Consider the following 288,358-nt stretch of genomic DNA (forward strand, 5'->3'; position numbering starts at 1 on the left):
TGAAACCTCCCCTCTACGCAGCACAAAACCTGACCAACCCAAAAAGGAATGGAAACTTCCTGGAGAAATTTGACTGCTGCTAGATGGTGTAACATCTTCATCAACTGGCTTGCTTTCTCATAATAAGGCTTGAAATAATCTATTAATTCAGATTTGGAAACTGTTTTTCTGCTGGAGGTCTTGATGTGAAATCTCAAAGCTCCATTTAAAAAACTCCTTTGGTTTTGTGTTTTTGTCGTTATTCTGAAGGTAACATAAGCACTCCTCCAATGCCTTCAGCAAATTCCTGTGTGCATCTTAACTTTTCCTAGCTACTTGGACATTTCAGATGGATATAGCTTATGTCTACTATCTGTACACCACATTTTCCATATTTGCAAGTATTTCCAATCCTATCAGCTTGTGTTGGCTCCAGTTTGAAGCTTTTATTTATTTAATTTTGAGCTTGCTCAGACTCTTCCCCTACTAATGTATCTTACGTAATCCTCTTCTAGAGATGACAGATGTGCATTTTCAAAAAGAGGATCCTGCATCTGCATTTCATTTTAGTTTACTGTAGCTCAATCAGTACTTTGTTAACAGCATTATTTAAGAGATGTTATCAAGCTTCATGCATTTCATATGCATTTATTAACTTGACAAACAAATCTAATCAAGAGAGCTTAAGGGAGAGGAACTAACACTTCCTTTGCTGCAGTACCTTTCACATTTCACTACTAATGTTGTACTAACCCTGAAAAGAGCCCTTGTATTCAGACCAGGCAGATATAATTCTGGATTATTGCTATTTACAGCTCTGAGTCTGCCTATATATCTTGCACTGTTTACTAGCTTAGCTGTAACTTCTCCCTTTATTATTTCAGTTCCTCCTTTCCTCCACCTGCTAATGTCCCAAAACAAATCAGCTTCAAGGCTTGAAGTTTGAATATATTTTTAAATCACATTATTGAGTAGCTGAAATCAAAAGAAAGGCTCAGAAAGGGGACAAGAGATTCTTCTGCAAGTTCCCCATCTTCACTTTGAAAGCTTCTCAATATACAGGAATATATATCTGTAGAACTACACATAACCCACAGTGAAACAGAAGTATCTGCCAGCTCTGCTAACTCCTCTCAAAATAAGAACATGATTATTTTACTAATGTAATACAGCTAGACAAGCAAGTATGTAAACTACAGTCCCAGTAAATAACAGTCCCAGAGTTCTTAGCAACTCCTTCCCATGATTTCAATGGAAGCTGACCATGACCTGGACCTCTGAAAAAAAAGTTCCTTAAAAACTGTTCCCTTCATATCAAATCAGCTGATAAATGCAATTACAAACTAGCTTGGTAGCATTCAGGAAAACAAATGTTAATTCCCTCTGTTACAACAGCACAATAGTACAGTCATTACAGTCCTCTAACAAAGAAATTACTTTTGTCTGCTTCTGCTACTAATAGCAATTTATCTGCATCAGAAGCATCACTGATCATTCCTGATGTCCTGTGGAAAAAACAAAGCACCAGGTGTTCCACACACACCTGGGGCAGTAAGCTCCTGCTACAAATGCAAAACTTCTTTAGTATCAGTGGTCTGCTGGTTCACAGACACTTTTAAGCAAATCCCTTTGTATATCTTTTGATGAAATAGACCATAATAACAGCAGCAATAATCCCCGTGACAGTCTACAACAAGCAAAAAGAAAAAGAAGTAAAGCAAGAGTTTCATTCTCTGCATTGGAAAGTCCTTATGGTGGAGGCTAGGGAGAGGTAAGAGCCAGGGCTCCTGTTTTCTTCTCAGCCAGCAAGTTCCTCTACCTGCTCTGCTGAATTCCCAAATCTATTTGCATAAGGGGGTGGCATTCACTCTTCTGCTTCAGTAATCACCATTTCTCCTCACCCCTTCACATTAAAGACAACTTCCTGTCCTGACGTGCTTCTGAGCAGAGCAAGCCTAGCACATGAATCACTCTCACAGCAAGCTGTGAGTCTTTACAGCTTTGCTGCAAGCAGGACATTACATCACAGCCTGTTTGGGGCTTGCCTTATCACTTTTAGCCATGATCCCATCAACTTCCAGCATGAGACTGGCTTCCTGAGAAATTAATGCCCCTCTCCAGAAGAGGCATTCTTCCCTCCAATTTGGCACTGAAGCCACCCTGCAGATCAAAAATTAGGATGTCTTAATCACACAACTTTAAATTTTTCTAAAAAGATATAACAAAATAATAAAAGATTAATAAAATATAGGGATGAAGACTTGCTTTGTTATAATACTCATTATCACAGAAGAACTGCCACAGTATTACACCCCTTCCTACAGTTTTTGAGAAAAGCTGCCTTTCCTTCTTCACTGCATATCCAAAAGTAATGCACAGCAGTACCCTACATGGATTCCATCACAGTGTGAAGCAGGTTTGGGACAGGTCCACCAAGACTGCTTCAGCTGGTCAACTGCAATTGCAGAGCATCCTACAATCAGCACAGAAGGATCACAGTACAGCTACTGAATACAATACTCATGTAGAGCAAAAATCCACAAAACATGATATGCCTCTGAAAGACAGCAAGCGATGTCAAGGACAAGGTAATACCCCAGAAAAACTCCAAATCTATTGGAAAAAAGCCCACATGATCATTATGATTTGGCAAAGTGTTTCATGTGATAATTCTTATTTTTTAAAAGAAAATGTAATGAAGATTATAATCCAATGGAAGAAGAGACATACTAACACATGTCTAGAGCAGAGAGGGAATAGCACCAATTACTTGTAAGTAAATTTCTAGTCAAGTATACAAGTCCACATAATACAATGCAACACCTATAGATAGTTTATGATCACTTCCCATTCTCTATTATAATCCTTTTGGGGTTCACAAAACTCTAAATCAGTTCTGAAATCCAAAGAAAAATTGTTCTATATTTTTATCTTCAAAATTAATAAAGATTAATTTAAAATGCATACATTTACATTGAAGACAACAAAAGCCTGGGTTTCTCAAACAGTGTAAATATTTACAATGCAAGACAGTGATGAAGCAGAACAATCTCACCATTGTTCAGTGGGGACATGGCTCATATTCTATATTGTACACAGATAACAAAAATGCATTTTTAGGACAATTCTGTGCTACATCACTTATTTTCCATTACATTAGAGACTCACAATTGCAGAAGCCATTTACGAACAACAGGCACCTAATGAACATTCTTCACTATTGTTTAACTGCTACCAGGCAAAACATTCCTCTTAAGGCAGAGTAAAAAGAATACATTGATTATGATTCTGTGTTTTGAAGTAATGTGAAATCATTCCCTTGTCTTTGGGTGAGTAAAAAATTTCCGAAACCATGCAGACAAGAATGTATTTCCTTTGAATGATTTATGAGTTAAATGTCAGGTAACTCTTTATTTATAGGTTTAAGTTACAACACGTTTTTGTTGTGGAAGCCTTAAGAAAATCTAGATTTCTGCATCACTATGACAAACCTTTAAACTCTGAAGAAAAACCTACAAACCACATTCTTTAGGACTTGCCCAAAGCAACTGGAGAGCCTAAAACCAGGGTCTTCAGAAATTCAAGTGTAGAGTAAAAAGAGCGATGTACCAAGTGTCCTGTACCTGATTTTTCTGCTAATTTGCAAAACACTGAGTTTGATTTCAACCATAAATTGCCATATTTTAAAGTAACCTGATTTCTGATGCCAAACTCACTACCAGAAGTCATTTACTATCCCCCAAATTTAAAAATTCTAAATGCATTTTAAATACAGGGAAATACCATGAGTCATTAAAGTATAACAGACTTCAGCGAGAACGTTTTATTGGGAAATATACTCAGGCATAGTATGTTTCCTTAAAGGTTTTACATTTCCATCTTTTTCCATTCTGATTCCTTCTCTGTCTATTTGCCAGGTCCAAGAATCCCCTGTGCACAGGGCAATGTTGAAAGGATCAATATTGTGACCTGCATGAGAACCTGTCCTCCAGGCAGAACAACGTGCTGGGGGAGTGAAGTCCACAGCTCCACTGACATTGCTGCCCACCTTTATTTCAAGTATCACCAATACAGAGCTGTGCTCACTGGCTGTGGTTCAAGAAGGCAAATCATTGGAGTTCTTCTTGGTTTAGCCACTTCTGTGCAATGAAGGGATAACAGTACTTCCACTTCCTACCCCCAGGCTGTTCCAGCCACACAAGACAGCTTTTGTGGGATGGTATTGTTCCTTACCATGGCAATGTACATGGCACAACCAAGAGCACAGAATGAAGTGCTACAGTAAACAATAACAGCACTACATGTCTGAGTCACCCTTTCAGTTTCACACCTGCATTGTCACCAAAAACTGCCGATTGAGAAAGCTGCTAGGCAGACAAACATACTATTTCTCATCAACTTCAACATGAAAACTATGCTATGCAGAGTGTAAGAACCTCTGTGTCATAGCATTATCATTACAAAGTAAAGCTGTATAAAGCCCACAGATAGCGTCCAGGTCTGTGAACAGAACTAAATCCCTTCCAGTGCAGAACAAGACAGCCTCTTCCAGCTGTACCTTATCATGGGATTTGCTGGGTGGTCAAAAAGGCTGCATGTGCCCATTGTATTTTAAGTGTCCCTGGTGTAGTGTGAAGGCCAGAAAACTGATTTCAGATGGCTGACAGACAGTGTCAGCCCAGCTCCCAGTGCCAGAGCTGACACCGACACGCGCTGCACCCGCACGGTTTCCCTTCACGAGGATGTTATTTCACACGAGCGTGCTGGCACGTGTGTGCTGGCTCTGACCATCCTTCCCTCACAACAGTGCTCTGTGCCACTCGAAAAGGGGACTGGCATGACTGAAACCCACAGACAAGGCATTCCTTACCAACGTCTATAAAGGGCCATTCATCCCCACTGTATCTAAAATAGCCACTGGGTGCAATCATGAGATGAATATATGACTGTGGATTCTTTTCAATCACTGCCTTCTTGCACAGACAAGAAAACAGTGTCCAGCAATTGCATCCTCACCCATTGTCCTTGGTCTTAATTCAGCAATCAAGTGTTGACCCTTTCTGTCCCACCCAGTATTAGTCCCTTCATTTCTAAAAGTATTTAGAAGTTCAGAGATTTTATGAGAAATTTAGAGAAACAGCACAAAACTACACCAATCCTTCTTATGCACTTGCAAGACCTGCAAAGCATCCTATTAAAGCAAATCCATCACAGCTTCCTATCACTAGAATTATAGCAGTAAAGTCCAGCTATCATCCACTACCTGCTCACTGCCAGCCAAACACAGCCAGCTGCAGAAGGCGACTGAGACAGACTGAACCACCCAGGTACAGAAAAATGGTACTTACTAATCAGAAACACTTAGAACTGCACAGGTCTGTTTTCCTGCTGCTGGAGAAGAGGCTGACTTGCAGTGCCCTTCTGACCTACTCTTAAATGATCACCAGTTTTTACCCCAGCATGTTTCAAAGCATGCTCCAAGTGTCTAGTAAGGGTGAGGGGAGACCCAAGCCATCAGATAGCAAAATTCTGTAGGACAACAGGTAGTTTTGAAGGAACCTGGTGATAGCTGGAGCAATACAATGGAATGGATACTGGGATGCTGTTGCATATCTACAAGGCTGCCACATGAAGTTCTCCAAACAGGGAAATGAAATTCAGGAGCACGGCCACATTACTCTTGCCAATTGACATGTCATATTCTTCAACCCAATCACATTTAGAAGTGGCTTTTCTGTCTTTTCCCCAAGCAGATGGCCTTTGCTTTAAATTAGTTTAAACAGGAGTCAGTGAGATGAGCCAAGTGTGCTAAATAAGGCCGATGCAACTCTGGTCCTTTTGAGCACTACTGTAAAACCTGAAGCATTCATGAAGACAAAACCTGGAAGGAATAGTAGTATTTATTAGGTATCTGTTGGAATTGAAAGCTAGAAGAAAAACTTTATTTCCTTTTTTATCAATAAATAAATATAATTAATCCTAAATATCATTAGTCCTCATGGAAAATCTACTCCTGGAGAAAGAGTCAAGCATCGAACCTGCTGAATTTTACATGAACAGCACCCTTCACTGCAAAGAGGAAAACCCACAAAACTCCAGCCTACTCTCCCCTATGTCTTCCAGGACCCATACCAACTGAGTTTCTGGTTTTCTTCTCTAAGTAGCTACAATTATGATAATATTCAGGGATATCTGCTCTCCCAAAGAGCAGATGAAAAATAACTACAAACAAATAATTTGAACATCTGCCAAATTAGGCTAATAGAGAGATAATCATATATTTCTCTATTAATCATTTTAAATGGCAAATGCAAGCTTGTTTTTTCTTTCTCAATTGAAAAAAAGAAAACTACCTCCTATTCCCAATGCAACAACAGATGTTAGAAAGTCAAGACAAAAATTTCCTCCATTTTCTGCTCACTTAAAACAGTTGGCTTGTTCCATTCTAGATAGTCCCATCTTTAGCACAGGCTCCCACACATGGGCTGCACAGCACATCAAGATGTTCACAAGGTATATAAAGACTAAAGATGTCTCCTGCTATTTCTGAAGTGACAGGAGCCCACAAGTGACCAAAACACTGCTGCTTTCCTCTTAGAGGGGACAATCATTCCCTTCAGTCTCTGGGTGCTACAGGAAGCAGCACTGTGCCTAGGAACAGGCATGGTCCCCTCTGCGTCACAAGTGACCTTGTGCCTGGCACGGTGCTCTCTCCCAGGCATAAAGAGGGGCACAAAGCCTTGAGCTCAGAGGAAGTTACACTCCTTGTTTTTCAGGGACACATGCTATTCAGTGAATGGTATTACCTGGCAACATTACCATTATCGTACAAAGAAATAATCTGGTACAAGCTCACATCCCCTACATTTCCTGCAGAGTTAATACAAGTTTCACATCTCAGCAAGGCCAGCTGGTCTCTCACTGCCTCACTACAGATGACAGAATCAAACTTGAGAAATTAAATTGACAAGAGGCTAAAAAGTATTCCAATCCCAATCTCAGGAGATGTGAAATACCTCTGCTGAGAAGTCTCCCTCTTCCTTGCTGTGCTGCTTCTGCAGCAAAGTCACACAGCTGTCTTAAAATGCTCAACCTAACAGCTTCAAGCAGGAAACAACATCATAACACACATATAATGTTCCTTTCTGTGCTCATGGACTGGGTTTTCTAGGGTAGGTGTGAGTTTTTTAAAGGGAAAATAAAATCTCTAGGAAGCAGATGCTCACCAAGGAGCATCTTCTCTGCCAAAAAGACGACACTGCTGGAAAAACTGCACCCTATGGCATTTAGCTGGGGCAAAGGCTCAGCATAAATGCAGTGCAAAGTTACTACCATCAATGTCAGAATACCTGATCTCCCTCTAAGATTACCTCTCCAAACACGGATTCTGTCCATATTTTCCAGAGTGGTAAAACCACTTTAGTCTCTGATCTTGTCCTGTATGCAGGTTCTGAATTAGAAGACTTGTCTAATTAAAGATCACTAGTAGAATTAGAAGGTAGATTATTTTTAGCAATTGTCTGATTGAGCTGGAGCTGCAGTCTTGCAAATTAGTTACTGCTTAAGACTACATTTTACAAACTAAATTTCCAATGCAACATTTAGTATCTCTTCAAAAGCCATCATCTATCAGCAAAGACGAATCATACACCCAAGAAGGTACTTCTTAAGATCTTCAAATTTTTCATTCAAAGCCTAGAAAGAATGGTGAGGGGAGATGAAGAAAGCCATCTTCATACATCAGTGGTGAAGGCATTTACAAGCTTGAGTAACCCATCCTTCTGCAAGCTGTCATGCTGGAGTGGCATCTTTTCCAGAGGGGGTTGTAGAAGGCCCAGAGACAGCGTAACTCTGCTTTACTGCTCACCAAGTTAAAGCATGACTTAGCCTGCTAGTGATTTTCTTCTTTTTTTGGCATGTTACAATAAAGGAAGAAAAAATCCCACAGAAGAAAGGCTTGGCTCAGAAACTTGCCAACTGTCCTTGACTCAGAGGGGTTGCTGGACACAGAGAATAAACAGCATCTCAGGAAAGCAGGCCTGTGCTGCAGCATGTCCATGTTATTGGCTTTGGTGGGGTGCACTGTGTACAGTCAAGTTCCTTTCCACTCCCATCCCCTGCTGACAAGAAATACTTACAGACTTTTCATCATCTTATTAAATTCCCAATTCCTGGCTCAGATGTCTCTCATATGCATTAGTTAGATTACATCAACCACAAAGACCTGCCCATGAGCCACACAGGATATAGCTCAAAGGCAATCACCTAGAGATTGGATCATCACCTCCTGAGTTTCTCTTCCCTTATTCATAGAAGCAGCAATGCCAACTGTGTGACAAGGGATAAGTGTATGCTTTGTAGTGTCATGAGGAAAGGGAGATAAGACCAGAGCATCAGGATGCAACTGGAAAACATCGCTTCCTTGAGCAGAGCATCTACCCTGAAGCAGAACCATCCCTGCAGCCTCCTCCCACAACCCCTGCACGAGGCATAGACAGTAAAGAGACAGGCTAAGCCAAACTCACACAGGTCTTGCAGAGCAGAGAGCTTTCATACAGCAGCTAATGAGGAGTTGAAAAGGCAGCTGACAAACAGCCAACCTGCACGATGCCTGCAGGGCATCACAACCCTACCAAGTCTCTGCAAAGCACCTAGAGTTCTGCATAGTGAGAACATGCCAACTAAAAAACTTCCCAGCAGGCAATCAAAGATGGATGAGACAGACTGAACATGTGTCCAAGCTGACAAGTAGAATTCAAGTAGACAGAGAAAGCAACCAACCATAACAAATATCTAACAAGACAATGAAAGATCACAGCCAAGAATAAAATGCATGATATATCTAATTCCCTCTCTATAAAAGGAACTGATCCTGAGTTCTTTGCTCTCAGGCTACAGGACCACATGATGCTGTGCTTGCCAGGGTATCACTAACAAAGGAAAGTGAGTGAGAAATTGTATCTTGAATCACATGTTCAACAGCAACTAAGCTGCGATCCTTGCCTTGTGTTTGGAGAAGATGATACCAACACCACCAGTAAATAAAAGCCTAGGTCTGGGGCAGATACAAGTGCTTCAGGGTCCCCAAAACACCAAACACTGACTATGGGAGATCCTGGGAAGAAAACCACCACCAAAAGACTGCAAAGCATATGTCAGATTTACCCTGCTGCATTTGGTATGTAGCTATATAGAGGAGATGCTAGCACACTTCACTAGCAGCCATCTCAAATGCAGCCTTACTGAGCAGGGGTAAAATGCAAGGAGCACTTAGGCAGACTTAGTACAAGGCACAGGGCTATGGCAGAGCCATCTCCTGCTGCTTTGAAGTTGCATTTCTAATATATCACTTGCACACTGCCTCACTAGAAAGAAAGCCACACATTTCATTTAAGAAAGTAATTAGATGGATTAGGAAAGGTCAAAGAATAATAATTTTGAACTTCTTGCCATTTGGAGAATACAACAATGTTGCAGGTTCTCCATGATTTGCCTGGAAAACATCACGGTGCAGTTTTTCAACACTTCCAGGATGGCACATAAAAAGAAATTTATCTCTAAAAGGAATTAATTTCTTATGAACTGCAGAGCTCTGCAGGTGTACTAGAGCAGGACTCTTTTTCACACCCTGCCAAAGCATGTAGCAACTCACACAGAACAATACAGAGACCTTCCAAGCCTTGCAATTTTGCAATGATTGGTGAGAATTTCTGCAACATCAGAAATATTCAACTTGAGTGGTCTCAGCCAGTGTTGCCCTCCCCTGTCAAGTCTGACCCTAAAATGAAAGATACAAAATAGCTGAACATCACTGTCAAAATAATCACAGAAACATCATACATGCCTCACACAAAGGAACTGCTACAATATATAGTTTTCATGCCCCAAAATAAGAAGATATTTCAAGACTTCAATAGGAAAACACTGCATAAGAACATCAATGTGTTTAGAAGGCTGAAATCTGATCTTGTTCTTATTGGCTTCTGCTTTATTATGCCAAGAGTAAAGTTAAAACTCCCTTACATATTTTAATTAAACCTGCTACTGTTTTTTCCTAATTCCCAAGATCAAGCCAGCTTGACAAGAATAATTTAATTTTACAAGGGTATCTCTCCTCCCTCCACCCTCTAATGTTATTGAACATTAATTTTGTGAAGAGTCTGCTGCATCATACCTACCCTAATTAGTAACAATACTTTAAATTTCTCCTAAGCCTTCAGAAGGCCTTGCAGTGGAAGAAGGCCATTCCAGAGCAGAAGGATTAGTACAGTCTGAGATTGTGCATTTGGTATCCTGTGGTTATAGGTTTCAAAGGGGCCACTCACCCATGTGGCCTATCTCATGTTTAAAAAGTGCCATGGGCTTTGGCACAGAGTGAGGCTGCAGTTCCCAGTTGTGACATTGCAATTTATATTCCTTCTTTCTGCAATATCTAAAGTTCCAGCAATTATGTGACATTTAGCCAACAGGTTCAAAAGTTACTGGCAGTGTGATTGCATAAGCCCACTTCCCTTAGAGAACAGGTTAATTTTTTTTAAAAAATTTAACAACCTTACAAATACCATGATAGAGATAACAACTAAGTAGGAAACTAAGGTGTGCATAGGTGAAGTAACCAAAACTGGAAAACAGGCCAGAAGCAGGAAAAAAGGCTCCAATTTCCTGTCTCTCACAAAAAACCCCTTTAGCTGCAGGCAGACTTCCTCTTCTTTTTAAAGCTAAGCAGATTTCTTTTCCTCTCATTGAAACAAGGTAGCATTTAGCTCAGCACGCATTTATCATGTTTGGTGTAAAATATCCTTTCCTCTAGAGATCAACTGCAATGTCAAGGAGTAGCAAACCTTCAGCCCACCAGTTTTTGTGGACTATGTGCATGCACATACATATCTACAAATACAGATACATTTTATAGAAGCAGCTTCATTGTAAAGCAATGGTCACAGATTGTGCTAGAGAAAAAACACTGACAACAACTGTCCTTCCTAGTCCTGGCCCTTCCAGTTCAGATTTGGCAGGCAAGCTCAAGATGATTATCCTAAAAGCTCTAACAATAATCACAGTTAAAAGGACATTTTGGATGCAGAACTGTGAGGGGAATTAATGACATATACTAGAAGGGAATGAAAAAAATCAAAGCCTATTGTCAACTTCAGAAAGAACCAGACTGCTCCCATGTGTGTTTTCTTCTGTCATCACCTATGGTAAATTATTACCTCACGTTCTTCACATTCCTCCAGTATGCCAGACTTCCCCAGGCTTAAGTATGATGAACCAAAAAGCCACTGCCAACTTTCACTTTCCATCTATTGTAGCAGATTCATCATGCTGCTAAATCCAAGTCTCTTAAGAACGGTTTGCTCAAGGAGGCCATGGAAAACATGCAAGAAGGAGACAAAACTGCACTCAGATAGGGCAAGCACAGTCATTTGCAAGAATTTCTTGCTGTAATGTGATCCATGTTATGAAACCATGGCAGAGCCCTGTATTGCATCACTTCCTGTTCTCTAATCCATCAATCTTCCCATAAATATTTATATGCACATAGAAAAAAAATACATACACAAATATACCACATTTTCCCATTAGCCTTTCTCTTCTGACTGATGCATCCGTAGTTACAAGAGATTATAACAAGGATTGGCATACTAGTGAATCACCTTCAATAGCACACTGTGCTTTTACAACTAGAAATAGAGGGATCAGAGAGATTAATCCTCTGTCCTGGATGAGACAAGGAGCCAGTGACAGGAAAAGCAAATATAAATAGGCAGAGAAGGCTTTGTCTTGCTACAGCTCCCATTGGTTTTGAAGGAGTCTCTTCAACAAAGAAATGCTTTAGGAGACCTTTACAGATGACATTAAACAATGACATCTCTTTTCTAAATCCTGCAGTAATTTGGAGATGAGGGGTTCCCACTAATAATCCTGTGACATCACCTTCCCAGGAAAGCAAAGGCCAGGTCCAGTGCCAAGGGAAGTGCTTACAGTAGAAGATCTGACTGAATACTTCCTCAATATTTAACTGGTGCTATAGGGCAGGTTGTTCAGAGTCAATCTGTTGCTTCCTTCAGTTAATGGTACTCAAATGGTCCTCTAGAGGTAAAATTCATCCAAACCTGTTGACCAGAAGCTAGTTTCTAGTTTCAGTCCTAGGAGTCATGGCAATGTGTGGACCCCTACATGTGTGGTGTGCCCATGGAAATTCTTGTGTAATGAGAAAGCAGAACTTCAAACTCAACTCTAGCAACAAGAGCAGAAGCACAACTCCCTTCCTCAAGCTGCACAATGGCACAGAGTTATTAGTAGTAAGTAAGTCTGAGTGACAAATCATTCTGGTCATTAGAATCAGCAGATCAGACCCAGGGGAAGCCTAGCTATTTATTCAGAAGCATTGGGCTTTTTTTCCCCTACAGATAGTCTTCCTTGCAAGCTCAGTACACACATTTAAAGAGGAACCAAAAAGCTTTTTAAAAATAAACACATTTGAAAGGAAGAGAGGCAAAAAGGATTAGTATACTTTTTAAAAAAATTAGCAACCTTATGTGCAAACTTGAACCCTATTCTCTTTTTTGGTTTACCTTTCTTTCCCTCCCCTATTATCCAACTGACCCTTTGATTCAAAGGGAGAAGTTTCTCATCCTGTGTCAAGGACATGACAGAAATCAAGCTACCAGATCAAGAAAGAACAGCTGACAACATTTTTATTCCTTGTAATGAACCTCTTATCCTGGATGGTGCATAAACACATGATCTTACTGAAGCCATGACCAAACTGGGAGACAAACTCAATAGCAGTGACCTGTTAAATGAAGTTCTTAAGTCCAATGCCTGTTCTCCCAAGGAGAAACTCTGGTGCTGTTGTTCATCTGCAGTCTCACCTGCAAAATGGACTGGTAACGTACTCTGCCCTGATGCCCTTTGAAGGACACAGAAAATCTGAAGGCCAGACATCGAGGCATATCCAACTCATACACACGATTTACCTACACTCAAATATACAATACTTACATTCCATATAACTTTTCGTTCCATATTTTGCAAGGTATACAGCTGGGATCCTTAAATGAGTCTCCAGGGATAAGGAGCTCATCTACTACCTTTATTTCATATAACTATGGAAAATCTCAGCCACACTTTCTAGAACCTTTTACTATTTTCCACCCATTACATATACACGTATTACACATAGGTAATTCATGTGCATTTCATCTAAAACTTCCAACACTGTTTTCAGTTGAGTTCAACCAACATTCTGCCAGGTCAAATTCATGATTTGCTACTACGCCTCCCCCACTTGCCTGCAGGTACCAAATGTGAGCTCGGGTGTCACTCACTTTAAAAGACAGAATTTTAACATTCATTTACAAACACCTTTGACCTAGATCAGTCCAAACGTGATAACCAGTGGGACATATAATAAAGGCCAGCCTTCCTTCTCAGTCCCTGGGGAAAAGAAACTGCAACCACTAGAAACTGCTGATGGTTGATATCTCATGCTGTTGGTGAACTGTCTGGCTGTCTGGTGATGAGTTACATTTAAGAGTAACAAAGCTCTTAAAGCATACCTTTAATGGCAAAAAGACAGGCTTCCAAGGGCTCTTGTCCATTTACCTGCCACAGAATCAATAAACACTACGTAATCCATTATTTGGTTTTTCAATGCTTCACATGAATGTGGATACCATGATAAAATCCCACAAAAACATTGTGGGAAGCAGTGAAAAATAATCTGGTTTAGAAACTATGAGTTCTTTTGAGAAGTTTTCAGAAAAATCCAAACAGAACTAGTAAAACTGACCCTATCTCAGTCAAGAGCATAACAATGTGGAGCTGTGAAAATTCACAGTGAACAAAGCCCACCCAGCAAGTGTAATGCCAGCTCTGCTATGCTACATCAAGCTGCCATCAGATCTCTGCAGTCAATCCACAAGTCAGCAAAACAGAAGTCCCAGCAAACCCTGCATGAGTTCTGTCTCACTATGGAAATTAGTACAGTGAAATAGATGTGCAATTTACATGGGTCACACAGTCCCTGCAGCAGCTAGCACTAGATGCTCCCAGGAAAGAACTGGCATGAGCAGTAAATGGTAACTTGTCCCCCAGGAAGATTTCCCCTCTAATACCTTATGCCCTGAAAGGGAAGTTTTTCCAGACTTCAAGTTTTTCTTTCCTTATAGCCTTTTACAGCTTTGCTATTCACTATCTATCTGCCACACACAGACACACTCTAAGCACAAGGCTGTTCAGGGTTCCTGCAAGTTCCTTCTTCCAATGCCTGTTAATTCTTATGGTCCATCTACAGGCTCTTAAAGAATGCTAGTTAAACACTTCTACAGGATCATGAGTTCCTTATATTTTTGGGGAAGGGTGGAAGGAGCAGAACAAGAACAAAACAAAATAAAAAACAATTAGAAAAACAAAGAAGAGACTTCATTCCTGTTTTCATTTTTTCCTGGCAGATAGCCATGCACACTCTATTATTCACATTTTCTGAAACTAGCTATCAGCCCCACTAGTGCTGACTGAGGTACATGGCAGAAAAGACCCATAGCAGAAGACTGCTTTTTCTTACTAAGCAGGATCAATTCAGGGCTTGTAACAACCACGTTCAACTCCTTCCTTGAGCAGCATTATTACTGGAAGCTGTCACATTCCTGCAGTACCCCGCCTTCCCCACTAACGTCAGTGTTTGGAAGAACAGTGAGGAAATAATTGTCAGACACTTTGGTACATTGCCTGAAGTACCACTGACAGCCTCAGCAGCTGGGAAGTCCTTTCAGCCTTGAACATGGGAGAGTTCCTTGTCCAAAATGCTGGATTGAAAATAACGTAAGTTTAAATAAAAAAACCCAAACAAACTCATCCTGAAAATATAGAAAGTTCATCCAGCTGAATTAATGTATCCATGTAACAGTTAAGACTGCACAAAAGCAGCCTGGGAACAGGTGCATTTCCAGCACTAGACCTCACCTGAATATCTCCTAACAATTCTAGCCCCATATCCATACACTGAGGCATGGAAAGCATGCAGCTTATGTGACACCCCAAAACAGAAAATCGCTTCTTTTTAACTAGTTTATCTCCACAAGCAGAACTGCTGGCTAGGGCTAGCTGAAAGCCAAGTTAAAAAAAAAAAACAAAAACCACCAACAACAACAACATCAACAAAAACTCCAACACCGTAACAACAAATATTCAGTGAATTGTTCATTTCTTAATCATGTAAATCATGATCACACGAAGTTCCCAGCAAAAGGCCAGTTGTTCAGACTTCAGCAGTCCTACCATTTTCAGCAACTGCAGTGGAATCAAGTCTCACTTTCTCCGAGCAGCTACAAGGTTGCTCCGAGGAGAGTCTGGCACCAAACAGTTTGGGCTGCAGCTCAGAAGCTGCTAACACCCCCAGCAGGTATTATTGCGGGTAATAGGGCATACCCTTGAGACAGGAACACTGATGTTTCCAGCAATCCTGGTCCTCCGGCAGGCTTAGCAGAACTCTGCATCAGTAGTAACTGATCAATGTTGACAGATCTCAAACAAAGTATCTTAGGTCCAATAAATAAAGTTTTTCAAAGAAAATTTTTCACTTAAAATGTTTGACTAGGACTATTGCTAGATCAATCTCAGCCTCATCTGACACTACTCCAAACCAATTTTAGCAGCACAAATTCATAAAGATTGCCGCTGCTTCACTGAAGCGTTACTGTCAGACCGGCTCTCTCCCACCCCCATCTTCCTTCCAGTATCTCTTCCCACCTCCGCTCAAGCTCTAGCCAGATAGTCCCTTCCACGTTTGTGCTGCTGGGTTATTTCACAGGTTCGCGACGCTCGGAAATAGACCAGTCCTGTGCCAGCTGCAGAGCCGAGCCGCATGCCCCCTGCACTGCAGTTTGGGACAACTGAGCTGGCACTGGCACACTGCAATTCTCGCCTTGCTTGCACTTTTAGCGTACTGAAATGAGGAGAAGTTAAAGTGTTACAGTTTGGAACAACTCGAGCATTACTCTGCCTGCCAACTAGCTCCAGGAAGCACGAAGGAATTCTGACTATTTATTAGTCTGCGTGAAACTTCACGATTCCTTACGAGCACGCTGTGGCCAGCACACCTTGCACGCTGTTCTCCCTGGCGTATCTCTGTCCCACGTCGCTCACGGAACGCGAATTCGCGTTCTCCTCCTAACGGGACACCTGGTGCAAACACGGCCCCTTTCCCACAGCTGATCGGCTCCCGGCTTCCCGCACCAGCACCAATGCTCCCGGCGCCAGCAGCAGCAGCTGAGGCTGTGCAGACAAAGGCGGCGGAGGTGGGAAAGCCTCTTACCAGGGAATTAGGTGCCGCTTCCCCAGCTCCGGCAGAGGAGCAGCCCCGCACGGAGCGCCCGCCCCCGCGGCCAGGGTGCCCCGCTACCCCTGCACGGGGCCCGGGGAGCCGAGCCGGGCCGGGCCGGGCCGCCGGCTGCTCGCCCCGGAGCGCCTCACCTGCCGGAGCCGGCGGGGCGAGCTGCTGCCGGCCGGGCCGGGCCGGGCGAGCCCGGAGCAGCGAGCCTGGGGCAGGCGGCCCCGCACCGGCCGGGCCTCGGGGCGCCGGAGCAGCGCCGGACCCGGCCCGGCCCCGCGGAGGAAGCGGCGGCTGCCCGCGGCCAGGGCGGCGGCCGAGCCTACCTCGGTGGTGCCCCGCACAGGGCCCGGGCCGGCTCCTCCTCCGGCTGCGGCGGCTGCTGCTGCCCATGCCCGGGGCCGGGAGGCGGCGGGCCGCGGGGCTGGGAGGCTCCTGCGAGGCCGGTCTCTCTCTCTCTCTCTCTCTCTCTCCCCCAGCGCTCCCCCGGCTCCTGTTTACCGCGGCTCCCCGGGCCGGGCTGCCTGTCAGCGCGCCGCCCCGCCCCGGCCCGCCCCCGCCGCCATGGCCCGGAGCCGCACGGGCCGGCGAGCCGAGGCGGCCGCTGCGCAGCGGGACGCGGCTGTCCCGGCGCCCGATCGCCTCCCGCTGGTGCTGCCCCCGCTGGAGCCGCCCCCGCTGGAGCCGCCCCGCGGCGCTGCAGCTGCAGCCGGAGCGCCGCCCGGCACCTGCGCGGGGGCGGCACCGGGCACCGGGCACCGGGCGGCGGAGCCAGCGGGGTCCGGCTGTCCCGAGCCCGGCCCGCAGCCCTGCCTCCCGCAGCCGGGAGCGCTGCTGCCGCTATCGCCCGCGCTTCAGTACGGAGAATAAAACATCTTAACTTCATAGCGTGCCATTTAACTTTTAAAAAACGTATGTATGCTGAAAGCCTGAAGATGGCTTATAGCCATCGCCGTAAAGCGTTTTGTATTCATCGCTTATCTGCGCGTATTGATTTATCAGCAAAAAAAACGTGAACAAAAAGCTTCGAGTTTGCCCCATACGTATCTGGGTGCCATACTCTGTTGGTATTTTACACTTTTGTTATGCAGGCAGGATACTTAATCTTTTCTTCCCGAAGATATCTGTCTCCTGAGATATGCTGGAATAAGTGAATTATACAACTGAGGTGAATTTTGCAGGGAGATAAAGTAAAGTGAGTTTTATGAGAATAAGTCAAGGGAGGTTTTCTGTGTTAAGACATGATGTCTATCCCACTTGGGAATAAGTGAAAAAGGACAGGAAAATAGGCAGCTTCACTGAACAGTTTCTGTCAGTCCAGCACGGACAAGAAAGCAGATATCATTCAGAGAATAAAACAGAAAACAAGGAAACCTCCTGACTTGACAGAAAAATTCATTCACTTAACCAAAGTTGAAATTTTCATCTTCTGAGTCTGCACTTCTTCACAATAATTTACAGGGCTCCAGAGAGATTACATTGACCCATCAAGAACAGTGCAAAAAGCATAAAATGAGTAAGGTAACCCCTTTCCATGCAGAGACCACCCCCTACAGAAAAATGACATGTTACATCAGGTTTGCACAGCACAGAGAAGCTGGGCTAAAATAGCGTCATTACACTGCAGCGTGAGTACCCTGCTCCCCATGTAGTGAAGGTGGGAGAACACCACCAGGGTGTATGGTGTGTCCTCCTGGGAAGAGCAGAGTGTGTGTAGAACTCCAAATTAGACCTATGTAGATCGAAATTAACAGACTTAGATTGCATCCCTTTATAAAATAGGATATGGAAACATGTATGTGATGATAACCATTGTCTTCTTGATAGGCAGTGTAGGTTTGTAAAGAGAACCAGTACTGCTGTCCTACCTTGAGGCCACTGGCATTTCTCAAGAGAGGCTCTTTCCTTCCTTCATGCTCTCAATCCAGTTTGTTGTGTGGTTTGTCTGGGTTTTTAAAATTATTTTTCGGGTTAGGATTGTATTCCAGTTTGCGAACAGCGTAGGTCACCACTCAGTGCTGTGTGCCAGACTAGGAAAAGGGCCTGTAGACACAACTGGAATAGAAGTAGATATTATACAGAAAAATAGTCACACAGAGCAGAGGTTTTCCAGGAAAACTAGAATAACTAAGAAGTAGGGCTGAAATTAAAGAAGCCGCAATAAACCACTTTGCAGATCTAAGCTTTCCTGTGTTTTACAATTATTATTCCATGGTCTCTGTTTCCCCAGAAAGCTTGTCTTGTATTTTAGCACATTGTTGTTCTTGGCTTAAAGTCTCAGCAACAGCCTCCTGAATACAAGACTGCAGAGCTGAGACTAAAGGCTCAATACTGAAGGGCAAGCACTGTGTGGAACATCCTGAATCCCTGACAGCCCTCAGTAGAAAATGCAAACCTAAGCTGTAGCAAATGTTCCCCCCTCAAAGTTGCAGATAATTTAAAAAATAGCTAAGATTGAATAAACTTAAGCTAAAGGCTATTAGCAAATGGAAATATTAAATGCTTCCAGCTAGTGTTGCTGTTCGAAACCTGAGTAGAAGATACAAGGTTTTAAAAAATTATGGGAACGGAACATTTTGCTAATTGAATAGCTCTGGCTCAGAGTACAGGAAAAGCATAGTTTGGGAATGTGTGTCTAGAAATGCACGTCACACTTAGCTGAAGAACTGATTGAGCTGCAGAGAGAACTGCCCCAATGCCCTGCACACAAGGTCTGGACTGTGAGCACACACGTGGCCTTACTTGCCATCAACAATAAACACAGTTTTATTGAATTTATTTAAAAAGACAAAACAAAATTACCTCTATACCCAGGAGACTCCAATCCTCTCTAGAAGCAGCGCAGGTCTAGCATATGATTATAAGTCCATGATTTTTAGAAATACTTTCACTCCTTTTAGCACAAAGACCTGGAAAGTGGTGTGGGGCAGAAACCCTGAATAGTAACAACTGTTGTATAACTGTGTCCTTTTTTGGTCCTTAATTATTACAATACATACAGTAGTTATGTGGAAAAATATAAATAATTTTCCCCAGATAATAATAAAGGATCTTTTTAGTCTACAGTGTTGGTCTGAGCACCTGCATGTTTCCATAGCAACCCCACAATATGTCAGGGATTACTTTGTAATTCCACTGTGTTTTGGGTATAGTTTTTCTCCAAGCGAGCTCAGTTCCTATAGTTCCTTCAACTTGCACATCCTGAGCTGTGTGTTCTCCCATCTGTTCACTCTCTTGTATGCATGACTGGCCAAAATAAAGTGCTATTTCTTCAAAAGTTCTCTGATGACCTTATGTTTTACTGAAGGTGAGCCGAGAGTTCATTCCTTCCTGTGCTGTTGTTCTGCTGGTTTCTGCCTGTGCTAGGTGAATAAAACAGAGTCTGGTAGGAGAAGGGAAAAGTGGAGTCATTAGGGAAGGTGAACAGAACTGATGGGAATTCAAGTAGAAAGATAAAGGGAAATACAAATAAAATTTACTTCCTTCCTTACTGATTAAGGAATCAGCTTTTATCAGAAACGCACCAGATTTCTAAGGCTAAATCACCTTTAACAAAAACACTGCCAGAGCACCAAGGTGGCGATTTGGAGACATCTTAACAGATGTTTTTTCAAAGTGCCTGGAACTCATCAAACTTTCCTTCAGTCTCAGGTGTGGGATATAAATCAATACTATAGTAAATACATCTTACTGGGACCTGGCCTTTGAAAATCACTATGATGATTTGAAACCCATCTCTGGGACAGTGGCATGAGGCATTAAAGTCTCCACGGGAAACAGCAGAAGAAAAGAGCATTCCTGCCTGCAGAGCAAACTGTGGCCCCTCTCCCAGTGCAGTGTTTAGAGCCTGGGACGCTGTGGATGCAGCAGACAGTGGCTGTAGCCAGCCCTACACACAGCAGGTTTAATCTGGCGTGGTGTGTGACAAACAGGCATATGACAACACACCCCAGCAGACTTCAGCAACTCTGCAGCAGTCATGTGAGGGTGCCTTTGAAGACTGACAAGATTGGATACAGCTTTGAATCTGTCTCAGAGCAGATAAGCTTTTGAAGAAATAAAGCTTAACTCAGGCCTCAGAAACACTATCCTCTGTAGATGCTTTCAGAGGTATTTTCTCCTTTCTGAGCCTCCAAACTAAAGATTGGCAAATACACCAAACTGACTTTTTGAGGTGATTTGTCTAGGTAAAACTACCCACCTGGGTATGGGTGAACTGGCTGTAGAGAAATCCAATGCACTTCATTCAGGTGTCACACTTGATTAAAGCTTATAGCACTGCAAGTCATTGTCATTTAGTATCCAAATGAAAAAAGAGCAGAAAGTACATTGGTCCTTTCTTTGTATCCCAGCCAATTTAATGCTTATTCGAGGCAGGATATGTACTACTACAAAAAAGTGAAGCTCAGGGACAAGTAATGCTTCTCCAGAGGTCATGTGGCACTGCAACAGGGCTCACCATGTTCTTCCCCTGCTTTGGAAAAGGGAGAAAAAAAATCAAGCTTTCTCTCTTCTGATCAACATTTGGAAAAAGGATCTTGCCAGTTTGCTTCACTTTCACGTTTGTGACTTGGACCATTAAGGAATGTGTAGAAAGTAATTTATCCCATACCCAAACATGCAGAAGAGGAATGGCATTTTCCAAGCCTACCTCTTAGCAGCCAATACTCAGCTTTGGCTCTCCCCACTGCAATCAGATTGCATGAAACCGACATGCAGATGTGGCGAAGGCATGAAAACAGGCAGTGTGGTTCTGTGTAACAAACCCCATACATCATCTTCCCCATAAGCACAGCTATTGTGCTGAACTCAGCCATATGTTCCCCTTACAGAGCTTTCCTACAGTTTTTCCTCATACTATTGACAAATGCTATTTACATCCTGTCCAGACTAGATGAAGATTAATAATACTAAGCATTTCTATGGGACCTCCTTGGAAGAACCTTGGCCATATTTCACCTGCTATTGTTTTAATCACCATTTTAGGGGCTTCCATTGTAACAGTACCTTGAGCAGCTTACAGCTAAATACACAATACAGGAAAAGGAGAACGAGAGAAGTGCAGATGACAAAGTACAATGCAAAATAAAAGGAGATTTGGAGGACAGCAGGCATAATTAAGGCTCTGCAATATTAAAGACAGTAAATTGCTACCATAAAATAGATGAGTAAGAGGGGATGTGATTCAAAGACAGAACATACTGAATATTCAGGAGGCACTGTTCTCCCTTTCTCATAACACCAGATCAAATGAATTTCAATTTAAAAATGGCAGGAAATTCAAAACTGCAGTGAAAGAAAATTCTTTTCACATTACACATATAAATAAGTGAAACTATGAATCTATTAAGATTCAAAAATAATTTTAGACCTTTATGGACCTCCAAATTAATATCATACTGTACACTGAAATAGCAAGTTCTTCACAATTCAGACTAGTCATTAACATTGGAGGTAAAATACAGTGTCTTGGATTTTACCTCCTGAATACTGTTTACTGATCATGAATACTTGGTTAGGGAATTCTTGCACCTTCTGCAGTGACTGTTCCTCCTATTCCCAGAGATAGATGAGGGGCTGGATGGATCTCAGGCTAATGCAGTCTATTTCTCCCCAAAACAAGACAGGAGATGGTAAGAAGAAATCCTGTCACTTAACTCTCAGACTCAAGACCATGTTTAAAACCAAAGGCATTTCATTATTTATCTGTGTTGCAACTTTGCATCAGCCAGTGCAGCTTTTTAGCAAACAATGCCCATTATGGGCAATGGTTCCAACACTTAAATACAAAATTCAGGCAAAATAAATCTAAGTCTCATTAGTTCAAGGAAAAAAAAAAAAAAAAAAAAAAAAAAGCCTCACATTAAGTTTAGGGATAAAAGGGAGAGAGAAAATAATATTCACCTTTTAAAAAATCATATGCATTTGCTAAAAAATCCCTCACACAGACAGAAGAAGTGAGGGTATTTTGAACCCCTCAGTTTTTCCTTTTAGAAAACTTCAGTGTTTTCATTTCCTGCTCATTAACACTCTTAATCACATACCATGCAAATAATACTATTTCTGTGATTAGGTACGTGAATTTCTGGTGCTGGGCAGAACACTAATTTCAGCAGTAATTCACCATCCAGATGTGATTAGAATATAATTCTTATGGAGCTGTATATATGCTTCTTATATATATGGTGCATAGTAATAAAATGTGGTTTAGAAATAAATTTCTGCCACAGACAAACTGTAAAGCTTTTTGAATTGCAAGGCTAAGCAAGACAGATAGTAAGGAGAAGTCACTTCAGCAGTTACTGGCATACATTCCCCACACACCACTGAATTTATAATTTCATACCCTCATCCTGTACCCATAAATAAAAAACAGCAACACTTGTCATTTCAAAGTAAGAAATTATGGGGACATGCACCAGACATACCTGGTGAACATAGCTTAACATAGCATCCAACATAGCTTGGCTAACAGACACCTCTGAAATCCATCCTTGCAGGGTTAGGGGGAAGGAAGAGAGAAGGGCTGTCTAGTCCTCAATACATTAAGACTACCTAATAAATTATATCATGAAACCCAGCATAGAAACAAGTTTTTGAGGTACTCTTCCATTCTGATTTTTAAAAAACCTTTGGAATTAGGAAAAGAATTGTACCCTATTGCTGACCTCCTCAGATCTGTTCAGAGTGAGCTAAGGGTCATAAACAAATAACCACATCTTTTTTCTTTTTTTTGGTAAATCCGTTGTTAGACAAACCCAAAACTTTTTCCCATTTTTAAAGGCCTCTGCTGCCCTCTGGTGTTGCTTCTTTGCAGCTTCACACACAAAGCCAATGCAAGAGAAATCCAGAAAAAACTACCACAATATTCCTGTGTAGAAGTTATGCACAAATGAGTGGATTACACTTCCAGATGTGGTTCTCAGCCACATATATGTTCTCATGTAAGCTACCGTGGCTCACTACTAATGTACATACCAGAAAAACTGTAAAATGCATCTCAAGATGAACCTGATTTACATAAAGATTGGAAAAATGTGACCCAACACAAAAGCTGCAGGTGGAAGCAACTCCTTATAGGCAGAAGCAATGCCAAATCCACAATTTACACACAAAAGATGGTGCCCCATTATGAAAGCTGGAAGTACTTGAAAACAAAGCAAAGTGCAAAAAAAAACCTAGAAAAACTTCATTTTATATTTTATAGTATGAATTAACAATTCTAGCCTTGTCTACAACTGAAGACTGAGCAGAAGGCACCACTGCAATTATATCCCAGGGGACTGCAAACTGAATAGACATAAATTGCAAGCAGGCAGATTTTTATCACCATGGGCTTCTACAGATTTCAGAGAAAGGAATAATTTAATTCCAGATCCAGAAACATTCCTGACACTTCTGTGGTGCCCATCAATTTGACACAAGAATCCTGGAGATTCAACAAGAGATCAGCCTGGTTTTGCCTCACAGGTCTTCAAGCATAAAAGAAACAAGCAAAAAATATTGGCAGGAAGGTAGAGAAGAGCACACACCAAAGTAACTGTTCAACTTCCAGTATGTAAACTCTTTATAATACAATAATCTAGTTACATGAACACACAAAAGCTCAACATTTGTCTTCAGTAGATGCATTGCAACATAGTACACTAATACTCAAACCCCAAACCATTTACTTAAGTTTACACAGTAAACAGTAATTAATCCATAACAGAAACTAACACAGGACTTGGTAAAAGCCAGTAGCATCTGAATTAATGATTGAAACAGTTAATTTCAAATTAAAGTACTCTTGCAGTACTGGTTGAAAATTAATGCCTGTAACACTTTGTGAGAACAAAACCAGTGAAGTTCTGACAAGAAGTATCTGTATTAAGTGTAATTAAAATGAGGTATAATAAAAATTATGAGAAGCTATGCACATGGATATTAGATTATTAGTGCATTGCATGTTCTAAGAAAGCATTGTTGTGCACTTCATTATACATATGCAGAAAGGGAGAGTCAAGATTGAGATGTGACTCAGAGACTTCTACCACGTATCTGTTATGTAGTTGTACTAAAATTTGAGTATGGCCATTCCAACACACTGCAAAACAATTTCGTGACAATTATACTTCTGCAAAATCAGATTAAGTGATTACAGACCACATTATTGTAATTAATTTCTTACCAAATCCCTACTGTACCAACAAAAGTACAATACCTCTGTCTTTAGAACGTTGCTGAGCTGTGTGTAATTGCTGGGAAATCACTTGTGCATTTGCCACATTCCTTATTCTCTTTCTTCAGCATCAAACACTGTCCCATGCTGGAGATGAATAAAAACTCCAGGCACTTCATGGTACACAGCACAGCTCAATAACAACATGTTTGTCAGATCAGGGGAACTTCCTCCAGTAATAACAAGCACAGAAGTCACACACACAGAATGACATTTTTATCTTATCAATACCCAGAAGAATGACTGTGAATATTTTTTTTTCCAAGCTTATCACTCTGAAAACTTCAGGTTTAAGAAGTTTCATGTGGACTACATGAAATGGATTTCCTCCAAGGATGAGATTCTTCAAGTTACTTCTCCCTCTTTCAGTTGATCATCTTTCTTCTTTCTTCGTCCACCTTTTGATTGTCATTTTTATGAAGCTGCTACCCTTTGACTGGACTGCAGCATAGATCACTTCAATACCACCACAACCAACTAAGTAGCTGAGTGAGGACTTTGACAAGACAGGGACCATGACATTTGATTACCTAGATACAGTGTGGGGGAATTTCTTTTGGTGGTTTGTTGTAGGTTTTTTATTAATCCCTTTATACTGGAACACTTCATGCAACTTATTCTTATAAAAATATTACACAAGCATTAAGGGAATGAAAGAAGAAAGTCTGTCAGTAGATATATTCCTCCAAAAGCAGTTCCTGCAGTGGCTACATAATGAGAGGTGTCTCATTCATTTACTGAATTGCCTTTATACTGTATCAGCTGGAGGGGAGAAAGGTTAATACAAGCATTTGTTGGGCATCTGTTTTGCCTTTGCTAGTACACCTGTAAGATTTCAGGAGTTTCATTTAAAGCACACAGTACTGGCCACACTATTCCTAATGAAGTTGGTGGGAATTCCTCCCACCACCTTCAGTATGAACAGATAAGAGCTAGTGCTTGTGAAAAAAAAAAGAAAAAATAAGAAGAAAATAAATATATCCTCCCAACAGAGCCCAACTATTAATTTAGGAACACTCCATAAAGTTATTTTGTACATTTATGACAGCATAAACAAGAATAAAATTTAATATTTATTAGAATTTCTTCCAGTAACAGCATTCAACATCTTAACAAAGCAAGTTGTGAAGTCTTAAAAAAATCTAGGATTACCAAAAAAGTTAAAATAAGTTCTTATATTTAATGGCAACAAACAGGGAACCTTCTATTTAAAAACAAACTTGTCATATAAACAGCATTATTTTAAGAAAATGTGATTAAGATGATATGTAATTTTCAGAATGGACACACAATGTACGAATATCAATCAGAATGAAACAGAGGGGTGGAACACACTATCCCCTTAAAATCTCAAAACAGGCTTTTTGAAGAAAGGGGAGGGAGGAGGACCTTTCTAGTGAAATAACTTAGAAGATACCACACAATGGACAAAACCAAGAGTACAGAAGACATTACGTGACACCCTCATTACAACACCCCCTCAACTCTGGTTATACAGTAAAGTTAGTAAAGTGCATCTTCAAAGACTTGTCTAGTGAAATAGCTTTTCCAAATATAAAACACAACACGTGCAGTAACAGTTAAATCATAGTGTAAGTTTTTAGAAACTAATTTTTAACTTTTCATTCACTCAAGAAGAAAAGTTTTAACTGCAGTAGTGTTCACATTATTCTTCGATGCATCCTCATGTGCTTTTGTTACTTGGCAAACCTTTAAATACAGAGCATGGCAAAAATATGCAGTTTAAACAAGTGCTTCTCTCAATTCAATACAATTCTTCAACAGCAGAGTGGCCACATGCAGCACAACCATGTCAAATTTTGGGAAGCTTTGGTGCACTAATGATGGGATTGGTCTCCTGTAAATACCTCCGTCCCGCACTCTTGTAGTCGTAGGTGCAGGTGTGAGTCTCTGCATAGCGGTGTGTCGCACAGAAGTTGTTTCCACATCTGAAGAATCAAGAATATTACAAGTTACAAGCTTTTAGAAGCTTTTAATGCTCTGACATGCTGGGAGCCATTCTGCTTTAATCATGTGTTAAATGACAGAGTTGTTTGAATTGCTGTCATCCCCAACTTGTAACATTAACTGGTGGGGTACACAAAATGACATTTTCCACACTAAAACACATGTTTTAGTTTTGACCCAATAGTGTCTTCAGCTGGGAAGCTAAGAAAGATCAGTACTCCATGAACCAGCTAGCAAGGATCAAATACACTTATAAATTTAAGAATGATGAGTTTTTTAAATTAGCCATTTAAGATTAACAAATGCAGATTTAGTCAGCTGTTAGGACACCAGACAAACTACAGGGGACATAACTTCCTGTAGCACTTCAAAAGGATTTATCTATCCAAGATCACTTGCAATTTTGGTAAGTTAAGATCAGGATTTTTGCTTCAAACTTGACAATTCTGCAGCTAACAGTCTTACCAAGAGAAAAGCATACTTTGGATGCTATTTATGATCTGGAAAAGTGCTTTACCTGGAGACCCATACTGGTGTCCTGATGCCTGATTATTTGATAGAGATGCTTCTTGACAGTAAAACACTGACAACCACTCAAAATCAGAATTCTGTTGAAACGGATTAAGTGTTACCCATTGAACTCACACTATGCTCTAAATGCTCAAAGGTGACTGAAGTCTTCCAAAAACCAACATACATAAAAATCAAAGACTTGTTGAATACAAATTTGTGTAAGTTCACAAAATGTGAAAATGTGCTGCAATAGGGAGAAATCTGAGAGAGATTTCTGAGAAACTCTACCAAACCCTTTTTCTTCAAGTTGTTAAAGGTATCATAATTGAGGAGAAACTTTGCAGAACATGTATCTGTAGCAAGTTCTTCTCCTTCCAGTATAAAGTGTCATTGTTTCTGGCTATCTTGTTCATTTCCTGGTATTTTCCATTCTGTCACCTTCTATTTCTTGACCCTCCTGGAAGAATATACACCTCAAGTGCACAACAGGGGCAACATTCCTGAATTCTAATTACAACAGTTTTGCTGAACTGAGAATTGCTACTTTTTTGAAGGTTGCCTTTTGATTTGCTGTGCTTAAGGAATATCATGCAGCAAAGAAAATACTTTGGTTAACTCAGCTATCAATTTTAAGTAACAGCTGGTTCTATACTCAGCCTACCTGCACTCATAGCTGGTTGCCAATCCAGTTTTCTTGCCACAAAGAAAGCAGTGCTTAGAAATTTTCTTTTTTGCTTGAATTAAGCCATTCACAGGCGGAAGATGAGTTGTTTCACCTGCTTTCAGAAGTAGAAAGACAGCAAAGACAACTTATTCACAAACTAGTTAAATGTTATCTTTTGAAATGCAGATTTATTTTTCATTTCTTAGTATACTTCAGGGGGGAACCCCAAATAAAAGGAGAAGGGAAAAATAAACCCTGAAAGCCAAAACAGGAAGCACACCTCAAGCCTATGAACACCTCTGGAAGAGGCATCACAGTGCTCAGAACTGTTATTTTTGAACATCCTTAAAAGTTCACATAAGCAAGAAGTTACAGAACAAATCAAGAAACATCTCTTAATGGTCTTCCCAGGTGCAAAATGAGCACACTCAAGAGTGTCACTGGAAAAGCACCGTGCACAATGACTTTACAAAGACATTACAAAGACTCAACTGGGCAATCCAGTACCTAGCATCCAATATATTCAGCATACCAGTTTGTCAAATAAGTACTGCAACATTTTAAAATCTTGCTGGTACTCCATAATTGCAAGAGAAGTATAGTATTACACTACACGCCTCTACTTAGCTATATGGTTACATTACGCCCTTTGCAGATGTTTGCAAAATTTCTATACTTAAAAATTTATTTTTACTTTTTGCCATGTAATTCTTGGCTGTTGGTTTATTAACTGGAGATCATGTAAAGAAAAGGCTTCTCCTTTCTTCTTCTCCCTTCCTTCTACAGAAGTAAGTTCTTTGTCTGCAACTTGCTTAAGCATATTTCCCTCATCTGGATCAGTAAAGTGAGCAATGCATCCTCTCAAACATTCTTTCAGTGTTTCTACTGCTGTATTGTCAGGATGTTCCCAAAAAGTTTCTGAAATGCAGCAGACTACACTCAATAGCAGCATCAGGCAGTCACTACATAACACAGTCATCACTACCAACCACTCCAACTCCATTCCTATTTAGCACTGAAATTGCCAGGCAACATTTGTCCATGCTAATAATTTCATCATCTAAAAGCACATAATTTCAGAAGCATCAGTTAGCCCAGTTTGTGAAAGAGGCAGAGCTTGAAGACAGCTGGCTCTGTGGACCTACTTGAACAGAAAAAACAATACACCTATCTTCACATTTACATCCCTACAGCAACTACAGTGAAAAGTGATCTGTCCTTTGGCCAGGTGTACAACGAATCATCACCAGTCATGCTCTCTCTCAAGAGCCTGCATGATATGACCACACTAACTCATATCACCTTTTGGAAAATGCACTTTTGTCTGACAAAGATTCACCAGAGGAGTGTCTTCTTCACAGTCCTATCCAAAGTGACTCAGGTGTTAGCAGGCTTCCCCACCATGCAGACAAGGCTCTCAGGGTATCACCTCTGGAGCAGCAAAGGACAGGCCTCTTTACTAACTGACTGCCAGGTCAAAGCTGCACCCACAGCTGTGAAACAAAGGCACAACCCTCTCTTTCAGCAGCTTTTGCTCCAACTTTACAATTACATAACTTTTTTCTGTTGCAGCTGAAATTTGAACAACTATTGTGTAGCTCATTTTCTATACATGGATCTAGAATATATATACCTACCTCTTCCTATGGTCATACAGAAAGAAAAGAAAAATTGCTAACTGCAAATCAAAGATACATAGAAGAAAAATTAAATGTGCTGAAAATCCTTAGCTCACTGTCTTAAGAGCTTTAAAGCATTAATTTAGACAGTTCCTTTCCCCAAATAGAATTAATCTCATATGCAGTTAATATTTATGCTATATTTATGATTTTTCAGTAGATGTCAAACATTAAGCACTCCAAAGTTACCAAGGCTAGGGTGGGAAGAGTGATGACCAGCACAAAAAACAATGAAAAATCTGCACTATATCCTATATCAGTGTTTTGCAGCATCCATGACCTTACTGCTCCCTCCCCACTTTTTTTGTACTAAAGACAATGCTACTGATAAATTTGGCTCTGATTTTAGTAGAAGCAAAAGTATTCACAGAACTGATAATTTGGAAACTTCAGCACAGAAACTTACACTTAAATCTACAGATGATGTGCAGGATTCACTAAGTATTATAAAAGCTAAGAAAGAGTTGCAGTTATGGTCCACCTAAGATCTGGATGCCATCTGCATTTTTAAGAATTGCTTACAATATTAAAAGATTAACCATGCTATAGAAATGTAATACAGCAAGGACTCTAGAAGCCAAATGCCTTACAAGTATAAATTACTTTTGTCCTCACTATGTGTGAAATATGAGGAAAGATTAAAGAGTCATCTTTAATTATTATGTAAGTTACTTACCTACTCTTTTCCCTACAGCTGCCATACTTCCATTCATTCCAAGCCCATGCGCAGACTAAAGGAAAAGGAAAATTTCCACAAGGAAATTACTAGCAGATAGAAATTAAATGCAAACATAGGTAGTTTGGTATCAGCTTATTTGCTATCAATGTTTATCAATCTATCCACAAAGAGTCCAAGACAAGCTCTGCACACAAAGTTACAATTCTGCAATATAAAGCCTAACCCTCAATAGCTATTCAAATAAATCTCCCCACACTTCAAAATACACCAAAACAGCCAAGTATATTAGAGAGCAGAAGCTTGGTACATATGGTGCAAGTCACTGGGCACACTTTGGAATAAATGACAATTAGTGAGCAGCAGAATCCAGATGACACTTCTGACACACACACACTCAACTCCATCACTGAAGTAACTCATAAGTTCAGCTGTGAATGGAACAACTGCTTTAATCTTAATGAAAAATTACTTCTAGATACTTTTAGCTAAACAGGCAGTTTAGATACCATCAGCCATTCAGGAAAGAGTTTAAGACAATCAGGGATTTAAATACATCTCCCACAGCTCATCTGCCTCTGCTGACAAGACACACACACACATACAGAAATTTTATAACATCAGTATCACAAAACCAGGAAAACTTGGATTTCTTTGCATGTGTGCATACTTACTAGAATATATTCAGCAGCTTCGTTTGGAGGAGCAGTTTTCCTAAAGCTTTCTTCCTGAAAAGGCTGCAGGTCTGTAGGTAGTGCAATACCAGAAGTCCGAAACCTGTCAGTCCCACAGGAACTCTGTAAACTTTCCCTGTTTGTGCTTCGGGCCAGCGAAGCCAGAAATCCTAAGTTACTTACAGAACTCGCAGGTTCTTTGGATGCCTTGCTAGCCACATCTGTGATGTCCCTAGCCTCTGCTTTAGAAATTACATCAGGTCTTTTGCCAAGTGACTCTACTTTCACACTACAAAATCTAGTGGTCCTAGAAAAAGAGGAGTCTGCTATACTACGTACTTCCAGCGATCGAAGCACATTTGGGGAGGCTGTGGATCTCAAGTTCCCAGCCTCAAAGCATCTGGGCTGTGCTTGTGGTTTCAGAGTACTGTGATGTGCCACTTGCGCTGAGTACCGGAGGGGAGACAAAAGCAGATTTTTTTGAGGACTTAATTCACGAGTACTGAGAAGACCAGTCTCCATTGCTGCAGTGCTCAGCACTTTGCCAATAGGTTTTCTATGCTGCTCTACAACCTTAGAATCTTTGTCTCCATCAGGCAATTCAAGCTCTGGGTTCACCTTTCCTATGTCATAGATCTCACTACACTGTTCAGCAGTGCTGGCTTCTGTTAAAAAAGCAAAAGCATCTGGTTCATGTAGATGTTCTTCTTCTGTTCCATATAGTTCCACGTTTGTTAGATTTGGAAACAAAACAGCATCCTCCTCACCTGCTGAGGTCACACTTTCAGGTGCTTTTTCTGAATTTGCAGGCAGGGATGAAACAGGAGTCAGAATACTATTTGTAGGTAGTTTTGCATTTTCTAGTTCAACGCGAGATATTTTCGGTGGTAACCTGATGCTATTGACTGGCTGAGACCAAGAGCTGCTCTGCCAAGCGTCATCTTCCTTAAGGAAGTGATTAGCTGTGGATGGCATTGTTCTACCAGCAGTGGCCAGAGTAGCCAATGCTGAAAGTGCATTTTGGGGAGATTCTGACTGATGCAAATTCCCAGGAGGAGGTAGGCACGACTGTCCGATATGGGGGAGCACTCTCAGGAAGCGGTGACGAGCAGCAGCCACCGAGCCACTAGATGGTCGAGGAGTCATGGGAGGCCGAGGCTTCACCTTGACAGTTTTCTTAGGCTATTAAAGAAAAGAAAAAAAAGCCCAACCAAAATCAAAAAACACAGATCCAACAACAATTAGTATCTGAATTCCAGTTGCACTCAAAAAGACCTGACTGAAAATATGTTCTGAGGAATTCAGACAGTGTAAGGTCCAGATCATTCTACTCCCTCATATGTCACTAGGCATCAAGACTTCACCCCAACATCTGAGTAAGAAAATCAGAGATTATAATCAGGAAATGTTTTCAACAAATCGGTGATCAGAGAAACATAAAAAGGAAGCCAGAATGTCATCAAAGTTATCCAAAGGAGCTTCAGGTCTCAAACACAACAAAAAATGTAAAGAAATATAATCTCTTCATTTTACATTTAGATAACCTAGTAACACATGAGCATCAGTTTAATGTTTTATTTTCAAGATAATATTCCTATATTTCACTTTATAGGCTTTTCAGTTACAGTATGTCTAACGAAATTTCATTTTAAGAGAAACAGTGACTTTTACCAGAGCAGTACTGCAAAACAAGGCTACTTAAAGTACTGGAAGAAAAAACCCAAAACAAACAAAACCACAAAACCTACCAACCTGCCCACCCAAAAGATCTACCCTTGCAAATAAATCCAGGAATAGTAATGAATTCTTTGAATGAGGGCAGGTAGGTCCAAGGAATGCCACTGCCCCTCAGCAGAAAGTTTATACAACAGTATTTACATAAACAATAGCTGAGAAATCATCTATACCTGTGATAACTTGACTTCTCAATATGGCAGAGTATCTGATCTACTTTTTAGAAAACTCAGCACAAGTAAAGCCCAAGCCATTTTATGACAGAAAAATTGAAATCACAATTTCACCTTTTTACTCAGATTCATGTTCTCCATCTTTGCCTTGAGCAGTTTCATTTTATTCATAGTAATTGAATTCTCAATGATCTGTTGGCCAGAAGGTGATGCCTCTGTCTCATCTTCGTCATCAGCATATAAATTATAAACTGAACCACCACTGAAAATAAAAGAAAGTTTGTATTCACCCTCTAATGAAGTAATTGAATTACATTTTCAATGTAGAGTATTCTCACAACTAGGAAGTCATATCCGTAGTTGATCTGTTGACAAAACATTATGTAAAATTGTATGCAAAGATATTTCAAATCCATTTATCCGCATAAGCATCCCTTATTAGGACAAAGTGATGTTGCTGAAATCTGAACATAGCCACGCTTCTGGGAAGTTGTTATATCATATACAGTTGGTTCACACTCACTATATATTTTCCCCACAGAGGGGATATCCAGTTCCACAAATGTCTCCTGAAGATATGGCCAAAGCTGTTAAGTGTGTGACTCAGACAACAAGCTGATCAGTTTTCCAATTAACCAGACACTGGCATGGAAGGAAAAGTCCAAATTTCTATCCATCCTGAGGGGTGTTCTCACCATAAATGGAAATGGAGGGGTCACCCATGTGGATGTGATATTCTATTTCTCCTTTTCAAAATAAAAAAAAAAAAAAAAAGAAAAAAAAAAAAAGAAAAAAAGAAAAAAAAGATCAGTTTAGGTTTCCAAAGATTCCAAAGAGTCTCACATTTGGAAAAAAAATAAATAGATTAGAATTGCTAGTCCCAAGACAAAATATTTAAAGTCAGTAGTCACTGGAAGTTTAAAGCTTGACATTTCCTTCTTCCATTCCGCATTCTACCAGAATGCAAAACCTCAAGGTTTTAAAAATCAGCATTTAACTTGTTTTTCCTATGAAGCAATGAAGCATTGATCAAGTAACACATTCAACATTTGACAGCAAAATGAAAGAACCATTAGGACTGTCCAATTCATTATAAACTGATGCATTTTCAATGCTGTATGCAGTACATTTTAGGGTGTTTTAGTTCTTCCATTAGGTTGTCAGCATCTAGAAATCATGACAATCAGGCAATTCCCCTTAATTCCCCTGTGCTCATACAAATATCTTAGTAGATTTACCTCAAGTTTCTACTCTCCAAAAGAGATCAAGGAAGGACTGAAAGTCATGTGGAAATCAGTATCAAAAAGAAAACATCACTAATTAGAGCTGGCATCTTACCTGATTCTTGGAAATATTCTGCTGCCTTTAGAGCCAGCATTTTTTGTACTGACTCTCCAAATCCAGTTCCTAAAATGTAACAGAATTCCAAAGGCAGCACTGGGAGACAGTGTGAAGAGCAAGACAGCACCAAATGCAAACCAAGTGTCAGCAAAATAGACCAGACATTTCTTACCAAAACTAAGTAATTCCATATGGGGACAGTTAACATGCATATTACATATATATACTTCCGGTAAAAATTCAACACTAAAAAATAATTCCGAAATTTTATCTTTACAAAGGTTTACATCATCAAGTCAAAAAATTTTGTTGAACATACCTTCCTGCTAGGTAAGAATAGAAAGCAGAATGGTCGTGTCTCATGTTTGGTTGATTTTTGATTTTTTTTTAAATGCAAAAATAATTGTTTTATTTTTCTTCCATTTTCTGACAAATAGGGGTCAAAAACACACACACAAAAAAAGAAAAAGGGGTGATAAGAGGATTGTTTAATTGATTTAATGTGATTGTAAGATTATAGAATTTGGACATGGAGCTTTGATATTAATGATATTTTCAGTGCATTTTTTAATTAGTAAATTATAAATTTACTTTGTCCATAGGTGTCAACATTCCTGAGCTCTTCCTTGTGAAATGCATGTCTCAAAAACTATTAGCTTGCTGAAACCCTTTCAGCACCAGTGTCTGCCAGTCGTCCATCACAACTTCAACACTCTTCTAGCCCAGAGACAATGTCCACTGTATGCATTTATACTTTTGTCAAGTAACCAGTAACTCAACCACAGATAAAATAAAATTATCTGGAGAGCTATAAAAGAAAACCAAAACCTATGTCTCATTTCTAAATTTTGTTCAATGAATTCTGCTCCAGGTACCAGCAATGTGAAAAAGGATGACAGAATTTTGAAGCATTTATTTTAACCACCAATATACTCCCATATGAATACATCTGTCAGTATAGAAAACAGCAGCATTCAGAGTGACCCATAGCTTTACTCTATAAAGATCACACAAAAAGATCTGATTTGCTTCCATTCTCTTCTCCCTTTGCTACTTTTTCCATTTCTCACAGTCCCACCCAGCCATGATAACAAACTCAAGAACTAGTATTTCCTTCCCCTCCAAATTACCATCTGCCTTAGTAGAAAAGCTAGTAAGTGAACTCCTATAGAAAGCACAGAAAAACAGAAGCAACTCAAGCTGACTGTTTTCAAATCAGGTGGCTTCCAACCCAACTGGCTCACTTGACCAGTGCCAGCACACTTATTAAGCCCAATGTATTTGACTTTCCTCCACGCTGCTGTGCTTTGAAAGGCTTACCCAGGTACCTTGCAAGAGCCAAATGAGTGTGGTTTTTCCTCCCATTTGCAACTTTTAGCCAATCTCAGTAAAATTACTATTGAATCTGTACATTAGGATTACCCAGTGGAAAAGTTGGGTAGACTTTCAGACCACTGTCTACACTAGTTTCAAATGGCAAAAAAAATTCAACACACACACACACACTAAAATTTGAACATGTAGGAAGATATCAGGGAGCCCATTCTACTGAAAAATGACATTTCAAGCTCCTTATGACAACTCCTTGCACTAACTCACAGTATAGCATCCACAGTGCCAACTTTGTGAATGGATTTTGATGTTCACTGGAGACAGAGGTTAAATAGGAACAAAGTAGTAACAGGCAGGGTAGCAGCAAGAATAAGAATTACACCAATCTGATCATCTTTCCAGAAGTGTATCAAGCCCAGTGCAGCAGCTAGGTTCTCAGTTCTTAACCAATTATGCTTTTTCAAACCTATTTCAAACAATACCATATGTGGTTATTTACTGAAAGAGTAAAGAGGCTGAAAGATAAAATCACAGATCTAAAGTATTTGTATATTTTCTCTTCCTTGTATATCAAACACTAGATCTTTCTACTTTGTATAACAGTGGGGGAATTAAACTTTGATATTTCCTTCTGTCAGTGGTTTTTACGTATGGATGTCTTTAAAAATTTTTAAGAGTAGTATCACTCTGAATACAAACTGAATATAAATCCAGTACAAAGCTCTTTCTTTCCCTTTGCAAACAGAAACAAGAATAGTCACTTAAAGCAATTTAAGCCTTAGCCTTGGAGAAAACACAGGTAATACCAGAAAAGGGACTCCTTTCCTCACAGCTGTACAAATATTAAGTTCTTGAGAGGATAAAAGTACCTACCCAAAAGCTGCAGTATAAAAATAGAATGCAATAATTTTTAATAGATATCCACTTTGATAATTTTAGGAAAAAGACTACCAAATGGCTTATTACAATTACAATGTAGTAAGTAAAGTGATACACCTGTGCTTCTGATGACATCATCACTGGATTCTGGCAGTAATTGACACAAGGTTGGTACTCAACAGTAGCTAACCTGAGGCCTAATTACATCCAAAATCTGGCTGTATTGGTAATTACTTCAGTACATTAAAAAAAATAAGGCATAAAAAAAATCACGGAAAAACCTCCCAACCAAACTGCATCCAAAACCAAACAAATGCCCACCCCACAAGAAGCACAACAAAACCACCTCTCCCTTAAAACCAAACAACCACCCCACAACCAACAAACTAAAAAAGCCCACAGGATTTTACACTGCCAATCTACTATTTTCCTGACTAACCATTTAGTCCATAGGAAAAAAAAAATATTATGTGAATAAGGAAATGTTTACAAAACTAAACAAATGCCTTAAGCACATAGAGAAAGTGCTTAATAGAAGTTTTTATTATCTAATAAAATATTCATTTGACTCTCCTGCAACATGTTCCTTTTCAGAAAGGGCTGGAATGTTGAGAATTGCCTGAAGTATGAAGTCAGTTTTATCTCACTATATTAATGCACACAGTGATAAGAGAATCATTAGCACAACCACTGACCACAAAGCACTACTGTGCTGTTAAATAGTCACAACAATTTAATAGCCCTAAGGGAATAACTCCTGCAATATGCCAGATGCTTTTTTGATAAAACCAACAAATACAGCTTAAAATTACACAGTAACCCACTTCTGAAGAATAAGATAAAGATTAAAACCAACTTTACCTCAAAGATTCAGAGAGTGGTGTTAAAGTGCCATCGCCCCTGTCAACCACACGGAAGAAATTCAACCGATCTCCTTCTCGATACACTAAGAAGGTCACTTGTTTGTTGGATGGCCCTTTCTCCCAAATCTTGTCTCTAGCAGGATCCATATACTCAGCCATTTCCCTGATAGGATCTTTCACAGGAACTAAAAAGATAAAAGAGACAAAATAAAACCAAAATATTATTATCATTCTTTTTGTTACCTCTTGAGAGCTCAGCTCAGTTTGTAAAAGGAATTCTTAACCTAGAAGATATGATGAGTTTATTCCCAAGAGAAAACTATCACGGGAATTTCTTCCTTTTCACTCCTACACATATGATCCACATAACCAAGTTTATTGTCTGACTGCAGCAATGCCTGATTCTTATTGACCATATTTTAAAAATTATTTTTACAATGACATTCCAGGACAACTTTTTTCTTCAAGTGAAGAATTGCTGATTTTATGACTTAATGATTCTGTGCATACAAATAATCTTAAGAAAAAACAAAGTGCACTTGATATGCTAAGAGAAGATGGGGGAAAAAGTCCCCACATTTTTGTTAAGTATCTTTCCAATTAATTTGGAACTGAAGTCTGACTATCTAAAATGCTTACCTAAGAGAAGCTCTTTACAATCAAAAGACATTACACGAAAACCACTCTCTTTAACTTCCTTAACACCTACCTCTTCTGGTGTTAACAGGTCCACCTCGCATTGCCAGAACCAACTTCAGAGTGCAGCCTTCTGAAATGCTGTAAATAACAATAAATAAATGTTGTTCATCCTAATAATTATTTAGAAGCATTAATTAGAAACCTAATTTTATTCTATACTTACTTATAATCATCCAAACAATAGTCATCCTTCAGTTCCATATTATTCCAAATTAAGTGCTGCTGAGAGACAGGAATACCTAAACAAAAGAAACAAACAAATGACTTAAGGCTTGGCAAGAGGGCTTCTGGAGAGTTTCTCTCTTTGAAGAGTGTGGGGCTGATGGACTAAAACTGGATCACAGGAGAAAGAGGAGAAGCAGCAGGAAATGGGCAGGCACTTGAGCTGTCTTCAGCTATGACATCCAACCTCCAAATAGTTATTAATATCAAAGATTTTCCAAAGGCTTTAGCTCACACAAATTTAATCTTTTGGCTTAGCAGAGAGTGTGTGGAAGTGTTCATCTACTTCAGGCTTATTGAATACTTGCTTTTTCCAGTCATCAGATAAGGGAGGTTTTTATCCTTTTACCTGAACTTCACTTTATGCTTACTGAGAGGAAAAACAGGATAAAACTTCTACTGACAAAACTGCTGAATAATTTAATCACAGACTGCTATTTTGTATTAATCACAGTACAGACAGTCACATTAAGGTGACTGGTGGCAGCTCTATCAGAGTGGCAATAATTGCAAATGTGTTCCTATCTGTGCCTGGTTTGGGACCTCAGAGTTGGCATGTACATGTATTATCAGAGCACTTAACTAAACTTCATACTACAAATACTTTAATTTTATTCTGTGTTTTTTTTCAAGCCATCAGAATGTTATTACTAATATACAGTAATATTCATTTTCAACTCAAGTTCTGAGATTATTTGGATATTTTTTGTTAAAAGAAAGTAAGCATACAGAATATTTGTTCCTTATATTTCTGTGTTCTATACAAAAAGAATCCGAATTCTACACTATTTTTGCCTGCATAGTCAACTCAGATACAAATGTAATACACATTAAAGATAATAAGCAAGAGCTGGTACAACTTGAGGTCTTCACACATTTTTACTGGAATCCTACTACTTTCTGAATTTTGGATAGAATACAAAGGATGAGACATCTCAGATCACTAAAAAAAAAATCTTCCCTCCAGCATCAAAAGGAAGTTGTTCAATTTGTCTAGTGAAACCCAGGTAATTAAGATCTCACTGTTCATTCAGGACAAATGTTAATCAAAATGTGTATCTATAGAGATCAATAACTACTTTTTCAAAAAGTTCTGAACACTACTTCTCATACTAAGAAACAAAATCTAGAAATGCATTTTCCTAAAGGTTACATTAAAATAATCTTATCCTATATTTTTACTTGTTGCATGTTCAGATACTTAAAAGGAAATGCAAGTGGCAGTGCTACACAGTAAGACTTCCCTAAACACATCTGGCAGGAGGGGAACACAAAGATCAGAGTCTTTCAGATAGTTCCCAAAAACATCAAAGCTTTTGAAGGCTTGTGAGAATGCTTAGCAAGCTGTAGCAATGATCAGGCAATGATCCCTTGCTAGGTAGAGGAAGGGCACAAAGCTCCCAATGCCCAAGGAAGAAGAGAGGATCAAAGTCCAAGCACATTAAACAGGCAAGTAGGAGACATCCCTTTGCAGAAGGGAGTGCACTTTGGAGGAACTGTCTTTGTTTGTCTTTAGGCTTTACAGAAGATGACAATTTCCTCTTCTCACCACAGCTCATATTCAGATTTTCCCTGTTCTGAACGACCAACACAACTTTACTCCACCTGATTGCATTTAATAGCAATCTCATATCCTCTGATGTCCACAGGACATTTGTATGAAGAATATCTTCATACAGCAAACTAACATAATTGCTATTACACTGCCAGCTATTTAATAGCTGATTATTGGTTATGTTTCAAGTCAGCAGTGTAAGCAAAAGAACAAGTTGGCAATAGCCAGAGTCTACATTAAAAGTTTTTTGTGTCATTTTGCACTCTTCTGATTACAAACAATCTGATGACTGTCTGCATTTGTTATGGTTTCAGCAGCCTCCAAGGAGCAATTTCCAATTACTTTGATAAACATAAAGAGTATTTGTTAAAAAGGCTGGCTTTCAGCTGGCAGTACTGGAGTGAAACATGGTTTTGCACATTCAACAATGACAATGTATTTTTGATGAAATGAACAGATGAAAAGAGGATACTCTACTGTAATTGCAAACAGCACATCTTTATTACTTATTCCCTTTTATACTGCTTTCTTAGAATTCTGTATCTATACACTGAAGAAATAGTATGTGTTTTATAGCTTCAGAGAAAGCAAAATATTCATTAGCTGTCCCTTTCCTGGATTATAGTAAGGATTTCTTGAGGAGACATTTGCACACAAGATCAACATGTACAACTGCCAACAATAATGAGAACTGTGAGATACCCAAGCACTGCACCCTCTCCCTAAGAAGCACATGACTGTATCACTGGTCTGCTCCAAATCACTATTGAGAGGTAAGCAGGGCAATAAGCTACATCTCGATGCTCAAATGGAAATGAGCTGGCTAGGTGATGCCACAGGACAGAAGAGTCTGCAGACTACCTATTGAAATGGCTGTATGTGCACTGACAATGTGACCTGCTAAAATGGGAGAAGGAGAGAAGCAGCTACCCTGTCCTGTCTCTTAATCAGCACATCACATACAGCCTTAAGCTTCCCTCCCTAGCTCTACTTTTTGGCATGCTAAGTAGGTTCACCACAGAAACTGATTTGATCAAGTCTGACACAGGAAAAAAAAAATTAAAATCCATGCAGATTTCAGAAAAAGCCCTTGGTTTTATGTTGTGGGTCTAAAGTTGCTGTGTTTAAAAACACCACGTACATTTCACTGTCAAAATTCAAACTGCACTTGTCTTTTATTCAGTGTTGAAACTGATGGAGCCTCTTCACACAGAGAGGCTGGGCTGACAGTCTTATTTTCCCCCACAAACTGGCTACATTAGTAAGAGGTGCAAAAGCCCACGACTTACAGTGGCAGGACCATTTCCCTAATGGTTAAACCCCCAGCTTCCACTGAATGACAGTAGCTATGGCAGAGAAAATGGAGTCAGTACTGACCTACTCTTTGTCCAAGGGACTGATTAAGAACAGACTAAAGACAGCAAATCACTGGTGCAGGCCAACAAAATTTCCTGACAAAGGTGACCTTACTTTACAACTTCCAGATGCTGCTCTGGGCAGCCATCCGCTCTGAGCAGCCTTGCACTCACAGAAATGTTCCACCAGATCAGACAAGGCACAAGCTTAAAAAATGTTTCATGAACTTCTCTATCAGCACAGTAAACAGGCAAATCATAAAGCAAATAGAAGATGTAGGGTAAAGTAGTAAACAGAAAAAAAGCAGGATTGGTTCTGTTAAAAATTCATGATGCTCGTGCAATCCACTTACTTCAGTCCTGGCAGAAGCACAGCTATTTTCTCTAATGCAAATAATAATAAATATTATTATGACATACTCTGAATTCACAGAATATTGAAAGAAATTACAATATCCACATGAAGTCTGCTTGACATTCTTCTAGTTATTTGATGTGAAGCTGCTGTATATAGGCAGCAAAATAATGACAGCAAAAAGACCAAAGAAAAATAACAGCTCACATGAGTTGAACTGAGACACACATACACAACAAAATTACTGCTGCATCTGTCGTTCCCTGTTGAACACAAGGGAACACCTACTGAACACTGAAATCAAGATGTACGCTGAAATCTAGCTCTCTTTCCTCCCTTTACAATAATACAAGAACAAGAGAACATCTAAATTTTCATCGAAAAAGGTTGATGTTTCCATGTACACAGATCATAAAATTCAGGTACAAGTACTCACCCAACAAACCACAACCAAGTTGGTTTTTATTTTAAAGCTAACTGTGTAAACGAATGCCTGCAAGCTAACAACAACCACTACCACCACCAAATCCCAAAGCCCACCTACTCCTTTGAGACTCAAGCCTATCTTTCCCAATAAACATGTTTACAGGCATTATCTATGGTTCTTTAACAGACTAATTAAGCACTACTACGAATACACAGGCTGAATGCTATCTGTCTTTAACAATGTAATAATTGGTGTTTCTGAATGAACACTAAACTCTGCCTAGCCCAGCAGCTACAAGGACTTGTGTGACAGAGAAAACAAAGAGATCTCAGTCTAAAAAACCCATTACCTCCTCTTTCAATGAAATCCTGATTTTTTTAAGTACTACTCCTGTTAAAGCTCAGTCTTTCATGCCACCTTGAAATACAGATACCATGTCCATCAACACTGATTAACAAGTAAAAACAATGGAATAGGTAGCACTGATAGCAGCACTGTGTGTGTATTCCAGCTTTTATGCCACCAGTAGAGACAAAGGGAGCTGTTTCTTCCCAGGTGAACCATTTTAAAGGGCTCAGTGAATCTGAGACTAGGAGCGATTTACCCCTGGGGCTCCAAAGTCAACACTATAACCAATCTCCCCCTTACTTCACATAGAACATATTTGAGGACAGATGCCTGCATCTGATCCAAACACACATCAGATATGCTATAACTTCAATTTATGAGTAGAGGACTTGCACTGAAATTTCAGATGCATTGGAACCTGGAAGTTTTTACGTATATTCTTTACTGACTAAAACCACTGAAAACACATAGCTGGAAACATGCAGCCCTTTCTTAGTAAGGTACCAATGTCCAGTACAGCTGTCTAAACAAAGCCTTTCCGTATCAGATCACTAGCAGGCATCAAGAATGACAAACAGTATCTGAAATAGACAAAATTCCTAACATGCTATCCATATTATGCTTTTTTATTATGGTGAAGACAGTCTACAGCTACTGATTTTCCAGCTGACAAAGATCAATTTTATCTTGTTTCAATTTTGTTATTAGCCTCTCACAATTAAAGGCATTGGTAATATTCAACAATTTGTTAGCTTCTGACACAGTTCTAGATTTTTTTTCTTGCAGCTTTCAGGTCTCAGCTCATTTTTTCAAAATGTCTCCTCTTCTTTGCTTACATACTATCATCCCCAACATCCAAATGAAGAAAATATGCATAACTAGGGACCTCATGTAGTCTTCCAGCACTGTAGGAGGCATTCTCCAACCAGAAGTGCAGCTTAAATAAGAGATTCACACCCCACAAAAGCTGACATGATACAATAATAAAAAGGGAAAACCAGCAGCAGAAACGGGAACAGATGTAAGCTTTCTCCTTTCCATCTAAATCACAACAAAATTACTTCTGAATTTTTGCTCCATCTGAGTGATTTACTGCTCAAACTTGTGCACTATAATAGCAACTTTGCCACTGAAAAATTGTTAATTAGTATTTTGCATGCAATAACAACCCCAAATGCAACACAGAATTAATTTGTCATTGTGCATCTGTTTTGTCCACATGAAACTGGTCAATTTGTTTTCACTCTACTTCCCACAAATTATTAATCAGAACAGTACAAATATTTTAACTCTGCTATGGAGTATTAAAGTATCACAACTGACTTCTTACAATACAATGATAAGCACCAGTGAGCTCATCTTCCATGTTTAATGAAATTTACTTATTAATTCTATACAGCAGGCAGCTAAGCCATAATTACCTCACCATCCTATGAATGACAACACACAAACAAAATTCCAGATAAGCATTATTATAACTTCATTACTGAGATGTTCTTCTAATAAGAAATGAGGATACTTTTGTCAGCTGTAGGTATAATTGAGTATGGCTATTCACAATCTTACATTTTGGACTACAGGGAATTCAAACCCTTCTTCCTCACATCTCCCAATGATCTCATCATGTATCCTTTAAAGCTCACTCCATCACTGATATTACCCAGATAGCCAGCTGCCTTCTGCTCCCTTCTGCCTATGCTGCCTTTTAATTCATGGTTAAGCTAGTATTCTATGCATCTCTTCTACACCTACATTCAATTATAGGCAGGAAAACGTCTCTCCTTTTCTTGTTTCACCTCTAGCCTCCAGAAGCATCTTGACAAATTCTCTGACTTGCAACTAATTATGGCCTTGTCCACAGCAAACAAAAGCCCATCCACACAGCTGCACTATTGTACCTACACGGATGCAAGCTCCAGTCATCTGCACACTGGAGCCTCTGCTGTGTGGATCTTAATAGCAAACAGTCCCCTCTGTTGTTGCAACGCTTGTGTGTTTTAAGACTTGTGCCAGCTGTCTGGGTTTTTTTCCATCCACTAGAGCAGATTTCCATAAGAGGAGGAGAGTATCTTAGATTCCAGTCTACAGCATCATATTACATCTCCCAGAGGACGGGTTCCACACAGACGGAAGGATGAAAAACATGTACAGGTATACTAGGGAAGGAGAGGATCCCTTTTCTTAAAATTAGCAACTCTGCTAGCTACTCTCAGCTTCTACAGCTGTACAGTTCTTTAACTCCTCCAAAGTGAAAAAGAAGACAGAGGATGCAATGCTTAAACTACAACTATATAAATATTTCAAATCACATTCTTTCATGCAAGGTCATCCTCACCATAGAGAAAAAGAGGTAAGAGGGGACTAACCTACACCTATTCTTGCATAAGCATCAGGACTGGCCTCATAACTTAATGGAGATTTTCACTTTGCAAAACGTGCCAAGTTTATCACTTTAAGACAAAGCATTGCTCAGCCAGAACAACTGTCTACCAGCAAAAGATCACTCACCTAAACAAAATTCAAATCAGTAACTTAAAGCTGCCTTTGGGATTTGCCTGCACTGCAGTTGCACTTGTGACTGCAGTATCATAAAAAAAACATAAACTGACTAACCTAATCAGCAACAAACATAGCAGCAAGTTTAAAGTATGTTCAGTTACAATATACACATATTGCAAGGCTCAAATTTATAACCTTGCTAGTTAACAAACAACTTGGGTCAGAGAATCCAAAGATTTTTATATATGATTAACCTTAATTGTACACAGAAAAAAAACCCCAACCAACCCACCAGAAGAGCAAACATAGCAATTCCAGTGAAGCCTAAGCCATGAGCCTATAGAAAATGGAAAGAACAGAAAAACAGCTCAATTTCAATTAAACCTAAGGCATAAACTAAGCACCTAGTTTTTTATACATATTGCTAAACATGACATTAAAGTTTTCTGGTTTGATTTCAGCAATTATGATTTCTAAAACAGGATTAAAGTGATAAAGTTTACACTGAAATAAGAGAGAATAGTACCTTCCAGTCTTTGAATTTTAGCTTTCACAGAAATAACTGTTTCAAAGGGGGAAACTCGCAGTTCAAAGCAGGTTCCTGTTAGCGTTTCAATGAAGAGCTCCATAGTTTCATAGAAAGGAAGTTTGTAGTGAAATGGTCCCATATTATCTTTATTAAAAAAAGGAGGCTCTTTCTTGTTGGCCATTAGAAAGGATTTACAACTTCCTTGTAAGAAGATCTGTCAGGAAACTACATTCCACTTCTAGCCAAGGCAGCTTTGAAGACACGTGTAGTGCATTGCTGTTCATCTTTAGGATTTTTCACCTATAAAGCAAACAAATATAGTTCTGACAACATCTAAACGCAACTGCTAAAGATAATTTAAATTTATTTTTTATAAAATGGCTGCTAATAAATATTAAGTTATTACCTACATATGGCAAGATAACCATAAATTATATCACCAGCATTGTATTTTTAGGGCCCTAATGTCAGTCAGCATTCCAGACGCAACCTACTACCTTTGTTATTTTTGTTTCCACAAGCGACATGACAACCAGACGCCCAATGCCTCCTGACAAGAGCTGAGCCCTCCGCAGTGTCAGAGCTAGAGAAAAACTCCAGAAAGGCGTGAGAACGGGGACGGCTCCGGGCTCAGGGAAGGCAGTTGGAGGCGGCAGCTCAGCCCGCGGGGTGCAGCACCGCCCCGGCGCGGGGGCCGGAGCCCCGAGCCCGGCAGCCGAGCGGAGCGCAGCGCCCGCGAACAAAGAACGGCGAGCAGCTGCCCCGTCCCCGCCGCTGCGCTCGGGGCAGCCTCGGCCCCCGGGCTGGCCGCGGGCCCCGCCACCACCGCCCCGGGACACGCGCCTCGCCGGCGGGGCCGGGCCCGGGGCGGTTCGAGCACGGCCCCTCCGCCCCGCCGCCCTCGGCGCTGCCGCCGCAGGGTCCCCGCAGGAGCGGCGCTCCCGAGGGCCCGGAACCCGCCGAGCGAAGCGGGGTCTCACCTCATCTGCCGCCGCCGGGCCCGCTCGGGGGGAGCCTCGGCTCCCGTCCCCCCGCGCCGCCCCGCCCGCCGCAGCTGCCGGAGCCGGCCGGGCCCGGCGGGACGCACGGACCGGAGCGCAGCCGGAGCCGCCGGGGGCAGGACTGGGAGGTGCCGCCCGGCAGCCCCCGCGCTGCCCCGCCCTGTGACAGCTCCTGCCGCGGACCAATGGGGCGCCCGCTCTCACGGACCTCGGCCAATCAGCGCTGCCGGGGGCGGGGCTCGCGGTGCCTCAGGGGCGGGCGCCCGCCGGGCCGCTTGTTGTGGTCGTTAAGACGCGGGGCGGCAGCGCGTGCGCGGGGAAGGACCCGGATACGCTTCCCCATGCCGGGAGTGCTGAGGGCCGGGCTGGGTGGGGATCCGGGCAGCCCGGGCCCGTGCGAGCTGTCCCTGCTCGGGGCCGGGGGAACGGGATGGGCGTCCAGGTCCCTCCCGCCCCAGACCGCTGAGTCTGTGCAACGCCCCCAGCGCTACCGGTGGCCACGTGACAGCGGGGCGGCCGCGCTGCCCCCTGGGACGCGGAGTGCGGCGGGGCCGCGGCCGATAAAGCGAAGGTGCCGCCCTGCGCTCCGGCCGAGCCGCCGGCAGCAGCGAGACCCTGCGCTCAGGCCGATGGCTCCAGGCGTTACCGGTGTGTGGGAGCCGCTGGGCCCGGGATGCGGGGGCGGGCCCGCTCTGCCCAGCCAGGACGCGAACATTCCCGGCCGTGGCAGGGACCAGGCACTGCTCTGGGCCTTCACTTCACAGCCTTGTGCTCCCGTTTCAGCGTTTGGTGGCCGGGCCGAGCTCCAAAAGCAGCGGGGCCTTTGGATGATCACAGGCTAGAGAAAACAAGCTTATCTTATTAGCAGGTGCTAATTACATTAACAACTGTACTTTCCATTTAGGTTTTAAAAATACACAAGACCTACCCTGACTCGCTGTTAAGTTTCAGGCCCAGTTAATTTTTGAGAAGCATGTAGTGGGTATGGGAACCTGTCAAAGCGTCTGGATGCTGTCATACTGAGCCTTCAGCTCTGCCCTTTCCAGAATATGCAGAATATGTGGTTTATCAAATTTGCAAAAACAAAACAAAACAAAAAAAAAAACCCACCAAAAAAACAACAAAAAAACCAACCCGAAAAACAAACCAAACCTGAAAAGTAAACCAACATACAAAAGCCCCTCCAAATCACCAAAACAACAAGCTCTCTAGCCAAAACACAGTTCAGAAAGTCACTCTCAGACCAAGCCCTCCCAGAAGTGAAGTGCCCTAGTGCTCTGTTAAAATTGAGGACCATTCATTTTGAAGTGTGAAGAGACATGGGGAAAAGCACAAAGACACTCTGTCTGCCATCTTAGAAAGACTATGTGGGAAAAGTTCTCATCTACATCACAGAAACTTGCACTATGAAGAGCTTTTACATGAAAGTTTAAGATACACTAAGGTAGGTACTTTTTTTTTTCCTCCACTCCAAGAGCTTTTGGCCCTCTGGATTCTTAGCTTATGAATAGACCTCTTTGCAATTAATAGAAGTTATTAATGTGAAGAAGAAAGATGCAGAAAAGAAACAGAAGAATTAACCATCTTCTCCATCATATCTCTGACGCCCTTCTAAGCGCAGAAGAAAGGAGTAAAGAAGTAGTCCAAATCATGTATGAGGCATATACAGAAGATGTAATGCCTATAAATAAAGTTCAAGTGCTTTCACTGCAGATACTCATTTGCAAATAGCCCCCACTCTCTTTTTCAAGCTGCTACTCCCAGCTTATCCCCCACTTAACATGAATCATTGCCAGGCCCACCTATGGTGCAATTCAATACATCATGTTTCTCCTTTATCCCTTCCAACCTCTCCTTCTGCTTTACCCTCATTAGTGCTAGATGTTTCAGATGGAGTATTTACTGTGCCTGATAAAGGAAATTCAACATGAGAAATGAGACTGAAGCAGATGTCTCAGAATGAGAACTTCAGTGCAAGTGGGGGTTGATCTCAAAGAGGTCCTCTGAGCACATGCTTTAAATTCACAGCAGAACAGTCTTAAGAGTCTGAGATAAAATAATCACTATCATAAAAGCAGTGAATCTAGTCAAAATTGCAGGCAGTCACTTGTACAATAAAATAAACATTTGATCCTCCTGTATTTATGCATTTGCTCTATGCTTCTATGCATGCAGGAGAGCAAGCATCTACTACTGGGTATCAGGTATGGTTAATGGCATCTGTTCCAGAAGGGGATCTAGAAAATGCAGGAGGCAAAGTTAAACCAAATACATCTGACAGTTAGAGGGATTCCAGAGTAGCAAACTCCTGTATACAGCTTACACTGTTATGCATGAGAAGGGAAAGCAGCCAGCAAACCTTTAGGCACAAGAGAGTCTTTGCATAAAGTATGTGCATAGGCTTGCTAGCCTGGAGATGGCCAAGCAGGCTCTGTAGAGAGGGACTTTGTGAAAACTGTTGTTTGCAAAACTCGCAGCTTCATGCAGGTGAAAAATCTTATTTAATGGTCTACAGCTTGAACAGACGACACTGTTAGGTTTCTTTTGTCTTCATGGACCACTCAGTGCTCATTTGTAACATGCTCTTCCTGGCAGAGAAGCATTAGTGTTTTTATAGCCCACATTAGCTGCCTACATGAAACACCTCATTCGAACTGGTGTCAAGTCCTGCTCTGAGATTTCCTAGCTGCTTCATTCTCTAAGAGCAGCTGTACCTGATATTGAACCCAGCCTTACCCTCCCATTAGCTCAGTAGGTGGCAGCTGACCCAGACAAGGCATGGTAGTTTTGGCTGCTTTCAAATCATGATGCTTCTAAGCAAGACGTAAAGAGGAAAGTAAGACATACAGACAGATCAAGTTTAACAGACTCCATTTACTATTTATTAATATTTTATCTATAGATCTGTTCAATAAAACAAACTATACTTTATATAATAGATTACTTCATTGCAGGTATTGCACAGGCTGTATTCATCTCGGCACCATGGAAAACATGATAGCAGGAGGTTACTGTATTTTTTAAAAAATATATAATTTAGCAGAATTAGACAAGCACAAGAGAATACTAACCATTTTAAATGGGTAATCTCATTTAAATATCCATGTCCATCTCATTCCAGCTCTACTGAATTAGAGATTCCAGAGTATTAGTACTGGACAGGGCTAAGGAAGGCTGCTTCTGTGCAACACATCCCCTCGACTACTGGCCTCCAAAGGCATTCAACGGGTCATCAAATGTACTCAGGGTCTTGCTTTCAGATTTTGCTTCTGAGGTTGCTTGGGAAGGTCTGGTTTTAGGAGTAGGTATCTTGACTTGGCTGCTAGAGAAGATATCATCTAAAGAGGGGAACAAAAAAGAGATTTTAATGAGAAGTGACTACTAAACAGAAGCAACATTGTACACAAGAGACTCCATCACACAGCAGTGACTGCCAAGGACATTCTGTGATAAACAAATGCTTTCCTGCTACTTGCAATTCTGGATGCATTTGTAAGGACATACATGGGAGCTGTGAGATTTTTTTTTTTCTTCTCAGTAGACAGCATAATACTTGTATTTTATAATATGTTCAGGCTCTTGTAAGCACTTGTAAAGTACTAATAAATTAAAGCTCCACAATAAATTCTATCATGCAAGTGGCAGATAACATCTCTCTTATCTAGAACATTAGTGTCTGAGGAACGTGAAAGATCCAAGACCTGTGAGGTTGTTGCTAAAGAAAATCAGAAGAGGAAAAGATGGTAGTTGCTAGCAACTACTGTGGTGATATTCACTAACCATGAGTTTAATCTATGGCACAGTAAGAACATAACATAAATCCCCTGAGAACAGACCACTGATGCAAGGAGGCAGACAGCTATAACCACCATCCTGATGAATATTCAAAAAGTCTGTCTACAATCTTGAATCAAGGTTTCCCACCACCTTCCTCAATACGAGCATATCTTGTTGTGAATAACTAGGACTACAAAGTGGAAAAATATCACATTGCCATTAAGGGAGAGGGCAACAATAAGCAGAAATTAAATCATCCAACAGAAATAGCCTGTATCAGCTGCAGAGCTCACAGTCCTGTAGTTCTTGCTGTGGCTAGAACTGCTTTTGTTTAGGACTGTGCTCATGGAAGAGATACACATGCTGAGGAGCTGCCCTGCTGTGTACACAGCAGTCTATCTTGTACTCTAAATTAAGAAATGTAGGATACTCAGAATATGCAGCTGGAGTATAAAACAAAAAAATTACAAGACTTAGATATGAGCATCACTAGTGATTCACAAGGCCAGTGTAAACAGCACATAACTGGTCTTGAATCCCTATTAGGAAAACATGGGTGTTATATAGCCACTGAGTCTAGCTGGTCAGGGCATGGTTCTAGTAACACCAGGGTTGTGGGTTTGATCCCCGTATGGGCCATTCACATAAGAGTTGGACTTGATGATCCTTGTGGCTCTCTTCCAATTTATTGGAATATTCTGTGAATTACTAGCCCAGAGTATAAAAACTAGTATTTCAGTCTTCACCACGTAGCCTAACCTTGAGCAGAGGCCAAGCACAATGTGGTCTATCACAATGTGTTTCCCTGTCTCTTCTCACTCCTTCCAATTCAGCATGTGTCTGCTACTGTGCTGATCATAAGGATTACACAGGAATAATCCAGGACCACATTTCAGCACAAGAGCAGTTTAGAAAGGCAGCAAAATAGAGTAATCCCCTACTGGCATCACTCCAAAGCAAGAAGCTATCACATGGATTAGCTTTACAGCAGAGAGGAAGTACAGTGAGTGCCACAGAGCTGTAAAAAGAAAAGAAAAAAAAGCTGTATCACTCCCATTTCTTATAAAGAGGCTTAAAGAACAGGAAAATTTTACCCAGGGAAAACACAGTATTTGTCAGAGTGCAAGGAAGCTCAGTCACCATTTTGAAGACAGGCAGAGGTGACATCAGATTTAAAGAGACTGAGGACTCTAGCGACCGGAAGGTGTGGTATGACAAAAGAAAACAACCTGCAGCCTTCACGCCCCTCAAACTGCAGCTGAAATTTACTATTTCATTTGCAGCAGAAAGGTTCTCCTAAGACAACAATATACAGCTCTGTAAGTGTTAACCAGCCCTTAATATGAAATGTAGGCAAATGCCAGTTCCACAACTCGACTGCCAGCGGAACATCCTCATCTTCAGCTATCTCCCTGCACTCCTGTTGGTGTTTTGGAGCTCTATGGGTACTAAGGAGCTGCATTCCCATGGCTGTACCACTGAACAGTCACTACTCTACAGGAAGATGAAGTCCATCAGATGCAGGTGCTTTAGGTGCAACAGGCATCAAAATCAGCTGTGACATCAAACACAAAGCTTTAGCATAGGAATTGACATCAAAAGTGGAAGTACAAACGAGTTTCTGTTGTGGCTGATGTTCAAGTGGCACTCTACAACTTTTTTTTTCAACATTCAGTTCATATTTTTGTGCTGAATATTTGGAAGGGGTAACTGCTTGGCAAATTCTTTTACTTACTATAGACTACATGAAAAAATGTAACTTATTGAAACAAGATTTTAAAAAAATCATCCAATATATATTTCAAATACCTTCCTAACAAACCTTTAAGTCTTATTTTTTATATCAATCAAGAAGATCTTGAAATATCAAGATGCTCATTCTCCAGCAAATTTTTTAGCACATTTACAGTCTTCTGCCATCAGGCTAAAGTGCTTAGCAGCAGTCCAAGTAAAATGGCAGTAAGTTAGGTTCAATTTGAGTAAGTTAGAGGGAATAAAGACTTGACAAGAACCAAAGCTAGAGAAGAAATTTTGTCTTAGAAAAGAAATACATAAAATCTCAAAGAAGAGCTACGAACATGAAGAGCCTGAGAACTGACACAGCTGAGAATCACATTACTTTCAGCATTGCTGCTGATGGAGAAGAAAGGAGCATGCTTTGCACGTCATTTCACATTACTACTTGCTGTTTTTTCAGCAAATTATATATAGCAAATCTTTGCTTTCAGGTGCAGTATCTGTAAATTTTCCTGGATACATGAATGTAAACAAAATCTTATGGGCTCCAAGGTAGTTAATACGATAGTGAAGCTGGGATAGGCAGAGGTGCTAATTTGTTCATATCAGTGACTCATCTGAAAGTACAATACAAAAAGCTGTGTAAATTGAAATATGGAATCTGTCTTGGAGCCATAAACACGTGAGATGAGTCTCTTAGAAACTTGTCTGGAGTAATTCCCTGAAGGAATTAAGCTTTTTTCAGAACAATTTTACACTCTTTCCTAAACTACCTAAATGCCATGCTAGTCCTACAAATCTAGAAAGTTCTCATCCAAGGTTAAAATCGAAAGATGACCAGAGATTTCAGAGCAGTTGAAAAGTAAAAGAAATCAAAGGGCTCTAAAACATCTTAGATGAATACAACTCAGGACAATATTACAAGACTAGTAGCAAGATTTTTACTTCTACAGATACTTACCCATATCATCGTCAAATATGGATTTTTGTTCCACCTTCTTCTTGGTCTTCTTTTCTTTTGGTTTTGCAGTTAGATCCGCAAAAATGTCAATGTTATCATCAAACAAATTAGTCTCTGGCATTTTCTCTTTCGTTTTGGTCATTGGCTTAATTGCCTCAGTAGCAAATATGTCATCCTTGGAGAAAAACAGAAAGTTCTCATCAATTCACAACACACTTCAAGAGAATAGTCAAATTATCTGTACACAGCAGCTGAGATGTTTAGAAGACTTGGGTTTCCTGGGCTTATCAGATAAAGGTTGAACTCAGTGATCTGAGAGGTCTTTGCCAAGAGAACTAGCAAGAAGTTTGAAACCCTTTTCCTCATGGCGGACTTGGCAGAAGTGCCTGAGTGTCAGATTGTACACAGCTCAAGTACAGCACACAGAGGCCTGTATCAAGTGCCCAGCTCACCAATTTTATTCCTTTTTAAAGTGTTATTTAGCTGCTGGAAATTGAACAGATAGTTAGCAACTAAGAACCAAATACCTTATTGTTTCTGAAAAAGGTATGTTGTCACAGCACATTCAGTGCACGCCCGCTCTTCCACCTTTTAAACCACTGCTGCTAGTTAGGGGCTAAACAACCAAAAAAGTTTCTATATCCCAGCAGTGGAGCAGGATTGAGAGTTTACTTCACTCCCTTATCCTGCACACCCCATCCTATTCAGCAGCCTCCATTAAGCCTAAATTAGAGGGGTCTGCATATGGCCCTGGGGAACAAAATACAAACCCAACGTGGCAGGTTCAGCCGTTACCTCAAAGATATCTTGGGAAGTAGGGTCAACTGCTTGGCGGACAGCAGATTTCAACTCCTTTTTTCCAGTTTTCTGAGAGGTGAAGAGAGAATCTTCCTCTTCCTCCAAAAAAGGTATAGGGCTGCTTTTTGTTGAAGATTTTTGTTGTACAGGCTGGAAGAGATCATTGCTGTCCTGATCACTCAGATCAGGCTTTTTCTCCCTGCCTTTTATGGGTTTGTTAGCTATACTGTCTGGCATTCTCTCCTTCAACTTTGACTGTGCAGCTGGCCTGGATGTTGAGCTGCTTGCAAAAAGGTCTTCAGATTCAAATAGATCATCCTCATTTTCTGTGGATTCTGGAGGAAGGAGTTTGTTTGTCCAAGCAGATGAAACACCGCTGTGAGTTGGTAGTGATAAGCTAGAGAGAAAGCCATTTTCCTTGGACTCTGCTTCACCAGCTAGAGGCTCCTTTATGTTCACTACTGTCTGTTTTGGTAGAGAGACTTGTGAGTCTTTAGCAGTGTCCACCTCCTCACTGGCTTCAGCCTCCTGGGCAGCCAGACGGCGTGCCATTCTGCTAGGGGGTCTGCGCTTCCCTGGAACCCTGATCCTGGTCTGCAAGGAAGGAGGAAAAGCAAAGCAGGATCATACGTAAGAAAAAAGCCCCGCAGGACATTTAAGCTTGGAGTAGTTTGGAGAAAGATTCAGAAATATAATGCAGGATTTCTGATTTGCTGCCCTTAGTCATTCCACAGCGGTGGAACTGGTGCATAAAAAACAACAGCACTTGCAAATAGAGTCACAACAGGTCAGCAAGCCACTCCAGCCCCTTGGCTTTAGGTAATACCTTAGCCTGTTATCTTGCTAATCTAGGGGCTTTTACAGTGCAGTTCAAGCCATGACTAATTGCATTTTCCATGCAATTTCATTTTATGCATAACCTATTGCAGTTAATTGCTGCTTTTAAGGAAGCCCCCTGCAAGTTTCCATTACAGCGTCTCCCCTATCCCAAATGGACAGGAGTATTTACATGGGTAGGAAATGGATCAGTACAACCTCTTCTTCCCTTTTGTTAATTGCTTCATGCACTGTTCTTTGAAAGGGCAGGCAGAATGCTGGGCAGGTTGCTTTGTTCCAGCCATTGGAAACAAGTGCATTTGACTGGATATATTTACACTCAAACTTGAAAGGCTGAAGAAACAATGATATGCCAAAATTACAACATCTAACCTGAACCACAAAAAGCATTCACTGTATAGTTAGCAAGACGCTTCTTCTGTAAAAAACCACGCATCATCACTACACTAAAGCGAATATTCAAGGTTGATAATATGCAGCTACAGGCACTCTATTCCTTGCAATCCTGTCTATTTAAAAATTTCACAATAGAGAGCTTTGTCTGTTGGAACATGCTGCTGTTGGAAACAACTATGCCTACATAGTAATGCACCAGGCTGATGTACAAGCTTCACACCCATTTGTCACTAAGGGGTCATGTCAGTCATTGTGGTGACAGCTGCTGCACCTTGCCAAGTCAGCTGTTCTGCTCATCTAGTAATAAACAGCCTCATCAGCATTAAAGGAAGAAAGAATCAAAGTTAAGATTTTAAGTTATCTTACTCAAATTGCTGCTCTCAGGAAACGCCACAGACTTATAAAATCATAGACACCTAGAGGAAATCTTAACTACGTGGCTGACACTTCCATTTTTTAAAGAACCACTAAGTCTTTAATTACAATATGCCTTTTGCAGTCCATAAAGTAGAAAGTATGAGTGAAAAACAAATGAGTCAGGAGGAAAAGATTTGCCACATCAAAAGCTGAAACACTTCTTTTTGTTTTCCTTTGTGTGAAAACAAAAGTTTTCTTTGAAAAAGAATTGAGAGTTACAGTTCAGGACAGCATGACATTTTTATCCACAGAGGGATAAAGGTCAACCTACAGTAGTGATGTGTTCTGGACAGCTTGTCAAAGCAGCTGCTTGCAACCTGTTTTATAGTTAGCCTAGCAAGATGTCTTTTTTATTAGTTTTTTAGGTTGGTGTCTCCTGGGATAGGACAAGATGTTATACCAACATACCTTCAACCAATAGGGAAAACCAGTATTTGGAAAAGATGTACTTTAAAAATTTACTTTAAATTTAAAAATGTACTTTAAAAGGCACCAGGTATATGCGTAAGCCCCTTACTGAGCTAAGTATAGATGCTGAACTAGACTTTCTTTTCAGTGATCCACAGAAGTGAGAGGGGATTAGATTTTCACACTCCCATTTAGATTCAGATAAACCACACTGTTAGAAGAACTGGCACATCAAACCAAACTCCTGCACGAGTACAGACTGTGTTTTTAATCCTAAATACCAATGTTACCTTATTGGCGCTGTGCAAGGTGTCTGCTTGCATGGGCTGATCAAAGCTTACGCCGAGTTCTTCATTGCTTCCTGCAGCAGAGAAGGCTTCGCTGTTCTGTACCTCCTTGGGCTCATGTAATGGAGTGTCCAGCACTGGTAAGGGGGACTTGACATTGGAGACCTTAGGCATTGCACCAGGTAGTAAGGCTGAAGGGTTAATAGCTAAGCTAGCCTACAAAACAGAGACAACAAAAACATACACACAAAAAGACATCACATTACTACTGCTCCAGAGAAGCAGAGAACTAGTGTATCTGGGTATTCAAGTTCTACTTCTAAAGTGCCTGGCTTTTCTCAGACCTAAGAACTTCTGTGTCTCCCACAAGCTCTGTCTCACTAAAACTGTGAAATGGTCGACACTATTATTCTGTGTAAGAGCTTCAGGAACAGCAGAGTCAAGTTAAGTTATGCCAGACCAAACACCTACATAGCTCAATATTCTGTCTGAGGACACAATGGTTCTGACTTTGAATGGTATTGTGATATAGACAGTTCCTGGTCGTTTTGTGTCAAAAGAGGGATGTAACCATAGTCACCCCTAAGAGTCTCTAAATATACCTAATAGTGCTAAGAACAATAGTTCAAAGAGGAGCCCACCCTCTGCCCCCCCGACAATATGAGTAAATAGTGCTGTTTAGAGTCAGGACTGAAACAGAAAGAGGAAATAATATTAAACATGCAATTCAGAAAAAGCAATCAAAAATATGCCATCTGAAAAAAACAATAATGTTGCAAGAACAAGGTAAGGAAGCAATAAGATTTTGGTTCAGGGAAAGCCATCAGCGAGGCAAGGAAGATTTTCTTTTTTTGTTTTTTTTTTTTTTTGAAAGTTAAAAGTGCCAGTAAAATTAATTACTTGTAGCTTTCCAATCCGAGATGAAGGCTCTTTGGTTTTAATGGGAACAGGACCTGTAGATTTCTGCACAAAATTACATTGGATTAAACAAGTTGACAAGGTGTTTTCAACCAGACCATAGTTTTCATTTTAATACATGTACAGAAAGCAGCTAATTGCTTACCAATTTCTTCTGAAGATACCTTGTTATCATCACATTCTACCATTAGAGCTATAGTCACTAAATTTTCAGTTTCCCACATGCCATGGCCCCATCTTCATTATCACATTTCATTCACCCGTTCTTCTACCCAATATTTTACTTTACCATGGTAACTCAACAACATCCATCTTTTCCAGGTCACTGCCACTACTAGTCAAATCAAATCAGGACAGCTATCTTCTCTCTCCTTGCTTATTCTGTCCCCTAAAATTCTCTGAAGCCATATTGCCAGCCAATGATCTAATTTTTCTCTTTGTACCAGCTGTAACAGGGCTACAGGCTTCAATGAAGCCTACATGGCAGCTAAGAGGGCTTCAAAATTGTTCCACTCAGACTTCAAGGAAAATAGCTTCAGAGAAATGACTGTCCCTCTAAAAAAAATCAGGCCAGTAGTGCTAGAAAGAAGACTAGGCTAAAGAGCAAGAGCAACTGTTCAGTCTGAAGACTTGGGTCAATTCTAGGACTCCAGGAATGAATCAAATCAGCTAAGGTGCACTTCCCAGGGCTTGCTGTCCAGAAGTTTGTAGTCTGCATGGTTCTGTGAGCTAGGTACTACTGCTGTTGGTATGACTGGGCAGTCAGAGCTCCTTCAGCTAGGTTGAAGTAACTGAGGGTTTGCAAAGGTTAGGACAGTAGTTTGAAGGGCTTGATAGCATGACAGAGGAACCCTAGCATCTGAGGAGATTGTTTTCTACTTAATTGCATGTGGTGTTCAGCTTAACCTCAGACAGGCTGAAACCATTCCTACAGCAGGCTGTCAGTAGCTACAAAAACCAGGAAGATGAGCCTGGTTCTACACTTCAAGGAACACTTTACAAAAAGGGAAGACATGCTAATTACCAGTGCTACAGGCATGCTCTGTGTTCACCAGCCTAGGGGAGAAAACAACAAAAAGCTAATCTCCTACACATGAAAATCCATCAAGCAGTTCTGGTAAGGCACAGGCCAGAACTCAGGTCCAGATCACCTCCCCCCGAGACTTTTGATTCTGCAAGATTAAGGACAGAAGTCTTGTTTACTCACCATAAAGACTGCAAGATAAGAGTCTCAACTGACACAGATTTGTGCTGCATGCCCTGATCACCTCTCTGAGAAAGGCTACCTTTAAACATCACATTCCCCTCAACAGATACCAGCACTTTAGAGAAGAAGAAACAACTCATTTTCGGTACAACTGGACCTAGGGTGTAGCTCTTCACTGCCATTTCCCTTTTTAAAGTGCATGTACAATGAATAAAACATTGGTAACATTTAAACTTCTTGCTAGTAACAGTGCACCTGTGATAAACAGAGAAGTTTGGCCATGCATTGCTGCCTGGCAGCCAGTGAATCCAGGCATTAGTTTTCATCATTCCAAGACACTTACTTAAAAGAGGATGACACATCTCTTTTTTCTTTGCATGCTGTTCAAGGCACAAGATTTAAGTACTTGCCTCCGTAGTTGCTGTCTTCAGAGTCTCATCTTGCTTGGCACTTAAAGCATTTTCTAGATTACTGCTCACTGAGGAAGGGCCAACACTGGTCTGAAGAGTTTTCTTCTCGGCCGTTTTCTGAAAGCATTATGGGCACAAGTCAACATGAATGGGGTAAAAAGCATGGTGTACAGATCAAAAAACACCAAACTCCCAAAAGAACTCAAGCAAAAATTTAAAAAATCTTGCTTTTAACTGAACAGAAAACTAGCCACATCTTTTGATCCTGATGCATAGTTGCATTTGGTTTGCATGGCCAGGTTTTGATGGTGGTGGGGGGCTACAGGAGTGGCTTTTGTGAGAAACTGGTAGAAGCTTTCTCCATGGCTAGCAGTGCCAATCCCTGGTGGCTTCAGGGCTGAGCCAATCAAGAACAGGGGTAACCCCTCTGTTATATTTAAGAAGAGATACTGCACAGATGTAATTGCAGCCAGAAAAGAGTGGGGGGGAGAACATGGGAGAGGAACAGCCCTGCAGACACCAAGGTCAGTGCAGAAGGAGAGAGAGGAGGTGCTCCAGGCACCGGAGCTGAGATTGCCATGCAGCCTGTGGTGAAGACCATGGTGAGACAGCCATGCCCCTGCAGCCCATGGAGATCCACAGGGGTGCAGAGATTCACTCACAGCCTGTGGAGGAGATCCAGGCCAGAGCAGGTGGATACCTGGAGGAGGCTGTGAACCCATGGCAGGCCTGGGTCCTGGCAGGGACCTGCAGAACCATGGGAGAGGGCTCACACTGGAGCAGGTTTCCTGGGAGGACTTGTGACCCTGTGGGGGCCCAGGTTGGCACAGGCTATGCCTGAAGGACTGCACCCTGTGGAAGAGTGATCCATGTTGCAGCAGCTTCTGGAGAACCATTGCCCATGGGATGGACTTAGGTTGGGGAAGCTCATGGAGAAGTGTCTCCCCCATGCTGGAACAGGAGAAGAACTCCCTTCTCTGAGCAGTGGCAGAAAAAAGGTGTGATGAACTGATCTTAACCCCCATTTCCCATCTTCCTGCACCACTGGGGGGAGGAGGTGGAGAAGGGAAGGAGAGATGGATGGGGGAAAGGTGTTTCTTAAGGTCTTATTTTACTTCTCATTATTCCACTTTGATTTTGCTAGAAAAAAAAAAAAATCAGTAAATATCTCTAACTCGTCTGTTTTGCCTGTGTCAGTATTTTTTGAGTGATCTCTCTCAGTCCTTATCTCAACTCATTTATATAAAATATAACTTTGTTATATTTTCTCTCCCCTGTCCAGCTGCAGAAGATACTGAGAGAGGGCCTGTAGTGAGTGTCTGGCATCCTGCAAGGGCCAACTCACTACAACAACAGTCATTGGCTTATGGCTCTGCAAAGCAAGGGCCTTCCATTCCTTTAGTCCACCTCAACCTTTGCTGTCTGTGCTAACAATTAATAATGAGAGTTTCAATAAACTTTCAAATGCATGCATATTTCCTCATCAACAAAACAGCAGAGAAAACAAAAACACAATGCTAGCTAAGAAACAGTGTTATTTTTACATTTTTGAGCAACCAGGCTCCATATATAGTCTCCCAAGCACTAATTACTGAAGACTACCCTGTCCAGAGTCCTCAAAGAAACTGTTTCCAGGAACTATTGCCAGTTTTCTAGCCTAGCTTCCAGCTATAAACATGAATATATAATATGTGCATATATATATATAATATATAACCTAAAAGTTAGTTTCAATTTAATCAAGATAACTTTATTTAAAACTAGCAGTTTAGAATGTATGTTAGGATTTTGACCTCAGACCAGTAACACAGTCCAATTCATTACTGCAGCTACTCACCCTTTAAAAGCAGTCAGGTGACAATGAGAATTTTAAATACTGCATCATTACCTGAGATCAAACCAACCTGCAGAAACTTGAATTACACAACTCACAGAACATGGCTACTCAGTCATGCATAAAGCAAGGGGAAGTAAATTAGCAAGTTAAGCTGTTAAACAAAACAAACTCTACTACTCTGATTTCTGCTCAGGTGTGTTCTTTTACACCCAAGCCAGTCCCAGTGGTACACAAAAATAAATAGAATCTAATTCTCTCATCCCAGTGTTGGGAGACCCAATGCATCTGTTTGCTCCCTATGTCTTCAGGGTCACAATGACCATTTCTGCTCTCTCAAAAAGATTTGAGAAGTCAGTTAATTTCTTGTGGGTATACAAATGGAGAAAAACCCTTCCATACACTTCTTTCCAACCTCATTTATATAAGCCATTTACAGCAGAGAAACAGGTACCGGAATGTTTGTTTTTGCAGTGCTGAAGAGATCATCCTCATCATCATCCCCAAAAAGCCCTCCTCCAGATGGTGGCTTCAGGATACGGTTTGCAGACTAAAGCAACAAAAGATAAAGGAAAGATGTGTCACAGATCCAAAGCACATCTCTTTCAGCCTATGATGCCAGAATATAACTGACATTAGCATTTGGCCCTCCCTGGAAATCAGTGACTTTTAAGCTATGTCCAAACAAGGAACACCAGGGCACTGAACACTTCAAAGACTGTTTTTAAATAGGAGGTTCAGAGGAGGGCTTTGAACTCACCATTGATTTCTTGGGGCTGGCAAAGAGGTCAACGTCTGGGTCATTGTCCTTCTGAAGTTTGTGACTGAAAAGAAGCTCTTCATCTTGAAAGACCCCAGTGCTTTTGGGCCGAGTACTTTTCTCAGAAGCCTGGAAGGAGAAGAGGAAGGTCCACACAGTGAGAAACTCCCTTGCACATTACAATTCCCCTGAGGCTACACTACAGCTCTGTACTAGCAACAAAAATACAACTTACACTGCCAGTTATGTTTTATTTTGACCAAATTTGCAAAACTTACAAAGTAAATATTTGTGTTTACAGTTCAATTTAATGAGAAGACATTCACCACAGTATCTGTGTCTGCTGATCTAAGATCCAGCTGCTACTATTTACTTGTGAAGTTTCCTTCAAAGGAAAAAAAAAAGTTTTCAGTATGTTATCATGAATGTACAGTAAGGTTTATATTCTAGTAAGACTTTTATGCCTCAAAAATTTCAGGTAAGGGTGCAGGACATAGTAGTGAAAGGAAGAGAATCTCTTAGTTGCCTTCCTAAGCAACATTTTCAAAGAAGAATAAAAACATAGATTTTTTTTTTTTTTTTAAACAAAAGGCCTGTAAAGCTATTATTATTGCTAGACTCCTTGTTCTTCTGTGAAAGCAAGCAAACACCTGTAAGGAAGAATGGAACATACTGCCTTTGGCAAGAACTTGTACTTTCAAATTTGCTGCTGTAGGAAGATTGAAGTTGCATGTATCACCCTATTTCCTCTATTACCTGTCAAAGTAATGAGTATCAGCTCCTCGAGCACCAAAAACAATGCCTTTGATGATTGTGGTCACTGTAGGCAACCAGGTCTGGCTTGCAAAATCAAAGGCTCCACTCAGATGTCCAAGTAAAAGCCCATATCTATATTCACCACTCATTTGTCTCTATTAAAACAACTCAAATTAAAGGATGCCTCTTCAGGGCATGACTGGCCATCCAGTACCATGACACCAGACACAAAATCCAGGCAACAAGATTGGTCATCATAAGAATAAAGCCTGATTTTCCCCATTCCTATTGAAATCTCCAGGAACTCTGAAGGGCTGCCTAAATTTAATTTCTAGTACATCATTTTTCATCCATACACCCTCTCCTATGATTTTTATTACTGTGATGTCTTTATTACATTCTCAGCCTCTCTATACACCAGTTTTAATTTCATATCAAAAGCCACATCACATTTTTAGAGCACTAGAACTGCTGTTTATGCCCAGATATGTGAAAACCTAATGCACATCTAGAATTACCCACACACAACACACATATTAAGTTGAAATAAGCAAGAAAAATAGTAGCACCTTTCAGATTTGCCTATCAAAAATGTTAAGTTCATAAATTACCATTCTGATTTTTGCATTTCAGTACCTTCATCACCTTGTGACTACTATACGCTGACAGATGACAGCTTTGAAGGAAAGATTTGAATGGATTTCTATTTTTCCAAATTCATAGGACAGATGTGGCTTCTTTCAGTCATCTCCCAGTATGCTCCCCACAAAAACCAAACACAGTATTCATTCACAAGTAGCAAACAAGGGCCCATGCTAACAATCTATTTTAACTCAGAAGCTGCTGTAAACAGTGATTTTTTCTCCAACAGTCACTTATTTCATTCTGTTCCAAGGGCTGCTGAATAAAGTGCACATAGCCTTTAGGATTGGCAGCTTACTTTACATACTAAGACAACAAAACCTTGTGGTACACTGTAGTATACAGTATGTACCTTTTGACACTACTTCAAACTTACAGAAAAAATTTCAGTACATTTGTATCACATAGAAACAAGAATATTGCCATAGATTCAAGAATATTGCTGCTGAAAATTCCAAGTCCACCTCTTGATGCTATACACTGTATCAGAAAAATCAGACTAATAGTACAGTAGCTGGAAGCTTTTGTAAAAAAATGAACACACATACTTGAAAAATAGAAATAAATATAGGATTAAGATAATTATTGCTGAATCTAAGTCTGAAGGCATATATCCAGCAAGCAAACTGTAACAATGTTAAAAAAAAAAAAAAAAGGAGAAAAGAGATAGAGAGAGAGAGAAACCACAAGGCTTAAAACCTCACATCCTTTTACTTCCTAGTATCTTTGACTTTGAGGAATAACTGAAGAGTCAGTTCTGTAAAGCAAGAATCAAGTAGCTGCACTGAAACATCTGCATAGAATTTATTTTCATATTAGCGTGAAGCAAAATGCTTTCAAGTTAGTGGGACAGGAAAATTTACAAAAGGATTCAGGATCACAAGGAAGAGCAAGAATTATTTCTAACCCAAGGATCTGGAGGATTAGATATTGAGAAACATAAGCCTGCATGACATGAAGAGAGGGAAAAGTAAAAAGAAAAAACCTTGCCTAGAAAAGCAGAGATAGAAATATCATTTTCCAGTGTTCAAGAACTTCCTTACACTCACCACATCAACTCCTTTCTGTGCATTTTTTATGCCATTATTATCTTCCAGTCTTTCCTCTTCTTCCTCCTCAAATAAGCTTAGCACTTTCTTAGCTTGGCTCTTCATATCTTTCCCCAGAGCTGGTGGTGATGTTGCAAACAGATCTGAACTGTCAGCTGGCTCTGAAGATATTACTGCAAAAGGCTCCACCAAAGGAAAAAAAAAAAAGTAACACATCAGCTTGTTATTTATTTCAGGTTTGCCCAAAAACCCTGCTAAGCTTTCTTAATTAAATACCAGCAGTGGTCAGAGTTCTGCAATCATTACCAAGCAACTAACTTTTCCCAAACAGACAGAATATCAATATGCAGATTAGCAACAGACAGTTGATAAAGCTGATAAAGAACACAATTTCAGCTCTGAAAGGAAGACAAATTCCCTCCTGTATTTCCTCCAAATTTTCACCCTACCCTGTGGCACTATTGATAAGCATCTTCCTGCATAAATTTTTCTCCTCATCTCTATGTCAGGTTGCACATGCACCACAAGGCTGCACTCATCAGCTTTCCATTATCTGTGAGTAACCTAGCTCATACCACTTCAGATACTTTGGAGTAAACAGCAGTACCAGAACCTTAAATGTGCTCAGGAAAGTGTGAAGAATAAGAACTACAATGCAAATTCATCAGCTGGTAATTCCTTGACAATGACTCAGTAAGACTAAGCCCAAGATCAGTTCTGCTGAAGCTTCTGCAATAATACACTCAATACTCATCAATACTGTTCTGTAACAGTATTGCCCAGCAGAAATTCACAATCCTGAAGGCCATAATAACACTTTAAAAACCATCACACATTATGGTGAAGCAAAGTTATTGAGCTTGAAGAAAAATCCATGTATTAATACAGGTTATGTTTCAAGGGAAAGCTCTGTTTATGTAAATAAAGATTACCCAACACACTTTGGAGAGAAAACCGAAACAGATTCTGCCAACCGCCTTACCGGCAAAAACCTTCAATTCCTCTCAAGGACATCAGTTAGGAAACAACTTATAAAGTGATTTTGCTGAATGGAGACAGAATTACTCTTTCCTCCAGTCCAAAAAAATATTTATGTGCCAGAGCAGCACTGTTTGTGTTTTTTTTAACTGAATCTTCACCAAACTTTAGATTAATATAAGAAAATCCCTCACTTTTTCCTTTGTTTGCTGCCCTGCAACATCTGTTCCTTGAGACACAGGAGCTGCTCCAGGCTCTTCTGAACACCACAATGTATCTTCTACCTGGTTAGACTTCACCATTCTATCTGGGAGATCTTCCTTTTCCTCCTTTTCTTCTTCATTAAAGGTAAGTGGTGTTTGTCCTGGTTTTACTTTCTCCTGCAAAATTAGGAGAAGGTCGGTGACACAGAATTGGTAATTATATATAGAATGCATATGCTGCTATGGAATTGCAGAGTCTCAGTTTGCCTACTGCAGAGGTCTAGGACACTAGCAAAATACCTGACTTCTCCTATTTTTCCTCCCATGGGACATTCTGGTTTCCGATTATTAATTTCCAGTTTTTTAATCTGGTTGAAGAGTGCCAGGAAGGGCATGTACAGGAATCCCAGCTACAGCTACAGATTTATAAAACCCTTGCATCTCCTATTCTCAATTCCAAAGCACAACCAGACAGGCAGTACATGATGGGCTAAGCTTGTGAGACACAGGATGGCATTAGCACACAACAGGGAGGGCCAGTAAGAAGCCTGTTTACACATCTGAATCATCTTGGGTAGGGGTAACATGAAAGGTTAACCCTGGCTACTGAGTCAGCAGTAAGCTGTTTGTTTCTTTTAGTGTTATTTAATGGTTGAGAGCTTTCGAAACATCCTTAGGAAGTGCTTTTAGCATAAACCAAACAATTCAGGTTAAGTGGTCAAGAAAATGTTGAAGTCTCTATTAGGCTAATAGTAGTAAGAGTGTACATGTAAGAGTTCAGTCTTCCCTGTTCCCATTCCCAATTTGCTAGTTAACATTGTGTAAAACGAGTTAGACTTATATTTAGTACCTAACAACAAAGACAGACTAAAAAGACTGTGAAAGTGTTCCATGTCACTTTTAAAAGAATGGGGAGTTACCACTGCAGCCTTAGCAGCTGAAGGAAGTAGCACTGATTGGGAGCTGAAGAATGACTCTCCATTAATATCATCATCTTCAAATAACAATGATGGCTTCTGTGGCTTTCTTTGGCTGCAGTGAGAGAGAGAAGAAAGTGGAAAATTCAGTGGCCATGTGCTGCATCTGTTTAAAAGTGTCACTTAGGGCCATCATTTGCAGCAAGTGTTCCCAGATATAGCACTTGGCTTCCTCACTGTCCCAACAACTCCAACATCTCTTTCTTGTCTGCAAAGCTTTCTGCAGAAGTGGAGATAAAAAAAGGTCAAGAGGATTTTATATCACTGGCATAGAAATGGAAAGGCCAGTTCAGTGCTGGCAAGGAGAATGACCCACCACAGATACAAAAGAGCCCAGCACTGATCCTTCCTACTCACACACCCCTGCTTCCTCCTCAGCAACGGTACCAAGAACCAACACTTGCAATATGCCTGTGTCCATCTGGTTTTGAAAGGCCTGCTAAGCTGTTCTGAATAAATGCCTCCCCACGCCCCTCCCAGGACTATCACCTCTCTTTAGTGATTGCAAATAAGTCCTCCTCATCCTCTTCCTCAAAGAGGCTTGTTGTCTTCACATCTTTAGCCTGACTGACAGTGCTAGCTGGTTTTGCAGGGTCTTCTTTTTGGCCATCTTCAGAAGAAAGTTTAGCTGGCTTGGAGACATTCCAATGTTCCTTAAAAAGAAGGAACAAGTTTTCTTTTGTCTTGGTCAAAGCCACTTTGCCATCTTCCCTATAAAGAACATTTCATCTTGGCAGTCCTTTCATCTCTCTACTAGTTTACTTAGCTGCCTGCATTTTAGCCAGTGTAATCTGACATTGCTCAGGCTTTACAGAGGGCCTGGTCACCTTTTGGCACATAGTATCAATCCAGCAAAATACAATACACACGCTTTGTTACACCTGCTCTTAACAACTGAGGTCAGTGTCAATTGCAGTGTCACAAAAGTAGGGTCACTCAAAAGAACCTGACTGGAGCCACTAAATTGTTAGCAAGATTGATGTATGGGAAAAAACAAGAAAAAAAGAAAAAACCCACCACTTATAAACCCAAGACACCTCATTACTAGAGTGCTCAATGCTGTACTTACGTCCTTTACCATGCTTCTCCCCCAAGCACCCATCCCCTCCCACAGATACCCTATATTAAAGCCTACACACTAAACAAGATATTTCTGCCTTTTTTGTTTTGCTATTCCCAGCATTTCAAGTGATTTTCCCCAGTTTCTACCTTTGTCCTCTTTGTGAAAGGGACTATAGGCATGACAAAGTTTGAACTTGCTTTATTCTACATTAAGATAAAAATGCATCTAAAGATATTACTGTTGTCTACTAAACAAGCAATTACAGGACAATTAATAAAGTCTATGCAACAGAGTAATACTGAGAGATAGGAGCACTAACAAGAGTCTGGATCCTATTCATATGAGCTAATTTAGAGGTTTCCAGACAAATTTTTAAGTTTTTAATTTACTTTAGTGTCTCTGGCTTTCATTTCAGATTAAGGACAATACCTAGCCCGTCCCTAGAAGAGGATTGCTCTATGGGAAGCCTTATTATTTATGTATCATTTTCCCATCCCTAAATTTAAAAAAAATCAAAACAGTCAAACAAAGAAAACAAACAACAAAACTTAAGCAAATAAAAATTACAATAAACAAAACCACATGCAACCCACCTCAAAACAAAGAAAACCTCAACACATATCTATCTAGAACTGATAAACTTTCCTTACAGAATTTAAAGCAGCAAGAACAGACTTATTTTTCCCTTTTAGCGTTTTTAAGTCAGATTTGTCGGCAACAGTCTCATTTGCTATCAAACTTTCTATAAATTACACTGAAAATACTGATTTTTCTCTCCCACATGATTTCTATTACCTAGATCCTGTGAAAATTTGGACCAAGGATCAGCTTTCTTAGCTGCAAAGAAGTCAAAGGATTGGGGTAGGCATGGCATGTGGACACAGCAGAGTTGGTCTGTGGTTCCCTTCTCAAAAGTTTTATGCTTTGCTCAGCATAAAGCCCAGCAACCAGTTGAAAGTAACCACTTTCAACCAAATCTCACTCCTCAGTACCTCCTCATCACTGCTGAAGAATAAGCTGGAAGCTTTCTTGAGAGGCCCTGACTGTTTTGCTCTCTCTTCTGGGGGCTTTTCCTGGTGCTTCTTGGCAGGTCCCACACCAAAGAGATCCTTAAAGCAAAATAAAATATAATATTATAAAAAAATCAAAAGCCAAAGCTACAATGAAAAGCTTATTGAGAAATCATCATCACATAAGATATTGTTGCCATCCATTGCTCATATAAGTAGGATACAGAAATGGTGTTTTTTGAAGACAATTTCAAGTTTAACACAATATTTTGGTACAAGGAACATAGAGCATTTGAAAGACCAGAAGCCTGTAAGCACATAGCCTGGTTCTGGACCACAGATTCTCCACCACAAGACATAACCAGAAGCCAAAACCCACCACTCAGCAATTCTGTAGCATAGCAGCCAACACAATGGAGCACTGTTTCTAACCCATATAATGAAATGGAGAATGAATCCTATTTTGAGGACAGGCATTAAGTGAGCTGAACAACTACCACTGGGTAAAAAATTAAAGCACACACTAATTAATCTTTTTTTAAGGTTTCCTACACAAACTTGTGCTCTGACCTCTGTTTCCACACTAGCAGTCATGACTCTTACACACTCAACAGTGAGAAAAAAGGAATTCAGCAGCCATGATAAGAGAAGCAAGGTTTAGGATACAACAGCTTCTTGAAGCTCATATTTGTTCTACTGCTCAGTGTTCTCTAGTCCTATCAATCAGAGGGTTAACATCCTTCGTGTCCAGAGGTGAAATGCACTGACTGCAAACTACTTTAAAGACCTCAAGAACTTGCAAAACTCTCCACTCCCACTCCCCTCCACAGTGCTGTCCACATGCTCAGAACTGCTGCACAATGCAAGATCAATTTGCTCCGTTTGCAAGCCCAGTGTTTAAATTTCTGAGTATTTCTTGCTGCATTTGCAACATCCTGTGCAGGTGGGTTCCCACACACAGGCAGTATCAGGAAGCGGTCCTTACCTCTTCATCATCATCAAACAAGGAAAGTGGAGCTTTTGTCATGGACTTGCTGGTGGGGACAGATGTAGCTTTGGACTTCACAGGTTTACTTGATGAAAACAAATCCTATGCAAACCAAATAATTGTCATTTTGCAAAGCAAGGCTGTATGTTTAAGAACTCTAAAGGGGACATTCATGTTTTTCCTTATGAAAAAAAAATGTTTAGAATGCCTATGAAGCAGTGGATGCCTTATCTGATGTACCAATCACTTGCAAGTGCACAGGGATTTTCCTGATCTTTTCAGGTTAATTGTTAGCTGAAAGCCAAAATGAAGCATAAGCAGTCTTTAATGATTCTTACTCTTCATTTCCTGCTCCCTCCAGTCTTCAGGCTTTTAATTTATGCCTGTGTGTACCACTAATGTTTAAGTCCCTGAAGACAGGGAAAACAATCACAGAGCTTACACTCTTGGAGCAAGAAGGAACTTTCAGAACAGCTGGGAGTATCTGCATGGATGTCAGATTTCCCCATCCTACAAAATGAATAGTCCCCAGATATGAGTGGACTGAAGTCAGGAAGACTAAGATCCCAAGGATTTCTGTAGAGATTTTCTGTAGGGATTTCTCAAAGAAATACTCACTTCAGAATCCTCCTCATCAGAGAAAAGGCCCCTTTGTTTTCTTGGAGGCGTTTCAGATAAAGGCTTGAAGTCTTCACCTGAAGATGGTTGATTCTTTAGGACAAACAAAGACACTGCATCAGTACCCATTTAGGTTCAGTAAGGGCTGGCATATCTAGGACACTTTCTTTGCAGTAGCCAGGAGGGGGAGTGAGCAGAACCCAGGAGTTATTTTATATCACCTCATGTCATTGCTGGGGATAGGGGGAAGGGAGTCTTCTAGGGAGAATCGATCTCTCTGAGTCAGCTCAGGTGGGAGAGGCAGTGGAATAATTTACCTCTTTTTTGTACCATCTGTCATTAGCATTGCTGATGTTGCTGTTTGCTTTCTTATCTCATTGCTGTTTCAAGTAAGTTAGTTTTATCTCAACTCCTGATCTTTACCTTTTATCCCTCAATTCCCCTCCTTAGCCCTCCCCAGGGAGAGAGGGGTGGCAGGAGTGAGCAACAGCATGGTTGCAGTGGGGGCACTAAACTGGGAAGTATTTTTCCTTAAACATGACTAACCCCTGCTAAGAGGCATGCTGATGGCAAAATCCCACAGCTGAAGGAACAGAAGTCAAGCTTGTCACCCATAGGCTGAAGTCCAAAACTCATGTGCTATGCACAAGTGACTTGCAGGTCTTACCACAAGCCTCCTGCCACACCATCCTTCTCAGCAGAAGAATGTATGCAGCAACTCATGCCAGGCCTCGTGAGCTAAGGGAAAGTGTTTCTTTTAACAAGCTGTTTTTCATAAAGGACAAGGGCAGTTTGTGCCAGCCATCATTTCCTGCATTATCACAGCACAGCCCCAGCCTGCCACCAGCTATATTGCCATTAAACTCAGAACGATCCCAGACCCAAGCACTACTGTCATAAAGCTTGGAGTATAAAACAGCCCTCCCCTCCTGACAGAGCAGGAGGGGTGCTGCTGACTCAGTCCAGAGGGGAGAAGAGTCACTGCAGCTAATTATGTTCAAATAGTCATTGGACAGGAAGTATAAAATGAGTATATACAGTATATACTACAGAAACAAAGAGCATTACTACTTTCCTCAAAGCACTGTTCTGAAAGTGGAGTGATATTTGCAGGTTCTCTTAACTCTACATATCGGCTTAACACCACATTTAGAGCTTTCTACAATTTAGAGGAGTTTTCAGCTGAAAAATAGTTTTCTAAACACTCCAGGTTTTGTATGTGCTTAGGTAGAACCCACCCACTTCTCCCATAATATGCACGAGCTATGTTAACACCAGTTAAGCTGCTGTCAGTGCTGATGTAAGAGCAGACAGTCTCTGCAGCACAGAACTATGACACAAAGGTCCTTAATTCAGACTGGTTTCACTTCAGCCACGAAACATTTTTTATTATCAGAGGCTTATTATTTTGCTCTCATTTCAATCATCCTGCCTTAATAAGATTCTTTCAATCACTGCCCACACAAATAAAAACCTCAAATAAACCTCAAATGTAAAAGGGCAAAAGGCATTTAAGGACCAGTGAAGTACTAAATTATGGAAGACCCTATGAACTTAGTCCTATTTCACAAATATGTCACTTTCATAGTATTGTATATGGAAAGACTACTTCAACTTCACTATAAACATTTCCTAAAACCTCAGCCATACAATCCATTTTTATGCCATTACCTTTTTTTCCATTATTGCCTCCCTATGGCTTCCTGTTTCTTTAGTTGTGCCAGCAACCACAGAAGGAATGGCAGGTTTCTCCTTGAATAAGTCACCTTCTTCATCATCAAATAGGTCAGCTGTGGACTTGACTACATAAAGAGACAAAACAAACAGGGAATGAGGAATACAGAACAAGAGAAGAAATTCTCAAAAGATACCATACTGTTTAATGATGACCAACATCAGGAGTCTTTGAGAGAAAAAGCCAGACAAGCTGTCAAAGTGAAACACCACTTATCTGAAAGCACCTCCAAAGGCAGTGTCTTGTACTGGCTTAGGACAGGCCCTGACCCTGCTAATAGGGAATGTTGGACACAAAGATTCAAGGCTATGTGAATAAAGCCTGTGCCAATTCCCTGATTCAAGTCTAGATACTGCCCTAGTGATAGAAGGAGCATCCTTAGAGAGAAAAGTCAGGGGAGAGAATGTACAAACAAACCAGCCCCACACCACTATGATGAAAAGAACTACCAATGACAAGTAAACCCTCTACAACAGAACACCATAAACCAATCAAAACCACAACACCTCAAAACCCAAGCAGAAGTAGCAGTGATGAAGGTTTGAATATTACAACTCATTGGTTCCTACCAGTTTGAATTTTGATGACATTCAGTGTTTAATCTTTTATCACAAATGTTTAGAGGTACCTGGATCTGGAGGCTTTTTAGTTGCTTCCACAAAGAAGTCATCATCATCATCATTATCAAAGAGAACAACTTTCCCAGGTTGTTTAGTTTTTTCTGTGTTTGGTGCTGCAGGTTTGTCTTTTTCCTCAATTACAGTGGAACTAAATACATCACTTCCTCCTGCAGGTCAGATGGAGGCAGAATAAAAATCAAAGTAACATTGCCAGAGTTGCCAAAAAGCTGAACTTGTGCCATAGTAAGTGACTTCTGGTATAGTTTCCATCTCAGCAACTTTTAAGGTGCTCCTGCAACAGCGCCACATCAAAAGCATTAGCTAGACACATTCTGATAAAGCCAAGACACAGACAGTCCCTCTCTCACTGCACCCACTTCTTCCTCAAACCTGCTCATCTTCCCTAAGAACAGCAGCCAGGCTCTGTGTTGAAGCTAGAAGACTCAGTAGTCTCATATTGTTGCCCCTATGGATTTCCCAAACGAGAATCCTGTTCTACAAACTAATACACCATGCCACTGTGGTCTCATAAAAGTGGTAAGGTGCTTGGGGAGAGGGAAAACACTTCCAATAGTCTAAGTCTGTCTTTTTGCTCCTCATGTGTAAATGCTTGGAAATAAGACAGAGGTGGGGAGGTACCTAAATGAAAGTTTGGCAGAAAGCAGAACAACTGCTATTTGGTTAAGTCAGCAGACTGCATAGATTTTGATCAGCAGCAGGTTCTTACTAAAAAGAAAGTGTATTATGCAATTATAAAGTGCCTCAGGATTGACAGGAATACAGCCACGAAATTTGGTTATTTATTAAAGATTGAGTTCCTAAACAAACTGTTGACTGGAATAGCAAAGGAGCCTCAATCTTGGCTTTTCTCTGGTGACTTAAGCCTGTCTACAAGTTATTGAGAGGGAGCAACTAAAGACTAAACTCACTGCTTATACAACAGTACCTCCAAGAAAAAAAAAATCCCACACATCAATCTGCTGTTTTAAACTCTGCTACTGAGTTTTACAATTATGTAGAAGTTCCATTGTTGACATATATCTTTGACCCTGGAGTAAAAAGTCTGTATCTGTGTACTTCCTACTCTAAAAATTATGCTGACTGAGGGCTCAGTTAACCGAAGCTTTTCTTTATTAAGAAAGGCCAAAAGTTAAAATTCAGGTACCTCAATCAAGTGAAGAGCTTGCACACTGACAGAAATCTTTGTCAGTAAATTCAAAAAGACTGGTTTCTTTTTATTGATCAGCTTGGTTTCTAATACAAAACAGATCTTAGTACAATTCTTTTTCACTTTTAGCTCCAAGTTATAGATCTGATTCTTCTCTATGTATGTAGATCCTCTGAATCAAGACTAGAAAAACAAGTTGGTCTAAACATAGGAACTTGATGTGTAAACTATTCTTCTGCTAACCCAGGGGAATACGATCAAATGTGAAAGATCAAAATGCACTCCCTTCTCAGAGTACAGGTAGAAGCTGTGACTGCATACACAGCAGAATTAAGCTGTATAACATCAGTTGAAGTGACACACATTTTTAAAAGTTAAGAGCACAACACTCGAAGCCGACAGTTGCTAATATCTTGCCATCAGTGACACCTACCTTCAGAGCTCCTCCAGAATCTTTGATTATCCATAAAACATGCTGCAGTTTAGGCTTAGCATGGTAGAAGCATCTGTACTTGTCATAAAGCATATGATAAAGCAATGCAGTGCTGCTGTATTTGGATAGTTTTTTCTTTAAAACCTCAGCAGTAGGTTTTAAAGAAAAGAGCATTTTGTGCATGAAGCAATTGGCTATTGAATAAATCATACCTGGAAACAGAAATACTGCACCTGCAGGAACTTTCTTTAAGGATTTTGTAGAGGATGCTGAAATCATAGGAAGTACAATACAAATGGATGCACTTATTTTATGCTGTCAAAGCCTTCAAAACTCTACCACAGAAACAGGAATCCAAGAAGTTGTCTGAGCCACTTTTTCTTTTTTAACAGCTCAGATGTCTTTACACACTCTCCTTGAACTTCTGGGCTTTTGCAAGTATATGTAACAGTCTATTTTTTTTTTCCATTTAAACTCCACTTAACAGCTCTCCTACACTGGAACTTATAAGCACATTACACGTTTACATATAGCACTACTTGCAACAGTTCACATTTACACACTTAAAACCACTTCAATACAATACATTCAAAACAAAATGGCTTAGTCTTCCAACACATATCTGAAAATTCATCAAGTACAATGCTTCATCAAAAGCTCTGCAATACAGAATGTGTGCTCAGAGTCCTTAAGGGTGTAGATATGCACCTAGTGTGAATTAATCTGCAAGAAGAAATCTCTGCTCCCCTCACACCCACAACTGGGTCATGCAAAGTACACTTGAGAAGCTGGAACCTGGCACATGCAGAGAGCTCTGCCAACAGCAGTAAGGACATCCTTTCAGCTCTAGGAGAGTAGGTGTGTGTAACAGATCATAGCAAACAAACACATGTAAAATTCAACACAGCTGTGTTCTCTATTAAGACTGGTGAGAAGAGACTTGCTCTGCAATTGCTACACCAGGCTTTCTAGTTTGGGAACAAACAGTCTAGCTGCTAGCAGTAATAAATCACAGCATAGACAAGACTACAGGAGGCAACTGTTGGTTCTTACCTTCACTTACTGAGACTCGCTGCTCTCTCTTTTTTGATTCTTCTCCTTTTGGTGCTTCAGCAAAAAGATCACTCTGATCATAGATAAAAATGCAAAGGTGAAAAAGTGGTGAATTTGTTTTTATAGGAAGTTACAGATGCTGATTTTTCCATATTGAATGTCCACTTCTGAGCCAAGACAGAGGTGGCAATCACCACTCCCTTTTCAAAAGGACGTCTGCAAATACAGACTTAAACCTAGATACTCAAGTGTTAACTTGAGAGTATATGTTCAGAAAAGCAGCCCTCTTCTAAAATTTAATTTACTGATCACTAGTCTGTCTACTGAAGAGAAGGAATGACCTTTTATTTGCACATCTTCAAGGACTCACACTAATTAATCTACAGCTGGTTAGATTCTGATTATACCCTTCTAAGCTTTCCTACTGAAGTTTATACAGTAAGGTTTGAGGGAAAAATTCAGGTCAGGACAAGCATAAAAATACTACTGAACTTCATGTGGATAAAACAAATGTGCAGAGAAATACATCACTGCTCAAAAGCATTGCAGGACACTCCCACAGTTGTTCTTGTATTCAGGTTGCAGTGCCATGTACCAATCTCCAACAATTGCAGCCTGGATTTCCAGGAAACCTCCGCATTTTTTGAGTATTGACCCTTAATTTCTCAAAAGCTGCCCTCTTATTTGAATTGGGTATTAGAGGTTGACTACCTGGAGACTCAAAATGCATGGTCTTTGTAAAAAACTTAAAAAAAAAGAAAGAACATTTTTCCAATAAAGGCTTTGTCAGAATGGAAAGCATTGCATGGAACTATCTCCCTCCCAACACAGTGCCCCTGTTCGGTGCTTGTTGGCTATATTCTAGTAGACTGGGCAAGGTAAGCTGCAGAAACATGAGGCCTCCTTCCAAATTTCAGTCAAATACCTCCCTGGCTCCAAGGACCACCTAACTTTCATTCTTGGTGCAACAATGAACACGATATCCCACAAAGGGAACAACCTGACTACTGTTCAGGACTAACCTTGACTGTCAACAGTATCAGCTGCATCAGAGGCAATCATCTGCTTTACACAGCTGTATTCTTAAATCTTAACCAGCCCTGACATCAGGTTTCTATACTCTTTCATGTGCACAGTGGTAAAATAAGGTCAGAAATGCACTTCATGCAATTTCTTCCTCAAGGCAACTCTAGGTAGCATAAGAGTAAACTTAAAGTGAACTTTTCTTGCTCATACAGGTGCCCCAGGAACTGTACAATAATTAGATGAAACAACACAGCATAATTGCAAGAGGAAACTTCCTACAGCACAGAAAGAGAGAAAGCAGCAGCACTGTCTATACAAGGTATGTGAAAGATGAAGTGTCATTGGCATCATTCAGGGATCTCTTTCCTTTATACTTCTCCCACAATCAGAGAGAGAATGACAAAATTCAGTATTTTCACAGGCATTTTAACAGACACCTGCTGATTTAATGGATGGTATTTGGTTTACCACCACAGCTAAAAGTAAGGGGCCAATTAAGCTCGCCTGGAATCAGAATTTGTCTAATATAGAGTCTGAACCACACTTGCATCTCTCTCAGCAGTAGTACTGCAGAAGAGAGGACATTGACCAGGGGGAACATAAGTATGTCACTTGTGTAGTTCTGTTTCCCCAATGGAAAGCTGTACTATTCCACAACACTTGAATATTACCAAGCAACAAAATGCTGTTTGTCCTCTCTGTCTTCCAGAGGTGGGAATTTTCAGGGATCTTCTGTTTTGTTTTTGAAAGGAGGAAACATTCCATTTCTACAATCTGCAGCATTCTCACCTCTTCATCATCAAAAAGGCCTGTTCCACCGCTGAAGAGGCCACCCCTTGAACCAAATGGTGTGAAGTCCTCATCAGTCAGTTTAGGAGGCTTGAAGATGTCATCATCTTCATCTAGAAAGTACAAGAGCCATGAGCTTTGGTAAGACTGATCAAGTTTCAGGAAAGGGAATTAGAGAAACCAAAATAAAAATTGTTTTGGTTCCATCTGCTATCATAAACATGACACATAGAGAGAAGCTGCTGAAGACAGACTGGGTCATGCAGTTGCTCCAGAAGGCCACATTAGAGGAAGAACTCTCACTAAGGGTGTTTCCAGCCTTGTTTACATGCACATCACAACCTAGATTTGTTTACACATTCACCTTGAAGGATGCTCACCGATATCCCACCCAGAGAAATACTGTTCTAAAGCAGAGGCCACTATTTCTTAATTGGTACCTTACAATCCAGCCCAAAATTCAGAAACAAGACAGGAGGATATCTTACCATCTGATGGGACCCTAACTTCCTTCTTCTCTTTCGGGGATTTTCCTTGTTTTGGTCTCTGATGACAGGGCTTTAGAAAGAAAGTTTCAATTAAAAACTACTCCCCCTTTACTTACAGTCTGAGATCAATCTATGACAAAAAAAAATCTTAAAAAACAGCAAACCAAGCTGACCTCTGTGTTTTCATTTGTATCAGCCTGATTAAGCAATTCTATGAGATACAGTTTCTAAAACTAGTACCTAAAATTGTAATAGAATCATTCTGTCAGGCACTAGAGGCTTCACAGTTGTCCACACGCAGACTTACTGTCACCTGAGATGAAGCAGCACAGACAGTACAGGTTCCACACCTTTGCAGAACCTCTGAGCATCTCAAGTAGCTCCAGATTTATTATTGTGTTCATTCAGCATCCAAAAGCAAAGCCAGAGTTTTATCTCCCCTGGCCTTGTAAGGTTACTTCAATGACTGGAAGATTTCCCTGTAACTGAACACCGTAAGGTTTTATACTCTTGATATCAGCAGACTTAAGTTTGATTGTTTTTTGCTCAATATTACAGGTCAACAGCAGCCTCATAAGCGCTTGCCAACTCAACTTCAGACAGCTATTTTCAACTGCTGCTTTGCTGCAAAACTAAATACTTGAGAGGTCTCTCCCTTTGAAAGCAACACAAAAGTAAATGCATTATTTACTCTAAAACATCATAAGTAACAGTAGCAAGGAAAACTTCCTCAAAACAATATATTTAAGCCACAAAGAAAACAAACAATCCACACCACATGCAAACACCAATCTCCTGCTTGAGGTGTTTTCCACTGTAGAGCTCACAGAAAGACCACAGTGACCAATGGCTTCCACATAATTACTTGAAACAGGAGAAAACACATGTGGTCCAACATGCAGAGGGAGAATCAGACTGGAGAGAAAACCTTTCCAATAACCTGTCTTTCGAGAGTGACCTGTCTCACCTGAAAGAAACGTGTTTCCCACTATAACTCCCAGTGAATTCCAATTCAGTCCTCTGAGTTATAGCCAAAGAGTTTCTCAGAGCACAAAATAGTGTCTGCAATTCCTCTTATCATGCTTTTACCTAATACATGTTCAAATAACGTATCTGTGTAACTTCAGTTATTGTTATCCACAATCTCCTGTCCCACACTTTCATAAGTCACCCATCACTGACAAGAACTTTTCAAACTTGGGAGGTCACTCACATGAGCGCTCTTCATCCTGTCTGACTGGCACTTCTCCTTTGATTCGGGCTGCCAGCTCATCTGCAAATGATGTTGGCCTCTTCTTTTTCTGAGCAGCAGGAACAAATAACAGCATATTTCTTACATAAGATCCAGTTAGCAACTTGATGCAATTGTAATTATAAATACTGTATTCTATAGCCTCACTTGTACACTATCTTGTCTAGACTATGCCTGAAGCCCTCAGAAGAAACAATACAGCTTTCTGTTAAAGCAGAGATTAGTGTGCATCAATAATTAAAAAAAAACTCCAAATTTCTAGTTCTGATGAACACATCATTTTTAAATGTCACCTTGCTTTGTAAGCAGGAGAAACAAAAGGCCTTCTCACAAAAATGCAAAAATCCATTTTTTAATGTTCTTTGTTCTTGAAAGAACAAAGCTTGAAAGCTTTGATACTTGCTTAAGGTGCAAGAATCCCTGTGTTTAAAGGGGTAACAGCTGAACAATCATGTTAAAAGACTACTCAGGATTTCTGGAGGCACTTCCTACAGAAATCCATTCCAAGCACTTGAGAGCTACCATTATAATCCCTCTAAGGACAGATTTTTCATACAGGAAGTCAAATCTCCCACATCAGGAAGGCAACAATTACTCACAGGCTTTGTGCTTTCATCTATGTCTCCATCCTCGTCCTCCTCTTTTTCAGAGTCAAAGAGATCACAGCCATCATCATCATCTTCATCACTCATCTGGGCTATCCTCTAAAAAACAATTAATATCCTGTTTACAAAACAAGCATAAAACTACATCTTCTTAGATAAAATACTCAAATCAAACTTACAGAAAGGATGGGAACTTACAGCCAATTTGAAGTACTTCACATCATTTGAAAGGTAATGAAGGAGTGCTTCTAGCTCCAAGCAAGTTGCAGCATTCTCTAGCACACCCCAACCCTGTGCTGTGTTACTGAATGCTGCAACTGATGACACAGAGGCTGCCCTAACAAGGTGTGTACCACTACCATACACAAACTAAAGACCTGGTATTTAGTCTTAACACAGGAACACTGTGATCAATTAATAAAAAATTGTATCATCTTGCACTGTTCTTAGGGTGAACAGCAGAATTACAGACACAATATGCTCACATCCTGGTTTCAATCACGTCAGTAAGAGGGTAAAAAAGATGAAATAAACTGGATGACAGCTGAGGCACTGGCACAGGCAAGGGCCCAGAATTGAACTAAATCACCAATAACCCAAAGATACTTGCTCATCTTAAAATACATCAGGCATACAAAGCTACCATCTGAGTGCTTTTGCAATACTGTTTTATTAATAAGTAGATTAAATAAGGGTTGCTTTTTGCAACATTGCTCTTTTGACACTAAATCATGCCAGACATGTGGATTCCCACATAAAAGTTTTATGCAGTGGAACACCTAAATATGGGTAAGATTCCTTTTTCTAAAACCAATTACTAAAGTCAGGTTTGAATTTTTTCATCTCAACATTTCTCTTCATGTCTCATTCATTATCCAAATGGATATACTGTTCAAACATCTAATACTATTCACATCTTTGATTTCATGTAATACCCAAACTATACTGTTCCTTGCCTCTCACATGGCAAGATTAGAATTTTAATTATAAACCAAATAAACCCATAGAATCCTAGTTTTCCTGGGGTAGATTCTTTGGACTCTCATGTCTCCCAATTTATTACTGAGGAAAACACATAGCAGGCAATGCCATCCCACACAGGCTCAGTATCTAATGACAGCTTGCAAGTATGTCTTTAAGCCCAACTCAGGTTCACTTTCAGAACGAGGTGCCATCTGGCCATAAAAAGTTATAAAAATCAGGCCTCACAAAGTTGCTAATAGTCAACTGTCTAGAGCTCTCATCTCCTCTTTCATGCAGGCTCCTTGTCCCACAAGTGTAAAGTCTTTCAGGGATGTACCAGAATGTTTAACCATACCGTCTTTTGGTCATCTTCACTAGGGTTTCCAAATTCATCATCTGATTCCTGTAACACAAGAGACCCAGAGACAAGTATCACACATTGCTTCATCCAGTGGTTAAGGGAGAGGGCTCAGAAACTCCAAACTTGCTGAGTTTGGACATTCAGATCTCCTTACCATGATCTGACCAAGAAATTCTTCCCCCACTACTGACCATCTTTATGAAAGGAGCTCACTAGAAAGTCATTAATTCAGCAAAGACAGCAGGCTCCATTGTGACTGCATCCAAGTAACTCAAAAGGGATTTCACTTTAAGCAAGCAAAAACACCAAAGGAGAAAAGGATTGCAGTCCACAGCACAGTTACAAAGCAGAGACATCCCAGCCAAGACAGGCAAAACATATCAGAAACTGATATTCCATTGCAGCAGATTTATGAGGCAAAGCCTGGAGGTGCATTACTTAAAAGCTTTAAACTTGTTCCTCTCAGTCTCCATCCCATTCTTTGTAACTGTAATTTACAACAGATTTGTACTCCATGAATTAAATTCTTGATAAGAATCTGACTTGCTTCACAAAATTAGATTAGAGTGGAATAAAACACTTCAGTTTGAAGTATTCTATCTGAATAACAGCTAGAGTCAATACCACAAATATTCCTCTGGAAAGCTGCAGAGGAAACCATTGCATAAGAACAATAACAGAAAGTATATTTATCACAACCAACACACGGAACAAACGTTGTGCAGTAGTATCTTGAGAGCCAAAATCAAAAAGCAAGGTAGTTAATGGCCTCACACACAAGGAATGCTTGTGCACAGCAGCCACTTACCTCCTCATCCTTCTCTTCACTGTCAATTACACTTCCCCGATCACTATCTACTGATCCTTCTAATTTAAATGGAAACAAAAAAGTTAATATCAGACAGACAGAGAACAATGTAGTCACCATTTAAGCAACCTAAAGACTCAATGAAGAAAACTAAAATTCAGGTGGGTAGAGTGGTTTGAAAGAGATTTGAAAGCTGATGAAATTTTAACACTTTGCATTTCTAATACACAAACCACAAGTAACTGAAAAATTACTGCTTTGTATACTGGAAAAGTGGTTGTTACATCATGATGAACATTTTTTCCCCAGCTCATTACAGCCTGCATCTAAACATGCAAGAACAGTACAAAGGACAACCAAAGCAGTGATTTAAAACAGTCAGAAATCTTGGACTAGGAACTAATTACTTGCATAGAAATAAAAGGTCATGCCAGCACACACCTTCACTAGAGAGATCTCCAAGGCCAACATCATCCTGTTCCATAAACTGCTGAGAGCCAATCAAGTAAGGTAAAGGTCTGTCAATATAGAGATCCTGGAAAGAGACAACATCAGGTCTTTCTGACATCTCTGAACAGCCCTGCATGGCTGGCAAAGACAGAAGTCTTACACCTCTTGTTTTAACTCAAGGAAGATACAAGCTTGTTTAGAGTCCCACCAAACACGTGCTTCAAGTCAACACACAGCTGGGTGGGCTAGCTGAGGTTTATTCCTCTCAACACTGTAAAAGAAAGTGGCTACTTCTATTTGTACAGTCCCAATTTGTTTTCTACATGTCATCTAACAGAAGAACATCCTTGCAAGGATATTTTACAGGCATGAGTCTTATCCCAAAACAGTAAAAACCACCCATAAAGATATGGTTTGAACCTAAAAAGCATGAAATTTGTACATCCCACGCCCACACAGACCTGAGGCTTCCCCTTCACAGTTCACTCCATTAAACTAACTTCCTTCAGGGTGCCAAACCTTAATGCTAACCTTACTGCAAGACAAGCAGGTTACACAAGGAGTAGCTCAGCAGAGAGCATTTCTTCAGATGCAGTCATCAAATCCTCTTTTTAGGTAACAGGTTTAGGTAACATCAATTTTAGACTGAGGCAGTAATACAGCTGATAGAAGCAAAGAGCAAGTCCAAGAAAGCAAAACAAACCCAGCAAGAACAGCTCCATGTACCTTTGGCTCAAGTATCAGTTCCATTTTTTCATTACTTTCTTCCTCTTCTGAGTCAGAGTTCCCTGCTTTGATGTCTAGCTGTTCAAATGCACTGTCCAGAACCTGCAACCCATAGTTCACTGCTTCTTGAATTTTAGGGATTAGATCAGCTTCTTTCTGTTCCCGTGTCTTTTCCTTTAGCAACAGAAAAAACATATGGTCATTGCATTTTACTTAAGACTCAATCTTACTACAACACACACAAAATGTTACTTTCAAATTCACACAATGAAAGCTTTTTCACTATGTGCATTAGAAGGACAATCAGAATTTTTTTTTTTCTTGACTTAATCAATTTTCACTCCAGAAATAGAGACGTTCTAAACATCCACATCAGCACAGTATTGTTTTATTTGTGCTCCTAAACTATTATGGGGACATTAATGGTATAATACACCTAGATTGCAATACATATATATATATATGTACACATCATATATACATATATACATACACACACACATATATATAAAGCTCTCTGAGTACTTATTCCTAGGAATTATTCCAGTCAGATTCTGCTTCCCCAATTCACTACCAGTGAATCCAGTAAGGTTGCCCAAGGGCTTAGTCCTCTTGCTGAAAAAACATATATAACTACTTGAAAAATCAATGCTTAAGTCTGGTCTGCTGGATACAGTACTGAGTTTGGGGAGGCCCTAACAGATGATCACATACTGTAGTAGCCTCCAATATCACTGTCAAATTTATGTCTGAGTGACATACACTATCCAACAGAGAGACTTCAAGGAGAAAGGAAGGAGTTTGGTTTGTAAGCTGTAAATGTAAGCAAAGCAAGTTCGAAAATGAGAAGGTAGACAATGGCTGCAAACATACTGACAGCACTCAAGGCAGCTAAAGTTACCTACCTGCTCTGTTTTGTCTCCAACATCAGCTTTGGGAATAGGTTCTTCCACTTCTTCATCATATACTCTCTAAAAAGTCAAGCAAAATTAATTTGTGTAAGAACAATGTACTACTACAGGAGCTAAACCATGGGTACCACAACAAAATACACTGTTAATTTATAATTATTTACACATTAATTCATTACACATTAAAAAAGGGAAGCCATGGATGATGTCAAGTACCTTCATGCATTGGCAGCAGCCTCTCAATGCAACTGAGGTAATTCAAGCCTGCTAACAGACTAACCTGAACATGGTAAAAAATGCACTTTTAACCTTCCCAACATAAAGCTTTTCTAGACACCTTCAGAGTGAAACCTATAGTTTACTTACAGCTGTCTGTTGGAACCCTGAAGCCTGGGAGTTTTAATCTTTCTGTGCTTTCTGACACTGACCCTCAAAAGAACACTGCTTTTGACTTGAGGCCTTGGAGAAGGCTATCAGCTGCCTACATTCCTTTAGCTTTCTGTAATTTAGTAGCTTTCCTTCCACACTCACAGAGAGGGTTTACAACATCCCTCAACCTTCAGTTTGTTCTGATGATCCTTCACATCCACCTCTTTTAGCACTCTTTTGTAGGACCAGCTACAAGGAGACAAAGGGGAATAAAAGATCTCCATGGAATCTGCAAACTTAAATCCAATTCTCAAACACAGGTGCAATTATCCCCTGGGAAGAGAGAGATCTCTCACTAGCTAAACTGAGAATCAGAAATGAAGACCTATTTCTGTGCACCTTAATTTGGGAACAAACAGCTGTAAGCACATGAGATTTAAAACACTTGGTACAACCAGTTCTCAGTGGAATAATTATACTGAACAGCCAAGCTAGGTCAGAAAGGACACTGCAGCTCTGAAAAAAAAAACACTACCACCAAAAACCCCCAGAATATAAATCCAGTTTTTCATCTTTTCCTCTGCCACCACCTTTCCAATAATAATGCCATGAGACACGTATGGCCTGAAATAATGCTGATCAAAACAAAACACCAGATAAAACTCACAGTGCTAAGCCCTCCCCAAAAATCTGAAATGCTATTAATGCTCTTCATCTTAACTAGACACATACTTCTAGTAATACAATGTTGCTACTACAGGCTTTCAAGGCTAGCTTTATCTTTCAAAATAGAGATATCTATAAAGTGGTAACATTAACCAGAAAATATGCTTGTCATGACCACACAAAGGGGACAACTGCCTGTAGGCCAACACCTTTAACACAAAATGCTTTTAGAGTAAAGTAACACCATTAGGCAAATTGACAGCACTCTATAACATTCTTCATATTTATGTATAATATTCTTCATATTTGGACAGGTAAGTGCAGACAAATGCTAGATTCATGCAAATTGTGAAGATAAATCAAGACATCCCAGAATTCCCAACTCATTCATAGTTGTAAACCAAAACTCTGATCTCCAGGTCATGAATTAGCAAGGAAGGAAGGTATTGCTGAAAAGGCAAAGGGAGTCTCCCAATATTAGACAGTGTAACGCTCACAAGGGAATTAGGATATCCTTTAACAGAATGCAATTAAAGGTCACTTCATCCCTAAATAAGCATCAGACTTGCCAGAAAGCTAAACCACTTCTCCACACTACATTAAGAGACAATGATTGAAGTACAAGTTTGATGTTGTACTACAAAACACTCACATTCTCTATGAACTGCGTGTTGGACAACATAAGAAAGTCATTGAAGACATTATGAAGGCGACAGTCTGTAGCTTTTGTTTCACTAATCAATCCGTCCACCTGTTTTTTGATTTCGTGTGTCCTGGAAATGGTTTGCTGTGAGAACTCTTGTAGAAAATGCAGAAGCTGTTGACAACAACAAAGGAAAGCAATAGTCAGCATGCAACTCTTTTTCCTTTTGGCACCGTTTGTAAGACAGGCAGAACTAATCATACTCTTCAACTGAGGACCAAAATACATTAGACTGAAACACTCCCACGCACACACACAGGACCAAGTCTCAGCCGCTTCATTCTGCATCGCCGTCCGGGGCAACTCACTTCAGTTTTCCTGCCCGGACCGGAGGGTTTAAGGAACCAGGGAGCAGCCGGGCCCCGCGGCAGGCCCGTCCGAGAGCCTCGGCCAGCGGGCGGCAGCGCCGCCCCGCACACGGCCCGGGCCCGCGGAGCCGCGGCCCGCGCTCCCCCCGGTACCGGGCTCAGGCCCGCTCCCGGCCGCGCCGCTCACCCCGGCGTCCGAGGCCAAGGACCAGCTCTGGCTGCCCTTACGGATCTCGTCCAGCGACCACGGCCGCTCCCACACCGGCGCCGGCTCCGCCACGTCCCCGTTCATCTGCGGGAGAAGGAGAGTGAGCAGCGGGGCCGCCGCCGGGGCCGCGCCCGGCCCGGCCCGACCGACCCGGCCCGCCGCTCACCCTGGGCGCGCGCCGCCGCCGCTCGCGGTCAGCTGAGCGCCGTCACGTGACCCGCCCCGCCCGCCAGCGCCGCGGGACCGCCAGGGGGCGCGAGGCGGCGCGCGGGCGGAGCCACCGCATCCCGACCCCTCCCACCGCTCCCACCCTGACCCCTCCCACCGCTCCCGACCCCGCCCACCGCATCCCGACCCCTCCCACCGCATCCCGACCCCTCCCACCGCATCCTGACCCCTCCCACCGCATCCCGACCCCTCCCACCGCTCCCGACCCCTCCCACCGCTCCCGACCCCGCCCACCGCATCCCGACCCCTCCCACCGCATCCTGACCCCTCCCACCGCATCCCGACCCCTCCCACCGCTCCCGACCCCTCCCACCGCATCCCGACCCCGCCCACGGCGTCCCGACCCCTCCCACCGCTCCCACCCTGACCCCTCCCACCGCATCCCGACCCCTCCCACCGCATCCCGACCCCTCCCACCGCATCCCGACCCCTCCCACCGCATCCCGACCCCTCCCACCGTATCCCATCCCGTCCCGTCCCGTCCCGTCCCGTCCTCGCCGCAGGAATCCCGCTGGCAGGAGCCCTGCGGAGGTGGGCGCGGCCGCCGCCGCTGTGTCCAGGGTCAGGCTCCCATCCCTGAGGACGGGACATGGGGACATGTAAGGGACACGGGCAGCCGAGTGGAGGATAGCAGGAGGCTCTGTGCACATCATTCCCGCTGTGCAGTGTCTGCTGATGCCCAGGCATCAGTGAAAAGAGACCCCTTCCTCCTATTTTTCTTCCCAATGTAAGTGCAAGGCTTACCCTGAGCCAACTAAAATCTCCTTAGTTTCAAAATGCATGAGCCTTAATAAACGCATGCGAGAATTCCAGGATTTGTAAGAAGAAAAGACACTAACATGAGCAAGTAAACAGTGCAAATTGCCGGACTGGAATTCAGTTATCCCTAGGTCTTTTGAGGTTAAACATCTCCACTAGTTTCCGCTTTTCTTGCTAATTTTTTTTTTTTCCTATGAATTATAAAGCCTCGTTATACCACTGTATTTCATATGGTCTTTATTACAAGTAAATTCCCGAGAAAGAAAATGGCAATAAAATAACCTGTTCTTCCAGATGGTAACTAAATAATCCACTGGCTATAACCAGACCTTTATTTTCGCACACGGAGTTTATTTATTTACTGCACTTGGCTACAATGATACCGCTCACGAGGAACCAGGGCACTGATTGATCTTACTTGAGTTCTCAAATAAGAAAAAACAGGCAAGATCTCCAAGTTCTTATATATTGATCTAATACTGGAAAGGGACACAGAAACTTCTAAAAGCAAAGTATAGTATTCCTTTCAACTCTATTTTTATCTGATTCTATGACAAGACACCATTGCCAAACTGGGTCAGACTTTCAAACCTTGCAGAATTTAAAGAATTTTAATATATTGATAATAAAGCAGGAACTAACACAGGACAATTAGAAAAATACTAACCTAGGCTAGTTTCACAACATCTTGAGCAAGATTGTTAAAAACCACAGATGAGATTAATATAAAATTATTCTCAAAGCCTTTTAATACTTTGCCATAGTTTCTTCTCTGCGATATTCCAAAAACCAGAAAAGCTTGCCTTTAGTTACTTCCCATATTCACTGACATGTGAGTCCTCTTTGTTGATAATGCAATGCTCTACTTTCATGGAAATTTGTGCATTATAAAAATGAGATCAATGTGCTCTTTGTGCACTGAAGCTGGTCTTAGCATTGGCAGCTTCAGGTGTGGGGGTCTTGCAGATCAGTTTCCATAAAAAACCCAGCATGACAGCTACATAGAACCTGAATGGTTCCTTAGGGGAAGCTTTTTATTTGTGCTACCCCAGTCTCTGAGCCAAGAAGAGTATGAATGGCGCAACAAAAATCTGATTTTCTGTCCTAAACATTACAGACAAGGTTAAAAAGCCATTTCATCCTAAAATTCCTTTTAGAGAGAGAAATTTAGACAGGTTCTGTTTAAAGTTTAGAGAAAAGACAGCAGCAAGAAAAAGAACTTGCTGTTCCTCTCAGAACTCTCTAAATGATTGTGTGACATAAAAGTATCAAAAATCACATATGTCATCAGGGACTAATCTGCAGATTAAGAATCAGAACATGTAAGACCGTACAGGGCTGATGTCTCTGACATCCATTCTTGAAGCCATGCCTTAGGACTTGGTTAAACCCACAAATATTTACAAGGTAAAGAGAATACTGCAGCCAGCTTTCCCAACAGCTAACAGAAAGAAAGCATGTTTTTATAACCTTATAACAGGATGCAAACATAAAAAAAGTCAAATTACAATTAAAAGTTAAGCTTCTGCATCCCATGGAAAAGAACTCCAATACAAGTTGTGCATTGTTCTTCATTTCCCTGGCCACTCCTTGCTCTCATGCTCAGTAGTACTGTATGTCTTGGCATAAAGGTAGAGAGATGTGACTGTTCCAGCTCTGCAATTTCCAGAATTCCTCAGTCCCAGCACCTGCATTATCCCCAGGCTGCAAAAAGCCTCAGAGGTGACAAGAAATGTGAAGGCTTGAAGATGCTTCAGTCTCTGGTGCACAGTGTAGAGAGGAGTATCTATAGCTAGAAATAAGTACATGTGCTGTCACTGGACCCTGTCAGGAACCTGAAACCTCCAGAGGAGCTTTCCCTTCTGCTTGGTGTTCATTGCTGCTTAATGCAATGACAGAACAGACTGCTTGCCTATTGGAGAATTCAAAATCAGGTTTCCTATAAACAATTAATTATAACTCATAAGAAATAAGCAACTATGATTACCCATGTCACCTAAAAAGATCTTGTTATATTGAGTCAAATTATTGACTGCAATAAGTTGTGCAAGCAGTAAAAAAATAACCAGTCTGATAAATTCAGTTCAGGTAACTAGAAATTAAGAGAGAAAAACAAAACCCAAGCAAAACAGCTAACCTATAACCTGGACTCAGACATGTGACTTCATTGGTTTGTGGTTTGATCCTTCTTTGATCTGAAAAGTTCATAAATGGTGGTAAAATCTTGGGCTTGGAGAACAAGCATTACTCTGGAGATCCTTTGTGAGGTGTAGGAATACCTACTGTGTCAGGAGTAGGGAAACTTCTCTGGTTTCTGAATTCCTCTAGGTCATAAGATCTGGAACTTGAAATCTCTGACACACGGAAGGGAGTCACCCAAAATCATGCATCAAGTCAGAATCAGAATGAAGAAATAAAAAAAGTCTCGAATCACAGTCCCATGGTTTTCTACTATAGTCTTCAGCAAAACTTTGAAATGTGAAACTAAAGAAGTAGTGCTAACCTCCCAGTTTTGTAAACAGAGCAAGAAATTAAACTTCTTATATTATTTGAGGTATCACATTTGATAGAGTAAGATAGAGCCAGGATGACTGTGAACTTAGGTTCCAGGTTAGACCCAGGAAAGCCTTTCATCAAGTGTGAGCCTGAGAACAAAGAGTGGCTCCACTGGAGACAATGGAACTATCCAGAGGGCTCAAACTAAGGATTTACATAAGTGCTTTGCTTGACCTGAGCCCTAAGATCTAGTTAAAAGGCTGCAGAAGTTGGGAGTTTTTCAGCTTCCTTCAAATCTATTCAAGCTAAAGACTGTGTTTCCAACATACTGCGGCTTTAGTTATCTCCATGACTTACTGTGCAAATATTTATCTGCGTGATAATCCAAGTTCTATGGAATCAGGAGTGAACATTGTGAAAAACTTTCTCACTGGGTATTAATCCACCACAAGGACACCAGCTTTCTTGATGGAAAGTAAGAACACTAAATCATAGAGTTGTTTGGGTTGAAAGGGGCCTTAAAGATCATCTAGTTCCAACTTCCAGCCATTGGCAGGGACACCTTCCACTAGGCCAGGTTGTTCAAAGCCCCATCCATCCTGGCCTTAAGCATTTCCAGGGATGGCGCAGCCACAAGTTCTCTAGGTGACCTATTCCTGTGTCTGACCACCCTCACAGTAAAGAATTTATTAACAATAGCAATTCTAAACATGCCCTCTTTCACTTTAGAATCATTACCCCTTGCCCTGTCCCAGCCCTCCTCATCTTTCCTATAATCCCCTGTTAAGAACTCCACATGCTCTGGTGAAATTAGTGCAGTGCTATGGAAGCAATTGTCCTTGAAAAAAATGGTGTATTGAAAAGAGGAATTCACTGGAGATGTAGCCAGATCTAAGACTTTAGGAAGGGACTAAATTCTTTTAAAGCAAGATTTGTGTATCCTCGGGCAGGAGATTCAAAGGCACCCAGAAGTGTCAGCCTACAGCAGACAGTCCGCAGCACAGCTGGCAGGGCTCTGGCATCTTTGCCAAGAAATCATTGGCAGAAGAACAAGGTGTTGTGCCTAACAAGCACTTTCAAAGCAAAACCACTTTTGCATTGAGGTCTCTATCAAAAAAGTCACAAAAGGACTGGCACAAAATTTGCTGTTCAGCCCAGGGTGACCTGGTGGTAGCAAAGCCTGCACACAGCAGATGAAAGGAAGGGAATGCTTTTACAGTGGTACAAGACACAGCATGGTGCACACTACCCATAGTTTCTCTACATTTGTATGAAGGCCTTATATCAAAAGATCTGGGAAAAGATACACAACCATCACTGACAGAGTTTGCAACTGATACTTAATGTGCCAAATAATAACTAAGACTGATCATCTTGGTGGTAACATAAACTGTACTTACTTAGTTCATGTTTTAGATAGGGTTTTTGGGTTTTTTTTTGGTTTTTTTTTGTTTTTTTTTTCATTTTGTAACAGTAGGATTGTTTAACAACTCTGTAAAGCATAAAATTTGTATTAATGACAGTGCCCTTGAGAAGAATTTAGGGATGGAAACAAGTGTTTTCTATCCAGAACAATATGGTGCTTAAGACAGCTGATGAGGTGCCTGGATACATATACAGGAAAGGCATTATGTCCTTTATAGCATCTAAGGTTGTTTCCACAATGCTTGCATGCTTTTATACCTTGTTTTATATTCAGATTTGAAATGAGATACTGTCACATTGCAGACAGTGCAGAAATGGGTGGCATGAATGAAAATAAATTTGTGCTACAGAACTGAAGACGAAAACTGCTGTACTCACCTGAGAAAGGTTGTAAGCTGACTCAATACTCTGTAAACACAGATGAGAGGAAGAGTTGGATGAAAAAGTGCTGTTATCTACCATGCCAGAAGCAAAGAATGAGAAAGAATAATTACTGAATTTTTTCAGTGAAAACATGGCCATGAAAATATATCATTAAACTGAAGTTTTAAAATGTAGTGATTGCATCAGAAAAAAACCAAAAGTCAGGTATTTAGTTGGGCAATTGAATACTTGGGAACTTTTCATTATTTATGTCTTTCTTATTAAAGAATTATCAAACCTGCACAGACTTCAGCTTTAGCATTTCCTCCAGGGACGTAATGGAATTCTGTTGTGATGTACATTACTTTATTTTGCTCCTGCTCAGGTCCTTGTGTCAAATTCATTATTATTGATACACAGTAAAGTATAGTGCATAGGAAAAGATGACAACTTTTCTTGCCACCATTGCAAAGCATATAACTTTGTACTTTATTTATTCTAAACAAAGTCCCAAATGATTCAGCATATTTTTTCAGTCTCTAAACCTTATAATCATAGGCTAAATTTCCTGTAGATGATGATAAGTCTCCCGCAGGAATGAGTTTCAAATTGCTTGGTAGCATCTATAAGGAAGTATTTTAAATGTAGGGAGGACCACAGGTGAATATTGCTTTCTCAAAATAGGTTGTGGGAGCAGGAGAAAGAAGAGTACTTAATAAGCATTCTGAAATTTTTCACTTCCTGGGAAAGTGAGCATTTAAAAGAGATCATATGCTCTACTTTGATTATTCAGGCCAAAACCAGAAGAGTTCCACAGGAGCAACAGCAAGGTTTTGATTTGAGAGGAATTTTTTATTTCGGTGGAGGAGAAAGAGAGATGTTGTAATGGGATCCAGCTTCAGCTCTCATTCAGGTCTCATTGTTAAGAGGTTTTGATCCTGGTAGTGACCAAGTACCTTTGGTTATCTTCCAGTGCACACCACAGCACTAACCAGGAGTATGGAAAAATCTGGCAAAAGCTCCATTGGCTATTAATATGTAATGCACAACTCAGCAAGGTCCAGCCCTCTGATAGCAGGAAGGATTTGGCATGCATTTCTGCCCCACCTGAAAATCACCTTCCTGGAAAATATTGTATGGATAGCTTAGCTATCAATACTTGTATTCCATCAGAAAGGCATTTTTTTGATTCATAATGCTTCCAAGGAATAGGAAGTTCTGGACTCAACCATTTACTTATGTCAGTGCTCTACAAAGCCAAACATTTTCTCTTTGCAGGTAGAAATATTTCAGAGATTTCTTTGTATATTAATTACAAAATAACTACATTTGCATTGAGCAGGCTCTTTTTCCCCTCCACCCAGACTTGAATTGCACAACATAAAGGCATCATAAAACATTTGCTCCGTGAGTCCACATAAAGAGCTCCAGCTTTCTCTGGGAAACTTAGAGCTCTTTGGAAGCCAAGCTTTCCACAATGGTAAGTCAAAGGTTTAGATTGGTTTGGGCTTTTTGCAGTGGGGATACAGACAGGTGTTTGCATTAAAAGTGCAAAAGGAGAGCATTTGAGAGAATCATCTAGTGACACATTTTAAATGTGGCTATATTATATTTCAAACTTGCAAGATGCAAAGACAGGAAGACACCTCTGTGAAGATTATTGTCAATTTTGTTCTTTGCATTGTAATTCTTTGCAAGAAACTCTAATAGATATCCCTTAGTCATTGACTTGCATTTATCCTTTCCTCAGAAATGTTTATGAAAACACTCAGAATTTTGAAACATCTATGCTTTTAAACCATGCTTTTAAAACATATAAATGTGAAGTACAGTTTAAAATATAGTCATTTTATAAAGGAAAAAGGTCTATGTTCTGTCTGTGTATTTTTTCTGTTCTTCACTTCTGATGCCTCAAATTATGTCCTGTTCCAGCGCTTTGAGTTTCCAAAGGTGTTTGCAGAATCTGAATCGACATTTAGGTAATGATAAACAGATAAAAGTCCTATGCCATAGTTTTGCTGCAATTTGTACTCATGTAATTCCAAAGTTACAGGCATCAAGAACTACCTTTGATGGGCATCTCAGGAATGGCTGAGGTTCTACCCAGGAGGCAGTAGTTTATACAATATTTGTTGATTGATAAAAGGGAGAAATTACCCTGCTCATCTTTCTCTCTACAGAGGAGCTCTCTGGCTTTCTTTGTTGCAATGGGCAGCATTGTGACCCTGGGTGATGCACAATGCTTTACTGCACTTCGAAAGCCAGGATGGCCCCAAAAAGCTAGGAACAAGGAAGTTTCTCTGACCTGATTGCTCTTTTATCACTTGGCTCTATATGGAACTGCCAGGAAGGGCTCAAAATACAAGGGAGGGGGAGACATTGCAAAACCACAAATGGGGTGCTCCAGAGCAAGTTGCCAAAAGTAGGGGGAAAACAAAACCTTCCCTGGGCTGTGTATGGTTGTGATGCCTTGGGTTTTAGCTTTTATATTCTTCAGAATCCCTGCTGCTTAGTGTGTAACCCTGAAACATCATATTAGATGTTAGTAAGCTCTCTTCACGTGGTAGTTAGACCAAACAATTCTTTTCTAGCTAGAGACTCAAGTACAACTGGTACCCAAAAGCCACAAACAATGGCAAGAGAAAGGAGGCAAGCCAGGGGGCTGAGACTTCATAGCCTGGGGCTGTAGGTGGATATTTGACCCCAATATATTGATGAACCAAAACTTTAAAAAAAGACGTGCATAAACTTGTGAGCAGAATCCAAGTTTAATTTGATTTTTGTGTAGCCCCGGCTGGGCTCTTGAACTGCCCAAGGTGTATCCTTTCAATAAATACCTATTTTATTCCTTTTGCTCTGCCTAATCTCTGTTCCAGCTCAGCCTTTCCAGCCAACAGCTGCAGCAATATTATTGCAATTAGTGGTGGGTTACAATTACTTCTCCAATGTGTGGAGCTCATTGAAGAGTCAAGGGAGTAAACCCCAAATCCTTGCACGTTTCTATTGTCTGGAATGATATTTTCAGAAAACTGAAATAATTTTTAAACTCTTCAGCCTTTGGGTGGTGGCTTAAAGAACATATTGTGTTTTGCTGCTGTCTCATGCAGGCTGTATGATGAATGGAAAAATCTATCCCTTTGGACACATTGAGAGGACAGAAATGTGCCATACATGTTACTGTAACAAATATGCACTGCAATGCTGTTCTGCGTAAGTTTGAACTTCTTGGTACCATTATTGCCTGTAGGATGATTGCAGCTTTCCCTTGCTGGGGATAAATGGGTCTGTATGGGCACAAGAGAGCCTTTTCTGATCCATGTCACAGAGCTAGTGGAAGCTCTGAAACTAACATTTGCTTTCTATTTGCTTTCTCTCTGCCACTGACAGCAGTCTATATCCCCAACATTACAACAAAGAGAAATGTAAAGTCATTTTTGACAGAAAGCGCTGTCACTCTGTTGTGGTGCAGAAGGATGATCCCTCTAAGTTTTGTTCCTTTGGTCTTGCGGGATAACAGCTGCTCCAAATCTCTCTGCACTGTGGAACTCCTCTCCTCTCACAGAGAAGCACCATGACACGGGATAATCTGAAAAAGAGAGCACTTCAGTTGCTCGTTGTAACCTCTGAATTGACCCAATTCAGTTTACAAGATGCATAATCAGATATAGTGTCTCATTCCTGTCATTACTGCATTTGTTGACTACAATAAACTAATATGAAACATCAATAGATGCTTCATATTGATGATTTGATTTTCCAGTGACATGGGGAAATAGAACCTTCTCTGAGAAGGAAATACACTTGGCTTTCTACTCTGACATGCTGAGCATCAGTATCCTGGCACAAGCCCCTGTCAGGCTTTACAGGATCTCTTGCAGCCAGGTGTCAGAATCCATTATCAGATTCAATTTATGCACAGTTTGGGACATGCTGTGCAATGGCTCCAATTTCAGGTGCATTGAATTTTGGTAAGATCTGTACTGCTCTCACCTCAGAAAAACCAGTGAGGATGAGAGATCATCATCCTTTTCTCCCATATTTGCCCTTATTATCATCAATGTCATCACCCAACACCGGCAGTGACTGTTCATGTCCATTGCCCACTCTGAGCAGTTTAAAGCAATGTTCCAATGTTTAAACTCTGATGATCTGACTTGTCCTCTGCCAAGCCCTGATCCTGAAAGCCTACACACACTGTGCTGCTTTAGTGGTTCTCAACCACTCTGAAAAGGAGATCCAGAGCAGCCCCTGGACACATGCTTCCTGATGGCAGCAGAGCTTGAGGTGCTAAGAATGCAGATGCCTTCTGTCTCCTCAGTACAACAACTGCCCACATTCACAGGGGAATGAAGCTCAGCTTGCAAGCAGGACTTGGAAATCAAATCTCCCACCTGGCAATGCCTAGTGTCCTACATCTGCCCACATATATGAGAGCTGACAACAAAACCCTGTTAAATGCTGCCTCTACATGGAGTCCTCCTCTCCAGAATTGGATGTTAAAAATCCACAACAGTTTGTAGTTAAGTGTTCCATGGTTTGAACAGAAACACACCTTCCCAAACAAGTGGATTGTTTAATGAAGTTCCAAAATCACAGTCAATATTTGTCTTGTGAAAGTAGGAGGTTCCACACAGCTGAGCATTCTCAGTGCAGGGATCCTCACTTGCTCCCCAGTCAAGTGTCAATCCACATTTATTCATCAGGGCTGTTTCCTTCACAGGGCAATCTATCTCAAACTCTGTGAACCATTATTAAAATCAGAAATGTTAAATGTGATATTTTCTCTGGCTTTGTAATTTGATTATGAACTTCTTTTAAAGTTTCTAAGACCTGGAGGTACCTTACCTTTTTTTGAGTGAAAAATATCCAAGTATTTTGCAGGTACTGGTATTACACACTTCACCTTTGAAAGTTCTCTTAAAGTGCTGCAGCTGGATAAATGGATACCAGTCAATAGCTCATTGTTTCTGTACAACTGCTTCCTGTAAAGATGAAAAATGTGAGTGGTCAGAATGAAGAATCAGCTCAGCTTTTTCCAGTGGAGACATTAGCATATGCCTTTTAAAAATCTTGATGCCCATTCACTGATTCCATCCTATCATTCCTCTAAATGGACTATGTGAAAACATACATTCTCATGTTGCTTAATGTTCTAAAGTAAGTTTTGCCCAAAAGGTTTTTGTGTTCTTCAGGAGAGGAACAGATTTGAGACTTGTCCTGAATGACTTTTCTGGTTTTATGCTAGTTCATATCAAAATTACAGAGGACACAGCCTCATCTGATGCACCTGAAGGAATGTTCTTGCTTTAAGAAAAAACAGCCCCAGCTTTTTAAGGAAGGAATATTTTAAGCATAGAGATCCAAGACTTCCTACCTAAGTAGCTCAGTGGACTGTTTCTTGAGAAAATTTGGTTTTCAGAATGTATGGGGTTTTTTTTTAATTTTATTTATCAAATAAATATAATTTAACATAGAAAAAAACTTGGAATTACCGTTTGGATTATTTTTAATTGGAAGCATTCAGAAGTGCAGACAGGAATATTGAAATTCTGCTTGATTTAGCCTGGTAATTTGCCATGTGACACAGAAATATTTCAGTATTCCCAATTTTTTAGTAGTAAAGCTGCAAAAATTGGGTGAGGAACTATTTTTTCCTAAATTTATGAAACACAGTTCATTATCTTATATCTTATTTTAGTGGAGTAGAAAGGGAGATGTTGTAATGGGATCCAGCTTCAGCTAAGGTCTCATTGTTAAGAGGTTTTGATCCTGGTAGTGGCCAAGTACCTTTGGTTATCTTCCAGTGCACACCACAGCACTAACCAGGAGTGTGCAACGATCTGGCAAAAGCTCCATTGGCTGTTAATACCTAATGCACTACTCAGCAAGGTCCAGCCCTCTGATAGAAGGAAGGATTTGGCATGCATTTCTGCCCCACCTGAAAATCACCTAGCTAGATAATACTGTATGGATAGCTTAGCTAACAATACTTGTATTGTGTCAGAAAGGCGTTTTCCTCAGACATAATGCTTCCAAAGGAATAGGAAGGTTCTGGACTCAACCAGTCACTCAGGTTAATGCTCTACAAAACCAAACATTCTCTCATTGCCAGCTGGAAACATTTCAGAGATTTCTTTGGCTATTAGAAAACAATTTTATTTTCATTGAGCAGGCTTTTTTTTTTCCCCTCCACCCAGACTTGAATTGCACAATATACAGTAATCATAAAACATTTGCTTCCTGATTCCACATAAAGAACTCCAGCTTTCTCTCAGAATTTGGATCTCTCTTGAAGCCAATCTTTCCACAATGGTAAGTCAAAGGTTTAGATTGGTTTGGGCTTTTTTGCAATGGGGATACAGACAGGTGTTTGCATTAAAAGTGCAAAAGGAAAGCATTCAAGATTCATCTAGTGACACATTTTAAATGTGGCTATATTATATTTCAAACCTGCGAGATGCAAAGACAGGAAGACACCTCTGTGAAGATTACTGTGAATGTTGTTCTTTGCATTGTAATTCTTTGCAAAAAACTGTACAGATATCTCTTAGTCTTTGACTTGTTGTTATGCTTTCCTCAGAAATGTTTGTGAGAACACTCAGAATTTTGAAACCTTTAGGACTATGCTTTTAAATCTTTTAAATGTGAAATACAGTTTAAAATATAGTCATTTTATAAAGGAGAAAAGTCTATGTTTTGTCTGTGTATTTTTTCTGTTCTTCACTTCTGATCCTGAAATTATGTCCTGTTCCAGCTCTTTGAGTTTCCAAAGTTGTCTGCAAAATCTGAATCGACATTTAGGTAATGATAAACAGATAAAAGTCCTATGCCATAGTTTTCCTGCAATTTGTGCTCATGTAATTCCAAAGTTACAGGCATCAAGAACTACCTTTGATGGGCATCTCAGAAGGGCAGTGGTTCTCCAGAGCAGGCAGTAGTTTCTAAAATATTTGTTGATTGATAAAAGGGAGAAATTACCCTGCTCATCTTTCTCTCTACAGAGGAGCTCTCTGGCTTTCTTTGTTGCAATGGGCAGCATTGTGACCCTGGGTGATGCACAATGCTTTACTGCACTTCGAGAGCCAGAATGGCCCCAAAAAGGTAGGAACAAGGAAGTTTCTCTGACCTGATGGCTCTTTTATCACTTGGCTCTATATGGAACTGCCAGAAAGGGCCCAAAATAAAAGAGAGGGGGAAGACATTGCAAAACCACAAATGGGGTGCTCCAGAGCAAGTTGCCAAAAGTAGGGGGAAAACAAAACCTTCCCTGGGCTGTGTATGGTTGTGATGCCTTGGGTTTTAGCTTTTATATTCTTCAGAATCCCTGCTGCCTAGTGTGTAACCCTGAAACATCATAACAAGTGTTAGTAAGATTTCTTCACAGGGTAGTTAGACAAAACAATTCCTTTCTACCTGAAGAATCAAGGACAAGTGGTACCCAAAATAGCACAAAAAACAGTGAGGGAAAGGAGGCAAGCCAGGGGGCTGAGACTTCATAGCCTGGGGCTGTAGTTGGATAATTGACCCGAATTTATAGATGAACCAAAACTTTAAAAAAGAAGTGTAAATCTTGTGACCAGAATCCATCTTGGATTTGATTTGGGTGTAGCCCTGGCCAGGTACTTGCACTGCCCAAGGTGTATCCTTTCAATAAATACATATTTTATTCCTTTTGCTCTGCCTAGTCTCTGTTCCAGCTCAGCCTTTCCAGCCAACAGCTGCAGCAATATTATTGCAATTGTGGTGAGTTGCTATTGCTCCTCCAGCACATGGAGCTCATTGAAGAGTCAAGGGAATAAACTCCAAATCCTTGCACGTTTCTATTGTCTGAAATTATATTTTCGGAAAAGCTGAAATAATTTTTAAACTCTTCAGCCTTTGAGTGGAGGCTTAAAGAACATGTTCTGTTTTGCTGCTGTCTCATGCAGGCTGTATGATGAATGGAAAAATCTATCCCTTTGGACGCACTGAGAAGACAGAAATGTGCTATACATGTTACTGTAACAAATATGCACTGCAATGCTGTTCTGCGTAAGTTTGAACTTCTTGGTATCATCATTGCCTGTAGGATGATTGCAACTTTCTGTTGCTGGGGATAAATGGGTTTGAAAGGGCACAAGAGAGCCTTTTCTGATCCATGTCACAGAGCTAGTGGAAGCTCTCAAGCTAACATTGGCTTTCTCTTTGCCACTGACAGCATGATACATCCCCCTCATTACGATGAAGAGAAATGTAAAGTCATTTTCAAGAGAAAGAGCTGTGACTATGATGTGGTGCAGAAGGATGACCCCTCTAAGGAGTGTTCTTTTGTTGTTCGTATGGGCTAATACCTGCTCTAAACCTCTCTGCTCTGTGGAATTCCTTCCCACAATTGCTTTGCCATGAGAATCACCATGACATGGGAAAATCTCCTAAAAGAGAGCACTTCATTAGCTTGCTTGGAACCTCCTAATTGTTCTAATTCAGCTTACAAGGTGCATGATTAGATAGAGTGTCTCATTCCTGTCATTACTGCATTTGTTGACTATAATAAATTGAGATGCAACATTAATAGATGCTTCATATTGATGATTTGTTTTTTGTAGTGACATGAGAAATGCCTCCTTCTTTGAAAAAGAAATGCACTTGTCTCTCTACTCTGACATGCTGTCCATCAGTAGCCTGGCAGGAGACCCTGTCATGCTTTACAGGTTCTCTTCCAGCCAGGTGTTAAAATCCATTATCAGTTTGAAGAGATGCACTATTTGGAACATGCTTTGCAATAGCTCCTATTCATGGTGTGAAAGGTTAGGTCCTCCAGTGCTCTAGGCACCATATTAGTCAGGTTATTTTCTTAAATGAGTGAAGCATCTAAATGGTGCTAAAGGTTATTTATTATGGAAGCACATCATTCTCAGAAGGCACAGTCACAGACAGCAAAGTCCATGCTAGGTTTTGGTATAAAGTCCCAGACAGAAGCAGAAGCTGCCCTTGTCAGGGTCCTGGGAAGCTGATGTTGCTGCGGCAGCTCCTTTCTTCTTGGGTGCTGATGATGACAGCGAGAGAGCAAAGCAAAGCAAAAGCAAATGGCAGTGGCAAAAAGCAGTAGCAAAACAAAAAAGCAAAATGCAAAAGCCTCAGCTCTCCCCAATACATAGTCCTATATAGAATTTTCCCAACAATCTAAGACACAAAGTCAGACCACCACTCCTTAACCTATAAGAATTCCAGTCTCTTAGCACGCCAGGTTACGTATAGACTATCCATACAACCTATCTTGTTCTGTCTGAAAAGAAATGTAAACAATATTCTTACTATAGCTGTATTATGTCCAAGCACTGTCTAAAACTACACTCCTGGAGCCTCCACTGAAAACATAAGTATGCTTTTCAGCCTTCACCAAAACTCACACATCGACTCTGGCATTTGAACCACTCACTTACTAAAGGCATTAGAACTCATATTAAAACTTACTGACTCACTTACCTATCCTAAAACTTAAACTTACAGCTCTACTTCACGTGTGAGTGGCTTAACATACTTCATTCCATCCAAAGACTTTAATTCAATCCAGGTACCCTGATTTCTCTCTTAAGAATTCCAATACCCCCAACTCACTTACTCCAATCCATGCTGCAGAGACTTTTGTAAGATCTGAACTACACTCACCTCAGAAAAATCAGTGAGGGTGAGAGATCATCATCCACTTTCTCCCATGGTTTCCCTTATTTCCATCAATGTCACCACCCAACAATTGGCATGACCATGACTGGTCATGTCCATTGACCACTGTGAGCACACCTGAAGTTTAAAGCAATGTTCCAATGTTTAAACTCTGAAACTCTGACTTGTCCTCTGCCAAGTCCTGTTCCTGAAAGCCTACACACACTGTGCTGCGTTAGTGGTTCTCAGCCACTCTGAAAAGGAGATCCAGAGCAGCCCCTGGACACATGCTTCCTGATGGCAGCAGAGCTTGAGGTGCTAAGAATGCAGATGCCTTCTGTCTCCTCAGTACAACAACTGCCCACATTCACAGGGGAATGAAGCTCAGCTTGCAAGCAGGGCTTGGGAATCAAATCTCCCACCTGGCAATGCCTAGTGTCCTACATCTGCCCACATATATGAGAGCTGACAACAAAACCCTGTTAATGCTGCTTCTACATGGAGTCCTCCACTCCAGAATTGGATGTTAAAAATCCACAACAGTTTGTAGTTAAGTGTTCCATGGTTTGAACAGAAACACACCTTCCAAAACAAGTGGATTGTTTAATGAAGTTCCATGATCACAGGAAATCTGTTATCTTGTGAAAGTAGGAGGTTCCACACAGCTGAGCATTCTTAGTGCAGGGATCCTCACTTGGTCCCCTGTCAAGTGGCAATCCCCATTTTTTCAACAGGGCTGTTTCCTTCACAGGGCAATCTATCTCAAGCTCCGTGAGCCATTATTAAAATCAGAAATGTTTAATGTGGTGTATTTTATCTGTCTCTGGTAATTTGATTATGAACTTCTTTTAAGGTTTCTGAGACCTGCAAGTAACATACCTTGGTTTGGGTGAAAAATATCCAAGTATTTTGCAGGTACTGGTATTACACACTTCACCTTTGAAAGTTCTCTTAAAGTGCTGCAGGCTGGGTATCTGGATATCTATCAATATCTCATTGTTTCTGTACAACTGCTTTCTGTAAAGATGAAAAATGTGAGGGGTCTGAATGAAGAGTCAACTCAGCTTTTTCTAGTGGAGACATTTGCATGTGCCTTTTAAAAATCTTGATAAGCATTCACTGGTTCCACCCTATGATTCCTCTAAATGGAGCATGTGAAAACACACATTCTGGTGTTGCCCCAAAGGTTTTTGTGTTCTTCAAGAGAGGAAGAGGTTTAATACCGGAATGACTTTTCTGGTTTTCTGCTAATTAATTTTGTAATATAGACTATGTTGTAATTTGTGTTAGTTTGTAAATTAATGTGAAATAAATAATGTTTCCATGAATAAAATAATAAAGAAACTTGGAAACCAAAAAACCGTGGAGGGAGGGACAGAGATTGCTTCATTGCAACATTGTGACCGCAAACAAAAGCTGAAGAGCTCGGATGAACAAGTAAAGAGACATAGCCCCAAGGGAGATAGTCCTCCGGGAAACTGTCCAGGAAACACCCGAGCGATGAGCACCCAAGTAGCGATGATTAAGATAATCACAGCCTTCAGCAGAGCTACATCTCAGTGCTGGCTTCCCGTACACCAAGATCTGCACTCATCAAAATTCATCATTTCCAAGACATGGTTTTGTCCAGCCCAACGCAGCGAAAGAAAAACACATGAATATGCAAAACAACGAAAAAAAAAGAAAGACCTCTGCTCCAGGCCAGGAGAGACTGTATAAACACGGGACTGCCCAAGGCGGCTGTGTGAGCACTGGGGGATCCGATGGGCTGGGGATCGGATCCGGGTGTGCCCACCCGGTGCTGACCCCGGGCTCGGGGCTGTCCTTTGCCATTGTGGCTATCCAGGACCGTATTTCCGGTCGCAAAAGAAATTATCCCTTATTTTGGTTATATTTTAATTCGGCTGAAACTTTATTATCTATAACAATCTCAAAATTACAGAGAGCACAGCCTCAGCTGATGCACCTGAAGAAGTGTTCTTGATTAGGGAAAAAACAGCTACAACTTCTTAGGGAAGCAATATTTTAAGCATATAGATCAAATACTTCCTACCTAAGCAGCCCATAGAGTTGCTTCTTGATAAAAACTGGGTTTTCAGAATGTATGGGTTTATTTATATGTTATTTATTGAAAAAAAAAAATAAAAAATTAAGAAACAAAAGAGCTTGGAGTTTTGTAATGGATTACTCTGTAATTAGAAGCACTGAGAGGTGCAGACATGAAGATCAATATCAAGTCTGTTGTAGCCTGGAAATGTGCCATGTGACATAGAAATATTTTGGATTTTTTCAATTTATTACACAGTAGAGCCTCACAAATGAAGTGAGGAAATATTACTTCTAAAGTTTATGGAACTTATATTATTGATTATCTTATATCTTATTTTGGTGGAGGAGAAAGAGATGTTGTAATGGGATCCAGCTTTAGCTAAGGTCTCAATGCTAAGAGGTTTTGATCCTGGAAGTGAACATTAACCTTTGGTTATCTTCCAGTGCACACCACAGCACTGACCATGATGATGCAAAGACCTGGCAAAAGCTCCATTGGCTGTTAATACCCTGTGCAGGCCAATGCCCCTGTCTTGGCTCAGCCTGCAGCCCTGCCCTGGAGGGATGTTCCTTCAATGGGATGTGCCTTCAGTGGGCTGTGATTATCTTCTCTCATCCCTCCCCTGCAGAGACACCCCTTAAGTTGGCACATCCTCCCTTTCCATGGTGAGCTGTTCCCAAAGCCTTCAGTGACCCCACCATGCCTTAGTGCCCATGTTAATTCTCTGTAACCCATTGGTCTTTCCCCCTTGGTACCACCCTTGCTTTTCCCCCAGTTCTCTAGGGAGCAGTTGTCCCTGGCCCCCTTCACAGAGCTGCTGGACAGTGAGGGAATTGCTGTGGAATTGCACAATTGGAATTCTGGCTGCTAGGAGTCCTGCCAGAAGACCCTTTTAGAAGACAGTCCCTTGTGGGCCCCTGTCTCTGGGCAGGTTGGCAGCTTCCTGGGTCAGAGCACTGGACCTCCATGGACCTCCCTAGTCACCTTCAATACCTACTGCACTACTCAGCATGGTCCAGCACTCTGAGAACAAGAGGGATTTGGCATGCATCTCTGCCCAGCCTGACAATCACCTAGCTGGATAATACTGTATGGATAGCTTAGGTATCAATACTTGTATTCCATCAAAAAGGCATTTTTTTGATTCATAATGCTTCCAAGGAATCACAAGTTCTGGACAGAAAAATTTACTCAGGTCAGTGCTCTGCAAAACCAAACATTTTCTCATTGCCAGCTGGAAACATTTCAGACATTTCTTTGGATATTACAAAATAACTGCATTTGCAATGAGCAGCTTGTTTTTTCCCTCCTCCTAGATTTGAATTGCACAACATAAAGGCATCATAAAACCTTTGCTCCCTAATTCCACATAAAGAGCTCCAGCTTTCTCTGGGAACTTAAAGCTCTTTGGAAGCCAAGGTTTCCACAATGGTAAGTCAAAGGTTTAGATTGGTTTGGGTTTATTTTGTAATGGGGATGCTGACAAGTGTTTGCTTTAAAGGTGCAAAAGGAGAGCATTTGAGAGAATCATCTAGTGACACATTTTAAATGTGGCTATATTGTAGTTCAAACCTGTAAGATGCAAGGACAGGAAGTCACCTCTGTGAAGATTTATAGAATTTATGTTATTTGAATCATAATTCTATGCAAATAATTGTAAGAGACATCTATTTTCATTTTTATTTGCTGTTATCCTTTCCTCAGAAATGTTTGTCAAACATTCAGGATTTTGAAACATTTAGGTGTATGATTTTTAAACTGACAAATGTGAGGTGCTGTTAAAAATACAGTCATTTCAGAAAGGAAAAAATGGATATTTTGTCTGTGCATTTTTTCTGTTCTTCACTTGTGATTCCAAAAATTGTCTCCTGTTCCAGCTCTTTTGGCTTCCATAGGTGTTTGCAGAACCTAAATCAACAGTTAGGTAATGAGAAATAGACCAACAAAGTCTTATGCCATAGTTTTCCTGTAATTTATGCTCATGTAATCCCAAAAGTACAGATAAAAAGAACTACTTTTGATGAGCATCTCAGGAATGGCAGAGGTTCTACAGAGCAGGCAGTACTTTCTATAATACATGTTGATTCATAAATGGGAGAAATTACCATTTCTTTCTCTGCTTAACCTTCATTGCTATGTTTCTGTTACTTACCTGACAAATCCTTTGCTTGTTGCAGCATAAAGCACATTCACACACCTGACTGAACACCACAGAGGTGCTCTTATGTTTCTGTTTAGTTTCTGTGGAATGTCTCAAACTGTGATCTTTAGAGAAAGAAGCATGCCCAAGCTCACGTGACTGGCATTTCCAGGAATAGCATGATAAGGAAAATGGTAGGAGGAAATGGTGAAACATTAAGAAAAGACACCCTAACAAATGAAGGATTTTTGTATTTTCTATAAAGATATGAGTGACATGGCATGGACTATCTGTGTTGTTGCAAACACATGACCCAGGCACCACAGAATAGAACACTTTAGGAGTTTCAGTCTTTCCCTTTAACTTCTCTCATTCTGGCTATGGTGATCAGCCTGACAACTGTCTCTATTCTTGCCTAAAGCCTCAGGAACTCCACATCACAGAACCACAACAAAAATGAAGCATTACCCCTTCCAAGATGACTCCATAAACCCTCCTCATCCTTGCTTTCACTACACTCTAAATGTCACTCACTCAGTCCCATAAGGAAGCAGGACATCAAGGATTAAAATACCAAGTTTTTTCCACAGCAGACAGAGGAGTTTCTCATTGGCTCACCTCCTGCCTGAGGCTCAGAACCTTTCAGTGTCTCAAGGCATTGTGATTCAAGTAAGCCAAGCCTCTCACTGCTATTTTAAACCCAGTTTCAAGCAGCAACAGCCTCAGTAATAGTTTCCAAAGTTCAGAACAGTAACTTGGAATGATCTACTCATTTTAAATCCCTTCTTGCTAATCTGCAAGTGCTATCAAAAAATTTTAAATAGCTTCTTCCATTGCTTCTCAGTCTCTGGCTATTCCTAAACTTTTCCTTTAAGTTCTTCAGCTGGAGCAACCCATCAAAACAAACCTGAGCTCTCTCCTGCTTCTCCAGTCTGTCCACCCCAGAACAACCATCATTACAAGGTCATGCAGGCCTTTTCAAAAAAAGGTCTGGATGTTCAGCAGGTGCCAGGGGACGTATCTGAAGGCCTCTTACAGATGCTTAGCTGTTCCCCCACTAGACAAAAGGAGCTGCACCCTGTGTCAAGTCCCAGCCTGTGTCTGCATGGTTTGACAAGATGGCCCAGGTGATGCTAAGTACAACGTACAGCACTTGAATTTTGCCCAAAGACACACATTTATCTCTCTCTTCTCTAACCAGCTAACTGTGTCAAGAAACCTACTGGAACAGATTTAGATCTGATATCTCCTCTCCATTGCAAAATATGAAGGTATTGCTGTACCCAAAACTGGAGCAAAGGGATGCTCTACAAAGATGTTCTGGAGAAATGGATAAAGCTGACTCAAAGGCAATAAATAAAGCACAGACAAGCGCCTGACAGGGCTTTCAAATTTTTAATACAATTGGAGTTTAGTGTGATTTCTAGAGGCTGAATTTTAGCAGGGAGTAATTCTTCTGACATGGTAATATCATGCCATTTTGTATCTTCCCACCTACATGAAAAAGTCATCAATGCAGAGAAGTATCTGGAGTGTACTTTGCAACTATGCTCACGTACAGAAAAGGCTCTTTCCAATTTTGATTCAGGCTCAGTGACAGCTTTTGAAAACAGAGCTAATCAAAGTGGATTAAAATGCATGGAATGACTCCTTGTTATTTTTACAGAAGAGCTTTCTGACTTTCCTTCTTGCAATGGGCATCATAGTAGCCCTGGGTGATGCATACTGCTGGAGAAAAATGTACAAGCCAGAGGAGGCCCAAAACGGTAAGAAAAAGTAAGGTTCTCTGATCTGGTTGCTCTGTTGCAACTTGTGTCTATGTGGAGCTGCCAGGAAGGGTAAAAATACAAGGAGGGGGAAGATATTGCAAAATCACAAATAGGGAGCTCCAGCAGCAAGTTGCCAAAAGTAGGGGAGGAACAAAGTCTTCCCCTGGGCTGTGTATGGTTGCAGCAATGTTATTGCAATTGGTGGGATTCTATTGCTGTTCCAGTACATGGAGCTCATTCAGGAGTCGAGAGAGTAAAACCCCAAATCCTTGAACTATACTTTTGCCTGGAACTACATTTTCAGAAAATCTGAAATGCTTTTTAAACTCTTCAGCCTTTGGGTGGAGGCTTAAAGAACACTTTCTGTTTTGCTGCTGTCTCCTGCAGGCTGTATGGTAAATGGAAAACTGTATCCCTTTGGACGCATTGAGAGGACAGAGGATTGCTACAGGTGTTCCTGTGACAAAGATGGATTGGAATGTTGTGCCCTGTAAGTTTGACTTTCTTGGTACCATCATTGCCTGTAGGATGATTGCAGGTTTCCATTGCTGGGGATAAATGGGTTTGTAAAGGCTCAAGAGAGCCTTTTCTGATCCATGTCACAGAGCTAGTGGAAGCCACATAGAACTCTTGATTGTTTGGATCCTCAGCTGTGTTTGCCTTGGCTCATTTTCTGCTGATTGGGAGGGGACACAAGTTATTCCAGGCACATCCAGTCGGTGCTCTGCTTTAGTTTTCAAAGAACTTGTAAATACCACTTTCACTGGAGTTAAGTGGAGTTAAGTGGAGTTAAGTTTTTCATTATCTGAAAGTGGGGGTAAGGAGGAATGACTTAAGTGATATATCCTTAAAGAGCTTATGATGATCTGAATCCCTTTCCTGAGATGCTTTTCTCCAGTGAATATGCTAAATGTAATGTCACAAATCTCTGCTCTGAAGTATCTCTCCAGCACCCTCCTTTCCTCCTCTCCTGCTTCCTCAAAGGTCTAGAATGCCTTGATGATTATCTTTGTTTAGGTGGCACAGTCTATCAGGGAGCAGCCACCACATCCTATGCAAACTCGAAATAATAAAAAATTAAAGGAAAACAGAGAAAAATGCCAAGCCCATGCTTATCTCACAGTGCAGACTGCTGGGCTAGAAATCCCTTTGCTAGTGCTGAGAATCCCAGTATATCCCCACAGTGCAGTGCAGAGGGAAGGCATCATCTGAGGCTCTGGAAGCTGCTGCTGTGTGGGACTCAAGCTGGCTCAGCTGCCCTTAGCCATGGTTTCAGACCTTTCTCATTCAGACATACCTGAGGCTATAATAACTAAAGTATTGAAAATTTTGCTTCTCTCAAGCTAACATTTTTTTTCTCTTTGCCACTGACAGCTTTCATACTCCTGTTGCTTATGACAAAAAGAAATGTAAAGTTGTTTTTAACAAGGAGCGCTGTGACTATGATGTGGTGCAGAAGGACGACCCCTCCAAGGCCTGTTTTGTCTATGCTCGTGTGGGCTAACACCTGCTCCAAGCCTCTGCACTGTGGAACTCATCTCCTTCCTACAGATGCTTTGCCATCACAGAGAAGCACCAAGACACGGGATAATCTCATAAAAGAGAAAACTTTAGTATCTGTTCCGCAACCTACTAATTGACCTAATTCACTTTCCAAGATGCATAATCAGACAGAGTGTGTAATTTCTGTCATTTCTGCATTGTTGACTACAATAAAATGAGATGAAACATCAATAAATGCTCCTTCATGGTAAATTCCGTTTTGCATTGACATGTGGAAATAGCACCTTCTTTGAGCAAGAAATGAATTTGGATCTCTACTCTGACATGCTGTGCATCAGTAGCCTGTCAGACTTTACAGGTTCTCTTGCAGCCAGGTTCAAAATCCATTATCTGTTTGAAGTGATGCACTATTTGGGACATGCTCTGCAATGGCTTCTATTCAGAGTGCAGGGACTTTTGGTAAGACCTGTGCTGCTCTCACCTCAGAAAAATCAGTGAGGATGAGAGATCATCATCCTCTTTCCCTTTTTTTCCCATTTTTTCCCTTAATTTCATCACTGTCATCACCCAATGTTGGCAGTGACTGTTCATGTCCATTGACCACTGTGAGCACACCTGAAGTGTACAGCAATGTTCCAATGTTTAAACTCTGATACTCTGACTTGTCCTCTGCCAAGCCCTGATCCTGAAAGCCTACACACACTGTGCTGCTTTAGTGGTTCTCAGCCACTCTGAAAAGGAGATCCAGAGCAGCCCCTGGACACATGCTTCCTGATGGCAGCAGAGCTTGAGGTGCTAAGAATGCAGATGCCTTCTGTCTCCTCAGTACAACAACTGCCCACATTCACAGGGGAATGAAGCTCAGCTTGCAAGCAGGACTTGGGAATCAAATCACCCACCTGGCAATGCCTAGTGTCCTACATCTGCCCACATATATGAGAGCAGACAACAAAACCCTGTTAAATGCTGCTTCTACATGGAGTCCTCCACTCCAGAATTGGATGTTAAAAATCCACAGCAGTCTGTAGTTAAGTGTTCCATGGTTTGAACAGAAACACACCTTCCCAAACAAGTGGATTGTTTAATGTAGTTCCATAATCACAGTCAATATTTGTCTTGTGAAAGTAGGAGGTTCCACACAGCTGAGCATTCTTAGTGCAGGGATCCTCACTTGGTCCCCAGTCAAGTGTCAATCCCCATTTATTCAACAGGGCTGTTTCCTTCACAGGGCAATCTATCTCAAGCTCCATGAGCCATTATTAAAATCAGAAAGACGTAATGTGGTGTTTTTTCCTTGGCTTTGGTAATTTGATTATGAACTTCTTTTAAGGTTTCTAAGACCTGCACATAACATACTTTGTTTGGGTGAAAAATATCCAAGTATTTTGCAGGTACTGGTATTACACACTTCACCTTTGAAAGTTCTCTTAAAGTGCTGTAGCTGGATATCTGGATATCAGTCAATAGCTCAGTGTTTCTGTTTAACTGCTTCCTGTAAAGATGAAAAATATGAGGTGTCAGAATAAAGAGTCAGCTCAGCTTTTTCCAGTGGAGACATTAGCATATGCCTTTTAAAAATCTTGATGTGCATTCACTGATTCCATCCTATCATTCCTCTAAATGGACTATGTGAAAACATACATTCTCATGTTGCTTAATGTTCTAAAGTAAGTTTTGCCCAAAAGGTTTTTGTGTTCTTCAGGAGAGGAACAGATTTGAGACTTGTCCTGAATGACTTTTCTGGTTTTATGCTAGTTCATATCAAAATTACAGAGAGCACAGCTTCAGCTGATGCACCTGAAGGAATGTTCTTGGTTAAGGAAAAAAGAGCCCCATCTTTTTAAGGAAGCAATATTTTGAGCATAGAGATCAAAGTCTTCCTACCTAAGTAGCTCATAGAACAGATTCTTGATAAAAATCTGGTTTTCAGAATTTATTAGTTTATTTAATTTCTTTTATTAAAAAAAAACAAAACCCCAGAATTTAAGAAACAAAAGCTTGGAGTTTCCTAATGGATTACTTTGTAATTGGCAGCATTGAGAGGTGCAGACTTTAAGATTAATATCCAGTTAGTTAAACCCTGGAAATATGCCATGTGACATAGCAACATTTTGGCTTTTCTTCATTTTATTCCCCATCAAAGCCTCACAAATTAAGTTACGAAAAATTACTTCTAAAATTTATGAAACTTATATTATTGGTTATCTTATATCTTATTTTGGTGGAGGAGAAAGAGATGTTGTAATGGGATCCAGCTTCAGCTAACGTCTCAATGCTAGGAGGTTTTGATCCTGGAAGTGAACATTAACCTTTGGTTATCTTCCAGTGCACACCACAGCACTGACCATGATGATGCAAAGACCTGGCAAAAGCTCCATTGGCTGTTAATACCCTGTGCAGGCCAATGCCCCTGTCTTGGCTCAGCCTGCAGCCCTGCCCTGGAGGGATGTTCCTTCAATGGGATGTGCCTTCAGTGGGCTGTGATTATCTTCTCTCATCCCTCCCCTGCAGAGACACCCCTTAAGTTGGCACATCCTCCCTTTCCATGGTGAGCTGTTCTCAAAGCCTTCAGTGACCCCACCATGCCTTAGTGCCCATGTTAATTCTCTGTAACCCATTGGTCTTTCCCCCTTGGTACCACCCTTGCTTTTCCCCCAGTTCTCTAGGGAGCAGTTGTCCCTGGCCCCCTTCACAGAGCTGCTGGACAGTGAGGGAATTGCTGTGGAATTGCACAACTGGAATTCTGGCTGCTAGGAGTCCTGCCAGAAGACCCTTTTAGAAGGCTGTCCCTTGTGGGCCCCTGTCTCTGGGCAGGTTGGCAGCTTCCTGGGTCAGAGCACTGGACCTCCATGGACCTCCCTAGTCACCTTCAATACCTACTGCACTACTCAGCATGGTCCAGCACTCTGAGAACAAGAGGGATTTGGCATGCATCTCTGCCCAGCCTGAAAATCACGTAGCTGGATAATACTGTATGGATAGCTTAGGTATCAATACTTGTATTCCATCAGAAAGGCATTTTTTTGATTCATAATGCTTCCAAGGAATCACAAGTTCTGGACACAAAAATTTACTCAGGTCAATGCTCTACAAAACCAAACATTCTCTCATTGCCAGCTGGAAACATTTCAAAGATATTTTTGGATATTACATAATGACTGAATTTTCATTGAGCAGCTCGTTTTTTCCCTCCTCCCAGATTTGAATTGCACAACATAAAGGCATCATAAAACCTTTGCTCCCTAATTCCACATAAAGAGCTCCAGCTTTCTCTGGGAACTTAAAGCTCTTTGGAAGCCAAGGTTTCCACAATGGTAAGTCAAAGGTTTAGATTGTTTTGGGTTTATTTTGTAATGGGGATGCTGACAAGTGTTTGCTTTAAAGGTGCAAAAGGAGAGCATTTGAGAGAATCATCTAGTGACACATTTTAAATGTGGCTATATTGTAGTTCAAACCTGTAAGATGCAAGGACAGGAAGACACCTCTGTGAAGATTATTGTCAATGTTGTTCTTTGCATTGTAATTTTTTGCAAGAAACCCTAACAGATATTTCTTAGTCTTTCACTTGTTGTTATTGTTTCCTCAGAAATGTTTATGAAAACACCCAGAATTTTGAAACATTTAGGACCACGCTTTTAAGTCTTTAAAATGTGAAATACAATTTTAAATATAGTCCTTTTAGAAAGGAAAAAGGTTTATGTTTTGTCTGTGTATTTTTTCTGTTCTTCATTTCTGATGCCTCAAATTATGTCCTGTTCCAGCTCTTTGAGCTTCCAAAGGTGTTTGCAGAATCTGAATCAACAGTTAGGTAATGATAAACAGATAAAAGTCACTTGGTCTAGTTTTGCTGTTATTTGAGCTCAGGTAATCCCAAACGTACAGACATCAAGAAGTAATTGTGAACATATCCGAAACAGCAGTGGTTCTCCGGAGCAGGCAGTAGTTTCTACAGTTTGTTGATTGATAAAAGGGAGAAATTACCCTGCTCATCTTTCTCTCTACAGAGGAGCTTTCTGGCTTTCTTTGTTGCAATGGGCAGCATTGTGACCCTGGGTGATGCACAATGCTTTACTGCACTTCGAGAGCCAGGATGGCCCCAAAAAGGTAGGAACAAGGAAGTTTCTCCGACCTGATTGCTCTATTATAACTTGGCTCTATATGGATCTGCCAGGAAGGGCTCAAAATACAAGGGAGGGGGAGACATTGCAAAACCACAAATGGGGTACTCTGGAGCAAGTTGCCAAAAGTCGGGGAAAAACAAAACCTTCCCCTGGGCTGTGTATAGTTGTGATGACTTGGGTTTTAGCTTTTATATTCTTCAGAATCTCTGCTGCTTAGTGTGTAACCCTGAAACATCATAACAAGTGTTAGTAAGGTTTCTTCATGGGGTAGTTAGACAAAACAATTCCTTTCTACCTGAAGAATCAAGGACAAGTGGTACCCAAAATAGCACAAAAAACAGTGAGGGAAAGGAGGCAAGCCAGGGGGCTGATACTTCATAACCTGGGGCTGTAGTTGGATAATTGACCCGAATTTATAGATGAACCAAAACTTTAAAAAAGAAGTGTAAATCTTGTGACCAGAATCCATCTTGGATTTGATTTGGGTGTAGCCCTGGCCAGGTACTTGAACTGCCCAAGGTGTATCCTTTCAATAAATACATATTTTATTCCTTTTGCTCTGCCTAATCTCTGTTCCAGCTCAGCCTTTCCAGCCAACAGTTGCAGCAATATTATTGCAATTAGTGGTGGGTTGCTATTACTTCTCCAATGTGTGGAGCTCATTGAAGAGTCAAGGGAGTAAACCCCAAATCCTTGCACGTTTCTATTGTCTGGAATGATATTTTCAGAAAACTGAAATAATTTTTAAACTCTTCAGCCTTTGGGTGGAGGCTTAAAGAACATATTGTGTTTTGCTGCTGTCTCATGCAGGCTGTATGATGAATGGAAAAATCTATCCCTTTGGACGCATTGAGAGGACAGAAAATTGCCATACATGTTACTGTGACAAATATGCACTGCAATGCTGTTCCCTGTAAGTTTGAACTTCTTGGTACCATTATTGCCTGTAGGATGATTGCAGCTTTCCCTTGCTGGGGATAAATGGGTCTGTAAGGGCACAAGAGAGCATTTTCTGATCCATGTCACAGAGCTAGTGGAAGCTCTGAAACTAACATTTGCTTTCTATTTGCTTTCTCTTTGCCACTGACAGCAGTCTATATCCCCAACGTTACAACAAAGAGAAATGTAAAGTCATTTTCGACAGAAAGCGCTGTCAGTCTGTTGTGGTGCAGAAGGATGATCCCTCTAAGTTTTGTTCCTTTGCTCTTGCGGGATAACAGCTGCTCCAAATCTCTCTGCACTGTGGAACTCCTCTCCTCCCACAGAGGATTTGCATTCACAGAGAAGCACCATGACACGGGATAATCTGAAAAAGAGAGCACTTCAGTTGCTCGTTGTAACCTCTGAATTGACCCAATTCAGTTTACAAGATGCATAATCAGATACAGTGTCTCATTCCTGTCATTACTGCATTTGTTCACTACAATAAACTAATATGAAACATCAATAGATGCTTCATATTGATGATTTGATTTTCCAGTGACATGGGGAAATAGAACCTTCTCTGAGAAGAAAATACACTCGGCTTTCTACTCTGACATGCTGAGCATCAGTATCCTGGCACAAGCCCCTGTCAGGCTTTACAGGATCTCTTCCAGCCAGGTGTCAGAATCCATTATCAGATTCAATTTATGCACAGTTTGGGACATGCTGTGCAATGGCTCCAATTTCAGGTGCATTGAATTTTGGTAAGATCTGTACTGCTCTCACCTCAGAAAAACCAGTTAGGGCGAGAGACCATCATCCTCTTTCTCCCATATTTGCCCTTATTATCATCAATGTCATCACCCAACACCGGCAGTGACTGTTCATGTCCATTGCCCACTCTGAGCAGTTTAAAGCAATGTTCCAATGTTTAAACTCTGATGATCTGACTTGTCCTCTGCCAAGCCCTGATCCTGAAAGCCTACACACACTGTGCTGCTTTAGTGGTTCTCAGCCACTCTGAAAAGGAGATCCAGAGCAGCCCCTGGACACATGCTTCCTGATGGCAGCAGAGCTTGAGGTGCTAAGAATGCAGATGCCTTCTGTCTCCTCAGTACAACTGCCCACATTCACAGGGGAATGAAGCTCAGCTTGCAAGCAGGACTTGGGAATCAAATCACCCACCTGGCAATGCCTAGTGTTCTACATCTGCCCACATATATGAGAGCAGACAACAAAACCCTGTTAATGCTGCTTCTACATGGAGTCTTCCACTCCAGAATTGGATGTTAAAAAGCCACAACAGTTTGTAGTTAAGTATTCCATGGTTTGAACAGAAACACACCTTCCTAAACAAGTGGATTGTTTAATGAAGTTCCAAAATCACAGTCAATATTTGTCTTGTGAAAGTAGGAGGTTCCACACAGCTGAGCATTCTTAGTGCAGGGATCCTCACTTGGTCCCCTGTCAAGTGGCAATCCCCATTTATTCATCAGGGGTGTTTCCTTCACAGGGCAATCTATCTCAAACTCTGTGAACCATTATTAAAATCAGAAAAGTTAAATGTGATATTTTCTCTGGCTTTGATAATTTGATTATGAACTTCTTTTAAAGTTTCTAAGACCTGGAGGTAACTTACTTTTGTTTGGGTGAAAAATATCCAAGTATTTTGCAGGTACTGGTATTACACACTTCACCTTTGAAAGTTCTCTTAAAGTGCTGTAGCTGGATATATGGATACCAGTCAATAGCTCAGTGTTTCTGTACAACAGCTTCCTGTAAAGATGAAAAATATGAGGTGTCAGAATAAAGAGCTCAGCTTTTTCCAGTGGAGACATTAGCATATGCCTTTTAAAAATCTTGATGTGCATTCACTGATTCCATCCTATCATTCCTCTAAATGGACTATGTGAAAACATACATTCTCATGTTGCTTAATGTTCTAAAGTAAGTTTTGCCCAAAAGGTTTTTGTGTTCTTCAGGAGAGGAACAGATTTGAGACTTGTCCTGAATGACTTTTCTGGTTTTATGCTAGTTCATATCAAAATTACAGAGAGCACAGCTTCAGCTGATGCACCTGAAGGAATGTTCTTGGTTAAGGAAAAAAAGAGCCCCATCTTTTTAAGGAAGCAATATTTTGAGCATAGAGATCAAAGTCTTCCTACCTAAGTAGCTCATAGAACAGATTCTTGATAAAAATCTGGTTTTCAGAATTTATTAGTTTATTTAATTTCTTTTATTAAAAAAAACAAAACCCCAGAATTTAAGAAACAAAAGCTTGGAGTTTCCTAATGGATTACTTTGTAATTGGCAGCATTGAGAGGTGCAGACTTTAAGATTAATATCCAGTTAGTTAAACCCTGGAAATATGCCATGTGACATAGCAACATTTTGGCTTTTCTTCATTTTATTCCCCATCAAAGCCTCACAAATTAAGTTACGAAAAATTACTTCTAAAATTTATGAAACTTATATTATTGGTTATCTTATATCTTATTTTGGTGGAGGAGAAAGAGATGTTGTAATGGGATCCAGCTTCAGCTAACGTCTCAATGCTAGGAGGTTTTGATCCTGGAAGTGAACATTAACCTTTGGTTATCTTCCAGTGCACACCACAGCACTGACCATGATGATGCAAAGACCTGGCAAAAGCTCCATTGGCTGTTAATACCCTGTGCAGGCCAACGCCCCTGTCTTGGCTCAGCCTGCAGCCCTGCCCTGGAGGGATGTTCCTTCAATGGGATGTGCCTTCAGTGGGCTGTGATTATCTTCTCTCATCCCTCCCCTGCAGAGACACCCCTTAAGTTGGCACATCCTCCCTTTCCATGGTGAGCTGTTCTCAAAGCCTTCAGTGACCCCACCATGCCTTAGTGCCCATGTTAATTCTCTGTAACCCATTGGTCTTTCCCCCTTGGTACCACCCTTGCTTTTCCCCCAGTTCTCTAGGGAGCAGTTGTCCCTGGCCCCCTTCACAGAGCTGCTGGACAGTGAGGGAATTGCTGTGGAATTGCACAAACTGGAATTCTGGCTGCTAGGAGTCCTGCCAGAAGACCCTTTTAGAAGGCTGTCCCTTGTGGGCCCCTGTCTCTGGGCAGGTTGGCAGCTTCCTGGGTCAGAGCACTGGACCTCCATGGACCTCCCTAGTCACCTTCAATACCTACTGCACTACTCAGCATGGTCCAGCACTCTGAGAACAAGAGGGATTTGGCATGCATCTCTGCCCAGCCTGAAAATCACGTAGCTGGATAATACTGTATGGATAGCTTAGGTATCAATACTTGTATTCCATCAGAAAGGCATTTTTTTGATTCATAATGCTTCCAAGGAATCACAAGTTCTGGACACAAAAATTTACTCAGGTCAATGCTCTACAAAACCAAACATTCTCTCATTGCCAGCTGGAAACATTTCAAAGATATTTTTGGATATTACATAATGACTGAATTTTCATTGAGCAGCTTGTTTTTTCCCTCTTCCTAGATTTGAATTGCACAACATAAAGGCATCATAAAACCTTTGCTCCCTAATTCCACATAAAGAGCTCCAGCTTTCTCTGGGAACTTAAAGCTCTTTGGAAGCCAAGGTTTCCACAATGGTAAGTCAAAGGTTTAGATTGTTTTGGGTTTATTTTGTAATGGGGATGCTGACAAGTGTTTGCTTTAAAGGTGCAAAAGGAGAGCATTTGAGAGAATCATCTAGTGACACATTTTAAATGTGGCTATATTGTAGTTCAAACCTGTAAGATGCAAGGACAGGAAGACACCTCTGTGAAGATTATTGTCAATGTTGTTCTTTGCATTGTAATTTTTTGCAAGAAACCCTAACAGATATTTCTTAGTCTTTCACTTGTTGTTGTCCTTTCCTCAGAAATGTTTATGAAAACACCCAGAATTTTGAAACATTTAGGACCACGCTTTTAAGTCTTTAAAATGTGAAATACAATTTTAAATATAGTCCTTTTAGAAAGGAAAAAGGTTTATATTTTGTCTGTGTATTTTTTCTGTTCTTCATTTCTGATGCCTCAAATTATGTCCTGTTCCAGCTCTTTGAGCTTCCAAAGGTGTTTGCAGAATCTGAATCAACAGTTAGGTAATGATAAACAGATAAAAGTCACTTGGCCTAGTTTTGCTGTTATTTGAGCTCAGGTAATCCCAAAGGTACAGGCATCAAGAACTAATTGTGAACATATCCGAAACAGCAGTGGTTCTCCGGAGCAGGCAGTAGTTTCTACAATATTTGTTGATTGATAAAAGGGAGAAATTACCATGTTCCTCTTTCTCTCTACAGAGGAGCTTTCTGGCTTTCTTTGTTGCAGTGGGCAGCATTGTGACCCTGGGTTATGCAGCCTGCATTACCGTATTTCGAGAGCCAGGATGGCCCCAAAAAGGTAGGAACAAGGAAGTTTCTCTGACCTGATTGCTCTATTATAACTTGGCTCTATATGGATCTGCCAGGAAGGGCTCAAAATACAAGGGAGGGGGAGACATTGCAAAACCACAAATGGGGTACTCTGGAGCAAGCTGCCAAAAGTCGGGGGAAAACAAAACCTTCCCCTGGGCTGTGCATGGTTGTGATGCCTTGGGTTTTAGCTTTTATATTCTTCAGAATCTCTGCTGCCTAGTGTGTAACTCTAAAACATCATATTAGGTGTAAGTAAGATTTCTTCACGGGGTAGTTATACAAAACAATTCCTTTCTAGCTGGAGAATCAAGTACAAGTGGTACCCAAAATAGCACAAACAACGGTGAGGGAAAGGAGGCATGTCCGGGAGCTGAGACTTCATAGCCTGGGGCTGTAGTTGGATAATTGACCCTAATATGTAGATGAACCAAAACTTTAAAAAAGAAGTGTAAAAACTCCTGACCGGAATCCAACTGGCCAGCTGTGTAGCCCTGGCCAGGCATTCGTACTGCCCAAGGTATATTATTCAATAAATACATATTTTATTTGTTTTGTTCTGCCTAGTCTCTGTTCCAGCTCAGCCTTTTCAGCCAACAGCTGCAGCAATATTATTGCAATTAGTGTTGAGTTGCTATTGCTCCTCCAGCACATGGAGCTCATTGAAGAGTCAAGGGAATAAACTCCAAATCCTTGCATGTTTCTATTGTCTGGAATGATATTTTCAGAAAACTGAAATAATTTTTAAACTCTTCAGCCTTTGGGTGGAGGCTTAAAGAACATATTGTGTTTTGCTGCTGTCTCATGCAGGCTGTATGATAAATGGAAAAATCTATCCCTTTGGACGCATTGAGAGGACAGAATTTTGCTTCACCTGTGACTGTGACAAATATTCAATCCACTGCTGTTCGGTGTAAGTTTGAACTTCTTGGTATCATCATTGCCTGTAGGATGATTGCAGCTTTCCCTTGCTGGGGATAAATGAGTCTGTATGGGCACAAGAGAGCCTTTTCTGATCCATGTCACAGAGCTAGTGGAAGCTCTCAAGCTAACATTTGCTTTCTCTTTGCCACTGACAGCGTGACACATCCACCTCATTACTACGGAGGTGAATGTAAAATCATTTTCAACAGAAAGCGCTGTGACTATGATGTGGTGCCGAAGGGTGACCCATCTAAGGCATGTACTGTGATTAGTCGTGTGGGCTAGCACCAGCTCCAAACCTCTCTGCGCTGTGGAACACATCTACTTCCCACAGATGCTTTGCCATCACAGAGAAGCACCATGACATGGGAAAATCTCAGAAAGAAAGCACTTCACTACCTTGCTATAACCTACTAATTATTGTAACTAGGCATACAAGATGCATGATTAGATAGTGTGTTTCATTACTGTCATTACTGCGTTTGTTGACTACAATAAATTGAGACGAAATATCCATAAAGTTGATGATTTGTTTTTTTGCAGTAATATGGGGAAATGGCAACTAATTTGAAAAAGAAATGCATTTGGCTCTCTACTCTGACATGCTGTGCATCAGTAGCCTAGCAAGAGACTCTGTCATGCTTTACAGGTTCTCTTCCAGCCAGGTGTCAAAATCCATTATCAGATTCAATTTATGCACTGTTTGGGACATGCTGTGCAATGGGTCCAATTCAGAGTGCAGGGACTTTTGGTAAGATCTGTACTGCTCTCAGCTCAGAAAAACCAGTGAGGATGAGAGATCATCATCCATTTTCTCCAATGTTTTCCCTTATTTTCATCACTGTCATCACCCAACACCGGCAGTGACTGTTCATGTCCATTGACCACTGTGAGCACACCTGAAGTGTACAGCAATGTTCCAATGTTTAAACTCTGATAGTCTGACTTGTCCTCTGCCAAGCCCTGATCCTGAAAGCCTACACACACTGTGCTGCTTTAGTGGTTCTCAGCCACTCTGAAAAGGAGATCCAGAGCAGCCCCTGGACACATGCTTCCTGATGGCAGCAGAGCTTGAGGTGCTAAGAATGCAGATGCCTCTGTCTCCTCAGTATAACAACTGCCCACATCACAGGGGAATGAAGCTCAGCTTGCAAGCAGGGCTTGGGAATCAAATCTCCCACCTGGCAATGCCTAGTGTTCTACATCTGCCCACATATATGAGAGCAGACAACAAAACCCTGTTAAATGCTGCCTCTACATGGAGTCCTCCACTCCAGAATTGGATGTTAAAAAGCCACAACAGTCTGTAGCTAAGTGTTCCATGGTTTGAACAGAAACACACCTTCCCAAACAAGTGGATTGTTTAATGAAGTTCCATGATCACAGGAAATCTTTTGTCTTGTGAAAGTAGGAGGTTCCACACAGCTGAGCATTCTTAGTGCAGGGATCCTCACTTGGCCCCCTGTCAAGTGTCAATCCACATTTATTCAACAGGGCTGTTTCCTTCACAGGGCAATCTATCTCAAGCTCTGTAAGCCATTATTAAAATCAGAAATGTTTAATAGTAATTTTGGCTTTGATAATTTGATTATGAACTTCTTTTAAAGTTTCTGAGACCTGCAAGTAACATACCTTGGTTTGGGTGAAAAATATCCAAGGATTTTGCAGGTACTGGTATTACACACTTTATCTTTTGAAGTTCTCTTAAAGTGCTGCAGGCTGGGTATCTGGATATCTGTCAGTAACTCATTGTTTCTTGTTGGAGAAGATGAAACAGGAAAATCTTATAAATATGAATGCTCAGATTCTGGAAATATAGAAACAATGAACGAGATTGAAATGAAAGCCACGTTTGAGATACCAAGCCTTAGTTACTGAATTACCATAAAACAATGGGAAAGCCGGCTAGAGGTAATTCCCTCTTGATAGAACAATGCCTTCTGCTAGACAGCAAGTCCAAAGGTCAGGGACTTCCCTGCCAGGGTCCAAAGAGTAGTTTTTAGAGTTTAAAGTGTAACACACTATGGTAATAAGGATTCCTATAGGCTGTATGTAAATGCTATAGAATTAGTATCTTGTGTTAGATTGGTACTTGGAAATTAGAATATTCATCATAGAAGAAAATTTATTGTATTGTAAAAGGGAAATCGCTCTCTCTTTACTCTCTCTCTTCTCTTGTTTTTACTCTCTCTTATCTCTGTCTCTCTCTCTTTACTCTCTCCCTTCTTCTCTTATCCCATCACCCGTTTATCCCATTGCTCTTTCTCTTCCCTCTTTTATCTTTGTCCTGCTCTGGGCTGGGCCTGGCAGCTCTTAGCAGGGCTCTTTACAATAAACTGCAACTGTAACTTTTAGCTTATAGGGAGTACATGAGTTTTGTCCCTTAGGACCGTCAATCCCAACACAAAGACTCCCGCAGTTTCTGTACAACTGCTTTCTGTAAAGATGAAAAATGTGAGGGGTCAGAATAAAGAGTCAGCTCAGCTTTTTCCAGTACAGACATTTGCATGTGCTTTTTAAAAATCTTGATACGCATTCACTGATTCCATCCTACCATTCCTCTAAATGGAGCATGTGAAACATACGTTCTCATGTTGCTTAATGTTCTAAACTAAGTTTTGCCCGAAAGGTTTTTGTGTTCTGCAGGAGAGGAACAGATTTGAAATTTGTCCTGAATGACTTTTCTGACTTTATGGTAGTTCATATCAAAATTACAGAGAGCACAGCCTCAGCTGCTACACCTGAAGAAATGTTCTTGCTTAGAGAAAAAATGGCTTGAGCTTCTTAGAGAAGGAATATTTTGAGCATGGAGACCAAAGTCTTCCTACCTAAGTAGCTCATAGAACTGGTTCTTGAGAAAATTTGGTTTTCGGAATGTATGGATTACTTTAAATTTTATTTATCAACAAAAAAACAACTTAAGAAACAAAAAGCTTGGAGTTTTCTCATGGATTCCTTTGTAATTGGACGCATTGAGAAGCGCAGACATGAAGATTAATATCCTGCTTGTTGTAGCCTGGAACTGTGCCATGTGACATTGAGAAGTTTCAGAATTCCCATTTTACTAGCAAAGCCACAAAAATTGGGTGAGGAACTATTTTTTTCTAAATTTGTGAAACTTAATTGATTATCTGCGGTGTTTTCACATGAACGGTGGTGGGGGGAGCCGCCTGAGGGAAGAGCACAGAGCCCGGAAACAGGAGGGCGGTCCCCTCTCTGGGGGCTTCCCCTGTGAGCTGCGAGGACCAATCGGAGGGGCTGATTTGGTGTTTGACATCCCAGATGGCCAATGAGAAAGTTGTTTGGTTTCCATAAATCACATTGGTGGGTGTTGGTTCGGTCTCTTTGGGCTTCCGGCCGCAAGGCAGGTAGCAGCCAGCGGGGTGCCGGCCCCGGCTCCGCTCCGGATCTGCTCGGCCCTGGCCTTGGCCCGGCTCTGCTCGGCCCTGCTCGGCTCCAGCTCCCCTCTCCACGTGGCATGCCCGAGCAGGGGATGGGGGAGCCACCAAAGGCTCTCCCTTCCCTCCTGTTCTGAGAGGCAAGACCTTCAGCTGACCACGCGGCCACGTTTTTTTCCATATGGTCCCTGTGGACCTCACGTTTTTCCCAGCATGGCTTGGTACAGCTCCTTCGCTTTCTGGATCCAAGTTTAACCCTTTTGGTGCCTGGATGAAACTCTGGATCTCCTGAGCTCCCCAGAATGAGCAGAATGAAGCGAAAAGTCTGCTGAAGTCAGTGAAATGAAAGCTAAGTTTCCAGATTGGAAGAGATTGAACAGTTGCCACTGATAAGTAGCTGAAAACCTCCTTTTTTGTGGGCTATAAGGGGAAAGTGACTACATTAAAATTCCCTTAAACTATGAAATATACTTGGGGAGGTTTAAGTGCTTGAAAAGAGGACCTTTTGCCTCGAGGAAATGGGGCTCTCTCTTTTGTGACTGGACATATAGACAGAGACATTTAAGAGAAAAAGACATGAAGAAAATTTTGTTTTTCAGCAGCCTGCCTTTAAAAGTAGAACCCCAAGTAGCATAACCCGTAACACAGCTCTGGAAGGACTGTAGGAATGGGAGGAAATTCATAGTTTACAGTTATACCCCGGGCAGATGTGAACTTGAAGACACCCCCTAAGCCTAAACCAAAAAAAAAGAACTTTTCTCTCAAGAGTGAATTAAAATGGTTATTTAAGTAAATAGCTGACTGAAGTGTTCTCTGTATGTTGCTGTTAAGATGAGGGAAGGGGGAGGAGGGAATAATCTAGAAATTTTCTTCTGAATTCTTTTTTATGTTATTAATAAAGTTCTTCTTTCAGAGAAACAGCTAAGCATGTGAAGAAACAGCAAAATATGCAGAAAAACAACTAGGCAGCAAAATATGGAGAAAACCAGCTAAATATAGTTTGGCTGGTGCATACGATACAGACTACAGCTTGGACTTGTTTAGACGTGTCACTGTGGCACAGACTTGTTCAGTATTACTACAATTATTGTCTCAAGCTTGGGTCTCCCATCTTGAATTGAGATCTCAATTCAAGTTTCTGCTCTGCCATCTGTTACCTGGGACAAATTGCTCACACTGCTTGTGTATCTTGCTATAAAATGGATACAGTTCTTTGGTAATTCCTGTCCTGGGAGAGGTTTGAGGGCCAAGCTTTGAGGTTTGTGGGTATATGAACCTCAGACTTAAGAAAAGTGTCCCCACCAAGATAAAACATCCTTCTACCACCTTTGCAAGATGTTCTTATGTAAACAGTGCACTGTATATTTTAGTGTTGTTTGTGTGTGCCTTTCCTTAACAGTTGTCCTTTCTCAAACACAAATGTGACAGAATTTAATAAAGTCAAGCCAAAGTACATTATACCTAGCATTGTCAGTTTAATGTCAAGAAGAGTTTATTTGTAAAATCGTGTTTACTTATGATCTGTGACCTGAAATGCTTCATGCTTCCTCTTCTTTTTCCCTCTCCCAATAGCAGTGATAATCAACCTACTGGGTTAAGTAGGTTACAAACTGCTGTAATGTGTCCTGCACTTACTCGCCCACACAGAAAGCTGATCCCTCTCAAGAATGTGAGAGTAGCACTGAAATGCTGGCCTAAGAAACAAGGTTCTTGGACTGCTTTCATTTTAGCACACCTCTTCTAGCTTTGAGCTGTCCACAGATATTAGCTGGTATTAATACATGGGCTGTATTAATAACATTACTGCTCTGAAATCATGCTGTATTTCCCTTTTGATTGCCTTGCACTAAAACACACAGGAAAAAGCAGAGTTGGTCATCTTGCATTACTCTGATTCTCTCTGTTGTTATCAGTGAGATGTATCCAGAAACTCCAGCTGAAGAAGGACTAGAGTAAAATAGCAAGGTAAATCTTCAGGAAAATCTCCAAGACTATTCTCTGCCTTAGAAAGAAAGAGGATACTCTATCCATCAGAATAATTGGAAAGGATGCACAGAAGGGGAGAGAACAGTGATATTCTTCAAATGTTTTCAGTAAGAAATTAAGCAGTTGGGAAGCCAACATGAGATTTCAACAGAGCTACATCTGTTTGAGAAACCTGTTCCACCCAAGCGAAGCACCTATTATCCTATACATGAACAACATGAAGAAATGTGATGTTATGTGGGTCACAAATGACCCAAATAATCAATACATGAATGGACTATCCCCAGAGAGTTTGCTGCTATGACTGGTTTCAGCACCACAGCATTTTGTTAGGGTTCCTCTGAATTCACAGACCATGCAAAAAGGCTTCTTCATTGTCCCTTAATGTGCCCTGCTTGGGCAGGTCACTCTGCTGTGGTCCAAAGTAAACTGTTTGCAAGTTCCCTCCATAGCTTGCATAGCTCTCTGTATAGCTTGCACCTAGAAAACAGGAGGAGGTCCTGTAGTGGGAGCTGCTGGGCAGTCTGGAAAGTTGAGAAAGAAAATGAACAAGCATGTTGGTTGGATGTTTAGTTTTATCAGAGTTGAGCAACAAGCTGATCCTTTGTCACTCAACACCAACCCAGAAAGTTGTCTTTTCTTTCATTTTGGCTGTAACAAATTCCATGAGTTTCACTCATGCATCACAAATTTCCCTGTGACTGATAATTTTTATTCACATACAAGAACTGCTGCAGGGTGCCTTACAAGGAAAAATATTGCATGCCAAGTACATAACATGCAAGAAGAAAAAAAATAGCTCAGTAATTTTAGCTCAGAATAAATGCAGTGCAATTTGATGGTCCTTTTATTCCAAAATATCATGGAACATTTGTTCCAGATGACCTTTGAGGACATGGAGGAGCCAATACCTTGAGCAGAATTCTGTTAGTTTCCCACAGTATCCTCAGCCTAGAGGAAATTGTTACTTCTCAATACCTAAAGGTAATGAAGAGCCAGCATGCAAAGCTAGGGCACATCCTTAGGCATCTCATAGATGTTTATCAATTAGGGCAGGCAGCACAGGAGCAGGACGTGAGAAGGGAGACTCTGAGTTCTCTCTCCATCTTCCCTGCAACCAACACAAAAGGCAGCTTTGGCCTAGGATCAGGGTGTAATACTTTGCTGTCCTACTGAGCCTTTCCCCCTCTCCTTCAACTGGAAAACAAAAATGTTCTGAAACACCAACAGTATCCCAAACCACAATGATGCTGTTCAATTTGCTTCGTACATATTTCTGAACGATTCAAAGGGGATATGTGAACTCTCTTGTTTTCAACAAAGAAATTCCCAGGGCTGACATGTCCACTGATTTGGAGTCAAGGGTATGGTAGTTAGCCATTTCAGGGCACAGCATAAATCAGCATTGCCAAGTCCAATTTACTAGTGACAAGACTGCCACAAGTTTATCAAACACCTGTAAGCTCTTCATCTCTTTTCTGTCATGCCTAAGAGTGATGGTCTTCTAACCAAAGAAAAACCCATTTACCCAGCTTACTGAGTTGAAAGCCAGCCAAGATGTCACTGGAAATAGTGGTCTCACTGTGACCTGCATTGCACTAATTCTGGACTTCTCTCATGGACTTCCTGAGCTACCTCCCAACTCTGGTGTGGCACAAAAGCCACACCTATTTCTCCAGTATCTGTTAGAACAAACCTTTCTTCTTGTATGTAATTGACGTATCTTAATAATGCCCAACCCATGAGGTAATTTTGCAGAAACTTCATTGGTGCTGGACATGCATTGTCAGTTTGCTCAAGGGCTGTTAGCACAAATTCCCTCTCTATATAAGGTCTCTGAGAAGATGAGCTCTGTACAGGCCATCTCCTTACTGGAAGTCTCATAATTCTGCAAGAATGGTGAGTCCTTACATCTTGTGCTATATTGCTATAGATTTTAAAGGCATTTCTGTTGGATTTATCTCACTCAGTACTTGTCATGTTAAGAAATTTGGGGAATGCATAAATTCTGTGTTATGAGAGCAAGAGTCAAAGAGAGGCAAAGGTAGGTAAAAACTTGGGTGAAAAGTTTTGCTAAACTCAAAAAGAAAGTTATCTTGATCTTTACTCCTTTGTCACTCTGTTGCAGTTTTGTGGGTTTTATCCTCTCTTATGCAAAATAAAGTGCTAAATTTTCCTCCTATCATCTCTTGGGAATGACTTTTTATAAGTCAGCAGTCCTACTCTGTCCAAGACGACACACTTACATACAGTACGTGTATGTGATTGTTTATTTCTGGTCTACCTTTCTTTAACCAAGGTCTTCAATTAATCACAGCTAATTCCATCCTAGAATTCTTGCACTTATTTCCTCCATTTCCCCGAAGGAAGTCCTTCAAACATTTCAAATTAATATTGAAACTTCAGCTGAACTTCCAAAAAAAACCAAAAACCAAAAGCCCACTAACAAAGGTCACAGAATATAGAATTATCTAGGTTGCGACACCTGCAAGTAAGGTACAGGACCAAGACTTGAGTATTAAACTTTAGCTGAAGTTAATTCACTTGTTCCTAATCCTTCAATATTAGGGTGAAACATTCTGTAGCTCTTCAGGCTGCAAAAAAAGAAGTTTTTGCAACTATAATTGAGGTTAGTGGATAAACAGTTGGTGACCAACCCTACAGAGAAAAGGACAAGAAAAATTAATTGGGAGTGGAGAGGAATAGAACACTCATTTTTCACGAACAGTATCTGGGTCTAGCACTCAATGCTTGATTTTAACAACTTGGAAAGACAGGCATTTTTCCTCCTCCCATCTGATGCTGCTCTGCCTCTGCTTCTTCAAAATTGTCCAGTATTCCTGATAAGTGTGTTGAACTCTCTAAACTGCAAAAGACAACGATGCTTTGAGAAACTGACATAGAGCAGAGGCTAGACAGCATTAAAGGAAGAAAGTAGGTATTTATTAAAAGGCCTTCAAAGGATACACCTTGGGCAGTGAAACAGCCTGGCTGGGGTTCTGCCCAAGATGGACCCAAGATGGACAGCAAGTCACCACTTTTCAGACTTTTGTAAGTTTTGGTCCATTTACATATTGGGGTTAATTTACCAATTACAGCATCAGGTTATGCAGTCCCATCCTCCCAGATTGCTCTCCTCAATTCACTGTTGTTTGCACTTTTTGGGCCTGAGGCTGCAATGGTGTCCCTGGTTCTCAGGCTGGAAAAGGATTGTTTTGTCTGACTAAACTGTGAAGAGAACTTGCTAGCACTTTATATGAAGTTCAGAGTTACATACTAATGCAGTACAGGATCTGGAAAATATGAAAGCCAAAACCTAAGGCATCAACAACTGGATTTTAATTTGAAAGAGCAATGTATTTTCCTGTTATTTATCATCAAGGCATCTTAATAATTACTGAAGGATTGATAAGAATTCTTTTTTCTTGTTCAGAACACCATCGTGTCCTGCCTTCTTGCTCTTGCCATCAGCATGCCACTGTGTGATGCTGCCTGTTACATCATACCATTCAAGCCAGGGATGTCTAATGGTGTGGTTGTAGGTAAGAAGTCAACTGCCCTCAGCTTGGCAGAAATCATCAGAATCACTGCTTGATTTGATTTGTCCATTCTGTGCAATTCATCACAATTTAGAAGTGGAAATAGTGGAGAGGAATCAAAGGGAAATGGGGTAAAGAGAGCAATATTATAATACATTATAAGAAGAACAAGTTATTTGGGGAGCTTCATGCAGGCCAAATTACAAATGATCTTTTTCCAGGGAAATAGCATAGTTTTAGTTTACCCATGTGCATGAAATAGTAACTCATATTTTTACCATGGAATCACATCTAGAAATCAGAGAAGGGAGAACGACCTGTGTTTAAGTGTGTATAGTCAGTTTAAAACAGGAAACAGATTTACAAGTATTTGCACCACACAATTTACTCATGTCTTGTTTCTGTTTCCCAAAGCAAATTCTTAAAAGCAGGATGGCTGGATCTCTTGAGTTTGGATCTGCCTTTCCTGAACACAGCTAGTCTGTCAGTCTAGAGATGAGTGGAGCTGCAGGAAAATAAGTTCCTGAAAGAGAAGCATGCTATTTTTGGACACAACAGGAGTTGATGTGTGTCAACGTGCAAAAAAACCCTAAGTGGTCTAAAATCCCAGCATTACCTGGGAAAGCTCTTCTTATGGAAGAAATTAGTTTAAATTGCCAAAGAATAGAACACTTATAGGCAAAGACACAAGCCTCATCCCTCTCTCTTATTGTGTTCTTATAAAATTCTGCTTTCCAGATCAGTTATGTAGAAGGACTATGGTCTATTCTGTGACTGTTGAACAGGAACTTTACATCAAATATTTGCTTTCTTCCAGCAGCTGAGGACTGGGAAAAGTTTTCTGGCCAGATGTAGTCTTGCTTTAAAGGAGTCAACAAGAGATGGTGTTAATAGAAAAGTCAAAGCCTTTTTTAATCCTGGCCAGGTCTGTGGCTAGTTGTCTTTCTGCTGGGTACTTCAAATTCCATACTTGAAGATGAGCTGCTCCAGGAAACCTCATGCTGCTGAGAACCTCAGGAGACAGAGTGACACAGGTCTCTCTTCTCCCTGCATTAGGACAGCACACCCTGCTGTGTTGGGGAACCTCTGTGTTTGGCAGATAGGGATGTTAATGCAAAAAGCCAGCAAAGATCCCACCCATTTTGTACATGCAACAGTACTGTTAGTGCAATAGGTCTGACACTGAAGTCTGCCCATACCCTTCATTTTCAGGCTGCCTTGATGAGAAAGGAAAGGTCCATGAATTTGGTTCTAGCTGGAAGACTGAGGACTGCAATAATTGCTACTGCTCTGATACTGGAATTGACTGCTGCAATAGGTGAGTTCAGAGCAGCAGTGGGGTTTTTCCAGCCATGATCCAGCATACACACCACTTCCCTTCACACAGGGGTTTCTGAGAAATAACCATAACACTTCTCTCACTCACTTCCTATCACAAAGTTATGCACTAATCTAACACCATCATCACCAAACATGAAAGAAATTCCCCTGAGAAACAGAGGTCGTGTTTAACAAATAATTCTAGATTTAAAATAAAAATAGAATTTCATTCTTCTTGGGGCTAAAACATCAGGCAAGTTATTGATTCAAGAGAGAATGCTCTAGGAAACTTCTGCTGATCCTAATCCAGATCATCCCAAAGGCACACATTTCCTCACTTTCCTCTGAGAAGCAGCTCAAGGTACATTGTCTGTGTTTTTTCCTACAGTGATACCCAACCACTCATGCAATATTAGTTCCATACCGTGGGTGAAGAGAAGAACTAGTGATATTGGAATTGCAAATAAACACAACAAGCATCTCTTGGGTATAAATCAGACCAGAAAAACTGCAACTCTCCTCTCATTCTAGTTGCACAGCAGGCTAAGTAACATTTGAGCTGGGAGCTTTGTTTAAGTTCCCTTTTCTGCTCCCAAAAGTCTCCTCAGTAGAGCCTCTTCACATCAAAGGTGCAGACACCACCTGAAGTTGCTTAGTTCTTGGTCTCATCACCTCTTTTTCTTTTCCCAACCACAGCTATATCACACCAGCTGACTATGATGAAGAGAAATGTGAAAGCATTTTCAACAAGGAGACTTGCTCTTATAAAGTAGTGGAGAAAGATGATCACTCAAAAGAATGCCCAGTTCATGTATGGGTAGGGTAACAGAAGAAGGGTGGATTGGGGGGATATTTCCTTTTATTGTTTTCAAGGTTGTCTTTCACAAATTCAAAAATACTTAAAATGCAGCCTGTTGAGTGAAAGCTACTCATAACCCAACATATAATGAAACTGAGTAACTACTCACAAAAATCTCCCTTGACTTCTCTGCCTTATTCTTCACCATGAACAAAGAACTGACCTGTTCCTTCCTTGAGGTCAGACATTAAAGGTGACATTTTAAAGCATCCTTGGTAGCTGCTAACCTGTATTCTTCTCTCGTAATGTTTCAGTGCCAAGGAGCACATTCTATAATCTCTGAACAGCTGTATCTTAAAGCTAAAATAAAATCAAATAAAGCATCAGAAATTCATGTGACTTATTTTCTTCTTTAAGGATGAAAACCAAAAGAATTAAAAGTCCAAAAACCATGGGAAAAAAAATGAAAAGTTACTTTATAATCTTTCTGAATGCACTGTTTTCTATGACAATGGGTAATTTTACATGGGTAATTTTTGTCCTGTATGGCTCCCTGGTGACCAACCTATGGACTGCAAGATGTACCAGCTACCCAGAATAACCCAGTACTATTCTTCCATTACACTGACAGCATAGCAGACCCAATCCTCAGCCTGTGCTATGGGTAAAAGAAACATCCCTTTGTCAGATTAACCCTTGAAAATTTAAAGGTTTTAAACTGGGCCATGGGCAGCATTGTGGCTGCATGGAGTGACTGATCTATACTGGGCTCAGACAGGAGCAGCTCAGCAAATCCACAAGCAGTAACTGAGAGGGATATGCTTGCCAGCATGAGCTCCCTTTGGGGCACTGCTTCATAATCTGTTTATTCAATTGCCTCTTTCCACAAGTGATTATGGGCATCTTACATCTCCATGTTCTATTTCTCTACAACAGAAAGTGTGTCAGTGGTTCTATAGCTCATAGTCTCAAATTATGGAATGAGCAAATACCTCATGAGCAGTGCTCAGACCTGCTGTCTGCAAGGTAAAGGCAAAACTCAGCTTGTATCAGCTTTAATTTCATGATGCAATAGATGATCTCCAGAGGTCACTTTGAATCCTAACAGTTCTATTATTCTATCCACTTTCAGTGACATTGTCCCCACTGCAGCTGGGCAGTGAACCTGCTTACTACCCTTTGCAAGCCTGTGCTAAAATAAAGTATAATTGATGGCACCTTCTAATGACACTGTGCCTAGCACAGGCTCCAACACTTCAGGGTTGAGGCTAGAGAACCTGAAAATAATTTCTGAGAAACTACTGCACCCTTGTACATTGAAACTGTAGGGTTGTTTCTCATTTTCACCAAAGCAGGTGGCACAGAGAGGGGAGCAGCGTGGATAGAGAGAGATATTTTACCAGAGAAGGCAGTGATAAGACAAGGGGTAAAGGTTTTATAATAAAAGAGGCTACATTCAGATTAGACAAAAGGGAGAAATTCTTTAATAGGAGGCTAGTGAAACACTGGAACAGGTTGCTCAGAGAAGTTGTGGATGCACCATCTGTGGAAGTGCTTTAAGCCAGGTTGGGAAGGCTTTGAAGAACCTGGTTTAGTGGAAGGTGTCCCTGCTCATGGCAGAAGGGTTGGACTGGATGACCTCTAAAGGTCCCTTCCAGCCTAAACCATTCCCTAGATGTCTTTCTATCTGCAGCAAATTTCCAGGTGCAGTTTTAAGGCAAGTCCACAGAGAACATTGAGACAAAAGTAAGTTGTGTCCAAAGACTTACTTCCCTTTTTTAAGGCTGACTAGACATAGGCACCTGAATTCCAGAAAAGCCAGCTGAAAGCAGGACTCCTACACAATCTGGAGCTACTTAATCACATTTTAAATCCACCCAAGCACTTTTCCCCACCATCTGCCAAGTCTTCTTAGACGTGGGTTTACCCTGTTTGCTATGATGAAATAGGAAAGGTTCATTTCTTGCCTAATCCAAAACACCTCCAAGAGCACTCTGCTCTCCTCTTGTGTGCTCCAAGTTTCAACATGGGAACAGATGACTTTACCTATTGCATCTGGTTTTGGAACACACAGCAGGGACCTGCCTCCCTTCTGCAGCAAGGAGTCTATCTGTAGGAAGACAAAGCCCTCAACCTGGAAAAACAGAGACAGAGCACACAAAACTCTGCTTTGAGCTCCCCACTTTTGCCAAATTATGTTTTGCCTTGGTATTTCTCTACTTCAGTATTCACAGCTACAGTGCCATACAAAGAATACATCCCCCAGCCTCAAAACTTTTAGATCATAACACCACTAGCTCCACATAGTGGAAAGAAAATATTAACAGGAAAGTTTCCTCCACTATCCTGTCAGGTTAAAGGCTTCAGAGGCTCTGCAGAAGCTTGGGGGGCAAATCATCCCTGGCAGAACAGAACAGGTTGTCTGGTCCCTTACCCCAAATTTCCCTTTCATCTCCTGAAAGCACACAGATTTCCTGCCAGAAAGAGAGGCAGCTTTGGATAGTTGGCCCTCCTTTTCCAGTTGGTCTTTTTAAGGCAAGTCTGTTCAATATTGGAAGGGTGTTCTCAACCTAGAAATTAAATCTAGTGTTTAGCCTACCAAACCCTTTAAATCAAACACCTGAGCACACATATAAATCTGATAAAAGTTTTCCTATTAAACAATGCTTATCACCTGAAGCTTAAAAGCTTTGTACCCATTCATATTTTGTGTCCAGTAAGATTTTCACCCCAATCTTAAAATGAAAATCCAACTTAAACCAGGAAAGTTTCTCATATCTCATTTACATTATGCATACCAAAGAAACCATGGATTTTCAGTTCACATTCTGCTCTGTGCCCGTTTTAAAATCTCAGATAAATTCAATTAATGAGAATTTTGCTTGTTCACTTTGCCCTTAGTTAACTCTTCTGTTGGTATGCAGAAAAGTTTGCATTGGCACCTTTTCCAAACCTGAAACTTTCTGTTCAAATGTAATGTGTGCATGTTTCCTTAGGTCAAGCTGTGGTTTATTATAGGGTAAAACTGATTGGAATTGATTTGCTTTATGACAGGTATTTACAAGAATCTGTAGAACACACAAGTCATATGACCATTCTAAAACACACTGCAAGACCAGGTTACTTTAACCTTCTTTCCCATACTCAAAATTCTATTTTCACTTTGATTTACTTCAGGAGGTCTTAAGCACTGACCCATGCTATTTACACTTCTCCAGGGTTTCAGTGCTTTTGCACAGCCAGTGCTTCCATTAAGATCTCCATTAAGGACTGCTGATAAACTGCAGTTCTTTGCCATTATTAGATGATAAACTCCTTCAAAACATCCCAGTATTTTTTATTAACAGCTAATTATACTAGCACAGAGACTGAAAGTGCTCATTCCCTAAGCTGTATAATGCCATTAGGGAGAGAACTTGGGCAGTGTGCTTTTGCATAACCTAAAAGCATCAGGAAGTCAATCTTGAATCCTTTGTACAGGGGGAAGACAGTATCACCCAACACAAGTGGTGGCCAGACAGTGGTGCAGCACTCCTAATAAGTAGCAAATCATCTCACAGAAAAGGGCCAGGTAACACAGGTAGTAGTTTTGGGGAAAATAATAAATTTAATTTGATTTCCTGAGAGCTGCATGAGCATTAGGTAGGGTTAGGTACATAATGACTCACTCCCATGAGTTCAGCTATAAATGGAGTCAGCCACTTGTCAGAGCCAGCAGGAACATCAGTTTCCCTTATTAACTTCACTAAAACACATTGACATGAACCATTTTGAAGTCAGGTCAGATTTATTTTTGTGCTTTAACCCAATTTTGAGTCCCACCTTAGCATTTATTAATTAAGTATTAATAATTAAGTAAATTAGTAATAACTTACATTGCAGTAGTTTTGAAACATAAGGTAAGCAATAGACATCCAGCAGACCATGTCTAAAGCCACTGAAGTCTTCTGAAGAAACATTTTCAATGTGGGAAGTTGTAATAAAATTATAGGGTTGATACCCTAGGCAGAGCTTTGGTGACATGGAGCCACCATCTCACCACCCCTCTGGGTGGGAATCACAGCCCAATCCCTCCAACTCCAGGGTCCTTCTAATTGTAAAACCTTCCCAGGGCAGAACTGCCTCCTTGGCTTGGCTCTGGGTCCCTATTTCAGCCAAACCACTACATGATTTGACCAGTTTACTTTGGCAACTCCCCTGACAGATGCAGGAGCGAGACAAACGGGGAATGGCAGGTGCTGGATGTTCCTCTCAGTGCTTCACAGAACTCTGGTGGGGATGACACATTACCTGTTGCTGTTCTCACAAGCCAGTGAAGGAAGTTGTTTGACCTAAGTCAGTGTGTCTAGAACTGGGCTTTGAGCACCTCCAGCACAACAGAGCCCAAGAGAGAAGGTACAGAGGGAAAGCAGCAAAGTGACAGTGTCACCGTGTCTCTGAGGTACTCAGCCATCACCTAGGCTGAGAGAGCTTCTTCCCTTAAAAGAGGATATGTGCTTAACACTGCAGCCCAGAAGAGAACTTCACATCTGCACAACAGAGAATCCTCTCTCCTTCTTTTTTTTAATCATTCAATATGGAAAACCTTGTTTGTCTCAAGAGGAAATGTCCAAGCAAGTCAGCAAGAAGATGAACAGAGCCATGTTCAGCCTGTTCTCTGCTCCAGATCCCACAGACAACTCCCCCAATGTTTAAGGCTTTCATAAGCATTTGTGGGTTTTATTATCAATTAATCCAAGATGCTTTAAGCTGCCTTTTTTCCAAATTTTTTTAGAAAACAGTTCACAAAGAATACTTTAATATACACTTCAGTTTCAGGAGGTAGAGCTAACAGGCACCTCTGGAAGCAATAGCCTTGGCCACACTTCAGTTTCCTATTTATGTGTATATTTTATACATATAAATGTATTTGACTACCTGAGAAACATGAAAAATTATATGAAAGTTATCTATACAGTTATTTCTCTCCAAGGAGAAAAGGATAATTAACTAATTAAAAAACCAATTTTAAGTAAAAACATAATTTAGAATTCACCATATCCTCTAAGTCAGAATTGCTTATTACATTTCCTTGCAGCTGTATTCTTATTGGAGATACTATCCACTGTAACACTTATTTCTCTTCAAGACACATCTCCATATTTGTCAAGAATTATTGCAGGGACAGAGGAGATGTGGGTCTGGCCTCTAGCTATACTAAACCCTAATCAACTGGCTTTAATTAAAATAAAACAAAATTCACAGTAATATAAGAGCTTTGCTCTGTTTTCACCTTGTTGCCTTTACTAACAAATTAGTTTCAGCAAATAATTCCCTTCAAAGAGAAATTAATTTATTTAAAGACTACCAGAGAAAGAGTATTTTCTCAAAGCACTGCATTAGACACCACAACTGTTTCCTGCAGCAGAACCATTCACAGAGTGTGATCTACCAAAATCACAAGGTTAACACAAAACTTGACAACTGTATTACAGTGCTAAAAGCAAAGTACGACAGAAGCTCCAAAGTCTCTTGCTAAGTTCATGCAAACAAATCAAGAAAAGAAACTTACATAACTCAGATCTTCTGCCACAACAAACAGTGGCCCCCTCCTCCTCAGGACACCACTCTTGTTCTGCCATTGCCCCTTTTGTCCCAAAGCCACCAGTGCAGCTTTTCTTCCTCCAGCTGTTTGTCAATCAGTGGAAGCTAACGAGTTCAGGCATGCCAGTCAAGTGCCTAATTAAAGCCAGGTGTGCTAAAAGAGCCAAGTTATAGGAATTAAGGCAACTTATTAGTCTGGGAATGCTCTGGTAACTTTTGAAACTTGTTATGCCTGTGCTCCAATTCAGTAAAGCATCGAATCCCTGCAGCCCTAATGCAGCCACAGTGATCTGTGCTAATTTTTCTGAGAGGCAGCCTCACATACTGTGTGTTTCAACAGTCTAATGTCACAAAGACCTGGACACCTATGGTAAGATATGTATTGAAGAAAACGTCCCCATTTTAGTGTTGCAGAAATAACACTGCCTTTGGTGTCTGATTCCAGCTGTGTTCAATGCAGGACATGCATACAGTGAAATAAAACTGGAACTTTTTCTTTCTTTGCCCTCCTCAATCCTTAGCATTGATTCTGGACTGAGATAATACATATCTCACCTCATTTTTGCTGCCAAAATGGTGCTATCTGGTTGTGCTGATCTGCCTCTAGTCCCCAGGCCTGGCTTAGCTTCAAGAGCTGAGAGATGCATAACTACAGCAAGTTCCTGCAGGCTGCTAGATATGGATGTAATGTGTCTCGTACAAAATAATTGAAAATACAATAAATCTGTCTGAGAACTGTGGACTTTCCACACCACAGCACTGTATGAATGACCTGTCCTGTACCTCCCCACAGCAGGTCAGTTGAACAATGGTGTCCTTTCCCTCTGGTCCTTGATGGCCTGCCAGTTCTGGGGGCACTGCTTTCTGGTGGTCACACTTCTCCACTGACACCAGTGCTGATGCAGAGCAGCCACTCTATCTGCTGGAGTTTCTTCAGATTTACACCAGCACAATGGAGTTCAAGATGCCAAAGTATGCCAGTGCACAAAATGAGCCTTTGCAGGAGTTTTTGAGGTGCCACTTGTGATGGATGATTGGAACAGGTTGGAGTGTCCATTGGGAGCACATTTGCATTGCCTCTCTTTGCACTGACCATTGTTTCCTCACTCTATATAAAGAGACACTACTCCTCTTATTACATGTGAGCAGCCCATGCAAGCATGGTAAGTTATCAGCTTTGTGTTTATGTAGTATTTTTTACACTGGAAGTATTTTTAAATTTGATTTTATTTAGAATAGTAGGACTCATCCATAACTCTGTGCTAGACCTTTGGAAAAAACCACTTAATTCTGAAAAAAGATTCTTATTTTTTTTCTAGAAATTCTTGCTTGTTTTTGGCTTGATCCTTCTCTTCTCAAGAACTCTGTGTGTTCCTACTCGCTGTTACCTTAGACCAGCCAGAAAATATGGTAAGAATGGCAAATATATTAGATATCCCTGAAAAATTAATTCAGAGATTCAAAGACTTTTATGCTTAGAAATGTTTGAATAGCATAATACGCTTTTTGCTGAGGAGTGATCCAAACAGCTGCTTACTCAGGAATCAACCCACCCAGAGGCATCTCTGGACTGAGAGATTCAATAATTACACTCTGGGCTGGTGTATGACTGTGTGGCAAAAACCCATGTACTTTTAAGGAGCATTGATTAATCTGAAGGGGGCATCTGACATTAAAATCAAAGCAAGGACAACACAGCTGCTGTTTAAATTCATTTTAGTAGTGCAAGTTGAAGTGTAATAAGAATTGGGAAGAAGGAAGGAATGAGAAAATAAAACCAAAACCTGTGCATTGAATATAAGAAAGGGCAGAAATATCCTCCTGTAGCCATAAGCTGAGGTGTTTTTCATATTCATTGCAATGGCAGAATAATACCCATCTGGTATGTGGTTGCAACATTTTTTCATGCCATGTCATACCCTCATGCACACTGCAGGAGCAAAGGCAGGCTCTCTTTTTTGGCAAAGCACAGGGTTAGGCTCTTCCCCAGTGTGACCCTACAGAAATCAGTGCTCTGATTACTGGACCACAAACACAAGACTGTGGTCTATGTCTGTTGATTTATGATTATTATTTTCTGGTGTGCATTCAGGGTGCCTTTCAGACAGAAACCTCTATGTTTTCGGGGCGGTGTGGAAGAATGAAGATTGTTTCCAGTGCAGGTGTAAGATGGGTGCAATGACTTGCTGCAGCTTGTAAGTTTACCCAAATTATTGTTTGTTTATTCAGAAACTGATTGAAATATTCAGACTTAAAAAAAACCCATTGAAAGCATGAAATGTCATACTCATGAGAGCAAAACTCTTTTCCTGTTTCCCAGTTAGCTCTAATCACGATCATCAGAATAATCAGTCAATCACACAGACTTTCTGGGCAAGAAACACAATGAAACACAGGGTGTTCCCAGCACATAGCTCTTCCTCATCACCTAGTCCTTCTTTAGATTGAGGCACTAACTGGGTGTGTGGTTCCCTTTAGCCTCTGTTTTCTTGATCTTTCTATTCACCAAATTGTCTCCAGATACCTAAACACCCACAATACATGAACCTGTGGATTTCTGTATCTCTGCACCAAACCACTGGCCTGCCTACAAGCATCTATTCAGATATTCTAGCATCCTTGCCATGCTGCCAAGATCCCACATTTCCTCCTTATCAAAACAGGACATACATGCTGATAATTTACTTTCTTGTGTGTTTCTGCCTCATGGATGGCAGTGACACATCAAGGAGAGCTGTGTCTTCCTGAATAGTGATGTGAACTGATTGTCTCTCCAGAAGAATAGAAAAAAACCTTCTTTTAAGGGGAGGGAGAAAGAGCCCCAGAAATGATCTGTGAGGAAGACCACAATTCAAGGAACGTTTGGAGGGAAATATTCCCAGCTTTTCTCAGCCATAAGAGGGTGGGAGTTGGCCTGTGCTGAGGAGGCCCAGCTGGGAGTCATTCATGCTGAGATGATTCAGCATTGTTTAAATTGTTTGTTATTATCAAGAAAGTTTTAGTTTGAATGGGGAAGATGGAATTAATCCATATTTTTCTTTTGGGTGGGAATTTATACTAATCCCTAGCAGAATGACCAGTGAGAACTGCATTTAAACAAGACCAAACATTGGGAAATAATTTCATCTGTTCACAGGCACAACTAGGGCTCTGTATTCCTCCTGTGATAACCCATAGTACTTGTTATGTATATCCACAGGCCAAGTCAATCCATGGTTGCTCCAGCATGGCTGTAACTCAGTAAGTGTCCTTCTCAGACTGTGCCTCAGCTGCTGATTTTCTCTTTGCCTTTCTCAATGACAGGGTTGTAATCCCCAAGAAGTATGATAGGGTGAACTGTGTTGGCCTGTTCCACAAGAAAAGCTGCTCCATTCGAGTGGTGAGGAAGACTAATCCTGAGATAGCTTGCAAAGTCTACAATGGAGTTGGATAAGACCACAAGATGCATTTCTCCTCTTTCACACCTACCCCAGAAGCTGAAGATGCTCTGGATCTCTCCTTTAGAGGAAAGCAGCAAGCAGCATGGCTTCAAGAGAAATGGGTTTGCCTCGTGCCTTTCACAGCTCTAATTGTGCCATATCTATCTCGTTTCTGACACTAGGTGGTTTGTCTTACACACATTTCTAACCAAACTTTACCACAGGCTTTTTTCCTGTTGGGATCCAGAGACAAATAAATTTTCACATACACTGAATCACTGTAGTCACTGACTGGTTTCCTTGAAAACAGAAGAATTCATGATGTCTATAAATGTTTGTAAATCTAATTATTGATTTGGAAGTAATCTAGCTTTTAAAGTAACAGGTACTATATAAATTGTTGCCAGACACAGGGATTCATTATGCTATTACACTTATTGACATTCCCCAGATGACATGTGTACCAGAAGAATGGGATGGAGCAAAGAGAAAAACAGCCCTTTGAAAGTCTCCCCTCACCTTGGTGCCTTGTGTCAATTCATTAATGCAGATGCACAAGGGAACATATTCTCCAGGAGATGGCTGGTACATTACAAAAATGGCAATCCCATGCCTGGGAGTCCAGCCTACTGCAAAGAAATGACATATAAATAGCTCTGTAGCCTTCCATACTGGGGTAGAATTTCCTGCAATAATCTTATTTGGATCAAAGTCCACTGACAAACAACCCCATGAAAGCTGTTTTTATAGGAAACCTAGACTGTAAATCATGTTTAGCATGCAGACTTCAGGCATTACACTGTGCCTGGTACAAAGTCCATAAAAGTAGTTAATATGAGAAATATCCTGTAAAATATATTTATACACTATTAAGATAGATTATAAAAAGAGTTCTGTACAGCTTAAAAGGCCCAGATAAATAATTTGAGTGTGTTCAGTTTATTCAACACTGTCGTCATAGTTATTTTCTTCATCTGCCTTTCCTCTACCTTCCTGAAGTGTATTACAATTAAACATTTCATCTGATGCAAATGACAACTTCTTTCAATATTTATTGTAGAAAACTACAATCACATGGTCTATTTAAACTGTGGTGCTGAGAACATACAAGCAGAAAGCCTGCACATAGCAATGAAAACTGCTTACCAATTATCAGAAAAAAACCATCTATGGCACTCAATAAGGTGAACCCAGAAAGTGGGTAAAATGAGAAATATAATTTATCTTCTTAAATCTTTTGGGCTTCAGGGTCAGTTAAAGCTAGTAACAGTTCCCTTTGAAGATATCCCTCTGTGCCTTCTTGGGACCAATGCCATGCACATCCCTGCATCTGGCTATGACCCATCCAGTTGGGAGGAACAGACACCAGAGGGGCCCTCACTTCTCTGCTTGAGGAGGATGAATCAGAGGATTTAATCCAGTTATATATAAACACATACATATATATTTTTGTGTATATTTATCTATGGAGGTATACAGCTATATATACAGGTATATATACAAGGGGTCACATTTTCAACTTCCTAAATGCTAGATTCATTTATAAGGGCCTGTCTAGAGACCCCTGAGTAACAGCCCTACTTTTCTGAACATCATTTGAGCAGTTCAGAAAAATTCCTGTGAAGATACATCTGTTTCATAGCTCTCCTCATGGAATGAAGGTTATGAGCAAATTGAGGATGGGTGATAATGGTTGAAATAGCAATTCTGTTTCAGAAAGAGGTAAGGATTCTGACAAAATGAAGCCAAGCCAAACTTTGTGAAATATCTACAAGGATGCCATGTAGCCATGGACTATGTACTGTTCCATGGTACATTTTCTCCACATGCTTTAGTCATCAAGTGCCTAGTACTATTCTTTGTGGATATTGTTTGCTCACTGTTTAGCAGGGCCATAGAGAGCAGGACTCCAGATGCTGGAACACAATTAGATTTGCTAAATGTACTGTAGCAGAATTGGCCTCTGAAATGTCACAGAGGAAAGGAGGAGGCAGAGTATCAGGGCTCCATCAAGGAAGGCTGCTATGGCTGAAGATCTGACACAAGGATGCTGGAGGAGACCCTCAAAGCATCCAGAGTGCAGCTGCAATCCCACTGCTGTGACAGTCCTGTCACTGCAGGGAAATGCTTGATTCCCCAGAGCAGAGAGGCTATTTCTCCATGCACATGTACCCCTTGGAAATGTGTTGTCTCCATGGAGTCCAGATGTTTTTGTATCCAGGTGCAGAGCAAGCAGGACAGCTCTCCAGTGCCTTCTCACAACAGGGGCATGTGCTGTGGCTGCAGAAAGGGAGCAAGGCTTCTTACTGCTCTCTGGGAACTAGGGCAGGGCCATGCCATGCCAGCTACAGTCTCTTTACCCCATCCCCTACCAACAGCAGATGGGACTGGTCCATCAGCAGCACTTGACTAGCAATAGTTGGGACTACAGTACTTCCACACTGCTTCCCAATGTGGAATTGCCATTATTTTGCACCTCATACAAATACTCTTGTTCATTTCTCAAGTTCTAATAGGCTGGGATCCTCACAGAGACTCTCTACAGGCTATTTTTCAGCAGTCCCCACTGGGAAGGGAACCATGGCCAGACACAAACCAGCCAGCTCCAGTTCCAGAACCCCTTTCACAAGGTGCTGAACCCAGACCCACCCGAGGAAGTTTGCACTGGCATCTTTGTCTTGCTGCTGCTGTTCTCACTCCAGGGTCACTGCAGCACTGTCCCCTCTGTGCTGCAGCCTGGGCAGCTGCTGCTTGGCAGCTCCAGCCCCATTGCACCCCTTGGCTAACCCTCAGTGGCTGCTGAGGCACATAAATCCCAGCTCCATGAATGTCTGCAGGGCTGGAATGACCCAAGTGCTGCTCCCACATCAGCTCTTCAGTTTGGAAATGATATATGGTTATATACGGATATTTGGATATATATGTGGAAAGAACTCTAATGATGTGATCTGTGTAACAGGACTCTAATGCAGGCCCATTCACCTCACCAAAATGGCCAGAACCTTGCTAGAGGAGTTCATCCAAAAAGTCTGTAAAGCCCCAGATGACATAGCAAGATACTGGTGGCTAAATAATTTCCTGATCCCTGGGCAGCAGAGCCCTGAGCAGTGTTTCAGGAACAGTGGTACAGCTGTTCTCTGCTGACTTGAAGAAGACAGCAGATGGCTATTTGCTAGCTTGCAAGCCCTGACCAAATGTCTGAATTGAGAGAATAAAAGTGGTGCAATATATCTTTAAATGGAATTTGGAGGTTGTGGAGGCAAGGCTGGCTAAGGAATTCTGCAGCTGAGGGGAACGAAGAACAGCTTCATAAATCCAGATATCCCTCAGGAAAAGTCCAGTCTGTTTCCTAATGGTTTTCCTCCCCTTTCTTTAATGCTTTGAACAGCAGTGCAAATAAACATACAATAAATAAATTAAGGAAGAAACAGAAGTGTACAGGCCAGCCAAATAAATAATTTCAGCTTCTCTGTCCCCAGTAAGATAGGAAGAATATACTTCCTGAAAACTGGCCAGAAGCTCAAGATCTGTGTGGGCTGGTGCTTTCTCATCCTGAGCACAGCCTGCATGTTCTTTTCCACTGTCAGATGGAAAGCTCATCTCCTCCAGAGGTGCCTGGGTGAAGGGGAAATGCTGGGATACGGGGTGCTGGTTCAAACTAGTTGGTAAAGAAAGCCTCTGAAAAGGAGGCTGTAAAAAAGGAAAAAAAAAGTAACACAAAATAAGCAGCTCAAGCAACCCCTAATTTAAAAATCCTTAACAGTGGACAACTGTCCAGCTCGCACTATTCATTATACATATTCCAGTTCTCTGCACCATAAGACACGAGAAATGCCAAAATACCCTAAATTCCAACTTCTGCTTTGATTATTTCTCTAATGATAAAAGCTGTCTGCTAAGCTCTTGAAGTAGATGATCACATCTGTAATAGATGTTACCAGAAGAAATGAAAGAAAAAGTACAGTGTAAATGAAAAACTGTTTACACTGTTAGTTTAGTTCATATGAGCTTATTTTCATATTTAAACATTTGATTTCTGTCACCATACTACATGCCTACAAATAAAAATATCTATTTGTTACAACTGCTTATCACAACTTTAGAAAGACTCCAGAACAGTATTAGCCACAGGACTAATTACATAGCTGAGCATAGCTTAAAACTGTTTTTATATGAAGACCAAAATTAGGTTATTTTGGTACAGCCCTTGTAAGTACTCTGTTTGAATGTTTTCCCAATGCAAGAGAAACATTTGCAACTCTGATTTCTGCCTTGGTTCTTGATGAGAAATACCTGAAGAAAAAAATAACAGAAATCTGGCACTTCTGCAAGTCCCTTTTCCCCCTTTATTTCTACCTCTATCAGTGCTCTTTCATTTCTGAGTTCTTTTCTTTAGTAACAGTGTGCCTCTTCCCCTTTCACAATCTAAGGACTTGTAGCGTGCACCCATATAAAAGAAAATTTCAACATCTGTCTGTGATGGAATGGAAAATCTGAGAAAACTGGCACTGGCCTCATAAGTATGAGGAAAAATTCTCTTTGGAGCCCTACAGAAATCTTGCCTCAGCAATGAGAAGGAGATTAGGCTCTATGTCTGCATTTTGTCTCTTTGTTTTCACTTGAGATCACACTCATGTGCAGCATGGGTGCATGCTGTGCTTCAGACACTTCACAGCTCCTTTCAGAAGTTGTTATTCCTCCCAAGTATCCCTAGAATTTGTATATTTATACAACAGCAGAGGGAGCCAGAACTTCAAAGTCAGACCATAATCATGAAGCAGAATTCATTGGCTAAGTTGAAGGGAGGGAAGGACAGAGGGCGGGAGAGAGAGGGGAGAGGGAGAGAGATGCCATCCAAATTACCTACAGAAACAGCCAGCAGAGCTTCTCTCCTGGACTGCTAGGGCACAGAAGATCTTACTTCACTCCTACAACATTTCTGCTTTCTTCCAGAACAGAAATGTGCACCAACAGCACTGATTCTCTCCATCAGTAACTGGTAAGAATTTTCTAAATTATCTATTTCACATTGTCAAGAGCTCACATCTCTTTATTAAAGGTATCACCTGTTATTGTTGAAAAAGCAGCAGATTATGTTTGATTAATGAAGACTGTTTGACTTGCCATGAAAGGCCCAACTGAGCAAAGCTTTGCAACCTTTTGGGGTGCAAGAGGGAGATGGCAGCTTCTTGGGGGCCTTTGCAGTTCAGTGTGCTCCCTGCCACTCAGTGGTGTGACAGAAAGAACCTTCCTGGCTGCCTCTGGTCCCTGGAAAACCTTCTTATCTCCTAGTCCCTGAGGTTTCTTGATCCTCACACAACCAGCCTCAGACAGGATACAACACATCACTCTCCAGATGTCCTGACTGACTGACTGCTAAGGCACCCATTGCAATGTTTTACAGATTCACCACCTCCTTTGGTAAAGATCACCTTTGTAAAAATGTATTTTTTTTCTCTTGGGTAGCAAATATGTCACAAAGGCCATTACAGAAATCAGGGACTGACCACCGTTCTTCAGTCTGCTGATTTACTGTTCACATTTTACCTTTGTGAGCTGGCTCCATGTCTTTGGTAAGGTTGTTATGAGTTTAACCAGAAAATAAAAAAGCTTTTGTAAAATTTCCCTGCTTTCTACAGGGTCAGAGAAGTTTAATTCATAGCAGAATTGCATAAGCTTCAAAAAGTTTCCCTCTGAAAACATGCAGATGTGAGAGGGGGAAAAGGAATTAACTTTCCTGGATATTTTTGCCATCCCTTATGTTTTAGACTTGTAACATATTAATATTACAAGTTTTTCTATGCTCCAATTATACCGGTTCTAGAAATTTTTATCCTATATAGCTTTTTCAATGACCTAAGATAGTTTCTTCCAAAATTTTTGCAATACAGAGTTGAAAAGAGGTGAAGAGTCCATCATTAACTTTCACTGCACCAAATCCCTTAGGGATTTAACACTGTTGTGGGATGTCTCTGCAAACTCAGTGACATGTTTCCTCATCTATTTAAGTGTTGCTTTCCTGGGAAGCTGTAGGAATAGCCAAGTGATTTTTGACTTTTCTTTAGTATGTAAGGCTAAACAGGGCAAATCTGCTTTACTGAGATAATGCCATTGGCAGCCAAAAGGGGATACCTCTGTCAGTCAGTCCCCACTACCTCAATTCATATCTGTAATACGAATTCTGGCATTCTGTTGAACCTTTCCATTGCTTCTTTTTTTTATTTTATTTTTTTTTTCCCTAGCAGACAACAGGCAGCTTTACACCCAGTAATTGCTGTAACTCTTTAAATAAGTGATACAATCACCACGTGTCTTTAGGAATTGCTTCTCTCAGAATGTCTTATGGACTGAAAGCAGCAGTTGTTTGAGCAACTGGTTAGGCTCTGAGGTAGATAAGCAAGTGCTTCTAAGTACCAGATAATGAAGCCAGACACTGCAAACATGTTTTGTCTTTGACTGATGTCTGATGTGGAAATTGGCTTCCCCTGTCCATCACAATTGTGCAGACTGTTATTTGATTACAGGCAGTGGATGATCTTGATCAGCTTTGCAAAAATCACCCACTCTTTTCCAGTGGGCACATAGAGCCCAGCATCTGTAGCATCCCCTGCTTTATCCTGCCTGCAGGAAAAAAGTTTTTATAGGGGTTTTCATAGGATGTCTTTGAGTCCAGAGGTCTCTCAAAAGAGCAGTCATGCATTAACTGCTTGAAGCCACTTACGGTCTAGCAGTTTCCTTGAAACCCACTGAGGCTTTTACTTTCTTCCCTGACTCATTTCTGCAGAATTCCCATTCCTTTGAGGAATTTTTCTGGGAAATACAGGATAGTGCCCTGGGGCAAGAATTTTTAGCTGACAAGTGATAATTTGGTTTCTTTTTTTTGAGACAAGCTGAGTGACATTTGTTAGTTTAGAAGGCTGTGCTGTTCACCAAGACAAACTCTTCAAACTTTGCCTGCTCTTCTTCTTTGCTTCCAAAACAAACAGAATAATAAATGATAAACAAACAGAGTGATGACAAACAGTGATAAATGTCTAAAAACAATGTGGGGAATTTAGCTTACACTAAGATTAAATCTGAAAACTCATTCCCTTCTCCCTTCTGCAACCTGTTAATCTGCTGCAGACTTTTGTGACACTTGCTTTTTAGAGAAGCTGTCTGATCCTGCATTAACTAGAGAAGAAATTCTCATTAATATCTTAGGTTTTGTTACCTAACTCTTTCCCAATATTCATTAAGAGTTCTGAACAGGATTTCTCTTCCTTCTTTAAAATGCATTAGCAAAGAACAAAGGAAAAATCTTTCTCCCTCTCTCCCTCAGCAAACTGATTTAGGAGATATACTTTTTAGTCATACAAGCCAAGTAAATATTGCTTCACTTTCTGGAGAAATAAGCTGTTTTTTCTTAGACTATAATCTCATTGCTATGTTTTTTCTGGGGTAATCCACAAACCTTCAATACTATGAGGGGGCTAACACGCTTGCTCCCACTGCACTGGTGATTTGCTATATTAGCTCACCTTTGATTCAGATGTCTAAACAGGATATGCACACATTGCTTATTACTGGCTCTTGCTTTGGAATAAACTGAGTGGCAACCAAACACCTGAAAGTCAAACACATTATTTGGGAGTGACTATCCTTGAGGATCCACCACCCAAGGATACCATAATAGGATGCACGAGTATAAAGTCACTGCAATATTTATCTTTCTGGGTTTTTTGGGGCTACTTTTTACATTCTGGTTGCTGGAACAAGAGTTAAAGAGCACTACAGACACAGGTGATCTATGCATTGACTTTTCCCAACACATCAGGGTGGCAGCTGGTTTAAAACACCTCGTAGTGCATGACAGGTTCCCTTGAGACACTGGAGAACTCATGTCCCATCTCCCTCTCACAGTCCCCTGATCTGTGTTAAGAGGGTGATAATTCCTTATTTACCCCCTGAGTGCCCAGGAAGTGCCTGCCAGTCTCCTGGTGGGGGACACCATAGAATGAAGGTGTTAGCAGAGAGGGAGCTCCTAACCAACAGCCCACATTGCAGAGCCTTCAGAGATGCTCTTTATCCCCACCACACTGACACCTGTGACAAACACACTGCCACGCTCAGCCTTTGGCATTTCTCTTGGAAATGCACTCCATAAACCTGGGGGATCTGGCTTCTGCTTTTCAGGTGGCTCCACCACTTTTTTTTTTTTTTTTTTTTTAATTTCTTCCAGCATTATTAGTTCTCACTGATGCTTCAGCATGTCCAAAAGTGTCTGGGACCCTTGAGAGGGCTTACTCTGTGGACACAGATGTTTGTAATAACTGCACATATTTTCATATTTTTCAAGCAACAAAAGAGAACCATGTGTTTGTTGTCGAGGATACTGTAGCTAAGGACATGGGGCTGGGACCATAGTAAAAAGCCCATGTGTTTTGTTTACAACAAAATCTATTTGTCCTGTCCAAATGCCAGGACTTATCTCTCCTGACTGGTACAAAATAATTTTGCAGGCTGCTGGTCTCTTTGCTCTGTTTTGCTTGCAGCATCTCCATTGGCAAAAATCATTAACTATGGGGCTGGTTGAAGGTTTTTCATTCTATATCCATTTCCACTCTGAGACAGACCACTATACCCTTCCCATATGTGAACACCATTGCCTCTTATTTTTCTTCCAGAAAATGTATCAATCTCTTCACATGGATTGGGCAACAACACAAAAATGAGTGGACAGAAGGAGTCACACCTGTATCCTCAATTTGGAAAATTTTCTTTGCCCTTCTTTAATTAAGATTTAAGGAAATGAACGACCATGAGAAAGAAAGGGCTTCTATATTTTTCTTGTGTGGTTATCTTGACTGCCTCAGATGGGTATGCATAGGTGTCAGAGAGATAGTTAGACAAATCAGCAGGTCTAGCAAAGTAACAAAAAAAATTCACTGTACTCATCTATTTTTGATGATTAAGCAGAACAATGATCCCAAAGCATCCTTTTATTTACTGCACACTATTGCTTTCTACAGTTTCTGAGAGGCAACATCTCTAGAAACAATAAATTTCATAATGGGAAAGACAAGGTGAAGAAAAAGATATGGAATAGTGGGTGCTTTTTCATACAGTACTGGTTATCTTTAGGCATGCATTTGTTCAGCAATAAATGCTACTCAATTGAAGTGATAAGCTCACTATACACCATGTTATTTGTGTAGTCATACCTTAATCAGTTTTTTTTCTTCTGAATCTCAGACATCTTTCATCACCCCACAAAATTGTTTCAGTGATATTTAATCATTGAGGAAAGGGTCATGCAGTGGTTAAATAGTGTCATTCCCCGAGTATTTATTTACTTTTCATGCTGCAAGCCTTTGTACAGCATGGAACTGCCTCTGGCCTGATGAGAACTCCCAGCAGAGTCAGATTTTTTTCTTTTGATTCCTGGACACAGAGGGTTTGGACTCGAGGGTCAGGATTATGAAGCAGCCTTTGCTCATAGGAGTCATCTGGGAGAGTCAAGACAGTCCTGTGACTGAGATTTCCAAAGGGATGCAGCACCAATTAACTCCATGGGTTCTGCTCCCTGAATCCCACTGAAAGTCCCAGCTCATGGCTTGCTGCAGTGATTATGGAGCAGACCTGTCTGTCTGTGCAGGAATACTATCCAGCAGATAAAAAAGGCTTTTATGACAAACTTGAAAAAAAAACCAAACCAAAACAAAATTACACTGAAGGAGATTCAATAAAAATTTTCCCAGAAGGAATTAAAAGACACTATCAAAATCACTCACTCTTAAAGCCAAAATCAGGGAACTGGGCTGTATCTCTGATAAACCCTGTCATGGTCATGTCAGGGCAGATATCAATGCTTCATGGGCACTGGAGTTCATCCAGAATGAGGAAGCAAGAAATTTGGACTGCAGTTCCCATGACCTATCACAGCTGTGTAGAAGCTGGAAAATGTTGAAATTATTTTGAATTATTTTAGACTTTTAAAAATTTTTCCCATGATATCCCCCCAGAGAATGAGCCTGAATTTTTGCATGGTGATTGTCTCACACAAATGAGTTCTGGCTGCAATTACAAATACATTTCACAGAAGATAACTTAATGTTGACTTTGTGCACCTAATATGCCCTGCTTTGCACATTGGTATTTAGCTCAGCTGATGGTAAATGCAGCCTCACAATGTCCTCTGCCCAGTTTTGAATCAGAACCTTGCAAAAGCAGAATTGCACACAATTTTTACCCTGGGTGGGTTTAGATCCGGTTTTCTTGTATCACCATTCTACTGCATTAGTGATGTTCAAGAAATTGCACTGAGTGAAATAATGAAGTTAAGATGTTCTTAAATCCATGGGACAACCTCACAATGAATAAACATGGCCATAATTCAATGGAGTTGCACAGACTTTCATACCACACTGTAGCAAAGGGCTCCATTTTATGATCTAATAAACTATGTAAGAGGGAGCTGCAGAATATACACAGAATCCCTGGCATTTGCTTCCCTGTCTCCCTCCTTACCCTTTTGACTAATTTCTTGCAGCATAACTAAACATATTTTTCCTCTGCCTTTCCTTTGCAGATATACCCAGACCTTCCACAGCCAGACAGAACAGATATAACGCTTTTAGGCTGGCTCCAGAAGACTCAGACTGTGTTTGACAACCACCCTTTTGGATAAATATTTTGGGATTCAAGATGAATAAGACAAGGGCTGTTAGTGATGTTTTTCATTTCCTGATCAGCAAGAACTGGAGCTCAAGCCGAAGCTTTCCTATGAACATTTCTAATCAGTGCATGAACATCACTGACCTTACTGTCTTTCTGGCCACCTCCTACAGCTTGGAGACTGTTCTGGGCATTGTGGGAAACATCTGTCTGATTGCTGTCATTGCCAGGCAGAAGGAAAAGGCCAATGTCACCAACATCCTAATTTCCAACTTAATAATTTCAGACTTGTTTATGTGTCTTGTCTGCCTGCCTTTCACCGTTGTTTACACCATGATGGACTACTGGATATTTGGAGAAGTCATGTGCAAAATGACCTCTTTCACTCAGTGCACTACTGTGACAGTGTCAATCCTTTCCCTTGTCCTTATTGCTCTGGAGAGGCACCAGCTCATCATAAACCCAACTGGCTGGAGGCCAAATACCTCCCAAGCCTACCTAGGAATTGGAGTGATTTGGACTTTAGCGTGTCTCATGTCCCTGCCCTTTCTGACCACGTCCATCTTGTCTAACGAGTTGTATGAGCAGCTCTCACACTTCATGAATTTTTCCACTGATAAGGCAATATGTATCAACTCGTGGCCTTCTGAGCAGCACAAACTTATCTACACCACCACTTTACTGCTCTTGCAGTATTGCATGCCTCTGTTCTTCATCATCCTTTGCTACCTGCGGATCTACCTGCGCCTGCAGAAGAGAAAGGACATGTTTGAGAAGAGCGAGTACAGCAACCGAGCCGTCCAGCTGAGAAGGATCAACATTTTGTTAGCATCCATGGTTGCTGCTTTTGCTGTTTGCTGGCTGCCACTGCATGTTTTCAACACCATCGTGGACTGGAATTACAAAATCATTTCACCTTGCCACCACAACCTCATCTTCTCATTGTGCCACCTGGTAGCCATGGCTTCCACCTGTGTCAACCCTGTTATCTATGGTTTCCTAAACAGCAACTTCAAAAAAGAAGTCAAGTCACTGATTCTGAGCTGCCAGCATAATTCAGTAACTGCCTCAATGGAAGAATATGATCATTTGCCTTTATCCACCATGCAGACTGAAATTTCCAAGGGGTCACTGATGTTGAACTGCAGGCACAATTCTATCTAACGAGCAGAAAACATTTCAGAAGGGTGCACTGACACCACACACCAATTATATTACCTGTGGGTAATACAAAGCAACTGGTGATGCCACAGCTGGGACGTGAACAGGAGCCCATCACTACCTGATTTTTGGAAGAACAAGAAAATGTTGTAAATGTTCACAGTTGCTGCTGTGGTGTGCAAGTTTTTCGTGTCAATGAGGTGGTACAGACACTGAGGAGACTGGGCTGATGTATCAGCAGCTGCTCTAAGATCAGTAACTAAGCTGTGGCTGCACAGAGGCTGATGTGGGATTCATCAGTGAAACTCGTATCTCTACCATGGCTGCAGTAGAAAACCAGATTTCCAGTTTCAGCACTGCAGGCTGACAAAAGCTGTGTTGAAGAAGAGTCTGTTTTTTAGTATTAGTAAGATTTTTATGCACAGCTGAAACACCAGTGGAACAGAGATATGTAAATATCAATTTTTTTTTTTTTTTGCTTTACCACCTCTCACAGCCCATTAAGTAACAGCATCTTTCAGATCTTCACATAAAACAACTGCCTGTTTCTGTGAAACTTCACTCTCTGCCATAGGCTTGAAAATAGCCATTGCCTCTGCAAGTGGGGACAAGGAACAATGGCCCTGGTATGTAAAGAAGACAGTCACTTATGAGGGATGGCAGCAAATGAAAATGTTATTAGATGGATTAAACTCAAAATGCATTGAGATGATACTGAGAACTATTTTTAAGCACGTGAAAAGCAGGTGTAGATCTACATGGAAATGAGTCAGCTCTCACTGCTGTCAATCACAAAATCTGCAATGCTAAAACTTCATGCCGTGATGGTACAAGATGGCCAGATTACAGGAGTTGTTCCAGGACTTGGTAGCACCATGGCATTCTGCTTCAGCATCTTCTTGGTACTTTAATTGCAAAGTGTCTAATTCAGAAGGTCAGAATGAGCATGAAAAGCTGTTTGTGGAAATCATGTGTTTCCAGAGTGGATACACTCCCAAAGAAATAAGCATATGGAGAATTTCAGTTTTTTTAAAAAATAAAGCATGATGTCAGGTATCAGCCCCACTCACTGACACCAGCAACACAGGTGAAGCTGAAATTCCAACAAATCAATAGATGGTCAATGAAAATACACAGGTGGAATCCAGGTCAGGCTGAAGCCAAGCCTTAGGTAGCACTGTCAACTGCTCTAGTAAAATGAAGGTCATTTTTTTTCACAACTGTGTTTTTGTAGCCTTTGTTCATGAAACCTATGAACTATAAACTCATTTTAACCTCTGGAACGAGAGAAATTGTTCAGTGACTGCTGAGAAACCGAGGCATGCCTATGAAGGACATACTGAGGTACAGATTGAAAAAAACCAACAGTTTTTTGCAAGTGCAAAAAAGAGACCAACCAGTTCAATGCTAATGAAATATTGAAGCATATTCTGTCCTGATTTGCTAAATTAACCTTAGCAGAAGACTGGGCTAGGTGGTCAGCTGAGGTAATTTCCAACATGCATTGTGCTAGGATAAGCAGTGGTTATTGCTGCAGTCAGTAGGTTTGCATGGAGCTGAAGATATCCAGTGTATAGTTATGCAAACAACCAGAAACTCCTCAGCTGGCAGATCTCTGATTAGACAAATTGGTACAAAGATAGGCAAGGAAAAGACTTCTTTCCATGCTGTGAACTGACAGGAGTATGGATGCTGAGCAGAGTATCTGAGGACAAGAGCTAAACCCTGTGTTTAGGCAGCAAGAGCTATCAGTAAGTATGGGATCATATCCCCAGCTGGCAGAAATAAGAGTTAACCCCTTACCATAAACTGAGAGCACAGATTTCTGTGGTAAAGCTTAAAGTTTGGTCTTGAATTCTCGTGTGCAGAATCTTATGACAGAAGCTTTTTTGATGCAGCCACCCCTGTAATTTTGGCCAGAACCTGTATATCTTAGTAATGGACTTTGTGTGTGATTACCTTTTGTATTCTCCTCAACTATGTAGCAAGACATTGCTTTTTTCAAAGGGATTCCAGTTTCCCCTTTTTTCCTTTGTTGCTTGCTGTGCTATGTTGAGAAGTTGATTGGTTTGCATGCAATGTGATTTCTAGACTGGACATTGAGTCTACTAGAAACACAGAACAAGAGGACTCTTATTTTAGATGCATCTTGAAATTTGCTGCTGTAGCCAAAACCACCATGGGATGCTGAGTAGCACAGAATACAGTGGTTCCTCCCAATCAGTGTCAGTTTTATCAAAACTGTGCTATATTACTTCAGGGCTTAAATACTGTTTCAACTTTGTTCTGCATGTGGAATCAATTTAAGAAATTCTGCCTGTTTTTTTGCACTTGTTAGAATTCCAGCATTTAGCTAGCTAAGGTATCTGTAAAGCTATAGTAAGAATACTGTGCTAAACACGAACAGAGAAAATTACCTGATACATGGTCTTTAGTATATAACTTTTCAAGCACCGGTGTCTTAAATGGAAACACAATTACCTTTAGCATTTGCACTTCCACGAACCTGTCTTTGTCGCTAATTCTAACTGCAAACATTTGGTAAAGCACTTACAGTATATCAGAGACCTGCCACTAGAGCTATGCACTGGCATTGTGCATCAGATCCCAGTTCTTCCTGCAAAGGGCAGAAATATGAGCGAGATCTGACACTCTGTTTAACTGTAATTCACGTGGCCCTTTGTTTCCATGAACACAAGTGGATACATAAAGCAAGCAGATCCAACTTTACACTAACACTGACAAACACAAACGGATGTTATCTTCCTCTTGTGATTAAGCAAAGTGTCAAGTTTGGAGTCAACTACTGTTTATTGCTAACTGACTTTGGACTGGATAAACTGCAGGATTTAAACACTAAAAGCCACCAAACTGCACCCATACATCTAACTGCAAGAATGCAGATCCTCAAAACTCCCAACCAGCTGCAGTCTATGTACTTACCATTCTGAGATACATGTTTTTCAACCTCTAAAATTTCCTAACTCAATAAATTTTGAGGAAAACCCAGAAAAATAAATAAATATAAAATAAAATAAATATAAATAAATAAAAAAATAAATATATCTAGGTCCCAAAGAACTGCATATGTAACAGTACCAATTCTTCATTCTGTGCACACACCAAGGTTTATCTGCTGTGCACAAATGCAGTAGAGGATCCTACCATGTTAGTTTTTAAGAACTGCTGTAGAAACTGTTCCCTGTTCCCTTTGAAGGCAAAGTCACAAGGCTGGGTGCAATTATGCCTGCACAGTTGAAAGAGACATTTCATTTCATTTGTCACCTTGAGGCTCTAAGCAGCCAAGGGAGGCCAGGTTTCTTTGGCCCCAGCAGAAGGTAACAGAACAGAAATAGCTCACATACCTCTTATCCATCTGTAAATAACTGTAGATACTCTTAATGTGTAAGAAGCATTGAGTATTTTTGTGTTCATTGTATACAGTCATGGTTTTGGGTATACTCTTTAAAGTTCTGCTACTGAGTTACAAAAGCAACGTTGGAGAAATAGGCAAGAGCTGTGCAAATCATGAGTTCCTACAATTTTAAGACCTTACACTGCCTTTTTTTTAAAAGAAATCATATTCTTGCCTCTTGTGACACATTATAAGAAGACAGTAAGTTTTCAGAGCAAGAGAACAATTTATTTCTGTGATATAAGTAGCACACTACAGGGAATCTTTTAGTAACAAATAAAGTAATATTGTCTGTGTCACTTCTCTGTGCCTGCTTCTGTAAAATTATGTAATTGCCTTCAAAATATAAAAATACATAAGATTTAGTCCTCAACTGGTGTTTATCAAGGAAAAACAAGTGTATGGTGTGATAAGAGCCACTGATATGTGAAGGATTAATAATTTGACACATTATTCCAAAGGACAATGGTGCAGAGCAGCCAGCAATGGAGGACTGGCAAGTACCAAAAATTCAACATGGAATGTTGGAATATTCTGATGCCAGAACTCAAATCAGCTTCACAGACTTTTCAGATTGCACAGGAAGCTGGGTCCTATGTGGCACAGTGTCCTGAACCCTGACCAGAACCACAGGGATGGTGGTTGAAAACCAATGTGGGACATTTAACAAACTTTAACTGTACTTCATAAAATGCTCTGCCTGGGTTAAAAGTACTGGTAAATTTCTCTGACCTGGGTTACCTGGCTTGGCAGACAGTAACCCAAGGTACTGGAAATGGGTGCAGGTGGTGCTATAAGCAGGTTTGGTTTGTGACACTTGCACACACAAGGGGAGGGTGCAGCAGCAGGGTCTGCCTGCCTGGGCTGGTGAGGTGTGGCAAAACTGCCACAGGGGATGGCAGCAGTGCTGTGCCAGCCATCAGTCACATCTGCAGTGTAGGTTGGCTGGGTGCAAACAGTGAGAGGTTATTGGGACATAAGATGTCAATACCTGAGGACCACTTCAGAGATCCTTCTGCTTTGACTCATGTGCCTTCTCACAAGGTCACCTGGCATTTCATCTTACAGGCCATTCTCTTATTGGTCAAACACTGGCCTGATTTTCATACCAGTATTGATTTCAATGTGAATTGCTGATGCTTAGCATGATGTGTAATCTGGGCTTGGATTGTACGAACATCAAAATCCACAGAGCTTTCATGATCTTCCCTCCCTTTCTCAGTTTGCTCTATAAAGTCACTTCTTTTAGCTCAGGAAGTCATAAGTAGAATAAGCCTGAGATTTATACTTCTGTACTATGCCTTTCCTGCCAGACAATGCTCATTAGGCCTTAGAATTGTTTTGTTGTCCTTCCAGTAAATGCTTATATGAAGCCCAGTAACAGCACAGAAATTTTATGTTGGAAACCTGTGTTGAAATTTAATTCCAGAGATGTCTAGCTTTTGTTTTTTCTTTTTAGTTGATGAGACCCACCACCTTTTTGTAAAACAATACTCATTTAAATAGCACTATAGTATTAATAACGTGATAAAAAGTATTTTGTTCAATAGAAATTGCAACACAGATTACCAGATACAATACTAAAAAAAAGGGCCATGAGACACATAAAATGATGGCATAATAATAATATCAGTAAGTACTTTTAGTGGGATATCACAAGTTGCAAACTGACAGTAGAAAGATGGATTTTCAGTTGAAAGGTATGCTAACAGAGAACATGGAACTTGCACTTAAAATAGGACTAAGTTTTGTTCTTAAATTCCCCAATAAAAGTTCTGTGCTTTGAATACAGCAACTTCAGTTCATGAGTTACTGTGTCCCTTATCCTGTCTATGGAATATGTATCCTCCCTGTTGGGAGCTAGTGGGCAAATACTACTTCATCATTCCTAAGTATTTGTCTTGATTCCATGTCCACAAGGTGATTGCTTGTAAAATGCACTTCTCCAATGCCATGCCTTTAGTAACCTAATGAGCATTGATTCATCTGGATGATAGGCTGGCTTAAAGACTAAAATTAATAACATGCACCATATATTTCTTTATATTAAAGGCAGACTGTAGAAAAATTCCTGATGTCCTAAAGACCAGTGTAACCACTTTCTGAAAGACCCTGGATTCACAGCAGAGAGCTGAAAAACACAGGAAAGTTATGTATGTTAAACTCAAAGGAATTTACAGAGTCAAGCAGAGACTTTTGTTTAAACTTCCAAATACACAGACTGCTGCAGGAGCATAAAGCACATGTACCCCCAGGGCTGTGCTTTGGGAAGGCTCCCAGGCTACAAAAATAGCAGAAGCTGGCTAGCACTGTGGTAAAGGTTTTTAAAGCTGGTGAAATGAACTCCTACCACCAGCCCCATTTAGAATTTAGCTGTGCTGGAGCCCATCAGGGAGATCCAGCCACACAGATTGTGCAATGTCCTTTCATAATAACCCACATTTCCACAAGCACTGCAGGAGCCCCACATGGCATATGACACAACACACAGGCATGCACAGCCTCACCCCAGCCAAACTCATCTCCTTGGGCAGACTGAAAGGTCTTCTGCTAAACCTGAAAACTGCTAAGACAGTTCCCCTGCCTCAGAAAGAGCCTATGGAAGGTGGTTCTCAATAGGATGAATGTTTTCCATGCACTGCAAGGAAAAGCTTCATGGCACTGTAGTTGCATTCAGCATCTGGGTGAGTCCCTTACAGACACCCCTAAATAAGTTGTCCTGTTGTTTGTGGGAAGAAGCAAGGAATTACTTGGCTGGAACAAAAGAAAGTGTTCTACCTGTATTCAGAGCAACAAAGTATTTGCAAACAAACCCCTGATCCAGCACATGCTCAATTATTTGCAGTGCAAAATGAATATATTACATTACAGATTTGCAAAGGTTAAGGTTTAAGTGAGGACAATTTGAGGTTTTGTGCTTCATAACATTTTCACTGATCAGTTGCCCACAAACCACAATTGGTTAGAACTACAATATGCAAAGCATTCCAGGATTAAAATATACATAAAATCTATCATAAACACAGAGTTTCTCAGGATCTGGGCCTTGGAACAAATGTAAACAGTGCATTTTGAAAATAAGTCCTTAAGAAAATTTATTTTTTATTTTGAAAAATTTCAGACAACAACTAACAAGGACAAAAAAAAAAATAGTCCATCATTCTGCAAACAGGTTGAATGCAGTAAAAAATTGTTTACTTCAAATTATGTGAGGAATAAGAGTGGTTTGGTGTTAAATTTCCTACTGTGCAGTACTTCCTAGATCAACACATTCGTTTCACTAGAAAGAACAAAAAGGAACAGCAATGATAAACACTGCAAAGCACACATGGGTGCACTGTTGTGACTGGTAAATGGTATGGTTCATGGCAGTTCTGAACTGCTGGTAACTTCTCTTTAGTTTAATAAGAAGAAACCTGCCTTTGTTTCAACCAGCTTAACTCAGTATCAACTTTTATGAATAGAATTCACCTGAAAGAGAGAGTAGGTGGCATCTGAGCACACAGAGAGAGTATTTGAGCTTAAAGGACAGGTTTAAGACATTAACCCTAATGCTCTTGTATCTAGGAGATCATGCAAAGTCTTTATTAGTTTTTTTTTAGACTTGGAAACAAATCAATTGATGCTGTTGCTATGATTCAGCCATCAGCTTGACTGGCTGCATTCACTTTTGTCTCTATAGTCTGTTATTAAAGGTAGGGAATGAAAATAACCACTCTGGTGCTTATTTTAAGCATACTTATCAGCAGCTATCTCCTATTTTATACTAAGAGCAAACACTGTTTAATATATCCTTTTATAACTAAATACAAATTACTAAGAGGTATGGGTCAATAAGTGGTACCAGCTTTCAGGAACTTCCATTCTTTGTCAAACTTTTTTTTTTTTTTTTAATAGCATTTATAATATCTATTCAGGAAAACACTGTCACCTGTTTTAATAGAGGTTTACAAATCACTGCTTTGTTAGGAAAGAATGTCTGTGTTGCCTCCTCTGTTAATATGCTTCAATTGTAAATAACTGCCAGCAGCATCTCCTACAATAAACTCCAGGCCTCCCAGTGCCATGATGATACACAGAAATTAAGTGTAGACAACTACTCTTAATTTCCACCTGCTTGGAAATGAGCTTTCCACATGAGCTTGGACACCACTGGATGTTTTCCTACGTGGCACAAGGACATGCATGGATATTCACACACACAGTGCAGACAGCCCCAAACCTGCTCTTTGCCACACAGGACAGAAACTTCTGAGAACAGAACAGACTAACAAATTAAGCAGGCATACACTTTACCTTTCTCTTTTCAGAGCCCTGAAGACACAGACAGATAATTTTGCTCACCTATGTGTGCTACAAATACAGTTTTCTGCTGCTGCAGAAGCTGTGCAGGGAAGTGAGGAGGGGTCTCACATGCCCTGCTCATACATCAGCTGCTCAGCAGTCCCAGGAGAGAGTCAGGGGAGGACATGGCCTGCCCAAGCTGCTGAGGCACAGCTGGAGGCGCAGGGTTTTGGGAGGCACAGGGCTTTGGGAGGCACAGGCTGGGCAGCTCCCATTCTGCAGGCAGCAGCAGGGACTGGGAAGGTGAACAGCTCATCAGTGGTGACAAAACCAAGAGTATTCCCACATGGTCAGAGCAGGATTTCAGAGGGATCAGGGAAGTGACAAAGCAGAGGTCTAAGGTTAGGCAGAGCTTTGAGGATCATTTTTTGAGTATAGATGCCCAAGCTCCATCTAAATCTAATATTAAATTCATCTCCAAGGTGGCATCCTGAAGGTACACAGGGAGCTTGTATCTGAGCAGCTGTTGAACCCAGTCCTACACCAGCACAACAATCAATAATCCACTTCCACCTTAACCACACCTAAATCTCTCAAAACTGCAGCTCCAGCATGTTCAATCCAGAACAGACTCAGGGGTAAGTGCTCTGGAAAGGAGATGGGGATGTACAAGGTGACCTGAATAAGTATGTGCAGTCACACAACTGGAACAATTAAAATGATTCCCCTTCTTGGGGAGTCACTTGATTTTATAATTAACTTAGTTTGAACGAGTTTATTTCTTGCAGGCTCTGTAGTACTAATGAACCACCCAGCCCCTGAGGAACACCTGCCTGTGCAGAAATTTACAGATATGCTTTCATGCAATTTTAATTCTTATTTGGTTAACCATTAGACCTCCTCAGCTGCACCTAAAGAAAGCAAAGGTTTTATATGCTCTATCTCCATAAAGAGCACCTAATATGTGCAGTGAGATGAAGACAGAGGTCTGATTTTTCAGTTAGTTAACAACAGATAACATATAGTGTTGCTTTCTGCAAGAGTCAGCATAAGCCATTGTGCAATTACACATGATGGATCTAGGAACCATGCTGGTCTCTACTCAGCTTTCCTCCACACTCACTTGTTCATCATCCTGTGGGCTGTGGCAGTACATCCCAGCAGAGCTGGGAATTGCCTGGCTGAAATGACATATTTAAAAATAAGGTTTAAAAAAAAATAAGTTTGTTATTTTTAACTTTGTCTTATCATTGATTCAGTTAATGCAGTGACCCTATAAAGAATTTTATCATCACAAATAAAGAGACAGTGAGTTTACATACAAAAAAAAAAAGCGGAGGGGAATGTTGGGGACTCAGAGTTCTTAGATGAGCTTTACCACCAAACTCAACATTCTGCCTAACTAAACCCACAGTGTCTGGATTTGTACTTTACCTGCACTGAGGGGACTGTGATCAGAAACTTCACAGAAACACAGAGTAGATGAAGATGGAAGAGATTCTTGATGCTACCTAGGCAAAACCCTGAGCTCAAGCAGGGCTGCCACAGCAAGATACTCAGGACTATGTTCAGATAGGTTTTAATATCTCCATGGATGGAAATTCCACCACTGCCCTGGCCAGATTTGTCCCAGTGCTGCCATCGTGCACAGGCAAATTGTGTTGCTTCTTCTTCTCACTGCCTGAAAATCTTCAGCAGCAATTGCAATGTCTGCAGAAATTGCAATGGGATGTGACTGATTTACACCTACTTGAAGTCCTTTCACTACTTTATTTTCCTTCTGTCCAAGTTTCTCACCAGTATTTGATATTGAAAATTCAGCCCTAGCTCAGTTGTGGGCTCATACTGCCCATCCAGGATCACATCAGCTTGCTGACAAACGTGGAATTTTAAACTTTATTACCAAATACACTGCCTTTGAACTTACTGAAATTTAGATCTAACTTGCATGGTTCTGTTTCCTTAGAACAGTAGGTTTTGTTTGGTGGAGATATCTCACTGGACAGTGCTGAATGTATAATCACAATTATACTAACTCCAAAACCTAAGATAGAACAAATAGATCTTTTAAAAACTAAAATAAGAATAAAACACCTCAATGGCCAACAGCTTTCTTAAGAATCTCTGTTTGAGCAACTCTCCTTTCAAAGCCTGTTACTTGTTGCCCTATTTCATATCCTTGCAAACACCTTTAAGATGAACATGTGACAGCCTTTTCCATTTTGCCATTTATATCTGGCAGATTTTTTTCCCTGTTGGGTACAATATGAAGTTCATGGATCTCATTTGCAGAGGTATTCTGGTATAAGGAGATGGCAGCCAACAGCAGGAGTGAAAGTCATGTCTGATGCTTTCACAACAAAAGGATTGTTCTTGTCTATGTTACTTTGAGGAGATCATCCCTGCAGTTCCTTGAGAAATGGACTGGATGCATTAGACCAGCAAAACACCAGGTTATCTTTTCTTTTGCTGGGATCCTATTTTTTAAAAGCAAATTTTTTTTCTAAGCTGCCCTGATTAGATAGTACTAATAACATTAAGCTAAATTGGTTCCTTGGGAGATGTCCCAATTAAATGGCTATCCTAATTAAGCCCATCCTGATTAAGCAAAAGATCCTATAATTATAATAATAGCATGTAATAAAAACTGGCCCATAGTTCTGTTCAGACAGAAAGCATTTTGCAAGCTTTATTTACAGGAAACACTTCATCCAGTATTGAAACACAACCAGCTCTTGAGTGAAATGCAACATTTGTTTAACAATGTGCAGTAGAACTAGACAGGCTTTCAGGGCAGGAAAACATAAAATTCTGCCCCATATTGACAATGCAGACAATGTTATGATAAAGCAGAGGGTACTTAGTATGTAATTTGGATGAAGTATTTGACTGATCTTAGCAGAATTGCTGCAGTATTTACAATTGCTTCCCGTTATCACAACTTCACCAAAGAGGGGGTATCATAGAAGCTTCTAACAAATATTTAAGCTCCATAGTAAATGGAGGAAAAGCACCCCACTTGAACTTTTGCCTTCTAAGTTCTGAAAAAAAATCTCATTCCTATATTGCCACAATGGAATTTTTACCAACTTAAAATACTGAGGAGAGTGCAGAACAAGAAGCCAAATAGAGTGTGGTAGAAGTACTAGTGTGAAAAGTCAGTTTTCTCCAATGAGCTGTAGAGCTGAGCTCCTGACCCACTGTGGTTATTGCAAATGTATGGCATGTTTTCTGAACACTACTGTGCCAGAGGGAATTCCAATTGTATGTTTTGGATGCTGTCCCTGCTCCAGCTTGCCTAATTGTATTCGTCTGGCTTAGTTCCTCTCTTGATCACAGTGGAGTAGGACAACCTCATTATTTTTAGTTTGTCCTACACAGCTCTGTAGAGATGTTAAGTAATTCTCAGTAAATAATAAGAGCTGAATAAATAAATATAAACAAATATATTTACTTATTAAAATTACCCTTTTTTGGCCTCCTAGTGACAAAAGAGCAGAAACAAGGAGTTAACATGAAGCTCATACCCCCAAGTGTCAGCTGACAATAACTGAATGAATATCAATGTTAGCAGTCATCAGCATAAGGTAAATTATCACTGAACAGGAAAATTGGTGAAGTCCACCACAAATCATTATTCCAGAGAGTACACGAAACAACTCCCTACATCTTTCCTTATTGTCCTGCCATTGTTATGTCTGACCATTTAGGGCTATAGAGATGTTATTAATTATTCAATATTGTGTGGATGTAGAGTTTTTAAGCTATACACCATAGCACTGAGAAGCAGAATCTGGTCCTTGCATAAACTCAGGAGAACATATAATGCAAGTGCCCACCCTGCACTGAGATACTCTCCCCACAATATCAAGAGAGATGCCCATCTGTGATACTTTTGAGGTAAAATGCAATGGTGCCCTTTGAAGAAAACAAGGGTTGCTGGTGCTGCTGGAGGATGATGACATTGTTGTCCTCTCAGCATTACAGTGAGTTCCCAACACACTTCTCAGAAGTGCAAATGCAACCTGAGGATGTGTTGTAGAGCAGCATAATTATAATTACTGCCAAGAGTGACTCTGGACAAGGACGTGAGGCAGAACACAGAGACCCACATTGAGGAAATATCTACAGAGACCAGAACAGGCTGCAAAGTAAGATTACTAGGAACAGAGAAACAGCCAATCTATAAACCAAAAATGATTAAAAGAGCTTCACTGTTCAGGGCGCAATTGACATTTCTACTTGCATCAGGCAAATTAAATTAGAAAGAAAAAGTAGTTGAGGTAAAAGGGCAATGTTAAGACAAAAACAAGCTAAGTCTGGACTTGAAACTGAAAGGCTTTCATTGAGGTACCTTCTAACCATGTTAATCTTTCAGAATAAAAGCCTGGTTAGCCAGTAAACAAACTTACCTGGTGCTGATAGATGTAGACTAGTTTTAGAGTACTGTGCTGTGCTGCCAGGTAGTAGCTATATCTGACTGACTGCTGCAATCTCAATTCCAGCCTTGCTTGAAGTCTCCTTCCTTTATCCTAGCCTCCAAGCCACTAACTCTCCATGCCTTGATATGTCCTTCAATGACATATTACAGAGAAAAATTAACACATTTGCAGAAGCTACCTGCAGGCAAGATTCCCCAAGATATCATTAGCCTAGGCTAAGGAACTAACAGAAGGCCTTTTTAGGGAACTAACATAAGCCTTCAGGCAGTTCACAACAGCAACACAGTCACTTCCCTTCAGGTAAAAGCAGATTTTTTTTCTTTTTAAATAGAAATCTTGATGCTTCCAGATCACAAGACAAATAATTCTACGAGTAAGAAATGTCTCAGTATCGGGTATTAAAAAAACCCCAAACCAACCTAAAAAAACCCCAAAAAACCAACCCAATAAAACAAACCCAAATCAAAAGAACACTGACAACATATTAAAGAACTTCTAGTTAGATCTCCAACAATAACAACACCATAGGGAAATGCACTTCAGTAGCAAAGACTAAACTAGTTTCTATGTAGCACCATCCTTGCTTCTTTTCAGACTAATCTTCCCAAACAACCAACCTGTCACCCTCATGTCCAGATCCTTAAGTAGGAAAAACCCCAGGACAAGTCTTCTGGGATCATCCCTACCATCCCTAAATTGGTTATCTTAGATAGCATTACACAAAGTTACATTATTCCATGGCCTGATGCCTCAGGTGGGGATTTTATACCCAGGTGTCCACAATAAACTACAATCATTGTTCTTGAAAAGCTACTTTCAGTGAAACACAGCACAATATTTTACAAGCAGTAATAAAACTTTATTGCTTTCTTTCAGTCCAAGTTTTTCCTAGTATTTGATATTGAAAATTAAGCCCTAGTTCAGTGAATGTAGGGCAAGGTTTATGACAGATGAAATGGAGCTACCCTAGCAGGGGAGGCTCAAAGAGTGTTTCATGTAAAAAAGTGTATTTCCAGGCAGCAAGGACTTGCCCAGCCTAAGGGAATTAACATCTGGTTAAATTAAAGCAGATGTTTAGCTGCTCTAAAGCAGCAGAGCACCATCAGAGTCAATGAAACAAGGGCAGAGGTTCCCTTGTGCAAACTCTGCCAATTCATTATCCTGGGGAAGCTGGGACAAAGCTCCATCCCCATCCAGGTCTCAGCAGTTTTGAGCCATGCTGAAGTACATGTAGTTAGCAGGTTATTTCATTTTTTGTTTCACTGAGGAATTCTGAGCTGTGAGCTCAGGCATGAACAAGCAGGTTGTTTCTCTACAAACAGCAAGTGCACCTGTGTTACAAAGTACCCTTGTTCTGTCAAAATTGGGTCCTTTTCCACTTACTGTTCTGCTTAGATTTTAATTGCTAAGTGATTCCATGACTGCTGAGAATTTTGTCCTTAACCCAGGATCTCATTTTAAGAGGAATTAACCTTAAGAATGCTGTCCACTAATCAGGTGAATCTGCTGGTTTTTTTCCAAACAATGTTTTTTCTCACAGTATAAAGGTCAAAGTTTGTTTGGTCCTGTCAATAGCACTCTTGTAGGATAGACAAAAGCTAACATTTTCATTATTACACTGGAAAAGGTAATGCCTGTTTTCTTTAACAGGCCTTCTGTTAAATTGTAAGAGCTTCATAATTTGAGGCAAATTTTCCTGCTTGCTTCATACACCTTGGGAAAATTTGGCCCTGTTCCTCCTGCTGCTGTGACAGAATGTTGTTATTATTACAGTGGTTGTCTTGGGAAGGGGCAAGAAAGACTGGAAGAAACTTTGTCTCTGAATTGGGACCAATTGGGATTTCTAATTTTTTTCAGTGAGCTGAGTTCAGATTTTGGGAGGGCTGGTGCTAAGGTAGGCAGCAAAGCTTTGTTTGTGTTTATGGTCCTGCTCTTCTGCTCATGGAGACTGAGTGACTGTGACCTGCTTATTTTAACTGCCTTCAACCTGTTTGTCATAGTTTTGAAATTAAAACCAGTGAGAGACTCCAAGTCAGAAGCACAATTTAATAGGAAAAAAAAAAAAAGAAAAGATAAAATACATGCAATAGTACAAAAGAAAAACCACTGACAGAGTAGAATACAACCTGACACCCTGCTGGTTAGGGTGGTGGTAGCAGTCCAGATGAAGTGGTCTTCTTGCAGCAGTGATCCTGTAGAAAGGTCTGGTAGCTCTTGTCCTCTGGAAACCAGTGAGCAAGGGCTGCTTTGGTGTTCCCAATCTCAGTTTTTCTCTAGGTAGGAAATGTTTGGCTCCTCCCCCTGGGTGGAGCATCTCCCAATGGGATGATGTAATTTTATCAGTCATGCACTGGGACTCAATGGCCCATTAACAGGAGATATCTTCCTGGAGGGAGGATGGGTTGTGGGAAAGAGAAAGAACATTGCCCCACCTGGTTTTTAACAGATGGCCCATTAGCAGAGGATATCTCCCACAGAGCTAAGAATCACTGCCCCACCTGGTTTTAGCAGATGGTGATAGAATACACACCTTTGGGCATATCTTTACCTTGTAACCTAGGACACTGTTTCACCTCTAGGGTCACTTCCGTGGATCATCTCTGCTGGGAGGAGTTACAGACATACAGACATTACAGAGTTTATGATCTAGTCAAAGTTTCTATGCCACCAGTATCACCAATCTCACATCTGCAACTCTAAGACACCCTTAATTAATACATCAGTGTTAAAAAGGGAGAATTTCAACTTAGAAAGAATACAGAGAGCAAAGGGACAGCTCAAACTTCCACTTTCCTGACATTGCTGCTCAGAATGGGACACAGACACACACCGTTTCTTGATCCCTTTGACACTCGTGTCACCTCAGGACTGAGTATTTGAGACTGTAAATATATTTACCTGGGTCCACAATAAGAGGGAAATACATTTAGCAGAGCCTTGGACCCAGAAAGATGTAATCTTGTTCCTTGTAGGATCACAATTTTACTGTGTGACAACAGGCACAGTCAAGTCCTGCTGTAGGGATTAGCAATAGTCTCCAGATTCACTCAGTTCTGTACTCAAAAACAGAGGTGAAATGTAGCAGGATTTTACACACACAAGGAATTATTCACACAATAAAGGTGGTGTGTAAATAGCTCCAAGTAAATACCTCCCAAGCAAGGTATGTTTCTTCTGAGTGGTTATCATAATAACATCCAAAACTCACTGTGCCAGATTTATGTATCAGCAAGACACAATCATAAATACAAGATGCCTTTCAAGCACTGTGACATCCCCTTCCTGCAGATGGCTGGAAATGTTCTTAGATACAATATTTGCAATTAGCTTGCTGATGAAATTAGTGCTCTGAAATGGTTAGTTTTATAGATGCCCCTGTTACTGCCTCTCTGGATATTACTGCTTTAACCTCTTTGAGACCTTGGCTGAGAGCACTTTCTTAGGATTGCATTATTGAGAGTGCAGGTCAGAAAAAAAATATATAGCCCAGCACAAGCAGTGAGATGTGGAGTCATCAGGTGGGTGATTTGTCTGGGGCTCTAATGAGCTGCATCCTAATCCCTGCTGTCCCATTGCTGACCCTGATCTGGTTCCTCCCCTGTGTTTCTTCTTCAGTAAAATGAGGTTCTACTTACTGCCTTCCAGCCCTCTGCCCGTGGCAAAGGACATGCTCTGGCAGAGCTCAGAGTCACCACTATTTCCACTGGCCAGCCCTGGAACCTCCTTTTTTAAAGCATGAGTAATCACCATTCCTGACATGTGCTGCCCTGCTGCTCTCCTTTTACCAGCAAGAGTCTTTGGGGCATGTGACCAGAACATTTAGGAAAAATCCCTCCAACTACTGCTCCTGAATTCCCCAGAATTGTCCAGGTGCACACACTGCTGAGGACACCTGGCCCCTGCCTGCTGACTGGAGTCACTGATGGGAAGGATCCATCAGAAATACAGGGGCTTCATAGGTCATAGCAGGGGTCTTGGGGGATCCCATACTCCAGGGCACTGTTGCTTCAGTCTAGTTTGCCAATGTTCACTGCTTTGTGCCACTGAGATGTGAGAGAGCAAAGTTTCTTCCATAGCAAGCAAGCAGGAATTTGAGATTTTGATGGAGTTTCTACTCTCTTTGCACCAAAGCTCATCAATGTCTCAGGCTGATTTTCACCTTTCATGGACAATAAAGTAATTTGGTCATAACAAACAGCTGCTCATCTGAAAGAGGACTGGCATGAATCATAGCGGAGGCATGAATCAAAGAGGACTGGCATGAAAAGCTCATGCTCATTTCTGAGCACTGCATTATGCCCTGATTAATTGGCAGTGCCTTATGGCTCTATCAATAGGACATGCTCCCTGGAAGAATGACACATTTTCCAGAAACCCTCAGCAGACCCAAGCATGTATTATTGATGAGCTAGGAGAAAATCATCTGGGTATTTTCACAAACCCAAGCTTTAAATCAGTTTTGCTAAAAGGCCTGTCAGTCTTTTTGATTATGTTTCCCTCTGAAATAAATTTCCCCTGAGGAAAAATCTTCAGTTCTGGCACAAGCCTGCAGCTCAGGAGACCTGAGCTCCCTCCTTGGTTCTGTGGCAGATCCATGGTGCCCACGGCACCATGGAGATCGAATTTAACAGCATGCCCCAAGATTGTGACTTCTCTTTAAGTAGTCTCACAAAAAAATGAAAAGCATTCAGCTGCTGCCAACTATCTTGGCTGTCCAGTAGTGCTCCCTGATCCCTGCAGCATTTGCAGACCTACTTTGGAGAACTTTTCCATCTTCTCCTGTTTCCTGCAGGGGTATTATCTGTGCTTGCGAGGATTCAATTAATGCCATTGATGTGGAATGTTGTTCCATTCATCACTGGCCACAGCATCTAATGAATAGGATAATCTAATTCTCCCCAAATAAATATGACACCAAATTAAAAGGGTTCATAAACAGCCTCCAAAACAAGTGAGTTTGTTTCAATTTATTGCCTTTTAAATTGCACTGGATCTCTCAAGTACCAACCTAGCTATAAACAAACGAGTGACTGAGTTTGAGAGTTTATTATCACTAATGTTTGCCTTTATTTATACTAGATTTGAGTGTTAATATTAGCTGAAGAACAGAAAAAGGGAGGTCATCCAAATGCCACAGTTTTTAGCCACGATTTTCCTAAACCAGTGAGAGAGCTTTAAGGAACAATGTATTCTAGACAATTATTTTTGCTGTGTTTACTGTCACTGAAACATTCAACAAAGTAGTTATGACCTATCATTAGAACCATGCAAAAAGTCCACCAGGAAACCAGGAAAAAGTTGCAATGCCTAGTGGCAACTCCTCACCCTATCTTCCACCAAAACCCAAAGCTACAGCTCTTCTAAGTTTTTGTCTGATGTAATTTTATTTGGGAGCCAATCATTAGAAAATTTATTGTATATGTAAAGACAGATGATCTTGTCAAGCTCTTTCTGAAGGTAGCCTGGTTTTCAGTATCCTGTCTTCTCTGAACAGACTTTCCAGAATGCCTGGCAGGAAAGCAGACAATTAATGGGGTTGTGGATTTCATACAGGATGATATAGATGAAGGAGAAAGAGAGAGAATCTGTAGACTTAGTGTGGTGCTTAAATAGAACATCATATTGGCTCACCAATTTAACTGTAGACAATACCTGGTGCTTCAGAAAACCCCATCTTGTGCTTTACTGCTTGAAAATCTTATTTATTCAGCAGCTTCTATAATGGATTTTAAACTCTTTCCTGAAATTAATCAACTTAGCCTCATTACAGACAGTCTCATGAAGTGAAGATTTATCTGTACATGGCTTTTACAGTTAGCACATCACTCAGGGTAACACAGCTGTGGCTTAGAAATCCAGAGCTATCATGTCTGCAAAGCAGAAAACTGCCTTGTGCAGGGGTTTTCTTTCAGTCCCAGAAGGAGGACAGGCAGTGAGGAACAGAACCACAGAATGGTGTGGAAGGGACCTTTAAAGTCCATCCAGTCCAGCCCACTTGCAATGAGCAGGGACATCTTCCAGCAGATCAGGCTGCTCAGAGCCCCCTCCAGCCTGAATGTTCCCAGGGATGGCACCTCCAACACCTCTCAGGTGCCACTGTCTCAGTTCTGGCAAGGCTAGAAATGGGCAGCAGCTGGAGCTTTTCCTATTCCTTCTTGGAACCTTTGGGGATCCATTTAAACTCTGAAATCAGACCCCCAACACTGATCTCTTCTGTTAGAGAAGATTGCTAGTGACATTTAAAGTAATGACTCTCTCCTCCCTTTTGAAAAACATCAGCCTTTATTTTAGCTAAAATAACAAGGGACCTTTCAGCTCAGTGGCTAAACTGAGCAACTGAGGGGGAAACTGTGGTTCTCTGGCTTAAACTAAAATAGAAATATAGGAGATATTTCAGAAAGTAAAAGTTATGTTCTCAGGAAAACTGAATATTAAGATTTTCCCCTCAAAAATGTCATGTTTAAGCTTCAGATTAGTGAAACATTCCAATAATTGTTTTTCAGCTTGAATCAGCTTTAAAAATAAAGTTGCCATTTTAAAATCAATAGATATAAATGTTGACTTTCATTTCCCCCCTATTTTTATGGCTGACATCAATTTATAGGCTCAGTTAAATTTCATTTATGTCCACCAAATGCCTTTTATTTTTTTTCTGAATATAGTACTGCCAATAATATTTTGCCCAGTGCTGACTGTGATTCTATGCTTCCCTAGACCATTGCTACACATGACTCAGTTCCTGTTTGGACTGTAATTCAATTTCAGAGCTCACTGCCATCTATAATTCCAAAGAGCAATTTCAGCTGAAAACCTAAATTGAATTACAGATTCATATTGCATTGCTCACTATTTATTAATAATATTGTGCCCACAACATATCCTGTTCTTCATTACCACAGAGAGAACAGTACTGGTTCCTCTGTGTGATCCAGAGCTATTTATTTCTCCAAATGTTAGGTTCCTGCAAGTACAGAACCTACAGACATCTGTGTTTATTTTGTAATAAGTACTTTTATCTAGCCAGAAATGCAGAAAAGCTTTCTCAGGACTATACTTGGATGTATCATACAACTTCTATATCACAGAAAAATATTACTATATCACTATAAGTATTTACTTCCAACTGGAAGAATGCAAAGTATTATGGGATAAAGTCCCTGTGAACCTTGAACTCCCATACAGTGACACTTTTAAGGGTTGGGCACACAACTTTCAGTCAGAAATGACAACTCTAAGCCTCCAGTAAGTCCAAGGTACAATGCTGATGCATTTGTAACAGGAAGGAATGTTGGGGAAACAGAGACACAGCTTGAACAAGTAATGCTTCCTTCCAAGCACACAGAAACCCAGATCCTCAGGATTGACTCTTTCAGTCTCAGAGGGCAGTCAGATGCCAAACCCCAAACCATTAATTTTTTTCTGCAGCCTAACATAAGGTTTTTAGTGAAGAACAAAAACTAATGGCAACTTCTTGGAACCACAGGGATGAGTTCTTTGGGTTCAAATGTATGACACCAGAAGACCAAACAACAATTACTTACAAGGCCAATAATGTTTGCAGTGAAGGGAGAGATGGGGAATTGGAGTGACCTTGTTTGCATGTGAGGAGAAGAGCTCTCTGCACTGTGTCAAACAAAACATCTCTTGCTGCTGCAGCATCCCAGGCATGGGGATGTCCTGCAGTTATTCACCCCAGACACTAAAGAAGTGAAGAGTCTTTGGAGTCAGCTCAGGCATTTGGGTTCAAGGCAGGGGTTGAAGGAAAGCCTGACAGGTCTTTGGCATGCTCCCATCTTAGCATAGTACAGTTTGCTGCTACCTTCCCAACAAAGGAGATTCCACACAATAATCCCTGAGGATGGTGTACATTTCATGATCAGATGGCCACCTTGCCAGAAAAACAAGCTGCTTCAAGACAGCCAGGCAATAAGCCATGACACTAGGAGACTCCATTATCCCATCTGGGTGTCTGTGGCAGGCAGTATTTAAACACTGCATTTTACATTAATGCATCAACAGTGATTTACCATTAATTCTTTCATTTAAGAATTAAAAAAAAAAATCATCAGTTTCCATTCAGGAAGGCTCCCATCTGCCCAGCAGTGAGGGTGCTCTGCCCTTGAGCCCACACTAGAACAAATAGTGGAGCCATCCGTGAGAGCACAGCCCACCTTCCCTTCCCCCGGGCCACACACTGTGCTGCCCTGTGTTTTGGCAAGCCCACCCCCAGCTCTGAAGGGAAGTGCTGTCTGGGCAGCCTCAAAGATGCCCCAGGGTCAGCTCTGGTGCCTCAGGCAAAGCTCTGGCCCAGCCCAGCCCCTGCTCAACAGCCTGCAGCAGCCAGGGCTGCCTCTGTGCACTGATGAGGAAACCACAGGGACAAAATCTTTCTCAGATTATTTCCTGCCCTTGAAACACTTTCCTTAACATGAGGACATGGTAAAGAGATCTCCCACTTTGCCTGACTAAGATATCTGCTATTCTCTTCTTCCACTTCCTGACAGGAACAATGTTCTTTTAACCTCAGCTTGAACACTTAAACATATTTTATCCAAAAATTACTCCAAACTGTTGCAAAATAGAAAGACAAGTGAGGCTAAACCGATTCAATCTTTTTTTCTTTCCAGAAGTCACAGTGATGACATATCTCTTAAGAAGCAGGGCCTTTGCTTGCCTGTGGCCAGGTCACATCTGCTCTGGGTTTCTGGGAGAATGAAGCAAGACTAAATGAGGTCAGCTTTCTCTGGAACAGAAACTCTCAGGGTTAAACACAAGTACGTGCATTAGCTATCTGGAACAGCCTTCTGTTAGTTTTCCAGGTCTCAGGAGCAGAGCTAACAGCTGGAGACAGCCACCCCAGGTACAGCTGGGTGTGATCTGGGCAGAGAGCTGATGTGCCCACACCCCATGGGGCTGAGGGCTAGCACAGCTCCAGCTGTGGGTGCTGCACCTGGGGACACAGGGCAGCCACCCTGCAAGGTGGCATTAGTGCTGTCCCTGCACATGGGTCTTTCTGCAGCACAGCAGGAAGGAAAAGGCTGGCACAGAGGCAGCAGAAGGCCTACACCAGTCCTGGGCATTTTTTTCACTGCCCCTGTTGCCTTTTCCTTGTCAAGCTTTTATCTTGATTTTTGTGCAATAAAATCATGTTAATAAAACTGTGAATGAATAGAAAGGCCCTAAGTCAATATTTGCACCTAGAAAAGACTGGTTAGAACAGCTTAGGAATTGATCCTGATTTATTAAAGCACCTGTTCACCCAGGGAACATTTTAGCAGCAATCAATATGTAATTAAATCTTCATTGATGTTTTACAATTGTTTTGTTTCCCAGCAATTACAGTGATAGAATCAACTTCCCCTGGTTGTTCCTCCTTTCCAGCTTTACTACTGATCTCCTGTGAGCATTCTGGCAACTCACTTACCATCTCCCAAGCTGTTATTAATAAACTGGGATCACAATCACAGTGAAACAGCTCTAATCCATACCCACTGTGCTAAGCACAGGCCAACAGCAAAATCCAACCTCTGACCTGAGTAACCCGATAACAATAACAACAACAGGAGCTCTGGGGAGAATTAGTGAAATCACACAACTCTGAACTAAAACGTGCTTGAAGAGCTGATCTTTCATTGGCTTTTCTAGTCAGACTTTGGGTCCCTCAAAGCTGGGGTTGTTTTCACTTGCTGCCTGCCCAGCTCCAGGAAACAGAGGTGTTGTGAGTGCAGCAGTGTAAACCACTCCTGTTCCTGCTCAGGCAGACACAAATTCCCATTTGGCCGTTCCAAAGTAACACCCCAAACACACCAGAATGGGTCATACTTTGAGTAAAACCTCCTCACACGACTCTGGCCGGAGGAGAGCCCTGCTGCAGAGCCGGGCTGTGGGCTGAGAGCCCCGAGCTGGCTCCCCAAGGGACGGGGACCTCGCCCCTCCGTGTCAGCCTTGCGGCGGCCGGGAGGGAGAACGAACGGGGGGAGGAGGGAAAATCCCACCCGCAATTCCTTCCTCGGGGCTCCCGCGGGCCGGGCCCGGGGTGCGCGGGATGCTCGGGGTGCCTGGGATACCCCGGAATGTCCCGGGATTCCCGGGATGCGATGATATCCCGGGATGCCCGGGATGCCCCGGGGTGCGGGGTTCGCGGGGTGCCCAGAATACCTCGGGGTGCGCAGGATATCCTGGGATGTGTGGAATGCCCGGAGTGCCCCGAATGCCCCCGGATACCCTGGGGTGCGCAGGATGCTCCGGGGTGCGCGGGATTCCCGGAATGCCCCGAGATGCCCGGGATGTCCCGGGATGCCCAGGATGCCCGGAATGCCCAGGATGCCCCGAGATACCCAGAATGCTCAGGATGTCCCAGGATGTCCCGAATGCCCAGGATGCCCTGAATGCCCAGGATGCCCGGGATGCCCGGGATGTCCCGAATACCCAGGATGCCCGGGATGCCCAGGATGTCCCGAATGCCCAGGATGCCCCGAATACCCAGGATGTCCCGGGATGCCCAGGATGTCCCGGGATGCCGGGTGCCGGTGCCGCCGCCGGCTGCAGCGCTCCCCCAGCAGAGGGGAGTGTAAGCACAGTGTTCGCCGCCGCAGCTCCGCACGGCACCCGCAGGCCCGAACCGACTCAAAAAACCCCAAACCGTCACGAAACAGGCAAATCTGATCATCCATGTCAATTAGAACAAGCGGCTGTGAAAAACCACGTGGGATGCTTTGACCAGCAGAAGGGACAAACGAGTCCTTGTCCCTCACTGGCCCATGTCCCTCAAAAACTGAGAAACCCCCACCTTGATGCTCAGCCTAGAGACCAGGTGAGAAACTGGGATATTACCGAAAAGAGGCAGAGACTGAAACCTCCTCTTCGTGCTCACTTGAGGTGTGTTGATACCCTGACCCCAGCACCCTGATCTGTGTCCTGGACTCGCCAAGACCTTTTGCACTTGCCACTCTCATGGCCCTGAGTCCTGCTAATCTCAGCAGTGCAAGGAAGGCAGCACCCCTCAGCCAAAAATTCACCCACTTGATCAGAAAAGCTTCTTTACTGAACACATTTACTGAAAGGCTTTTTGTAACTACACATTTAAAGGATTGCTTTAAGTGTGGAGAACAGTGGTCAAGGCAGACCCAAACTTCTCAAACTTCTCATACTGCTCTCTCTGTATCACTGTCCACATTTGGGACTTCACTTGGAGGCAATTTTGGAGGGAGTCCACTGACTGCTGAGAATTTACTGTGAAACTAATAGTAGAAACAGGTCTGCCCCCACAGGCAGGGTATCCTGTGTTCACCAAAACCAAATAATCCGTGCCAGTTTTGATTCCTCCACGGTCTGACATTGATGCAGGGACTTGAACTTTCTGGTCTTTCCCAGCAGACAAGCAAGAAGGAAATTAGGCACACAGCCTTCAACTTTCACATCCTTGCAGCCAGCCTGGCTCTGCCATTCACTGCTCCTTGGGGAGGTCCCTCTGATGTTTTGTAGATAAGGCTAAACTACTGCCTCTGGCACTAAATTCTCTGTTCTGACCCATGCCCTAAAGCCTCATTAATATCTGGGCCTCCTTCCAGACCCATCCTGCAAGCATCAAATGGCCCCCAACTCTATCAGTGAAATTAGCATGGTTTCAGGGCAGCCCAAGCTTTGTAGGGTTGTTCAGACTTGTGAAACAGCTATAGAGTGTTTAAAAGAACCTTTAATTCCATGTCAAAGTGCCATCCTTCACAACAAGTTAACATAGGAGGAAAATTTAAAGAATAAAATGGAAATAAGAAATTAACATTTCCCCTTGTGTTTGAAAAACTGTTTGGGAAGTGGATAGCATTCCACATGCAATGAGCACCCATATCCATCAGAGAGCTTCAGATATCTCAACCATTAATTGATCTTTTTTCCCCCCTCACTTGGATCAATGGAAAGACTTTCTACAAGTACATTTTCAGAACCTTGTTCACCATTAATCTTCTCTCTGTATCCTTTTCAATATCTTCCTCCTAGAGTCCATCAGTCACTGCCACAGAGATTCAGCAAGGCTGTCTTGTAATCCCCACTGGTATCCTCCTGACAGGAGAAAATATTAAAAAATGGGTGAGTATGGAAGTTGCTCTGCATGCTCCAAGTGCTGACGTTGTCAGTCTGTGGAATATTCCCACACAGGAAAAGGACTTTGGAAAGAGCAAGCCAGACTTCAGCAGAGTTGCTGCCAGCTGACACACCATCAAAAGCAAGTAGAGAAATGAGGCTTGTAGCTACCACCTGAAACAACATTCACCAAGTCCAATTTTTTCCTTTGGAATGCAGGTGAGCAATTGATCAAGGCTCTGTCCCACAGAGCAGCACAAAGTCATCACAAATGACAGCAAGCAAACCTGTTGTGTTCAGATTTTTTGTCCCTGGGTATTCATGTAGCACCTCTTCCCTACAGGAAGGGAAAAGTCACTATAATTAGCCCTGACACATAGCATTTTTTAAAAAGCCACAAATGTGGTCATTTTGGCCTCGAAGCACTACAGAAAATATTCATAGGTTAAAAAAAAGTGTTCCCTTTGAAAGTTTTGTGGTGACAGGTGTAAAGCTAGTTCCAATTCTGAGAAGGAATGAATATTCTGAACAGAGCCTTGAAGACTGATCATTAATCAACACGACAGACAATGGCAGTGTCAGTTATGGGAAAGGCCCTTCATTATAGAACCAGACTTCCCATAGGGACTGCTAAGGACAGGGCTTCTGTGCTGCTTGCACAGGGGCAGAGGAATGTCCCAAAGTCCTTAGGACAAATGGTAAAAAACAGCATTTCAGCACTAACAGGGGAGGCACATTCACTCAGAGATGAGACTCACATGCTACAATAAGCCTTGACAAGGTTCAGAAACTGAACCTATATCACCACAGTGTAGACCAGGCTTTCACCTGGGATAAGGCAGCAAAAAATCCTCAAACAACAGGAAAAGGAAAGGGAAAAGGAAAAGGAACTAAATACCCCAGCACTATTTTGACAAATATGGATGGCACTGGCTTGAGGTTGTTAAGGATAGCATAGAGAGAGGAGAAAATGGCACAGCAGTGTGGGATAGGTATAACAGGAATGATTCATTTAATTTAGATTCATCTAGGATGTCATGAAGTGCATGGGTACAGAGAGTGGTCCATGAAAATCCTAGTGCAGTCTCTTTGGGTTTGTTTTGTGCAAGTCACTTGCAGAGAGCACAGAGTCTGGCTCACCTCCATGTCTGTCAAGGACATACTGTTAACAGGCCTAGAGAAGGAGAGCCATGACCATAGCAGAAATGGCATTGCTACTGCAAACAACCATGGAAGCATCCCACAGTGCTGGAAAGACTAGGAGTACATGCAATGGCTGAGAACCATCATATCAAGATTCTGCTTACCGAAATCATGGCAGAGAGAGGCTTTCCTGCCATACGCTTGAATTCAGGCTTTATGAGATTTAGGTCAACTTCACTTCGAGAAACAAGCACCCTTATCAGAGTTCCATCATCAGTGCCAGCCCCCTGGAATAACAGTCTTAATTAATTAATAAATAATATTAATTACTATAACAATAACGTGTGATGTTACTGGGAGTTCAAGGGATAAGCTGCGCAAACTAGTCCAGGGCAGGAGGAGTCAGGTTTCAAACATCACCTGGCAACTGTTCTGTGGAACATCTGCATCTCCTTCTGGAGGGCCCACCCTCACTCCCCTCACACACACAGTGCCAACACCACAAGCCCACCATGGAGGTGTGCACAAGTTTTGCACACGGCAAATGCAAAAGCAAACAAGCTACAGAGGTGGGAGTTGGCACTGAATACAGACTGTCCTCTGCAGCATCACCCAGGCAGTGCTTGGCTTCAACCAGCATTATTTAATCACTCACAGGAAAATTAAGATCACACTGATAACAAAACAAAAGGTTTGGAGAGCTGACATCTTGTACATACCAGTTAAGTATTACAGGGGCACAATCTGCAAATACCTTATGTATCCCCATTTGAAACTGTCATTTTATACTGTCATTGAGAGAATTGCTTCCTAAAAAGCAAATGCTGCATTCCACTCTATTAACATGAAAGGTGAGTTGTCAGCATAAACCATTTCCTGGAAAAGCCTCTTCCAGAAGTTTGTCTCCTAGAAAAGCCTCCTCCATAAGTTTTGTCTGTGTTCCAGAAAGTGGGGCTGGGCTCCTTGCAGACTCTTAAGCCAGAAAAGCCAGACTCCCTTGTTACCTTGGGCTTAAAGGGTACTCTTCTACCCACAGTGTTTGAAAGGATTCTGCTATTACTTGCAACAATTGCACTAGACCTGCTGAATTTCACCAAAACCTTGCCTCTTCTAGTTTGAATTGGTGGAAGCCAGGCTATAAGTTAAGTCAGTATGAAAACCAGTGTGCTGCAATGAAGCCTTACCTTTAAAGCATTGTACAGCCTCTCTGCAAAGTAGCAACGGATGTTCCTGGTGCATTTCACTAGGAATACAAAAAAACTCAGTAAGAATCAATGGTAATGAGACCCTACATGCTTCCCATTAATTCAGTGTGCTCAAGGAATCTGAGTTTATCTTACCCAAGAGATACCCCTTTCTTCCTACCATATATCTTTATAAAGTAGATCCACCTAATATAAGTCAACTACTGCAGAAGAAAAGGCAGCAGACTCTGACAAAGCAAAAGGAAAGGTCACCACTTACCAATAGCCAGCATGGCATCCTCAAGTGAACCACGAGTTTCACTCTTGATAGAATCTTCTATGCTCTTTCCAGCCAGTTTCTGGTATTCTTCAAACACTGTTTGAAACACAAAGAACTTCAATTTTTTACCAAGTAACCCTCAAGGCATTTTGTGCCCAATATTTACAGGCATTGTGTGGCAATATGAACACACAGATCCTGCAAAAGCAATGGCCACATTTGCATCAGCTTCAGGAGGCTTTAGTCAACATCAGAAATCAGCCACAAAGATGGATGTTAACATTTACATAAATCTAAACCACTCATGCTTCTTAATTCCCTGACTTCAGACAATTTCAGTCACCTCAAGTTTATGTGGAAACCTGACCCTTCATCGCTGTCTTTAACCACAGAAATAAAGTTAGGAACACCTTTGGTCTTGTGGTTATTGATGTCATTAGCTTCAAGAGCCAAAATAAAATCAAATTAAATCTAGGACCATGCAGCTCATGGTCCATGGACTTTAAAGTGATGACAACACCATTTCGGGAAACTTCTTATTTCAACCACAATTTAAAATAAAAACAACTGAGAAAAGAGGAGCAAAACAAGGGTGCAGATTCTAAGATATCTGAGTTCCCAGAGTAACACAAGCTCAGCAGCAGGGTCAGTGCTTGCCTTATACACCTTGGATACCCCAAGGCTCAGAAACACAGATACCTGTTTTTATTCCTAGCTTTCTAGGACTGACAAAGAAGGAAAACTGCTGTGTAATGCAATAGACATATTAAGAAACTTTGCTCATCATCCAAAATCATCAACACTCAAGACACTTTGGGGAAGTGGAATACAGCATAGACAGATGGATACAAACTTCTCAGCTCAAACCTACTCTATTAAAAAAAAAAAAAATTAAAAGCTGCAATAATTACACTCAACTTTTAAAGAAAAATAGCTACAGGTGGCTGTAGCACAGAAGAAATTGCTTGGTGCCACAGTAGGTTCCAAAGACTGGTTGCATTATCACAACAAGACGAAATACAATTCTTAAAGACAGATACAGGCAAATACTACAGAGGCCACCTATTTTTGTTTGTTTGTCTTGTTTATGTTTTAAGTGGCCTTGGGAGATTGAATTTGAAACACAAGGGGGAGCTGGCTTCCAGGGCATAGAAACAGCCTCAGAGGACCTCAGATTGGAAAAAGCTCAGGCATACCTAATTTATCTCCAGCTAAATTCACTGGTTTTGGTCCACCTGATTCACACAGTACTTGATATGCTTAGATTCAGCCAACATAACAAAATCTGTTATGTCTCAAAAGCCTTGAGATGCCAAGGTTTGGTCTCTGCTGCACGGACAGGGGGGAGCAGAAGTCTCAGCTGGAGCAGGGCTTGTGTCTTCCCTCCCAGCAGCCTCTGATGCCCTCAAAAGGACCTGGGGCAGAAATGCAGGCTGCACCCTGAGATTCTCCAGCACTGAATAACCAGCTATTTTTTTAGTGATTTGTTCTTCCCCAGAGGAACCCATATCCAAGGGATGTGTCTGTTCACCACATGCTCCTACTTAATTAGGATGGTACTCACTCACTCACTTCTTGGATTTATAAAAACAACTATCCACTAATCACCACTGTACAGGGATTCCAGGACAAGCCACTTGATTTTTCAGCCAAACTAAATCATCACAATCTTTCACAAAATCTGCTGGCAGCTTTTGGTTACTGGGTGACCAGGGATTAGAAAATAGGCTGAGGTACTTATTTCTGACCACCCATGTCTCTCATCTATAGCCCCCTCTTTTTGGCTAGGGTGATTTTTGATTTTGGAGGCTTGGCAGTGCAGTGATGGTAGTGTGGGCTCTGCTCCATACCTTTCATCAAGTGTGTGGCACTCCTTTTGCACAAGATGGTGATGAACTGTATCTCATCAGTGCCCCGTATCTTCTCTCCAGCAGCAAAGAGAGTCTGTGATTTAACACACAGTTATCAGCAAGCTGTACTGTGTGTGCAGCTGGAAAAGGATCAGAGTCTGGCTGGGGTAAAGGGGTTGGGAGTAACTGAAACCACTGTGAGAACCACAGTCTCCCAGAATGGCTGGTTATGAAAACCTTTCTGTCTTCTAGACAGACTGGAACATCCACTATCTCCATCCTTTCTACCCCTCCTGCAGCAGCTCCACCATGCCCACATACTTCCACATCTCAAAAGCAGCTGAGCCAAAGCCCAGGCCTCATCACTCCTCTTGGGAATGGCAGAGCTCAGCAGGCAAAATTGAAAAACCCCAGACTACTTAAAGATAACCCCACCCCAAATTATTGTGACTCCAGTCCTCTGCTGACTCTGAAGCACTCTGAAGTTCAAGGTGGGAATGCAGGGGTATGCAGTGATCACAGGTGTTTGAGAGTACCTCTGCATCCTGAAGAGCCAGGGCTGTGTCCACATACAGGGTGGCATTGTCCCTCTCACCCTATGAGCAGAAAAAGAAAGGCAACACTTTTATCTCATGAAGAGTCTTCCATAGATAAGGATTAGAGCATTCATTCTGAGCAAAGATCAATTATCCTCTCAGTTATCTATTCCTGCAGAGTATTCAAGCAGTAAGATTTCAGACAGCACAAGTGCTAACTCCTTTACTGAAAGGTGCTGAAATCAATCATATCAATCAGAGTAAAAAATTGCTCAGTTATTCTGCTGCCAGGCAGGGAAATTAAAAAAATGTGGTAGGGTGAAAGCACTCAGTATTGAGGACACAGACCCTGGAAAATTGGTGAATCCTAGTAAGGGCCACTATTTTTTAAGGCCCTTGTAGAGTACAATGGCTTTACACCTATGTGAAAGTGAGGGGTGTCTCTGCAGCAGAGCTGGCTGGAAGTTCCCAGCTCTCTTCCTGCTGCTAAGGGAGGGAGATTTCCCTGCTTCAGTCACCTCAAAGCTGAAACAGATCCAGTCCAAGTGACATGGTTGTCTCTGGTGATCATGACTGTACTGGCTCTCCTACTGCATATATTCTCCAAAAAGGAAGAGAACAATGTAAAGACCTTTATACCATAATTTCCCTTCTCCAGCATTACCTGAAGAAGACAAACCAAAATCTGTTCCAAGTAGCCACTTGTTTCCGATTTTATGTCTTGTTCCAGATCAGAACCGTATTCTACCCAAGGGAAAGAGAAGGACAAGGGAAGGATTTGTTATTTATTTAGGTGATACAGTCAAGATATTACCAGTAACCCAAGCACACACAATAGCCTGACACTGGGCAAGAGGGTCATTGAGGAAAAAAACAGGGCTGAGAGCAGCTCACACCCCCTGTGATAGCCAGGTCAGCATTTGCATCCAGCTGAGTCACTAGCTCCCCTGATGTCCAAGAAATAAACCCAGAGTTAATTTAAGAGGTACAACTGAAGGGATGAACAAGATAAAATATTTACAAATACATATTTAGATTCCCATCTCTTTAATGGGGAGAAAAGCCAAGTACAGCTATAGTTTTGTTTATATTGTGACAATACTCTGTAGCCAAACTGAACCAGATTTGTAATCTGCTGACCCTTTGCTGGAGCTGGATGAAGACCTAGAAAGGGATTTTCAAATTCTCTCAGTATAGCCGTGTTCTGTTTGCCAGCTGAAAGCAGTTCCATTGCCTTTAGAGTTAAATGCTTTTAGAAAAGCCATTTCTTGCTGACAGTGCTAGCTGGTAACACTGTTGTGCTCTGACCACAGAAATCTGAGCCCCAGGCACTTACCTTCTTTGTAAGCCTTGATTATCTCCTTGATCTGCGCTTTTGTACGAGATGCCAGGATCTCTATGATAACACTTTCTCTCGTTCCCACACCCTATAATAGAAAACAGAGTGGAGAAATAAAGGTGGAGAAAGGCATCCAGTGATGGAGGGTGATTTACTGCTAGGGAAGTGTGGGGAGGGGAGGAGTTGGATGGCAGCTGAGTGTCAGGCTGTGTGCTGAGCTCGTGATGAAACTGGAGACACAAAACACATTTGGGTTGAACAGGATTTCTTTTACCGAGGTGCCTAATTTGTAAAGGATGATTTTATGTCACCCTACATTTCTGCAATGCTTTTCTGGAGTCAGACCTCTGATGACAGACAACATTAGAGGAATGCAGGGAGACCAGTGCTTGGCTAGTCAGTCCATCTTTGGACCATTTTAACAGACCACTCTGCATATGAAACTTGTAAAGATACATTACCAATAGGTAGGATCTCAGCCCTTGCACCACCACTCTTTGATTCCTTAAAGGTTTCATGGCTCAGCTGGGGCATCAGGGCAGCAGGTTTGGATGTGAATTTAGTTTTGCTGTTTTCTTCCCAGGCTTTATGTCAAGTATGTACAGAAACTTTCTTATAGCCAGAAATATTTAAGCAGCATTTCCCCCCAGAATATTAATAGTACAATTAAGTATTTCTCAAAGGCTACTGCTAATAACAAACTTAACCATGCAACAGCCCAGTTATTAACACTTGCACAATTGCAATAAATTAGCACTGTATCTGTGCTACTACTTAGACATCAGCATGCAATTTGCTTACCTTCATAGCATCATACAGCTCCTTGGCATCATACTTGAATGGGGAGTACATGAGAGCTACAATGAGCCTCTCAAAGTTGCCACTCAATTCAGACTTCAGGCTTTCAATCAGATCCTGTTAAATGTGCATCATCACATGGTTACATAAACAGCCTCACAGGATCATTTTGCTGCTTCCATCCCCATGGCCCAAGAATGACAGCACTGTTGATAGTTCATTAAAAAAGGTCCAGGAATGGAAAAAGGCACCTAAGTCCAAAATGAGATTTGTCTAGGTGCTTACACATTCCCTGTTTTCTTGATACTTGGGCTTTCTCAATCATTAATCCTGCAGCAAATCTTTCTCCACCCTGCTTAACTCAGTGAGCAGAACCAGGTAGCTGAAGGCTTTGCACTGAGCTCCAGACAGAGCTGATTCCCAAAGCCTGCACATAAACCTGCACCCAGGACATTTGCAGGATCAGGAATGCAGTCTGCTTGAAGACACACCTCAAACTTCCCTTTCACTATAATGCAGGTTTTCCAGGGCTTTCTGTTTTAGTGGGATGCAAGCACTCTATTCCTTGTTCATTACCCCCCATCCCCATATTTCCTGAGGGTACAGTCTGCTGGTGAAAAAATTTTCCCAATAAAAGTAAGATTTCATCCAGGAAACACAGAGAGATAAAGGAAAACATAAGTTGTTGATAGCCACGGAATTTCCAAACAAGTGTAATTAAATAAGTCCTTAAATTGAACTTTTTTTGACATTTAAAAAGGCCTGAAACAAACCAGTATTTTACTTAAAATGTCACTTAGAGGGGTATCAATTTTTGTTACAGCTTCAAATCAATAAGAAGCTTCACTTCAAGTTAAAACTGATTTTTAAAAAGCATTTCTGGTCAAAATGCATTTTTAAAAAATGTAATCTAGGAGAAAAACATTTTTTTTCTGGTCAAAAATAAATTTTACATATTCATTGCAGGCCTTATAAATAGATATTAGTCTACTTATTTGCAGAGGGCTGCATATAGCTTGCATCATGCTTTCAGGGTGAACTGCACGCCCATTTACTACATCCTGCATGCAATAAACCAATGATTGAATATGACTTTGTTGTGGAAGAACCTTTCCAAACTGTGCTTTGAAGGATTTGGCAATCTCTTGACGCTGCAGATTGCTCCTCTTGGTTAGGACATCAATTATAGCTTGTTCATCAGTCCCTGTGGAAAGCAACGATAAATCATAAATACAGTGCACAGAATAAGCTGGGACTGGTCCAAAATCCCAAACTGAATATTCAGACAACTTTGTCTGGTTCATTGCCTTTGTGTAGAAGTTTAAGTACATTCTGAGGAGACTTTGAAATTAGTTTTTCACAATAAAAAAGAAGTGATATCTCTGGATGCAAATTTCCTAAGGAATGGGTTTCAACTTAGCAATTATAAGAAGAACATAGAATTTACATATGTGGTTGGAGTCAACTCACCAAGCCCTTTCATGGCCTTGTACAGAATCTGAGCATCAGGTGCAGCATTAAAATGTAAAGCACCTGCCACGGACCTGCCCTCTGCTTCACTCTGAAAAACAAAGAAAAATACACAGCTTTCCACCACTGCTTTTCATCAGCTGAATAAAAAGTATTTGAAAAGCATATTAATGCTATTTATTGCCTATACATGGTGAAATCCCAGAAAATAGGAGAGACTGGCCTGAAGTTTCTCAGCAGAACAAAAAGAGAACAAGTTCCTGTTCCCACCTGCCTGTACCAGCCTTTGCTGCTGGCACAAACACGAAGTGCAAAGCACTGCAGACTGTGCTGCAAGCCCTGTGAGGTGCAGGCAGTCTGGCAGAAAAAGCACAGGCTGCAATAGACTGGACTTTCCTATTCACCCCTTAATTACAGTCCTTCATAGCATGGATGCTATTGTGTCACACTGCACTTCTCAGTGGGTGGGTGCAGGGTAGTTTTCAGATGGTTTTTTGAATTCCTGAAATAGTCTTGTTCTCAGAGACCATTTTTTCCAGTAGTTGCTGAAAGAACTTCTGCACAGCTGTTTTCAAGAAGGGAGCATCTCCATGGGAAGGATTTGGGCCAAAAGAATATTTTGAAGGAAGAGATCCATCTGGAGGAGTGCAGGTTTTATGTTCTTCCCTGTACCCAGAATCAGATACAACTACACAAGAAGCCTCCTAATGAACTCCTGAGGTGCTGACAGTACCAGTCCCAGGTAAGTCTCAGGTACTGAGACTTATTTTAGTGACCACAAGTTAGTAGAGCCATTGACCAGAAGCAGGCATAATTTAACAAAGCTGGTATTTGGAACTGGCTTGAATACGTTATCACATCTGTCACAAGCTGGTCCTATAAACAGGGGGAGTATGTGGTTGGGTAGGCATGAAGAGTCATCATCACTTTATAACAATAATAGACACAATTTTCTCCTTCCTAGAAACAAAGATATTTGTTGGAAACTGCTATATTCTCATAAATTTACCTTTAGAGGCAGGGTTAATATGAAACTATTGGTATCAGTACGACCTGATACCTATTTTAATGGGGACGGCTTCACAGTGAGATAAAAATCAGAAATTACAGATCAGAAGGAAACAATGGGGTTGTCCCACCTGGTTTGCATAGCATGGACCACCAAGTGCCACCAATCCTGCTATGATGGAAATCCCTCATTCCCACGTGAAGGAGAGCCAGTGGACACAGCTGGCACCTTTGCATGCTGGCCCCTCCAGGAGCAGTGACAAGCAGCCAAGAGCCAAGGAGGATACTGAGAGAGGCAGCATGCTCAGCAATCAGCAAGACTTGGAGAAGTTTGCTTTACAGCCAGCACAGAGACACTCCTGCACCATCACACCTTGCTCCCAGCAGAAAGAGCAGCTGTGAAGCAAATGGTGTCAACAGGAAACTTCACAAGAGATGCAGCTTTGAACCCAAATGGTCTCTGAGCAGCAAGTTTAAGGCTGAGGTAAAGCTGTCACTGAAGAAAAAAGCAGTGACAGAGCAGCTGGCATTGCCACCTCTAACAGTTTGTCACTGGCCCAGAAGCATTTGGCTGAGCTGGCAGGACCATTCCAAGTGCTCCTTTTCCAGCCCTCTGCCAAGATGGCCAGCAGCACCTCCCTGGGAAGCAGGCTGGACTCATCCATCCGAGTTTGGTCAGGATGGTCAATCCTCTCCAGCTGCATGCAAGGGCCCTGTGCAGAATTCCCCAAACATTCTGGACCCATGACTGAGCTGGGTGACTCAGTGAAAGAGGGAGCACAAAGCTGAGCTTTCACTGGGAGGCAGTGGAAATGAAACAATGATCTTTTTTTGGTGCTAATTCCCATAAACAGTTACTGCCCTTCCTGGATCCAGCAGCACGTTTGTGACTCACTCATGCACCTCATTCTCTGTGCACATATTTGCTGCAGCACAAATAAAATGGAACCAGCTTTTCAGAGAATCCCTGTTCACTTTGGTCTTGTTTCCCAGCTGAATTGATCCTACAGACCCTGACTGAAACTACTCAAGACACTTGAGCTCATGTAAATATAAATAATTGCATGAAAGCAGCACAGGCAGGCTACCTTACAGCTGATGCTGTGATAAGTTTTATCTATAAATGAAGGGAAGAAGGAATAAAAATTTTCCCATCAAAATATTTCCAAACCTAAACAATAGGCTTTATTTTTTTTTTTTTTTTAAGCTGGAACCTGGAGACAGTTTGGGTTACTGTTTGGGATTTTTTTCAGTCAATATTTTCTGAGAAAGTTTCACATTTTTTCATTCCTTTTGCTTTTGAACTGCATTTTTTATGAAGGGTTTAGAAAAGCAAAAATTTCCCCCATCCTTCTCTGGATCTCTCATTTTCTTCTCATGCCTCCACTCCCTACAACACCAATTGGTATGAGATCACTGGAGTTTAAGGGCTATTCTCCTTCTTTTCTCATTCTAAGTTTACAGATTATTTCCAGCTTGGGGGTAGCAGGGAATAGATCATCCAAAAGGAAAAAAAAAATAATTGAGAGCTACTCCAAGCTCAGCAAAAACATCTATTTTATCATACCAAGCATCCAAAGGAAAGAGGGAGGCAGAGAAAACTCAGAAGGAAGATTACAATTTTAATCTCTCTGGGAAAAAAATAATTTTGAGACCTGGGAGCAAACCTGGCCAGAGGTACCTGCTGCCTGGTCTGAGCCAGACCCAGGTGCTGCCTCAGCCATCCCATGAGCTTCCCCCCATCCTGCCACATTCCTCTCAAAGCCACAAGCATTTGCCAGAGAACATACACAGCATTTCTGGCTCCTGGCAAAGAGACTGGCTGTTCAGGACACATTATTGTTGCAATAATAAAAACCCACCAAAGATAGATTTTGTGGCTTGACCATATCTTTCTATGTGACCACAGCACAACAGGGGACCAAAAATGGGGACAGGGCAGTCCCTGAACTCACTGCCACAGGAGAAGGGAGCAGACAAGGAGCCCACAGCCTCCCCATGAACACAGGGATACAAACACCCCCTGCACTCTCTCAGCTGAGGATCCAGATAGGGTCTGCTCCTCTTCCTACACCATATCAACTCCTCCTTCATCAGTGTTTTTGAAGTGCAGGATGCTATTTGACAGCCAGAAAAACAGTAAAAAAGTATTGCTGATTTTTAAAGGAAGCTCTTCATTCACACAGAATGCCTGATGCAACTTATAAGTTACCTTATTACAGTGCCAAAAAAACCTCAGAGTGTCAGAATATCCTCTACTTACCCAGGCCTTCCACCATGCCATTGTGGTCTCAGTAGTGATGCCTGGGTCTGTTGGTGAAGAAAACCACACATATCACACCTCAAAGTTTGGGAAGCTGAGACTTGAAGGGAGGCATAGGGAGGAGAGGAAGAAACAAAAGTTCTTTTCAATGAACTTACCCCAGGAAAAATGGAATAACTGTACTCCTCTGGAGGCTTGTTCCCTCTGGAAGCCACAGAATGTAACTGGCCTCTCAGGCACACCAGGTATAAAGCATCCTTATCTACAGATTCCACAGGGCAACACCCTCAGACATGGCTCAACCTGTTTTGCACATATGATCTCACAGGGAGAGATCAAGTTGCTCAATAAACGAGGCTTCCCTTGTGAGGAGGCCTAAATTCAACCCTGTTGACTCATTGTAATTTTTCCACTGCTTCTCCCAATGCACGCCCTTCCCTGCTAACATTTTGGCCTCTGGCACAGACACAACATGCAAATTACAACCAGGTAATTTCTCAGCATAAAAAACACTAGATTAATTCAGCTACAATTGAATAAACCACTTACTACTCACTACTACCAATCTCTACTAATCTGGAGCACTGCCAAACAGGACTCTAGAAACATAACATACCTTCCTCTACCTCCATTCAAAAACTTATTTAAAAAACCTCAAAGCCAAAAAAACCAAAAAAATTTCCAAACCAAACAAACCACATACCCAGCCAAACCCCACATCATCCATGTCCTACACCTCACAGTGTAGCCCCACAGAGCATCAGTACAGAGACTTAGGAGGTCCCCCCATCCCACACCCAGGCTTTCTCAGCATGAGTCACAAGTGATCTCCAGGGTAACGTGGGACAAACACATTGAAGGCTAACAAATTTGAGTAATGACAACCCCAGCTAAGTGTCACAGGGCTTGCAGAAGCTGCTGTGACATGTTGAGGTTTAGGAGCTGAGTGCACAACTTCTCTTTTTTTCTAAAGAAAAAGAACTGAGTTGAACAGCTCCTCATACTTTAATTTGGTGAAATGTTTCTGTGAAATCATCTGAAATACCTCATGGTTGTAGCAATATTTTCCTGTCTAGACTTTTGTCAGAACCTACCCATGCCAGCATTTATTTATTTATGTGCAATGGAAAGCTGCCCTGGTGGAAATGTTCCCACCAGCTATATCTTAACACTTGCTGTACAGGAGCTTTGTGCCCTCCACATTAACAGGCTCACGTGGGATGCTGGGTAAACACCAATCTCTGCTGGGCCTCTCTCATTTCCTTCCCACACACAGCTATTTCACTCCTCAAGGCTCCTGGTGGCCTGGGAAGTCGCCCTGGCTCTTCCCAAGAGAATGGCTGGGCCAGCTGCCTCCAGCACACCCATCATGTGGTGAGGGCAGGCTGGAAGGAGGAGGTGGCATTGCCCTGGGTATGACAAACCCTCTGCTGGGTCTGCACTGGCTGTGCTCCCATGGGAGAGGCAGGTTGATCAACAGCACACAGCAAGGAGAGCTCCTGAGGGGTCCTTCCCTCCTCCTCCTCCTCTGGGGGTGCCAAAGGCAAGGTGCTTTTGCAAGCAGGGTGCATCTGCTTTTGCTGGACCCCAGCATTTCTGCCTACATTGACATTTCCCTCTGCTGGGATATAGCTGGTCAGCTTGCCGTGGAGATAAGCTGTCTTGAGGACTCCAAGGAGAAAGAAGCCTTTCTAGGCAGAAAATCAGAGTTACAGCAGACAGCCATAGGTCACAGAGGGCAGCAGAGACCAAATCAGATAGAAAAAAAAAGTCTGAGGGGTCATTCTTGCCATCATAAACTAAAAAGTCTGTGAAGGGATAAACCAGGGGGTTTTAATGCATAGAAACACTGGCCAGATTTTAATCAATATGAACAAGCTAGGAAAGGTATGGAGAGCCTAAAATATGCTGCAAGACTCAGAGCAAGGCTGCACAGAGTTAATACAGACCAGAGCAGTCAGCACTCAGTGGGGCAGCAGGCAGTTTAAGGCCAGCCATGGGTTTATGTACAGAATCACAAACGGGACAGGACTGCTGTGCAATGTGTCTCCAGCTGCTTTATTATTATTTTTTCTTTCCTCCCAAGCATCAGTCTCATTACAAGGTTGGGACAGCAGGAAGATGCCAGCAGCTCACATCCTCAGCAGCAGCTGCAGAATGTGATGTTACAACACACCTTGAAAGTTTTTGACCAATCACAAAAAGCAAAAGCACATTGACAGTAGTTCTATCCAACCACTATAAGTACACATATCTTTGGTTAAAACAATGCTTGCTTATTTCGAATACAATACCTGCTGTGAGCCTTAAAATACAATGCACAGAGCTCCATATCTTGCTAGATATACTTTTCTGCAACTTAGAGAGTTATTCTAGCCAAGCTTTAATACACAGACCATTGTTCTATTTGTCCATGCTTTCTACATCTCATTTAACTTTTCTGCTGACATGCCTTATCCTTTTTGCTGAGCTCTAATTGCACATTGCTCTCTCTGAGACCTGCTTTTTTTGCAGCTTTCCTAAGACTCTCTGATTTTAAGGATTCCCACAGCAGTTCAGTGCTCCTTTTGCTTGTGCAAATATAGTTACCCTGAGCAGCTGTAAACATGAACAGATTTGTCTTCATTGCAGCTCTTGTCCCTCCCTTAGCACTTGTGCTGTGTGAGTGAGCTTATCTGTGGTTCATGGACTTTACTGCTGTGTACCAGACACACACAGCTGTTACAGCACCAGCAGGCAATGCAAGGCACAGCCTCACACATACCTCAGCAATTACCCTCAGGAGCATGCAGCTCTTTAGAAAAGGGGCAGAAGATGCTGCATGGACTCTCCCAAGCTCAACTTTCTAGCCTTGGGACTTCCCCCCAGCCCAGGGACCATACTGGACTGGAGTTGCCCCTGATATGTACTCAGCCAGCACAAAGGAAATAGAAATCACAGTCAGCATTTTAACAAAAAGCTGCCAATAGCCTTAGAAAGATGCATGACTGACATCACTTTAAGAAGCTTTTGCTGCCCATTAATCTCAGGCAGGTTTGTTGTAGGTTGAGTGACAGTGGTATAAAGGATGCTCTAACTTAGACTGAGGATGACTAAAGTCTTCTAGGGTAGAGAGGCAGCCCCCTTTTCCATCTATGAGTTTGTGAAGTCTGGCCCTATGCTTGGAAAGTTTCAGGCCAAGAACTGGCTTCTTTAGAACATGAAAGCCTGTGGAAACCAGGCTTTTCAAGTGCTCAGCAATTTCCTTTCATGGCTTTCACTTCTAATAAAATATTTTCAAGACTAACAAAAACAGTACAGTCCATTGGGAATTTCATCCCAAAGTATGCATTTGTTTGATTTTTCAGACAGGAACTTGGAAATCAAGTGGAATCACTGAGGAAACAGCAGATCAAACACAGAGATATACTGTTGGGCAAAGCAATAATACTATAACCATATAAAATAAGTGCTTAAATTTGAAGAAGAGCATACCCTTTAGACCAAACAGTAAAGGGTTATTCTGCTACAAGACTATAACATGGGTACCTTTCTCCAGCCCAGTCTGTAAGCAGAACCATGTAGAACTGGAGATCTGACAAGGACCCAGTTCAGCAAATGTCAGAATTGGCTTTTTTAATGTATAAAAGAAATCACAAAACTGACATAGATTAGTTTTTCAGTGCTTTCCAGATCTGAACATTAGCCTTCTACAAGTCTTTCAGCTTCACAGCCATTTCTAACAGCACCTGGCTCTGCCTTCCAGGGTTATACACACCCCAGCCCTTGCTGCAGCAGCTGCCAACCTTGCAGACACACTCACACTCTCACTGTGAAACCATAGCAGTTTCATCCTGCAGGTTTTAAGCCACTGTGTAAACAAGATCAGAGACCAGGCACTACCTTCTGCTGCTCCATTTCCCTATCCCCTGTTTCTTCCTGCTTATCACTCTTAATCACCTCACCTGAAATCAGATCTCTAAATGGGAGGGCTGTGTAAATTTGCTAGCAAGCCTATATAAACAAAGTTATTGTCTGTTTATGAATGAGGTGTGAGTGAGCTGGGTGGGGAAAAGGGTCAGATGGGGAAGGCAGCAGTTCAGAGCAAGGAGAGCATCTGTAATGCAAAAATAAAGTTGCTAAAGCCCCCCGCGAATTGCACTACCTGTCACTCACTACTCACCCTGCCCTTTCCTCTGGTGCCTTTGAACATGTTTGACAGTGAAAATGACCCAAAAATAAGTTTTTTTTCCATTTGAAAATCACTATTACAATTTAATTTTTGAAGCTGCATTGCAAGCAGCTATGAGCCAAGCATAAAAGAAATTTCATATTGCATGTTGTGGGGCATTACACAAAATTCAGTTACAGAATGAACAAAAGGGTAAAAACTCAGGGCTTGATTTCTCCTCAGCACCTCAGTGTCAGTGGTGCCTGTGCTGTGGGATGTGCCCAGGGGTTTGCAGAGGTCGGTGAAGGGTGTGGACTTTGCTTTTCCCAGCAGCTTTGCTGCCCAGGGACACTGCTGCAGGTGGGAGAGTCAGGGCGAGGCACCAGCTCAGGCCCTGCCTCTGCCCTGGCACTGACTCTGGTGGAGCATTTTTCAGCTCATTCCTTTCTTAGCTAGTGCTGGTGCCAAGGAATTCCTCCCAGTTGCTCTAACAACCATTCCCCACACAAAGCAGACAATTGCTGTACTTGTTTAACCCCAAAGGCCAATGAAGAAAGCTCCCTCTGAATCAAAATCAGAGGCAGCTCACTTGGGTCTGATGGGGACATGGCAGATGCCAGGAGCTCACATGCCAGCTGAGGGTGGCAGGCTGCATTCAGCAAGTCTGAATGCTTGGCTGTGAAGTACTTTGTGCATGTACCTATCTGCCTCCATGGGAATTGGTTTTTGTGTGCTCCTTGGTGGGAAAAGCACAGCTGTTTGTACACAAACAGTCCTGCTGTTTGAAATGACCCTGTGATGGAGGTAGACTCACACAGAGCTACCTAAGAGAGAATAAAAAAAGAAAAACTTTCTCACATCTGTAGATGTGTCTAAGCCCAGCTGTTTGCAGCAAGGCAGCAACATACCCTTCACTGCTTGCAGTCTCCCAATTACTTGTGTCAGAGCTGAGCAACATCCATGGTCTTCTGGTTGATTTTGGTTCTTTCCCCCTGCTGCAGAATTGCAGTGACACCACTCAACCAGTGTGCTCGTGCCAGCCACACAGGTAACACTGCAATCCAGACCTCCCTTGGTGGATGTAGAAAAGGCATCTTCAAATCTTGCCAAAGGAAAACAAAAGCAAGAAGACATGAAGTGTTGCTTCCCTGTCCTGGGGCCATGGCTGCTGAGGAGCCCTGGCAGAGAGGCATCATGCACTTTGCTTGGCTGCAAACACACTGCCAGGCTAGTTTTACACTTATTTCCTGCTGTTAAGTTAGGGCTGCTCCTGAACTACCAAAAATACTGGAATACCAAACATGAGTCAAGTGCTTGCCAGGACCAGAAGCTTCTCCAACCTCTTTCTTCTGCCCCAGGGGTTGTTGCAAAGGTACCCAGAGAAGCTGGCAGCTGCTAAGTCTGAGAGCAGCTACCATAGCTACAGTTTCTGGAACTGCCTGGCCAGGAGTGCTGAGTGTAGAGTTCCAACAGCCAGAGCTGGGCTCTGTCCTTGCAGGAAGGGAAACTGAGGCACAAATGGAGGGCAAAGAAACAGCCATGACTTGATTGGCCTGCACTAGCCTCAGAGGAGGGAAAGGCCACTCCACAAAAACAACAGTGCAGAGTTTGTGAACCTCAGGATGCTCCACCAACCCCTCAGAGCCCCTGCAGGCAGCAGCAGGCTGCAGCTCAGACCCATGGGGAGCAGACACACACCCCTGTGCATGGCTCAGAAAGAGGAGAACAGGATTCAGGAGGGATGCAAAACCTCACCCTCCAGACAGAACTTCCAGGAGACCACTGGGAAGCATCCTGCCTTCTCTTCCCAGGGTGGTGCTGGGTCCAGCTGGCCTGGCTTAGATGCTCCTGTGTATGGCCAGGAAGGAAATGAGTTATTTCATATTTTCACTTGTGAGTTACTTCAGCAATTCAAACAATTAGTATTGGAAAAATAGGAAGAGAGCTGGGAAATTCCAGAGACTGCACAGTTTCTTCCTGCCCACTTTTTTCCCTAGAGAAGAGTAAGTGCTTTAAGGCCCAGGTAGTCCCTGGCTATACCTGCTAGCCTGGGAAGAGACAGACCCCAGCAGGGTCTCTCACTGTCCTGGCAGGTAGGCTGTCACTCCTGCTGTCTCAGATACAGGCTGGTTGCACTCCTGGAGCTGGAGTTTCCTGCTGAGCTGTAGCAGAGCCAAGTCTACCATTGTGATGATGGCTGTCAAGGGGTTTTAACCACCTTCTGAAGGCACTGCCTGCTGAGGACATTGCAGCATTTCCCACTTGGAAACAACAGCCTCACTGATGTGTTGCAATCCCTTTATCTCTGAAGATCCCAACACACCTTACACAGGTGCATCAGAAATCCAGAGAAGAGAAAAAAAAACACTCAAAAGCTGAACTAGGACCAACCTCTATCCCTAGGCATATTCACTTTTAACTGAGATATTCTTGATGCAAAAGGGAAGAGGTAAGCAGGAAAAGTTGTGTTTTTGGACAGAATAAGCTGCCACATATGCTTGCCATATTTTTCCTTTAGTTTTGATTGGCCAAACTTGTCTTTGATAATGAAGGGGAATCTTGGGACTCTTGTTTCCACCTCAAAACATCTTTCTCTGTACTGAAAAAAAAAAAAAAAGAGACTAGAAAACATTTCAGGGCATTAAGTATTTTACCCTAACAGTGCATGAAGCATGACCAGTAAGGCAAGAGTTGCTGTATTTAGTAACCTGTGGCAAACACATGGGTATTTATTGCATGACTATGGCTGGACAGCTGTGTTCCTGTGTTCACTGGGAAAACTCATGCTCTCAATCCATATCCCCCTGCCATCAGAGGGAAAAGTGCACACTCTCAGTGTGAGGTGTTCTGGGTCACAGGACCTAGGGTGGCTCTAGGGCTCCTTTTTCTACCATGAAGAAACAGTCTGAGCTCCAGAATCGTGGCCCAGAGGTTCAGCAAGATGCAGGACACCAGCATGGATGAAGGGCAAGGCAGCTGCACCATGGCAGGGATAGGCTGAGGTGAGGAGAGCTCACTTCAGTGAGTGGCCTCTGGGGCTGAGACACAGATGTGCTTATCTAAGGACCTTCAGTGAAGTATTGACCCATGCAGTCATGCATCTCTGAAAGCTTACAAGGAAACATGTCTCAATCTGTGTCACAGGCAAAACCTTTCAGCAGGAATGCTCTTGTTTAGAGAACTTTTTAATATCATACATAATCTCACAGTTCAAGCTGCAGTCAGAAATCAGAGTGATGATGCCTGGCCAGGAAACTCCAGTGCAGTGAAAAGGAAGGTCCTTTGATGTGCAGAAAAAGGGGAAATTTGTTGCAGAAACAGATGAAATGAGAGATGAATCCCATCCCAAAGGGCAAAGCACATTCATAGAGTAAAGACCAGACAACTTCCAGCATGGGCAACATGCTCTGCCTGTGGTTTCTTAAGGAATGAAAGGAGAGGGGGGAAAGAACATTTTTTCCTTTCCTGGCTCAGGTTGCTGAAGCCAAAAAAATTCTTGCTGCTGACGTCCATGCAGCCAGATAGGGTAGAGGGTGGTGTATGTGAACATATAAAGGCCACTTCTGAAACTGTGAAGTACATTTGATGAAAGATTCTAAATCAGCACTAGAAGCTATTTATAGACAATTCCATAACCAAAGACCTGGATCTGCACATTCCCAGTCTCTGGGAAAGTTCTGGCCAAATCTGAATTTTCTTGTCTCAGGCACGCATAAACCTAAGCAGCCACAGCTGCAGCCAATGTAGGGTTTTTGTTAATGCAGAATAAAAGTGCCCAGAGCCTTGGCTGCAGGATCACTTTTGTTTATCTGATCTCTTCCAAGAGCCTGAGCCTGCTTTTTGAGTAAGAAGCAGATGGAAGAACAAAAAAGAGCGAAGGCCACAAAACCATACTGGGTGACTATTGTCTTGCCAGCTTGGGGTGCAGAGTGAGAGAAGCCAGGCTTTTTGTCAGAGCCCCTGCCTCCACGAGGGAATAGCACAGCTCCAGGCTGAGGATTTCAATTCCCATTAGCAGCACAGCCAGTTGGAGCTGCCCAGAGGGAAGCACATGCCTGGCTCAGCCACCACGCAGCTCCCACCTGCTTTGCTGCAGTGAGTTCTCGGGGCTACCAGACCCCCAAAATTCGGTGCCCACCGTTTTTCACAGATGAGGCTCTCACATGTCCTCGGGGGATTATGTGTGTGCAAAGAGCAGCTTCCTTCCCCCTCGCACACAGAGCTGGGGCTGCCATGCTGGGCACACTGAGTGCACAGCACAGCCCAGCAGCTTTGCAGCAGCCTTGGTTACCCATAATTGCAGCCTGCTTGGGTGGGAGATTGTTGGCCTGTTGGCTTTCTTGCCTGCCTTATGCCCACCAGCCCTCAATGGGGCTGGAACAGATACACAGAAAACATTAGAAGCAGGAAGGGACTGAAAATCTGTAGTTCTGTCTCAAGCCTGGTGACCCCAGTGCTTTCAGAGCTGTAGGATTTCCCATGGAATTTCTCTGTCTTGAGCTCTGGCATTTTATCTTGCATGGATTTTACTTTAGGTCTATATGTTCTATGATTCCTCTTTAAGATAGCAGCAATTAGTTCAGGCTCTGCCCCATATGTGAATAAATGTCTGAGCCCTGACTCCAGTTCAATTTACTCAGCATTTCTACGTGGTTTCAAAACACAATGGCTTACCTTTGAATTAGACAAAGATCCAAATTCCCAGCCTAGAAACATGTAAACTGAGGCACAGAACATACTCCTGTCTATAGTTCAATTAGTAGCAACTCGAGGGTGATAATTCTGACAGCCCAACTCCACAGTCTTCTCCTGACCATTAGGTGGCTGAGCTGATTAGAAAGAAGATACACAGAAGCTTATCACCTCTTAAAATGACTCTGCAATGAAATTCTTTGTAGTGTTTAACCAGTAAGCACTTTTATTGTTGATTCTGAAGCCATTAAGACTACATTATGTTGGATTACAAGATTTTGGCTACATCTCCCACATTTGCATGCAGGCATTACATTTGCAAGGTTTTCTCAGAAAAACGGAGCACATGCCTAAAATGCATAAAGTTACATGATTATAACATGGAAGCAGCATGTCAGTTACAGAAATTTGTACCACATGTACCAGTAAAAAACCCACACCCCATGTAAAGCTTCTTCATCCCTCAAAAAATCTTACTGCTTCCACTGTCCCTCCTCTCCATGCCCCAGCTGTGGATCAGCCCACATCCCCACCGTTTCTGAAAACACTACATCTTTCTAAACAAATGAAAAATTTAAAAATTGAGTACAGTACATTTTCCCCCCTAAAAACTAAAACATTTCCCCCTGACTAGTCTTCTCCTCATCTCCCAAATGAAAAATCTATCAAAATCTATCAAAAACACATTTGTTCAAGCACTGTTATATGTTAGGAATCTCTATTGCATTATTCAAAGGTATATCAGTAACAAACTTCTAAAAAAGCTAGGATGACCCAAAAATTCCCCTTGCCCCAAAACTACAGAGAACTGAAAATGCTATACTGCATTATCATACTTGCATGCATGTATCCTGAGCCACCTCTATTTATTCACCTTGAGCCCCTTTTAATAAATAACTGTCCAGCAGTAACATCCAGAAGTGTGGTGTCTCCTCCAAATTAAACTCTATATTTACAGAAGTAGGGCTGTTTTCTCAGTGAAATGTTTCTTTAAAAAAAAATACCCAAACAAACCACAAAAAACCAAAGTAACAACAATAAAAACAGCAAATGATTAAAGAGAGAAAGCATATAACTGATCATGTTGTCTGAAGACCAACAGGACTAAAAAGCAGTATGAGCACCAGGTGCACATGCATTTGAACTGGTACAGTTCATGAAATAATGTCATTCATTGTTATGCTTGCTCTTTCACATGAGAAGCTGATTCTTTTCCTTTCTTTTTTTTTTCCCTTTTTCTATTTAGGACCGTCTGCTCGGCAGGCTACTCCCACAGATGGCAACACATGCACTGAGCCTGAAAGCTGGCCATAAATATGCTTTGATCAGTGTGGTTCTGTATCAGGTTTAAACACATAGGGTTTTTCTCCCAGCTGCTTTGCACCTTGTGTCATTTCACATCTGTATTAGTGTGAGACCAAGGTCTCCTGAATCCACATTTTCCTCTAGGATTAGGGGAAGTATTAGATATTCACTTTTTGAAAGTGCCTAATGATGGAAAGTACATGGGAATCATCCCATATGAGAACATTTCTTAGCAGTGTAACTAGTGTTACATCTGATCACAATTGATATACACAAGAATGCCAAAACAAACATTGAAACAACAAGCCCAACAGAGGGATTTTGTCCATTTATTTTCAGACATTTCTCAGCTGATGGATGCCAATATTACTGCCTTGATTTCAGCTGGTCTATTTTGATTTATACCAGGTAGGATCAAGCTCAACAGACAATAAAATAGCAACTAGTTTCCCCTACCATGCTGTTACAGTGCCTGAGATCACTGCAAATGGGTGCATTTCTATACAACCAAAAGGCCTTTCTGCAGCCAGTGCAGCATATTCACTGCTCCCACCTTTGCAAAGGAAATTCAGTTTAAGGCAAAAAAGTTCACTTTCTCTTTCTGCTTTACCAGCAAACTAAACCTGCAGTGCTCTTATCACAGAGGCTGCAGACAAAATTGAGTTATACACCAAATGCTTAATTTTTTTAACAGTGTGAATGCAGGAAACTCCATTTATGCCAAATCTAATTCTCAAATCCATGGTAGTTCCTGCTTTATCATACATAAATCCATTCACCTGGGATTTGACAAAGCCTAAGCTGCTCCTATTTCTGCTGCACTTGCAAGTTGTGCAGAATTGTTAGTATGGGTTATCTTTGCAAGACTGCCTATTCCAGCAAAGAAGAATATTCTCCTCAGGCATGTTGGATGTGTGACTGTGAGAACCCTGCCTAACTGTGAGAACCCAACATCTCCACTGTCACTGGTAGTGAGTCAAATTCCAACATTAACATGAGGACAAATCACCAGCTCTGCTCACTCTACTTGCCCCTCCCAAGATTTGTACAGGTGCAAGACAAGACAAAATCTGGCTCCCAGGCTTTTTCATTAGCTAAAGTTGAGTCTTGACCCACCAAGTCACTGCTTCAATCTCACTGCTGCCTGCTGATAAGAGACTTACTTGGCTACAGGGGTCTGTAGAGCAGTGGTTTCTAGCAACCCCACATTAAAGCTCTAATGCCCTGTTTGGTGCTGGCATGGGAATCAGTTTTATTGTCCTCTACCATTTCAATTTCTAGTTAGCATTTGCTGGCTAATTATTCTTATGCAACCAACATGAGAATCTGTTAGGCTCACTGTACATACACATTACAAATGGTCTTAGACCCAGCAAGGTTATTTCAGGGTTTCCATATTACCAGCATAATGCACATCAGTGATCTCTGCTTGTGAAGCAAATTCCCTCACCCTTACCCCTGCTCTCTTACTGCAGTCATCCAGTTTTTTTCACTGGGGTGAAAACATTTCACCAGAACTGCAGTGGAAAAGAGGACTTGTTTTAGTTTCACCTTTCAACTGAAAGAAACAGAGATAGGTGATGACTCTGTGTCACACTGGCTGAAAAAGGCCTTTCTATTCATAGGAGTGCAATTCTCAAGCAATTTTGTAAAGCAAGAGAAACCAAACAAAACCCTACACAGTTCCCACACACAAGCACAGGCGCACACACACACATACACACACACTCTTCTTTCCCCTCCAAACAGAAATCCATTCTCATGAACCAAATTATGCAGACCCTATTCAAGTGTCTAAAAAGAATGAGGATAAGGTTGAATGCATCCCAATTCTCCTTTCTGATCACAATAAAGTCACAGGTCAGCAAAGTACTTGGGCATAAGGAAGTTTCTCTTGACCTGCAGGACATTTTAACACATGCAGAAGTGCTTTGCTGGCTCTGGCCTAAATTAGGAACAGCTCCAAGGCCAGCTGGCACTCACAACCATGATTCCACTACCTGCACCAATATACATGAGGTAAGAGCTAAGCTCAAGAGAGCAGAGCAGTGCAAGAGGAGAAAGAGGCTCTGTGGTTCTTCTGAGTTACGTTTTACAGCCTCAGCTGCATACACACGGCATGTCACAGTGATCAGCACAGACTGATGAGAGCTTGGTGGTGTTCTGCAGGTGGGCCTTCCACTGGAAACATTAAACTTGATCTCTGTTTATACCAGTAAAACTTTACATGCCTGTAACAACTGCATCAAGAGGTCTTAGATCTGGAGCAACTGCACAATACAGTTAGTGTTTTATCTTAGACTTATGTGCCAATAACTACTGTGATGTGTTACATGCCCACACACAGATGGAGAAATAGGTATATGCTGTGTCATAATGCAACATATTATTATTTCTACAACTATCCTAAGCACACAGCCAGTGCCAAAGCAGACCAGCATAGGTTTCCTCTCCAATACAATAGGTAGTGGTGGAGAAAAAGCAAGCTCAGGTGTTATTTTGATTCACTAGGGAATGCTCTGGGCACAGCCCACTCAGGTGTTGCTCAGTGAACACTAACAATGGGCTGACCCGCAGTCCCGCGTCATGAATTGCCACCTCTGTGTGGGCGCTCACATCGCTTCTGATGACACCCAGAATTGAGGTCGTGGGAGAGCAGCCAAGCATATAAAACAGGGATAAACCTCATACTCTTCACACCATGACTCTCAGCCACAGGTAGTGTGGATCTGAACTGTCTCAAGAAAGAGCTGCTCAAAGAGGAATTTATATTTGGATCACAAAAGGATTGAATTCTTCTTGGCAGTAAGGTCAAGGGGATATTTATCCAATCAAATAGCAATAGAATCAGTCCCTCAATGCTGCTGATATAAATAACACACCCTACTTGCTTACTACAACATCTATGCTCAAATTCTGTGTATGTTTGCTTTGTTTTGGACTACTCTTTCTGTAAATGAAAACTAAACACCAAGACAAAATATTTTTCTCAAAATTCCTCTGAACTTTGGACAAATATGAACCCAAGTCTTGTACAAAATCTGGATTTCTAGATAGAGTATCTCACCTTCAGTGGTTATCCTATGCAATCACATCTAAAAATATGCAGAGATGGCAGGCTCAAAACTGATTTTTCCAGGGGAAAAAAATTATCCCTCTTCTATGACAGGTTATTGTGCTAGATCATTGGCACATAGTCTCAAGTTACCACATTACTGTTATAGGCTTCTTAAAACGTCCATGAAAATTCCACCTGCAGAACCAAAGGCAGAATGTTATCTTTGCAATTGTTGATTCATATTAAAATCTGGATGCAGTACTGTTGGGGAAAAGAAAGCAAATTCTTCAATGAACTATGTTGAACCAACTTGTAGGTGGCAGCTATCAAAGCCACGGATGCACAAGTACCAGCTAAATTATTAATGAATGATCTGACATACCAAGTCAGACAACTGTCATATCTAAATAGATCTTCAAATGTATACAAAGAAAAGCTGCTACTGTATCTAGATGATGATTTTGGTTTGTTTCTATACCCCATAGCTCTGAATCTTTCCACTGAATGTTTACTCAGCACGTGTGGTATAAATATATTCATACATTAAAATTGACACTTGGCAATATTTTTTTTTCCTTTTTTTTTTTTTTTTCCTTTTTGCTGACCAGCAACAAATTGTGATATCTTTAACTGTAAACCAATACTCAATAAATATGCCGTGTTCAGCAAAGAGACGCGTTGTGTCGATCAGGTTTTGCTGCACTCTAAGCCATGGGCTGCGGGGGTGGGCGTGAAGGAGGCGGTCCAGGAGGGGCTCGGGATGGAGGTGGGCCAGGAGGGGGCTGCCTGGAAGGAGGCTGCAGAGACACAGGAGAGGCAGGATTCCGTGCAGCGTTGTTGAGGGGAGCATGGTCGCGCACCGGCAGCTTCGGGGGCGGGCTGTAAGGGGCAGAGGTTCCGTCCGATTTCACACGGGTGAAGTTTATGCATCTTCCCTAGAGGTGGAGAAAAATTCATTATTAAAAAGAAGGTATTTTGACTTAGCAGCAGAAAGTCAAAGGTACTATAAGCAGAGGGGCCAGGCTATGTTTCATACAGAATCACTGTGTCCTAGAAATTACATTCAAACCATGCTGTACTAAACCTCGTACTTTCCTTGATTTTCAGAGCTACTGCCTGTAGAAAATAGCCCAGGACTGGCTTAAACCAAAAAGGACCACACTGGGACTGTGCCCACATGTGCTCTCTGCTCTACTAGAGCAGAACACACCTAAAGTGACAGCTCCACTCAAGTCATGCTTGCCTTGGTGGGATCCCTGACTGCAAAGCCGTGCTTGAAAAAAGCTCATACAGGATTATACCAGAGCACCAGCATCAGCCACAGACACAATCTGTAGCTCTCCTCTTCACAGTGATCCCAGCCTGGCTGATGTCTGTGCTTTGAACATTACTCTGGGATAGTACATGTGTCTTTCGTGCTGCAGTGTAGATGTAGCTCCCCTGAGAAACACCAGCAAGGTAGTGGGACTTGCACAGAGGGCTCTCCAATGAGTGTGTTTACAGGATGGATGCAGGTAAGCAGGACTTGATGGGAGCACTGTGTGTGGAACTTTTAAAACAGGAGTAGCTTGGATTTGAAAAAAAACCAAGTATTGGGGATGTCCTAGTCAACTAGGGGCTAAAGGCCAATATACGATGGTTTCCTTTAGCCAAAGCAAAGCTTTGCAGAGGCTCCCACTAACCAAGTTCAGACAGGAAGAGAGAGAGACAGACCCCAAAGACCACCTAGCCTCTCCTGTGAGAAGCAGCCAGAGGCTCCTAGGTAATGCAAAAGCTACTTGGCAACCTCAGATAGACTGCATGCTGGAATCAACAAACTAAATTCAGCTTGAGGTTATGACAACATCCTGTGAGCCAACTCAGGATTCCAAATATAGAAAACTTATCTCAAAGCAGCTGTAGATCACAATCCTCCCCAGTTACCAATGGCTGTGGCAGCAGAAATACAAAAACCCACATCAGTCACAGATTCTCTTGGCTCAGTGCTGCCTGGCACGAGAAAACTCTGAAGGTGTTTAGAAAATGGGCTGAGTTTCACAAATCACAATTTCCTCAGGAAACAAGGCTAAAGCCATCACAGCAGAACCACAACTGTTTTGTTGAGTGACTTCCAATACCCACACCTTTGTTCATGGAAACTATTTCTTTAAAAAGAGGGGAATCACTTAAGTCTATGGCTTCTCTGAAGAAAGGCAAGCAGAGTTTCAAAAGAGCTTGTGTAAGCTCCAGAGCTCAGAAAACGGTTTTACAACTGTACTAAAACCCAAAGGGTACCACCCTACCACTTACTTGGACTGAATGGCTCTGGGCTTCCAGAGCTGAGCTGCAGACAGGAGTTGTTTGAATGGGCATGTTGTTGCCTGCACATGAGACACACTCAGTAGGTCTCTGTCCCATCTTTCAGCACCACAATTCACCACTACCCTTAAACAATAGCATCAACGAGCAGGATAAAATTCTCTTCCTAAAAATCCAGGCTTGCTATGCCAGACTTTGGTTATGAACCAGGTTCATACCAATACTATACTGGGGCCAGAGACTGCATGGAGGCAAAAGCCAAGGTCTTGGTTACTTCTGCAAAGATAAACCATTGGATCAAAATAACCAAATCAATGTTTTGCTCTACTCCATCACTGAACTCAGGTCCTCACCAGCACTGCAGCAAGCAGCCATCCTTGCCAGATATTTGTTTTCTGCTATGCTCCACTGTTTTCAGAGCCTACTTGGAAATTCAGCAGTATTTACTGACATGCAATGAATGTTACAGATATATTTAACAGCTGTACATCAAACTCATTTAAGAAAACTCATCTTTGATATTTATAAAGTTATGAATTTAAAGCAGCTAAATAATCACTCAGGATGAGAGAAAAAAAAAGAAAAAGAAAAAGGTCAGAGGTGCAGAGATGAGATGAACCATATGGGGAGGGAAAAATTTAGGACAGAACAATCTCCCTCATAGTAAATGCAAAGCTGCAAACCCAACACTAGTGCTTTTGCCTACAAGCCTTTCCTGCCCCTCTGTTGTGTCTCTCTCACAAACATCAATTCCAAATATATTCATAGTCTATAATCAAAGGGGATCCCATAAATCTGTTTGCATTACTTTCACTTCAGTTGAAGTGATAGGCGACGTCAAACTGCTGCCAGTTTCTGCCACACTCACTGATTTGTCAGACAGATGGGTAATTTAAAGGCCATGCGCTGCATTGTGTCATGGAAAATACGGTTGAGTTGGGGGAGTCTGACAGATAGAGGCTCGGATGATCGATGTATGTATTGTGACACTTCCCCACAAAAGATTATCAGTGTTAGCCTACAATCTCATATATCAAAGACTTCTGGTGAATACTGGAGCAAATCCTCCTGAGCACTTCAAGCAGCCATTGAGAAAATGAGGCCGAACTCTAAGCCAGTGTCAGGATTAACAGCTGAAAAGGGAAAGGGAAGAACAAATGATAATAAATCATAAGTGATGGTTTGGATTTATCAAGTGTGTTTTGTCAAAGGATTTCTAGGTTGAAGAGTTAAGTCCTCCACACATCACAGTTTCCTAATAACAGAGTGCCACTGTTATTCTGTCTAACATGCACATCCCTCTGGGGGTTACTTTATAAAAAAATCCATGATGCTTCCCAAATAAACATGCTAACCACAGGATTTTTAATATTCTGTTTGAAAGAATTAAGTAATTTCCTCTCCAAAGGCATATAAAGGCTTTTAAACCCTGGGAACATGAACAGAAATTAGGCATCCTGCACACTTATCTCTGCTCTTCTTGCACAGCAGATTAGCAGGGATTAAGAAGCCACCACACCACTTCAGTAGCAGCAATGATATATATTTTTCCAGAAGCATGGAACTCACAAAGTGTCTCAGGGAAGGTGTCGGAGCTGCAAGGTGCAGCAATGCCAGGATGCTGGCAGGCACAGCAGCTGCTGTGGCTGCTTTATTGTGCTCTGGGGGCAGATGATGTGCGTGGGTGCAGGTCTGTGTGGCTGGGGCCCCGCTCCCAGCCGGAGCGCCCCACACGCCGTGCTGTCATTCAGGCACCAACCGAAGGTCAGCTCTGTGCCATATGGAGCTACGCCCTTACTCCAGCTCACATCTGCACCCTCTTCCTAATGCACAATTATTTTGCCTCCCCATATGTCCATCCACTTGTTAGGCTCTTGTTATGCTGCTAGCCAAATTGGCTTTTCAAAAAGTACAAATCCCGAAGCAGTGGGATCTGCCCTTGTCCCGACTCCAGCTTTTATCCCAGTGTAACAATCACATGTGCAATTCAGGCACTTTGTACTTCTAGGCAAAGTCTCCTCGACCACCTAGGATGTCTTATTGTGTGTGGTTTAAGGGGGGGGAAAGGAAGGGAGGAACCTCCTGACAGCCACTGCATCATGTTGCTGGGCTGCCTTCATCACAGTGCTCGCTACATCATTCCCCAGCACTCAATTCCCCAAAATCTTTAGCTACTACTCAGCAAGTTTTCACTTGACAGAAATGATTGTTAAAAGAATCAAGGCAATTCAAAGAGTGCCATGGGGAAGTCTGTTCACCCTTGATACTAGCAGCACTTCAGCAAAAAGAATTTTAAAAATCCAGGCCATCTGCCAGTAGCTGTCTCTTTTCTCTCTTCATTTAATACATGCATTGGTGTTTAACAAAAATCAAATCCATTTTCATCTCTGTGCATGTCAGTATTTGTGTACACACAAGTTTGCCTATTTCTTATCTTTAGCAACATTAGTTGACCTAAAGACATTCTTCCAGTTATAAATTTTGCTTGATTTTCCATTTCCTCTTGTTTGACTTACAGAGTCCCAGTGCTGCAATTTGGATTTGCAGAGGTGGGTATCTGACTGAAAAAGAAATTAGATTCACTTAGTTTACTGAGTTTTCATGTCTTTGACCTTGTAAGATTATGATACTTGCATTTTAGAATGGATTAAAATAAACTACGTCCTTTAAACTTCAAGCATGGCCATTCAAAACACTAGACCATCAAATTAAAAATGAAGTTGCTCCCAGTAAGGAAGAGCTAAATTCTTTATTATTTTTAAATGTAAGTATTATTTAGGATGCTGAAATCCAAAATGAGCACAATTTCCTTGGGCTCCCTCTTCAATTTTATTTATCTATGTCACAGGAATGACTCTGCCAGCTTGCTATGGACCTGGTTCTTCAGCATGTAGCTTTACTTCCAAATAGCTCTCCATAGTTCAGCATAAAAATGTAGCTCTAAATCTCAAAAGAACAGATTCAGATTTTAAGCTACTTACAAAACCACAAGAGGGAGCATATAACAAAAAGTCATGATCAATTCAGGTAAGTGAAGGCTTTGATCCACACACCCAGGAAAAAATGAGATATACACCCTTAAGATCAGTGACTTTTGGAAAAACTGAATCTCGGCAAAATTAGGGATCGCCCTGTCTTCTAATAAAGAACAAGAGTGTTCTAGCAGAAACACCTACACAGAATATCCTAAACCAGCCAATGTGGGAAACTCATTTAGCAAATCTGTTTATGAGAGGTAGATTATGGATACAACACCTATACAGTGAAAGGGACGAAGCAAGGTGGTACAGAGTTCCCAATATTTGAGTTCTCTGGGCAAGTGTCAGGATTAGCAGCTGGCTCCTCAGGAGCCAGGATCTCTGTGCATCAGCCTTTGCCAAAAGCTTCCTCTCACTGCACTGCCTCACGCTGACTGTGCACTCAGCATGTCATGGCTCATTAAAACCTTCATGCATTTCCTGGGAATTGCACTGATTACCCTGCAGCACACAGGCTAGAAATTAGTGAGCTGCTGAAACAGTTTGTCACGTAAAACCCAGGGCTGCCTGGTTTTCAGGCACATACAAGTAACTTTTACTAACTCCTGTTCTTACATTTGGGACTCAGATATCTTTCTTGTGCTGAAAAATAAAGGATAGGAAGTGCCAAATATTCCCATATCACCAGTTTGGTGACTGATCATGCTTTCAGGTTAATAAATATGTAATTTATAATTATTTTATAATTATATTATTTAATGATTAAATTATAATCATTAAACTAATTATATGGTGGTTATTTCATTAATCATTAACAATTGTTTTATTAAATTGCCAATAATTTTTATATGTAGCCATTTTAAGTTATCAGGACTCAAATCAAAACATTAGATATCATCAAGTTAAAATATTTGTTTGCATGATAACCTGACTCTCATACATATCTTCCAGTTTAATAAGTCCTCTCTTGTACATAATTTTCTGGGAAGCTGTTTGGCAGCCCAGCACTGTCACCTATAATGATGGCAATTCAAAACTACGAAGAGGTAAGAGAAAATGGGGTTGATTGAAGAGAAGAGGGTTTTAAGTAAAGGCTAGTAAAGTGGCAGTGTTCATCAATGAGAATGCAATTATTTCCTTTTGTGTTGCTTTTAAAAAGGAAAATAAGTTCAGCCCATTCTTTTCCCAGCACATTATTTGGCCCCTTTCTAAGTAAACTCCTATCACTTTTGCCCCCTCCCTTCTATGATGGAGTTATTGGAGGGGAAGGAAATCACTGCATTGTGGGTTGTGAATCACTCATTGCAACAGTGAGGAGCCTGTCATGCTCTTTGGCACATCAGATAAATTCAAATAGAAAATTGCAAAATGATAATGCAAATGCACAAGGATGATCCTAGCAGCAGCAGCAAACTCTGTTTACAGCACAGCATGAGCAAGGTGATGCTACCAAGAGGTGTAACCTACTGGGCTCACCCAAAGTGCTGCTTATTGCAAAAGGAATTAGACTGAGCTTTAAGATGTGGGAGGTAACCCAGCTTTAAACAGGATACATATCCTGACCTAGGAAGGGGCAGTGATATTTAAAAGCAGCTGAGGCACACGTGACTCCTTCACAAAGTCCACAAAAACCTTCTTATAAGCAAATGTCTGCTTTTTCTCTTTTTAGCAACCAAACAAAACCACCCACAAACCCTGGCTCACTGGAGCAGCACCATGGAGACAGAGCACAGAAGTTAATCCCTGCCTCACAAACTCTGGCTCCCAAGTCCCAAACAATGAGATCCTGCACATGGGCTGGGAGCTGAGCACATGGTGATGGTGACAGTGACACACAGCTAAGCAATTCCTCGGGCTGCTGACACATTCAGGACAAAATCTATTGTCTTGGCTGAGGCATGGCTGACATTGCTGCCCAAAAAGCTCAGGCAAGATGCCTGAGCCCCTCTCATAGAGGCAAAGTGGGACCAGCCTTGTTTGTAAATAAGCTGGGAGAAAAAATCCTTCAGAAGTCCAGTATGCCCCCACACACCCTGGCTCTGGGGGCCAAATAGCTGAGAAAATAGGATTTATGGGGTGGGGAGGGGATGAGAGAGCACAGGAACTCTTCTTTGACATGAAATGTGTGATAATCCCATCCAGGGATCCCCCAGGACCAAGGGAGGTAGGTTGGCAGGGCAAACTCACAAACAGACCCATGGCATGCATTGCATATAACAGCAGCAATAAAAGTCATCTTTCAGTTCACTTGCTGGCCAAAGGAAAAGTCAACAGCAACAAAAGTCTTCATTTTTCAGGTAAAACAAATATGTCAAAACAGGTTTAATTCAGGCTTGAAACATGTATTGTTCATTTCAAATCATCTTTGAGTCTCAAGCAAAAAAATTGTTTCAAAACAAAAATTGAAAATATTGAGACTTTTTCAAGGGTATATTTTCAATTTTAGATAATTCTACTAACATGAAAAATCATTTACAGGCCATCTGAAGGAACAGTTTTAAACCAAAATAACGACAGTATTGGGGAAACAGTGTTAAATTCTACTGGGCAATTAAAACAGGAGCTGTTTTGCAGTAAGATTAATAGCTGCAGTATCCCAGGCTACTGTAGTTTCTTTTATCAGAATACTGAGAGTTGAATACTATCAAGCACTGATAGTTTTCCCAGACACACATCTGCAGACACTATTCCCCAGTTCACAGCCCCAGCTGTGCACAGCACTGCTTGAAACAAGGGGTGGGTCTTCTGGGAGCAGTCTGCTCAGTCAGGGTGAGGACCAGTGCAGGAATACACTGAAGACAAGGGGGCTACTTCCAGTTTACCACTGCAGACAGTGGACAATAATGAGGAATCTGAGGGAGGAATAGCTCAGCCAGGGAAATCAGACTTTAAAGTTAGGACCAGTACCCAAAATAAGCTTTGCTGAACACATTCCCACCATGCAGATCTCTCATGCCTCCTACCACTATTTCAGCTTAGGCACACACAAGGAGAGACACAAAAAGCCCACCCCAATACTGAAGACAGGGCAACTCAAATAATATGCATCACACTCCATTCAGCAGGAAATTGCATGCTGCTTCCAATCATGCCTCAGCAAGGAAATGCAGCAATGGGCTGCAGACATCTCCTGAAAGAATGGCCAGAGTCACAAGACATCTTGCAGGAATGCACAAACATCACATGTCTTGGACCTTGCTGAGGCTGTGGTTGAAGTAATGCACAGTGCAGATCCATAACAAAGCCTGTTGATTCTGAGCCCTAAAAAGGCTGAAGTGACAAATGGAACAGAAAAGAGTAACACTGGGCAAAAACAAAGTTCAGGTTTATCAGGCCCTTTACATTAGTACCAATCTCAAAGTGCCATCATGCCAGACCAAATCCTATCCAAACCTCAGAAAAATATCTTAATCTAAACCTGCACTCACATGTAATTTACTGCCTTCCTCCTTCCTGACAGCTTTTATGGATGAGGGTCCCAGAGTGGAGGAAGTGAGGAGAGCCACCGTCAGGTCATGTCATCTACTCAAGGTTATGCAGGGGGAAAAAAAATGGTATTTACAAGTTCAGGACTTGTGACTCACATCCCTTGTTTTAACCACAGCACCACACATTTCCACACTTGAATGCTGACCAGACTAGAATGTGGTTCAAGAAAAAAAAACAAAACAGTGGTTGGTTTGCAAAAGATTTTCCTTATTCCTTTGGTGTTTTCAGGGACAAGGATGTTGCATTTGTCCATCTCCTAGATGGGAGTGCTTTGGAGCACAGCAACAAAAGCAACAAACATTTACTGGGTGCAACAGCTTCAGCCTTGAGGTATTGGTGGCTTGCTGGGAGCAGCAAATTAGGCCACAAAGGACCATAACTGATCTTGCTCAAACTGCAATTAAGTGTCATCATGCTTTCCTGGGTGAATTATTTGACTGTGTCTCAGGAGCAAGCTGGGATTATTGTGTACACAACATTATTCACCTGACTAGGGTACAGAATAATGATAGAAACTCAGATTCCTGGTGGAAGTGGTTATAGTATTTTTCCTTGCCTCAGCCAAAAATGTAGGACTCTGGCCCACCACACAGACAGGCTACCTCTTTCTGTAGAGTCTGGAAACAGATACAACTATCACCAATGCTTCTCTGGGTAACTGGCCCTTAAATGGCTCTACTGCTACCTAGAGCAAGTAGATGGTAAATCCACAGTTCTCAGCTTCCCCTGTGCTTATATCACATGGATTTTCTTCTTCTGGGATGGGACTGCTAGAGTTCATTATCAGTGCTGGCATGTTGATAAAGCACTGAAAACCTCTTCTCCCCCAAAAGCTCCTATGTTAAATTGAATGGCAGATTGTCTTGGGACACAACCACCTTATTCTAGGAACAACCACACTAGAAAAGCAACTCAAGTACCAAAGTCCTGACATGGAACTCTGCCCCATTTCAGGTATACTAGAGACCTAACACTATGCAAATAGATCCCTGCCATGTTTCCCCTGTGCAGCTATCAAGTACCAGCTATGCATCTTGAAGTTACTCTTTTCCTTGAGCACCCCATTGCCAGCTCTCTCCTAGAACTCTATTATACACCCTGCTCTCACCTCAGCAGAGTCAGTGGCCTGTCCCCCAGCAGTAGAAAAAACCCCAAATACACCTCCTCTCATTTTTCAAAGGTTTGCTCAACTCAGAGTGCCTGGCCACCAGCATTGCAAGAAGGGACACTGCTCCTGTTAGGCCTCACTTCCAAGTTTCTGTGTATTCCACTCCTTGATAAGCCAATGAAGACTGAGCTGTCTGCTTGGGCAATTAAATTCTCTAGAAGAAACCTGTAAAGGAAGAGGATTTATTCACACACCAAAAAAACCCCCAAAAACCAACCAGGATGCAGAAACCACAAGGCATTTGCTTCCCATCTGAGACTAAAACTGGCATATAAAGCTGGAATGTTGAAAGCAAGATTAGTTGATCTTAAGACCTAACATACATAGATCTAAGCTCTTCTTGTTGTCTAGTAACTTTTTTGTTAAGTAGCAGACAGAGATTTGGGTTTTTTTTTCTAGTACAACACAAATCACAATAGTTTCTACAAGAACAGAGACACCAGCTGCTCTGAGGAAAGTAATAAGGCAATTCCTTTTTGAATTTTAGTTATTGTCCTGTGCAATTATTTTAGTGTGAATAATAGTATGAATACATCCTCTTACAAAGTATTTGTTATTTCTGCAGCTCCAGAAGGTCACATTCTGCATAACTACTAGAAGTATGCAATGTAATCAGAGAGATAAGGAAGGCTGGATAGTTAATTTCTGCAGTATTACCCAACTGAAAGACAATGAGGGATGCACAGCTCTCAGCAAATCAGCTGAAACAGTCAGATGATGTTCAGATTGATCCAAGGGTGCTGCTGAGAAACAAATGAACATATTGGCTGCAACACACCTGTCCATGTGCAAACTTGAATCTGTACACGCAGTCCTAGCAAGCAACCACACGTGCATTTGTGCATTTTTCCTCTCAAGAGAGGTGTGCCATCAGTACTGCCCTGTGGTAGTACTGCTAAGGCCTAAAACAGTCTTCAGGCTTCAAGTCAGGCCCTTGGATACACTGTAGGATTGTGGAGCATCAGTGAAGTGATGCCTGGAAAACTGACAACACAAGAGCCTGTTCCCCCCATGCAGACATGTCAGAGTTGCAATTAACAGGGGATTAAGACAGCAGGCCTTATCCCAAAGACATGTTCTCTATAAAAAACCCCTGAAAATCAGAGCTGATGAAGCTGTTCCTTTATCATAAATATCAGAGAAATATCAGAGAAATAGCAAAGTGGTACATATGTTTTAGCAGAAGAGTCCCCTCTCTGCCTGAGTCTGTCTATTAAGTGCTCAAAGTACTAGTAGGAACATGGTCTAACCTCCTAGAATTTACACTTCATCTCACTTATTCACTGTACAACTGCAGTTCAATTGAAGTGAAGTAATTTATGCAAGTTTCAGCCAATGCCTTAACCACGAGGCCGGTCCTTCATCCTGTTGTGTGCCAAGTAACACCAGCCCTGGGATCTGCACTCATCCTTCACAGCCTCCTGTCCCTGAGCATGCCTCTGGCTGCCAAGGACATGGACAGACTACTGGTTTGACCTGGCTGCAGACAGGCAGCATCCATCCCCAAAGTCTGGGAATTCCTCTGCCACAAGAGAAATAACACAATCCTGGCACAAGTGAGAGGCAATGCAGTATGTGGGCTTCTTGTAGGACAGGAAATTCATTAACCACTGATTACATGTTTCCAGCTGCAGCACTCAACACATCCTGAACTGTGCATCAGGACACTGGTCCCACACTAGAGAGAGGGAGCTTTTCCCCCCATGCCATGTCTGCTAAAGCAGGAATGAATCTTAGAGATACCTTTAAAAAACAGAAGAGAAGAAAGTTGCAAAATGGGAGCTAAACGTGTCACATTTTCATTGAAAGTGACAAAGTGAGATCACCTACTGTGGCAGGCAATGTCCTCATGTGTTTAATCTTTCAGCACCTTTTGAAGGTGGGAAGCAAAGGGAGAAAAGCTCCAGGACCAGGCAGCAGCCACTGATGACTACAGTCTGAAGGAGCTCAGTGCTGCTTTTCCAGCACCCCCTGTAGCTGTGCCAATTGTTACACGGGTGATTACAACATCTCTAAGAGGCAGGGAAGCCTATTAAAAGCCATTACTGGGTCTTGAAGAGAAGTAATTAGAATAAGCTCCAAATAGCAGCAGTACGTGGGCAGCCACCGTGGCGTGACAGGCGGGTGCTGCCATCACCCTGGGCTGCAGCCAAGCTGCTGACCACCTGCAAGCAGCAGCTAGAGAGCAATTATTAGTCATTAATAATCCATTAGCTTGATGTCCCATGATTCATCTAAGGAGTCCCAAGTGCCTGGCAGAACACTAAACCTCACAGCTGTAAGGAAGGTAAATACACTGCTCTCATGATTATTTGGTTGTTAGGAGAACTAAGGCACATAGATGTCATGGTCAGCATTGCAAGTAATCACTCAAAATATGAAGGCAATCAGACCTTCTGAGCTTTAACAAACCTAAGACTTTTAGGTCTAAAAGAGATCAGATTCTAAGACTGAGTCTGATCAGACTAAGAGTGATCAATCTGAAAGGGATGCACAGAATAAGGAACCCACATACTCCTCATTTCAAAGGCTGCTGTTTAAAGTTCCAGTTTCTATCCCTTAATCCAAGTCACACTATAACTCAAGGGTTAGAATTTGAAAGGATCCAGAAGTTCTGGCTTCTAAAATGACCAACAGGTCATAGTTTGTGACATTTTTGTCTGAGCCTTTTAATCTCAGTTTTATGGAACAGAAAAAGGCAAAAAGGCTCTCAGAATTTTGTACATCAGCCTGCTTCTAGACCCCTTCCCCAGAAAACCCCAGAAAACATACAAACCACAGGTAGCACTATTAAGGCACTGCTTTTTTCTAAGTCCCAGGGGTATACAAGGGGATGATGACAGCAAAATCCAGTCTACACTCCTGTTGCAGCTACAAAATTTTCAGTGAAAATAATGAGATCAGGTTTTAAGTCTTTAAAGTAAATGATCCATTCTGCCTGAGGGGGAAGAATGTTGGGTCAAGGACTTTGGTAAACCGAGCCTCTAAGAATTTCCTGCATCAATCAGTATGTGCTGAGAGGCAAAATGGAAAGGAATTGCTGAAAGCAGCAGCTAACACCATTGGAAAGCACCTCCCCTTCCTCTCTGCACAGACTGGGGCTTTCAATGTTTACCTGCTGCCATTGGAAACAGCCCCCTTTTCAACCAGGAGGCCAAGGAAGCATTTGAAACTCACCTTTTGAACAGACTATTGGCAACCTGCCCTATCAGCTACTGTGGTTGGTTTGTATGAAATATTTCAAGATATCTAATATTTCACAAACTTCAACCTTCAAAGCAGCTGTTGCAAGCTCAGGACACCTACGTGATGGGAAAGTCTTGAAAGAAATCTGAATACCTTGAGCAACAAAGAGCCCAACGGGGCCATGTGGACACTCTGACATACTCCTGTGGATGGATGAGCAGTGTCCCCATCTCAGAGCTGTCAATCCCTTTCTTGGGCCAGGAGAGAGAGTGACTGCTGGTCCTCTGAGACACATATTTCTGAGGAAGGGGAAGAATAACAGCCAAGCTCTAAGGGATCAACCACTGCAGCAGTAGCACAAATGCCTATGAAGGCTTCACCTTTGTACATTCCAGCAAGGCAGAAGGCCCAGCAACCCACCACAGAGCCACAAGTCCTTTTTCATCACTTCACTGCTCTGCTGATGCTGTCTGAGAGCTCAGCAAAACTGCATGCCACAAATAACAGCCTAGCTGCTAATGATGGGGTAGAGCTAAGTGTGTTTATCCCTTGTTATCCCATCCTGGTGCAACAGAAATTCCTGCTAGAGGTGACCTGAGGAAGTCAAGTGAGTGGGATTCTTGACCCTTTACTGAGGTACTTGCCAAACTAATAAATTTCAGCGGTGCTGCTATGACATGATCTTGAATGGAGACCAAGAGGAGGAGCTGTCTGTAAAAGCCAAGCGAAACACTGTGGGCACACAGGAGAAGGAGCACCAGAGCTTGTGCTTGGATGGCTTTCTTTAAATAGGCAGTTCCAAAAAGCAGCTCCTGTGATTTTCACAAGGATTAATACAGTCCTATTAATACAACTGTATTAATACTGATGAATCATCCATCCTGAGATCCATTTCTTAATAAGTTCATGGAAGACATGAGCAAGGGCAGGGGAACTCTCAGAGCTTCAGCCAGCTCTGCAGCAAGGCTAGAGCCCAGAGCATGATGCTACCAGCAGCTCAGGTCCTGCAGCATGAAAGGAACAGGGTAAGGAGGCTGGGGACCAGCCTGCTGCTCCCAAAGACAGGGCTGCAGGGAATCAGTCTGTCTCATCAAGGGGAATGGCATGCACACAAGAACTGAGAGACAAAAGGAGCAAGAAACCACAGAAGGAAATGGAAGGCAATGTCTGGGGGAGGAGACCAAGCAGAGCACAGGTAGGGAAAAGAGCAGGATGGGGAATGGCAACACGAGCATGATGAAAGAAGAAAAAGGGATGGATGGACAGAGACCTGCTCTCTCACAGGAAAGGACAACAGAACCCTTGCAGCTGTCAGTCCCATCTTACTGCACACATGCTTCAGCCTGTATTTCTAATACAAGGTTCTCACATACACTCTGGAATGGGCTTCCCCACATTAAACTCAAAAATACACAAGCAGTCCTATTTTTAACTTCACTTCATGATGGGAATGAGTAAGAAGTCATGTTTTAAAAATTTGGGATAGCAATACTGCCATTGCTGTATGGTTTGCAGATGCAAAGAGAAGAGGCCTATGATGTGGGGAAAGACACTGAACAGTCTCAAAAAGTGTGACACACTTTTGCTTCTCTGTGACAAAGCCAGACACATTGGTGAATACACCAAAACCCACAAAACTATCACAGTTTTTCTACAAGTATTTTTCAGATTTTTGAGGGGGAGAAAAGCTCCCAATTCACAGTATTTATTTTCAAGTGATGAAGAAGGCATGCTTTTCAAAAGAGTTTCTAAAGATTGCTTTAATTTAAAAAAAAATTAAAAATATATATATAAAAATCCCTTTTCATCTTCCCCCTGTCCTAAAAGCCTTGTAAAAATATTTCCCTCTCTGTCCTACAGATGTTCTCTTCTCCATAATGAGTATTTTCATTATGCAGAAAAGGGGTCTTTGCCATCATTTCATCCAATGGCTGCAAAAAGGAACATATGCCCAGAAACATAAGCAGCAAAAATGGGAAAGGGAAACTTTTTTTTTTAATGGAGGTAAAAAACTGTGAAACAGGAATTTGGAAAATGTAACTTCAGTGAATCTTGTTCCAGTGGGAAACAACCTGTATCTCTGGTAATCCCTGAAAATATAAAGGAAATTATTTCTTTGCCTCTGGTAACTTCAGATTTAGGACTTTTCTGAGTTATGAATCCAAATGTCACTCCCAAAACAGAGTTAAATTGTGTTCCTTTTGCTTTCTAAGCTCTACATCTTTTTGAACAACCAAGATAGCTATGAAATGACCTTTAAAAAAAAAAAAAAAAAAAAAAAAAGGTGCACTTGGCATTTGGACCCCCCCCAAGAACTCTTCCCCTGCTTTCTCATAACCACACAAACCAAAGCAACCTCTTGCTCCAAGATGACCACACAGCCTGTGGATGGCAGAGTGTGGAAAGACACCAAAGCAGGATGAACATTCATTCTCCCCAGCCCCAGGCTGAAGGCTCTGACTCTGTCACTCTGAGTGACCTTGTCCTGCCTGGGCTGGGTGAGCAGAGCTCTGGCCTTGCTCCTGGGGCTGCCAGAGCTCCCAGCTGGTCACTCACAGCACTGACCTGATCTCCCAGCTCTTCAGCCACAATGATGAATGAGTGTGCACATGTGTATATTCTCACACTTATTTTGTGCATGTACAGGTGGATTTATACACATCCCCCAGCAAAAATCTAACTTACAAGGAGTCAATTATCCACTGAGAGACTGCTACTAGAGAAGTCACCCAAAGAATAAATAATAAACTTGTTCCTTTCTGTGCTAGTTTCCTCCATGAAATACAGGCCTGTGATACCTTTTTTTTTTTTTTTTTTTTTTTTTTAACAGCAGAAGGCTGTCTAGTTATTTTTCTTGTTTCACTTTCAGTATTCTTCAGTCTTAGTTAAATTCACAGGCCAGGGAACAGAGATGATTCTATGATTCCACTGGATCTGGCTCAATAGGATTCTTTCCACCCTATTTCTCAGATGTACATTTGATTTTTCTTATGTTATCCCTGATACAATAATCCTTCAGCTTGCTGTTTTACATTGGCTCTTTTCAGCCCCTTGTTCTCCCCACAGGAGAGCTGGAAGGCAAGGAACTGAGGATCCCTGTTCTGAGCCAGCCCCCTGCGTGTTTCTTGACCACACTGGCCAACAGAGGTTCTGTTGTGCTCTGCATTGATAGAAATGTCCCAGCCAAGGGAGTGAAAGGCAGAGGATAGATTCATATTATACAATGTTAGTGCTATCAAAATACAGCTGGACCTAAAGAGTCTATTCAGAAGCTCTAGATCGTGCTTAAAAAGCAAATAAGGTGTCTCAAGCACAGCTGCCTTGAAAATGCAGCTTAGTGAAACATTTAAGACCATTTAACAAATTAGTGTAAGAAGCTGGGTTTGTTCTCTTGGTTTCCTCGTGTGCCAAAAGAAAAATGAAGAGATTAAACTTTAAAAATTGATGCAGCATGTTTGGTTAATGACTAGACAAACTACATAATATTTTTGCCAGAAGCAAGAGACATGCAACTTACTGCCCTAGTTGATGCAAATTAGAGCTACTTTTAAAGTCTGTCATTAGGTGTGAAAACTACCCAGGCAAACAAGCCTGGGAATCTGCACCAGTCCTATCCCCAAAAATGCCCTTTATGGACCCTATTGCTGTAACTCTATAATCCCCTCACCTGAGAGTCAAGGTGATGAAATGTATGGACCCTGCCCACAGGGGGGAGAGAAAGATGCTGTTGTGTCTGCTCAGTTCTCATGTTACAGAGAACCATTGCAGAAAGAAAAACCTTGATGGTGAAACAGCTCAAAGCAGCAGGACTCAATTCTTAGGGAGTTGTCCCCTCAGAATAACAAAACAGAGACAACCATAACAGTGCCAGGCTCACAGGGGGAAACTGTGAGAGCTCTGAACTCAGCTATTGCCAGTGACCCAGGGACAGTACACAGACATCTTTATGGCTCTAAAAAGCACAAACTTCCTGCTTCCTCCCAGGAGGAGTCTACTCCTGACCTACTTTTGGCCAACAGACTTCATCAAGGCAGGAGATACTCCTTGCCTATGTATAGGAGATGACTGAGAAACACAAACTTGTCCTCCATTAACCTCACTATAATTTGTTTTTTCATCATCATGATTTCTCAATAATCATTGAACTCCATTATTAAATCCAAGAAACATTAAAAATGTTAATCTTTTAGCTCTAGGGCAATGTGAAAAAAGACAAGCTAATGAAAAAAAAAAAAAAAAAAGATGGGCTGATTGTGAGGGAAGAGCATTGCTGCTGCTAACAGATGAGTGATGCCAGTGCATTTGAGTGCCTTACCTTATCCCCTGGCTGTGGCCTCATAAGAGAGACTTGGTCATAGCCTCTTCGAACCAAAGCCCACAGCGCATCAAGTTTACCCTGCAATCAAAAAAGAGAGACAAGATATGACCAAGAAATGTGGTGAAAATAGCATAAGATTAAACAACAAGTGGGTTAGTACAGTTTGTCTGTATTCAGCTGTCTGCACACACACTGGTCCTGCACCCTGCCCTCTGTACACTTCTTATCTGTACAACCAGAAGAACCCCAGTGGGGTAATACCAATACACAGTAAGCCAAATATCCAAATAGGCAGTGAGGATGAGAGTAGATTAATGTGAACAACTCCCTTAAGAGGCACAATTAGATGGGTAATATTTTAAAGTGCTGATCTTACTTTAGGTGTTGCAAGAGGCAGAACAAAAGTACAGTACAGATGAGAACTGAAACATGGATAAACAGCCATGAGACTACCTGCATAGGCAGACTTTAAAATTTACAGATGCTTTCCAGAAACATTCAAGTCCTGTTTAACTGATCTGTGAGTAAGCAGGGAAAGAAGGAACTCATCATACAAAGTACTCTTTTCAGAAATGACCATAGATTCCTGGGATGAGCATGGTATGCTGCAGCCTTGATTGTGCTAGCCCTGCAGCCTCCTTCTCTGTAAGCAGAGGTAACAGCTCTTCCCTGCCTTTAGGGTTGTGTGAGGATGCATACATTAAAAGACATTGAAACACCAGATACTATAATGACATGGGAGAATTGAGGATGAAAATATGGAGAGACTGAGTGACTAGCCCAAAAATCAAACACTACTGTCTTGTGGTCGAACTAGGGGGAAACAGAGCTGGATCCCAACCCAAGCCCTTAGCCACAATGCAGTCAAAGCAAGGACAGTGCCCTTCATCTGATCCTTTTCTATGCTGCTTTGAGGTGGCACAAAACAGCATCTGCCCTCTCCTAAATTTCAAGTGATCTGCAAGAATACCTGAAAAGACTGTGAGCTGAGGAAGAGCTCTGCTCATGCCCTCTACACTTCTCAAAAAAACGTGAAATACGTGTTCCAAAACCAGGCAAAGATGAGGATTAATGACCACTTTTCTGAATAGGCTGTCTCAGCTCTGCTGAAAGAAAGTCTGTGCTAAGAAAGTGGGATATAGTATCTTACATGACATGAGAGACTTGGTAAAACGGAGGGTCAGAGACATTACCTTGATTGGAGTGTACCATTTTCGCTGGGAAGGTGGTTTTCTCACATGGGGCTTCTTTGGCTTGGGTTCCCAAGGCTCATACTCCTGTTCTGGCAACTTAATAATAGCATTTTTGGGTTTCTCCAATTTTGCTCCTTCCTCTGTTGACCCCTTGTCTCCCCATCGCACCTGATGCCAGGAGAGCACACTGTAAGAAGACACTTCAGCAGTCCCCACCAGCAAGTGGTTTCCACAGATATTAATCTATCAGACAACCAAGTGCTACCAGGAATTAAGTCAAATTCAAGCACCGAATTCCCACCATAATCAGAAATATGCATTTAAGAATAAAATAATCTCGTTAAAAAACTGCTGGAACTACTAGCCTTTGCATATTCCAGTAATCAAAGGTCTTGTGGGAAATCACAGCATCTGAGGCAGATGAAAATCAATAAGGTTGATAAGAGCTCTAAGATGACTGAGTTAACCCAGCACAACTAAACCATATCTCAAATGCCATATCCACACACCTTTTCAACACTTCCAGGGATGGGGATTCCATCACTTCACTGGACAGCCTGTTCCAACTCCTAATAACCCTTTCATAGTATTTTATAATTATTTAATAATAAATTTTTTCCAATATCTAATATCTTAATATCTAATTTTGTTGCCTGACTTAGCTCAAGCAGAAAAGTGACTGTGGATTCAAGAACAATATTCAATCCATGGTGTCACAGTCAGCACACATTCTCAGCATCAAGGATAAAATTCTTCCAAGGAAAATGGTTAAAGATATTAAGATACAATACTTCATCTGCAGTCTTGCAGGAACTTGGAGAGAAGCCTCCCCTTCCATAGAAACCAGGCACTGCATAGACTCCACCCTCAAATATAAAACCAGTGTAGCTTTGCCTGAATTTTCTCTGACAAGAGAACTGGCTGCAACTGCATCAAAGAGTTTGACTCATGAGATTAAAACTTATTTTGATGCTTATCTCATTTCTTAATCAGCAAAATTTATCTGGCTCATAATGCTAGATTCATTTAATTATTCATGCAAATGATAGCTTGATGCCTGTCACTTGGACAGCAGGTGCCAATTAAGTAGAGAAGCCCTGATTAAATCCCAGGCTTGGGTCCTCTTCAAAAATCACATGAAAACATAGTGGTACAATTTTCAATTAAACGTGCTGGGGTTTAGAACACTAAAAAATAAGCCAAATACCTCCATCCTCTTAATCCCACCAACACCTCGACCTCCATAATAAGATGCATCCACGGTTGGCCACTTCTTCTTTGGCAATCCATCTTCATCATCTGAGTCCTGTGGGATAGACAGGGAGATATTAATGCTGTTCTCACATAAAAAGCATAAACTGAGGAAAACAGCTGAACATCCTATGGTCCAATCCTTGGATAACTGGCTTTGTGTGTTATGCTTATTTGCTGACAAAAGCCAAAAAAATCTCTTGTCTCTGCAGGTGCAATTTTAACTAGGGAAATCAGAGAGGATTGCCTATTCCTCTTGTACAGACTGCTTTTATTTAATCAAATATGCACTGAACTCCAAAATCCCAATGGATTTGTAAGGAATGGGAAAGTACAGATGAATTGTACGTATACTGGCTTGCCACTGTGCTATGCAGAAAATGCAGTGATGAGTTACACCAAGACAGATTCAATAGTAACAGCTGATACTTTTCCAGTTGATAAGGATTTATACCAAATATCCCCTACACTGAACACACAGCAAATCAACATTAACAGCTACCACATGGAAATCTAATGCTTGTGCTTTAGAGCAAGTTTTACACACCTATATTCAGTTTAATAGTAGCAATACCCCACTGTATCAGCTGAAGAGCAGGTCAGCATACCTAGGGAGCCTAATACTAAATATAATGAAATCCATTACATACTTACAATTATTACAATGCATGATTATTACAATCCATACTGGATAAAGACAAGGCCAAGGAAAGGGATGGATAACATCTGTATTCTTTGTTATTCCTGGAGGCTTACATCAGTTCATTCTCTTTGATTGTGTTTAAAATTGCAAAGCCTCTGGAATTCCTGCAGGGGTGTGATGCTCTCTGAAACCTCCTTCAAATGCAGCATGGCTGCAACTGCAGGCTTTGTGATAGCCCTAATCACACTAAACCCAGCACAAATTCTGGTGTGCAGTCAGAATTTAAATGGTCACAGTGCTGCTGCTCAGGACAAGTAATAGGATCACATACACACTAGTGCTGGCCTTTAGCAACCTCAAAACAGCAGCTGTGGTTGCCTCCTTAAATTCAAGCCAAGTTACAGCAAGTTAACAGTAAACTATGAGCTTGTCTTGTGGGTTAGGCAAGTATTTTTCCATTATTTAACTGTCTATGCCTAGGAAAGAAATAAAGGCAGGCATAAGTTTTCTCTGGAGGTGCTTTTATTTACTACTGTTATTTTCATGAAACTAGTATGGTAAACTAAACTGAGGTCAGGGTCAGTGAGTTAGTGTCCCCAAAAGAGCTAAATACAATCCTGCCTCAAATGGCTCAAAACTTAAATGGAGAAAGGCTAAATGTCCTTCCAAAGGTCACTCTGCAGAAGAGCCACAGCCAGGGCAGGCTTTTGCCTCTTCTCCTGTAGCAAAGCCACAAGAATGTAGCCTTTGCTGTCCTTTTTTTCCAGCTGCCAGACTATTCCTTACTACCAATCCAGGCTAAACTCCTGCTGAAAACAATGGCAGCATTACTGGAGGAGGGTCAGCTGTCAGCACAGCTTGGGAAGCAAAGATTTGCTCACACACCTGTTTGATGCACATCAGAAGGAACAAAACACCATAGGAACTGTTGGCCTGTGCATTTTTGAGTTATGCAACTGCTTTCACCCTGGCTGGAAACAGTGCTGCTGTACGTATATAAAGAGGCCAGAAGGCAGAAATAACTGTGCTGACCCAGAGGACTTCCTCTCACAGCCTGTAAGGTGTCATTAAGACACCTACAGGGCTGACATTCCTGGGCAGCACAGAATTCACTACAGAGGCTGCAGACAGTGCCACAGCTCACAAATAGCACTTACAGGCTCTGGAGGCGGTGGTGGAGGCGGCTCCTTGATCACCTGGAATAAACAAATAATGGAGAAATCTGAGGCAATGGTAGGGTTCATACATCTCAATCCTATGCCCTCTCTGTTTTCTTGCCCATGTCACAAATGAGTCACTCTGTTTCATTTCCCCCATTCAATGCTCTCATTAGCTCCAATGAAAATAAACCCAGATGAGATGAAAAATACTATGTAATTACCAAGTTAATGCAAAGATATTATCCCAGAATCTGCAGGTCTTCTGAATACATTAAAGAAATCCCAACCAACAAAATGCAAAAAATCCCCTAGCTCTTGTCTTTAGAGAGGACCTTATGCACATATTAGTAAATATTATGCACATATTAGTAAATCAATTCCACTGATTCCACATCAATTCCACAAATTCCATCAATTACACTTTTATGCAGCAGGTTTCAAAGCTGGTCTAAAAGAAGTCTTGATCCCTACAGAAACTTAAGTCACATCCATGAGCTTCTTTAAATTCTCATTCAATGCAAAAATCACATAGGCCTTGAAACAATCAAAAACCCAGGCAAGAGTAACTTCAACATGCACTTGAAAAAAATTGTTGAATCAGGGCTTTACAAATGGGGTGCGTTTTTAAAGCAAGGTTAACCACCCACTCCAACACTTCAACTCTGTGCTTTGGCAGAGAATAGATGAAACCAAGTCAACAGAATAAAAAACCCCTGTACTTACCACTGTGCAGCAAAGGGGCCAAAACCACCACAGAAGAGCCAGAGCCAGCAGCAGAAAGAGAATCAGAAGAGCAATGAAAAGGATAGTCCCAGTCAGCTGCAAGCAAGATAATTATTTCTGAGTTACCTTTGTATGTCTCAAAGAAGGCAGGAGTCCTGAATTACACATTTAGAGTCAGCTTTCCTTCACTATGAGGTCTCAGGTAGATTGTGCAGTCAATCACCATTATCATTAGGATCACATCAGTATCTGAAGCCACAAAACATGGCAAGCATCTCCTCTTTGCAGTGTGTATATGTATAATTTATGTACAAATTTATGGTGTGTTTATAGCCCACTAGATAGCAGGAAACTAAAAGAAAGCCCAGGGCAAAGGAGAATGTGAAAAGAGATTGAAGAAAAGTCTGTCAATGAGGCTGAAGAAAGAAGAGTTGGCAAGAGAGGAAGCTGTAAGAGATTTTCAAAAGATAGGTGGGATAAAGGGAAAAAAGCCAAATTCCAAAAGTGATTTCTATATGATAAAGTCCATGAGATTCACCTTAATAAATCTGAAACTACTTGCTGAATTTCCATGACACCAGAAACTGATGCTTAGCCCCTTCTTACAACAGGGATTCCCTTCACCATTCCAAGTGCATTTGTTTTCCCCTCAGACAATGGAAAGCCTGAGGGTGGAAAGAACCAGCTGGTAAGAGCTTTGCAAAGTCTGGGTGAGATCTGAATGACTGACTTAGATGGTACCTATCTCTCTCTCAGGCCAATTCATAGAGCTCTCAGGACTGACATGTTCAATATGGGACAAACACAAACCCAGCTCCTACTCCATGCTTTTAGGCAGGTAACCCAGTGTCCCATATCTGTGTCACAGCATCACCACCCCTACAGTGCTCTGGGGCTTTTTGTTATAGACACAACAAATCAACCTGTTTTAGGATATGCTATGTGGCTCACCCTCATTTGGTCAGGGAGCAGCTGGATTGATCCAACATGTGCCAGACTCCTGCTCAAACAAGTCCTGTTAGAGGACACAGTACCCAGCTGCACCCCCCTCTTTGGTCCTCCCATGGCCCCACATACAATGCACTAATGCATCTGGAAAGCAGATCCTTGAAGAAAAATGAATTTCCAGTAAAGCCAGTTTGCTGAGAAAAGGATGAGTAAAAATCAAGCACAACTTTAAGAAATATTGCTGCCCTCCTTAAAAACAAATCCAAGCACAGTAGCAATGCAGTACCACTGCTACTATTACTCCAAACACACATTACCTCCTTGTTTTGCAGCCTTTGTTCCCAGGCATCATTTTCCCTGTGCTAACTGCACATATAAATTGCTGAGACATTTGCCAGCAGTAGCTCAGGAGCTGCTGGCAGCAAGAAGCTAGTCTTCTTTTAATGATTTTAATGATACAAAAGCACCATAGTGAAGCTGGACTTTGAAAAGAAAATAGCAGGCTTCATGCAGCTGAACAGAAATAAGCACGAGGATCACACAGAGGCTTTAGGATTATAGTGAAGATACTTACTGTACAGAAAAGACAGAAGGACCAGCTGGGGAGGAGAGCTGAGCAGGCCAGCTGACTGCCACCCACAGAAAAGGAAACAGGAGAGGAGAGGAAATGGAGGGAGTCTAAAACGAGAACAGTGAGATGCATGAAATAAAGACAAAGTTGGAGACTGAACTGCCAACTCCCTGCTTATGGGACCATACAGGAGTGAGACAGTATTTTTCTATCAGCTGCAAATCAGGCTTCCTGCCTCCTTCACATTCAATCTGCAAGAGGCTGGTTGAAAACTGTCAGAGATTGACATGACTGGAGATTGGATTCCTCTTTTTATCCTAAGGCTACCAAAAGCAAAAGCTTCCTCCATCCATGCTCTGGCCTTTAGGAACCCCAGTTAGGGTTGAGACTTCAGTCTTCATCAGAAATAGATTACATATGGGTAACTAAATGCACCAGTTAACACTTGTGTTTCACTGCAGACTTGAAAGGTTTTATTGTACCTGAGGTAAAAGAGTGGAATTAAATGTGAAAATATCTCTCCTCAGTATGGAAAATTTGGAAGAAAGTTTTAGTGAAATAGAAATAACCCCATAAAGGAACAAACACATCTCTGTTACATTGTGCCCTTGCAACCCAGACTGTTCCAGCATTCTGGTGTGGTATTTCCCACCTTCATTGCTGCAAATATCAGAAAATTAGATTTACAAGTTCCATCGCCTCTATCTGCATTCCTGCCCTTCTGTTCTTAGCTGTCAAAATGGCCAACAATGATTACAAACCAATATGACAGCATTTGGCACAGGCTATAAAAGTCCTTTAGACACTAATAACAATGATACAAACTGCTATCAGGTACTTCAGCCAACTTGGTTTAGACCACAAGCACAAGGTCACATATTTAATTACTGTACTTGCTTACACCAGATATGGGCACTGCCTTATTTCTACCCCAAGGCAAAGAAGACAGCTTTTTATCTATTAGCTTTCTAATTTTGCTTATTTGATTCTAAAAATCAGATTTTGATAAAGGATCACTTCTAGCTGTTTGTCCCTGACACTCCACCTGGTCTTTCTGACCGCGTGATGCAGGACAGACATCACTGTCCTCTTTCCTTCTGTGGCCTTTCCAGATACAGGTCCTAACAGCTGTACCTTCTAACCCAGATCCCATCAGGGACCCTACGGCTCAATAGAGTGTTGCTCCCTGATTCTCATTCAATCATTTTCTCAGATCTCCTTCTGATAAGATCCTAGTTTTGAGGATCCCTCTCCTGGGGTAGGAATGGGCAGGGTGCCTCTTATTCTAATTTTTTACTCAAAAAATCTATTATGATCTATCCATCATCAATAACAATACTTTGATCTTAAGTAGTCCTGGTTATTTCCCAAGAGCTGCTGGGATCCACTCTGTAGCAGTGACACACAAGCTGCAGAGAGGTCAGGCTCACTCAAGGAGGCTTTGCCTGAAGAACAACCATTTCTTTCCAAGGTCTCATGGTTCCTCTGTCAAGCCCCATTGGAATTACTTACACAATGTGTGCTGGTGATGCTGACAGAGCTGGAGATGAATGTTAGCCCGTTGTTCATGCTGACTTGTAGGAAAACCACCCTAGAGCACAAAACAGATATGTTTATTTTTAGTGTCATATTTACACCCATTGTTACCTTTACTCTGTCTGTGGTTTAACCGTTGGTTTATGAGTGTGCATGGAGAGCACATCCTGTTGAGTCAGGGCATTCTCATGGCCTCAGGCACTTACCTGCATTTGTCTCCCTCCTTGCCCAGCAGCCATCCTTTTTATGTTACCTTATTTGAGCTGGGACATATGCTCTTTATTAAAAAACCTCCATCTCACCCGGGGCAAAGGGCACTAGGACACTGAGTCATGACAGAATGCTTCAGATAACAGCAATACTATTGTAGATAGCACAAGAAACTTTTTTATCTATTTAAAGAAACCCTTCTGTCAATGAATCAGAATGTTATTTTGAGTATCCAAGCAAATCCAGAACACCTGTACTGAGATATCAACATTAGACACAGCAGAGCAAAATATAAGAAGCAACATACACAATAGCAGCAAAGAAATTCAAACCAAGCATCGCCTTTCCACCAAAATTAAAAGTTTCTCTTGAATTTAATTACCTTTTGGTCTGAAACAACAGGATATAGGAAGAGAGGAAGAATCACCATTCTGTGATTCTATGATATGAGGCCATGGTCCATAAAGACCTTTGGTTACATTGTGCTGAAGACCCAACATTAAATAGAGCTGTGCTGGCTCATACTAGGAAAGCATTTGGCACAAAGGAGATGGTTGCAATATGACACACACACACACACAAATTTATTAGTTTGCCACTTTGGGCAAAATCCTTAGCCCTTGGCTCAGTACTGGCATCTTCACCCAGAAGTCCACTTTCAACACATGCTGGAAAGCAATACTCACTGTCCAGCATCTTCTATCACTGGGGCAGGACAAAGCAAGTATGTGTCATGAACAAAAGTCGGCTTTTCATCTGAAAGGAAATTAATATAACTATCAGGGATGAAAAAAAGATAAATTGTTTCAAGCAGGCCACCCCCTTGAGAAGTGCTGACACCAATGACAGCCACAGATTAACTCAATATATTGGCAAGTACCAATACTCCCCAGTGGTGCTGATGACAAATCCAAGTACCAGAATAACCATTCATGTTGATGACAACATGATGCTATCAGGGTAGAAGTACCACAGCTAAGAATTGGAAGTTTGTCTCTGTTCCTGACAGCAGTGACCATCCATTTGGAATTCAGCTTTGAGCAGTATTCATCATGATTAACTGAAAATTGTGTGTAACCTCTACTCACACTGAATAGTCTGACCCCTCAAGTTCAAGGGCTCAAAAGTTTAGGGTTCAATTTTTGTCTACCCATGTCCAAACACAAGAGAATCCAAGGCTGCACTGTCTGAGCCCAAGAAAAAGGAGAGAGAGACAGGATGGAGCTGAAACGGAAAAAACCAAACCCAAGAGATGGTTGGTCATTTACAGGAAATGGGCAGAGAGGGGCCATGACTGATGTTATCATGAAGATCTGCTCTGCACTAGCTGCTTCTCCTGGACCCAACCTCCCCTCTGTGGCAGCATCATCTGTACACAACACACATTTATAAGAGTTTGGTGAAGACAAGGGCACACTTCCTCTCCCATCTCCCTGCATTCCCCTACTCCACAATTCAGCAGTGTTAATCCTGGTGCTTTCAAAAGTCACATCCAGAAAGCCAAGTCCTGTGAATACAGACAGGAGGCCCTGCATTGCCATTCCACCAAAAGTGGGGGAGCTGAGGCACACAAGCAGACACATCACTCCAATGACTATAGCTCAGCTCTGAATGGCCAGTAAAGCAACTGTGCTGCCAGCCTGGAGAAAGAGTGGTCTACAGGAGTCAAACCAAAGGGAATAAATGGCTCACAAAGGCTGCCATCTTATTTATAATTTCAAGGCCTGTTTACTCTTTTCATCTAGGAGAAAAATTAACTCAAGCAACAGCAGATGCAAGAGGTGTTCCTTCATGCTTCACCCACTTCAAGCATACCTGAAGACAGAACTCATTTCCCTTCCATGGCAGAGATGAAGGCATGGAAAACAGTGATATGTTTTAGAAAGGGAAAAAAAAGCCAGCATAGATCAGCATCTCATGACAAGATCTATTGCAAACTTAACCCAAGGAAAACACAGCATGGAGTTGGAATGGAATCAGAGTTGTTTTCCTCCTGTGCATTTACACGCCCAGGTCAGCACTCACAGTGTGAAGTCCAGTCAAGGTGCTAATGATTGAGGTCAGGGAAGAAAAAGCAAAATGTCTGTCTAACTGATAAACCACAAAAAACAAATCCTGGTTAAAGCATATCTGTAAGTGTAATAAATGCAAGACCACCAGAGCTGACTGACTGCAGCACCAACATAGACAAGTGGGATGGAAATGAAGGAGCAATTCATGTGTTCCCTCTTGTAAGTGAATTCCCTGCTTGGGAAGGCACCAGTCTGGCCACAGCAGCATATGAAAGCCTCTACTGTGCTCAGGCCACAAGGGTGGCATATATGAAAAAGGAGCAGAGCTCCTCTCCCCACACCAGGTTTCACTCTGCCAGACACACACAGCTTCTCAGGAATGAGAGAGGACTGCTGAGAAATTGGACACTCCATCTTTTTTTGGTCATTCAGTCCTTTGCTTGGCTGCTGAGACAGCAAACAACAGCACAGCACAGCAATGACAGGGAGTTTCCATGTTACACAGTCACTGTGATGGGACCAGCAATGGGTGTCACAGGGAGCAGAGCGTGCCTGGGAGGCCTGGCTTGATGGCAATTGTCTCCTGAACTGGTGAATAAAAACTCTGAGATCCACCAGGGGATCAAGATAGCAATATTTCTTTTTACTGGTGATGAATAAGGGACTAGGAAGCAATTTTAAGTGTCCATCTTAAAACCTGATCCCCAGTCCTCTCTTGCTGCATGCAGCACCCATGTGCATCAATCACTGCAGTGCTGCTAAGGTCACTGTGCAGCAGCATGCCCTGTGCAAGCACTCACCACAATGCTCACAGGTCACTGCATTGAATAAGGAGGAATTTCAAGCTTCTTTAAAGTGCACACCTCTACCCCAGCTCCCTCTCACATCTGCTGCAAGGACTCCCCTTAACATGGATGAGAATTGGCCCGTGGCCCATGAGGTGACACAGCCACAGTGGTCACCACAATACAACAGATTGCAAACTTACTGATAGTGAGGCTGTCATTGAGCTTGAAGCTGCAGAGTACCTGGTCAATATTTCTTGCATGATAAAAGCCGTTGCCTCTTACCACAACTTGAAAGGATTCTGTAAGCAAAAACACAGAAGATTTATGATTTATTTATGAGAAATAACTCAAATACAGCACTTCTGTTTGGAGTGACCTGAATTAAAACATGACAGTTACTGTTCTCTGTCCTGTGCCTGATATAAACCATCCACACAGGCACTCCCTCTATTCAGCAGCAATGTCCAAGAGTGCTACAGTGGCATTAGTGCTTCAGAGTCTCCTCTTGGTCTCAAGTCAGTTCCCACAAGTGCAACAAAGAACTGCAATGCCTTAAAGGTACCAAAATAAAACTAAGTCTGACTTGACTGATGTTATCTCATGGTTCCTCCATGGCTTTTGGGACAGACACTTTTGCTAACCACCTCTACCAGTCCTTCCCCCTAATCTTCATGGCAGATGGCACCAGGCTTTCAGCAGAGCTCTGTTCAGGAAGATGCTGACAGACAGAACTCCCCCCCTAAATCTCCTGTGGCTCAGAGAGAAAGCTTTGTCTCTATTATAAAACCTGGGAAAAAGCAGTGCTCCTGCCCATGCAATAACTGAGTCCATGCACAACCCCACTAAAATCTGCACTGTGTGGGAATATCTGAGGACCCAGGCACTGCCAATTTCTTTGTGCTGTTCCCCCACATCCCTGGCCCAGCAGCTGAAACCACCAGAGGCACAAGGAGAGATGTGTCACAACTTCTGTTCCTTTAGTCCTGAGGCATCTGTGATTTTTGACATTGTGATGAGCAACTATGGTTTGTTCATTCAAGCAAGCAGAAGCCACAGCAAGTTTGGGTTTTTTCACAAACATTCCAATAGCCTTTTTACTGACAAAGCAGTTTTGCATTTGAGTAAAGCCAGTTCAGGAAGGGTGCTATCAGAAGTGAGATCCCAACTGCACATGCTCTCCACTACTGGCACTACTGATCATGTTGCAGTGCACCTGAGCTTACTCATAAGCCTAGAAAGTAACTCTGTTTATTGCCAGAGAGATCAGTAACATCTGGCTGAGCATCTAATAGAAGTAGAAATGTGCAGGAGAAGGGAAGGATAGAGACAAGTAGAGGTAGGATTGCTGAGTTTGTTTAGCATGAAGACACCTGCTGTCACCATACCCCACACAGTTAGAAATAGAAAGGTCACTTGAGGAAGAAAAGTATTAAGAAATCTGGCTTTGTTTCCTCAGCTTGTCCCCAGCAAGCTTTTGAAGTTATTCCTTAGTAACCATAGTTATAGTTATGCTAACATAGTTTGCACTTCTCAGAGATCTAACAATACAACAGTTGGGTATTCTTCTCTCCTTTTTACTGTGCACAGGTGAAGCCCAACACAGAGCCACATCCCCCTTCTGCTGGGGTGAGCCTGAATTGCCAAACTAGGCACAAGATGCTACTCCAGGTGAATTGGGCTAGGCATTTACAAATTACAATCATGCACTGGAAATCCATACTCTGGTTTTCATTGTGGTAACTTGCTCTAGAGCTGGGCTCTGAACTGACAAAAGCCACAAGGTACATGGGAATCAAAGAAGATATTTTGGGAGGAGAAAAAGGAAGTATCTACTGGAGTGCATTTTGAAATGTAACATGTGCTTAGGTACCTTGCTGAAGAAAGATGATAAAATTAGAAATCTCAATGAGCACACCAAGAGCCAGATACACAAATCCAGCATCACAATTTGGCCTCTTTTTAATGAGAAGGTTTATACATCCTGGTTCTTACTGGGGATAATGAGCATCTTTTTAAACAAATGAAAATGTACTCTAGGGCAGATTCATCTGCTTCTTACTCCAACAGGAATCTTGAGTTACTCTTAGTCAGATGAATGTCTTGAGCCATTCTCAGCTGCTATGCTGAGAATTATGTGCATCCCATTTTTTTGCCAGCAGAGCTCAGAGTTATGACCAGCCCTGGGGGCTTTGCCCACCCACCAGAACTACCTGCCTGGGACCACACACTGGCAGACTTGCTTGTAGCCAGTCCATTTCACAGCAGCTTGAACACCCAGCCAAGATGACATTTTTTTCCCAATTTCAATTTTATATTTTAAAAGAAGCTTGCTAAAACAAAACTGCACTTAAATTTTTCTTCCCCTTCTCATGAATTAATGGGCTTAAAAGGCAGCAATAGCAAACACTTAATTGGTGGCTGTTTCAGTGGCTTCAAAAAGATGCCACAAGGAAGAAAATTTCAACACAAGACATCAAAGGTAAAAGCCACATCTAGAAGTTTAATCTTGTCAGGACAATTTACCTCTCCTGCCGTTCTTTTCACTGTGACTGCCACTCTGCACAGTCAGTTGTGAACAAGTGATTGGGCAGCAACCTGTCCACCAAGACAAGCTGAAAATACACATTTCAGGGAAATGTAAACAGCTGGAGCTGTGTTTGTTGCTGTTCAGAGCCTGCCCCCTCGCTGCTCTGGAGCATTAACATGTTCTGGGTGACACTCTGTTGAAATGGCTAATTCCATTTAATTTTGCGCCCTGGCTCTGGCTGCGTCCTTTTCTTCCTTAGTTACTGTCAGATCGTGGATTGCAGCTTTTGACAGGACAGCGAAGGGAAAAAGGTCAGCACTGAAACAACCGGGCGGCGCTGGCAGCGAATGGTAGGTTGAAGCTGGTGTGCGCTGGCCCTGCTGTCGGCTCCGCTTCTCTGACTCTGATGAGAAGCTGACTGCTTGCATCCACACCTGGTACTTGATGTGGCCAGTAGGATGCCACATCCAACAAAACCTTTCAATCACATCTGTGTACCATAAGCATAATCAAAGCAATGATGCTGTCAAACGGGATATGAGGCACCTCTGATTCTGCACTGATAGCCTGTTTACAGGCTGCGTGTCTTGGTCACTTTAAATCAGAGGGAACTGGAAGGACCCACTACACTGCTCCCTCCACACTGGGGACAATGAATTTGCAGGGTCAAAAAGCATTAAACATCAGATAGCTGTCACAATACGATGAGATCAATTTGTAACTGGATTTCCCAGACAACTTCGTCACAGAAAGCCAGAGTCCCAAATGGAATTGTCAACACATAGAAATTGTTCCATTAGCATTTTACTAAACCTCTGGCAAGTGAAAAATGAAGCCAAGATCACCAGCAATCACCAAGGCAGCAGTAATTATGAGAACACTTACAAGGAGTGGCTCAGACCCTGCTTTAAGCCCTGATCATAACTTGTTTCCACTGCTCCACACAAAACCTTGTGATCTCATACCAAATTGTAAAAACTATTAGCAATGCTGAATAAAGGCTAAACCAGTTATCACCTCCTCACTCAGATAAGTTTCGTACAAAAAGCATGGACAGACACATTTCAAGGCTGTAAACAGACAAGTATCTTTGCTGGAGAATGTGACAATATATTGAACTCTCTCCAAAGGTCCATTATTTTTCAATCATAATTTTGAAATGAAAATTTCTATTATGTATTTAAACAAACAAACACACACTCCCAATCTAAAAGAGGAGGAATGATGAAATTCTAGAAAATATTAGGTACTAATTTTCAGCCAGTGGGTACATTCACCAAGAAAATGTGTTGATATATTGATGTAGGTTTCAGTGGCTATATATCTTGACAGAATAATACATGATCAGTAAACTATATCTGTAATGACCTAAATTTAAAATGCATAAAATTCTGACATTCATGCAAAAAATAGTGAAGCCCATGAAGTAAAGTCCAAATGAAGCACATAAAAAAAGTGAAACACATTACATAGAGAGTGGCACTATAATTGTCCAGTGAACTGAACTCAAGATCTGGATTCACATTACCATGAAAAAAGTTGTTTAATCCCAGGAGATTGCTTCCAGGAGACAGTGCACACAGCTATAAAGATGAACCCCTGGCTGTGTTGAAAGTGGGATAATAAAGGATAATAAATCTAAGCACAAATGTAAATATTTGTAGCCTCATGCTGTAAAACCTCTTGCAGGAGGTAATTTCAGCTGTGGCTTGAGGGATAATAATAAATGTTATTGCAGGCCAGATTCTTAGTGCTAAAGACTTTAATACTTTAAATATAATGGTACACAAACAGTGTACACCATGTGGAGCTGCAGATTTGGCTTCCTCCCATTTTCAGGCTCTCTGCTGCTAAAAAGAAACCTTCAAGCATGTGGAGATTGGGCACCAAAGCTTCACCATGAACCAGCCCTTGCTTGGTCAACAGGGAGAGGGCAAACCTCAGAACTGAAGTGAAAAAAGAGCCAGGACCTTGCTGAGTCAGCAGCACTACACAGAAACTGATTCTGCCCAATTTATATTGGTCTTGTTTGAAAGCCACAAAGACAATAAAAAATTCCACAGATCCAAGTAATGTAACAATATTGTTCGTTGGTTTTTTGCTGGTTTTTTTTTTTTTTTTTTTTTTTTTAAGGCAAACTATTTTTAAAATTTGCTTGTGGAATTTTAATCATAAACTTTTTTTTTTGTCATAAACTTTTTACCTAGCAAGCTTAGCAAAAAATGAAGTGGTTTGAGCACACTATCCCTTGGAAAAAACAGAAATTTTACTCTTTTCTGAAATATATTCATTTTGTTGAAAGAATTTTTTTTCCTTGAGAATTTATTTTCTCAAATACTCCATAAAAATATTTTCAACATTCCATTTGAAAAACATTGTTTCAAATTCAACATTCCAATATTCTTAACACTGTCCCAAACAATTTCAAGAATACTACTGAAATCCCTCCTATGGGAACACTGACATTTTTATGTAGCTAAAGACATTTTTTTTTAACAGGATGGCTTGCAATAAGCTTTGCACAAAAAAACTGTCAGGTATACAATAACTAAGCAAAAATAGGAAAGTATCATTATGAAATAAAAAGCTTTAAATGTCAAAACTTTAAAACTATTTTTTAAATCAACTCCACAATATTTTTAAAAGTAAAATCATTGCTTTAAATTTTCTATGGATGAGATTTTGCATCTAGTCCATGATAATATACTTAGGAATGATTCAAGAGACACAAGGATATTTCATGTTAAATTGAAACATTCAGGGTAAGATCATATTGTGATTGACATGTGGAAATGAAGAATGAACAATTTTTCTTCTGTGATACTAAATTTTTCCCGAGTTTCATATTTTATGTTTGCAAGGTTGGCTTTCATGCATCATTGCCATTTTTTATGTGCTCCTTTTTTACAATGTACAAGGAAATGAACACAAGACACTAACACTAGAGCTAAATAACCATGCTGAAAACTGTACCTTCCAGCAAACTTATGGTGTCACTCTTACTCTGCTGCAATAGCCTCTAAAGTGGAAAAAATCACAGCAAGAGAATTGCTAACATAAACCAGAACAATCCAAGTTAAATATACTAGATATGAAAGGCATGAAATTATCAACAACTCCTCTGGGTATCCTTCATGTTTATTATAAAGAATAATGGTTCTTTCAAATAAGTAAAACATTAGCATTTTGGAAAACACAAGAGGTGTCTTGGCCTATGCAGCAAATTATATTTAGTTCAATTAACCTTAAATTTCTGCATATTTTTTGCAAAAATCTTGTTTTAACTGCTGACAAGTCCTAGCAGATCCTGGGAATGCAGTCTTTCCAGAAATTTGTGAGATATTGGCCTTATACCCTAAACCACCTCTGTCAGTCTGGCTTTCTATTACTTTTCTTGTCTCTCTCTCAGATTTTTTAAAAGGTGGTACCCTCAATTTGCTGAGTGTTGCCTCTGTCAGCCCTCCAGTACCAGTACCAGTACCAGTCTCCAAACTGGTACTCAGCCACAGCAGCTACAAGCTTATTGTCAGAATGCTTTTCTCAAGCTGAGAAGGAGCATGTAGGGCTATAGCCATGGCCTGAGAAGATGCTCTAACATATCCACAGACTTCAGCTCCAGTACCATATTAGGTATTTACTGACATTTCATCAGTGTCATTCATTTGCCTTAACACACAGTTCCTGTGGAAACTTACCTCCTGCACAAACACTGGATGGTTCAGCTGCTAGGATCTCAATGCAAGACTTCTTCAGAATCTAAAAGATACAGATAAGGGCATTTTTTGGTAACCATTTTCATCTATCTTTTATTATTGCAGGAAAGGGCACCCTTTGCTGTGTTTCAGAATTTCCAACTTACTGAATCAATGGTTCCTCTAAGGGCATAAAAGCCTCCCTTAACTGGAAAAACATGATCGATGCTGTCAGCAATCGTTGACAGCTGCAAAGAAAGACAATCATAAATCATGAGGAAAACAAAATTACAGTGAACAAAACCAGGCCCTTTCATACTTGCTAAAAGACATTGTAGTGACATGAAATGATTTATGCCTCAAGTAATTAAATAAATGCCTTCATCTGACGCTGTTACTTGTACAGTAAGTAGTATAACAGAAAAAACACAGGAGAAAACAAGCAAGTTACCTGAGTTTCATTGAAATCTTTCACTCCAACACAATAAACAATAGCTCCAAAGCTTCTGGCTCTGTTGGCCTAAAAAACCCAAGAGTTTCCATTAAGTGCAAAGCTGGATAATCAGTGGAGTCAGCAGTAAAGGTGTACAGGTTAGACAAAAATTAGTTTGGATAAAGATAAAAGTGCCTTACTTCTTGTTCTGCATAATAAAACTGAGCGTCCTGCAGCTCTCCATCCGTCAGGGCAATGATCACACTGGCGGTCCGGACTCCTGCATGAGGACAGTTCACAGCACATTGCACACACATGGCACAGGATTCAGCAGTGGGGAAAACGTCTGGAGTGAGGCAATCCTCTTTCCTGACAAATACACACAAACCCACAAGGCCAGACTCCCAGCCTGCTTTGTATGGATTTGGGGATACAGCAGCTGAAGGCCAGATGCAAGACCTGCAATGAGCCAAAACCTGTGCACCTTCAGGTCACATCTCTGGAGGGAGAGTGCTGCTCTAGCAAGGTCCACACACCAACTTCTCTGTTGTGAATAAAATAGAGCAGCTACCAAGATTACAGACAAAGCTTTCACATGGAGAACTGACTAAACAGGCTCGCAGAGAAGGGCAGCTTTCCTCTCTTTTCTTGACCAACTTGTCTCTATATAAACATTGTCCAGAGACTGTGCTAAGAGATTAAGAGATGCCTCTGCAAAAGGAGCTTTCCTGACATCCTACCTTTCCCCCAGCAGGCTTGGAAAGAGCAACCCCACTGAACGTGGCATGAAATGGGCTTCTATGGGAGGTCAGCCCTACAGTTTTCAAACAAGAACTTCCAGGCAAATCCATAGGAATTCTGAGTATATAAAACCTTAAGATGATGTTCATTAGAAAAAATAATAATTTCTTGTGATACAATATCTCATAACCCATCTTAACTTACGTAAAAAGGTTGCACAGACTGCAGATATCTATATATGCAATGCAGTATAGAATACAATGCTACCTAGAAAAATGCAACCTGTTCACAAAGTTATACCAAATTAACAGGCAAACTCTGGTTCAACCAACCATTCTGAGTCCATAGTTCTTAAGGAAAGTAACAAATACACATACATGTTACTTTCAGGCAAGCATTTGTTATTTTTTCAAAATAATCTGTTACAATTTCAAGTGTCTTCCTCCATACTGTCTGAAATTACAGATTGATTAGTTTTGACAGGTTTCTTATGCCACACAGTCCTTCCCATGTCATGTCAGACACAGACATAAATCTTAAAAAAATGACCTGCAACTTGGGGATAAAAATAGCTTGGATTCCTTTTATTTTTTTTAAATTGTACCCAGTACCCTTGAAAAATGCTGAAAAAAACTGGAGATTCTATTTTGTTTTCTTTTCAATGCTTGTTTCTTCCCTGGTAGTTTACCTTCTAAATCCAGATCTCATATACTCCTTTTCCTTCCTAATTCAATTTACAGAATACTTGATAAGTTCTTAGCTATAAACTATGAAGTAAAATTGTTTTCACTTCAGGACTCCTGATTTTACTGGCAGAAATTCTGCAACACTGTGCAGAGCTGCTGCTCTTACACTAGCAGACTATTTTAATACAAAGGCAACAATCTGTTTCTCCATCTTCCTAAGAGACCATTAGCCCACAAATGAGAACAACCTCACACCAAGGTATGAACTAGACAAGTCTTGTTAACTAACTAGGTCTTCATTCAGCACAGACAAAAACCACAAATACACTTTCCTCTCAAAATTTAGTGAAAATGCACATTTTAGCAGCTCAGAATCTGAACAAAAAGCATTCACACTTATGCAAAACTATCATTTGCAACTACATTAGTGAGAGCAAGGATGTGGGACCACAAAGCAGAGAGGGCTGAGAGCATCAGGATAGAAAGGACCAGAAAATGTGGTATTCCTGTCTCCTGGTGCAAGATGGGCAGCTCTGGCTGCTATGGTTTGGTCTGCATTCTGCAGTGGTCAGATCTGGGATCATGCTGGTCTTCTCTGATCTCAATACACCATGAATCATGCATTTAGAAGTAGGGCTGTAGTCAAAATGGAATGTGGTATTGCATAACAGTGCTCCTTCTCCAATACTTCTTTCAGCGGGTTTACTGCAGGTCATAAAAAGAACTAAAGTCCCTGTCTTGTCAATGCAGACATACAACATGAATGATACACAACACATACCTCCATAGGTTTCATGGTAAATTTGCTCATTTGCCTGCAATGAAGTGTAGAACATGGTTAGCTCTTAAGTATACCAGCAGAAAGTAAGCAAAGTTTCTATGTGTAAAACAAAGAAAGTAGGTACTGTGATGTGTACCCTTTTAAATCCTTCATGCATGAACGTGTCTCCTCCAGGCAATTCTTCCTTAAGCATGTTGAGCCCTCTTCTTATGGCTTCCCTTTGGATTGAAAAAAAAACCAAATACAAATAAACAAAACAAAACAAAACAAAAAAAATAAAATAATCCCAGGAGAACATTTTATTAGAAGTTATTTTTTTCTTTTGTTGAGATATTCCTGTACCACAGCTAGATTATGCAGCCTGTCAATCAACTGCACAGAGTGCATGCACATCAGCTGGACAAAAACAAGATTTTTTTTTTTCCAAATTCCACAATTTATGAGCCAAACACCCATGAGGGCACAAAACCAGACACAGGGTACAGCATTATGGTAACATATTTTAAAGACAGAATTCCATCCCTGCTCCCTCATTCTCATATGTTCTCAGCCAGGATAAAATTGAATTAAAGCCAATTCCAGATATTAAATTTAAACAAACTGCAGAACAAAACAGGGTTTAAAAGCTTATGACCCTGTCACAAAAATGGGACAAATTAAAACTCTGCATTGAATCAATCATCAGGACAGTCTGGATTAGGATTTTTCCATTTTAAAGACAGAAGCCAAAAGATAAGAGAACAGGATGGGAATGAGGAGAATTTCCTATCCTAGACCAGGGACTCATTAACTTTCCTGGGGCATAGATTACTCCTGGAAACAAAAGCACTTGCATGCCATGGCCCCTGTTGCACAGCTTCCTACTCCCCAAATACAGATTAACCAAGAGGATTGCTCAGGGACATTAATAATTTAATTGATCACCAAAACTGATCACCAAAAGACCCTGATTCTTGACAAGGGTTCTCATTATACTAATGGAACACAAGGCAAAAATATTCAACAGATAAGACACAGGCAGTTCAAACATCAGCTCCAGATGCCATGGGGCAATCTTTCTTTAGGAGAATAGTGAGAACCTTTCTAAACTCTGGGTAAACTCTTTGCAACTGGGTATTTTAGGTGACAACCACAGTTACAGAGAATACAGAAGTCTATATGGGATGAAAGTAAAAATCAGGAGCTTGGACTAGGGAATGTCCTTAGCACAAAAAGCACATTCTTACCCTTTTGAAGTATAAAATGAGCTGAAAAGACACACAGTGATCCATACAGAAAATAAGATTTTAGGACAGGGAACACTAATACCATATGGACCGAGGGTTCCTGTCTACTTTCCACCTTGCAAAGAGCAAATTCACCCACAGAAAAGTAAGCAAATTTCAGCTCTGCCACCAAGATACATGATGAAGACCTGAAACAAAATTCAGGGGAGCCTGAATAGTAGAAATAGTAGAAATGCAAGAGCCCTGCAGGGTAGTTGGCTTAGGACCAGTCCCTGCAGTAGAAATCTGAGGGAGTAGCTGTTCTTTCTGCTCCACAGGGTGCCCTTTACTATTGGGGCCCTCTCATATAGACAGCAGCAGCCCCAAAAGCAAAGGCTTTAAGCTGAAATGAAAAAAAACCCCAAAGACTTAGAAACACCTCAGTGACAGGGATTTGAATGTGTAAGGAAAATTAAATTTAAAAAATTACATTTCAGGGGATAGGGATTTTTTTCTTGGCATTGTCCTCAGTGGTGGTGTGGGGGTTTTTATCCATTTGTTTTTTAAAGGAACAATTTGGTTGTGAATTTGGCAACCAGAATTTTTGCTCCACTTTTTTTTTCTTAAAAGATTGTCACTTGGCTTTGCAAATCACCCCTGGCACAGATGCTGATTGCAGGCAGTCCAGGAGAGGGATGCCACAGCCTGGTGAGGTTCTGCTCCAGCACTGGAGACAACCAGCTGCTGGTGTAAAGATCAGTGCTTTGAGTCCCTTCCCAGGGCACTGGGGACCTCTCATACATTCCTTTGCTCACCAGTTCAGGGCCTGAGATCTTTTCCACAAAAACTGTCCTGACTGGGGTAGCTAAGGATAGCAAATATGTACCTGGATCCTCAGCTGGAAATGCAGTTTCCCCCTGAAATAGCACAGTAAAGAACAGACAGCCCAGTGCTGCCTTCCTCTCACTAAGCTGAAAAGAAAATTGAAATGGGACACCCAAAGTCCTTCTAAGCCCTCCTCCAGTTGGGAATGGAGGAGAGGATTTTGGTTGGTGCCACACCAAGGATCAAGACAGACCTCCAAACACTGGGTGTGGGGACACTCACTGTTTGAGAGAAGGGATGGAGGGCATTTCTGAAAATGCTGTGGGAGGTACTTGCCTGTTCTCTGTTAGTTTCATGATGGTAGTGCCTCGTGAGGAGAAAACAATGAAAGACATCCGCAACATTGGACTGAAAGAGAAGAACAAATCAGATCCACATAACATTCATTACTTCAGCAGAAATGCATTTACTAATAAGCACTGAACAAAAAAATAAATTACATACAGGAAATTAAAGTATCATTTAAAAAAACTTTACCTTATGAACTTCTCAGCTAGGCTTTCCACGAAGGAGTAAATCTCAGTCCAATGATTTTTGACACTTCCAGATCTGCATACAAAACATAACTGATTACATTAAGCTTTCTTGGCAGTGAAATTCCTTGTTCCACTTTGAATTTTAAGCCTGGCCTACCCCAGAGGTGGTTAGGGACACAAATTACATAGACTTGTGCTGAAAGCTGCAATAAGAGCCATGATGACAAAGCCCACTGACTCAAAGACAAGCAGCAAGAGATCTGAAATGGTTTACCATAAAATTTTGAAACAAACTCAGTAACCTTTCCATTTACTTGTGTTCCTTTTATAGCATAAAATATAAATATTTTCTTCTAGTTTAATTAATTTTATTTGACTTCTTTAAATTATCTGTTACCAGATTATTTGCTTTCCTAGAGCACAGCTCTGCCCTTGCACCACACAAAATCTTGAGTGGTCTATTCTCCCAGAATGCGTGGGAGAATATTTCCATGAATTACTGTTTGTTTCAGAAGAGAAAGCTTTTTGAAATAATTCTGAAGAGAAAGGCAGCACTCTTGCCTAATTTGCTGGACTAATGTTCTGGGCAGTCAAGCCCTGACTCTATTATGGATTTCTTGTGAAAACTTAGACAACTTAGTTCCATGCAGAAGACTTACACAACCATGCTGCCACTTCCATTATATAAAACTACATTATTGGCACTCCCTGGCTTTTTTTTGCCAAGTCTTAGCAGGGACCCCCACAGTCTGATGGGACTGAGACCTCAAACAGAGCCTCACACCCAGCAACCCTACAGTAAATTATAGATTTCTATCCTGCTGATCTATGCCATACACTTTCAAGACATTAACAAGGCTACAAAGCATGAAAGTCAATGGTTTTAGAAGCCCTCCTTAGGACTGTGGTGTTTATGAAAGAATGACCCATTTGCTTTCCTTGCTTGCTGAACTCATCTATCAGGTATCTTAGGCAAATAAAAAGAAAGATAAATTAAACAGTGGCACGTACAAAATCACAGTGGCTTGGATGCAGAAATAAAAAAAAACTTCTTAAAGTCAACTACTATAAAGCAGTAGGATTCCTCTAACTGCTGCTAGGCATTTTTCTGTGTAAACATGAGAAACCAATTACATTTTTCAATTCTCAGTTCTTCTATGGGCTTTCCAAGTGATCTTATGCCAGTCACTCGTGCCCTTGTATGTCAGACACAGAAATCCATGTGTGCAATGCAGGATGGCACTGCCTGCCCTGCAGCAGAGCTGGTGGAGTGGAGAAGGGCAAAGATAAAGGGACAAGGACCAAAGGAGTCTCCTGACGTACATAAGCTAGAATAAATTGGCTTGTGTAACCCTGTGCTTTCATGCTGCTCCTCTGGAGAACTGGTGATTCATTCACAGAACAAACTGGTTATCAAAGAATGAAGAAATCTCCAGGCAGCAAGGGAAGGCAACAAAGCACTGGGGACTTCTCAAACCAGGGCTCTGGATCCTCTATAATCCTCAGTTTATATCTGCTATGAAACAACATCTTTATCATTTGTCAACAGCACCGATGAAAGGTGCTGGCACTATTACCAAATCCTATCAACACCTACAGTTCTCCATGATTTTTATGAAAGTCCCAGGCTAAATCTCTAAACATAACGAAGTCAAAAATTTCCTTGAATCTATCTAAGATGCATCCACAGCTCCCAAACTTCCTAAAAATTCTTTCCTTCCCTCGAGGCTAAGACTTTGAACTTCATTCTGAGCTTGCCATCTGACTTCAATTTAACTCCTGAAATTTTCAATGAAGTCAATTCCCCTCACAGAATAACCATGGTTTCTTACTTGGAAAAGACTGACCTATTTTACACAAGGTATCAAATTTCTACTGCCAGCTGCAAAGGCACTGATGCAATCCAGAAAAAAGTAGCACTGCAACAAACCAACATTTCTAGTACCTTCTTAGGACTATCAGAATTACTTCTTTTTTTCTCTTGAAAAGGGTACAGCCAGCAAGAGGATTGACTATGATAAATCAATAGGTGCCCATCCCTGAAAAGCTAGGGAGATCTGTGTCATGGATTAGTCCTCACAGGAAGCATTCTGTGCTCTCAGAGTGCCCAGCTCTACATCACAGAGCTGCAGCCCTGCAGAGCAGAGTTACTTCAGCACAGCAGTGGGTGTCCTTCACCCCCGAGAGGAATTCTGCACCTACATGTTGCTTACCAGCTGGGAAGTGTCAGAAGTGTGCCCAATCTACCAACAGGGAAAAGTCAAGGCCAGACAAAAATATTAGCAAGAAAATGTTAGTTTCAAAATCCCATAGAGGGAGTACCAGTGAAGTGGTCAGCATTTAATAACTCTCCCCACACCACATTCCTCCAAGCCAGGTGTCATGTCCCACTGCAAATGGTGCCAAAATGCCATCAGTGCCAGTCATGTCAAACCCCTCATGAACACCAGTGCTTACAGAAGAACCTGATTTCCCCTCCCTCTCTCCCAAGCTTCCCGCTAAATATCCCTGTTTGTAAAGCTATTTGTAAAGGACTTTTATTTGCAGTGGCAATTTTAAAGGCAGATTAAACAAAAAATTACTACAACAAAATGTTTGCTAAATTATATACTAAGTTGTCAAATGTCATCAAATATGAGTTCCACCACTGACAAACAGAACTACCCCATACTATTGAAAATCCTGAGCCATTTCATTTCATTGGAATCCTATCTTCCACACTGCAGAATCACTGTTACTATCAGCATAAAGTAACTTGCTGCTCTTTGTGGCTGGATCAGACTAGGAGAATAAGTGAAGCACATCAAAGACCAGCACTGGGGTGTGACACACACTCATCAGCACCTGGGACAAGCCATGGGGAAGTGACACAGACAGGGAATCTTATGTATCCTATTGTGGAGGTTTGTACCAGTAGATCCACCACGACAGCACTGTGGCTGTCTGAAATAAAAAAAAAAAAAAAACAAAAAAAACCAAAAAGCCTGTGTTGCAGCCAGATCCATCTTGCAGGCTCACACCTCTGAGGTTCCCTACTTTCAGCCATCAGCTACCTGGCTCAGCTCCTCACATCAATCAAAGGCTGCCACACCCTGCCCTGGCCCTCCTCCCTGCACTTTCCCTGCTGAAGAAGCCCAGCCAGCCCCACTCTGCAAAGTGAATAGTGACCCACAGCTGACAAGCAGTTTGGGTACCTTTTGGAATCAAGCAGGATGGTGAGGCTTTAGCCCTCAGAGGTGACATAATTCTCATGGTGAAGGAAAGTACACAGCTGCTGTGGGCAGCTGGAATGTTCCAGAAAGCATCTCAGAGCCTGTTTCTGCTGCTGCTTTCGCTAGGGTAAACCAGGAGTGGGACCAGAGAAGCAGCAAAATTTCCCCAGGTTTATACCTATGCAACTGGGACCAGAATTCAGCCCAAATGAAGTTGAAAAAAACCACCACAGAAGCCATTTGCCTTGAGCATGCTCTCTGCTCCATGAGCTCTCTTCCCATTACCCACAAGACAAAGAGAAAAGTCAGCAAACCACAATACAGGAAAGAATGTCCTCCCAGCCACATCAGGACTGGGGCTTGGAGGAGCAGCTGCTGCTGCAGCTCCTGCTGCTGCTCTTTTCCTTAATTTTATATTGCTACTGCTTGGTGGGAGGGGAAAAGAGGAGGTCAGTGAGTATTTCTGGGGGTGGAAGGAAGTGATGTGATTCCAAGGCTTGATTCCACTCCTGCCAACTTTGGAGTGATTCCTTCTGGTTTAGCAGAGCTCTGTGTCAGCATAAAAACCCTCAGCATGTTAGAATTGTGCCTACCCAATCTGAAGTATTTCACTGATGTTTGTGAAGACAAAGAACAAGAAAGGTTGGAAACTTTGTCTTCCTTCCTAAGAGGCTCCCAGTAGCAGTGGAAGCGGGAGCCTGGAGGAATGAACAGCCCTGGCATAAGGGGTGCCACTCTCAGCCCAGCCACTTCAGCAGGGAAATAGCAGGAGGGCCAGTTGTGTCTGTCCTAGAGCACATGTGTTCCACAGCTACTGCTGAATTCCCTGTCAGGAGCCCATATGGATCAACCCAGCACAATATACAGCAATCATCTAGCTTTGCAGTCAAAGTTAAAACCCCAACACTACCCAAACAGTAAATATTTTTATTACCATATGTACACAAAGAAGGCAGCAGGACCCAGAGCCTTTCATCCCTGCTGAAAGTGACAGAGTGAAACCCCTTGCAAGCACAGAGCTGCTCCTTGTCCTGCTCCACACACACACACACACAACCACATCCCATGCCCATTTGCCTCCATTACAGATTAGCTGAAGGCAGCAATTCCAGACATCCTGAAGCAAGTAAAAGAAACATTATTACTGATGCTGGGTTTAGTCTAAATATGGTGTAAGGGGAGTATAAGATTTCTTAATTTTGTAGGTCCCTGCAAGTCTCTACCCTCTGAAGCTAGTGCTGGCCCCGGACATTATCCATTGCTCACAAATGTGACACTGTTGTTATTTGGAGAGCTCTTTGTGGCTACAGCCACACTGTAGACAACAGAATTCTTGCACATGGCTAATAATGGCTCTGCAATAAAAGCAAACCCTGGGGCACTGAGTTTGCTGTGGTTTCAGACATGCATGCCTGAGTGTTCATCTCCCTTCTGCTCCCTTCTGAGCCACCAGAGCATTCAAAGTGACAAGAATCCTCCTCTCCCAAGCAATGCATCTTGCAAGCATGGAAGGGACCTTGACTGGGTGATTCATCCAAGCAAGGAAGGACTAGTTTCTATCATCTGCTCCAGAGGCAATTAGAAACATGGGCAGAGACAGCCATTCTGAGACAGAACTTGATTCAGAGTACTTGTAACATTAATGGACAAGACAAGGGCTGGAATGGGGAGGGGAAGATGCAGAGAAGTGACTGCAAAATGGGTTTTAATCCTAGGCCAGCATCCGAGTACAAGACCCAAAGTACTTGAATACAAAAGGTTTCATGACCAAACCCACTAGTTCCATAGCTTTTGTCCTACGGATAAGGTCTGCACCAATATTACAGATTTCTATGAAATCATGCCTCAAACAAAACACTGCCCTTTGATCCTACAGTCATCCATCTCATTCACAAATCCTATCCACCTGGTGCCATACCATAGTTCTTACTAAGTTCCTCACCAACAACAGGGCATAAAATAAAATTCAGAAGCCATGCTCACACTGTAAAGCTCCAGGGATGCTCTGAGCAGCATCAGAGCAAGAAGACCCACTCTGAGCATCCTGGTACTCTTCAGCATAGGGAGCAAAGAAGGGCACACAATCCCAGCCATGCTGCAACACTCTTTAAAAAGTGCAAATGATAGGCAGGAGCAGGGATATACAACTCCAGAGCTGTTAGTAGCTCACAGGAGTCAATTCATTTCTACATTTGAGATGAGAAGATTCGGTCCTACTACACCTCATACAAATTCACAGTTTACAATACTGAATTTGGCCTGCAAGCCCAGACAAAAGTAATGAAATTCTCATTCACTGAGCACACAAATAAAAATCCTAGGTCAGTGGGAATCTTACGGTTTACTTCCTTGGCTCAAGCCCCAAATAAATCAGATTTAGTTACATGCATAAATAGGCTGCAAATGACAAGCTGCCATGGCTTTTTCTTCCCGTTAACTGTACATGTTTTATGTCAAATAATCGTTACCCATTAGCTTTGCCTTGTGTTTCATGAAGAATTTTTTTATTGGACTGAAGGAAGGAGAATTGATTTTCCTGAATATTTCTTTTTTTTTCTTTCCTGAAAGAAGCTAAAGCTGGCAGAAAAATATCAGACAAAATACAGACAAATAAAACCTGGTCCAAATCACATAGGTATGTCTGAAACAGAATAAAAATTTGCTTTGGAACATTCCAAGCAATTATACCTGGTTGTAAGCAAATCATAGCACTGGCTGCAATATAACCACAACAAAGAAAGACACAAAGGCAAAACACCAACAGATAACATTTTGAAAACAATAAAAAAATTTTGCTTACAGGCAAAATTGCTTACAACTTACAGCAAAGGAGGAAGACAGACAACCACTTTTAAATACACAGAAAACAATGCCATCAAAGGAACAAAGCTGGTACTTTTGTTCAGACAGCAACTCCTCTCAGTTGACTTGCATCAGGTCATCTTACAATGAACTTAAGTCTGGCTACAGTAGGTAGATATTCTTAGAGAAACAGAGTTCAGCAGTGGTTTAAAATTCAGTCAATACCAACTTTTCAAATATAGTTTAAGTAGGTGATAGAACATGTGTTCAGATACCTGTTTTTGCCAGCAGTCTGATTTTCCAGCCACAACAATGTTGTTTAGCCACCCCTCCCCTCCCCACACACTGTGTAAACCCAGCACACAGAATGGCAGTGGACTGAGATAGCCTGGACAGAGAAGCTACAGAAGCTCCCACAGGTCAAGCCCCATGCTAAGGATCTTAGGCTGGGACTACATGAGGCAGGAAAAGAAGCACAGGGCTGCAGTGAGACCCTAAGGCAAAAAATATTTGCTCTCACTAGAACTTGTAATTCATGAGTGCTAAATTCATTCAATTCATTGGCAAGGAAATCATCAGGGGGAGGGCAAATAATATGTTTACCAAATGCTCTTTGGTTGCTTTAAATATAGCATATTGTGAAAAAAACATCATACATGGAGATCAGCAATTCCCTCTAGTACTCTTAAAATTGTAGAAGGTGATCTTAAATAGCAGCTCCTAAATTGCTTTTGTTCTGAAAGCTTTTGACAAATCAGGAAGGATCAACCTGTTTCCCTCCTGACATTTCCCACACCCACTGCCTTTTCAATGGCAAGTTGAGAAGGGTGACACAGACCCTAAAAACAAACTCAGGAAGGATATTGGACAGGGTAGCTAATTCCCACCTAATCAGAGGTTGTGCTCTTCCCCACCAGTGACATTCACCTCTGGAGCAAGGCTTACAAAGTTGAAAGAGACACACTGCAAAATGGATTACAAGCAAGAGACTGGGCATCTTGTACTGATGTCTTTACCAAAGTTGCTGGTGACATGGATGCTCTTGGGAGCACAGGAGACACAGGAAAATTGATGTGGAAGGCAATATTGTTGCAGGCCCAGAGAGACAAAGAGGGAATATACAGAAGTTAAAGGGGAAGATGAGGACTGAAGAAAATGCAGTTAAGCCAAACTCTCCAGTTATATCAGTTATAATTCAAGAAAACCAGCCAAGACTTTATCAATATATTTCCGCTGCTGTGGACTGTGCAGTAGAAAAAGGAAACATTTTCCCAAGTCTGTGCAGCTAATTTTTCCTCAAAATCCAAACAACTTTTAGCAAATATCCCAAATAGAAAAAATGAGAACACACTTTTGTCTATCTCACAGTCAAAAATAATCAAGAAGTTCTTTCATATGTGAATTACAACACAGCAGCAACTCAGATCTGTCATGTCAAACATTGCCAGGAGCAGATATTTATGCTAAGTATAAGTCCTCACTTTAAAGAGGTTTTTATTTGTTGCATTAATAAGCAATCATAAAGATGTTACCAGGCACTGTTATAATTAGGAAACATTAGAGGTCAGTCATGCTTTCTTCTCTTCAAGTGCAATTCAGTTTGATTACAAACAACAGCTGGATGTTAACAACAAGGCAGGATGAAAGGGAGTTATTTACATTCTCAAGCACAAGTATGTCACTACAAGACCTGATGGTCAAGCAATCAAATCCCAAACAGGGCCTGTGCTTCACAGTTTGGGATGGGACAGAAACAAGTTCTTTGTTAACTAGGACAACCTAAGCAAACGAAGCAACCAAAGCAACTACTCAACAATCCATTATGTCTGGCTTAAAAGCTAAAGAGATTTTTATGTTGTTTAAAGGTAAAAATGAGAACTTTGCTATCACAAGTGAGTTGATCTTACCACATGCCATGGGAGAGATGGGTGTGCCAGCTGCAAGGTATACTGCCTTACCTCATGCAGAGAGTGACTTAGTTGCAAACAGAAGAATTTTTGCCGCTTCATTATGATACTTTAAAGTTTTCCACTATGCCTCTAAACAAGCTCAGGCCTGCACAACTCATAAAGCACAAGAGCAGAGCAAGATTGCAGACTCTAGGCAGCCGCCTCTGCAGCCAGCAAATGTCGTTCTCCCAGCTCCAAGAGATTTCCTCATTTAAGCATCCCCAGAGACAAGGAAGCCCTAATGTAGCTCTGGCACGGTCAGCCAATCCTAAGGAGGATGATGGCTGGTCTCCCTCTCACACATGCTGCTTTTCCCCTTCATTATGCCACTTTTTGAGGCATCTAAGATTTAGTGGCACTGCTCTGATCTTGCTCATCCTATGGAGTTAACATGAAGGACTGCAATTAACTTCAGGCAGAGAAAAATTGTAAGGAAACAGCAAAGTTGTTTTTTTTTCCTAATTGGCAACACATATATTATACCAATAACTTCACCAGAAGATGATCTTTTCCATCTGATGGTTGTTGCCTGCAGGATTAAATCCTCGCAGTCTCTGCCTGGCAGAATGAAAAGGAAAAATCATGCCCCAGTAAAGTCATTGCAGTAACACACACTGCATAAAGAGAAAGATTTGTTGTCTTCTTCCAGATTGCCTCCTACTGATGTGCGACATCTTTCTATTGGGAAGCAAAGCAATGCAGACTTAAAGTCATTGTGGTTCACCCAAGCAGACTTTAGAGACAGGAGCTGTCATTCAGCTCACTACAGGGACACAGGATTAAAGCCTGGTGTTTTCACACAACCAATACTTCATTCCCAGTGTTAACGAAGACTGAATGCATCTAACTCCAGACTGGCAGGGAACCAACAAAGAGAGGCAAACCCCAAGCCATAGGGGTATACTTTGTGGTGCATATGGCTGGGTTTTCCTGAGGTTTCTCCCACTTGAAATTAGAGACAGAATTCTTCACAGATACATGTCAGCATGGATCCAATACTAAAAAGAATTGTTCACTGCATTTACAGATTTACCAGATGCTTCTGATAGGCAGAAGACAGGAAGCCAATCTGAAATACCCTGACTCTCCTCAACACTAATGAATTCTTAACACTATCTAGCTCCTTCCTGATGAACTGCCCCAAGACTCAGGGTCTATCCACTGAACCAGTCCTCCATGCCTCCATAAAGCTCCTTGTGTTGTGCCAGATGTCACAGAATACAGCTGGGATAAATACACCCTCAGCCAGCATGGGACCTATGGCTCCTAAGATCTGGCACTCTAATATTGCCCATATGGGTTGTAATGCAATCTCATTGAGACCAAAAGCAGCTTTGCCACTCATTGTTACAGGCTTAGTAGGAGCAGGGATAGATTCTAAATAGATTCCAAATAACACTTAACACAACTTTTTACCAAAGGGGAAAGCTTTGTTATAACTCTCAAAGCTCATAAAGACTCAGTTTGCAATTGAAGCTGAGAATTTTCCCACTGGAACCCCAATGCATGACTTTTTGCTTCAACCATGATCATATCCAGTTTCCAGTGGGTCACTGTAGTGAATGGACAGCACCTGAAACAAAATGAAAGATCTGTGGCTTTCTATAAGAAAATATATTATTTCAGGTCCAGAGTACTAGAGAGGAACTTGCTTAGATGATCAACTTCCTAGTGTTTGAAGATCATTATCTCTGAGCAAATTGCTCTCTTCTCTGCTTTTATCTCCTTGAATACAATATGAATGGTAACAGCACAGCCAATAAAGGGATTTCTGAAATATAGATGAAAAGTAGCATAGGGGCACAGTGTGGAGATTGCTAGGGATACTCAATGTCACTGTAACAAGGAATTGAACTATAGAAGACAGAGAAGCCATACTGCTATCACCAGCATTCATTGTTACAGGAAATTCAGTGTGGGAACTGGGCATAACGACAGTGCCAGTCACTTCTAGGAACCTGGCAGGAATGAATTTGAGAACTAACACTAGCCCCCCACAGAGCCCTTTCTAGACACAAAGGTTACTTCAGGAACAAGTTCTAAGCAAAAGAAAAACAAAACAATGACCACATGGTGGATTAGTGTATCTTTTAGAAAGGCAGAATTCCTTTGATCTTCAGCTTCTTTTGCTGTAAAAACAGAATCACTATTTAATGAAATATACATCTTGAGTGATAGTGACTTTCTGCCCCTTGCAGGCTGTACAGAGGGCTTTATGGATTGATCTGTTCTCCCAACTGGGAAATAGAACAATGCTGACTTTATACCTGGCCTCAGGGTAAGAATCACAAGTCTTCCATCTTTCATAATACCCTGTCACACAGGTAACCCAGGATGTATTAGATAGCACAGCCATCACACAGTGGGACACTAACAATTTACTCCTTGAGTTAATCCCTTGGTTCAACCCTCTGTCAAGCCAGAGCAGTACACCAGAAAAAAGAGAAATTTGTGCCTTCTGAAAAACACCTGTGGGTGCACCAGTTTACCACTTGCTTTGCTAGTGCTTGCTAAAACATGCCTACACATGTGAGCTTAATAATATCCCCCCGCCATACCTGAATTCAGCTGACATAGTATTCAAGAGAAGTATTTTACAACCTATTTTAATAGATGCAACTCAAACACAGGTTTAGAAAACTCCAATGCAGCAGAGCAAAAATAGGTTTTATAAAACCTCTTCTTATTAAGTGAACTTGTAAAAATACAAGCACTCCATATAAGCAGTCTAGTCTTAGCTTTAGGTAGGTCTGCATGGTCTTAGCACTCCTAAGTCCCACGAGTGACATCTCTGCACACAGTCCAAGCCATGACACAAAACTCCAGGAATGATGGGGGCACTAGCCAACATCCCCTCAAATTCAACACTCACAGCCCACATCCCACATGCTACAACCTGAAAGCAACCCAATTCCCCAGGTTTGCATGCACAACTTATTCAGCATAAAGGACACTGCTCCCCTAAGTGCTCCACTTGGGAAATATGCAAGTTTTGGGGAGCAAAAATAAAGAACAAGCTCCGCACGTCATATTTAGTATCAGGAGAAGTCATCTGGGAAGACAGGGGAAAGAAAGAAGGAACATCCCCGCTGCTGCAAGGAGTCACTGAAGGGTGAATAAACGTTTTTAAATGCGACTGTCACTTACTTATCCAGGACGAAGTAGAGATCAAAGGCACCGTGACAGGACCGCTGCTCTTCTTGCTCTTCCTCCTCCTCCGGCCGGGCGCAGCAGATTAGGCTTCCCATTGCCAGCAAAAAGCAGCACAAAAATGCCGCTTTCTCCGCACTGCTCCAGCAACTCGCCATCTTTTCCCTCTCCTTAATTCCTCCTCCCCCAGTCTCTCTCTCCCTCTGCAAATCTTACAGGAACTTCGGAAGCACCGAGAGCAGAGAGAAAAAAATCAAATCAAAACAAAACAAGACAAAGAAAAAAAAAAAAATCACTAACTTTAGGATCTCAGCTCCGAGAGCTCAAGGCAGCCCTGCCCGCGGGGCGCCGGAGCGCTGGCTCCGGGCAGGGGTCTCAGCCCAGGCAATTGGTCCCCAGAGCCCAGTCCCCATTCCCTGCCGCCTCGGCGGCTGCCCCGAGCGCCTCAGCCCGTCCCGCAAGGAGAGAAGAGGCTCCTCTCGCACGGGCCAAAGGCAGGAAGGGGCAGAGGGAGGGGAGCGGGAGGAGGGAGACAGGATCTTATGGGGGGCAAGCTGAACCGGGACTTTCCTGTTCCGGGATACCGAGATGGCAAAGGCTGCTGCTAGCGAGGGACCGAGGTTAGGGACCAGTGCCGGCCCCGCCGGGGCACAGGGCGGGCGTTCCTCCCTCCTTCGCTGTCGGACTGCCCTCGGGGCAGCACAGCGGGAGCGGGGCACGGCACTCCGCCGGCGGGCAGGGAAAGCGGCCGGGGGCCGGGACAGCCCAGCCGCATTCCGGAGCATCGCTGCGCGTCCTGCTCAGCCTCTCTCCCGCAGGCTCGGAGCGGCTGGAGCCCAGAGGTGATTAGAGCTCAGGGGTGGCAGCGCCCAAGGCAGAAAGAAGTTGCCGTAGGAGATAGGCGTTATAGCAAAAATCTGTGACAAAGCAGAAGTGGGAGCACAAAGCGAGGGGGCACTTAAGAAAAATCTGTTTGCAGCAGAGTGCAATGAAAAAGATTATTGCTTCGGGGCGGGGGTAGGGGCAGGTTTTCACGGCTCTCTTGTGCCACAGCAAATTGTTTCTCGTCGTGGAAATCTTGCTTTACTCACACTGGAGTATGAATATATCCTGCAGGCGATGAGTAATGATGAAATGAAATCTCTTAATGGAGGCTTTGCACAGTAGCATAATCACTCCCCGCCTGATACACATAGGTTACAAAGCGCTGCCCTAAAGAGATTGCCCAGCTCATCTGGACGCTGTCTCCAAAGTTTGAATAATTAGCGGCTTCCAGCCCCTTTCCCCTCCCCCACACTCTCTGCAGGTCCTAATTAATGAAAAGAGCCACGGGGAGGGATGCTAGCAGAGTCATGTTGCATGACAGAGTTGGGGCTAGACATTTCTCTCTCGGGGCGAGGTTCCCATCGCGAGCCGAGGAGGAGGGAATCCATCCCCCGTGGGGTGCTGGTGTGCTGTCCCACCGAGCACAGCCCCCGAATACCCAACGTTTCGCCGGGAGCCGCTTCTACGTGCCAGCAACAAAAAGCGACACCTCGTGCCCGTGACAAAGGTGGTGCCCGCGACAAAGTGCTATCCGCGACAAAGGTGGTACCCGCGCACCCCGCCGGGCTCGGACCGCTGCCCTGCGGCCGTGGGACGTGTGCGTTGTTTCCCCACCGCACACGGCAGCTCTGCCCTGGGCCGTGCCCGCTCGGCCCTGCCTGTGCGGCTCCGTAGGGAATGGTGGGATGGGTGCTCCGCGCAGCCGGCGAGCCCTTTCCCTGTGCGCCAGGCGGGGACACGCGTGGCGTGCCCCTCCGCACAAAGCCCCTTCCCCGCCGGACCCCGCGGCCCCTCCAGCAGCCCTGGCGTGCTTTGTGCGGTGAAGGCTGCCGCCCGCGAGTCTGAAAAAAAGTTTGCCCTTCGGGGAAAGCATCTCCAGTTGCCTGTTTCTGTGCTGGACCGAGTTCAGACACATCCAACCGCGGCGGCGGTCGGCGACTTATCAAGGAAAGATTAGAGGGTCCACCGGTTTTCAGCCGCTTGCTTGGTTTAACTATGCACAGCTAAAAGCTGAATGCACTGCTTGAGCTCACCACTTGAAAGGTTTTTTGAGCACTAGCCAGTTGAGACCCAGCGATTACTTAGATCATGGAGAAATAGAAAAAACCCACATCCTCCCTGGCGACATTCACAAAAAATGAGCAAGCGGCTGCTGAGCTGCAGGAATCCCCCGCTTCCTCCCTCGCCGCCGGGTTTCGGCCTCGCCGCTGCCCACTAGTGTCCGCAGCCCGAGGGGTCCCCGGAGCCCTCGCCACCCCCTACCCAAAGCAGCCGCCCTTCCCCGCACACACAGCCTTTCAAAACGGAATAAAAATGCTGATAGCGTCAGATTCTCTAGGTGCCTCGTGAATATCAAATTGTGTCGTAAAGTAACGCGGCAGACTTCAAGGGAGTCTCCAAAGCAAAGTAAGGCACCGCCGAGAAAAAAAAAAATCACTATTTTTCCATAAGGTGTACTGCCCTTCTCTGAGGTCTAACATGTCCTCTGCAAAGAGAGATGGCGTGCACATCTGCCTCCTCCAAAGGGCCCGGAGAGGAGCACGTTTTAGGGCTAGGTGGGCATATGCAAAAGCAAGGGCACGGCTGAGTTCTGCCATGGTCAGTGCTGGGCAGAAACACCCTGGGGAATGTGGGGCTGCGCCTTTGCTAGCGCCCCTTCCCTGCTCCTCCAGCCCTTGAGAGGAGAGGACCGGGGGCGGCGGGGGCTTGCGAGCCGGAGCTTTTTGTTTTAAACAAAACACGTTTTCCGACCGGCCTGAGCCCCTCCTGTGGCTGTCACACCCATGCCAGGTCCCAAGCCCGAGCGAGGTTTGTGTGGCGTCAGGAGGGGACCGGCGGGCAGAGCCGGTGACCCTGGCGCTCGGAGTCATTTGATCGGGTCTTGCTCGAAGGAAAATCACACCAAGCACCAGCAGAGCTGACCATAAGGTGCGGATCTCACCCTCCCTGCGGCACAGGTTACCTCAGCGCACTCTCACGGTGCCTCAAGCTCCGTAAAGCAGATTAGATTAGACCATGTCTAATTGTCCCTTCTTACACCTTCTGTCGCTACTTGCGTAAAGGCTGCAAAAAATATAAACTCTTGGGATATGAAGTACAGTGGGAATTGTCCATCCCAGTTTCCTGACACCTGCATCCCAAACCGGCAGATGTTTCCCAAGTGGTGTTAGGAGATGCCACCGGCACACCCGTTCCTGGGCGGGCGGTGGGACGCGGAGCTTCCAGGGCGGCTGGGAAGCTACAAACCCCCGCTGCTCTCAACAATGTTGTTCCTTCGGCCCGAGCTGAATTTTAAAAGAGAACAGGAACTCTTGAGTTTATCCTCTCTAATCCCTGTATCACAGAACACAGTGAGAGTGGTTCGCTCTCATTATTGGTATTACTCTTTAATTGCAGCGAAAATCCATCCTTTCAAAAGCATTAAAGGGTTGACGTTTCTTTTCCTGATACAAGCCCATATTCAGATTACATGGACACTAATCAAATAACCCGGGTTATTTCATTTGTCAACATGTTCATAAAAATTTTCTACCAGGCGTTAAAGGCATTTATATGGAACGACATCTTTCAAAAGCAATGTCGCTAGTCCAGATTTAGGGTATATTTGATTATGACAAGACGTTTGATGGTTTTATTTTACATACCAGCTGTGCCACAAATCGTTTCATACCTCAAAGTCCTAATTTTTATCCTGCGAGTATTGTCTATGAAGCAGTAGTTTTCTTTTTAAGCGGCTCTTGTCAATACCTGCAGCTCCTAGAAGAGCCTCCTATTCAAAAGCGTTGTCAGATGATGTAAAGGACAAGTGGGAAGGCGGCTTTGGAGATGGTTTTGTTTTGTTTATTTCAGCGTGCGCGTGTGTCTGTGGTTTTCCCCTCCAACTTTAAAAGGAACTCCTGGGTCTATGGTACCGCTACAAGGGCAATCCTTTTACCTTGTGGCTCGCAGCCGCTGCGGGATGGTCCCGCCGGGCGAGGGCTGCGGGCCGCGGGCGGGGCGGCGGTGCCGGGGGGGCACGGTGGCTCTGCTGGCGGCGGGGTCGGGGGCAGGAGCTGCGGTAGGCGTTTCCCGGGGTCTGCTCTGGGCGGGGAGCGGCGGGAGGAGGGTGCCGGCGAGCGGGGGCGGTGCGGCGGCGGGGCTGCGGCGCGGCTCTCGGGGGCCGGGCGGCCCCGGCGCTGGGGTGAGGTGAGGTGAGCTAAGGTGAGAGCTCCGCGGGCACTTGTCCGGGCGGGATCCCGGGAGCGGGAAGGGGCGCGGCGGGGCCCCCGGCGCCGCAGATCCCCCGTCCGCGGGGAGCTGAAGCGGGACCCCAGGTGAGCGGAGAGGCCGGGCGAGGGTCTCGGGGCCAAGAGGAGCAGCACGGTCCGTCCCGCCCGGGCTGTGCTCCCGAGCCGCGGGGCGCTGCGCTGCCGGGCCGGGCCGGGCCGGGCCTGCGCGGGGTCCCTGAGGCACCGGGGCACTGCCGCCCCTGGGTCCCTGAGGCACCGAGCACTGCCGCCCCTGGGTCCCTGAGGCACCGGGCACTGCCGCCCCTGGGTCCCTGAGGCACCGAGCACTGCCGCCCCTGGGTCCCTGAGGCACCGGGCACTGCCGCCCCTGGGTCCCTGAGGCACCGGGCACTGCCGCCCCTGGGTCCCTGAGGCACCGGGCACTGCCGCCCCTGGGTCCCTGAGGCACCGGGGCACTGCCGCCCCTGGGTCCCTGAGGCACCGGGCACTGCCGCCCCTGGGTCCCTGAGGGGCTCGGGCACTGCCGCCCCTGGGTCCCTGAGGCACCGGGGCACTGCCGCCCCTGGGTCCCTTGGCTGACGGGTCCCTGAGGCACCGGGCACTGCCGCCCCTGGGTCCCTTGGCTGACGGGTCCCTGAGGCACCGGGCACTGCCGCCCCTGGGTCCCTTGGCTGACGGGTCCCTGAGGCACCGGGCACTGCCGCACGGCCGGGACCTGCAGGGAGAGTCCGGGCAGCAGGTGAGGGCACGGGGTTGTCCCTTGCTGACTCGCGCCTAGCCCTGGCCGTGCCACTGCCCGCTCCGTGCGGCAGCGAGGGGCCCCGAGCGGCGGTGCCGGCCCGAGCTGCCGCTGCCGCTGCCGCTGCCGCTGGCGGGGGCGATGCCCGGGCGGACGGGAGGCGGGTCCCCCCGGCAGCCCCGCCGGCAGCAGCAGCCCTTTTCCTCCCTCCCGGCTCTCTGCTCTCACCGGGAACTCTCGAGCATCAGTATCACTGCTCTTTTCATTGGTTACAGCTCTCCTCATCCTCCGACTTCGACAGGTGATCACAGCATCGTGGCTGTTTTAGGTACTTACTTAGGGTCTAATTGCTTTTATGAAATTGGTGAAGTTTGTTTGGAATAGCTCACGTTGTTATTCCCTGTTTGTATATATTCCTTGTATCATGGCTATCATAGAGATATCCATAGAATCATATAGATATCCATATAGAAATTTCTTACTTAAGTTAGGACCTGCTGTTGCTTTCACTTTAAAATGTCACATTGATCTTCAAATTTACAAATCTTTACATTAAAATGTTTCTGTAAGAATTCAGTCCACTGAAAATGTTTGAAGCATTTTAATGATATTTTTCTGAGAACTGACAGCTACTAGTTGAAAGAAATGTCAGTAGAAAATTGATGAAAGGTAAGATTTTTAAATAATTTTGTACTTTTAGTATAGTTGCTTTCAAATAAAAAGCAGTTGCAATCATGCATGAAATTCAGAATTTAATAATAAATTATGTCTCAGGAATTTTCCTTTATTTTTGGCTTTTAAAAATGCAAAATGTAACAATTCACAGCTTTTGTTACCATATGTTAAGTATGATTGGTACGAGAGAGAGAAACAGAGGACATTCTTTTGGCAGTAGGGTGATTAAATTTATGTTCTTTAATCTATGAAACTACACCAAAGCATAAGCTGTCCTCTGAGAATGCAATTATTTTGTATTTAACCATTTTCCAGTATTTCCAAGCAAAGTAGAGCTGCTATAGAGATATAATTTTATAGAGAAGATAGTTTTGTAGCCATAGAAATACTAATGTAAAGTCAAAATATTTAGATCCCGTTAGCTGAACAGTAATATAACCAGATGAGAAAGTACAAAAATAAATTATGAGTAAGAATTACAGACTGTACCAAAGATTTTGCAAAAGAAATTAGTAGGCAAAATCCTAGTATTAACAGATGAATATTCCCATGTCTGTAATGCTGTGATTCTGTTAATATAATTTTCCTGCAGCACAGTCTTATGTTACCTGCAATTGCTATTGATATACACCAGGTCAAAGAACAAAATATTTTGTTGGAAAACAAACTATTTTAGGTAAGACCTATGTTAATTTACAAAATCACTTTCAATTAAAAGGTTTCTTGGCTTCATTGTAGCAAAAAATAACTTATTTATATTGCTTCCTGCAATTTCACCTTGAATATTCCTTCAGTTCTGTCACTTGCTCTTATTGGAGTTGACATCATGTAGTAAGTTTAGCACAAATGTAAATAAGATTAATGCAAGTTAATGCCACTTAGTACTGTTGAAGAAATCTTCAGCATCAGCCATGTGGAAGTAACTGATCTTTGTTTAAAAGTATTTATTTTTAAATACAAATTATGAACATGCAAAATCACAAAAAATAAACAGGTATGGCTATATGTACGGTTGTGAATGCATGTATGTATATATATGTTTCTATCTTTATGTATGTGCTTACACACCACATGTATATGCTTTTTTTTGTCAGAAAGAAACATTTGAAGAGACACTACTTTTTTTTAAAGCTGCCAAAATCAATAGCAGGACTCTTGAATAGGAGCATACGTTAATATATCTTTAAATTCAACCAGATAATGTAACTTCAGAAAATTTTTGAAAAAGAGACATCAGTGTGAATTGTATGAAGAGGAAAGACAAATATTTATAGCTGTTTTCACAAGTTACACATTTTGGTTTAGTGTGTTTGTGTTTGGTTCAGTCTGTTTGTGATTGATTCATGCTGTTTGAGTTTGGAGCATGTTTGGTTGCTGTTGTTTCTCCGTTTTCTGTGGCTCCATACAGGGAATGGTGGTTTTGTGTGCATGAATGCCTGGGTAAAGGAACAAGTGCACAGATCTATGTGAGAACAAATGTGTTAGCACAGATTGCTGTGGTCAGGGCTGCTGTTCATGTGAATTGAGGATTTTGCTGAAAGGAGGTGCACACATCTGTGTGACAAGTAACTTTCTTACACTGTGTGACAGATGAATAGCTGCCTTCTTTGTTCCCCCTCTCATGGACTAACATTTGCTTTCTGTTCTTTTGGGATGTCCCTGTAAAATTCAAACTTCCCATGATGTTTTGGAGCATTATGTCAATTGCTGAATGGTGAACAATGCCAGAGCAGCAGGTGCAAAACCGGACCAAGTCTCTGAGGTGACCACCAGCACAATTCATGCCTGGAATATGAAATACTGTGAGCTCTGAACTGAAATGTATCCATACAGTGTATGGCATGTACAGCTGTTCAAGCAATTGAACTTATGTATTCATAACATTTGCAGGCTGATAATACTCATTCCTGGCTGAAGAATTAAAACATGCTCCCTTTATCCTACAGAAAGACAGTTTATTACTTTATCCTACAGAAACCCTGTTTTTTAGGTCTTTGGCCTTGAAACCACAGGAGCGAAGTAGTGGATAAATGCACTGCTTCATTAAGTAGAACAGCTGTAAGCCAGTGAAGAGTCAGCCCTTCACACGAAAATAAATTCTTTGAAAGCCAGTAGACTACAGAGCTGTAGTCATCTCCTCTTTATGCACAGGTGGATTGTCTGATTTATGAGTGACTTGTACAGTCCAGTACCATCCAACAGGGTGCATTAGATCAGGCAGAGTGCCAGACAGAAGCATTCATTCTGTCATTGGGACCAACCCAACTGGAAAGGAATATTGACATTTTATGCATCATGAAGCCAAATTCCTAGACCCAGTCTGTTTAAACCACTGTGATTGCAGAAAATAAATGTACTTCATCCTTTCCAAAAGATGCAGCATGGTATTACTGTTGCTCATTGTCCAGTTTAAAATATCAAGAGTTCTCCTAGTGCCTCCACTGCAGTTCTTGTAGTCGAGCACTGGAAGGGATGGAACAGAGACCTCAGAGGCCCTGTTGTTCATGGTCCACCAGATTCAAAACCTCCAGCTAAATCCAAGGAGGCTTCATGTGGAGCTGTGCAGATGCTGTTGCATCACACATCCCAACAAGGGAGCATTAACCAGGCTTTCCAGCTGCGTGGGATAGCCCATTCCTTTCCTACCTACCACACTTCCAGCCATGAAAGAGAGTGGAAGCAGAAATAGGGGTTCAATGTGGATATTCCAAAAACTATAGGGAAGTTTGGTGCTGGGCTGCCATTTGACAGCCAGTGGGGTGAGAGAGTATGTGACTCTGCTGGAACTTGTTCAAATCTCAGTCATTTTCTCATCAAAGTAGATGTGATGCTCAATCCCCGGCATTTTGTTCCTGGACATCAGGTAAAGACGAAATTGCATCCTTGTGGTGGTCTTGAAGATGTGACGTAATCTTCATCTGCTTTGGAGAGGGAGGTCTACATATCTGTATGGCAGCTACCATGCATCAGGAGAGAGGCCACTCCAACTTCCCTATTCTCAGAGAAAATAAGAAGAAACCCAAAAACTTTTCTTTTAGTTCCCACTTGCAAACTGGTCCTGTATGTCACAAGACTTGTTGAAAGCAAATGTGGAGCTTGAGGTATTTGTTAATTTCCAAGCAGGGATTTTACTCTGTCTTCTTCATTATTCCCACTGAAGTTTGAGAGATTGTTCATAATAAAAAGATTTGGCAGTTTCATGATTCACTAGGCTGGGTATCCAGCCAAGATATAATGATGGTTCATCAAAAGCTGTCAGCTTACATCGCATGTGCTGGGGATTTCAGATGATGGAAGACAATCTGAAGACCACAGAACCTTAAAATAGTAAAAACTGGAGAACTGCTCCCTGAAGGTATCATGATGATACAATAATAAAGTGGTGAGTGCCCCATAAACATGAACTAATCCACAATAAAACCTCCATAAGGGCCCAGTTTCTGAAAGCTCAAACTGGACACCAAACTCCACACCCCAAGCTGCCTCCTGATCATTCCAGAGGAATCCAGGCAGTGAGTTTCCCTATTTCTACTCATTATTTTTAGGTACTTGTCAGATTAGAATTGTGCAGCTGCTGTACAGAGAAGTATGATGGAAGAAGCTGGGGGTACCTGGAATGCCAAGGGAAGACCATTTACATGCATCAGGCTAGTTCAGTCCTGATTTTATTCCACTCTCTTTAGATTCTGTTCATCTCTGCAGTCAACAAATTCCTCCTCGATGCATAATTGTATTTCCTTCTGCTTCTTCCCAGATGCCTAGCTCAGGTAAGCACCTCAGGCAAGCATGATTGAATCATGCCAGGAGAACAGGGGGTATGTTAGATGAGCAGTACATCAAGAGCTGTGAGGAACTGAGAAGACAGGTACTCAAAATATGCCCCAGCTGTAGCACTTGACTGAAGAAAAACCCCCACAGGTTTTATTATCATTCTCTCATTTACCTCATCAGTGCTAATTGGGCTGTTCTTAATGCGTGGGTGTAACATGGATGTGACTGGCAGGAAAGGGGCCTCTGGATCAGCCACCCTCTTGCTTCTCTGCAGGATCGCTGCTGAGATCCAAATTTGTGACCAGTAAAAATGGGAAGATGAAAGAGCATAGTCAAAGCTCAGAAATTCAGTGTGTATTGTCTTATGTCTGTCTCAAAGATGGACAGGTTGCTGAACCTGAAACTTAGAAATGAGTGACATATGAATAGTTTTTCGTAAAATCCAGAGACATTTTTTCCTTTCCAGGGTAATCTAAGACCTTTGCATACTCTGCTAGGGGTATAATATTTGTCTGAGGTGCAGCAAACCCCCAGATGGCTTTGTTCATCCCAGAAAGGCTGGGAATGGCAACACATAGCTGTGTCTCCAAGTGTTTTTGTACAATTTTCTTCATTTGCACTTCAGCAGTGAAGGTGCAGAGATATCATTTAATGCTCACAAAGACCTGACCTGCACCCAAGTTGAAGCACATAAACTCTTGTCTTGCAGAAGCAGCAAGCTAAAAGAATTTACTTGTTTAGACTTTTCATGCTTTTAAAGGACTTCTCAGCTTGTGATTGAATTTAGGAAACAGGGTTTAGTTTCAGGATTTATTTTGTGGGTTCAAGGATTTTTTTTTTAAAAAAAGAATTCTCCATTCTTTTATTTGATTTCCTGCCAGTTTCCTTCAGTTTTAGTTTTGATATTTCTTTTTTGCAGTTCACAACTTCAATAAAGGGAGAAGAAAATCTGGCACAGAAGAAAAGCAATTGTATAAAACCCAAGAATTGATTTTCTCACTTTTCTATTTCGTATTCCCTTGAAATTTCCTTCATCTGTTAAGAATCCTCAGTTCCATATAACAACAGAAAATAATAAATGCTGCAGACAGAACCACTCTGTCTGCATCAGCTCAATTCCTTTATTATCTGTAGTTTATTGTGCGTGACACTGTGTGTCTGATCATGGATTCCTCAGACCAACAGACCTGCTACTGAAATCAAAGGCAGTTTTGGCAGCAGCCATAGGACTGCACTGGCACAGTCACAGGTTATATGCTTCAGGGAAAATGCCTTCACACTTTGGAGCAGAAAGGAGTAAGTTAAAAGGTGAAGGAAATGATGGCTTCAGTATTCTATATTTCTGTTTATTTTTTTTTTCTTTCAGCTTTGTTGACATGGGAAATGCAGAATTATAGTGTTAACATTAACCTCTGCTCTGGAGAAAGTCTGGAGTAGATACAGAAATGGTTGGGATGATGCTTTCCAGGATCAAATACTTTCAATTATTTTTTAAGAGTAACTTCTATGCCATTTTTTAACCTACAGTTAAAATGGAAGTAAAGGTGAAATAGAAGTACCTAATGACAATTTAAAAAACCAAATTAATTTTAGAGAAACAGTTTTTATTATCTGCTTCTGGTTTCGATTGTGAAGAGCTGAACTAGCTAAATAAGTTCTGGCTGGAATGGTTCCCCTCTTGGAAATGTGATTGTTTCCTTCCCACCTGCATACATAATATTAATACAGGGCTACCAGTGCCTTTATGGCAACTAAGAAGCTCCAAATGATGCCACAGTTCAGTGGGGTTACTGTGGCAAGGAGAACTGGGTCAAGTCCTCTGAAAATAGAATGCAGGGGAGTCCTTGCTCAAATCGGTATTTCTACATTTGGGAAATTCTGGGCATTTCTTAGAAGAGCTTGCAGTGACATCTGAAGGCCATGCAGCAGAAAATCAGGAATCTGAAAATTCCTTTCTTTTCCTCTCTGGTAACATGTTTTTCTCATGAGATACAGGAGCTATGTATACATGTTTCAGGACGGCAGAAGCTGTAACCCTAATTAGTTAATGGGATGCTATACAAGTGCTAGGAAATGGGGAGAAACTAGGAGAAGGCTGTCTTTAGAGTTCCAGCTTGGAAGAACACTCAGGAAGCCAAAAGTTGACTAGCAATTTGTGTGCTGCTCTGGAGGCAAGCAGGCTTGGAGCATTTGCTGTGAGCTTCATCTATTTCATGTGCTTTTTGATGGAGCATCCAGAATTGCATAATCCATAGGGAGTTGCCTGCCCATAGGTCCTCGTTCTTTGACAGATCTGTCACACTTCTCAGAAATCAAGATGCAAAATCCATCACTCAGGGACATGGTATATGTGTATCAGACACTCTCTGGGGGATGAAGAGTCCATTAAACAGCAAATCCCTAAACTCATCCATATGAAGAATTCACATCTGTGACAGATAGAATATGGAGAGTACCCAGTGTCTAACAGGTGATCTGAGTCTAATGTGCTACTAAAGCACTATAAATATTTATTTCATTTCAGCCTCTCAGAGACGTCTGTGGGTGATCCCAGAGGGATAGGAACTGCTTATGCAGAACCTGAGTGGGAACAGCAAAATCGTGTTATGTGAGAGGGATCATGGGAAGCAGTGGCAGTTTGAGACAAGCATATAATTTCCTGCATGATGTAGACCTGAAGATCTGACCTTCACAATTAAGTTATGGTAGAGTTCTGTAAACTTACTACATAGTAGAGGAAGAGGGAATGAAGTCATATGTACAACAGTTAGTGAATTTGTAAGAAATGAAGGCACAGCAGATTTATTGCTCACTAAAGGAAGTAGTCAAAATGTGGAAATCAATGACAATCAACTACAAGAGTAGTCAGTTTGGTGAAATCATGGGGAATTCTCTGTTATGAGAATTTTCTCTCTCCTTCACTCACTGGGAAGAATGTGAGTGATTTACCTACTTCAGCCTGTCAAACTAAAATGGCAGGCATTCTAGTATACCTTCTCCATTTCTCATTATGACTCCATTTGTAGGTTCTTAATGAATTTCCTTTGACTATGAAGACTGACGGCAAAAGTGTGAGATTTGCATTGAAACCAGATTTTATAATTAAACAAGAGCTCAAGTACTGGATTCATGGTTTGGTGTAAAATTCTCATTCAGTCTCAAGTCTGAAGTCCCTGAAAACTTAAGGGAGATTTTATTTAAAAAACTCTCAAGCATCTTGACTATGGCTGAAATTTTGGCTTTATATTATAACCAGATGAAAAACATGTGGAGGTTCAAACTTACATGCAAATTGAGGGGTATTTCAGATTTTTCAGACTTATATTCTGGCCTACTTACACATGATCTTTTTTATCCCTAGCTAATTTCTGCTGTGTATTTTGAGTGTTTTGGGTGCTGCTGCTGTATTTCAGCAGTTCTGAGATCTCTGGTGGTGGTTTCAAGGTATGAGGTATGCACTGACTATTATACAGCCACCTCTGCACTGGCAGGTGCCACAGTGTAGCCACACTCCTGCTGATTCTGTGAGAATCCAGCAGATGCCCTCTGGCAGCACTTGGACCTTATGTTGCACACAGCTGTTCCTTGGCTATCTCTGGGTTTGCCATGAGTGGAGGCAGGACTGAGAAAGGCAGAGCTGGCTGGGGCGCCTGGCAACATGCTCTGGCTATTGAGATTTTCTTCTGTACAGAGTCAGTGAATATTTGACTGGACTTAATGGGAGAAGAACACTATGTGGATTTAGGCTTGGAATACTGCTAAACTTTCCTGAGTTTACTGAAAAGGCACCTCTGTGTGCATTCTCCAGACACCACCATTCTCAGACTTGTGGGACAAAGGCAAAATCTGTTAGTAAACTTTCTTTAAAAGTGCCTCATGGCTGGATTTAACAGCAGCAGCCATTGAAAAGTCATTTTGAAAAGTAATTTTTAAAAGTCTGTCATAAAAATGCATTGCCTATGTTGTCTGTGGGTACCTTCTTTCATGCTGCAGATGCCGAGTTGCACAATCCAGCCATAATATTACAGTGATACCTGTGATGCTTTTGTAGATCTTTATTGTTTGGATCTTGTCTTCATCTCTTACTCCTGTTGTCCATGGTCCTTTGACCTCCCTTCAGCTCATCTGTCTGATTTCCTTTGCTCCACCAGAGAGCTGAGAAAGCAAGTCAGTTAAATTCTTTTCTCTCAAGTCATGTCTCAAGCTTCAGTCTTTACTTTTGAGGAAGTCAGTATTTCAGTTCTCCATGGTAAGGGTGGCAGCTACCAGAGAACCCCCTACTACCCTTCACCTGTGCAGGGGACAGGGCTTGTTCCAGTACTGCCCTGGATGAATCTGCGCTTTGGAATGGAGGCCCCTGAACAAGGGCAGGTTGGAAAACCCACAGGATCCTTTTGCAGAGGTAGTAGCTCATTTTTGAAAGCAGTACAGTCATGTTTGCTCACTGTTATCCCTCAGCTTAGTAACAGAAGCTGAAATCTTGTGGATGTCATGATATTTGAAGACTGTCAAAAAAGATTCACCCTTTTTCTTCTAATGATGTTGCAGAGTATCCCCACTCTCCACTCTAACTACAGCAGCACATCTTCAGCACTGTAAAAAGCCATCACTGTAGATTTAAATCACTCTCCCTCCGTGACATTACCCTGACCAGACCCTATCAAACCCAGTACCTGGCCAGGCAGCTGACCTCCTGTTTGAGCAGAGGGTGGCAGAGAATGCCCCACTCCTGAGGAGCGATTGCTGCCCGGCAGGGTGCTCAGCAGCTGCGGCGATAGAGCGCCGGCAGCACCAGGGGCTGGGCGATGTCCCGCTCCGCGTTGTCACTGTGTAATGCTGAGCTGCGACACTAGATGGTGCGTTCGCCAAATGATTGGAAAAGAGGGATCTGGATCTCCCGGTGCCCAAACCTCTCGGTGGGAGGCTGACGGTAACTGTCCCATCTGCTGTGCAACCACAGCACGTCCTTCTCGCAACTCTTCACAAAAGTGACCCTTCCATACAAGACTCAAATTCCACAGCTGCCAGGGTGGCACTTTGAGACTTTGGCACTTAATACATGTAGGTTTGGGGAATTTTTTGTCTGATCATGTATTAAGTTAACAAGACAATTAGAAACTTGCATATCGAGTTCAAGGGGTGCTTGAGGTTGGATAGAGGATGTCTGTTATCCCACTCTTTCCCTTCATTATCTAGTCTTGGCCTTCATCCTTCTGGTGCTTACTACATACTGAATATCTGACCATGCATTTTAATATTTTTAAATTAGGGTCTTAGACCTTGCCTACAAGGAATAAATTATACTGAATTAACTACATTGATTTAGAAATTGATTTAGTTAAATCAGTGCAACTCTCCTGAGGTCTTTATACCACTTCAGTTTAACTCATGAGTCAGTGAGTAAAAAATCAATTCTGTTGGCAGAGAATGAGAAAGATTAGACTGGATCTTCAGCTCTTCTATCTCAGTATTTATTAGGCTAAGGCCTCTTCAGGGCTTGTTGCTGTTCTCTTTAATTTTCTCTGCCTCATGGACCTGACTCAGCTCTTGATGGCATAAATGAGGGATTTTCCATGACCTCCAGCTGGGAGCTGGAGATGGCAATATCTTTATTAGAAACCTAGAGAGGCTTAGAATGACAACTCAAGCCTATCTTCTCCTTGCTGCATACTGAGTTCTCAGATTGGGACTTAAATTGCAGAAGTTGTGTCTGCAATGACAAATATACTATTCTACATTCAGGGCTGGAAAGTTTATCCTCTAAGACAGGAATCTCTACTTACATTGTGCTAGGAGTATCACTATGCAAAGAATCATAATCTGATTTGATTTTCTCAACCACACCTGATAACATATACTTGATTTTCTCAACCACACCTGATAACATATACTTTAAGGTGGGATAAAAATTATTGTTTTCAGGAATTTCCACAGATTTTGTGCATTCTGGTTGGATAGACTCAGGACTCAGGTTATTCCTGATTTTGTAACAGCTTAACCAGAAACTAGACTGATATTGTACTCGAGTAAAAAAAAGCACTACTTTTACAAAACGTGTTTCAAAAAAGTCTTGCTTTATTTTGTTTCTGTTCTCTTTCTCCACTTTTTCCATATTTCTACAAACTATTAATAATAAGAAGGATATCTGAGAATAGGCTTAAGAATATGCTGAGTTCTACTCACTAAAAATTTTGCTTCTTATTCCCAAATCTTCTTACTTCTATCTGTAGAGAGCAGCAGTTGAACTCTTGGACTGTCTCTCTATTCCAGGAAGAGTAATTCACTTGTTTACAAACCTAAGATTTTGGTTTAGTGCAAAGTAATCTTTCTCATTCTGAACTGGTTGTTAATAGAGCTGTAAACTCTGTAATAACCAACAGTGTCCTGGCATACTCTTACAGTTCACCTACAGCTCCTGGGAATCTTGTAATTCAAGTAGTGATGCCACCTTCTACTTCCATCTCTATGCTAAGTGTGATTTCTTGTGTTTTTTACAGGTTTATAATGGAACTAACATCTTTGCCTAAATTCCTTTGGACAAGTGACAACAAGCTTCTGCATCACCATTTTCCAGACATACTGGCTACTGTTCATACCACACAAGACATCCCTGAAGAAGTTGTTTTTGGACCATGCATGCTGCAGAACACCCTGCTGGACACTGTAGCTTTCATTGCTCTCAAGTGTTCTGATAGACGGAACATCCACTATGTATTTAAGGTATGACAAAATTGTAAGTGTCATCATAAAAAGAGTTACACTGTCTCTGAGAAGGTAATTTTGCAAGGGGTAGGTTTTTGTTTTGTTCAGCACAAGTAACAGTTCCTTCAAAGAGAGAGAGCCAGTGCATTTCTGATTTATGTGCTATAGACTGGAAGGACCTAAGGAAAACTGTTTCCTTTGCAGGAAGAATACTTCTATGCTGATGATTGAGGACCTGCTTCAGATCTGACTTGGAATAGGAGGGAAGAGGGACAAATAGTTTAGTAACCTCTATTTCAGGTTTTGTCAGGACAAAGGAGGTTTATCAGGAGGTGTGACAGCCCTGTGAGAACAGAGGGGGAAGACTGTGGCATTGCACTGATTCATGCAGGTGATACATTCCCAGCATTTATTTACAGATCTAGGTAGCTGCTACTCCAGTATGTTCATTTATCCTTAAAAGTGAAACCACAATGGCAGTCAGACAACCAGCCCAACACCCTTTGGGCAGCCACAACTTAATTGCTGTTATGGACCTCCTAAAGTTTCCTTAGATCTGTCTGTGTTACAGCTACACTTTTCAATCACTGTAGGGAAAGCAGGAAACCCAAGATTGTAATGGACTCTCTAGCTCTAGTTCCCCAATTTTCTTTTTGTTGCTTAGCCACAGTTTGTCATGCTGACTACTTATCCTTGCTTTCTGGGGCTTGGAGTGCCTTTCAGGCACTGTTGGTCAAAGTGAAAACAGGTGTTTTGCAGTGTGAGGAAAGCCAGTTTCCCACATTCTATGGCATGGATGCATCTGGGAGAGATCCATGTTTGTCTGAGACTTCTGTGCCCTGGAGGAGAGAAATCTCAAGGCATATGAGTAATATAGAAGATACAGTTGTTGGGAGATAACCTGTTCTACACTTCTGCTTTAGACAAATTAAGAGAGAGAAGAAGAGGCTTCAGGGTTATCTGACTGTTTGAGTCTCTGGCACAAGTTTGCTTTCTTGAACAGTATTATCAGTACTCCAGGAGACCAACAAACTTTGGAGAGAGACCTGCCCTGAAATAAGGCTTTATTTTTGGAATATTTCTGTATTTCTCCTGGGAGTTTTGAATTACTGTAGAGAGAGCCTCAAAGGTTTTCTACATTGGAAGAGCCCTCTAGAGGGATGGCTTTAATGTTTTTCTACACTTGAGCTAAGTAATTGCTATGCAGCAATGAAATTGGATGCCTGAGTTGGCTCAGATCTCTGTCTTTTGGCAGTAAATACATGAAATTCTGTTCAAGTAGCTGTTTCAGATGCAATCAGTAGTCCCATATCCTGTTAAGTACTCATAATTAAAAGTAAACCTTCCAGAAATCAGGGACTACCATTAGGCTCCTAACTGTGTGTAGTAATTAATTAAAAATTCAATCATGATGCTATATTGTCATCATGGCACTGAAGTGCAAAACAAGAAACAGGTTTTCCTCTGCTTGGTATAGTACAAATAGAAAATACACAGGAATGATTTGGCAAGCTGGATTCATTATAACTGAGGTTTCTGTTCATCATAGTTCATCAGCACTCCTGCAAGACTTTGGGGAATATTATTTCTAACAAAGCTTTCATCATCCTGGGCTTTTTCATTTAGACCAAAGAGGGACTTCATAATTCTTTTTCTTCATTTTCTTGGAGACTTTAATTTGAGCTCCTTCACCCAATTTGTACACTTGGGCAAAGAAGATGCCTTGGCAGACATTGGCACAGGTAGTTCTTTCCAGCTGATTTCTCTGCCCCTTACAACTTCTTGGGGGTTTCAAGGAAGAGCCTTATTTTCTCTCTTCTCTTCCAGCATCTCCCAAGGGAGCCCCATTCCTCCATAGCTAAGCTATGACTGAGATGCTGGGTTGTGAAGGTCTTATCTCATGTGTGGGTGCAAAGGATCCATCTGGGGGATTGACATCTCCAGGAGAGGGTGGGTTTGCCAGGTTTATAGTGTCTCTAAGCACATGGAAAAAACTAAAGCTGGTTCATGCTTCTAGTTGGCAGCACCCAGATCTTGTCTTTCATCTGGTACTTCTCCTCACTTACTTGAAGCTCACTGAGCTCTTTCCTTGGAGTCCTGGTTCCTGGTGGAGCTGTGCTCCCTTTGACTTTGCTTAGAGCACCGGGAGGCTGCTTGGTATTTCTGAAACACAGCAACTAAAATATGACAGCCTCTGTCATAGCTATTAGTTACAGCCACTGTGTGTGGGTGGGTGTTCTTGTGTTGCTGTCAGGCACTTGTATTTCTCAATCATTGTTAATTACCATGGCATTTAGAGAGAACCAGTTTCAGGGCATGCTAATTTATCTCTTACACTAAGTAACTCTTATCCTAATGGTCTCGTAATATTTCATTCTTGTATCCAAGCTACTAATGTGATCAAACTTTTCAGGGTGGGTAATAGTCAGTAAAAAAAACAGAGAAATAATTAGCCAAAATATTGTTCCTGGTACCAAACACCAATGAATGGCTGCCCTGCAATTAGTGGAAAACAAAGAGCTATACATTGCTTGGGGTGAAATTTAGATCATACTTGTCATTAGACATTTTTCATTTGCAAACTTCTTCCTTTCTAAACAATGACTTAGTGCTTCAAAAATTAGTTTTTATGCATATAAATGTTGCCCTTGATCAACCTGTGTTTTAGCCTTCAAGCTATGAAAATCTTCCCCATCTTTCAAATGTTGCAGAGGGCACAGATCTGCTATGGTAAACACCAACGAATAACACATAAAGAAATAAATCATTCCCTATCCAGTGTAATAAAGTAACTAAGATTGGAGTCACATGCTGATTGAGGAAGACAATGCCACATGTTTTGTACTTACATTATTTCATTGTCAACCTGTGACTGAATGACTCAGGAGATCTGTGGAGTAAAAATTATATGTGATTTAGGACTATGCTGTAATATACAGACAGAATGGAAATTTAATTTGAGCAATAGACTCAATATTATTTTTTATAGATTTTAGTGCCTAACCTTACAATCTGAAAAATATTTTTGAACTGAATTTGTTTGGTATATTTGCATGCAACACAAATTGAAAGCAAATCAACCTCTTGCAACTCTCAGAAATTATTTAACAAAAAGTATTGATCTGATGAGGTTTATCTGTTTAGACACCTTGCAATTAATTTAATTAACCTAGCAAAGGTAAAAAAGGCATACTTTTCATACGTAATTTCAGTTATGAAAAAGTAAAGAGATCATATAAGTGCTTTTTAGTTGTATATATTAAAATCTGTATTTTATGTGATCTAGCCAAACAGATATGCAGATGTTTACTTGGGGTATTGAATCAAATAACCATGATTTTTCTTACACCCCCATCCATATCCTTTTATGTCTGTGAAAAACTCCACATGCAACTGTCCTAAGTGTGAGTTCATTCCCACAGTTTCACACTGCACTGATCCAGGGGTCTGCACATCACTCAGTCCCCGAGTGACAGCATTGGCACATCTCCTGACTCATATCCCATTTTCATATCCCAAGGATTGGGACCCTTTCTTAGAGAGGATCACACCTCGTGTACCTCAGTGATCCACACCCCATGGGGTAGTCTGTGCAGGACAGGGCCAGGGACTGACCAACATACCAGGCTCTGCTTTGCCATGGGAGGTTACACATGAGCATTGGTGTCTCCTCCTCCCTCCACACAGCTGTATTCCCAGAGCTCTCAGCCCCCACACTGGGGAAGCCCTCTCCCTGTGATGTCTTTGGATTTGGTGACCCTGGCAGGTGTATTGGGCTCACAGCTTTGTCCTGTGAGCTCAGTGAGAGGCAGAAAATAGGTTTTGTTCTTGGACTGGATGAAAATCTTCAGCCTCAAGACCTGTAACTTCCCTTCTTTGTCCTGCCTCACAGGTGGATGTTACCTCTGTGCACAGTCCCTCAGGACTGCCGTGGATGAGACTCGTACAAGCAGCTGCCAATAGCAAGGAGCAGAACTTGGAAGCTTACTTAGAAAACAGTCAGTTATACTATCGCTCCACCAGGAAAATCAGTAAAAATGAGGAACTGCTTGTCTGGTATGATGAGGAGCTTTCCAGCCTCTTGGGTTTCAATGAGATAAAAGCTCAGAGCCCCCAGAATGGTAAGTACCAAATTGCTGAATGCAGGGGTCACTGAGGACAGAAGTGAGTCTGCATCTTCTTTAGGAGGTGGTTGTCTTGTAACAATACAAAACATGTCTAAGTCTGGTCTGCTGAGAGAAAAGACCTTCTGCTTTGAGATTTGAGCTAGAGGCACAGAGCAAGAACCAATTTGCAGTTCTTGATGCCATTCTCATTGGTACTTTCTAGCAGAGAATGGTGCACTAGGGATTTTGAATGAGATGCTAAAATTTTTGAGCTATGCAATGGAAATCTATCCACTTTGATAACTTGGAAATCCTAAAAGTCTGAAGTATCAGTTGGAAATAGGCCTTTTTTAGCACATTGTGAAATCAGGTATAGGCTGATATTCTGTTTAAATCTTGTAAATGAGCAGATCTTTAAAAATACATAACAAACCTAACAGTACTGAATACAGCACAGTCAGCCTATTTAGTGTGGGATTCAGTAGAAATGAGAAAAAGAGCAAGCTTTAATTTCTGAAATGTTGCTGGAAATTCATTGCTCCAAAAGAAATGGACCTGGAAGTTGTTACAAAACTAAAAATCTAAACTAAAAATCCAGATTAGAGAAATATCAAGCAAGTCAGTCAGGTCCGTATCAAGTCTGACTCTAGCTGTAATTTGCTCCAAATTCTACTCAGTTAAACTGGAACAAAACCCTTTCTGCATTCCCTTTAGTTGTTTTAAACAAAGCTTATATAGATTGGTAGAGATATGTGTTAGCAAATTCATATGGAAATGTGCTTGCCTGTAAATTAGTATTAAATTAATACAGACACATTCATAGCAGGAACTGACTAAATCATTCCAGCTGGTTTCAATGTATTCTGTTACACACTGCCAGCTCTTTGAATTTACCAGAGAAGAGTGTTACTTGCACAAGAAACACTATATCTAGACACAAGACTTTAATCTCACAGGTATAATGTTCCACCCATTTCATCAGCCTTATTTTCTTATAAAAATTTCATCTTCTGTAGTTTGTAAAGAGATCTAAGCTGTGCTGAGTCCCAAATTAGGAATTTTTAGTTCTACTCAACCAGTTTATGAACTTTCCCAGGCCTCAGGTGCTGTCAGGCATCACTTGCATTTTAAAACTGCTGTGTTGTGAAATAATGTTACATGGATACAGTTTACAAAGGTTTTGATGTACCATATTTGTATTGATTACTGAATTTTGTAACATTTGTTCATGGGAAATCAATCATCCCAATGAGCCAGAGGTGCAGTAGATCTGAAGACCACAAGGAAAGAGTGTTCCTTATTCCTCCTGCCCATCACTGCTATTCTTGCTATTTGAACATCATTTAATGTGCCACAGACATGTGTGCCTTAAGGCATATAACAGCTTTCCAAAGAAGCATGAGTAAGGGCTTCAGGCATTAAGGTCAGATGATTTTTAATGGTATTAAACTTCCAGAGTATCCTAAAAATAGAGGGTTATGTAAAAATCTTTGAATCCTGGTCTAAAACTCATTATTGCTTGGATATATAATATTTAATGTTTATTCTGAATTAAAGCCAGTGACTTAGTTAAGAAATGTAGACCCAAATCTGGGTTTAGACTTCAAATCATTATAAAGTCTAAACGGTTTTATCTAGATCATGGTGTACTGGCCATTTTATCTACTTTTCTGTAATATAATTACATTTTATGTAATAAAACCTAGGCTTGAGAATCTTAATGGAATAATTTCTGCCAGTAGCACAGAAGCATGGAAGCAACTAAACGTGACATTTTGCATAGCAGGAAGGGACCTGGTTCTGCACTCACATTGGTTTTACCGTGTGTAACCTTGTATGACACAAGAGGTTTCTGGTTTTTTGTGTCAATGACAGGATCAGGATCTGCATCCACCCACAATTCCACCTTTGCAAAACTCATCACTTGTTGTCTGTTTCTGCAGAGTTGAGATGCCAAGAATGCGACCGAGTGTTTAAATGTGAGCATTCCTATCTGTCCCATGTCCGCTTCCTCTGCGTCCCAGAGAAGAACGCTCTGCTATGGAGAAATTTCCAGAACCCTAAAACTGAAAAGAGCAACCTAGCTGAGCAGACCACGAATTTCCACAGTCTGGCAAGGGACCTGGAAGTCAAAATGGCAGCTTGTAAAGATGATGCACATGGTCTTATTGGAGAAAGGAGAGCAAAATCTGAAGAGGCTGAGAACAACAGGAGCAGGAAAACAGTGCTGTTGGAGAAAACCAATAATTTGACTGAGGAACGTAACTCTGGGGGCAAGGAGGAGGTTGGGGGAGAGCATGCATTGACTGGTTCTTTCTGGAAGCTTAGTTCAGGGAGGCAGTCAGCTAGGAAGGATGCTTTAGAGCAGAAGCAGAGTGCTTTCACTGAGGTCAGGAGGATGAAAGAGAAGCTGAGGAATGAGAGACTGCAGGAGCCAGAGCTGGAGGATGGCACAGTCCCTCTTGGTAAAGAGCAGGTGTCAAAGGAAGTGTTGCTGAACTCCTCTGGTAGCGCATTCTCCTTTGTTTGGCCCACCAGAGCTCGAGGAGAACAGAAGAGTGCTTTCAGCAAACCCAGTAAGTGTGTAACAGAAAGAGCTGCAGTAAATTCTTCTCATCCCGTGAGTGAGTCAACAAAGAGCCTGGGGGAGCTGTCTGGCTTCATTGCCACTGCAGACATCATGTGCTGCAGCACTCTTCTCAATTCCAAGTTCTTTGTCAGTGATTTGTGTAATGCTCAGATGCTGCAGACAAGCATCACTCGGAGCAATGTTTTCCCATATACCTCAGAACCGTGGCCCAAGCAAGCAGGAGGACAGTTACAAAACACCACCACCACTTCCTCTTCCTCCTCCTCCTTGACTCTTCTTCCCCCCACCTTCACATCCTTTGGAGTGGCTGCCCAGAACTGGTGTGCCAAATGCAACCTGTCCTTTCGCATGACATCTGATTTAGTCTTCCACATGCGGTCCCATCACAAAAAAGAATACTCCTCAAGTGAATCCCAGTGCAAGAGGAGACGAGAGGAGAAGCTGACCTGTCCCATTTGCCATGAGTACTTCCGAGAACGCCATCATTTATCCCGGCACATGACCTCTCATAATTAGAGCTGTGCTGACAGATGTCACCAAGGGACCAGGCAGGTTGGATGAAGAAGGGAATGATAGTTCACTTAAATAATTTCTTTCTGAGTTTACATTAATTTCTTTCAGGAAATCACTGTTTACAATAACTTATAATAGATGCTTTGCGAAAAAATTTTGAAATGTTTACAAGAGTCTTAGTGGGTTTTAAGTTTTGAAAACTCAACCTAGCCCTTGTCAACCTATTTTTGAGGAAATAAACTAGTGAAATGAATCCACATGCAGTGTTAATTTGCAGAGTAGGGAACAAAATTATAGATTTGCAAACACAGTTGTCTTTGCTTATATTTGATTTGCTGGTGTCTGTGCAGTACAATGTAAATGCAGAAGTAACAACCACCTCATTGAATGAGGAACCTTTAAGCATTAGAAAAATCAGAGCTTATATCTGAAAAAAAAAAGTAGTTACTATTTCTAGCAGCATTGGTGGACTCTTACTCCTTTATGTCAGCTGAATCAGCTCTCTTACCAAATGTTTGGGGTGAAAACTAACATCTTACCATCTCCTTGGCTTTGAAAATAACCTGAATTTAAGACCGAAATCTATGATGGTCAACAACTGACTGGCAGACTGCCAAAGAGAATGGAACTTGTAAAGCTGAACATCCAAATTCTGTTCTAGGCTCTGCTGCTTTTGAAATATCTTTTACACAGTGAAATCAATGTAGGTCTATAAAAATGTGAGCTGTTGTCAACCTTATTGTATAGACAGGAAGCAAATGTTCAAAGATCTGTGTGACTTTATTAGGCATTCAGATCTGATGGGAGTAGAGTTTAGTCTGTGGTTTTCAGGTTTTAGATATACCAAAGGAAGCATGTTAGGGTATCTGAGTTGCAATTAGCTACTGATACATAGAATCTGCACACTTTAATTGTGGATGAAAGCGTCTGTTCTGATAACTGCTAGAAGAGAAACAGAGAATGATACATGTGTACATGAATTGCACTGCATTAGACCAGCTTGTCTATCCTCTGGTTTCTGCGTGGGCCAATTCCAACTTTTTAAATAAGGAAGTGGCATATTCTTTCTCTGGCCTGTCCATGAGACATTTTTCTCTTGCCTGCCTTGTTTTGAGCTTTGCTGAGTCTCAGCAGCAGATGCGTTTATACTGCTCAGTGTGGGAGGAAACACTATCTATTGTTACTGAAGTCCATCTAATCAGCCTTTTGTTACTTTTAAAATCCATTTAGGGGCTTGATTTTGATGGTTTATGACACTGTTCATCAAACAATCATTTCTCCTGCTCTTGTATGGTATTTTTTTCAGGTTGTCTGACGTTTTTCTGGCCTGTCTCTGAATGTCACCTGCCTCACCAAGGGCTATTATTCCCTTTCAGACAGAGAATGATCAGAAACCTCTTGTTTCCCAGCTGAGGGTAAAGGACATTTCAATATGCTCTGTGCATTCCACCATACTGATGATATACTCCAGTGGTTTTTGTATACTGGACAGAATTTTGAGTTACCATGACAATACCCAGCCTGATAATGCAAGTATCAGCAAGTAAACACATCTGAACGATAAAAGAGAGACTGATAGTCTTAGGCTGTCAGATGGAACCAACATAACACACTGTCATCTCTTGAGAAATTTCTTTAAGTCAGGAGATTGTATTCTTCCCAATATATTGCTGCTGAACATTAATACATGGCTGTTTCCTGTTAATATAAACATTTTTCTCATTGCAGGCCAACCACTGGCTGTGCACCCCAGCTTTATTTTTGAAACTGAAAGTGATAAAACTTGTTACATTATGCCTTTGAGTTCAGGAGACAGTTCTGGTTGGATTGTAACACAGCTTTTCAAGGTCAGTGGTGGAAGCTCTTCAACTTGAATCATTAAAAACCAAAATGAGCAAAGACTTTGAAACATGGAGCACAGGCAGCAACCTTGCATCGGGTAGGGGATGGTGTCATTTTCTTGTAATCTTTCCATCTCTATTTTGTCCAATAACATTTACTGTGTAAGGAATATATTTATGGCAAATTTTAATGGGCCAAATTTCACTTTACCTGGTTGCCAGCCAGTTTACTGTGAAGTCAGTGTCCATAAAGTGTAATGAAGGACTTTGTGGTGTAACTGCATTCATATGTGGTCAGGATTATATTTCCCATTAGTAGTTTAGGCCAGATTGTGATCTCATTTATTCCAGTGCAAATCCGGAATAATTCCATGTTGCTACTCCTGATTTATATTAATTACTCTAAGATCAGCCTGGCCCAGTATAAATAAGACTAAAGATTTTTTGGTACCATTACTGTAAAATGTTCTCTTCTGTACTTACTGAAAGATGCCGTGTTTTCTTAACAGTTTTATGATTAGAAACCTAGCTTCAGATTTCTTCTGGAAAAAGACAGGACTAGCTGTATAATGCTCCTCAGTATTATTTTGGCACATCACTTCAACATTACCCTGCTCCAAATGCCTGTATTTCCAGTGCACTACACCTGGTGTATAATTTAGATCACAAAGAAGCAGTACAAAATCTTACTGATTACACGGTTTCACTGATTTTGTGTTGGACAAAGTGTAGAAAATCAACCACTGAAACACAGATGCCAAGTCTCAAAACTCTTCAAATAGTGTGTTAGACCTACAGCCTGAGAGTTCCCACCAGTAATCAAACTTCTTCACTTTGCTTAAGGTATTAGGCTTAAGCAGGCAGCAAGGTTACAGGGAGAGATAGCTTCCCTTTGTGTTATGGAGTTGTTTTCTTTGGGGAAAAAAAAGGTAAGAACTCTTACCCATTTTCCTTGTGGGCATATCTCAGCTACAGTTATTTATATTATATTTATATACATTACTGTGATACCAAGCAATGTAGGAATGCCTTCTGTTCACAGAGAGAGAGTTATGAGGAGAAGCAGTTACGAAAAGTGGAAGAACTGATTCAAAATACAAAAATGAGGAGAGGTTTCTAATAAGCTTTATTTCTGGTACTTTCCTCACCTCCTCCAGCTTCGGGGCAGTGCACTGTGGTCCTGATCTGTAAAGACTGAGGATTTCCCTCTTGCACCATGGAAATCACACTGCAGGCAGTGTGTGCAATGCTGTTCTTGTTATTTTGTAGGTGGCCATCAGCATAAAGATTGCGCTAATAAATTCTTTCTTATTCTGAGGTAAAGGGAATTGTGAACTAAGGCTTATCTAGCAAACCAAACAATATGACTTCTTGTTTCCTGCTGCATCTGTGTTGGTATCAGTGCAAAACCCACAGATGCCAACAGCACCAGAACTTGATTCCCTGTGTGTAAAACCAGCCCTTGTGTAAAGCTCCTTATGCAGGCACAAGAAAGTGTTTTATGTGTCTCAAATTTAACTGAGTGTCTCATCTAAACTGAGTTACAGAAACCAGGGGGCTTATCCAAAATTTTTGCAGATTTTATTTCTTTAAATGAAAATACTTGTATTAAAGCTGAGTGAACCAAATATTGAACAAGCAGAAGGAAGCCTAACGAGACAAAGAAAAACAAACTTCCTATAATTGAGTCATGCTGGAAACTTATTTCCCCTTATGTCTAGAAGTCTGAAAATTCAAATTGGTGCAGATGAAATCCTGCTGGAAGGAAAGCATTTCACTAGAACAGGGGGTTTGTGGAGGACTGCATTCTGTCCCTGTGAAATACTGTAATTTTATAGCAAGGATCTCTGTCTTTTCTACGAGTAGAAATGCTAGGGAAGGCAGAAAAATAATTTTGTTTTTAAAATGAGAGGAGACAATTTGCAGTGACCTGACTGGTTCTTTTCCTGTCTTTGTTAGCAACTAACTGTTCATTTTGATCAAACAAGTGTTTCTCATGACGTGTTTCTGGATCAGTGAAAAAGGACACAACACAGTGCTGTCAAGCTTAGCTGTGCAGACTGTGTTTCTGCAATGGATAATGAATTTACCAAAAGGAAATGCCAGATTACAATATTTGTTCACTCACTAATCACTGATCCCTAATTTTTTTCTGATGAAGATGTGTTTTTCCATCAAAATGACACTCAGATGTGCTTTTGAGAAATATTTACATATTACTTATTTACATATTTACTTGTTTTTTATGAGTTAATTTTTCACCAATCAAGACAGTTTGTATGCTTCCTTGGGTCTTCAGGGCACAGTTTGGAAATCACTGGACTAAGGCAGCACAAAAGAAATAAAAGCTGGCTGTCATTTCTTGGTTGGAGTTCTATGAATGCTGCTAGGTAGTCTGATACAATAACTCCTTTCTTCCTGCCTTTAAAAGGAACATGATTAGGATTAAAATTCAGGAAGTTATTCTAGGTGGGATGATAAGAAAATGGTGCTACAAACTTAGAATTTCCATGTCAGCTCTGAAACCAGATGAGAGAAGGGTGGCAGTTTCATCATGTTTCCTGTTGTGTTCTTCTCAAATTGCTTGTCCCTCCCTAAAAACTTTCTAACTTTCTCATTTAAACCACAAACCATGGACTTTCCATAACTAATTTGCATTTGTGCTTTTGTGATTTTCAGACCTTTCAATGCAGTGTAATTTTCTACACAATTACTGACTGTAGTTCTATGAGGTCTAAACTCATTAAGATGAGCATAACTGTGACATAGCAGTTTGTGAAGACAGGAAAAATTGCTTTTAACACACAGGCCTTTGTTAAGCCTGGCAGTTTCAATATTAATTAGCCAGTACTATGAAATAGCAAATAATATTTTGTCAAGTAATAAAATTTCTCAAGATTGCACAATAGTTTTCCACTGAAATTGATCACTTTAGTGAACTAACAGCATTATTGATTTAAAATGGACTCACCAGCAATTGCATCTTCACTGTTTGTTTTACCAAGTGAATTTCAATTTCTAGACATATTTATTATACATATGTATTTCCCATATTCCTCTGGGAAGAATTTATTTGCTATTTGTGCCCATATGGTATGGCTTTTTATCCTTGAATGGATAGCTGAAATTTCCAAATATTAGGGTTAACAATTAACATTGTTTGTACATGACAGCACAACTGATTGTTTTTAAGAAAACAAAGCAGTTTATCTGGATCATTTAGATATTAAAGAGGATTAAAAGACATTAGAAGAAATACATTAGTGTTGTTTACTCATTCATTGACTACTCCATTTTTTTCCACATTAAGAATATTTAATATTCTTCATATGTATAACACTTTACATGAAATTCTGTATGGGTTTTAATTCATTAAAGTATTTTCCACAACACTGAAAAGTTTAACAACAAGCTAGTGCATAAAAATCAGAACATGAAAATGTCTCAAAAGAGTTCAGGTTAGCAATCACACTGAGTGTAGTTGGTAAGACAAGTAATAAAAAAGATGGAAAATCTATTTAGCTCATAAAATTTTCTTCCTGTAAAAACTTGAAGTGTTAACACAATTCATAAAAAAAATGGCAGAAACTTACAAATGAGCAAATAAACACCAACCTGTAACTGCTATAGACTCTAACTGAATTTTGGGGGACTATTTCCCTAATTTAATTACATTACAGCTGGCCTTTTGTAGAGATCTGAGCTCCAAATTAAAGTTACACATATTTCTAAACAATTACAAAGATATATGTTTAAGAATTGTAGGAATGACAAGGAGTGTTGTGCATTAAGGTTATGTCACTATCTCTGTGAGTTATCCTGGAATACACTATCACATATGTAGTTTGATAGCAGGGTGAAAAGGATATTTTTCAGCTTCTTTTTTTTTTTTTTTTTTTTTTTTGGTGGTGGGGGGAGGGTGGTGGTGGGGGGCAGGACAGCAATCTAATTTTAGCCTTAAGTAAAACCATGATCCTTTTCCTTGAGTCAGTTGATCTGAGCACTGGGTAGAAGAGTCAATGTACTGCCTTTGTCTTGCTCATCCTCCCCTCTGACAGACAATGTGAGAAGCAGACATGTTCCTTTCAAATGCTAGGAGTCTTGGCAACCCTGTCAGACTGGGAATGGTTTTTTTTAATATGCTTAGATGAAATGGAGAAGAGACTTAATTTAGCTTTTGCAGTTTGGAAAACAGACTCTTCCAACTACTGTTAATTTTTAAAGATGTATATATAGGAATGTACGAAATTTCCAAAGAAGAAGAGCCTTTTCTGTCTTTAAAGTTGTTCAATACTGACAATTGAGATTTTTTTATGGACAAAAGGAAATCTGTGATTGGTAGCTACACTTAAAAAAACTGACACACTGAACATTGATGTTTGATTTCAGGAGAGGAATCCAGAAACCCCAGTGAATTATTGAAGTATTTCAACCATGCACAGAAAGAGCAGGGTTCCACAGAATGGGGAAAAATGCCAGCATGTTGGAAAGGAGTCACTTTGAGCTATGTGCAGGGAATCAAATCACTGACCATAGAGATTGAAATGCAGCTCCCACTTCTAGGGTTTACATTTGGGTGGCTATCTTTCTTTTCATAAGAACTAGGGATGTGTTCCTCCACTGGGCTATCTAGAGGTGTGTAGGTGAGCATTGAGCATCTCCTTTGCTTTGATGAGTGCAGTTTCAGCTGGTGTTTCTATGTGAGGAGGGACTCCTTTTCCTTCCCAAGAGGTGCTGTCTGCAGAGATGACTGATCTGGAGGTAGGGATGATGATGTAGAAGTTGGTGTCATCTACCTGATACGTCTGTGGGGAATGGCAGCCACCACTGGTCTGCTCCCCAATGATGAGAGCTCTGCCCAGTCTCTTCATTATGTATACAAACTCTTCAGCAGCCCCAGCTGTCACAGCACTGGTAAGGATTACCAGCCCCTTCTGAGTGCCATACCTCTCCCCTGTAAGGTAGGAAAAAACCCATCAGAAATGAATCCTTTTTCAGAGATTTATTTGTATATTAGAGCAAAGAGAAGCCAAGATAGAGGCATTGCTCCCTACCTGCTGTTAGCAACCCAAGAGGTTTGGAATTTTACTTTGTGCTTATGATAGTATTAAAGTACTTTTAACACTAGCCCAGACTATATGCTGTAAAAAACAGCTGCCTCCCTGTGTGGTGCTCTTGTGCCGTCAGTTTCAGGTTATGAGCTCTGTAAAGACAGAAGCCAGCTCATGTTTATTACTGTCAGCTCTTCTGTGGCTTTGACTTTTACAGAAGCTCCAGATCTCATTAGTAGCAGAATAGACAGGTGAGAAAAATGACATTTTTCACTATTGCAGCAGGAGTAGTCAAAACTCATCCAGAAGCATCTTCAGTTTCACCCTCATCCCTGCTCTAGGAACATGGCTCTCATAGAACTTGGCCTGCAACTGTGCAGGCATTATTTTCTGAAATTACATTTACAGTGGTTTCCCACAGCTTTTTTGTAGTTTGTAAATGGATGCTATACATGGCCTTTGTCCCAAACTCTTCAACAAATACCCCTTTATTATTAGGATCTGAGCCAAGTATCTCATTTTCTTACATAAAACAGCTGACAGGAATAGGAAGGGTTTTGACCTTTATTTTCAATATATCTGAACATACTAGATACTTTTTGAGAGTTTAGTTTCTTTGAAAGAATGACCAGAGGGTAATAATTAGATTTGGTAACTTGAAAACCAAACTGCTTTACAAATGTCAATCTATTAAGTAAGTAATAATATGACATGTAGTTCTCATGCTAAATTCAAAGAGAGGGGACCAATAGCATGGTAATTAGTTTTCACACCATCTTTGGTCTTCTCATTTCACTATAAACATAATAACCATTAGAAGACTCTTTTCACAGTAGATACATATAATACAGGACCAGATCCAGCTCCTTTGAAGTTAATATGAGTCTGCCTGTTCTCTTTGATGGGAACTGGAATGTGTCCATAGAAATCATATCCCTAAGCACAACCCACCTCTGACTGCCTGGGAAAATAGATGGACCCTGCAGACTGGGACAAAGTTTAACCACTTCAGCCTGATCCAGGCCAACATCTGCAGACACCATTAACTGTTTTGCTACTGTCTTAGCTTAAGATAGGAAAATAATTAAACCCCATATTTAAGGCTTCTTGGCACTCTAACTGTGAACACTGAAGAGCTCTGTTTCTGCATGTTCCAGCACCCTTTCAACTTCCACAAACTGGGGCAGGGTATGTGTGGGGGATGTCTGACACTTGCCAAATGCTTCAAACTCACCCAGATGTACAAAATTTAGTATTTTTCTTTCTCTTCTCTGGATAAACTGGGGTGTTTTCATCTATTGATGAAGAGGATTACACAGGTAGGTAGTAGGGAACAACTAGAGGTCTAGGCAACACTGGATTCCTTTTAATTCGACTAAACTTCTGGGGACCAATTTACAGACTTCTGTGCCTCCCATTTCTAGGAGTGATAAACTGTTATTTGTAGATGGCATTGAGTGACATGGCTGAAATGCACATTTTTTTGTTTCTACATTCTCTACACAGCTTGAGCTGATCATGGCAGGTGCTTTCACCAAATGAGTTACAGGATTTAATGACTCACTTTAAAATGACAAGGAGAGACATCTGAAATGAAAAGCTACTCTGAAAAGAAATTGTTGTTTACCTTTGAGCTGTGGCTGGGTCCATATCTCCTTTACTGAGTCACTGGGTCTGTCATAAACTTTGTCCAAAAGAACTGGGTGTCCTTCATCAAAGAAATATGAGCATAGGATTGCTATGGGTGTAGTGGAGCCTCCAATATTATACCTTTTCAAAAATTTAAAATATTAAGAAAACAAGTGAAAATTTGTGTCAGGCAGTAAATCTCCCTTCCAGGAGTTGTTCCTTAATATCAGTCCTGAAAAGACTTATGGCTACATTGTGATACATTTACATTAATTCTCCCTTATCAGCATTTGCACGTCTATTAGATAAACAAAGTCCTGTCTAAGAGTGTTGGACTGTTATTGCCCACAACTGACTTCAAAAGCAAACATGAAACTTAAAAGTCTATTTATTTTTCTTGATATTACCTAGAAAAAAAATCAGCAAGTAACCAAAGACTCTGAATCTGCAGAGAAATATCAGATTCTTGTTATTCTCCTCTGAGTGACTCATTCTGTTCCTGATGTAGGCCAGCAAGGAGTAAATACCTAAACCCTAATACATAAAATTAGATTCCAATTAAAGCAACATATGTTTGTAGCACTGGTGCTCTTCTTATTTTTTGCTACACAAAATGAGAAGACTTAGTGGCTTAAATGAGGTAATTTTTTTGTGCTTAAAGATTGTGTCAATTGCTTCATTTAACACAGTTGTAATTGAGAACTTTGGTTGCAGTTTAATTCCATAGCAGTCTCTGAAGATTAATTTTACTGAAGAGCCTGTATTGGAGAACCCCTGCTATAAATACACACAATTAACTACCAAAATATTTTTGCCTGTCACTTTTCACTAATACAAGAGCACACACAGTTCTAAAAATGTTTGTACTTTATTAACTCCTAGTGTGGATTCAGTACTTTCCTGTAGTTGATTTTAGGAGTACCTAGCACAGGCATTCCAGCAAAAAAACCTGCTGGAAAATGAGCTTATTCAGTACAATCTATTGCTAAGATTTTTCACCTCCAGAAAAGGATCTGACAATCCAGGAGGCCTATGTTCCAAACAGTGAAGCTACACCTTTATTCTTCACGTTTGGGAGCTGTATGATTGACACTGTGACTGGCTAGAAGTTAAATAACCATCTTCAGCATGTCCCTGAGAGTGCTGTGCTGCCAGGAGGGGCTGCTGCTGCACAGCCCATGAGACAGCTCAGCCCAGCAGAGCCCAGGCTCCCACAGGAGCCATCACAGCTGAAGGTGGTGGCAGGCAGGGCAACGCTGGAATGCTCTTCCTGGGACTCTTGCAGACAGTGAAACTGCAGTAACTTAGTCAGTAATAATGACTGAGCAGTTGCCAGAGTTTTAACTTAACTTCTGGATACTAATACTCATTTTACAGATTTCTTATGTGACCTTAGGGAGACCTTGTAGTTTATTAGTTTCTCTTATCAATGCTGTGAGAGTTAAAAATATGAAGCTCATGAGTGGCACAGCTGTTCTATGAAGGGGAGCTATTAAGGTGAGAGACATTATGCATTATGGCTAATCCCATGCAAAATTGAAATTATCTAAATATGAAGTTCATGAGTGGCCCACCTGTTTCAGGGAGGAAAACTTGTAAAATGAGAAACATTATTCATTACAGTTAATCCCATGCAAAATTTAAATCGTCAGTCTTAAAATCGTAAGATTGGCAAACAGAGGATTTCAGAAGGTTTGTTTGGGGTTCTCTTTTATATGCCTTTAGAGACTGGGTCTTTTATGTGCAATTAAAGGACTGGAAATATGTTAAATATATATATTTAAAAAAATAATAAATCCAAAACAAAACAACACATGAAAAGGGCTATAATGATACCATTTGGTACCTGAGACATGATTTCATCTTTGCTGTTTTAGTGCCCCCAGCCCTGAAATTTTTAGTTTGGGAGAAAACTGGGGCAAGAAAGAGGAAAGTCCTAATGCTATCTCAAGTGTACTGGAAGATGGTGGTTCTTTTGCTGAATTCAAATTCAGTCATGGGTGTTTTATGTTGGTTGCTGTTTTGCCTCTTCTGTGCTCACACAGTGAGATCTTCCTCTGTGCTCTCATCACTCTGCTCAACTTTTCCTCCCTATGCTGAAAATCCCAAAAGAATATTAAGAAGATTACTAAATATTAAGAGCCCTGTGATAACAATAGATGGAATTGGTTCTAACATTAAAACCAAGTTCTTACAAAGTCCTTATTTTCTTTGGTTTATATTCATAATGTTCTGGGCTCACACACATTAGCTCTGGACCACAACAAGAGAATTAATTCCCTATATATTGTGTAGGAAACATACATTTTTATATTAATCTGCTTTGATAGCTGGTGACAAATGGATGACATCTTATGGCTCATAGGATTTGAAGCACTATTGACACACTGGAGTGTCCAACAGAATTCTAAGCAGAGAGCAGTCATATGATGCTGCAGCTTGGAGCAGCAGGGCCCAGGAGAGCTACAGTACCTTTATGTACCTCTGTGATCTGTGCACAAGGCCTGTTTGGTACAGACCTGATTGCCCAGAGTTATTTAGCACTGCAGATACAGCAAATTAAATGTTGTAACACAGCCTTAAACATGGTCTGTCTTTTTGACAGATTGCTGAATCACTTGGCCACTACATGAAGTAAAGATTTATTTATATATATATATATGTATGTGGCACATGGAGAATTAGATTAGAAAGAAATTAGAGAAATAAAACACATGTAACATCCAGAATTGCATTCTGCAAACTATTCCCTAAATTTGCCTATTTAGTTCTAAACATCTCAAGTGATGATACAATTTATCTTGAGATATACTTCTAGACTGTTATTATTTTCCTTGGCTGTTTTCCTTTTCTCATTTAATCCTAGCAATGTTAGCCTGTAAACAGGAGAGCAAGCCATGTAAAGCTAATTCACTGTTACAAATAAAATGCTGTTTTGAAAGAGCTTTGGTTATTTGCCATTCAAAGGTTTACCTCATGTCTATGATTAATGCATCTGTGTGAACAATTTTCTTCCAAACATGCTCTATCATTAGGTCGGACACCTGGGTTAGAAGTTCACTGTCTCCAAACATATCAAATCTCAGATAGCCGATGTTGTTTTCAAATACATTTGTGTGGAATGAATATTTAATCAAATCTTCATATACTTCTGGTGGAGGGATCTGAAAGAGTATGAAAAAACAAAACAAATCATTTGCTGGCATTGGTAGCTTGACACAAAATTATGTGGGTTGTGTTTTAATCCAGGTGGGACATGTGAGAAATGAGACCAAGTTTGAAAAATATAATAAATTTTACAAGACTTTTGCATGCTAAACATAGGTTAGCATTGCCTAATGCACTTTTGTGCAGTATTAGGTGCATCAATAACATGCCCAGAATCTGGATCATGCACCTATATTTCCCAGAGCTCTGTTGATTTTCCAAAAATACAAGAATTTGAAGCAAAGAGGCTACAAGAACAATCCCAGCCTGCAGCATAGATCCCAGTCCAAGGCCTGCCACCCAAGCCCACGTTGCCTTTATGAGTTGTTTCTAAACACTGGGACTTTCGTAATCTCATGATTGGCTTCATTGGACAAACAGCTGCTGGCTGCAGGTGTGAGTGGCCCCAGCCCCTCTTAATGACCTGGTGCCTGTGATAGTGAGGAACCTCATGTGTTGAGCACGTGCTAGGATACTCATGAAGTAGATATGCTAAATCTCTTATATGGTGGCCGTGTGCCTGGAGCCTCACGTGTTAGGTTGTGATTTCTTTAATTTTGCTTAGCTTATGTTATTAAACAGGAGACTTTTTCTTAGTAGCAACGTGTAGCCTAAGTTATCCTAGTAACCCCTGTATGCAGTGAGACATAGCCAGCTCATATTGCCAAAGTTCTATTTTGTATGCAGTATCTGAAAATGGAATTTTCAGATTCTCCTTCAGCTTGAGATAAGAATTTAGAATTTCTATGCCTTATATGATCTTCAGCCATTTGGTCTTTTCTCCTCAGGGTTGTTGTGAAAAGGGTGTTATACTTTCTTTTTTAATCAGTTGCCCTCTGCCATAGCTCATACCCAGACAATCCATGCTCTTACGCTCAAAAGAACAAGGACTCAGCAGTGAGCTGTGTGCTAAAGGTGCTCTTCCAGTCTACAACATGCCACGGAATTGGGCAGGCACTGGGGCTTTCTGCAACTACAGAGAAGTCAAATAATCTCCTGACCTCTATACAGTGCTCTGGCCTGGAGCTGTGCTCCTGCCAAAAGCAGGTCTGCCCCAGCAGAAAGAGTTTCTGCCAAGGTGTGTGAATGCAGCTGTGTTTGACACAGCTCGAGGTTACCTAGGTGAAAATTACCCATCGTATGAAACTTCATCATTCAGTCCCTCATGTATGCCAAAATTACCAAAATTGCAATCATTAATTTAAAAGCCCTGTTGGGCAGTAGTTGTTGACCTTATAAAAGGAGCAAACCTTTTTCTGCACCCCTCTTTATCACTATACCTTGTGAAAATAACCTTTGTATCTGAACTGTGAACACATCAGTCCAGCACTGCTGAGCTTGTCATTTCCAATCTGCTTTCCAGTGACAGCAATGCTACTTGATATGCCCACTGTACTTTGATTAAAAATCCCAGTTTTGAAAAATATATCCAACATGCACTGATTGTTCTGACAGAACCTATATCTTGTTCAGAGATACTGGGGCTCCCTCCAGGAGGAAAATAAAAATATCACTCATTAGTAACATCTGCAAATAAAACTGACGTGTTACTCTTAGAACACTTACAAATAATATTTTAACTGAACACCAAATGCCTTATTTCTGTCTCCAGTAATAGCTGCTAAATGCATACCCATAAGCATGCTAAGATTAATAACTCTGATAATTTTTTTCTTGACTTATTCTTTCACTGTGATGCATCACATTTTTGTTCACCAAGAACTTCAGTTTTGATAACTCTTGAAAATTCAGTATAAATTTCAAGGTGGGCAGGTTGCTCATAAAGCCCCAAGTCTTACGAGGTGAAATAAATGTGCAAGGATCTAAACAAAAGCTCTTCATGGCTGCAGGAAAATGTATGAAAATGTATCTATTCTAAAAGTTCCAAGAATGGAAATCAGAAAAAGCACTCAGAATGTAATTCTGGGGTGCCAGGGAAAGTGGCTGAACCTTTCAGCAGAAGAAGTGAGGAGCCTGTGACTGACATTAGAGAGTTACTGCCCTGCAAAACTGCAGGTTCATGGCATTGGCACGTGGGCCACGTGCTGAGGGTACCTAAGGAGGCAAGTCAAGCTTCAGGAAGCTGCCATGTGCTGTCCTTTGGAAGGCAGGGCTCTGCTGGCCAGGGACAAGCTGGGACAGGATGCAGCTGAAAGCAAGATCTGCTGCTCAGTCAGACAGTGTTTACATACAAATGACTTGTTGTTAAATATGAACCCTCAGGTGCACACTATAAGCAATGTGGCTACACCAAAGGACCTCCAGGCTAACTCCACTTAAGCCAAGGAAAAATGTTTTTTCATTAACTATATAGGGTCTGCAGTCCTGTTCTGCAGACTCCTTCCACAGGTAAGTGCCTAAGTAAAACACATGATATCACACAAAATAGGACCTTAGAATGCTGCCCTGAGACTTGTGCAAGGAGTTTGATCCCTGATTCTGTTATTGATTCAAACCCCAGCCATGGGCAAACCACTTTTCTAAATGTGCCTCTCTTCCCTCTTTTCTCTCCTTTCATCTCTCCCTTTTTGTTTTGTCTATTTAGATAGAACCTGTTTTTCCATAGCAATTTTTGTGCTGATGATTGTAAAAGAACTCTGATTTTCATTAAGGTTGCTAGTGCTGTAAATTGCTGGTTGTTAAAATATTATCACCAATACCCTTGCAATACCATTGCAAACCCTGAGATTAGTTTAAGAACCATGAGATCTTGGGGGCTGAGTGGCAGGGTTGCACTTTTCTTAGAACATTTGGCTTCCCTGTGTACTCTCATAGGCTGGAATGGAACTGTTTGTCCTAGTAGGGCTCCCAGTTCAAGGACTGAGCAGCATCAGCTATAGTCCTGACAGCTCATTCTCACTTGCTCTTAACAACACACATTTTATTGGGTGATCTCCAGGCAATCCACCCTAGTACGTCACCAGCCTTAGTATTAGAAAGATGTTTTTAAGATCTAGTGTAAACAGAGTTCACTACTTTGTACTGTTTAAGTGCATTACTTCTTGACCTATTTACTATGGACAAGAGAAGAGATTATTCTTTTCATATTTGAAACAGTCTCTTACGTATCTGAAGACTGTTTTCATGTCTCCTCTCAGTTTTCTTTCCGGAATAAACAACTCAAATATTTTAAACTTTTTGAAGGCTACTTTTATTCAGTGTTCTCTTTACTCCTGCCCCTCTTTTCTGCTGTCTCTGTACTTGAGCCACATCTTTCCAGAAAACCATTGCCCAAGGCTGTGCATATTATACTCTAGATTAATTTTCTTTAGAGCTAAATGTAGCAGAACATTTCATGTTGTCCTGATTATATTCCTCCTTTTCCATTCCAGTTTGATGAGGAGGAGTATTTACTGCAACAGCTTGACTCTACTGAATTGTGCTCAGCTTCTGAACCCTGAAGAAGCAATTTACATTTTTACAGGACTCCCCCTAAATAAGCTACTTTCCTCCCAGAATTATGCAATGAACTACTATCACCCTAGAAACAAGAAAGCAAAGATTGGAAAAGGTGAAGAGCCAATGAGAGTTAAAAATGAGACATTTTTCTCTTGCATAAACTAGCATAGTACCACTGACTTTACTGTGGTTATGTTGATATAAATCAACATCATATGGGCTTACAACAACTGTTTTTCCACCTGTTAGCAATA

The 288,358-nt window shown here is 41.6% G+C and overlaps 14 protein-coding genes across 22 annotated transcripts in view; 8 read left to right on the forward strand and 6 right to left on the reverse strand.

Annotated features, from left to right (window-relative positions):
- Positions 1-15,141: 15,141 nt before the first annotated feature.
- LOC130254971 (translation initiation factor IF-2-like) lies at positions 15,142-22,776 on the reverse strand. Its single transcript, XM_056495146.1, has 3 exons — positions 22,744-22,776; positions 16,642-17,155; positions 15,142-16,260 (listed from the first exon to the last, which is right to left on the reverse strand). Exons 1-3 carry the CDS (start codon positions 22,774-22,776, stop codon positions 15,980-15,982), a joined length of 828 nt encoding a protein of 275 aa, XP_056351121.1. The 3' UTR covers positions 15,142-15,979.
- A 2,820-nt stretch (positions 22,777-25,596) lies between these two features.
- Positions 25,597-46,132, reverse strand: ZFAND4 (zinc finger AN1-type containing 4). Its single transcript, XM_056495147.1, has 12 exons — positions 46,002-46,132; positions 45,019-45,321; positions 37,895-37,970; positions 37,742-37,809; positions 37,031-37,217; positions 33,956-34,024; positions 33,337-33,363; positions 32,732-32,936; positions 30,711-31,892; positions 30,037-30,091; positions 27,679-27,796; positions 25,597-26,485 (listed from the first exon to the last, which is right to left on the reverse strand). Exons 2-12 carry the CDS (start codon positions 45,200-45,202, stop codon positions 26,350-26,352), a joined length of 2,307 nt encoding a protein of 768 aa, XP_056351122.1. The 5' UTR covers positions 45,203-45,321; positions 46,002-46,132; the 3' UTR covers positions 25,597-26,349.
- On the forward strand, positions 45,486-46,864 carry LOC130254973 (translation initiation factor IF-2-like). The gene is made up of 2 exons (XM_056495148.1): positions 45,486-45,491; positions 45,656-46,864. The coding sequence occupies exons 1-2, from the start codon at positions 45,486-45,488 to the stop codon at positions 46,862-46,864; spliced, it is 1,215 nt and encodes a 404-aa protein (XP_056351123.1).
- A 2,012-nt stretch (positions 46,865-48,876) lies between these two features.
- LOC130254737 (WASH complex subunit 2A-like) lies at positions 48,877-84,864 on the reverse strand. The gene is given in 31 exon segments (XM_056494657.1): positions 48,877-49,360; positions 52,498-52,672; positions 53,293-53,889; positions 55,644-55,856; positions 56,541-56,603; positions 58,176-58,292; positions 60,464-60,559; positions 60,770-60,898; positions 63,217-63,399; positions 64,389-64,574; positions 65,318-65,429; positions 65,864-66,027; positions 67,430-67,546; positions 68,433-68,537; positions 69,054-69,146; positions 70,725-70,855; positions 71,417-71,575; positions 73,222-73,278; positions 74,063-74,135; positions 75,878-75,990; positions 76,366-76,408; positions 76,410-76,435; positions 77,579-77,666; positions 78,217-78,321; positions 79,541-79,588; positions 80,355-80,413; positions 80,796-80,889; positions 81,531-81,704; positions 82,436-82,501; positions 84,129-84,293; positions 84,675-84,864. Coding segments are annotated over 31 exon segments (3,993 nt in total). The 5' UTR covers positions 84,780-84,864; the 3' UTR covers positions 48,877-49,223.
- Positions 84,865-85,635: 771 nt separating this feature from the next.
- LOC130254616 (beta-microseminoprotein-like) lies at positions 85,636-112,638 on the forward strand. Of its 8 annotated transcripts, XR_008840784.1 has the most exons (9): positions 93,073-93,176; positions 96,164-96,278; positions 96,968-97,067; positions 97,895-97,997; positions 98,552-98,656; positions 107,429-109,618; positions 110,270-110,384; positions 111,075-111,174; positions 112,002-112,638. XR_008840784.1 is itself a non-coding variant. In XM_056494329.1 (5 exons), exons 2-5 carry the CDS (start codon positions 96,276-96,278, stop codon positions 98,291-98,293), a joined length of 336 nt encoding a protein of 111 aa, XP_056350304.1. In that variant the 5' UTR covers positions 93,073-93,176; positions 96,164-96,275; the 3' UTR covers positions 98,294-98,517. The 8 variants fall into 8 exon arrangements, 1 of the variants encoding a protein (XP_056350304.1); XM_056494329.1 differs by lacking the exons at positions 98,552-98,656; positions 107,429-109,618; positions 110,270-110,384; positions 111,075-111,174; positions 112,002-112,638 and adding an exon at positions 98,164-98,517; XR_008840786.1 differs by lacking the exons at positions 93,073-93,176; positions 96,164-96,278; positions 96,968-97,067; positions 97,895-97,997; positions 98,552-98,656 and adding an exon at positions 93,571-93,848 and having other exon boundaries at positions 107,445-109,618.
- LOC130254614 (beta-microseminoprotein-like) lies at positions 102,446-107,322 on the forward strand. Its single transcript, XM_056494327.1, has 5 exons — positions 102,446-102,853; positions 102,975-103,089; positions 105,465-105,564; positions 105,955-106,057; positions 106,942-107,322. The coding sequence occupies exons 2-5, from the start codon at positions 103,087-103,089 to the stop codon at positions 107,069-107,071; spliced, it is 336 nt and encodes a 111-aa protein (XP_056350302.1). The 5' UTR covers positions 102,446-102,853; positions 102,975-103,086; the 3' UTR covers positions 107,072-107,322.
- A 2,510-nt stretch (positions 112,639-115,148) lies between the features above and the next one.
- On the forward strand, positions 115,149-117,957 carry LOC130254615 (beta-microseminoprotein-like). The gene is made up of 5 exons (XM_056494328.1): positions 115,149-115,474; positions 115,596-115,710; positions 116,403-116,502; positions 117,324-117,426; positions 117,593-117,957. Exons 2-5 carry the CDS (start codon positions 115,708-115,710, stop codon positions 117,720-117,722), a joined length of 336 nt encoding a protein of 111 aa, XP_056350303.1. The 5' UTR covers positions 115,149-115,474; positions 115,596-115,707; the 3' UTR covers positions 117,723-117,957.
- Positions 117,958-124,599: 6,642 nt separating this feature from the next.
- LOC130254617 (beta-microseminoprotein-like) lies at positions 124,600-128,873 on the forward strand. The gene is made up of 4 exons (XM_056494330.1): positions 124,600-124,720; positions 126,255-126,363; positions 127,573-127,678; positions 128,377-128,873. Exons 1-4 carry the CDS (start codon positions 124,718-124,720, stop codon positions 128,504-128,506), a joined length of 348 nt encoding a protein of 115 aa, XP_056350305.1. The 5' UTR covers positions 124,600-124,717; the 3' UTR covers positions 128,507-128,873.
- Positions 128,874-134,740: 5,867 nt separating this feature from the next.
- Positions 134,741-137,936, forward strand: LOC130254974 (beta-microseminoprotein-like). Its single transcript, XM_056495149.1, has 4 exons — positions 134,741-134,746; positions 135,382-135,472; positions 136,155-136,257; positions 137,366-137,936. Exons 1-4 carry the CDS (start codon positions 134,741-134,743, stop codon positions 137,493-137,495), a joined length of 330 nt encoding a protein of 109 aa, XP_056351124.1. The 3' UTR covers positions 137,496-137,936.
- A 4,202-nt stretch (positions 137,937-142,138) lies between these two features.
- On the forward strand, positions 142,139-150,010 carry NPY4R2 (neuropeptide Y receptor Y4-2). The gene is made up of 2 exons (XM_056495298.1): positions 142,139-142,480; positions 148,052-150,010. The coding sequence occupies exon 2, from the start codon at positions 148,168-148,170 to the stop codon at positions 149,299-149,301; it is 1,134 nt and encodes a 377-aa protein (XP_056351273.1). The 5' UTR covers positions 142,139-142,480; positions 148,052-148,167; the 3' UTR covers positions 149,302-150,010.
- A 23,104-nt stretch (positions 150,011-173,114) lies between these two features.
- On the reverse strand, positions 173,115-185,731 carry LOC130254805 (annexin A8-like). Its single transcript, XM_056494806.1, has 13 exons — positions 185,550-185,731; positions 185,392-185,438; positions 182,121-182,211; positions 181,760-181,854; positions 180,654-180,767; positions 179,850-179,940; positions 179,178-179,257; positions 178,514-178,573; positions 177,978-178,071; positions 176,128-176,223; positions 175,848-175,906; positions 174,828-174,950; positions 173,115-173,499 (listed from the first exon to the last, which is right to left on the reverse strand). The coding sequence occupies exons 2-13, from the start codon at positions 185,410-185,412 to the stop codon at positions 173,443-173,445; spliced, it is 981 nt and encodes a 326-aa protein (XP_056350781.1). The 5' UTR covers positions 185,413-185,438; positions 185,550-185,731; the 3' UTR covers positions 173,115-173,442.
- An 8,698-nt stretch (positions 185,732-194,429) lies between these two features.
- On the reverse strand, positions 194,430-250,340 carry ANTXRL (ANTXR like). Its single transcript, XM_056495066.1, has 18 exons — positions 249,605-250,340; positions 238,496-238,567; positions 238,295-238,366; positions 236,065-236,146; positions 235,929-235,962; positions 233,921-234,000; positions 233,739-233,807; positions 233,455-233,535; positions 233,291-233,351; positions 227,269-227,367; positions 224,955-225,024; positions 224,035-224,113; positions 221,004-221,099; positions 220,278-220,316; positions 218,434-218,532; positions 217,227-217,394; positions 216,031-216,111; positions 194,430-199,531 (listed from the first exon to the last, which is right to left on the reverse strand). The coding sequence occupies exons 1-18, from the start codon at positions 249,763-249,765 to the stop codon at positions 199,301-199,303; spliced, it is 1,674 nt and encodes a 557-aa protein (XP_056351041.1). The 5' UTR covers positions 249,766-250,340; the 3' UTR covers positions 194,430-199,300.
- Positions 250,341-253,778: 3,438 nt separating this feature from the next.
- Positions 253,779-278,059, forward strand: ZNF488 (zinc finger protein 488). Of its 2 annotated transcripts, none has more exons than XM_056495484.1 (4): positions 253,779-253,852; positions 265,564-265,786; positions 269,661-269,889; positions 271,818-278,059. In XM_056495484.1, the coding sequence occupies exons 2-4, from the start codon at positions 265,571-265,573 to the stop codon at positions 272,978-272,980; spliced, it is 1,608 nt and encodes a 535-aa protein (XP_056351459.1). In that variant the 5' UTR covers positions 253,779-253,852; positions 265,564-265,570; the 3' UTR covers positions 272,981-278,059. The 2 variants fall into 2 exon arrangements, with proteins under 2 accessions (XP_056351459.1, XP_056351458.1); XM_056495483.1 differs by having other exon boundaries at positions 253,798-253,965.
- Positions 278,060-278,330: 271 nt separating this feature from the next.
- Positions 278,331-288,358, reverse strand: part of RBP3 (retinol binding protein 3) — a 16,084-nt gene continuing 6,056 nt past the window's right edge. The window contains exons 2-4 of the mRNA XM_056494905.1: positions 284,472-284,662; positions 281,497-281,639; positions 278,331-279,772 (exon numbers count right to left, since the gene is read on the reverse strand). Of these exons, the coding sequence (XP_056350880.1) occupies positions 279,444-279,772; positions 281,497-281,639; positions 284,472-284,662 (663 nt within the window). The 3' untranslated portion in view covers positions 278,331-279,443. The remainder of the gene's footprint in view (positions 279,773-281,496; positions 281,640-284,471; positions 284,663-288,358) is intronic.

Source organism: Oenanthe melanoleuca, chromosome 6, assembly GCF_029582105.1.
Source record: "Oenanthe melanoleuca isolate GR-GAL-2019-014 chromosome 6, OMel1.0, whole genome shotgun sequence".
NCBI lineage: Eukaryota > Metazoa > Chordata > Aves > Passeriformes > Muscicapidae > Oenanthe > Oenanthe melanoleuca.

Excerpts from the sequence above, each read along its gene's own strand:
- LOC130254971 (XM_056495146.1), bottom strand. The coding sequence starts at position 22,776 with ATGTTGGATGCTATGTTAAGCTATGTTCACCAG. Across the intron at positions 17,156-22,743 it reads TGTTAAGCTATGTTCACCAG|CGGCAGCAGCGCTCCCGGCT; the intron begins GTATGTCTGGTG and ends CGCGGGCGATAG. Across the intron at positions 16,261-16,641 it reads CTGTGCGGGGCACCACCGAG|CCTCAGCTGCTGCTGCTGGC; the intron begins GTAGGCTCGGCC and ends TTGTCTGCACAG.
- ZFAND4 (XM_056495147.1), bottom strand. The coding sequence starts at position 45,202 with ATGGCCAACAAGAAAGAGCCTCCTTTTTTTAATAAAGATAATATGGGA. Across the intron at positions 31,893-32,731 it reads ACATGAATCTGAGTAAAAAG|CCTAAGAAAACTGTCAAGGT; the intron begins GTGAAATTGTGA and ends TTTCTTTAATAG. Across the intron at positions 26,486-27,678 it reads GCAACCAGCTATGAGTGCAG|ATGTGGAAACAACTTCTGTG; the intron begins GTAGGCTGAGTA and ends TTGATTCTTCAG.
- LOC130254616 (XM_056494329.1), top strand. Across the intron at positions 97,068-97,894 it reads GCCAGAATGGCCCCAAAAAG|GCTGTATGATGAATGGAAAA; the intron begins GTAGGAACAAGG and ends TGTCTCATGCAG. Across the intron at positions 97,998-98,163 it reads GCACTGCAATGCTGTTCTGC|CATGATACATCCCCCTCATT; the intron begins GTAAGTTTGAAC and ends TGCCACTGACAG.
- LOC130254614 (XM_056494327.1), top strand. Across the intron at positions 105,565-105,954 it reads GCCAGAGGAGGCCCAAAACG|GCTGTATGGTAAATGGAAAA; the intron begins GTAAGAAAAAGT and ends TGTCTCCTGCAG. Across the intron at positions 106,058-106,941 it reads GGATTGGAATGTTGTGCCCT|CTTTCATACTCCTGTTGCTT; the intron begins GTAAGTTTGACT and ends TGCCACTGACAG.
- LOC130254615 (XM_056494328.1), top strand. Across the intron at positions 116,503-117,323 it reads GCCAGGATGGCCCCAAAAAG|GCTGTATGATAAATGGAAAA; the intron begins GTAGGAACAAGG and ends TGTCTCATGCAG. Across the intron at positions 117,427-117,592 it reads TCAATCCACTGCTGTTCGGT|CGTGACACATCCACCTCATT; the intron begins GTAAGTTTGAAC and ends TGCCACTGACAG.
- LOC130254617 (XM_056494330.1), top strand. Across the intron at positions 126,364-127,572 it reads GTCTAATGGTGTGGTTGTAG|GCTGCCTTGATGAGAAAGGA; the intron begins GTAAGAAGTCAA and ends CTTCATTTTCAG. Across the intron at positions 127,679-128,376 it reads GGAATTGACTGCTGCAATAG|CTATATCACACCAGCTGACT; the intron begins GTGAGTTCAGAG and ends TCCCAACCACAG.
- LOC130254974 (XM_056495149.1), top strand. Across the intron at positions 135,473-136,154 it reads TAGACCAGCCAGAAAATATG|GGTGCCTTTCAGACAGAAAC; the intron begins GTAAGAATGGCA and ends GTGTGCATTCAG. Across the intron at positions 136,258-137,365 it reads GCAATGACTTGCTGCAGCTT|GGTTGTAATCCCCAAGAAGT; the intron begins GTAAGTTTACCC and ends TCTCAATGACAG.
- NPY4R2 (XM_056495298.1), top strand. The coding sequence starts at position 148,168 with ATGAATAAGACAAGGGCTGTTAGTGATGTTTTTCATTTCCTGATCAGC.
- LOC130254805 (XM_056494806.1), bottom strand. The coding sequence starts at position 185,412 with ATGGCATGGTGGAAGGCCTGG. Across the intron at positions 176,224-177,977 it reads TGCCACACACTTGATGAAAG|TGTTTGAAGAATACCAGAAA; the intron begins GTATGGAGCAGA and ends TGTTTCAAACAG. Across the intron at positions 175,907-176,127 it reads GGATGCCATGCTGGCTATTG|TGAAATGCACCAGGAACATC; the intron begins GTAAGTGGTGAC and ends TTGTATTCCTAG.
- ANTXRL (XM_056495066.1), bottom strand. The coding sequence starts at position 249,765 with ATGGCGAGTTGCTGGAGCAGTGCGGAGAAAGCGGCATTTTTGTGCTGC. Across the intron at positions 233,808-233,920 it reads TTTATTATGCAGAACAAGAA|GCCAACAGAGCCAGAAGCTT; the intron begins GTAAGGCACTTT and ends TGGGTTTTTTAG. Across the intron at positions 227,368-233,290 it reads ATCCAGTGTTTGTGCAGGAG|AATCCTTTCAAGTTGTGGTA; the intron begins GTAAGTTTCCAC and ends TTTTGCTTACAG.
- ZNF488 (XM_056495484.1), top strand. The coding sequence starts at position 265,571 with ATGGAACTAACATCTTTGCCTAAATTCCTTTGGACAAGTGACAACAAG. Across the intron at positions 265,787-269,660 it reads ACATCCACTATGTATTTAAG|GTGGATGTTACCTCTGTGCA; the intron begins GTATGACAAAAT and ends CCTGCCTCACAG. Across the intron at positions 269,890-271,817 it reads AGCTCAGAGCCCCCAGAATG|AGTTGAGATGCCAAGAATGC; the intron begins GTAAGTACCAAA and ends CTGTTTCTGCAG.